The sequence below is a fragment of the Anoplolepis gracilipes genome, chromosome 5 (assembly GCF_047496725.1).
Source record: "Anoplolepis gracilipes chromosome 5, ASM4749672v1, whole genome shotgun sequence".
In the NCBI taxonomy this organism is placed as follows: domain Eukaryota; kingdom Metazoa; phylum Arthropoda; class Insecta; order Hymenoptera; family Formicidae; genus Anoplolepis; species Anoplolepis gracilipes.
Window position 1 is genome coordinate 14136054 of NC_132974.1, and position 288358 is coordinate 14424411.

A 288358-nucleotide genomic window follows, 5' to 3' on the forward strand; every position below is an offset into this window, starting at 1 on the left:
GTTGTCACAAACATTCGCAATAATTGGGTATTATTGATGTCTCCCTGCCCCCCCCCCCTTTCTCTCTCTCTCTCTCTCTCTCTCTCTCGCCTTCTCCAGATGCAGCGTTCGAAGCAAATTACGAAAGTATCAATACGGTTCTCGGTACTAAAAACAGATCCTATGTGAAATTAGACATTCAGCCGATTTGATTAGATTGGGAATGGATTAATTCGATCAAGCGCAACCGGGACGCACGAAGTTGGTAACCTCTGGCGGAAATCAAGGGCGGACCCTTTGGCATAGGCGTAGAATATCTGGAATCATATTGTTGCACACTCGCACATATTACACCTGCGGCGCTCTCCGCTCCCACGTGCAAGATAAACTAACTGGTTTGAAAAATAAAAATCAAATATTTTTTAGTAATTTCATAACACGAGTGGTAGTTTGACGCGGATTCGATATATATTTCGATTAGACGGTAAAGCAATATCACGTAATTATTATCTTTACGTTATAATCATTCGTCGAGCTTTCCTTTTGTAATTATAAAAAAAAAGTCTAATAAAAATGTAGAATTAATTAGTTTGCTCTTCATTTAATAATCATATATCGCATCTAACAACAAATGTTTGTACCATATTATTAAACGGACAAATCCGCGACTATCTAATAATGTATAGAAGAATACTGGCACTCGTCGTATGCACCATACGTGGTGTACATGTACCTGAGAAGACTTGGGAAGCCATTAGCTAATTAATGAGATCTCCTCCGGCGATGCTCGGCTTAAAGTCGGGAAAACTCGTACCTAATGCCCCTCGAAACTATGCAGCATTTCGAGCGAACAAAAAAGACACGTACGGAACAAAAGCACCTTTTGCCAGGTAGATATGCTTTTAAATGAAATGAAGATATGACCCTGTTCGAAAAAACACTTGTGACAACCGTTTTTACTCGGAAAGAAAAAAAACGAGTTTTAAAGTATTATACTTGAATCAATCAAAATCTCACAAATTAATTTTTTTCGAGGGAGATTATACATACGAACTCGTAAAGAATTAGATGGATCGCGATTAATTCCAATTCAAGCTGAAACCTATCGATGACGTTAGCTCTAAATTAGGACAAATGATATAAAACAAAACAGTGAAAGAGAGAAAAATATCTTTTTATAATATTGTCTCATTTTCTTTTTATTCATTATGGAATTGAAAAAAAACTCTTGATACAGTAACCATTTTAAATATTAGACATCTTATATAAATACATCTTACAAATCTTATACTTTTTATTGCGTTTCAAATTTTGCATTAATCTAATTAAATCTCATTAGCTCATATTAAAAAAAAAATATATATATATATATATATATATGTATAATTTGAGTAAATGTGAATATGTATGAAAATTTTCACGCAATTTTTTCTTTCTTTCCCTCTCTTTCTGTTTTGAAATAATCCAAACATTTGAACACAATCGCGGTTATTTCGTGCACTTGTTTACGAGATTCGATGCACGCAAAGAAAGCAGATTCAGAACGATGCACTAGTTGTAAGCATCGAAATGACACAATACGCCCCGACTTTCTTGATCAACAAAGAGTCTGACAATAAGATTTACCACAGAAACTAATCCATTGTCCATGTTCATTCCCGATGCTCAGCTCTCTGATCGAAGAGGCTCGAGTTTAAGGTAATATCAACATTTTTCAAGTACGATGCAATTTTGCTATAAATTAATTTTTGTCACTCATTTAGCTCTTTTATACTATACTTAATCTTTTTTATATTATAATTCTCTCGCATTTTTAACATAGGCAACAATTTTGCAACTTTAAGATATATCGATTGCGATATATTTGATTTGTGCAATTGATTTTTAAAAATCTACATTTAAGTGAAAGAACTATCGTTATTTCTAAATCTCTTGATAAAATAAAAAAAAATAATCTCTGTTCTAATTTAATAAAATTAAAAAAATATAGCTAGCTTTAAATAAATCGCAATAACTTTGCGTTTTTTCTTCTTTTTTTTTTTTTTTGCATTTTCGCGATAGTGAATTTTTTTCATTATAGAGCTCAAATTCATAGTTTTCACCGCGCTTGCAAGAATTAAGTTTGTAATTGCGGTAAGAAGGCGATTTAATTTCAGGTACGCCGCAGAATTCGAAGAGCGGCCTGGTATTAAGATGGCTTGTTTTAGCGCGTAACGGGGATAAAACTAAAACGAGCGAGTCAACAAGGTACTAGCGTACAGAAGACAAGCCGCGACGCCACGTGCTTGGCGGTCCTGCAAACGACAGACCATTGTTTCGCGAATAAGCCGTTTTTATTAAAGCGGATGATTATTTCGACGTCGAGCATCGTCGGTGGATAGGACGAAAATCGATCGATGCTTCGGCCACTGTCGTCGCCACCATCTCGGCCCTCGGCCTGTCTTTGCGTTTTACGCCTGATTAAGCGGCAAAGTGATACATTTGCAGAATTAAAAAATATTTGGCTCTCATTAATCATCTTGACAAGAGATATTCAAATTCTGTGAGAAAATCTATTTTTTAAAGAAAAGCAGATTTTTATTGTCTATATATGTATTATTAAAACCTTATTAATTTTCTCTTTCGAAAATAATACCCACAAGTCTGTGAAATCGTAAGTAACGTATCCGTTCTCCTTATACTTTTGTAAAAAATATATACTATTAGAAATATATGAGTTTTTTTGTAAATTCAAAATGAAATTTTGCAATTAGAGCTGTGAAAAAGCGTAAACGATACAACACTTTTCTCGACGCCTTACTTTTAAAGAGGAATTGCAGAGAGGACCGACCAATTCTTCTTCACGGTCCGAATCAGAATGCAAAAAAGAAAAGGAAGAAGAAAAAGAGAAAGAAAGAACGAACGGGGCGGTCTTATATGGTTCATGAAAAAAATGCGTTTCTACGCGACCACTGCCGGCATGATTCCGATGGAAATCTAGTAAGCGCGAGTGAGAAGGAAGCAGGATTAGTCCTGAAGAAACAAAATGACAAGAGAGAATGAGACGGAAGAGGTAAAAAATAAGATGCGAATAAAGAGAGAGAGAGAGAGAGAGAGAGAGAGAGAGAGAGAGAGAGAGAGAGAGAGAGAGGAGAGAGAGAAAAGAGAGGGAGAGAGAAAGAGAGAAGACGGAAACACGGGGAGATACGTGTAGGTTCATCCATGTAGGGACAGAAGGCAGCCCTGCGGGCAGGCAATCAAATAAAGTAGTCCGAGGTTGCTTTGCCGGATGCAAATTCAGCCCCCGTGGGCTTTCTGTTTCCATCCTCCCTCCCGCTGTCGCTCTGCAACTGCGAGTCGGAATCTCAGCGCGAGTTTCCGGGACACACGGAAGTAGCCCTGTAACTGCTCACCGATACAAATCCTATACTATACTCCCCTGCCGTTTCTTTCTTTTCTTCCCTTCGTTTCTCCCGTCGAATTGTTTATTCTAACCTTTTTCAGCTTGAACACGAAGAATCGGTACCGCACACACAATTCGCGCGCGTTCAGTTCAATCGAATTCTTTAATGGCATTCAATGGGGGGTGTTTGTAGTCATTTGAAAGAACTAGAAAAATATAACTTGCATTTGCTTACATTTTGATCAACCGCTTATTGTGATTATTCAATCGTTTCATGTTCGCAAAAAAAAAAAGAAAAAAAAAAAAAAAAATGAAGAGAATCGATCAAATATTTTTGTGATTATACGGAAAGACCAGATCATTGACTATATACGTATATCGATTGCGAGTCGCTGTATTTACAAAAAAAAAAAAAAAAAAAAAAAAAAATCAGACACTGTATTCAATTCTACATACAATTTTTATAAACAAAATGATGACAAGCTAAACAGTCAAGTTAATTTTTATCGCACATTTTTCAGAGAGATGAAAAAGTTCATTTTCTTTATAATGTATATAAAAGTTTAACGCGAAATCCCGATAAAGCGCAAAAAAGATGGACACTCTGTAATAATAAGTTTTAAGGAAAATCTCACACACACACACGCAGGCGATTAAAGATTATATATCATTAAAATATGAAGCTTTTCGAATGGTACGTGACGTACGTATATTCGCCAGGATGATTCCAAGGGAACCGAGGGTGAGGGTTCGAGCGAGCGAATCGGATCGCGCTGCGCGACTCACTCCTAATTATGTCTTAATGAAAATAAATTGCTACATTTGTAGGAGTGTCGTGTCTCTTTGGGCATTTCCACGAATCGCCCACGCAGTTCGTCTTCTTCCTCCACCCCCCCCCCTCCCTTCCTTCCTTCCTTCCTTCCTTCGCTCTATCGCGTTATCTTCGTGCCCTACGCCACCTGTTTGATTCTCTCAAAGGGATACCAGTGTCTATTTGTCTATTTCGGTTTATCCCGTTCTCTCCTCTTTCCCCCCTCCCCTCTCTTCCTCTCTCCCCCCCTCTCTCTCTCTCTCTCTCTCTCTCTCCCTTTTCCGCCGATTCCACTCCGTACGACTTGGATTTGGAGTCCAACAGCCTTCTCCTCCCGTCTTCCTCTCCGCGTGTCCTTACGCTCCAAGTTGAACGATCAATTTCAATTTCGTGAAAATCTCTTTTAAATCTCGAATTCGCCGCGCCGTTCGAAGAAACCAGTACATACCCCGAATGACAATCGCGAATCGATAATAAATCGAGACAACACAGTAGACATGTATGTATAAGAGACCTTTGCATTTATTTATAATCTAATAATAATAGCAGCGATAGAATAGCGGTAGTAAGGATAGCAGTAACAATATTATTCGATGGTATGTACAACTATATAAAAGAAGTTTACTTATATAAATAGTGAAAAGAGAAAGGATATATTTTACAGAAATAAAATACGATCGTTTAGAAATGTAATTTCGCTGGATAGGGAGGAGGTGGTGGTGGTGGCAACAAAACGGCAATGACACATTCAACACTGCGATTCTTAAATAATCGTCTCTCTTTTCTTTTCCGTACCTATCCTATATAATACCAAGCACATGCGTTTTCGTACAATTTCTGTCCGCGAGACAGAATTTGATTGCGCTACTTTTTCCTTCCATCACTGTTATTAATACGCGTCGAAATCTCGCCACAATTCTTAACTTAATTCCTAACTATATGTATATTTTACAGTACGCTGGTACGGTATGCCAAGTGTAGGGGCAAGTTACTTGTATACATCCGGTATCGCGAGAAATGTTTCTCACGCTGTCATATATACTTGTTACAAAGTTCAATCGTCAAACTTTACACGCACATCACGCGTAACGAAGAAACAAGACGTTCTTTTTTCACTTGCCACTGGATATCACTGGACACCAGACTCGGGAACGGTACATATTATACAGTAAGCTTACAATTACGACGATTATCGTTAACTCTAATAAGTAACAACGCGTCGTCGAGATGATGAACGCGATATCGGCGATTCCGTTCAGAAATGGTTTCTTCATTCAAAAATATCTTCCACTCTTCTCCCATTATTCTCTCATTCTATTAATGTTCTAGTAGCTGACAACTTGTTGCTGATTAAACTCGCGTAAAACTGATCGCGGATTAATTAGAAAACAACGAGTCGAAGGCATGTCATCCGTGGAATAAACGAGAGAAACACATTCGGACAGACATTGCAAATCTCATAAAATATATACTATGGATAAAAGAAAACTAGTAGAGGGAAAGCGCATTATGATAACGTAGGTGCGCTATATATTGATTATATTCGTTCGAGTAACCCGCCATGTTCTTACAGGTAACGTTGTTCGAATGACTCGCTATTGAACGCGTGATTGGTCGCGTACGATTTTTACACACCAAGAAAATTCTTACACAGACAAGCTCTGTCGCGCGCTTGGCGATATAGTATCCCGTAAATTTCAAAGTGTTCAACCAAGTCAAAATTCAATCGCGTATCCAACACATTAATGCTCGAGCCATTGCCCGACTGAGCGAACGCACAATCGAACGTCGTAAAGAAATTAAAAAGCTAATAGAAATGCTGCAATCGATCGCCTTGAATGAGTCTCCTTTACGTATACAATCATACCAATGATCTAATATTACCGATATACAATAATTAATTAAATCACCTTTTAGATGCAAAAATCTATTCGCGAGAAAATTCGATATCCGTATCCGATCGGGAGGCGGAGTCAAAAAAGATTCCGGTGAAAGAAAGTTCCGGTTAGGTGAAGGCACTCTGACTTGTTTCGCTCAAAAAAACTGCAGTCTTACCGGTCAGTCTCGCCGACTGACGTTTCCATATAATATTTTCAAGAGACGAAGAGCGCAGAGACAAGAATGCGAATAAGAGTTCGATGCTTCTTGCGACTATATCTTGTGATGTAAAAAGAATTAAATTTTTGCCGCGTATCAATGAAATTTCAATCTCGATGTAAATCTCAAATGTAATCTTTTATGCAATGCCTTGTAATTTTCGAGTGACCTTGGTATAAGCTTCCGCGCGGTTCGATAAAAAGTAATGATTAGAGGCAATCTTTGCTTTGGCTACATTATCTTTACGATTCGAATGTAAAAATTTCAAGTCTATCGAAGGCATGAAATAGAAGCTAAAAGTAGGATAATTAAAAAAATTAAAGTCTAATAATTTGGGAAAAAAAAAAAATATATATATATATATATATATATATATATATATATGTGAAATTATACCTATTTTATATATATTGAAAAAGAAATATTATATTTACAAAATAGACAAGAGAGCGAAAGAATGTTGAGATTATTTGCGAGTTTGCGCTTCAATCGACAAGTATTATAACATATACGTGTTGCATCTTATTAACGCATCTTTGTACAGATAACTAATGTAATAAAACTTCTTGCATCGTGTAATGGTGATTGCCAAATGTGAAATATATTACATTGAAAAGAATTATACATTGTACATTGGCATTAAAAGTATAAATAATAAACGACTCGCGATTTGTACAGATTGGAAAATGCGATAGATTACAACATTATGTCTTATCATTTCTGAAATTACATTCGTAACAGCTAACTCTTGCTATCATATTATATATTTAACAAATCTAACATTGAATTGCCGAGTGCGTTAAATCCCCGATAATATCCCCGATAATATTTTACTCCCGTTGAAAATTTATTTAACCTATAACTATGCGTCGCGCTATATTAAATCTTTGCCTCTCTTCGTCCATTGGTTCTGGCTTCGAGAAAAGCGCGATGCCCATTCGTACTAAAAAAAAAAAAAAAAAAAAAAAAAAAAGAAAAAAAAAGAAAAAAGAACGTCCCTTAAGCTTATCCGAAGCCTCGAAATCAAACCTTCGTACATAAAGATCATATGCATGACTTTACAGGGTTAACTTTCGTGATAGGATAACCGCATCGATCTCCTTGTAGAAGAAAGTCCGCAATTGTGTGGAAATGACGTTCTCTTCGCTCCGATTCGCTGCCGTACATCTGTCAAAGTCTAATGTTCCCTCTTCTCCTCGGTGGACGTGGCTTCTTTACGTACAGCCTCGGCAGACTCGATGACCTCGAAGCCTTCGGAGGACGAAATATCGGCGGACGAACTCGTAGCTCCAGCGGCTAGAGAAACCGTGTTCGTCTTCGCGACGGAAGATACCGTCGCGTCCTCCGACACTGCGGTTCAACGTAAAATTGTTCCTTATTACGGGGACATGTCGCGGAAAAAAAAAGAAACAAAAAAAAAAAGGCAAAATTAAAAATAAAATACTATAAAATATGCATGTATATCATACACTACTCTTTAACGCGATTTGGAAAACAAATATCCGTAATAAAAGTCAAACTGTCGATGCGCGCCGGTGTAACTCTGTAAGTCAAACCGCAGCTGTAAACAAACTGGTTTGCGATGGGATGGATCGATCGCTCGCTCGCTCGCTCGCTCGCTCGCGAACGCGCTCGCGTTAAAACGATTATCGATTATCCACGAGTGCGAGAAACGAGAGATGAAATTAAAAGCCCAGAAAAATAATCAGTGCTAGTTGGATCGTTCGAATTGAAACACGATAGCGCGGTATCGCGTGGCAAACTGCGTAGGCGCTCCAAAAGCGACGAGTGTCAGTGACACAGGATCTACAAAGTGCTCATTCAAAACTCTAAACCGGCGAAACGCCGCGCGCTTCGCTTCGCGAGTCAACACGGACGAAACGTGTAATCACGGAATTACTGACGATTACAACGTTACAACGATTTCATTTCAAAATTATCCAAATACATTTCTCTCGGGATCGCCGCCATCGCTTCTCGCTATCGATCTGTCGCGTTCGAGGGTAAAACTCTCATTATTTCTAATAACGTGTATGCGCGTTGCCCTAATGTGTTTCAGAAAATTAAGCGCAAATAAGCGTCGTGGAGAAAGGAGAAAAATTTTTCCACCATTACGCAAAAGTTTGAATTAGATGTATGCATATACGCCGCGTATGCACCCCGCGTAATAATTAAATGTATCATTTCAATTTGTTCCTCTATACATGCATTTATACAGAAAAAAGTACGAATATCGAAGTTCGATCAAATATACGATATCCAATAGTACGTTTAACTCTTTAACACTATATAGGATAAAATTTCACTTATACTTATCCGCAATCCCCTCGCATATAAACCTTTATAAAAAAATATATAGCACATAATTACGTTTAAAAGTACGAGTGCCAAATTATTAATTAAAATTAAAATTAAAATTAAAATAAATTACTTTGCCTAGAACGGAAGAAAATTTGATATAATTAGGAAATTAAATTAAAAATAATTGCTATATGATATTGATCGATTATCCAAACACCGCACGTTTGTTTGCGAGAAAATCACGAAAATACGGTCGCTTTTATCGTGACTTGCAGCCGGTGATTTAGCAAATCACCTATAAATACAGCGTAGAGATACACAAGTCACGACATACCTTGAACAGAATCGTCTCGACGATCAGCTGTTGCCGTCGCCGCGGATGTTTGCTCGCTATCGGCGCTCGCGTGTCCTTCTTCCTGACCGTTAGATTCCGGATCGAGTTGGGACAGCTCGGCGATATAATTGTGCTGCGTTTGCTCCGTCGTAGGCGTCGACGTGCCGTTTGGACTCGAAGGCGAAGGCGTCGGCGTCGTCGTCGTCGTCGACGACGCCGACGACAACGTCGACGTCGACGACCACGGACGACCCGGGGTGGTCGGGGTCGTGCTGGGCGTCGCTGGCTGCGCCTGCTGAGGCTGGGCGTGATTGCGAAACAAAAGTTGCTGCAGCTGCGCTTGCTGGAGGATCACCGGTAGCTCGTAGTGGTGAAAAAAGTACAGCATCGAGTGCTGAAACAAAAAAAAAAAAATATATATATATATATATATATATATATATATATATTTCTAAATAATTCGTAAAAATCTAAATTAGGGAATAGATCTATATTATATGTCACGCTTACAGTAATGACATTATAACGAGGATGGGTAGAATGAGCGATAAAAGTAAAACGAGACACATCTACGTATAACTACACTCTATTCGTATTGTTTCAAATTTGACGTCAATATTAACGTCATATTATTATCGATCTGCAATGTGACGTTGATGCAATATTCACGCAGAGCGGCTTCTTCAAACATTACAATAGTCTGCTAATCGCAAATTCAAATGTCAATATAGGGGAATGTTGGTAGTTTGTTAATAGTTTGAGAATGCAGTTTGATTTTATACTCGTATCATTTTAGAAATTAATCTCTCTCCCTGATATCATACACATCGAATCGATATATCTAATGTATATACATACATTACAAGTTGAAATTGTACCAGGAAAAGTTCATCGTTTCTCGGCCGTCTCTTTTCCCCGTCTTGCACCATTCAAGAAAGCAGAAACAAGAATTCAGTTACCTGACGAGATCTATACATATCTCGTGGCACACGTGGCTCTTCCCCGCACGCACTCTTCTCCCCCCCCCCCCTCCTCTCCCTTCTATTCCGCACGTGTGACCCGTGTGTGCGGCGTGCGGTGTGCGGTCCGCTCGCGCCTAGCAAATTTAAATGGAAATTCGGCAAATTCGTTCTATATCAGAACGCTCTCTCTTTCTCCGCAATCGCTTCACCCGAATCTGACCCTCCGCCGCGCCGATCCACGCAGATCGCAATAACGCGGGCTCCGCTTTACTCGCCGCGAAACTAAATTCCCCCCGTCAGTTACATACTTATATTATTAGGCGCGCGCGCGCGCTTCCCTCGATCGAATCAACGCGAGGAGCAGAGTTAAAAGAATGATTTATAGAGACGTAAGATAAATTGCGCGCGCGCCAATGAGAATTGTCTTCGCCTCGTTTCGCTTCTGATGCTCTATTTAAAATAGAAAAATGACGCGCGCGGGGGAGGAAGCAGCGGAGGTGGCGAGCGGAACGGATGAGCGAGAGGAAGAATCTTGGATATGGAAAATAGATATCTCGAGCCCCTGCCCCACTCGTTTCCCCTCCTCCCTCGGGCACCTGTCGACGACGCGAAGGAAATGGTATTCCCGGCGATTCGCCGGCGCCGGCGAGAGCGAAACGATTCCGCGCCGTTTGAGAAAAAGAAGACCGGTGGAAAGATTCGTGATGAGCGGGAGTAGTGGATCCCCCAAGGTAAATGGGGAAGAATAGCGAAGGGGAAGGCACGATTGCGGAAACAGGGAGCAAAGAGAGAGAGAGAGAGAAGGCAGGAGGGGGGGGGGGCTATAACTATATCGAGATATATCGAGTTTTCGTTTGGCCGATAATCGACGCCAATGACACCGATATCGAATCGGCGATATAATTACGCCGCGGGGCTAATCGGCTAAAATCTGACCTACAGGGGAGCTTTGCCGTCCGGGAATCGAAATGCCGACGATTCTCGGCCGACGTGCCCCGAAGCCTTTCGAATTTTGCCGCCACGCGATATTCGTAAACTCATTGCCAGGAAATAATTGTCGCTCGTTAAACGATCGATCATGTTAACGAAGCTGTAACCCGGTTTGTCAGAGGCAAGAACTGTCATCACTGTGACGTGATGGGTTAAACCAGTTTATTTACAAAGCGTATATTCGATCACGTTTTCAAATGTGTCGACATATATCGTTTCCTTTACGCGCTTGTGGAGAAAAAAAATTACTTTACCATATATGTGTATATATATATATATATATATATATATGATCACTTATTACAATATATGTATATATCAAATTTTAAAGTACAATTTCCAAAAAATTTTCCGAAATGTCCATGACTTGTGTTTTCAGAGAGTTTGATTGCATTATCTATATAAAAAGAAAAAAAAAAAAAAAAAAAAAAAAAAAAAGAGTAATTTATATAGCATGGTAAAAAATTAATTAAACGCAATTTTTGTCAAACCCTTTACTTATAATCTACTGAAATTTATAATAATTTTATCAAAGATACCTATTCGAATATCGTATATATATCGCGTTTTGTTAAATGTTCGTTAAATTAGACTGCAATATCAAGAATGGTCGACAATCACTATAAATGTGTGTCCGACAATCGAACAATGAATACAACATAATAATATAATCTTTTTCCCAAGCGCGTAATGACGTAGCATCGTGATGCATTTACACCTTTTATCGAGTGAATTAACCACTCCATTAAACTTTAATGGTATTCAGTTTTTACGCGTGAAATATACACAATACATATCGAATGTAGTTATTAACGTAGCGGCTATCTTTTGTAACGCCATTATAATAATACCTGTTAATACGGCCATCGCGATCATCTAATTATAAGTTATTGCGTTATCAAAGTACGCCCTCCAATCAGATTATCCACCGTATTATTGGCATAATGGTAAATTTGTTTCTGAAATTCCGGCGGCTTATAGCAAATGTTCTATTACGATTTATCACGTTCATGATAGACGATACTACTTAAATGCAGAGATGGATATACAATCGTGTGATAATTCTTTTCAAACAGATACAAAATGCAGAGAGAGAGAGAGAGAGAGAGAGAGAAACAAAAAAGTTTACGCATCACAATATGCAATATGATACAACAATTATAAACGAAAAAAACAAAAATAAATATGGTAATGTGATAAAAATTAAACATTTATAGGATGTTTTCTCAAATCTAGTAAAAAATACCTTGGAGATTCTTTGATCTTTCAGATTTTTCGTTTCAAAATTCCGGTAAAGAGAAATTTTTTGCGCGCAATATTTTCAAATTAGCTTTTTTTCTTCGTGTGCGTTTCCTAATGCTTTTCACTCATACAAGGAAAAACAAAAAAGTCATTTAAATTTCAAATACTATATAGATTCAAAAATGTACTAAAAAAAAAAAAAAAAAAAAAACTGAATACAAGCTTTCCTAAGATAGGTAAACATTATTTTTCACCTGCGTAACATTTTTATTTTTTATCGTTAAAAATTATTCATAAAAAATACATACAAAATACCAAAATATTCCGTTAAGACATTGAAAAAATATATAACAGATTTTCTCATATTCTATATATATATAGAATATGAGAAAAAAATTAAATTTCCCCGAGTTTTAATAAAATTCCATAAGAATAATTTTTCCAAGAATAAAAAATTCCTGAGAATTTCACGTTTTTCCAGAGAATATAGTATATAAACTAACGTCTATACGTTGTGCCAAAGTTGCCAGAAAGGTTGAACGAAATTGAGCAGAACATAATAGCACAGATATATATTGTATTTCCTAATGGAATATATTCGATGGAAAATAACAATATCTCTCTCTCTCTCTCTCTCGATAGAAATGCCTGTATATATCCTTAATGAAAAGAACGAGACACGCCCTTCTGGATGAGAACGAGATTCCCGCATTTAAGGTAAGCTTATGCGCATTCGTATATGGAAGCCAAGAAGCCGCATTAAATTATTTCTATCGATCGAGCTGTCAGGAGCATTGTCCCGGTTGCGTTTACGTAACTTAAGTTTGAGCGATGGCGGCTTTAGGCTATCCAGCCAAGCGACCACGGCTCGTTCTTCGTACTGCGCTAGCGTTGCTGTCAATCGCAGGACTCCCAACAGTAGCCAACGGGATCGCATGCAAAATATTGTGCTCCCCCATTTTCCCTCATCTATCTTGACGCTATTCCTGAAGGCGGAAGTGCAAACTCGCGTCATAAGCCCGGCGTACACATCAAGTTCCTTATATTATACATATAGGTACGTATATCGTATATAATAAATTCATTCAGTTGTAATCTATATTTATGAATTAATTGACTTACGCACATATATATGTATATACAATTACCATCATTTTGTTTATAAAATTAAACGTCAGATATTGCGCGATGCAATCCCACATATTGAATCTATATTACATTTTGTAAAATTAAATATGAGGCTTTCTCTAAATAAACCGCATATTCTTTTTTCAGTTATATTTTACATTTCCCTCTCTTATACATATTTCAGATATGTTAATCTAGCAAAATTTCATGTGTTTTCAACATTAATTAATGCAATGTAGGAACAATGATGGGATTAACGTTATTTAATCTATCGAGAAGCCACATTGGACAATAATGATAATCTATATCTGTGGTATATGTATGTATATATCCTCTTTCTCTCTTTCTCTCTTTCTCTCTTTCTCTTTAATATTCCAATCCGAGTTATAATTTACGTTCTAAAATGTAGCGCTATAAAATTTGGCTCTTCTCGTCAAATTTTGATTCATTTTCTCTCACTTAATAATACTTCGTTTACTTAAATAGATTTAGCGTATTATATATAATATTATGTGCGTGCACGCGGATTATTTACTGTTAGATAAACAGAGCGTTATAATGGCCTAACCATCCAATCGAAAGGTCAACAATATGTTTCCAAGAAATTCAAAATGTTACTTACTTGCATACATACATCCCGGATATGTATCCCGGAAAGATAGAAAATCTTGTACCTATCTGCGATACAATTTTTTTTAAACGCAGCTCGATTGCCGAGGAAGAAAAGAATCTTTTGCTAAACTTAGACCGACTATATCGGCTCAAGTACTCGCAAGTAGGTCACGGAATATTCGTGATCAATGTCCGTTTCAATGAAAAAGAGCAATTTTTCTCGAGAGAACTTTTCTATTTCCGTGGTAGGTTTTTATCGCAGAGACGATTATTTCACGATTCGTGACGGGGCGCGCGCCACTTTTAATCCCAAAATATGTACATCGCATAAATACTCGACTCGTGCCTCATCGACCATCAGCACATTTCTACGCCACACACATTAGAGAGAATTTATTTCCGACTACTATTCTTTGTGTCCTGTCATTGATCAAGCTTTACGAGATCGTATCTCAAACATGGAGTTTCAATGGATCGATGAATATCTTAATGAAATCGACGTCGGTGAATTTGACGTCATCTATACTTGATGATATGAAATAACATGTACAATTTCAAACTACTCACCTGTATAAAGAGCCAAGATGTGACGAGCGCCAGGCTGCTGTACTGTCCGTTAAATCGATAATGGTACGCGTAGAAAGAAAAGTGATACAAGTAGAAGAATCTGAAACAGAAACAGCACGTGTCTCGTCGTTAAGACGCGTCATATGACACATGAGAAAAACGTGTCTCGAAATTCGAAATATACGAGTTTTCGTAACACGAGACGAATAGTAAGTCATTATCGCACAAACGCGCGTCATAACGATAACATAAATAAATAGAAAATTCTCGCGATGCGCATACGTAAAATTACGGAATGCAACGAGATTTATTCGCCCCGATGTGCGCGATAATCTCGAAAATCCGTAACAACATCAAGCCACTTAACAGGTTACATAACGTAACGATATACACGGCACGTTCCCACCCCGTGGCAACAATATGGACGAACTATCGATCAGATCGTATCAAGTTTCAGCCTATTGAAATATCGAGGGTGACGCGTTGCGCGGCTAGCGGCTATGCGTCGTTATTACGACCGAAAAAAAAATATCCTAGATGACGCAATATGCGTTATCTAGCTACAGCGATACGCATGATTCTCATAAAAATCATAAAAATCATAAAAAGCATCGGATGTGTTACGGATAATTTTCTTGCGATCGACATGTAAAACAAGAAAAAAAAAAAAAAAAAAAGGAACAATCAATCCCTCGAGTCTCAAAAAATTTGTAGACAAAACAAAGCACGTATTCGTGATTAAAAGATATTTAAAATCGCAAACTTTTCAATCTCATATCTTTAAAAAAATATGAAGTCTTTCTCTCATCATGGGCCAAGTATTAATCCATCTCGGTTTTATGACAGATAAAGCGCGCAGAAATATTTCATCTCTTAATCTTTCGCTAACTAAATTATTTCTTACGCTTTATTATTATACGCCACTTTTTATTGTTAGTCGCGAAGGAAAAAAATTCTTTCTAGTGATTATCGTTTTATATATTTCGACCGTAGTGTTTTTCGAGTTTAGTTTTATGCTTCATCAAAAACATTCAGATTTAAATGGGCACTTTGTAGAAGAATAAATGTTAAAAAATAAAAATTAAGATATCTTTTATGACAATTTGATTTAAATGCATTGATGTATTATTCTTTTTTTTTCTCTTTCGGCATATCCTCGCCTCCTTCATACAAAGACACTTTTGAATCAACTTAAATATATATGTCAAAGATTGCAAAACATTCAGATAAATTTTGATTTTAAAGATATTATAATTCATTTCGTCAACAGAGAGAGAGAGAGGTGCGCACACCCATGCGTTCATTTCACATAATTCTTTACTCTTTTTAATAACGCAATATCTACTCAATGAATAAAAACATATAGTAAATAGAAATTATCTGAAAAATAAAATCAATGAAAAATATATACACATTTTATATTTATATCAACTAATATTCCTCCAACTTGCACAACATTTATGATTATTTAAAAAAATGGAATTTAAATTTAAAAATTTCCACATTTTGTCGTAATTAAAATTGTACACATAAATAAAACGATCGCTTTGATGTATTTTGAATAATTATAAAAAGAAATATAAGCATATGAATACACATATACAATATATATATATATATATATATATATATATATATATATATATTTCTTTTTCATTGCAGTCTCTCCGCTGATGAACGGCGTTTGGGTGATGAAGGAGGGGTTGTAATCAAGCGATTTTTACGAGAAGCTGTTACGGGGTCGCCAATATTTACGGATCAGGGCGAGGTTGAAGCAACGCCACTATCCGAAGAAAGAAAAGCGATCAGCAGGGGTGTGGTGGAGGATGATAGAAAAAGAAGTCGGGGTTTGTAGGTATAGCCCCTTGACGAGTACGACGAGTATGACGACTAATTTTCTAGAGTATATAACTTTAGCGTCTCTCAATCAATCCGATATGTGTATCATAAGTTATGGTTGTATACTCATCATTATTAAAGTATTATTACATAACACTTTACAATCAATAGTTTTGCGGTAAAAATATTTTGTAAACATTGTCAAGCAAAGAGAATGAAATTATATAAAAGCAAATAAATCTTTATAAATATTATTAAAATTAAAATAAATTTAAGTTGTTACACACACACAACTTGCATAATTTAGGTTTTTATTATAAATCTTACGTACAAAACTTTCGGAAAAAAAAAAAAAAGAGACAAAAATATATAAAAAAAGTAATAATAATTAAATCTATAAAAATAATTAAAGAGACAACTACATGTATGTGTCGAGTGACAGTGCGTGACAGAAAACACGCTAAAAATTAAAAAAAAATGATGGCAAATTTATATTTGTACGTGTGTGTATCGAAAGATATCAAACATGATAGAGACTATACAGGGTGTAACTAAAAAAACATATGGCATATAATGACAGATTCTTTGGACAATTTGGAGACGATTTTTCCTTAGCAAAAATGTTGAGAAGTCAATAATTTTAGAGTTATAAGTTATTTAAAAAAATGGGTTTCTCGCAAATTAAACATTTTAGAGTTAAAAGACTAAGATATTTACATTCTTCAGTTAATTTCAGGTATAGTTTATCTAAATAAAATTTTAATTTGAGGCTTAGTTAAAAAGATATGTAATGACAAAAATTGGAAGTGTGCAAAAAATAATGACCTTTTTCGACATTTTTGCTGAGGAAAAATCGTCTCCAAATTGGTCAGAGAATCTGCCCATTATATGTCATATATGTTTTTTTAATTACACCTTGTATATTTAAAAATTGCGAATCTCTGTTTCTAAGACTATGTATTCTCAAACAATACGTACTGAATGCATTTATACGTCCAAAATCTTACGATGCGTAAATTTATGTACAGCGGGCGTTGGTTCGTAAACGCTTTGCATTACGTTTTACGACTGGCAGCGTCGTAAAACGCAGTTTAGGCGGCCGATGCATCCCATTTTCATCCGCGGCGACACAGACAAACATCCAATAAATCCAAGCGTGCTTTGTTTGGATCGAAAGTAAAGTCTCAGAGTGATTAAAGCGTTGACGCGTTACTTTGCAATTTGTTAACATAAACTAGAAACGTTATTTATCATCGTTGAAAACAATTGAGAAAAATATTTTTATACTCTGATATAATGGCAGAGTTGAAAGGAAAAAATATCTTAATGACAACCGCAATCAATTTAAAAATATATACGTATATTGTAAAATTTTTCTGTACGCAATATGTACATATAAAAATTATTTGACCTACGAGGCTTAATTAAATATATTACGTTTGTAAAAACAGAACCGTAATTTTAACGCAAACGCGCCCGAAAGCATCGCGGAGAAATATAATAAAAGGAACGAACGAGAAGCGGACAAAGGGATGAGAAAGAATGCGCCTCCAAAATCCTACGTTACGTATTCCGGGGACATAAGCTCTAAAGTGTCTCACGCTCAGGGAACCGCAACCATCCGACGACGATTCATACGTCTTTTCCGGGAAAGAGGGAGGGCAAAGAAGAGAGAAGCCGGAGACTCTCCAAACGCATTCTGAATTCATTGAATAGTGCTACCCCACCGAAGAATGGCAGGGGTTACTTTCGGACTTTAGAGCAGATTCCGAACGGGTCCCTAGATAGGTACTTGATGCAATCTCGGCCAACTTTTCATACTACATACATATGTAACATCCAGACCACAACTCTTTATTTATTCATTAATGTAAATGAAATGAAATGAAATGACGATAGCAGAGAGCAATAATTATTACGTGCAATTATTCGAGTATTTAGAGAAGACGGATATTTTTTTTTTCAAGTATTTATTTACTAAAGAAAAAGGTGTATAACGTAGATATTATCCCGAAAATTCGCCTCATTGCTCGGGATGATGATGAATTTATGAGATATAACTCTGAAATCGTAAATAAATGAAAAGTAAATCGCACGGAAGATATTCACCAGGGCATACTTTGTCTTATGCTCGCCTTTGGTAGGATGCAATTCGTAACAATCAGTTTCGGCATACGCCTGACAGATTTACAATACGAAGGGATCCAAATAAAAGACAACTGTGAAATAAGTCGAATAAATTTATCTCACAAGCCGTAATCTTATTATTAAAGAAAGTTGATAACTAATAAACTGTATAAAGATATATGTATATGGATATAAAATGTTAAAAAAGAGTATTCCCTCTATAAATTTCTTTCATCTTTCTCGCAATAAACAAAACAAAATAAAATAAAATAAAACAAAACAAAACAAAACAAAATAAAATATTTAAAAAAATGTTATTTTCCAAAGTAGCTTGTTGTAAAATTTCTCCTTTTAACTTTGATATTATTTTCACATAGTTTGTAAAAAAGCTCTCTCCTCGCTTGTCGCAAATGTAGCCACGGGATGTGAAACCGTACGCTTGTCCAAGAAATTTGCCCATGTTTTCTACCGAGGAGCAATATCTTTTGAGAATCGCTTACTTTTACACAAGTGAATGAACGAAGAGAGAGAGAGAGAGAGAGAGAGAGAGAGAGGAACGAACACGAACGAAAGAAAGGAGGAACGAAAGAAAGGGAATGGAAGGATCCCGCGGCGATGTTTCTAGCGCAGCGTAGGGAAGAGGGTCGCGCTTTAACGGCGGTGGCACCAGGGTAGGAACGGGAAAGCAAAGAGGGTGTAGCCGTCTCCATAACTGTACGGTCCACTCGGCTAACGTAAGTATATTGTCAATCAATCCATGGTATAAAAGCAATCTGAGCTCCGGACGACGGGGTGGCGGGATCCCGCGGGGCGTAGACGGAACCCTGGGACTAAGGAAGGTGAAACGATGGAAGAGAGGCGAGTGCAAACAATCCCCCCTCCTCCACACGTTTCGTACAAGAGGAAGGAGAATGACAAGGAAATGGAGGGAGGGAGAGAGAGAGAGAGGAAGGAAGGAAGGAAGGAAGGAAGGAAGGAAGGAAGGAAGGAAGGAAGGAAGGAAGGAAGGAAGGAAGGAAGGAAGGAAGGAAGGAAGGAAGCAAGGGAGGAAGGAAGGAAGGAAGGAAGGAAGGAAGGAAAAGGTCCTTTTCTCACTGGGCACTCCAAGGACCTTATCCAACAAGTAGGATGAAACGAAACTCGCGGAGCTAGTACTCTAGTATCGTACATATATATGTACAGGATGTCTCAGAAATTATAGCCAAGTTGTATAGAAAAAAATATTAAATATAATAATATCGTATCAGTCATGCGAGTAATGGTGACTGTTGATAAAATCACAAAGCTAACAGAGAGTTAATTTGATTACACAACTTTTCACCGACAAAGAACCGACGATAAATCGGAAATTCTTGACGGAAAGAAAAGTATAGTGATTTCTGAGTAATCCTGTATATCGTACAAAATCTCTGTGTATGTGTGCGCGGTCAACCCGGTGTGACCGGATAGATATGGCCGATGGTAGGATATATCCGAAGAAGCTGGTAGAGGATTCTCTAGCATTCTCGAGGTGGCGTGGCGCGTCCTGTTCGTAGGAAAACCCCGAGTGCTGAGAAAATATATCGGTCTGATCGCGCCAAGAGAGACGACGTCGCCGTCGTACGATCGGATTCATAGACCCTTTCTTAGAAGAATCTTTCTTAAAGGTGGAATGTAAAATAACGACGTGTTAAAGCGATGAAAAGAAACTTTCGACAATATTTTAATCCCGAAAAATGTATCAAAATCAAAATTTGTTCAAAAATATACCGATAGGAAAAAAGACAATTTTTAAAAAGCAGGTATAGAATTTAATCTCTGTCTTTAAGAAAATCGCAGACCAGGGCTGCCAGTCCTGTAAACGAATTTACGCCTTATCGATCCTCGAGTGCGCCAGCAAAACACCAGTAAATGAACACGGGCTTTATCTTGGTCAAGACGGCGGAGGTGGTCGTGCACCGGTAAATAAGGTTATATCCCCATCGTGGTCCGATGGGAAACGATCGCGTCGAGTCGGTCCCGTCGTGTCCCGGGACAGCAGGACTAGCGGAAAATGAAATAATATCGGCGTAAACACACGGGATCGTACGGGCGAACGTCAAAGAGGCCGTACGTAAATAGGTAAGAGAGTTTACGGCTATAATACACGAAAGGGGATGTCGAGGAGTTGAGAAAGATAGAAGAGAGAGAGAGAGAGAGAGAGAGAGAGAGAGAGAGAGAGAGAGAGAGAGAGAAGTAGGAAGGAAACGTCGTGGGACACGACCATATGTGACGAATATTCCCGAGAAAGATTGTCGATGGCAAATCTGGATAATATATTTTTACAAGACTCGGTTCTTCTCACATGGAGATTGACCGACAAAAATTGTGTCGGGATAATTTTTCTTATGCTTTTTTTTCATATGCCACCCTTATACTTTATTTCACGGGCTTATACCGATTTGACTATCTCGCGCATAAACAGTCGTAAGAAAGGGACTTGGCACGCGTTTCGAGTAGCTCGGATCACGAATCACGCGAGAGATGCATTTCATTTCAACTTTGGAGTAAGCCGATTCATCGAGATTCTAACGCGAAAGGAAAGAAGCCGTCTTAACGATACACAGAGAGAGAGAGGGGTGTATCGCGGATCGCGGATCGCGGATCGCGGCGAGCATACATTGTCCGGTCAGCATTGTCGTGGTATTCTTCCCCTCGCTATATCCGCCGTACGATAATCCCGTACTTTGCGGAATAAGCAACGATTTTCGAGTCCTATTCTATATCATTGCGGCACGGTCACGGGCACGGGCACGGGCACGGGCACGGACGCGAAGAGAAGCGCGCGTGTAAACGCGGTGGGCCGCATTAAAGGCCGGATAAAGCTGCCACACGCGTACAATAACGCGCGCGTGGGCTTTGGAGACCTCCTCTCAATGCCATTTCCGCTCTTCTTTTTCGTCCGCAGGTGGAATCGCATGATTAATGATCCTCAACGGCGCCTTACTCGGTCGGCGCGCGCACTCGGAAGGGATCATTTTATCACGCTCAGCGGATTTCGCCGACCGGGAGTACGTATTTCTCTCGCAATTCCCGCGGAGGAAGTACTCGACTAGCAATTCAATCAGCAATTGTTCAAGCAGTCCACTTTATTATTTTACATTTTACAATCGTGTAAATATCAGTGGAAAATTATTTCTCCTTTCTTAATAGAATCGTGTATTATCAACGATTAGAAGAAATAGTGAATAATCATTAATGGAAAATCTCACTGAAAGAATTAATTGAAGATATAGTTGCTGTTTCAATCAATTTTTTTAAATCGCACGCGTCTTGTGTACATATACATATACGTATAATATTATATATGACATTATATTTTTGTATTTATTTACACATTTTAAAAGTTAAAAAATGTATCAATGTATGTGTATGAGACTAAATGTTTCTAAAAAAAAAATAGCAACTCAAAATAAATAAAAGAAACTCTAAGAGTTACGTCTTGCACACAAATATAGGTATACATACAATTGTCATGACAAAGTTTAAATTTTCAGAAAAATCTTATTTTACAATCATCCATAATCAGGTTATAAGAACACAATGTAATTGGTACTCACTGACGTTTAATGATGCGATTCAGTTTTTAAGAAAGTAACTTTAAGAAAAAAAGAATTACTTTCCAGCGATATGTTGACAAAAGTAAAAACAAATTCACCACAAACGTGATTTCAAATATTTGAGAATTCCTTTTATTTTTCCTCCATTCGTATTATTTATTACATTAAGCGTGTCTTTTAAATAGAGGATTCGTGCGAATAAGACCCCTGCAATTTGGCATGGACGTCGAAATCCTGCGTCTCGATGCGGTCATCGGAGACGGACTTGCAACGCATCTAAAACTTTCCCGAGATTATTTGCGATCGTTGATGGAGCGTTCGCGTCCCCGCGGAGTGCGTTGATTACACGGATTACATAAACTCGTGAGGCTTGTAAAGCAGATTTCGGAAGGTCGGCGAAAGGTCCGAATCCGATATCACCAGGATCGCTGCCAAATATCGTTAATATTTCATCTTACGCCGGCGAGAAACTTGATGGAAACATGTCCATACTAACGACGCCGTTATCCCGGCTTCCCGGTGACACGTGGACACGTGGACTCGTAATCCGAAAATTCTATCCACGTGAGCATTCGTCGAAATCTCTGTTTCTAATGCTAATACGTATGCTTTGTAATTCTCCACGATTAAACTATCAACTATCGAGAGAACTATAATATTATATGTTTACCGGACAGCTCACTCCAAGGGATAACTTACTTGTTAGTTTCTTTCACGCATATATGTACATATGCTTTGATTATTGTTCTAAATAGAGTTCGAATTAACAGATGGATCGTGTTGTAGAATTTTTCATCGCGCTATTATTATCAACAATTGATACGATAAACTTATACACTTAAAGAATATATAAAAATCAGACAATATTAATTAAGCACAGGGTTGGGAAGTTACTTGTAACGTCATTACCGTTACAGTTACCTTTTTTGGTAATAAAGTGATAACAGCGTTACTATTTTTTTTCTCTGTAACAGTAGCGGTAGCGTAGTTACATTTTTTTTAGTAACGGTAACGAATTTAACACTTACTTTTATCGTTACTTTTTATATTTATGACATATTATATTTTCTATTTTCGTATATTCAATCTTGAATTATCAACAGAAGATATTCATACAGGTCCGTAACATCTTTGTAAGCGCGTTTTGAATACGGACCATAATTATGAGAGTACAAAACATATATCGCATATTTGACTATTATAGTTATAAATTTAATGCAAACTAAAATTTTTTTATTTATACTTTGAGTATTTAAAAATTTTTCCCTTATTATTTATGGTTTTATAATTTTATTAAAATGACAAATTTTAAAAATTTATTGATATTTTAATAATATATTTTAATTATTATTTTAATAAAATATATTACAAAAGTATATATTTTTTATTTAATTTTTAGCCTTCTTTTAACATTAAAAAAGCAACAAATAGCAACGATAACGGTAACTAGTTACTTTTTAAAAGTAACTCTCCCATCGACTTATAAAATATTGCGAATTATCATGTAATACTATCGCTCTTTTGCATAATTTTGCAGGCTTGAATCGTTAGGAAAGGGAGGAGTCACCAAAAAGAAAAAAAAAAAAAAAAAAAAAAATCCCGTTCCATCCGCGGGGAAATGAGTATTAATGTCGAAGCTTGACTGCGAATTGACCCTGCGTTTCGCTTGGATCGACTATGTCGCGAATGAATAAAGGGGGAATTGCTTATTTTCCCTCCACAGTAGCGGCGAAACGATAAAACGAGTCTTTGTAGGTGCCATAGTGGCCACTTTGCGGCGGTCGGGTGTGGCTGAATTAGAGTTTAAGAGATCGCTGGCTATTGGCAGGCAGCTCGTGTAAGCCACTGAATGGTCTCGTGTGTGTCCGACAAGCGTTCTTTTCAACTATCGAGGGTATCTTGATATTTAGAGGCTTGACTTTGAAAATTCATAATGACGTTAAATGAAATTTTTACCTTTTTTTTTTCGCAGCTTTTGTACCTTTTCACTTTACGGCAAAAGCGAATAACCCAATAACATGTGTATAACTTTTTATATTCAGAAATTTTGAAGATACATATTATATACATATGTTATTGTTTAAATGTCATTATTATAAAAAAACTTTCACAAAAGTGGAAAAGAAGAGGCTGCAAAATTAATAAGTTTCATTGAATCTGTGTGACCTATGGTATCGTCGGTTTTCAAACTAAAGGGATTACATTGACAAAGTTCCAGCGACTTTAAAGGAATATTCGACAGGTACTCAAATGTAGAACACTACGTTATTATCCGCAGATAGGTGTCGATCGCGAGCTTGCATCCAGATTGAAATGAAAAGAGTCGATCGACGGGTGGCCGATAGGGTGACACGGATGGTGCATTACTCGCACCCTCGAAAGTTCTTTTTTCTTTTTTTTCTTTTTTTTTTTTTTTTTACCAAGAACTCCTATCGCGCAGTACACGAAATCCATGTACTGCCTGTACAAAAAATCCATTAATTTCTCTCACTTCTTAACTCTTGTGTGAAACAGAGTATTGCATAAATACATATACACTATATACGCTACAATTAATACATAATTATTTCAAGTTGATACTATAACATATATATTTTAAATTAACAAAAAAAAACTGAAGAATACGCCGATAAAATATTTACTTCAACGGTAGTGATTAAAAAAAATAATAATAATAAATAAAAAATTCAAGCGATTGGCGACACGCAAACGGAAGAAGAAACGGCATTATTGAGCGCAAAAATTGAAAAACAGCGGGAAGCAAAAAAGAGCATCGCGAGCTTCTTCACTACTGATTCCCGCCTTGCAAAGTATTTTCACGATAGAGAAGTAGGACAGAGAGAGAGAGAGAGAGAGAGAGAAAGAGAGAAAGAGAGAAAGAGAGAGAGCCAGCGATGACGATGGCGACGACGACGACGTCGACGGCGACGGCAACGGCTTTCGTCGCGACGCGATACCACTCCACTAATTAGGCATTAGCGCAACAAACAACCCCGAGGTACCGTGTACCCTGCCTGAGCTCGCCCCCGTTCCCACCCTCGCTAACGCCCCGCCATGCCATTTCCCTCAGCCGCTGGAAACCATCCCCACGATCTCCTGGACGGAATGCTCAAGTTACAAATTAACTTGTAGAGATCATCCGTTTCTACCTCGGTTCCACGAATCCGTTCGCGTCAACGAGAATTCAAATGCAAAAAAATAAAAAAAAAAAAAAAAAGAGAAAAGGAAAAAGTACGGATGGAAAAGTTTCCTTCCTATTCTATCTAGTGTTTGAACCGTCGAAATTTACAAACTCACTCTGGTTACAAATAAACCTTCGGAATAGCACGAATCGAGCAATTCTGCAATTTACAATTTGAATTTGAATAAAATCAAAAACTTTGTTTATTACTACATAATATTTTACACGTAATCTATATTATACATATATTTAATATTTTTGAGCTATAATTTAATCTGAAAAAAAAAAAAGAAAAAAAAAAATTACCTACACGTTATTAATTTGACAACGCAACGCGCGATTTCTTTTACAAGGACATTTGACTGCAATTCTCATGTAGCGAAATCGAGGAAAACTGCCTCGTCGTTCCGTAAGCGTTAAATCGGCTAGACGAGATACAGAGAATTTTCTCGCTCAGAATCTTAGAGGTGCGTCCGCGTTTCGCGCGCGCACTCCTTCGCTCTTCCTCTCTCCTCTCGCGCGTCCTTTATTTTCACCTCCCCAGTTTTCCTTCGTTACACGAGTACGAGTACGAGTACGAGCACGAGCACGAGCACTTTCCAAAGGTAGCAGTCGTTAAGAAGTATCGGACGGCCTTCCTCCCCGCGAAATAACGAATCAGCGAGGCGTCTCGATTACGTAAGAAATCGGGAAAGTAACGAGGTCTCGGCGATATACCAGACTCTGGGGTCCCATGGTAACGCCACCCGATAGGCGTCCTCGTACGCCCCGTGGCTCAAGGCGTTTCGAGGCGTCGTCGCTACAAAGTGGAGAGAGGAAAGGCGGGATGAGAAGCGTCGTCATGAGAGAGCAGAGAGCAGAGAGCGTCGCGGCAGCGGGCCGAATGTTACCAATTATGAGGAATCACGCCTGATCGATTTCAGGATGTGAAATCGCGCCGTTCGCTCTCTCGCTACATCTTGTTAAGGGTCTTGGAATCGAGCAACGCGAGAAACACGAGAAACAGAGAGAGAGAGAGAGAGAGAGAGAGAGAGAGAGAGAGAGACAGAAACAGGATCAAGAACGAGTATGAATTTGTCATTATGTTGTAATCCACAGTTGAATTTTATTTTAGAAAACAGTTCGACAGTTAATTATATCCAACACTATAATTAGACTGTTTGTGAAAAATGTCTTGGTCTCAAATAAAAAATATCTAGACTTTTCTTCCGTCTTTTATTATTAGTTAAAGTTTCGCAATTTAATTATTTCCTTGGTAAAAGTTTGAAAAATACGTAAAAATTCATTTAAAGAAAAACTGCGCAATTTTCCAAGTCGGACTTGTCGACGGAAATCACCGCCGAAACACAGCGGATCATATAGAAAGTCGGCAACTTGCCCTTCGCCAGGAGTCACGAGAAGACACGAAGGGCAAGAGTTTTCGAATCGAGTAAATGAAGTCCTTTAAAGTTCGAGCCTTGTCAAGGGGTAGGAAATTCGTACCTCCTCTTGCCTCGAGAAATATGCTAGTCGTACGGCGGCAAGGTGCCGAGCGCAGACAAGTAGACGATGTAATTCCACATTTCGCCGAACTCTAGCATCACCAGCGGGAGCTTCGTCTAGGATACGCGAGACGAGTTGTAATTTCTTGGCAATACTCGCGAGTAAGATTTCCGAAAGCGAGAAGCTTTCAATGTTCTATACACCGTTAGTTGCTTGTTTGAACGTTTGACATCTCGATCACGTTATAATTGACTTGTAAACATACATTATTTTATGTCAACGATTTACGCGAGATTACACAGCGTATCTTTGCTCTACAATATTACAGATCAAATTTATCCTCACGTTGTAAAAGATAATTATTATTAGAAAGAGAGAGAGAGAGAGAGAGAGAGAGAGAGAGAGAGAGAGAGAGAGAGAGAGAGAGAGAGAGAGAGAGAGAGAGAGAGAGAGAGAGAGAGAGAGAGAGAGTCGACTACATAACATATCGGTTTTATCGTATAAATAATTATTTTAAATATATAGTTTTTATTATAAATTTTTATAGAAATATGTATGTATATACGTATGTGTTAAAATATTTATAATATATATATATATATATATATATAAATTTTCACTTGAAGAAAAGTAGATCACTAGCGATATCCCGTCTGCTATGATTATCGCGCCAAATGATAATCATGACATTTTGGAGAATCTGGAATCATTCACCGAGGAAAGAATGTGAAGCATCAATGGTGGTGAAGGCGGAATTAAAGGGCACCGGTCGACCGAGTTCTTATAATTGGAGAAAGCTTTGATTCCTTTGGGTGTAGCTTGGCAACCGAGGAAAGCGAAAAGATGAAGAAGGATGATAGAGAAAAGAGAGTCTCTCTCTCTCTCTCTCTCTCTCTCTCTCCGATACTTTCTTGACTTCCGCTGATCTTTCCAATCTTTGCAATCATCCCTTCTCGTAATTAACCTCCATTATGGCTGTTTCTATTGCCCGCTTCTATCTCCCTCCCTCCCCTTTGCCCATTCTCACTCTTTCCCTCTCTTTATTTATCTGCAAAATAAGGAGAGAAAGAGCGAGGAAAAATAGCTAGTTTTCTAAAAACATCATAGGAAGATCTATATCGACATCATAACTGATATTATTGTAAAAAAGTAATGAGGAAATCGTTATCGTCGATCGTCGTCTACGCTTTCCTATTCGTCGCTCACCTTTCGACTTTCCTAATTATTGCAAACTTTGCGCCAAGATGCGCTCTCGTAAAGAGCCGGAGAGATGGAACGTCACGGATTTTCGCAATGAATCAAAAGTGAGAGATAATTAGGATTATGAGGAATAATTGAGGATAACGCCTAGTCGCTCCAGCGAGCACCGAGTCTGACGTTCTGTCTTGCCTCGCTCGAGGAAAACCGGTGGCGTTTTCAATAAGATTCTAATTATCGCAAACATCCCGTGTCTCAGGGTTTGTACAACTTCCCTCGCTTAACTCAACGGCCCTAAACTCAAGCGCCGGAACTATGTAGAACCGAAACGCATCTCTCGAAACAATCTGCGAGATAGCTAATTTCCATTCACGACTGTTTCGAGCACGCATTCGTTTTGTTGATTTTTGCGACACAAGATGAATAATATTTTATCGTTTATCTTTAATCTTTTTTCTATCATTAATTATACCATACATATAGTGATGTAACTATTCTCACTCTTCATACGATAGAAATAACAGACTATGTTATTTCTATCGCGTTACGCCACGTAATAGTATAGGTACAAGTTATTAAAAATTAATTGATACTGCAATTTGTCAAATCAAGAAGCTGTCTATCTTCTTTACAACCATGTATTAAAATAAAAATAGTTTATTGCAAGATACGATTTATCACATTTCCAAGAATCTAGCCTCTTAGCAAACGAGAAGTGATGTTCAAGATGTATATATATAGATATTGTTTCAAGATACGTTTAGATCGTCGACAGCAATTATCGCTGATAAGCGGCTCATATCGAGAAACTGTATCGCGAAATTATATCGAAACATCGAGGCAATTAGCAACCATCATGTACTGCGTCTTATCCATACTTATATACATATGTTCCCCATCATCGGCAACATTTCTCAGAGTACTCGCATTATTAGTCGCTCTCCTTGCGTTAAATTAATACGCTCGTTTAGATCCCGGGCATCCTCCGTCAGTAATCATCTTATATTGCCAGTTGCGAATGTATGAATCTCAAGATTGAATACGCACGCTGTGCGTGTAATTCTAGTTAACTTGTGTGTGTATGTGTATATATATATAAATTAATGATATTGTGCGCGAAATGAAAATTGCCAATTTAGAAATTCGATATTCGCAAAAGGCTGTACATGGAATAGAGTTGAATCTAAAAACCGAGCCGAGATATCGAGCCCCTTTGAAATTTGCGCAACAAGTAGGGTATTCTCTCGACGGGGGAGGCATTTTTCAGCGAAGCGCTTTAGAAGAAATCTTTCAGCGAAAAGAGAAAATGTAAGGTCTTCGTTTTAGACGCGCGGACGGCGTTTTCTCTACAACTCTACGACACAGTCTGCAACGGGGTATTTATATACGTAAAGGGGTGGCGACGCGCGCGGCGCCATTACTATGCAAATAGATTCGGAGTGACACGAGGAGAATGGGCTATACCACGTTGCACCTAACTGGCGCCCGCGCCCGTCAGGACACCATTTAATAGTGTAGTTTCGCCCTGCACACGCCACTGTGCACGGCCTCCACCACCATATCGATGCGCGCGTACCGTCGCAAGCGACCGTACCTAACCGTACCCCCCCAATACGAGTAATGAAATTGTCCATGCGCGAACCAACGCTACGCGAAGCGAAGCGAAGCGAAGCGACGCGACGCGACGCGACGCGACGAGAAGCGACGAGAAGCGACGCGACGAGAAGCGACGCGACGAGATGCGACGAGACGAGACGCGACGCGACGCGACGCGACGGACCTCGGATTCGCGATCGAGCGCGAATATGTCGTTGCGTGCCTTTTGCGCGCCGAACCAGATTCGGAGAGGATTTGTTGGAATTTCAGGTACACAAATGAGTGCAGGTACGCTCACTCGCACAATGAAAACGCAATATAGGCGACGCGGTCGTGTACTGTCGACCGCGATACGCAAGGTCGAAGTATAAACGCTAATACGAGCGATATTAAGCCCGCGGAATTTCTGCTCGGTCCGACAATGCTATCTGTGATAAAGGTATTTTAGTCTTGCAAATTCACAATTATATATATATATATATATATATATATATATATATATATATATATATATACACGGAGTACCATAGTGTACGGAACAAAAAGCTAATTATTCGGAGCTCGGATTAACGTCGCGAGCTCTTATGGTTTGGCGAACTAAAGACTTTAAAAATGATTCTAGAAATAAATTGTTATTCTCTTCTCTCTCTCTCTGTCTCTCTCTTTCAGAATAAAAAACGGGAATATTTACGATATAAAATTTGTCAATATCTTTCATCAATCGTGATTTTTTTTTTTTTACATTTAAGAAAAATGACGTGACAAACGTGATAAACAAAACACAGTAAAATCCAGAAAATGATATTTTAATACTCGTCGAGATTCGATTCCTGAGATCATTTGGAGACGAGATTTTTTTTTTTTCCTCAACGAAAGAGGGAAGACATAATTTTTTACAAGTTTCCATTATATTGTAACTAAGCTTGTAAGCCTTAAATTAAAATTCTATTAAAGTAAACTCTACCTGAAATTAACTGAGGAGTGTAGTTTTGTGATAATCTTTTAACTCTCCGTGTAAAGTTTAGTTTGCGAAAAATCTTTCTTTTCGAATCACTTATATAACTTGGAAATTATTCATTCCTTGACATTTTCGCTGAGAAAAAATCGCCTCGAAATAATCTCAAGAATCTGCCATTAGCAGATGGTGCGGTCACTCTGGGACATCCTGTATATAAATGCAGATATACGGATATAAGGTATATGGGAAAATTGAAAATGGAGGTTCCCCTTTCTCTACTAAAAGAGTGTCGGGATTAAATAAATTCGCTGCATTATTCATCGCAAATGAGTTCTGTAGCAGGCACGCAAATACGCACATACGCAAATACCAATTAAACTTATAATCTCAAAACGCGTACGATCTCATGTGAAACTGTTCATACGTGCCATTTGCGTTCAGCGGCAGATTCGCGAGGATTTGCTAGAATTTGAGATACATAAATGGCTAACTATATGCGCGTACATTTACGATGGAAGTGGGCGAGTACGCATCGACAGGCATACGCGAAACGGAAGGGATGAAAATAGATGTGATAAAAATATACACAGGTAGAACAACAGGGAAAAGAGAAAAGGGAAATCGCAGAACACAAATGTGAAATAAATATCGTGGGAAATGTGTTTCTCTGTAAGACTTATCATCCGTATATATATATTTATATACAGTTGCATTATACTTTTTTTTTTTTTTTTTTTTTTTTTGGCTATATTTTCATTTTATCAGTCGCAATTTTATTCGATTCGCAATCGCCATATATATATATATATTTCTCGGTCTCTTGGCGAGAACGATTTTGAAGGGTGAGAACGCGTCTTATGTATAAATTATTTTCACCTATAAAAAGTTGGCCTGTGCGTCATTCGTGTCAAGTTTTTCGATACATTTTTATACGTTCGCCAAAATCCTCGGAGAGTTTCCGAGTATCGTTACAATTATCAAAAATTACTCGCAAAATTAATCTCTCTGCACGATAACCACATATATATCTCTTCGTTGTCTTATGATTTTAGACGAAAGGTGTATCGCCATTCCTTTTTCTAAAATAGAAAAAGCTTCGTAGAATATTGACAAAATATGCATAGCAACGGCCATTTATATTCGCTCAAAAAGCCGTTTTGAATTACATATGCCGAATGGAAATTTCATTTTGACAACGTCATAAAACCAACCTTTGGCAAACATATGTTGGAGCCAAGTTTTAATGACATGCTGAATTCATACCCGCATCCACCTTCCTTTCGTTACTCTTTTGCCATAAAAAGCCGTGCATGTTAAATTTCACATATAAAGTTTTACACTTATACGGACGATTTTTATAAGGTACAATTATTATCAAGAAATAAATCATATAAGCTACATTTATCTAAAGTGATGGTTAAATTAGAAAAATATTGTAGCATATCGTAATTGAAAATAAAACAAAAATGTTTTGAATTGTAGGTAGGTAAAAAAAAAAAAAAAAACGCATGTTTTTTTATGTCAAAACACGGAAAATCGCTTTAGTTACCCTGCTATAACAAACAGATTTATAATCGCGATGGGTATCGTATCGTATACGAGTGATAATTAATTACGAGTGGATCATTTTCAGAATACAAATCGGCTTGTCTCTTTTACTCTTTATCTTTTTTTCAACGCCAAGAGCCGTTACGCAGAGAAGCGAGTCAAGGACGGTTAAAGGTTTAATGCAAAGTGGCGAAAAGGATGCTTAAAAGTGTACGGAAAAGTGTCGAGGGTGCTTAAAGCGGTCGGTCAAGAGTACATCCAAGTTTCGAGAGTGATAAAATTACGGTGCGACGTGAGTTGGCGCGACACAAGCAGCGTAGTCGACTGCAAAATACAAGTACGATATCGTTTACATGAAACATAAAAAAAGAACGACAATAAAGGGCGCTAGACTAGATGAACGGAGATACCGGATAATATCCGTTTGTCGAAAATTTCTCGCGCCTATAAACCGTTTACATACCGTGATATTCGTAATCTTTATCGGGATTTAAAGCGACGCAGAGATTTGTATTCATTTTACGGCCGCATAGAGCCAGGGCATAGTCCGATCACACAATGTGGAAGGTGATGGTATCAAGGCGCGCGCAGAGATTGCTGTCATCGTCGTTAATTCTCATTATCACTTAATTTTATAAGCGTCTCCCTCCACGTCTCGACACGGTACATTCCGTGCATACAATCTGCACCACCCTTTTCCATTTCCTTTACTTACCGTTTTGCTAATTCCTTTCTCCTTTTCTTTCTAAAAGATATCGGAAAGGTAAGTGAAATAAAAAAATTAACCAAAGCTACACATGTTGGCAGCGAGCTAAAAAATATGCGCCGTTTTTCTTTTTTTTTTTTTTTTTTTTCAACGTCGAAGAATTATTAATATTAATAAGTTTTCCATAACTATTAATTTGAAGGAAAAAAAAAGTGCTTCGAGTTTTATCACGTACGTTTCTAATTAAAACGGAGAAATGAATTTTTGACGTACAAGAGATATCGGGCAAGCTGAGAGATGTAGCAAACTTATTATAACCTACTTTATCAGAGCTGCTGCGCGCGTTTCCGCTCAAGATTGATGTTTCTTCGTAAAGACTGAAAAGCAACACCCACCGCCGTGGCCGCCGAATCACCCTATCGAGGTTAACCCTATCTCGTTATATCAAAACACGATTAACCCGCCTCGATGATGAACAAGTGTGCTCGTCTACTCGCACGCTTTCCAGCATTTCCCTTCGCCTTCGCACGCTATCGATCAATCTGGTTATCGGCGTCAGGAAAAACGTGGGAGTGAAAGCATCAAAGATTCCGATATTTCGTAATTGGAGCTTTTCCTCGCGCGCTTTGCCCGTGAAAAGAAATTCTAAAAAGAAGATATAAAAAAAAAAAAAAAAAAAAAAAGATGGCACGTGTGGCTCGGAGTTTTATAAGGAATTGACGAAAATTCGAAATATCAAATATTTCTCAACCTATGTACAGTTGATTCAAGTAGCAAATTTGCGTTTTAACGTAAACAAATTGTAAATGTATTATTTTTATATAAATAGAGAGAGAGAGAGAGAGAGAGAGAGATGTAGATGTATTATTTTCATAAAATTGTGTTATAAAATCTTATTAAATGTCTTCTTTTGAAGATTTTGCGTTTAAAAAAATATTTAAAAAAATCGTTTGTCAAATTTAAGAATAAAAACTCTTAAAAATTAGTTTAAAGTAACAAGAGCATAGATAATGAGCCTTTAACCGAAAGACGCATTTTTTCCGGACACGGATGACAGTCTGTTTAGTATTCCAAACTACGTGGTCGGGAGTCAAGACGATTAATTATGCCGGTTAATTATCTCACGAGGACTAATTTTCTATCCGCTGTTTACGATTAATCATGCACCTTGTCACGTGGCGAATACCATCCCGACTTTTCGTTTTGGACGGAATACCGTAAAACGTACAGTGCTTAAATGATATTAATCACACGCGAGTTGCAACATAGTTATTTCTTTCAGCGTATTTGGTCAACCGTGCAGTTAAAAGGTAAAGAATACATTTTTAAAATAGATAAAATATTTCAAATATGCTATATGACAAATAAATAAAATGCAAATTTTAGTTTCAAAAAACGATACATTCCTCTAAAAATAAATAAATAAATAAATAAAATAAATAAATAAAGAATAACTCTGTGATAAAAAACATAAATAAAATTCGAAATATTTGTCGAAAAATATCGTTTGTCAGTAAATGTATGTATATGAAATTCTCGTCATAGGTTTATGAAATAGAGTCCGTAAATGTACTGATTTTTAAAGTGTCAATTTTCTCCAACAATAAACAAAGGTTCTCGATGATTTTGTAAACCAGTCGAATTTGATGACGAGGCAGAATCAGGATCCGTCTCATCCCATTTATTCTTGTTTTTCAGACTTATCAAGCGACAGACAGATCTTTTGCGCGAGATATAAAACGTAAGTGTAGGTCCGTATATAGGACTGAAAGCGGCAAGGGGAACCCCCGTAGCGTACCGTGTTTCGGCACCCTGTCGCGAGGACAAAAGTAGCGACCGATCGCGTAACGGTGAAGGGAACGGGAGGACGAGAAAAGACGATCCGCGGAAAATGAAGTCAGCTCTCGGTTCCATCAAGCGGCCATCAGGGAGTCGACCGCCTGTACCGTTTGCCTGGCGCCTGTCTGACGCCCCCCCTTTTTGCCTCCCTTTCGCCCACCCCATACTTTCTCTCCCTTTCTCTCTCTTTTGCTCTGTGCGAGATATTCGAGACGAACGAGACACCCTGATTAAAACGCCAACTCTCCCAGGATATCGGGCTCCAGCTTCGCGCTAGTCTTGCTTTTTTTTTCCTCACCTCCCTTCCTTTCTCACCTCCCGCGGTGTGTCCACCTTCGGAAAGTAAATATCGGCAGAACGGAGAAACTAATTATAGTTTCTCGGGCGGACGTTCCCGCGCAGCCGAGTAAAAAAAAAATGTGACTTAAGGTTTCATTCGCTATTAAAATCCGGTCGCCACGCAACCGGGGTGTACTCGTAAAATAGAGGAGCGGCTTAAGATCGCTCGCGCGATTAAAGGTACAACATGGAGGAAGCCTGAGACAGAGACCGATTGTAAGCGTTTTAGGAAAATATTTTCCTACGTCCGCGTCCCGTTTCATTTTCTTCAAAATACTCCAAGAACGTATACAATCGTCGTAGTTTCAATGGCATTACATCTTTACTTGAAGAATTGTCCCATATATTCTTATATATTCTACTAAAAGTAAAAACAGAGATATTTCCTCTCAAATGACAAAATTTTACAAAATAAATAGAAGATATGAGCTAATCATCTGATTAGAAAAAAAAAACAAAAAAAAACAAAAAAAAAAAAGTATTATTTGGAAAATATAACGGTATCTCCAAAGTCATCTCTATTAAAGCCTCAAGTACTCTGTAGAAAGTAGGACATTCGCTCACACACCAAACGAACCCATTCAATTCACCGCGATCGAAGATAGATCCAAGATGTGGATGACGAGCGACGAAATGACGCGCAACGACGTGCAATTTCAAACTGACGTTTAGATCAATTTAACGCGCCAAACCCGATAAGTGTTTGCCGGAGGACACTGTTTTTGAATCGACTCACCATTTCCATGCGCGATATCATTTCGCGATACAACCAGGATTTTCCAGGTGCGGGTAATTTGAAATCATCGGCCCCGCCTAACGTGGAATACACCGAAGCGACGCGACGCGACGCGCGCGATGTACCGTGGCCTCTCTCTCTCTCTCTCTCTCTCTCTCTCTCTGTCTTGCGCGCGCGCGCCACATAATATATAGGTATACACGTTATGTTTGCACTGTAATTTTCCACCCAACTCGTCGGGGCTCCCGGTCGACGGCGGAGCCACCCGACCAATCCACCCTTCACCCATAACGCTGAAATAACATCCCACGCAGCCCCGCCGCACTCGTGCTATGTGTTTATGAGTGCCTACATATCCGCGTGCGCGGGCGCGACTATGCATGTGTAACCGCCGGGAATGAAGGGGGGGAAGGAAGCAGGGGGAAGGAGGAGGCGAAAGGGGGAGGGGAGAGGGAGGTCGTGTGTTATTTATATAATTGCTCAATAGCCTCAATTACGGACCTTATTCAATCATAATCATCCACCGGTGTTATTTGCGGACAAGCCCAGCTGATTGTAAGCACTCGACGCTCCGCTTAGCTTCGCTCCGCTCCGCTCCGCTCCGCTCCGTTCCGCGCGCCGCATCGTCGCCGACGCCCACGCTCGCGAAAACGTAAGCCCTCTATCTCTCTTCCGGAAGCCTGGGTAGTAAGGGTATAGAAATTTATGCGCGCCGTCTCCCGCCATCTCGTGCTTTCATCTCGCTTTCCCCGCGAATCGAACACGCGCGCGTGTCGAAAATGTGTCTTTATTCTCCGCTCAATATCCTGTCTTGAAAGAAAAAAAAAAAGAAAAAAAAAAAAAAAATTTCACTGTTGTCACGCGTATTCGTTATTCTGTGATTAATATCCCATTATGTATTTGTTATATCCATATAATTGCTCGCTTGTTTGATTGACCCACTCTGACCGCGTTAATCAACAAATGACTTAATAAGTAACAAATAAATTTATTAATAATTTAATCTTTTCCTAACCTTTGGATATGTATCATGATCTGTCTAGACAGATCTGTCGTCAACGAGATGAAATGCGAAAGGCAGTTTCCGACTTCAAATGGAACCGAATATACACTGTCTACAAACTGTAGAGGGATACGGATCTACGTTACGGATCTAAAATGAAGTCTCTCTCTCTCTCTCTCTCTCTCTTGACGATCCTCAGTTCTACTAGTATCGCGCGAAACGTTTCTTCCTTTCCTCTATTTCTCTGATTGCATTGTCACCATCCCGGTAAAAGTGGACACATCCTAATTCCATCAAGAAGGTGAAATAATCGTGGGGGAAATCACACGAAAACCCGATCGCGTAGCCGACGGAGAGGAGAAAGATATTACATCGAATACGTCCGGTAGCCGAGCTAATTTTTTTTTTTTTTTTTTTTTTCCTTTCGTAAAGTTTTCATTTATGTTATATTAAATTTCTTCGTGGTTTTAATCGACTTATATATGTAGAAAGAAATTTGCGAAAATATTAGTCTGATGATTAAGAAGGCAAAAAGAGGTATAATATCTCGCGGCATCCATCATACTCGACGATCCATTCACTTCAATCTCTCATGAAGGATCGTCCGACTTTTCATATCCGTGCCTGAGTGAATGTATTTCAAATTAATTTGCACACACAAGGAGCTATTTACAATTATATATATATTAAAAATTTACAGTAGACTAGGACATTCATACAGAATTCTGCAATTTGATACTACTCGTATTTTGTTAATCGCAAGCACAATGAAAACAATCATCTTTTCTGAAAAAAAAAAAACCAGCGAGAAGAGGAAACAAGCTGAGAGAGAGGCTTGCTTTGTCAAGAGATAATATAGAAAAAAGAAAGAAAATCAAGGAGAGGAGAGAGAGAGAGAGAGAGAGAGAGAGAGAGAGAGAGAGAAAGACAGAGACGCGGACTTGTGACGAGCTCTACTTGAGTTAAATTAAAAATACATTCTTTTCAACTACCCCGAGCACATCTAAGACTACCCTCTCGACGTCACAGTGGTCGCTTATAAATTCTGGGTTGCATCGTCATGCGCATTCGAAGAAAATTATATTTCAATGAATCCCACTTTGCGTTCCATTATCGTCTATTCACGTACCAGTCGCAAAAGTTGAGCTCGTCGAAAATAACATCACCTTCCGTGTTTCATGTCTGATTAGTTTTTATTGCAAATAACGTTTTCGCCTTTCTTTTCCAATCCGTGATGAGCGAAATCGTCGTTATCTCACCGTTCATTCACAATGTGCAATCTTTATGAAAGCAAGAGTATATCGATGTTATATACACGAGCAACTTGGGGGAAAAAAAAAAAAAAAAAAAAAAAAAAAAAAAAACAACGATGGATTTGAGATTATCCGGTAAACTCGGTGAGGTTCTCTTCAACAAAGCACTTTTGTAATTGTTTTCGAGGACGAAACGTGTACACACGCACAGCTTCGCACTGTTACACACGCGTAAAATATATAGTAAGCTTTCGTCGAACAAATGGATGAAACTCTTACCACGGGATTGAGGTTTTAACGCCGATTGTACGGAACCAATTGCTCAATTGCGTTTATCTTTTAAGATTTTTCAGAGAAATAATTTGTAAAAGTTTTTACGGAGGAGGGAAATGTACTATTTTTCTATCACGGATTTTTGATAAAAAAATTTAAAAAAAAATACACTTACACCTCGTGCAATTATTTCATTGATAGAGCGTTTAAATACTGACAATGAGTGAGTAAATAGCGCTGTGTGTTTATATAATATATTTTCTTGCAAATAATAATTGAAAGTTACGAAAGCATAAAATATCTTACAAATTAGTAGTTTATGAAAGGCTTCTATAAAAGTATAAATATACAATATATACAATACATATACATTTATTAAAAATATGCTTGGCGGGGGAAAATATTGTAAATTAGGAATATTTCAAACAGAGATTGAATTCCGTGACATCATTCCGTGAGATCATTTTCTGCATTCGAATAAGAAATATGTGGCAATGTCCAAGTTCCCCATATATCGTAGAAATATCAAGCGATCGCGATCATTGAACTTTCTCAACACAATTTGCCCCTAGCAATGTCTACCTGTCACATCGCGCATCATTTTTCTCACCTCGAACGCTATTCTCACTTTTTCTCTCCGGAAATTTTATTTTAACCCACAAGAATGGCACGTCGCGAAACAGGCCAAACTTGCAAAGCCTTCGATATATATCGTAGGTACATACATATATATATATATATATATATATATATATATATATACATAACTGTGCGTACAAAGTACAGTATTGATACTCGAGGAAAAAGAAAAGAAACAATTTGACATTTATATATCGCATATAATTATCGTGCGTTAAGAAAGAGTAAAGGCATAACGTGAAATCAAAGTGAAACTTTTACAAAAATCAAATCGTCAAGAAACAGTATTTCGGGAAGCATTCGATGAGCCAAGTAGCGATATCATCTTTAATGACAAAAAAAAAGAAAAAAGCTTGTATTATTTTTCGACTGGTACTTTTTTGCATAAAGTCATTCGTGAAAAGAATAGAAAATATAGAGATATATCGTCTAAAAGAACGCTTATATATGTATGTTGTATATCCAAATGATATACAACAAATTAATTACAAGATGTATGTACATCGTACTGTCGGTACTGACGATGTGCGCGGTTAAAGATTCAACAAGGTAAAATCCAAATTCTGCATTTGCTGAGCGAATTAACGAAAACTGTTACACACGCTGTACACCCACGTACTCGTTGCCTCTTTGTCGTTATCCGCCTGGCAGGTTTACGAATGACATCGAAATCGGAACAGAAGCTAAATACGGACTATCGGATAAACCGCGTGTAAACGGAAGTCGGATTTCTAATTAAAAGCGGATGACCCGTGAAAACAGTGATGTCGACTGGCGCTCTAATGCACATCTAGCGTAACCCGCAACCTAATCCGTGAACCGCGTTTAACGTAAAACGACCTACATACGAAAAGTCCGCTATGCAGTTATGCGAATGTTTGAAACATGGGGAAAATCAAATTAGTCGACGGCAGCAAGTTGTCACGAGAGCCGTAATGCCAATCTGATACAATAACGAACAATTAAACATCGCTATCCGTGGAGAAAGACGACACGATCATTTTCTTGACGCATATTCGCAAAACATTGACGTTTCACTAGGCAAATTAGTATTCTTCATTTTAATACTATAAATACAAATTAATACTATACATGTACGTATTTGGAACAACGTTGCGTCAAATATTCTAATCGGAATTTATGCTGTCTGGGTATCTGGGAAAATTTTTGAGAAACTTTAATATGCGGATTAATTTTAAAATGCGAATATTTTTAATATGTTCTACGTCGACAGATTCAATGTTGAAATTATCATCGGCACGATTGCTAATAACTAATAAGGAGTAGTCATCTCTTTTAATCTTTTTGACATTTGCATATAACGCGCGCACAGAAACATAATGATGGTTTCGTTACACGAGTGACGGCGCCTTTCACGGGAGGACAATTTGATTTGTCTTGCAGACACGCGTCGCCCTCGATAACGATCTCGATTACTCCTACCCGAGGCACTGCTTCGCTCACGCCGATTAGAATTGATCCTAATTACACCTCAGTGTAAATCCCGTATTAGAAGACTCTGCGATACGCGGGGCGGGACGCGGCGTTACTTGGGCTGTTGCTCGGAGACTCGAATACCATTACCGGCGTCAGATCTATTTAATTGTTGCTAATGCCAGTCCTAATGATCCGTTTCCAATCTCCAGTCCGATTACAAACCCAGGTTCCGCCGATTTTCACCAAGCCCGATACAAATCGGAAATACATCGAGCGTAAATCTCTCTTGTCTTGAGCAAAGTAGAATTATACCAAGTATTAGTGAGAAATTTTCCAAGTGTTTGGAAAGAGAGAAAGAGAGAGATACAATCTTGTCTTCTTTCTTAAGGAAAAAATTTTAAAATGTCCTCTAAATACAATGTAATACAATAAAACACAAAACCTAACACATGTTCTATTTTATTAACAAGTTAAAAAGAAAATTAGCGGGAAAGATGCAAAGAATTTCTCTCAAGCGTCTCTCAAATCTTTGGAAAGATCTGTTAAAGCCTTGAAATGGCTCTGCGAGAGCGGATCGATAATAATGAAATCCGTACCGTTCCTCATAGCGTCCGAGGGAGAATCCAGGACTCCAGGACTCTAGGATCAGTGTAAGTTCGTCGTTGACGACAGCTTTGTTTAATCGTCACCTAATGTCTCTAATGTTTCGGTCTTACCCTTCGTTCGTCCAGGGAAATTGCCTCGCGGTACAGTCCTTCCCGGAGATCTAAGCTACACTGAGCGTAAAGCCCGATCTCTATTGCAAAGTTCTCAGCTCGACCTCGCTTTGACGTCTCTGTGTAGCATCAACTGGATTGTTGAATCAGCGAATTGCCATTCGATGTTTGCGGAATGTGCATAGATCGTTGTACGTTTATAACCACAGATCAACGGGCAGTTTCGTACAGGAAGGATGTTCAAATCCGATTGATCAAGCTTTACGTTAATCGTACCGTGAGGATACGTTAATGATTAGCGATACACAACTTATGTGTGCGCATGTTTATTTGACGGATCGTTAATAACAAATGTTTCCCCGTAAGTACACTGTCCGGATATATCTCGTATCTACGATATCGAACAAGAACTAGGAAAATCAGATTACGGTCAAAGTCTAACGGTGTAAACCGCTAGACTTCAAACATATGTGACAACGTCGTGTAAATATCACGACATTATGTACAGAGGATCTCAAAATTTCCAAACGTCCTTTTAATAGCAGATTCTCTGATCAATTTCGACCTTATTTTTCCTTAGTAAAAATATCGAGGCATTAATACAATAATAATTTATAAGCTATCGGAAAAAAAAAAGAGTATTTTAGATGGAATTTGTTTTAATAAAATTTTAGTTTGAAACGTAGATCTAAAGATATATGATAGAAAAAAATTTGCAAAAAATGATGACTTTCTTTGACATTTTCGCCAAGAAAAAAATCGACTTTAAATTGGCCAGAGAATTTGTTAAATGCCTTTCAAAAAAAGGCATTCAATGTTCAAATTAAGATAGTTTATAAATAGGCATTAAAACAAATTTTATGTAACATATTTTGACATAAAAATTGTCTCCATGCGAGAGATTATAAAGTAAATTTGATAAATGTCGAATAGATTATTTTCCAAAGAGATTTATCAGAAACAGATGTTTCGGCCACAGCCAAGGCTATCGGATTAAAGCGATAAAGATTGTTCGTTCGCCACATCCGACAAGGCTTATTCCTTACTTTAATACAACTTAATTCTTTTTAATTAAATACTGTCTGGATATCATTCTGTGTATCTTTCGAAAACACTTTTCTAATTTTTTTTTTTTCTTTTATTAAAAAAAATCTTCCATTAAGCTTATGATAATGGCGTAAAAAAGAACGAATATAAATGATATTCGATATTATGAAAATTTTTGAAAAATTAATCGTAGAAACATACCTTAACCAGTGTCTCTTTGTCAGAGCTGTATGGCAACAGATGGCATCGTATTGATCGGCAAGCCACACAATCAAGATTATATAAAACGCGGTGGTTGTGTCATTGAAAAATTCGGACATAAGCGCCTCCATTCCTGAAAAAAAAGCAGAAATATCCAATGAATAAATGTAAAAAAAAGCTTTCGCTTTTCCTCTTAATATTTCATATTAAAAATGAGACCTGTTTTGTGTTTTCGGCATTTGAAATCGGACATTTACAAATTACGATGATAAAACGCGTACACGCGAAAAGTATAACATTTAAAATATAGCACACATATATTTTTAACATATATATTTTGTCTTTGTCCATTATATATATATATATATATATATGCCGTTGATTGGTAGAAAATATATGATAAGAGGAAAAATGGAAGCATATTAATAACACACCCTGTTACGCTTATTTAATAGAAAATTTCTTTCACGCAATCTATCTGTCGCATCGCGAAATAAACATATATGTGTATAAATAGCAACATATTTAACCAATTTTCAACCCCGTTCGTCATCAAATTATATTAAAATTTTAACATTGTATAATTTTCTCACACCATCTGTCGTTGACGTAATTAAAAAGATTCGATATTTCGTCATTGTCGTGACTTTTCTATACTGCAATTGTGATCCCAAATTCTCATAAAGATCAATATATCACATTATGTAAATGTAAATGTAAATGTATAAAATGTACTTAAAATTGTATTAATATAATATGTGAATTGAAAAAATTCTATTAATCGATACTATTAATATCGGATAGTTTCCACGCAATTAAAAGTGCAACCAACATGTGTCGTACGCGCGAGATTCATTTTGCATGAATTTAACATACAGGTGTACGGCCATGTTTAATGATGTAAAAACGATACGTCGCATCGATTCATCTTATCATTCCGCGAACGTTAAACATTCAATCTTACTTAACGAGTGAAATATTACCGCGAATTATAAAACAGGAACGTACGACGTAAACACATGCGAAATACATATGTATACGATATATTCTCTAGCGTGTTTCCTAATGGATTGTAACGATACGAGTACCCATGGGAAACCGTGCGGAAATGACAAAAGTATTGTAGGGCGTGCCCTGGTCGGGCATCACGAAAGTGCGAAAACGACCAAGTTGAGGTACGTCGGCCAAGACTTGATTAATGACAATGCTGAAGGCTTTCCTCGGGATCGAGGAATCGGGATACGATTTATACGTCTTTCGTCAATCTATATATATATATATATATATATATATATATATATATATATATATTGACTAAATCTGACAAATAATTCATTTCGTTATACATTGCGAATATAATCAATCGACACACGCGTCTTCTTCAGAATAAACAAGTCCAATTATAGTGAAATTAAAAAAAAATATATATATATATATATATAAAGTATGAAATAACAATTAGAAGAATCAATCTAAAAAATAGCCGAGTAATGAATTGCTTTAAGCTTGGAGGCTCGCGCGAGACAGAGTAAATATGACATACATAGGAGATCGCGAAAAGCAAAGAAAAGCACATTCTCGTCCCCGATTGCTACCCTCTGTTTACGCTCGCGCACGTGGTCGAGCCGGTATTGGATCCAAGTCGGTTGGCTCTGAGCTCTGAGCTCTGAGCGGCTCTAGAGTCACTTTTCGAAAAATGCTTTCGTAAGAGAGAGAGAGAGAGAGAGAGAGAGAGAGAGAGAGAGAGAGAGAGAGAGAGAGAGAGAGAGAGAGAGGGAGAGAGAGAAAGAGAGAGATAAAGAGCGCGGGGAAACGTGGCAGTGCTAGATGAAGGTGCCCGCAGGCGCGCGCGCAACCAGCAAGGATGGATGATGTCGAGACTAAGGGCGCGACGTTAGATAATTAGTTTCTCGATCGGACACACAACGCGACGGAACACGTGAAAGAAAACAACGCCACGGGAATGCTAATGAGCCGGGCCCACGTCGTTCGTATCCTTGCGGATGTACACGGTTCAGGATACAAAAGTACAAATCGACCGAGAGACGTGGTCTGACAGCGCTCGCGGAAGGAGGGGAAAAAGGGAGCGACATGACAACGTGAGAAATTACTTCTTAAGAGAGCGAGGGCGGCCGATTGTCTCGCGAAGAAAAGAAAAATCACTTATGCCGCTATTGTAACGTAAAATTGTGTTTGCATTTGGATACTTGTAAATACACACAAGCTCCCCACAAATTATCCCGTCTCTTTACTTTTGCATATAGATTCCTCGACAAATTTTTTTCAATCGATTTGTCCTCATCAAAAACGATCGTTCCAACATGGAACTTTTTGAAATAAAAAAAAAAAAAAAAAAAAAAAAAAAAAAAAAAAAGCCGAAATAAGTGAAATTTTTATTAATCCTTAAAAAGCCAAAGCTTGTACTTTGCTTTTTATCGATACAAAAAAATAGAGAAACAATTAATTTCCAATTAATTTTTAATGTATTCTTTCTCTTGTATATTTTATAAATATCTTAGAGATAGTGTGATAAACTTGATAGTGTAAAAAAAAAAATTATTTAAGAAAAATAAAAAAAAAATTCCAAAGATATATTCTATTACTTAATCGCGTCAACAATTTAGTTAAGAATTAAAGTAATGCTTGAAACGCAGTAAAATTTTGTCGACAATCTGGCGGCTCATGAATCGTACATGTGAAAAGAATCGTTAACATGGGATAATGCACTCGTTTAAATGCATACTAGTCGAGCATTACCTCACCGTGCGGGTAAGCCTCTATCGCGATATCCTGGCCAAGCATACGTAGAATTCACCGTCTAACTTTCGGTCTCATCCCCGTCTCGTCTTCGCAATTTTTCTAAAGAGACGTTCAAATTCCAATAATTTCTCGTATAACGGAAGCTAAAATTGCACAGGTGCAATTACACGCTCCGATTTATGTTACCAGCATTTTTCTCCGACGGAGAAGACGGAGCTCGCGGTCACAATTATTTCGCGAAGAGTTAGTTAAACAAGTTGTCTACTGTCTCCCATCAACGATAAAAAAGAATCTTCGCTCTTGAGAGGAAAGAAGCGCGCAATTTGCCATTCGCATTCGTTTAGCTCGAATAGTTCGAGCTTAGACTAGTTCTTAAAATGAAAGCCATGGAATATTTACGCGACGCGGATGTTGCCGATAAACCTAACCGTAGAAAATACCGTAGAAAATACCGTAGAAAAGATGATCCGAAACGACGGAAGGACGTAATTTTTCAACTGCCGACTCTGATTGCGAGTTCACGAATCATATAACTAATTCGAGGTCATGGCAGCGTGCACGGTCGACGCGAGCTTTCGCATAATTGGGTAGGCACGTATTATTGCTGGTTCGCGCCGCCCACGGTTCGCCAATACTCATCGTTGGTCGATCGAGCGTAAACCTAGACTTTATAAATAACAAATAATTTGCAAATTGGTTACGATATCATCTTGTTCTAGTTGACGTAATAAATGAGATAACAGGAGCTGAATCGCGACAAATAAAGGCCCTTGGTAATTATAACGATAAAACAAATCGGCTATTATTTTTTAATAGAAAACGAGCATAAGCGAGCAAATTACATTTCGCGCGGTTTCTGAAAAAGGAGACAAGATTTCACGCTCCTGCTCAAATATGTATATATTGCGTAACATTTTCATACATGACGCGATACGAAATAATATTGGAATGTGCGTCGCACGCTTTCTGAAGAGCTAATAATGTGGTTAATCAATGGTCAACTGTGTACGGCCATCGCTCACGTGTCATCGGCATCGAGTAGAGCCCGGCCGGTGCCAATATTCCGCGCAGCCCGGCAGAATCCCCATCTCCATCCTCTTCCCCATCCCCATCCCCATCCCTCTAATGGACATAATATTTCCCGCTGACCGACCACTGTGAACATGTTTGAGCCTGATCGGACACGAGATTAAACGCGTATTTGGCTTTGATCGAACGCAAATGAATACAAACGTTAGATCCTTATGGAATTCTTTCACCGAGATACGAAGCGCGAGGATTATTACCAGCATTATTACGAGGATTATTATTCGATACGCATAAAGTCATTTCAAGCGTAAAACTGTAAATGCCATATATATTCGCGAATAGAAAGAAAGATCATTGTTTTAAAAGGGATCTCTTCAAAAAAAAAAAAAAAAAAAAAAAAAAAAAAAACACAAAGAAAAAAAAAGACCGTTTAAATTTTTCTAAAAATATTTTATAATCAAAGATTATTTTATAATTCCGTTAAAAATATTCAGGATATCAATTGTACAAAGTTACGATTCAGAATCCCCATTGGAGACACACTCGCACCGTATAAACTCGTAGATCTCCTTTCGCGAAGTGACTGTTGACGTGAAATAATTACAAGTGAAATCATGCTCATCAAAGCATGGAAGATTTAGTCAAGGACCAATCAGGACTCGTATTAACTATCGTACGTCGAGGAGCAGAGCGACGACCTAGGTATCGTAGAGTAGCGGATCCCGATCAAATTATCCGCCGCTATACTAGGATCTTCGCTCTGCTGATGCCGCATTGTACCAGAAACGGCTTTAGAGCCTGAGAGAGGCAGAGTGATATAGATTATGGTTTAATCTGGTCTAGCGATCGCATGATTTAAGCCAAGTCCATGGCACGTCGATGCCTCGTAAACATTAGCGAGAAAACGGAGGATTATAGGGTAAACTAGGGTACGATGGCCACACGGAAAAGATGGCCGTAGGCTGTCATTTTTTCAATAATTGCTACATGGTGCGCTTTTTAGTCATTATCAAAGATAATCGATATTTACAGTAGTTTATGCGCAAACATTGTTCGAAATAACGATATTGTGAATTTACATCATATTTCTACTTTTGACTACCTGCAAAGTTTTGCATTTGTCCACTAAAAACTGTTATAACATCGAATAAATGACAGTTGAGCTATCGTAATCGACGTTAGACATACTATAAACATATGTAAATTGTTATATGGCCTATAATTTTTGTTTTCACTATTTTTTTTTATAAATATTATCGCCATCTTTCCGTCACTATGGTCATCTTTTCCTTAAAAGTTGGGTAAAAATGTCCAATGCTTATGTCGTATACTATTTTTTTTATATAATATAAAATTTCTATTAAATATTTTCCTTTTAATTTCGATAATACTACGTAATTTAAGCTTGAGTGAAGATAATATGTCAAACGCTATTAAAAAATAACAAAAACGAAAAGTATGTTTTTTGCACTTTAAAAAAACTATGGCCATCAAACCCGAGTTTACCCTACAATATCATTCGTTCCTCGAATTAAAAAAAATGCGCGACTCTGATATCTAACGTATCTCGTTGCGTGAAAACATTCCGCCTAAAATAATCGATACGCATTTTTTAAATTACGTCACGCTTATCTCATTTTATATATATATATATATATATATATATATATATATATATATGTGTGTGTGTGTGTGTGTGTGTGTACTTTCGTAATTGTAATTTTTTTGCGTTTTTATCGCGATTCCAGTTGAACGATTAAAGACTATCCGCTTTAATCCAGAAACATTTTGAGATGCTCGCGTTCACGCGCCTGTATAAAATATGCTAATATGTATACGGGCAGAGCTCCGCCGACGTTGTAAGCAGATAAACGGAATAGCAACGGGTGCAACGTGTTCTGACCATCTCTGAAAATGTGTTTACAGCGTGTTAGGCGGTCGATCATGCGTCACTGATGTACAGAGGCGCCGGTGACTTCGTTCTTTGACGTTCCATTATGCAAAATCGTCTTCCATGTCTTCCACCTAATGCCAAATGCCGAACGACGCGTGGACGATTTGACGTGAATTCACGCTGATGATGCCGCGGGCAACCGCCAGACAAAATACTGCCCATCCAGCGACAAATATGGGGATAGAATATTGAAAAAGAATGCCAACCCGAACGATAGATAGCGTTGAGAAAACGCATGACGCGAAATATAATCTGAATACTAACGTAAATGCCGATTTCCAAGTTATTTATAAATTTAGAAAATACGAAGATTCTCCTGAGACACTCCTACATAACATATATGTATAACAAAATCTCGCTTGAAGAATCCAATTTAAAATGGTCGATGGAAGGAAACTAAATTATTCTCGCTAAATTTCTGGAGAACCCAAATGGAGCATCAATAATATGTATAAGAATATTTCCAAGAACATTCTCTCAATAAAATGTTTGTTTCTCCAAAGAAAGAAAAAAAAAAAAAAAAAAAAAAAAAAACTTTAAAATATCTCGAAGCATTCCTAAAGTCGCGATTTTATCTTACGCTTCCTATGCTTATTATCGCAAAAATCGAGGAAAGCGAAGAAAAAGATATAGAAATAGTGGAATAAGGAAAAGGAAACAAGTAACGATATATCCTCTTTGACTCCTCCTTCTCGCTCCCCTTTTCCAAAGGTAACATGCGGCGAAGGAGTGAAAGGTTTGGGAGGCTGAGAGAGCCGCGCGGGATGACGGATGGAGAGCAGGAAGCGATACAGAAACCGGAACCTATTACTCCAGATAACAACTTCCCTAAGGCTCCCTTTCCTTTTCTTACTTCCTCCAACTACCTTGACTCGATGTATGTACATACATACATACATATATATATATATATATATATATATATATATATATATATATATATATATATATTTCGATTTTTGTACATACGATCCTCGGCAATCTCTGCAATAGGGAGGATAGAAGGAGGGTGCGGATCCGGAAATTTACCACTTCTGTTGCCATTTCGCTCGGCTGCCTGTTGACCGCGCAACTGGTGGTATATAAATGAATGAATTCCCCATATCGAACTACATATAAATTGGCAATTTTTATCGAATTCTGATAGATATAGTCGCGTTCTTGATCTCTATTCATCTAAAACTAATAATTGACGCCATCATAATCATTGATGAAAAAGCGTAATACACAGTGTGTGTTGAATTGTTTGGCAAGAATTATAAATATCTACGCGTAAATGTACATGTGTTTTTCCAACACGTCGAAAAAAGTTGCTCCAGCTCAAAATCATAAAACCGGTTATCTAACGTTTTACAATTGCGTTATAGGAGAAGGAAACTTTAAACGCAAGGGCGAGTTACAGAAAAACGGATTGGCCATTAAAACTCGTTAACGACTGCAGAGAGAGGTACATACACTCGTCGAGGGAAATAATTCGTGTACTGGTACAAAAGGGAGGAACGAAAAGAGGAAACGAAAGGAAGATTGTAAATCCAGTTTTATCAATGTTTCCAGAGGCGGACGGAGAGCCGATTAGCGTACGTCGTATTTTATGCAGGTCAATTGGACCGTTGGTGTCGGTGGACACGCGAGGAGGAGATATTCGAGGCGAAATGGAAATGGGCGACGGCATGGACATGGACACCGACACCGACACCGACACCGACACCGACACCGACACCGACGCCGACGCCGACCCCGACGCCGACGCCGACGCCGCCGCCGCCGCCAATGCCGCTGCTAAATGGGCTCCGAAGCGGGTTACCCAACTGTTGCGCCTTCATCAGAAATTTATGCAGAATCCTGGGTTAACCGTCCCGGCCAATCAGCTTTGTAACGGAGCTAACGTCCTACCGACGAGAGAGCAAGGGCACGCGCGGCTCTGATTTAGTAAAAAGATATTTAATATTTCACGCCGTACACGAGCGCGTCGCGAGAGACTAAACTTCAACGTGCTCTGTTCGAAAATTCGTTGTCCATTGTTTATTTCAGTCGAAACGGATCGCTTTTTATGGAATCTCGCTCCGAAAAATTGCGAAAAACGTAAAAAAAAAATAACGTTTACCAAAATCTACGAAACGTCTGCACTTGAACGTGACGAACAATAAACGTGTTATGCTTCAATTCACATTCGAGAAACTCTTTAATTTCAATTTTCTATTTTTAAAAAATGACATTTTATAGATAATCCATTCTTATTTTTAAACATATGTTACATATAACATACGCATTTTAGTTTATATGAAATTAAAATTATTAATTTTCTTTAAAGCGAAAAAGGAAATATTCCTCGCAAGAATAAAGTACGCGCTAATAAAGTAATTTATATTGATTTTTAAAATAGAAAGATGTGTACAACTTACCAACTAACGCCAAAATTACTGTCAATAAAGAGGCTGCTGGCAACGACACCGTTAAATTAAACTCCAGCATTTGTATGAGATCAACTGAAATAGACAAAAAAAAATGTATTTTAAAATATTATCCTTATATAAATATATATATATATATATAGAATGTTCCAGACTCGATAGTAGAAAAAAGAGAAATATTCTACAGGTTAAAATAAAATTCCTAAACCTCATTCTTTTTTAGACAACTTTTTAAGACAATTTTTAACACGAAAAATAAATAAAACGTACAAAGATACGTATACCGTATATATACCAATTTTCGTAAAATTTAAACCCAAGTTTATAGAGTAAATAGAGAAAAATCAAATTTTTTCGAGATACTTTGGGGGAGGAAACTGTAGCTCAGAGGAAGATGCATTTCCAGACATATATTTATAAGATAATTTTATCTTATTTTGTCTTGTAGAATATGTCTCTTCCTTTTTCCTACTATCAATTCTGGGATACCCTGTATATAAATATGGAAAATATAATATAGTTTATTTTTTTCTCTATACACTAACTATATACACATACACGCCATATCGCGCGTAAATTTATCGCGAGGATAGAATGTTACGTGGAAATCGTTATTCCGGTCGAGAAACGGCTTGAATTTAATATTTATCAGGCACATCGTGATGAGGACTTCGCGAACGGAAGGTTATTACATAAGTTCAGCAACACCCCCGTGAAGGAATCGCGTCGCGTTCGACGAGTCGACTCAAAGCTTGATACGAATTAATTTCGAAACTTCGTCAATTCTGATTTAAATTCCACGGAACTTTCTATCGACGCTTTAAGTCGTATACCTCGTATTGATTTATCTCTCACATCCCTCGAATAAATATAACCAAAGAAATATATGTAATATGTACTAATTTTGTGCAACCCATCAAGAAAGCATTTCATTATCTTTTCTGAGCCACGCATACACACACACACACACACACACACACACACACACACGCGGCTGTTGTGTGAACGCAGAGATTGGAAATTGATTTAAGATAATTTTATGTTTACGACACTTTCGGATAATTCAGGCAATATCGGTAGCTTTGCAAGAATCGAGCCGAGTAGAACCAGAACTGGAGAATAGATAAAAAATTCATATCCGCCATGGGTGCAACAAAGCAATTAAAAAGTTAATACCGTCACTTGTCGTGGACGGAGTCACGCAACTTGCAAGGCAAACCGCGCCTTCTTTATAGGCCACGCAGTATCGTATCTTACAAATTTGCGCGACACACCTTGCGCGGTTCAATTTAATGAATTTTAGATTTTAACTTATCGTCCACTAACTCGCTCCCTGCGGTTATTAAAACTTGCCACGATCCTTCGTCCTGTCCCGCATAATATTTTCTCTAACCAGGGTTCACACGTGTATCTTACGTTTATTCTCTTTTCTTATGTTCGCACCGTTCTACCCGGTTTTTGCGCTTCTAATTAAATCGAATATTAATTTAGTTTATTAACTATGCACTATATACAAAGTTGTAAAACTCTCATATCTAATCAAGTTATATCGATTTGACGATAGCAACGAAATCTATTTAACAAAGAAATTTAATATAAAATTTATACAGAATTGTATGTTTTCGCAAAAATCTTATTTTCTAGTTCAATCACGTTCTACGTTTTGACAATCTGTTGCAAGTTTCTTAGAAAAGAGCATTCAAATAAAAAAGTTTCAATTTTGTGTTAAAATTTCAAATAAAAAAAAAGTAAAAAATAAATAATGCGATCCACTCTTAATATTTTTATGGATATTAAAAAATAATTTACAGATTTTTCAAATTTATTAAAAAAAAAAAACACAAAAAACTTCTCCGAATAGAAATATTTAGAAATATAATTTATTAGAAAAATACTTTTCAAAATCGTATTCATTAAAGCGATTTGATATCTTTTTATTTATATTATGAAACACATAGTACGATGATTGAATAATTTATACAGTTCTCAAAATTGTAATTTATATTCTCAAGGAAATATTATAATGAGAAAGTAAGAAAAAAAAGCAGAGGAGAAACGAAAAACTTAAGAATCACTATTAACAAAAACAAACTAACAGATATATCATAAATATGAAGAAAATATATAAAATAAATGTTGGCCGGCATCCAAAATTCGCAGATGGATGAAGGAAATGTGCCGCCCCTCGCGCTGTTTTTCTATGCAAATTTGTATTTCAAACGATTAACCTGCGAAAATAACTTCCCTCGTCGCCGCTGTTTAAACTTTCAAGTTTCCCTTTCCCCTTTTTCTCTTTTAAGCCAACTCTCGTACAGACCGTGAAAAAATCACCAAGCACGTGTCATTTTATCAAACTCTACCAAAAAAGCAACAAGGTCCGATTAAATAAAGATCAAAGTTTTTCGACTCATCTATGATTAACTTTTAACAATAAGTAAGTTAAAAATGATGTGCAGATTGCTCGATGAATATTTTGCTCAAAGAAATTAAACATTGCAGAAAATATCGATTATCAATTAATTTATTGCTTATTTTTAAATGTGAATTAGACAACTAAGCCCGTTTTACACGATCTTTGTGGCAAAATTCAAGACAAAATGTTTATAATTTTTATTGCGACATGCCCTAAATGTATGTTTATATATATAATATATTTTATACATGTATATTTTACTTCTTCAAATGTTTTCTGTATTATAATAAGAATTCTGTGTCAAATTTTGTCGCGAATTCTAGATTATCTAAAGTAAACTTTAGAGTACAAAATGACAAATTTCTGACAAAATACAATCAAAAACGTTAGAAAAATATCATCAATTACGGAAATTGAACATTAATTATCTATCATTAATTTTTAAAACTGATTCCTTAAATTAATATAAAATCAAATTAGCACGCTCAAAATTTATGTAACTTGATTTAAAAAAACTTTTTCAACGAATAAAGGAAATTGCTAGCAAGATGCAAAACAAATCTACATTAACGTGTTTATAAGTAATTAATAAAAATAATAAAAAAATGAAAAGAAAATACAACAAAACATGTTATACATCTATATTTACATACATACATATATATAAGGATTTTTTCGAATTAAATATATTATATAGTAAAAGAAAATAAATGGCACGTGCTTTATAATGTCCCAGTCAAATAAAATAGAAAGAAAATAAAATATATATAAAACGTATTAATATTAAAAACATAAATTACATTTGTGCATTTGACTAACAATAAGTTTGAATATCATTGTAACATATATACTAATATATTTTTTGTTTATTTTATTTTATTACCTTATCATTTTCACGCGCGCGCACGACAACGAAATAATAGTACGTTTTCATAAATCTGTTGAAAACTTTCATGTCAATATTTTCTTATTATTATCAATAATTGATATAATTTCTAAGCTATTTCTCGCAATTAAACAGTAAATTCCTAATTAAAATTGTTCAATATATGCTAAGATTATCTTACATTTTTTGCTAAATGTTTTTAATTAGATATAAAGAAATTTATTTTCCTACTTTTCATATATTTTTTAAATCCAGATGATGAGTCATCTCGTCTGACTAGTAGCAATCTTTGTAACGTTTAAAGACATATCAAACATTTGGTTTAAATTCTAGATTATTCTTTTTAAAAAATTTCGTCAAAATAATGATTTTTAGATTTTGTTGCACTTTTTAGTCTGATAAAAAAAATATCATTTATAAATTTCAAAACATTACATATTTTTACAAAAAAAGGTATGTTTCTAAAGACATTGTAAAAGCTAATTAATTGCATTATTATATCAATTTCAGAAATATCAAATAAAAAAATGTTTAATTTTACAAATTACAAAAGACACGATTCGAACTATAATATAAGAGAAGAGAAACAAAAAAGAAAATGTCTTAAAATTAATAAAACACAAAACATAACTATGCAGTGATAAAAGATTTTGGATATAAAGAGTAAACAATGAACATCTTTACTAAAACTCTCTCGTGCTAATTGCCGACATAAATACGAGTTACGGAAGTCGTTAAAGACCATATTAATATGAACAAGGCCTACGCAAGTCACAACATACAGCGCTCGACATAATACTCCATCTTGTCATTCTTTACGGGCAAAAGTTTAATAATGCATTATATAAAATTATTTAATATTTTAATGGCACAAAATGGTATAACGTGTCGTAGATGGAATCTCTAGAACTGATTCATTTTTCAAAGCTGGAAAATTATACACGATTAAACATCTCGAAAGAGTTGTAAATGCCTTTTTAACTATCAGAAAATTACTGTACTTTCGTGCACAAACTCGTCACGTTTCTCTCTTCTCTAAACCGATCCAGAATCCGCCTTCAGGTGTCAGTTGCTACTTGCTTCTTATCGTATATAATAGGTTCGACAGTTTTTTCCGTTCTCTTGAGGATAAATTTTTGTAAGAGATGACCCACCAAAATCTTGGTCTCCATAAGAGCAAATCGATTGCCGATACGATTTTCTAGGCCCGTGTCCAAAAGGTACGTAAGTATACGAGACAATATTGTCTTTGTTTTCTTCACTGAATCTTTCGGGATCAAACTTCTCCGGCTTCGGAAAGTATTTAGGATCACGATGTAAACTGTAAATAGGTATTATCATTAGGCTGTTAGATTCGATGATCACGCTCCTGCAACCCGGCTGCGGCGGAGGCAGTTCATAATTTTTAGTGCAAAGTCTATTGGTGGAGATCGTTGGGGGATACTTTCGGAGTGTCTCGGAAATCACCATATCCATATAAGTCATCTTCGACAACGATTCGTAAGTGATCGCGTTTCCTTCGGCGAGGTACTGTTGCACTTCCTCGCGTAGGCGATCCTGAATATCTCGATTAACCGCCAGTTCGTGAGCGACAAAACACATCAATGACGAGGATACTTCAAAACCAGCTATGAAAAAGATGAAAGCTTGTGAAACGATGTCCTCCAATGTCACTTTATGGACGTTAGGATCGTTCTTGTCCCGAGCTTGCATTAATAAATGTATCATATCCGGCCTGATGATACCTTGCTCCTCTCGAACTCTGATAGTCTCTTCAACACTCCTCTTGAAAAACTCGGTCATATCCGTTGAGATTAGTGCCTTCATACCGAGCAGCTTCGCAAAACGCGGACATGCACGCATAAATAGAACCTTGATTATAGTTAGGAATCTAAAGTTTAAAGCCTTGATGATTTATATTCCCTTCATGTGGAATTCGTTGTTTTGATCTTTCATAGAATTTACGCTTATGCCAAAGGCTGTTGTGGCGATTACGTCAGTGGTATACCGTCTGAAGATCTGCTTCGTCTCAATCGCATCGTAGAGTTCCGGATGATCGATCAGGTAACTGACGAATTCACGAGAACACTTTCACACCAAATCAAACATGATCTTCATCTTGCTGGTGGTAAAAGAGGGCCTTAGCGTGTTTCTCATTTCTCTCCAGCGATCTCCGCGTAAAGCAAAGATATTCTTACCGAATAGCGGGTCTAGACTCTCGTCCAAAGAGCTGTGATGATCATGAAAATATTCAAAATCCTTCACCAACACATCCTTGATCAGTTCAGGATCGCGTAGAAACACGCAAGGTGGGCCAAAACCCATCACTCCAAAATATTTAGCATCCGAAAAGTAATTGTACAAAAAAAGACCATAGTCGGCAAAAGACAGACGACGTAGAAGTAGTTTCCAACTCAGTACGAAAGAGTGTGAATAAGGTAGAGTAGGGACACCCTTATTCCTCCAATAAAAATACACATGACGCAACACTGCGATAATTTTCAAGACGCCGATGATGATCAGAATAGTCAATAACAACCCAAAAGGTGACGAAAATTAAAAACGAAAATAATTCCATCGTGATGTGAGGATGACGGACAAACAAATGACTCTGTCCTTTGGACGAGAACGTATAAATGCGTATGTAAACACGGATCTCATCACAATAGATACGAAGAGGGAAGAAAAGAGAGAGAGAAATGCCCCTCTCTTTCTCTTGAATTATTACAAATTGCGTCAGTAATCGCGGTGTTTTAAATACGCATAATAATCCATTTAAAAATATCATTACAGATTCTTGCCAAAAAATTTATTAAAATTTTTAATAAAAGAAAAACAATTTGTAATATTTTTTCGCGTGAAAATATATCTCAAATGATTTCATCCATCATTATTTGATTCAATTTGTATTACATTTAGTGTCACAAATACCTATACATTTGAAGACTACTTTCATGAAGCCGAGTATACATATTGTGTATAATGAATATATACGATTATATGAGATATAAATTACAATTATAAGAGTATACAATAAAAAATGATTCATTATAAATATCGATTATTTCAGAGAAAAAAAAAAAAAAAAAAAAAAAAAAAGAACGATAAAGCCTATCGAAATGATTCAACTTTTGCACAAAAGAACATTCAACTGCTATCTACAGACTTATTGACGTTACATTTTTATCTTTCCTTGATATCTTCAGAAAATACTCTTACGATAAGAAGAAAGTTTTATGTCTCATTAAATTAATATGTTTACAATGCCGTTACTTTGTCTGCTATTGAGATTTTAAGTAGTAAAATTTGCTACAAAAGGAACACGATATAATTAGCTGAAAAAAGATGGAGTAAAAACAAAGTATTCTAAAGCCGAATATAGAATTATCAAAAAAGTTTTGATTCTAATCTATATATCAATCGTAGATAAGATTAAGAATGTCATTGGTTCATTAAATTGGTTCATTTTAGTCAATGCGATTCATTGTTAATTTATTTTGTTGACAAGCATTTTGCTAACGCATGCATACACATACTCTTTCTCCTTTTTCTTCCTTCTTCCTCCTTCGATTTTTTTTTTTCTCTCTTTGAGCGAAAATAAATTAAAATATTTAAATATATGTATTCTTTGTATCACTTACCAATAAAGACAAAGATCTGGTGATGCGAGTAGCGCAGTAACATCGAGATGGACACCGTCTGAAACATGACAAAGGACAAAGGTCTATTATTAAATATTCTCGAATACACAATCTCATAATTTTCGACTAAAATCACGATGTACACGTCGCAATTAGCGCAAACGCGATTGACGTTGATTAAAAATATCGATCCGCGAATTATGAATTACGGATCGTCTGATATTTTGCGCGAGTAACTTTGACAAAGTTACGGCGTCACGTAAATTGCGAACTGGTCGCTCGTAGTCGGTTAGCGGGTTGAGCGAATGTTGAAATTGAATTGCGATCGGTTCAGATTGAACCAGCACCTGACACCCTCGAAGATAATCCGTTATTTGCAACAGGCAGCCTTAGTAACGGGGTCGGTTCTGCCTTGTACGAATGCGCAGATGTTATTAAAAAGAAGAAACAAAAAAGAGAGTAAGAGAGAAAGAGGATAGATAAAAATTATTTGCTGTCAGCTGCTCCTTACGAGAAAATGGCATCGATGCAGTCCAACTTGACAATTACTTCTTCGCTCGAACAAAATATCATATATTGAAAATAACGACGGTAAACGAAAAGAGTATAAATGTAGGCGAAGAGCATTTTTTTTCTTTTTTTTTTCTCTTTACAAATTGAAGTAAAAATAAAAATAATTTACACACATTTCGCTTTCTATATTTGATTAATACGTAATATTCTTTGAAATTTATCGCGACTAGAGATAATAAATATCTCTTACGGTGAATCTGACTATCTATACGGCCAGTCAAATTCGATATAAGAGATGCAAGCCCCAGAGGGTGAAGTGGATGCAAGCGACAAACGCGCAAACAGAGGCAAACAAGGATGAGAAAGATAAAGGAAGAGGGAATAGTATTTCATCGTACTGTATCGCATTGTAACGGAGCGCCGGACGTCGCGTGCACATGACAGAGGAGATACACACGGGGTGATACGTGCACGACGACAGTCGTATGCACGTGACTCGACCGACGGCGGGCCATCAGCGGGGGCGGAGGGTGGCTCGAAGCGAACCCTCTAGGCAACCGGCAGAGGGGAGGGGGAGGGGGGGGCTCGAATTCACGTGTCGCGACACGAGCGAGACTCGCAACTCGTAACTCGTAACGCACCCCCGCCGCCCTCAATCCTTTACCCGATATATTGGCGCCGCGTTGCAAAGCGAACCGCATTGTCCAGAGTCTAAAGAACAAAATATCTCGCCGTTGATTGCGAGCGGCAATTTGAGTCACGAGGCGTCGTGCCGTCGCCGTCGTGCCGTCGTGCTGTCGTCGTCGACGAATACGCGAACCCGTCCACCAGGAGTTTTCGCAGGAGCACAAAGTATCTCTCCTCCTTCCCTCCTCTATAAGCACAAGCATTTAATTCCCTGATGCAATTAAATAAATTTTCAAAATATTCTCCGTCAATGTATTATATATAATTCTTGTAGACTTGACGCGTTGTGATATTTGTAATAAATAATTTTTCAAAAAAAAAAAAAAAAAAAAAACAAAAAGATGATAATCTTAATACTTGTACGGTCTCTCTTCTCAGAGTACAGATAACAGATATATATATATATAAAAATACATTACTGTTGAAAGCATCGCGTCAATTACGAGTTCCAGCGGTGATCTCGAGCACAGTACGCTGCAATCTATTCCACCACAATTTGATACAAAATTACCGACACGGGGCTACTACGACGAATATGATGCCTCTAATAACCTTGATTTATACCCGACGGTTTCAGCTGCAAAGGGATCGCACGCGGAGAGATAGGACACGGGGGATAGGAAAGCTACGCGCACAGGCGGGTTACTTTAGCGGATGGTTAGCTTGGATTGATTGCCATATCGTTTTACACGTACGTTAGGCTGTCGTATAGGCGAGCGTGAAAATCGTTCCTCTCTCTGGAGAAGAATTTATTATCACCGAAAAAGGATGTATGTACATACTACATACATATAGACTAACTTGAAATTTGATGGCGCGTAGCGAATTTATCGCGATATTTTCGATCATATATGTGTGTTGTATACTTCAATCAGTATTTTTTTTCTAGAATATTTGTTATTTTATAACGAATCCGGTTGGATGCACTGAAACACATACGTCCAATTTCTATATTGGTTTTTAATACCAACCAAACACAGAAAATTGAGTATGATAAACAATAAATACAAAATAAATAATAAAAATTGATAAATCGAAATAAATAAATAATAAATTGACTTGGAAAGAAGTGATTACACACACACACACACACACGCGCACACACACACGCACACGCACACGCACACGCACACGCGCACGCACACGCACACACACACACACACACACACACATACATACACAATAACAATAAATATAAAAAAAATGTACATCCAAGTTTCTATAGATTAAATTTTTCGCATTTTACATTTCTTCCATATAAATATGATTTTTTGTAGATATTTTTCGTCATAAAAAATGCAATAGATTTATTGCATAAGGCAGTAAACATATTCTATTGTCGAATCTTATATAATGATGTAAGCAATTGTTATATAAATCATGCATAAAACATAAAATAAGATACTTACAAATACGAGCATGACGAAAAATGCAGCCAAGTATGATGTTCGCGCCATCCACATGCTCACAAATCGATAATGTTCTCCTGTGACTACATTCCTATACAATTAGAAATTAAACAAATTACTTTGCATTTCAATATATGTCTACAAATTTCTAATATTTTAATACACACTTTTATCAATAAATATTTCTATTAACTATATACATGTTTGTGTATATATGTATGTATATATATATATATATATATATATATATATATATACATATAAAATAATTTACTTACCGCAAGAAACCTTTATTGTCTTCATGTTCTGCCAATGTCTTGATGCTTGCCATCAACAAATCGTCGTAGCCTAAAAATTCATCCAATATCAATCTCGAAAATGCATCACCGAAACATTTGTCATTCAATGGATCCAAAGTGACAATTTTGACCGGAATGTTTAGTCTTTGTCGAGCCGCCGGTGATAATCGCAAGAAACCATATTCCAATGAATATTCCACGATATAGCCATCTTCTGAAAATATTGATAAAAAATTTATTAAGAGAAAAAATGCAAAATTAAAATATTATTTATCAAAACAATATCAGTTTTATATATATGAGAAGCAGATAATGTGACATAATGCTGATACATAATGATGTGACATATACAAAATGATTTAGACAAATGTTAATTTTATTGAGATTTTTATATAGCTAAAATTAGAATTTATAGCCGATATATTTCATTGAGATAATATTTACCTGTCCTAGCCATTTTATCAACGTCCAATGTACGATCTTTCAAGGGTATCACATTATCTTCACTCGAATGGTTACTGGCTTCGGGTACTTCTGTGGAATTACCTTCCTTACTTGCAACAGATGACTTTCCATCAAATGACTAAAAAATTAGAAATATGTACATATAAATATATCATCTTATATTAACACAATAATAAAAAATCTTTAATATTTACAGTTCAAAACATACTTAAAAAATCTTATTTCCTATCAGATTATTATTCTTTTCAAACTAGAAAACTCATGATTAAGAGATACATACTGCTTCTTTAGCTGTATTTAAACCATTCCAAAGCTTAGTTGATAACGATGGACTCATTGTTGTATTTGTACTGCTTAGGTCAGAATTTTGCGTCTCTCCAGTAACTGTTGCACTTCTTATCATCTCTTGCTCAAATGACGTCAAGTTCTCATGACTCTCTTCAACAGATGCATTTGTAGTATCCCGTTCTTCATCAACAGCCGATGGTTCAATATTTATAAACCTGATGTAACAAAATTAATAAAAAAAATTTTAACTGTTTTCACCATGTGTTTCAAAATTTAAAAAATACTAAGGCCCAATTGCACCAACATTATTTTAGATTTAAGTGAGACTTAAACATGTGTCTATCTTTATCTTTCTTTCTAAATGAATAATGGCAGACTATATTTAAGTCTTGCTTGAAGCTAAAATAATGTTGATGCACGCGGGCTTAAAAGTAATACTTAAAAGTATTAAGCTCTTTAAAAATATAAACGTACTAATGTCTTTTTATTGTATAAATATTTTAATTTTAGCTTACCCATCTCTGGTTAATATTCCCAAAGCATTAGTTAAATCATCAACTTTTTCCTGTCTCAATTTTTCTTCTTTGGCGTAACTTTTTTCTATGCTATAATCTTCACCACCATTCCTGAGAATTTCAACTCTCAATATACCATCTCGTGGCCATTCATCTCTTATATGTTCTAAACAATTAGTTGGTGCGCGCGAAAATACTATATGGATATAAGCCAATACAAAAAATGCCAATATTGCCTGTAAAAAGGAATTAAATAAAATTTTTTACCGATATTTGTTTAATTTTTCGCTTCTTTTCTCACTTATTTACGTAGAAACTTCTCTCTTATATAATATTAATCTTATACATATAGATTAAATATAAACAATAAAAACCTTGCAGACATACCTTCAAAAGAACTATAAATTCTATAAATCTCCTGACAGGCCTTGGAAATGTACGTGCATAGGCTAAAGCTGCTTTAATAAATAATGCATGAAATAACCTATCTCGTACATTAATCAAAGGGTTTTGATTATTGTTATTTCTAGCTATATTCATATTATTATTATTTAAAACTGGTCCTATCACACCAGCAAGACTGTGAAGATTGTGCGCCACTGCACCGTTTTGATTATTAGATACTGCAACAGCAGCACCGTTCCCTTGCGACATTTTTTAATATCACATAAGTCGCTTCCACAAAAATATGAATTCAGAATAATTTGTGTAATAATTATTTACACAAATATCATATTTACATTTTTGTCATTTCCAATGATTTGATGTTGACATCATCTTCTGAAACAAATGGCAGAATTTTAATTAATATGGTTAATTGATTTAAATTCTATAAAATTTATGACAAAATCTATTAAAAAAATGTCTTTTAATATTTTAGTTTTTATAAATACACAATACTTTCATACATTTATATCTTGTTTTTTCTGCAAACATAATGTAGTAATTTAAATACACTAATCTTTAACAGTTTGTGAATTCTAGATCACAGCAAAATTAATAGTATATCAAGTGATTAGTTTTGATTTTCTTGATTTTCTTCATTAAACATTATACTCCAAACTCTTAATATTATTTATTATCATACATATAATACATAAATATTCTAATGTTTGTTATATCAATATCATAATATTTTTATATGCTAAATATAAATGGAAAAATATAGTAAAAAACTAATTATTTATGCTAAATATATAAAACTATGACATACATATGTATATGTATATAACATATAAAAAACATTTTATGTAATAGTATATCTTTAATGAAGTTAGCAATATCAATAAATTAGATAGAAACACATACATGAAAATCTAATAAAAATTTAAAATTTATTATATATATATATATATATATATATATATATATATATATAAAAGAATTTTTAGGTATTAAAGATACGAAAGAAAAATTTATCTAATCTAACCTATTTGTAAAGTATGTAATATATTATATTATATAGCATAACCTATTTCGTGTCAACATTTTAAAATTTTTAGAAACAAAATCTAAAGAGAATCGATTTTTGTATATGTGCGTGTATGTACATGTGAAGGACTCTTCTATATACATAGCAAGTTTATTTCTACTCGTGTTAAATATAACGAAGTAGCATAAGTCGTACATAAAATCATGTATGCAAAAAAAGTGACAGTGCATGCTATTTCGTTACGTAATTTGTAGATTGAAAAAAAAAATAAAATAAAATAAAATAAAATAAAATTCGTCAAATGTCCAGACTGAATGTTAATTGCATTATCTCTCTTTACGATCTGTATAACAAATGTGTGCTCACATACTGAAAAATAACACGTGTATATCTGATATTTTACACTCAATAACATCACCGTTGCCGAATTTTCAGACGTTTTCAGGAACAAATCTGGCATGCCATACCTTATGACGGAATTGCAATAAGAAATGTCAGCAATTTCGATGACACCGTTATCTCTCTTCCTTAAACATGGAACAAATTCAGGCGCAGAAAAAATATGTGTATTCGCATAAGAAATATGACATTCACAAAATTGTCACTTCATCGTCGTATGTTTTGATGTACATACATCGCATAGATCGTATCAGATTGTATCATCCACTAATCATCGTCTATAGTGCAGGTTTGCCAATCGCAAAATCGAGATTTACAACACGCGTAAAAGGAAAAAGAATTCCTAGGAAATTACTAGGATGGTGAAAAATACATATGTAGGATAGTACAGAGAGAGCTTACTGGCTATGACCCGCGTCGCGTCAGCCAATCAAAACGTTAGCGTCGTATCTATAAACAGCAGCTGTTATGCTGTCGAGTCCATTTAAATGTTAACGAGAGTTGTACCGGGTTACCCAAGCATACCAATATTTATCACAAGTAAAAGTGTTCAAAGTGCCTAAATAATCACAATTGGACTAAACTGGTTGAAGGCACATTAAATATTAAAAAAAAAAAAAAAACTACAAATTATATTCTTATTCGAATTTTTGAAACGTAAGTTGAAATATCATTTATATTTCCGAATATATTTGAAATGAAACAAAATTTATGATACCTTTATACTATTTTACATTTATATTTTCTACAGCTATACACAAAAATATATATTTTTTACATATTTAATATATATTCCAATACAATTATGTATTCACCATTATCGCCACAAACTAGTCTCAGTTCAGAATTAAGAAAGATCATAAATGAAAGAAATATGTTGAGTATGCGGAGCCGTATGAAAGGTATATATAAAATTTATATTCTTTTTATGTATCTAATAATAACATAGTTTTTATAATTTTATATTGTAATATTTTTAGTTTTACATGCTTTGAATGAAGACAGTGAGAGATACGCAGAGGAAAGAGAAAGAACTTTAAGATCACAAGCTATTCGGGAGATATTAACCACAGAAGTTACCTATTTACAACAATTGGAGATTTTGGCAAAGGTACATTTTAACATATCTTTTAACTTTAAAATTGTTTTAAAACATTTCAATCTTTGTTTTTCTAGTTTTTTATACAACCTATTCTTGAAAGAAAATTATTGAATCATCCGCTACTTGTTACTCTGTTGGAAAATATAAAGACATTATATAATGTGAGTGGTGAATTAGTGGCAGGAATAAAAAATAATCCTGACAATATAACCGAAGTATTTCACAAACTGGCACCTTTTTTTAAATTGTATTCCATTTATGCTTACGATTATACACAAGTGCTAAATCTACTACAGGTAATATTTGTCAAGTATTATGAAGATTTATTAAGTATTTATTAAGTATTAATTTATTTAAATTTAATGCAATCTATGCTTTACAGATTTGATCATATTTATAATATATATATATATATATATATATATATATATATATTTGATTAAAAATATATATAGAAACGAAAAAAAAAATTAATATTAAAATTATTTACGTGTTTATCTTTCCAGACAAGTCAAGAGAGTGATCCTGCATTTAAAAAATTTATTTGCGATCAAGAAACAAGACCAGAAGTAAGCAGGAAATTATCTTCATTGTTAATTATACCAGTGCAAAGAGTACCAAGATATCAATTGCTTGTTAAAGAAGTATTGCAACATACTCCTTACAGACACAGAGAATATAGATCTTTACAAGGTGTAGTTAAGATTTTGAATTTATTAGCTAACATACATAACATATTTCATATAATGTATAATAATTTGAATTTAATATTTTGATTGTAGCATGTTTGGTTGAAATTCAAAAATCTGCAAAGCATATAAATGCTTTAATTGCACAGAATGAAGAAATGCAAAAATTGTTAAATCTTCAGAAGAGAATTGTTACTTCGATTAATCTCGTTAAGCCTGGTAGAATATTAATCAAGCAAGGACCATTGATGCGTGTTTCAAGACGAGGCAATTCTGCTTATAAGAGATATTTTGTACTTTTAAATGACACTTTATTATATTGTAAAGGCGAGCTAGGAACTTCATTAAACGTATCTTGTGTTCTACCATTAAACAAGTGCAGCTTGACTTGCGTTCTGAGCAAGAAACTGTTTCGTATAACATGCTTGCACGAAACGTTCTTGTTATATTCAGAAAATGGTGATAGCGACGAGTGGATACAGTCTATTGAAACTGCTATTAAAAAAGTACTTGTTAAAAAAATAATTAAGAATATACATGCTGCTTTATTATAATATTCAGTTCTACCATTAAACTATTGATGTTATTTTATTTTTAGTATACTGAATGTAGACAAACCTTGAGGAAGGAAAGTAGCTCGAGAAAGCCACTTAGACATAAGAATATTAATGAATTTCCATCAGAAGATATATCAAAAAAGTCCCTTAAAAGAAAAAGATGCATGAAAGATGAACAGGTAAAGATTACTATTTTATGAGCATAAATTTTTGACATGTTTTTTAAATATTTAAAATTATATAAAAAGCTAATTTATTTAGAGAAGATTTCTTTATACGGATATTTTTTAACTATACAGATATATTTTCATAAATATAGTAAGTTAGTTCATTTAGATTTTAAATAAATTCATATTTTCTATATTACAGGTATCATTGGATTCTTCCAATATTATATATTTTAAAAAAGATGATGAAGCAGATGAGGATATTCCACAAGGAAACACTTGCTTGTCCTTTTGCACCAAAAAATTTAAACGAGATCAACTTTCTAAGACTGACAATATTACTTCTCCTCAAGCAAAAAATATAAAATTACACAAAAAGATAAACAAGCCTTCGTATAAATATTTAAGAAAATCAAGTAATTATAACAATAATGTAAGTAAAAAAATGTACAATTCAATAGAAACAGCATTCAATGAAATTTACATTGTATAATAACATTTAGTCTTTTTCTTAGGATCTAGAAACGATGAAAGGGCAGGAAACAAGTTCAATTGCGTCGAGCGTCAAAGAAAACATGTCGTCACAATTTCGGATAATCGGCGAATTTTTTACTTCTATAGGTACAACCATAAAAGATCTTTTTACATTCAGATAATTTGTAAAAATACTTTACTATACAATATATATTAAGGGAAAAGAATAAATTATTGATATAATGACATAGAATTACATGTTGCACTGTGTGTATGTGTAAATTCTTTTAGAGTACAAAAGTAACTTTTTCGACAATTAAATACTTAAGCCAATATTCATAGTCCACTCTTATATTTAAGATCGTCTTGCGTCGTATTTTAGGTTGTCTTGAGACTCTTTTTAGTCAATCAAATGACTAAATGGAATTATTAATAATCTTAAAATTTTACTTAAAACAATCTGAAATATAAGAATGAACTATGATGAATACTGGTCTTAGAAATCTAATTTTTTTTTCTTACAATTAGATTATTTCATTGAAATTCATATAAACAACGTTCAATGTATCAGAATACATTATCCACACAGACGCAAATATATGTTAGCGTGAATATTATAGAACCTAACTGAAATTTATTGAAATGGAGACCAATAATTTATCAATTTATCCTTTCTGTCAGAAATCAAAATCTCCCTCTCTTTTTCTCCAGTTATTTTTTACTATAAATCACTAGTCATTGATACCATCTTACTGCAGATTGACAAACGAAATTCACGCATGCGCAATAACATTAGCGTGCTGAGGACGAATAGAGTCGTTCTTCGCTCTTATTGGATGACAACTATGGCGGAACGAATAAGGTGTCCCGAATTTATACCCCGCACTGGCAGGAATGGTGTTTGTCAAGTTCTAGTTTCAAGAAATGTGCAGCCAATCAGCTTGCAGCTTTCATGGAAGAGCGGAAATTTTATTGGCTACACATTTCTCGGATCGAAATCTCAGACCGAGTTCTATCATGGGCACAAGATTTAAGAGAATGAAACCAAATGAAAGTTTTTCCTTCGATTTGGGAACATTGCGTTACACTTACACACACACACACACACACACACACACGCGCGCGCGCGCGCGCGCAGTTTACACTGTACAGTGTACTGACCGCGGTTATCACTTATGGCCAGGGCTATAGTAGAGGGACTGCCGTAAAAAAGTAAAGAATATGCTTGTCCTCTGTTAGGTAGGTAGACATCACGATCAATCACACAAACGGTGTATGTACTCGACATTTGCGAATAGTATTGTGTATCGCTAAAGGAAATGATAAGGAAATAGAAGGGCGGAGAGTAACATTATCTGTACGGAAAAGTTGAAAATACTGTGATTCATGAAAAACTCAAAAATACGCTGAACAGCCAGTGAAGAGATTTATAATGTCCTTCGTTCTCTTTCTCCACGATATTCTCATCGTATAATTATTCACCGTGCTTGACCGTTCTATTGATTGTTTAATACAATTTTTAAGGAATTCTCCGATATCCTATCGGAACTATGGGAGTCGTTTTTCATCTCGTCGACTTTACGCTATAAAGTGAGAAACTTTATGAGACGCAATAATGGACAGATGTCCGTCACAAATATTTTTTCCTTTTTTACGCGTAACATATACGATGACATATATTTTCGGAAGAAATATAAAGCTACGAGACATATGCACACATACGTGTTAATTGACGTGAATCAAATATTTTCGATAATTTTGTAAAAACAATCTTTTTATTTCTTAATTTTACTATAATCATGGTGTATTATAATAATCGAATATCAAGTAACATAATATTTACCGATTGATTTTTTCAATAACTGAAATTATATCTTATATGACACATCATATTTATTAATTAATTATTATATTGTAATACTGCATTATATTCTGTATGCATATCAGACAATTAATATTAATATTTTATATATTTTCATAATTTTAAAAACTTTAATGTACTTTGACACATAATATTTTTTTTATATAATTCCAAGCCAATATTGTGTCAGTATTATGTATATATATATATATATATATATATCTTTTATCAGTAATTACATGATTTATTTGTATACTAAATTATACTTTACAAATATGTATAATTCATATAATTACTTTAAAAAAAGAATATATATATAATTTTTTTTATTTCCTAAATAAGAAAACATTTATATTTATATATCCATTTTTATTTTACAGAAATTTCTTTACGAATGGATATTTATAATAGATAGCAATGGAAGGCCCATTAGAAATAAAAAACTCTAGCACAGACACTGGACAGGAAGAGCCTATAAAATCTGAAGCTCCTGTACAAAATCCCGATAGTAGTGAGCGAAGCGATGGTGCTACCTCTCCGCCACCAAACTGCAGCATTTGCCTAGGAAAATTAGTTAACACATCTTTTACGGACAGTTGCCTGCACCAATTCTGTTTCAATTGTTTGCTCGAATGGTCCAAAATAAAAACAGAATGTCCTCTATGCAAGCAAACATTCAAATCGATTATACACAGTGTGAGATCGGAAGAAGATTATGCTCAATATCATATACCTCGCGAATTAGCATCTCAAATTTCTCAACCACAAGTTGCTTTAGATTTCAACTTTGGCATCGACGGCAACTGGGATGTTGTTCCACGTCGATTTGTTTACAGGTACTTTATATATATATATATATATATCTGACAAAGAGTAGAATAAATATGTTATAATTTTGACAGATTTTATTCGTAATATGTATTTGTAAAATAATTCTATACAATGTTTTTTAGAACAACAATGACTGGCAACCGCCGGCATGGTGTGTTATTAAATCCAGAACAAGTTTCAAGACGGGAGCAATTGCCGAGTATGGCACCTCAAGTGCCTAGAGAAGAGCGCAGACGTAGGCGTGCTAATCCTACGGATTATCGTCGTACTGTTTATAGGCATGGTATATGGGCTACTTCATTACCTGATATATTTGGACGTTTCCGTGAATGTAGTGCTGAATATTACAGGTAAATATTTCTTATAGTTTTAAATTTATTTTTTATATTTTTTTTTATTTTTTAGATTGTAATTCTCCAACTTTATATCTTAAAGAATATCTTGTGCAGAAAAAATACACAATTATATGAAGTAAAATATTTAAATTATTTTATTATATATTTATTAATTATATATCATAGAAGACAACCACAAGAATTAGATCGCCTAGTACCATGGATAAACAGAGAGTTGCAAGTTTTACTCAATAATGAACCAGGCATTATTGCATATGCATTGAGCATAATAATGAATGCCTTAACTCGATTTGATATTAGAAGTCCTGAATTTCGAAATAATGTGCAACCTTTCCTTGCTGCGCATACGGATCATTTTGCACATGAATTATTAAATTTTGCCCAAACCAACTTTGATTTAGTTGGATACGATCAATCTGTTACTTATTTGCCACGTGGTTTGTATTTACATAGATTTTTACAATTAAAAAAAATGTGTATATATATATATATATATATATATATATATGTACAATTTAAAAAAATGTATATATATATATATATATACACATACATACATACAAACATACATACATACATACATGTATATATTCACCTATACAAATTAATGTACTTTGTACTTGTTACAGGTTTATCAAATGAATATTCAAACCGTATTGTATCACCTATATCTAGCAGTACTAGTAGCAGTAGCAGTATTACTTCTGATAACTCAGATGTACGAATACTCGATGAAGCGATTGACTTGAGAGTAAATACCGAAATGCCGAGCACAATACCAAATTCTATCAACATGCCAGGTAAATTATTATTGAATAATATCTCGAGTCATTTCCTAGGATTATATATTTGTTAGAAAAAGAAAAAAAAACAGAGGAAAAACAGAGGAGAAACAGAGGGAAAAAAAGAAAGAGAAGAATGTAGAATACACTCGCAAAAAGCATTCAATATGAAAGAACATATTTATGAAAACTCATGACTATATGTAATCAATGAAAAATTGAGAATTTCCTTTTATTTAATTTTGCAAAAATTTGTGAAAATTTTCAATTAGGTTTACGATGTAAGTTGTAAATAAATACAAATTGAAGTTTATATTGCTTAGCTATGTTATTGTATTTCAAACTTTTTTTAATATGCAGTGACAAAATATAATTATAATTCTGTATATTTATTTAGGTCCTAGTACAGTAGGGCAAGTATTTCATAGAGTAGAAGCACCTTACAATGTACCAGAACTCTTGATTGTTTCATCGAGTTCCTCTGAATCAGATGGCGAATGTGAAATAATTGGCTATGTGAAACCACGTCATGAAAGAACACCAGAAATCATAGAATTACTTTCTTCTGATTCTGATTCTGAGCATGTTTCTCATATATCTAATGGAAATACACAGTAAGTTACAGAGAAATTACATATTAAACATATGCTTATATATAGTATTTATTTTATTCAATTTATTCACAATTGATATGATAATAGAATGTCTTTAAAAATTAAAAATTCTTTACACATTTATTAATAGTACAAGTATAAATATCTAATCACTGTTTTCTTAATAGATCGAATCCAAGAAGAACATGTCCAGAAAATTTATCACTACCTAGTACTTCTCACACTACAAAAGGATCATCTTTATCATCTTGTTCGACAATGAGTAGCGATACTAATTCCGACGATAATCCAAAACAAAGTAAACGAAATCATGTCAGGAAATCAGGGAAAAAGACAGCTGTACAAAAGTATAAAAGATCGTATGAAACAGAAAATCGCAATAAACGAAGCAAAAAGAGAGTATACAGTTCTGATTCTAGCTCGTCTGAAAGCGTTCGAAAAAATGTAACGAAATGTAATGAAAAACGATCGAAAAAGACAACATATAGAGTACAGGCTAAAGGTACGGGACGAATAAAGTTTATTAAAAGAGAGGAAAGTTATACGGATGAAGATTCATCTAGTAGTGATAGTAGTAGCGCGGAAACTGATAATAAAACAAAAATCACCAAGTGTCGTAGACAACATAAATCGAAAAGGAATCGTTCCCCCAGTGTAAACGATCATGCAGCGAAAAGTGGAAGAACAACGAGAAATAAAGAGCGAACTTCAATCCTGGAAAAATTGAAGTCCAAGAACAAAGATCAAAAGTGTAATGAAAGCAGACAATCCAGATCTAGAAGTAGCAGTGAATCTTCTAATGTTTCGCAACGAGATAAACGGTCAAATTATAGGCACCGAGAATCTCGAAACACAAGCGAATATGGAAATCAAGAAGATAGTGCCTCAATAAGTAATAAAGTTATGCCAAGAAGCGAACATAAATCTAAATCAAAAAAGAAAGCGTATTACTCTGAATCTTCCGATTCAGAAGATGGTCATTTAAGGTCCAATAGTCCGTGTAATCATTCTAATTGCTATTTTCGTTGGAAAAAATCAAAGCATAAAGAGAAACATAAAGACAAGGAGCGTCATAAGTCCAGGATATTTAATTTATCGCAATCTAATGCAAGTACAATCTTAACAATGTCCATTTCATCGAAAAATGACACGTATCCGACGAAGCATTCCGATCGTAATAATTCCGATTATAAAGAAAAATATTCGCGCAAAGATTCAAAGTATAGAAAGCCTGAAAATGAAAAGAAATCGAGATCAAAGAAAAAAAAGCAACGTCTCCGATCTTCTTCCACTTCTAATTCAGGATAATATTATCATCATGATTTATATTAGTCAATATTAACATTTATGTAATAAATTTCGATTTAAGATAATGACATTTTTTCATAGCAGAAGAAATGTAACATTTAATCTCTTTAATTTCATATGAACGTAGTTTATATTTTATTTTCTTTATACACATATTATACAATCATGAATTTCAATTCAAACTGCTAAATTAACTATGTAATTGTTTTTATATTATATGCACACATACAAATTCGTTATATTAAATCACAGGATTATATGTTTTAAAAAGATATTTATTAATATTATCTTTTTTATAAAAATTAATGTTCATATTTTAAAATTTTATTATATTTGATTGTGACATAAAAAATAGTTGCATTCATGTTAAAAAGAACAAGCAAATCCTATTCTTGAAGAAATGTGTACGTACTAAAATATGCATTGGAATTTGAACATGGAATACACAGTCATGACATTATAATATTGATGGAAACTGTTGCCATATAATGCATTATAAAAAACACCTTGAATTATCATCGTTAGATTTCATGAGAATATAATTTTCCATTTTATATATATATATACATATATATATACATATATATATATATAATATAAAATGTATAATATATGTGCACACACAAGTTACTCTCTCTATTTATATATATATATATATATATATATATATATATATATATATATGTACCATTATGTTGACAATTAAAGAGCAATTTGTGCATATTTTATTTTTATTATGATAAATATTGGAATAGTTGTGTACAAAATAATCCATATTGAGTTCCAAAGATTGTAAATATGTGTATTTCATAAACCAAATTATTAATTTAATTAAAATTTGCATGGTGAAATATGTACAATGGGAATAATTTGTATTCATGAATTATTAAAACTAAAAATGTTTCACATGTATTTCTCTTATGTATAATAATTTTTACTTTTTTCTCTAGAAATGTTATTTACAAATTATTTTCTACAAAGATAATTTTCTTTATGTGTACATATTAAAAATATACATATATATATTTCATAGTTGTATGATCATTACATTACACTGATAAAATGTTTAATCATTAGAGATTAGTTTTTAAAAATTAGATTAATAATGGAGAAAAGTTTAATTTTAAAAAATCTCAATTTTATACTACATTTAAGACATAATTGATGAGAAAACAAAACGTCAGATTGTACAATTAAATAAAAAATATCAATGTGTATTGTTTAAAGATTGCAAATTTGTATTATACGAATTTTTACACATACAAAATTGTTTGCAATATATAACCTAGAATAATTGTATCGACATGAAAGACGAACGATATGAAGATTGGTAAAAAAAAAATGTGGGCGTGCGGAATCCGTGAAAAGAATACGTAATTAATATTTTATCTATTTTGTCATATAGAAAACAATGATAATATTTATAATTTTAAAACAAAAATCACAATAGTAAAAAAACAAAACGTATTTATTTTACACATTCTTTATAAAATTCTTACATTTATCTAAACAAACAATGTATAATCTAATATATAATTTATATAAAATGCACACCTTCCGTATTGAATGCATGTAAAAGGCTGGAAAAAAAAAAGATACATTTTTATTAATCTCAATGTTCCCTAGCCTTAACAATGTGATTTGTGACAATGACCATAAAGTGTAGCTTAACATGTACAGCATCAATGGAAACAATCGATACATCAGATGTGAATTGTTAGATTTAAAATTTAGATAATTAAATCTACTAAGAATATCTACTATGACATATATATGAAATATATAGAAAATGTTATTAAATATATATATATAAAACTCTGATTATTTTTACCTGATAAAGTCATCTATGTCCATAGTTCTAGCTCGTTTATTTTCAGCATCCGCTTTCTTTAGTATATGATTTATCAATTGCTTAATATCAAAATCATCTGGAAGAATCTGTAAATATGTTAAAATAAAAAAATATAACAAATTTCAAATATAAAGAAGCATTTACATATATTCTAATTTTATTTTTTAATTTTATTCTAATTTTGTTTTAATATATCAACTTTACCTTATTATTCAAACTACAGTGAATTTTATAATTTTTTTCTAACATTGTAATAACTGTAGTTTGTTTGAAAGCTGCAGCTAATGTTTTATTTTTTCTGATAAACGCGATTCGCGTCAAACCGTCCCATTCTTGATAATTTATTGGTGGTGGTGGATTTCTTGGTTCAATTCTCACTACATTTGATTCTACTTTAGGTGGAGGTCTGAAGTTATTTTTTCCAACTTTCATCAACATATCTACTCGTGCCAACAATTGCGTGTTAATGCTTAAGCGACAGTATAATTTGTCCCCAGGTTTAGCTACCAAGCGTTCTGCAAATTCTCTTTGAAACATAAGCACAGCACACCTGTGGAAAATAATGTATATCAATTATATTTCTTTTTGTCTGTAAAATTTAAAAATTTGCTAGATTTATTTAAAACTGTTGTAAAAAAAACTTCTTGATGTTACATAACGACTTAGAAATCTATTTGTCACAATTTGAAGTTATTAGAGTCAAGCATTCTTTTACCAAAGAACTTTATTATAATTACCTAAAGATTGGTCTATGCGAAAGTAATTTAAATATTAATGGTGATGATATCTGGTATGGGATGTTAGCGACACACAAATCAAAGAATGGTAAATCCGATTTTAGAACGTCTCCAACAACTATCTGTAACTTTGACTGATAAACAGTTCCTTGAACACGTTTTTGCAATTCTGCCACCATTCTTGGATCAATTTCACACGCTATTACTTTCTTTGCTTTTTCTAACATTTTTACTGTCATATTACCCGTACCAGGACCGATTTCCAGTACGACATCAGTTGGTCTAAGCGCAGCTTTTTCAACCATACTTTGAATAATTAAAGGATTTTTCAAAATGTGCTGACCTTTACTCTTATTAAATAAAATTCCTGCAAAAAAAAAGTTGAATTAAAAAATTAGAAACAAACAAAAAAATAAATGTATATATTATGTATATAAATTTATCATATATTACAATATTAATATTTTTACTGCTTTCTACTGTATTAACCTATAAATATATAAAACATTAAATAATATTAAAACCTTGTCTCGCCACTTCTTTCTGAACGCTGGAAGTCCGTACTTTCGACATTGTCACTGATTATTAATTATGTAAAATTAAGTATTATGCACAAATTATATATATATATATAAAACGGTTTTTTAAATAGTTGATACTTAATACCTAACCACGTGTTGTATATACAAACACTGCGTGAAATAATTTCATTCTTGTTGTTCATCGAAAGTTGAACAAAGATAGATGAGGCTCGCTAAGCGTTGTAATTGTCAAGTGGAACGTAGTCTAGGTCTGTTCACTTTGCTTACATTTTCTCGATGCGACTAGATGCATTCCATTTGACGTCACTTTCGCTTCAAAGAGTATAATGGGACCCTAGAAGATTGTCTAACTAGTGTCAATAAAAACTGTCAAGAAAAAGAAAAAGTCAAAGTTTTCTCTCTTCAAATATTATATATGTTATATTTAAAAAATAAATAAAGGAGGAGGAAGGAAAAGCGCGATGTAAAATTAATTTATTCGTTTATTATAAAGAGTCATATGTATAACATATATATTTATATATGTAACACAATTACAATAATACATAAATTAGTTAAACATAAAAAATTTATTATGCGCTTTGCTAAAAATTATGAGAAATTATTTTATTATAAATAAATTTATTCCAAGTTTGTACAATATATCTCTTTGCTCTTTTTTTTCTAAAATTATATATTTTCTTTATAATTATTATATATATATTTATATATTAAATATCTCTAAAGTTTGTACTTTTAAATATAATCACTGTAAAATACAAGTACATGTGCTATGCATTTGTATAAATGTGTAGGTAAATAATGCGACATCTAGTAATATTATATATTAATAATTTATATCTATGTTTAGAAAAATTAAAACCAAAATAGGCTTTAATTCATTATTTTATGTCGACATTCTATTTCAATTTCCTAATTGAAAGGAAAATATTCAAAGATAATTCTTACACATTATAACGTAAATGTAGGTGTAATATCATTGATAAATAACTACCTATCTAGCGGTTATTTAACGAATTTCAATCAGAACTGCGTCTGTACGGTTTGTGCGTGGAATCCTCCTAATTTGTATCAAGTCCATCATACGATTGCATTCTCATATGCAACGGAAACAATTCATCCTGTAACTAGTAAGAAATATCTCGTCAGATCAAGAATAAGAAAAAAAAATCAACATAAAAAATACACAAAAGTAGTAAGTTGTAAAACTTGACAAAATATTCTGTAAAACTAATGTATCGTAGATTATGCATAAACACATTTTAGAATGCACAATTATAATAGTTGTTATACATATAAAGATTATTATATAAAATTTATATTTAATATATTTATTTACAACTTTTTTATTAAATATTTTTTTTAAATCATTTTTATCACACAAATGATTATAATCTTAAATTAATAAATATACATGTAGATGAAGCAGTAAAGTAAAATACCTAAGTGTATCATGTTTTTTCTCGTGCGAAAAAAACATGTCAATAGAAGTGCGTAATAGCATGTGTGCTATACTTGGAAAAGCCCATTGAAATTATAATGCTAAAGTGACTTAAGCGAGCTGCGATAGCAAAATATGAAAAGTATATTACATATACACATAAATACACATTGCGAAATACTACTAGCTTCAATTATCAAGCTCATATATACTTACATAGTTGCTCCGTAATCGATATTAAAGCGATCCTGATTTATTTTATGCAAAAATAAATATCGCCAAAGCATTATTAATTACAATATACGTACAATATATTATAAACATAATACATAAAATTATAAACTAATAAAATATTTTACGCGTCGAAGTACGCATTGATCATAAAAATCTTGATCGTTGTATGTTTGAACTTCATATTTCATTTAAAAGGCTTGACATTGCACACATTTTAGATAAAAACAGATGTTAAAGTGACATCACCCGGTAAAAAATTTGTTATGTATAAATCATATGTGATATATGACCATATAAAATTATATAGAAATATATAAAATTTTACATAAGTTATGTATAATTATATATAATAATATATGACTTATTGTATAATTATATATAATTTTATATTAATGTTGGTTAGATGTCAGTCAATGATAATACAAAATTATGCATACTATATATAACTATACATAACTTATACAGAATTTTATATATTTCTATATACTTTTATATTGTTATATAATTATATATGAGAAATTTTTTACCGGGCATCATAAAATATATGATGATGCTAATCTATTTAATGATCTTTGAATTCTATATTCTTTTTGACGTCTTAAGATTACATTTTTTTCCACTGCACTATTTAATTTTCAATATTAAATATTATTGCAATTAAATAATTGAAATAAATTTCTAGATTTTTTTTCTTAAGAAGCAAGATAAAATTGAGATTTTAAAATAAAAAAATAAGATTTCTTAATTTCTTTTTATATTCCATTAAAATTTGATTGGAGAATTATTATTATTATTCATATCAAAGCTATTTACGTATCAAACTCATTATAATCTCTTAGTTTCGGTATTAATCATTTCCATATTTCAGCATTTCTCCAATAATTTTAAAATAATTAGTTTTTTTTTTTTTTTTTTTTTTTTTTTTTAATATATGCGATTGTAGAAAGCCATTCGCGCAATAAAGGTCACCCTGGGACACCCTGGATAACGGTGATGAAACTCGTATATATAATCAAATTAAATTAATATGCATATATGAAACTTTATCGTAGCAATCAGTAAAGATTAAATCGATTAAATGACTCGCTTAAACATTAATCGTGAGTATAGCTCCCGGTAAAATATATGTTCACCCGCTTTTTTCGACTTAAAGGATGACACGCGGTTTATCTCATGGCGATCGTAGTCATCACTTTTGGTAGTGTGAATATAAATTAAGGACACAACACACGTTGAGATACGTGATTTATTCCTACTCTTATGTATGTACAGCATTTATTGGCGACGTTTCGCCAAGGGCCTCGCGTGTGGTTCTCCAAGTTATGCAGAACAAAACAGCGAATGTTTCGCGTGTAATTAATGTCCTTATTACACAGGTATCGTAATACAATTTCTCATTTGATAGATTATATATATATATATATGTGTAGATCGCTAAGAGTTATATTTATTGTAAAGCCTGTTGATTAATTGTAATCTTGGTCTCGTATAATAGTATGATCCCGTTCTATCTTTTGTATCAATTATGCTATTTTTTTTTTAAGCAATCAGACCATCTATTGCACATGCAATTACATGTTTAAATAGAAGGATATAAAACTGAGAGATATCACCAGTCACAAATCGCCATAGTTTACAACAAACATATTGTCGGATTGACATGCGCCAAACGTAAAATATGTTATATATCAAATGTAGAGAGTGTCCCAGAAATCTTAACTTTAAATTACAATATTTTTTAAATATTTTCCTTTCAAAAAATTTGTATATAATAACTTTTTCATATTTAATTTTAATATTCTTTTTATTTCGCTTAGTAATTAAATTTAAAGAAATTCTGAAACAGTACATATTTTACTTGCGTATTTCAAGTGAGACTTTATTTCGATTTTGAAAATTAATAATTCGTTATTTTAATCCAGAAATACTCAAGTGATAAAAAAAATCTATTGTTAAAATTAAGAGCATCCTAAGACACCGTATACATTATTATAGACTTCTAAATTATCTATATATCGCGTAGTACATTATCTAACCGTATAATTATTTAAAAGATGGAAGAAATATCTATAATATAAACATTATAAATAAAATCGTACTATAACAACATATTGACTCAATTGAATCATTCATCATTTGTTATCGGGAATTTCGAAGCTTTGCTCGAATTTAAAAATAACAATAATTTAAAGTTAGACATATATGATATATTTATACATAACAATGGGTGTGCTTGTGTATTTATATATATATATATATTTTTATAAAATAAATAAAAATCTTTCTATATATATATATATATATATATATATATATATATATATATATATATATATTGTTTCGCCCGTAGATTGCTATGGATATATCAAACGCGCGTGACACGATCGGCACTCGCAAAATGCGTTCTAAACAATTAACGTTCTTTATAAAACACAGAGAACATTAATAATGAACAGAACAAACGAGGAATACACTTTGATTAATTATAAGATGAAGCTGCCAATCACACGACCGCACAGCTTGACACAATTGTAAGATGTCTGTCGTACTTGTACAAAAGACTCGCATGTCGTCCCGGAGATGATCTTCACATTACACCGGCATTGCGGCACGAAAATACGGGGTAACACTATATGTATATTAGTATAGTGTGAATGTATGCGGCTTTCTCTCTCTACACGGTAGTTACTAAATACTTTCAATTAAACTATGGCGAATCGCCATCGTACACTTAATTAAAATTCTAGAGCACCATATATCATATGTATCTCTATACTAATTAATCATATTAATTATATATGTTTCAGGATTAATGATGTATATATTCGATAGATATCGACGTATCGATTAATGCCATAAAAAGTCGTATAGAAAGTCGACTTGCGGCAACGCGATTCCTAAGCATAAGAATCTGTGTTTCTATTCATTTATATAATCTATATATATTTTAAAAATAGTCCTGCAATCTAAAGATAGACTGATTGGAATTAAATAAATGTCCCTCGCAAAAAAAAGATAAATTAAAAAAGATTGATATAAGAAAATTTATTCTATTTATAAATTCCTAATTATCGAAATCAAAGAATATTTTTTTTTTAAATTTCTTCTCATTTTTATATCTCTTCCCATTTCACAATTATCACAAAAGACACAATTCAAAATCAAAAAAAATTATTTTAATAAATAAATTCTATATTTACTTATCTCCATTAAAAAAATTATTTTATCTATTATTTAAAATAATAAATTCTATATTTATTATTCCAAAAAAATTTTTATTCACTGAATATATTTAAAAATATTAAAAAAGAAAAAGAAATAGAATAAAATTAAAAAACTTATAAAATCCATATCCCATATAATAATAAAAATTAAATGTTTACTTTCATAGAAATAATTCTTTCTCAGTGGATTTTAATTTATTCATCCTTCACGCAGGGACTAATAAAGTATAGAATAGTCTTAGAATATCAAATAGTTCCAGAACATGTGATAAGTAAAAAATTGTCACAGTAACACGAGTTGCTCGTTAAATTTGTCACTGCATAGTTTGCGACATCGTTGAATCATAACACAGTTACAGAGTAAATCGAATTCGATTTGAATCTTAAACATATTATCAATATCTCTTTTATTTAAGTCCGAATGCACTTTAACGGTTAAGATACTATCTGCGATTCTAATTGCTATCTACGTATCTGCTCTGCAGAGTAGGCCTACATATGTAAAATAAAGAAATTGAAGCTAGAAAGAAATAGCAAAATTAAAAAGCTATTAAAGATGTATTTAAATCTCTTTTGTATATTTGTAACGCGTACAGGTGCTTTCGCAACATATAGATCAGTAAGTTGGATTGCCTATTGACAGGGGCATGCTTTACGAATCTTTTGCCATGAATGTTTCTTTTATGCAGTGTAGATTATGCTCTGCATTGAATATATAAGCATAAAAAAAAGGTTTTTTACTTCTTTCATCTGTGTTATTATATTTTGTGTTAATTGTGTTATTCTATATTTTAATTGTGTTAATGTTATTTTATTTATATTATTAAATATCACAATTATATTGTTAAAAGCCGATTTCAGTTTCTTTATTCCGTACTGGATTTGCATTTAAGATATTAATCTCGTAATTTTTTCACTTTTCAAAAAGAAATTACATGATCGATCTTCTAATTTTATTATTTTTCGATCATGCGAAAAGTCGGTAAAACATACCGCCTGCCGATCGTCAAATAGACAACCCAACTTACTGATATGTATGTTGCGAAAGCACTAGTGCATACTTTTCAATTATTGCATAATATAGATAAACTACTAAGAAAATAAAAAGTGAAAGATAATAAGCAGTACAATACAAATATATGTTAACATAATATTTCTGATCAATTATCTATTACTCATAAAAGAACGACCCTTCTTGAAAAACCAATCGATTTATTAAGCTAAATCTAACAAGCTAAGCACCGATTTCTCAATTAAATAAATTATGATGTAAAGAAATAAATACATCGTTATTTAAAATTCTATAAATATTAATTACGAAAATAATTTTTTTCTCCACTTCAATCAATATCGACTGATTCTTTACGATGAGATATTTTCATCTTTTATCAGTCAGTCGTAAAAAACGTCACAAACGTAGGCTTTTAAGCGTACATCTATCTCTTGAGCCTACATAAGCTAAGAGACAAAACAATAGAAGAGAAATTGTCGCTCTTCGCTGCACATAAATTACATCGCGTTCCACATCGAACACGTTCGCATAATCAAGTCAACAAAGCTCAACGAAATAAACAAAAATTATTCGTAAGCTCTAGCTATTGCATTCTTTTTCTTTCTTCCTTTCTTTTCCGTACAACATCAGCAGAGCGTTAACGAGGGCTCTAAGTGCTTATATAACGACGTTAGGGAAGAAAACACGACGATAAGGCCGATATTCGTCGAGAACCGTTCCTAAAAACAATGTTAGGCAGTTTGCTGTTTGGAGTTAAGAAAGTATTCTTGAAAGTCTAGGATTCGTCGCGCACTAAGGAGAGTCCAGGGTTGGAGAAGGCTACGCCAACGTGTACATCCAGACGAGATTTGATCTGATATTCCCCGAATAAAAATCCGGACACCTTAGTTTCTTAGCTTTCCAGAGATAACTAGAAGACAGTCATGGCCTTGTTGCGGTCAGAAAGCGAAGAGCGAGCTCGTTAGGTCAACAGTTGCGATTAGCAGTGCCATTATTCACCTGTGTGCCGGCGACGCCAGTTTCCGTTTCGTAATCGGCAGATCGATGCTTCTCCGAACAGTGTCTCTCTCTCTCCTCCTTGAAAAGATCTGCCACGCAGTATGACTGGAAAAATATTCAAACATCTCCGTCATTTTGCTCTCATCGCATAAATTTATGCATTTATTGATACAATTTCTTTTTAATATTATGATAAAGATTATATCTCGTTTTTCAATTAAAACTATAAAGTCTCAACATCTAAAACATACATTTAAGCTTTAGGGAAATTATGCAGAGTGTTCGATAATAGCATATTTGATGTAAACAATATTTTTTGTCAAATTAAGACAACATCTTTTTGAACAAAAAAATTAAAATGCATAATTAATCACCAAACTGCAATCGATTAAAGAGAAAGCGAAAGATTTGTGACAACGAGATAATATATTCTTATTCTTCAATTAATTTTGGCAAATAAAGCTTTGTATCTTTATTTTAGAATTCCAACTTAAAAAATTGATAAATAAGAAGGAAATATTATTAAATAAATATTAATTTCAGAAATATTAAGATATGTAATTTGTTTCAAAAAAATCTACCAAAAAGATGTGATAGTTTGATTTAATTTTGACAGAGAAAGAATTATTTCAGTTTTCATCTAATTGTAAAAACTATTGATGATCAAATACACTTTTACTTAAATACGTGAATACTTTAATATTTTTATAATTGTAATAATTATTTCAATTACCTAAATGATTATATCATAGTTATTTCTGCAAAATTTATGTAAATAATATAATTATTATTTTTATTTAATATTATCTTATTTCATTATCAGTAAATAATTTTACACACTAAAAATAGTATTATATTTCAACACTTTTCATAATTCGTTCAATTATGGAAAACATTTTCGATGAAAAGTGTTAAAATATAATTATTTTTGCAATTATCGGAAATAATTCCAATAGTTAAATTATAAAAAATGTTGAAATTATTACACTTGACAAAGAGTAATTTTTTGCAAAGAAATAACTATGATGTAATCATTTAGATAGTTGAAATAACTAGAACATTAAAATATTTGTGATATTTAAGTAAAAATAATGTATTTGATCATCGATATTTCTTACATGAAAATTGAAATAATTTTTTCTCTGTCAAAATTTAATTGAACCATCATCACCTTCTTGGCAGATTTTTATCGGATTATAGAGGTTTAATTTTGAAAAAGTAATGTCAAAATTATATCTTCCAGAATTATTAAGAGAGAAAGAGAGAGAGAGAGAGAGACATAGAGCGTGATTAGGATTAAACAATGCTCACCACAAGTAAAGCGACGACTGTGCCAATAGTAGATCCGGCAAGAACGTCACTCCAATGGTGTTTGTAATTGGAAATTCGTGTCATAGCGGTAAACCAGGCCATGAACAGGCATATAAGTTGAAGGAAATGTTTAAGTAATTTGCTGCCCTTCCACTTCATCCTTAATTGAAGGTACATCTAAAAAGAAATCCCAAGTATTCCGTGCCTTGTAATAATTCTTTCTTTCATACATAACTTTGTTTTTATTGAGTCTGATCTTCACAATTTAAGAACTTAATTAAATAGAGAATAGAATAGTAGAAATATTTGATACAATCTTTGTTGAAAAAGAAATAGATTCAAATTTTTTAAAACTATCTCATTAGCGACGTAAAGACAGAAAAATAATACGTATATATAATAAATCTGCAAAAATAAAAATTTTTAAAGAAGAATATAAAGAGTTTAGGAGAATTTAGAGATATATAATAGAATTTGATACAAAATTTTCAATTAAAAATTAAAATAAAAAAAGGATAAAAATCGTTCAACATAAATAATAAATAACTTGTATTAAACCGTTCACAGTTTTCAAGTATCATGTATCGATATAAAATGATAAAGTACACGTTAATTCAATTTTGCCAATTACTTGTAACTCACAATTAGCCTATTTTTCTATAATTATCGATACGACTATCGTATCGATTCAATTTTATCGTGCACGCAAATCGGTTATCTATAACGTTCTCAAGTGTTTCGTATATAAGATTATGCAAATCAAATTTCACGGGCGTGGATTCCGCAATCTTGTCTGCGAAACGATATGCTCGAGTATCGAGCCTGTTGAATGAATGATTAAGATCCGGCTCGCGTATGCAAATCGATGCGTTGCGACGCAACGCTTGTGTGTAACTTAAAGACTACTTACCGCAAGGTAGATCATGGTGTAGGCCGAGAACGACGAGTGACCGGAGGGAAACGATAATCTGAAACGATCCATCGTATCGTGTCAAATAAATCCCACTTATGGATCGGGAAAAGGGAGAGAGGAGGGAAAAAGAAGAAAAAAAGAAGAAAAAAAAAAGAAAAAAAAAAGAAAAAAAAAGGAAAAAGGAAATCTTTTTCGTACATTTTTGTACTTTGCCTCTCCTCTTTGCGCGATCGCAATCGTCGCGTAGCCCTTCCCCCACCTCCTTCCGCATCCCCCCTATTAATTTTATCGCTATTAAATTCGGGGCGTGTGTAGCGTGCCGATTACGATCGACGAAGAGCCGAAGTAGCTGCGGGCGATGAAGACGATGAAGAAAAAGAAGAGAAGAGGCTGGAGCTCTACGCAGATCCATCGCATGAGCAAAAAATGCGAGAAGGGCGCAAGGGAGACTCGATACTTATGTCCCCCGTCCCCTTCCTCCCGCCACTATACGTTTCACTGTTAGGAGAGACGCGTTCGTGAAAAAAAAAAAAAAAAAAAAAAAAAAAAAAAATTCAGAGGGCACGCTACGTTAATTAGGACCTGCAGCTCGACCATTCGGCTGCGGCTGTCGGTTCTCAATGTTCGCTACTGAGAATTATCATGTCTGTATTTTAATCAACTCGTAATGTTCGTTCCCGTAATCCAATTTCACGTTTGTAGAATTTTCATTTCACTCGCAATATCGGAAGATTGAAATATATTTTCGATCGGGCATTTTTCCCTCGAAAAAAAACGAACGGGCTTCACGGAAAATCCGTCGTTAAAATTGAGATTACGCATAGGGATCTTGTGCGGGATTTCTGCTCGTATATCTTTCAACGCTAACATAAATACGAGGACGTAATGACAGAATATATTAGTAATTAACGGATGAAAGCGGCGGCCACCGCGTTCTTTTAAAAACAGGTATAATATATTCTCTTATGTAAGTCTCAAGGACTCTTCTTTACTTGGTGACACTGGTAAGTGACGGGTCAATGAAAAGACCGTGGCGGTGTTGCTCGCCCTTCGTTCAGCCATCTCCCTTGCTCTCTTGCTGTTCCAAGCAGTTCCTTGGACTATTACCAGGCGGACCTATTACGGGACATGAATGAATTCTCTGTGTGGCGTCGTCACGCATTATCATCTTGATTCCTTAAATCTTCCCATATACATAAAACTGTCCTCGCTAAGACCGCGACCGCGCGAATGACCCGCGTGTGATAGGCTCGAGCACGCGTGTATACACAGAGTGTGCTATATATGTAGAGATTAGTGTACTATCGTGTTCCTTGTCCAAAAAATAAACATCTCTTTCCATCGGCAAAATTTACGGAAATGCATCACAACACTTCCGATGTACCTCATTTTTTAATACATCAAGTAGAACATTTGCTTTTTTTTTATTTTAAAAAATTTTGATAATTCTTGTTATACAATCAAGTCAAACATTACATTTACATTTTTAATGAAACCCTTTATATATAAAAATGTCAATATTAAACTTAATTAATAGAATTATCAATATTTTTGCACAAAGAATAAAAAAAATGTACAGTAAAATGTATTAAAAAATAAGTTATCTCCAAAACGATGCACATTTGAAAATTTTGCCAAAGGAGAAAGATGCTTATTTTTCAACGAGAAATACGATAGTACTCTACTCTTATATGAGACACCCTATATACGTAGTGTACACATCGAAAGAGTACCGGGGGGTTTTATTATAACGCACAGAGGCCGTCCCCCTTCCTTTCATTCGTTTGTACGATGATAACGCTCACTCGAGACCATTTTCTCTCTCTTCATCTCTCTCTCGAAGGCGAAAAAGAAGAAGAGAAGAAGAAAACGACAAAAAGGAAGAATACATGTGACGTAAACTTGTACGGAGCGCTACTGATCGTCGACGTTTCGTGGACTCTGGAACTCTTTAGCAAGGCTACCGAGTACAAAGAGAGAGCGAGAGAGATTCGAAATTATTCCCTCGACATAGCTTCTGCCTAAGCATTTGGTCCATCTCACGGATTAGGCCGCTTTCGTACGACACTAATAATAATGCTAATACGAGATGAATTTAAACACACCTGGGTATATCGAGATAGGTAAAGGATCAAAAGTGGTCCAGCGTAACTGTATTGAGTGTGATTTGAAAGCGACTAATCATATTACGTACATCTATTTTAGACGATTGATAATACGCAACCTACTGAATGAATGTCTTGAGCAATATGTTTTCGAAAAGTCATGGCTTACTCTTTGTATCTTCTAAGAACTAATATTATATCTTCGATATCGAAAGATCGATATCCCACAGGAAAGAATAAAAAACCAACTTTCAGCTTCCCTCCCTGCAATTTCCATTATAATCTCAACCGTGTAAAGTTGACTTTGCAGGTCGTAGATGTTTATTTATTTCCAACGTGTTTTCTCGATTTTTAAAAGATATGACATGTGCGTGGAACCGCATTGGCCTGGAGTTTATTTCGAGCGTAATAAGCCGCGTATGTAATCCTTCGTACGTCTTAAGTAATCCTATCCCCCGTGGAGAGCCTTTTACTTTGCTCTTCGTTTTTCTGACCGCTCGCGTTTCGCGTTTCGCGTTTCGCGTTTCGCGTTTCGCGTTTACCGGTAAATTGAAGGCGAAAATTGCGCAGACATGTACAAGAGGAGAAATACAACTCGAGATGCTTTTCAGAAGGTTCCGCCTTCATTTCCGTTAACGTCGCGATTCTGTAAAGTGCTAAAGTTAGTTACGTCTCGCGAAATCGAATGTGCCTCGTCGCCGCGGAAATCGCGGTTTTCCGGCATCAGCTCCGAGATTACAATTGGAGAAACGTCGCGACTTTATACGTGATCGAAAATAATATATATAAATTGTAATCGTACAAAATACAAATAATATTACAACACTGACAGACAGCCGAAATATGCATCCGAAAGGCGAAACGCTCGAAAACCGAAAGGCGAGTTTGACAGAATACATGTGCGAAAACATGTTTATGGGATCGGTTAGAGGTAGCTAGATTTGACCGTTGTCAAAGCGGGACGGAGATTAACGTGCGAATCTTTGAATTGAACCGATCGTCATTGTAGTTAGTAACAATAAACAGGGTGCGGATAACAGCTCGAGCGTGTAATAGCTCTCCCGTTAGAGCCAAGAGAGCGAAGAGAAGAGAGAGAGAGAGAGAGAGAGAGAGAGAGCTAAAGAAACGGAGCACCGTGCGATTTGGCGAATATCGCTCATGCGAATCGCCAGCAAAGCCCTTCTCCCCTCAACCAGAGAGCTACTCATTGTCATTCGTTACCGTGGCTCTTTTTGTGCAAGCGCGCGCACCCGTATCCGTTAAAACCGGCCTCCAAAACATAGGGTAGGTACACGTTGTATCCGGGACACGTGCAAAAGAGATTTCCGTACTCGACCGAGACGAGCTCGCATCCGCGAAATAATCAATTCAGAAAGAGTTGTGACAGAGCTTGAATTTTATTAAAATTAAATATTTATTATTATCTCGAATGCAATTTTCCGAAAAATAAATTTCCAATTTTCTATCAGATCTCACGTCAAAATCGATTCTTTAGATAATCTCTCTTTAGATATTTCGTAATTTAAGATGAAAGATAGTTTTATCTTGATACCGTGTGTTTAACATCTAACAAGATCATCATATATATTTATGCTTGAATGAATTTATATCAATCAATTTCAAAAAAACTTACATCATTTCTTGATCCTCCTGAAGAGTTAAATTTCTGATTAAGTTAATTCTTTCCGGAATCACCGACTCACTCACGGAAAGAAAATAAAATCAAGTATTGTTATAATTAAAAGGAACGCTTATAAATAACTTGATAAATAGAAAGCGGGACAAACGAACTGATAATAATCCAATGAGCGTTTAATGAAAGTCAAGCGTATAGTCGGCATATCGGATCGATTTAAAACGACTGTCTCCTCCGCGCTTGTCTCTCTCTCTCTCTCTTTTGATTACCGCAAATTACCGTTTCGTCTCTCGTGTTCATAAACTTGTCGCGTGGCCTGCCACGCGCGGGGCCGTTAATGAAGTAAAAATAACGAAATGTGTGCGCGAGACGAGAGATCTCTCTCCACGCTTCTTCGTTCAATCGTACCCGTAATTGTCCCCGCAATTGTTGCCGTCACGCGATCTAAGCGGCATGTCCGACTCGTATTGTCAAACGTGAACAACCCGTTTCGGGCTATTGCCCTGAAAAAAATCCCTCGATCCAGACCGAGGATAAAACTCGGAAAACCCGCGCGATATATGCGATATAATATCTTACACACACACACACACACACACACACACACATATATATATATATATATATATATATATATATATATATATTTCGCATATCAGTCAACTGCGCGCTCAAACCTTATCGATTTGCCACGTGTCAGTCTATTTGCAAATCTGACGTAAAAAGAAAACAGTTTTTTTTTTTCCCCGAGAAAACAAGGGATAGTTTCAGTTTGATGCGATTAATACATGACAAGATGATTTTTTCATTGCAAATTATCAGAATATTATAATCATTTTTCTCTATATTTAATTATATATAACTACTTGATTACTTTATAAATACGTCTTGATAAATATCTGATTTGATTCCTCTTATAATTTACTATCACATCAATATTCGAATTTGGATTTTGGATTCTGGAATTTAGCATTTGGAATTTGGAGTTTGAATTGAGAATTCGAATTTAAATTTTAATTTAAATTTTAAATGTGATATATTAATATTGGTTTTAATTTTAATTTTGATTTCGAATTTAAGTTTTAATTTTATTAAGTTTAATTGTAATTTCTGATTTCAATTTGGATTTTGATTTTAACTTAAAATTCTGGATAAAAATAGATTGACAGGTTTGGTTTCAAGGAATTATAGATTATATAGTTTATGTATGTATATGTTTGTATATACAATTTATATTTATGTTAGATGTTTATATTTATATATATATATATATATATATATATATATATATATATATATTATATTTATTATATTTTCTGTATTTTTATAGACTTATTTAGTTCATTTCATATTTAGTTTCTTCTTTTTTATGGGATATATTTTTGGATTATATTTGGTAGAATTAGTAAGCGTACTCATATGGTTTATAGAATTCCAGATATGAAATGATTATATGTAAATATATGGAACATGTAAACTGGAAGCCATCCTAAGCCGAAAGGCAAGGATTGAAAATAAATAATAATAAATAAAAATACTATCACATCAATAAGTATGGTCTATGATCCATTTAATTGTGTGTGTAGTAAAATGTTGTTAAATTTTTTTAAACACACGTATTGCAAATTATTTGCTATAGATGTAACAATTATAGAGAAAATTGAAATTAAAATATAATAAATTTTTGTAATATTTAGAACATTACAAAAATTACACTATCGCACAGTTAACATGATCGCAGATATATTTCGAGATATACGCATCGATCCATTCGAGAGGCCAGATAACGTTCGTGTTGTGACAGATTAATTGTAAGATATATTATCATCGATATATTATCATTAAAGTTGACAATGAAATTTTAGGAGTGCTTCTTGAAACTCAACAGAAATTCTTACCTAACTTCCTTTAATAATTTGGCCGAGATTCCACTCGCAGTGCAGTTAAATTGTTCGATGTATCTGTGCTGATTTTCAGGCAAACTACAATCAACATTGGGTACGCAGAGCTTCATGAAGTGCGGTCGTAGCCGGCCTATGGTGTATTTCGCGATGTCTGTAGTTAAAGCCGTGCAGGCCGCGCCAAAGCCAAATACACCAATCTGTAAGAAAGTTTTATATATTTTTTAATTATAAAGAAATCAAAATTGTAATCAAAAAATGAATAAACTTTATTCGTTTGTTTACAATTGCTTTACACTTTTATATTATTTTTTTAATCAATAAACGTTGAAAAGTATTGTTAAAAAATAGCAACTGGGGTACAAGTTTTTCAATTAATTTTTTAACGTTTAATAACAGTATAAAGTTGTCTATGATTAGATTAAATAAAGACAAATTTTTATATTTTACAAACTATTATAAAATGTTAAAATAAACCTTTTCATAAGCGTTCCACACCCATGGAGGTATAGTGTATCCGAAGAGCACCTTTGCCGTATATCCGGAAAAGTATCTCGCGTGCAGGTATTCTCCTATAATCATCTAATATTAAGGAAAAATTTTAATTTAAAATTTGAAACAGTATTTACGATTTTTAATGATTAAATGCAATTTACATCACATTGCATTTTAAATTGTTTAAATACATTTCATCATGCAATATTGGAAAATTCTTTAATGCAATATTTCCATAGCAGATATAATTTGTTATATTATTTATAATATTAAAAACAAAAAGATCTATTGCATTGATATTTTGATATATTGTATATATATATATAAATCACCACGCTTAATCTTCTTGAAGAAAAAAACTGACTCCAACTCTGTGAAAGAATCGCTACCTGAATATCTGATATATTTATAACAGCACTTGTACGAGACACCTGATACAATCTTTCACCTCTGAGAATGCCTTACAAGACAGGCTGTAAAAAAACCTCTAGCTAATAAAAAAAGGCCCAGCAACCAGCAACTCGTTTTCTCTTAAAAGAGAAGGAGAAAAAGAGAGGAAAAAAAGAAAAAACATCCACAACTTTATTTTGTTTCTAAATTCCACCGATCTGTCATTCCCCATCAAAGCGAGTTAACCAGGCCAAATCCCGGATAAAGCCGCCAGGTGATATGCACAGGTATATCCAAGGTTCACGAGGCATGCGTAAATGAAATACGACAGTGAGTCGCGCGCGCCCCGCGTGATCGTCCTTCTACCTGTTCCTACCTGGACCTTCCTCCCCCAATTCTCCCGGGGAAACGTACTGTTGGATGTGAGCAATCCGTTTTTCCTACGAGTGTGTGTAGATAATAAAGCCGACTCTCTGCATGCAGCACGCATGAGAGAAGCTTCCCTGAGGAGAAGCGCGATGAAGGGGAGAACCCTTCTTGGATTGCCGTCCAGGCACTGGAATGCGCCTGTACCTGGTAAAACGTATAAAACCACCGCGCCGTGGAACATCGGTAGAAGTGTAAAAGATACCGATGAATAAAACCTCGACGTCCCAAGGAGAAGAATGGACGACAGAAATAAACCGCCGTAAAAAGTATCCCTTACTTGGTCGAAACATCGAAAATGACAGAAATGATCGATCGTTCCACACGACTACTTATTGTTAGACGCGGTCGTAGAACTTTCAATCTTTCAAAGGCTGTCTTATTTAATTTTAATTAACCATAACAATTCACACTTACTATCGTATAGTTAAAAAAAAAAAAAAAAAAAAAAAAACTCGATATTCTCGTACGCCAATCAGAAAGAATATATGGTGAAATTTATTAAAAATTAATCAACTTCAAGAGCATATCTGTGAAGGCAATAAACAAAATAAAGATAGAATAAGATAAATAAAATTTAAAAAATGGAGAGAACACATCGAAAAAATATTCAATTCTTATAGAAAAAGAAAAGCGTCGATTATCACTTTGTTGATTAAATTATTTCTATTGAAAAATAGATACACAGAAAAGTAAGTAGGGTCAGAAAAGCTACTTATTACTATAGAGTGCTATAATTTATTTGTGCAACCTGAGAGAGGGAAAGGGCCTCTCCTCTCTCTCTAAATCGAGCGCAAGGGATTAAATCACACAAACTGGAATTATCTACTTAAAGCAGAAGCCGATCGTCGGCGAATAGATAGCTTTATGCTACGCCTTTTATGCAGCCGGATAGCCGGTGCATAATAGTTGGTTACTCTCGGAGGAACGATCAATGGCTACGTAAACACGCTGGACCTGTTTCTATTCATACAATATTGATCCTTCAATATAACGTCCGAGTTATTTACCCTAAAAATAGTACAGTCGAATTTCAAAGTACAGCGGATTTAAGCAGATGATAATTTAAAACGTTGAATCGTATATATACATATATATATATATATATATATATATATATATATATATATATATATATGTATATTTTTTTTTTCAATTTTATTAACAATAAGATTCTCAAATCACTATCGTTTCTTTTTTTCAAAATAAACGCTCCATTCAACGCTTGACAGGATAATTCTTGCGCAAAAAATGAACGAACAAACTGGACTCCTGCCCCGAAGGAACTCTTTGAAATTGCGATACAAGTTTAGCAATGTAAGATAATCGCACGCGCCCCGAAGACGAAGGGGGTTGAAATTTATCTCTACGCTTTGTTCACGGTAATTTATCACGCATTCGCGTACGCGCGATTTATCGCGTTAAATTAACAGCGCGACGTATTCTCTCCTGAGATGCAATCGCTTTCCGTTTCCTCTCCCCGTCCGAGGTAAAATAAAACGCGCGCTCGCTTGACGAAGTACTAAAGACGATTGTAGAATCCGAAGAGGATCCTCTTTTATCTTCTTTTGATACTACGTTAAATAAGCACGACCATACCTCGGCAGAAAAAGAGAGAAAGCCTTATACGCGTCGTGTTATGCGGCCAAGTCATTACTTGGATAGACGCTTGGTTTACCGCTGTTTACTGTTCATTCCAGTAATTATATCTGCTTAATTTACGACAATTACATGGGGAAACAGCGCCTTTAATAAAGCACGCATTTTAAGAATAGAATGTTAATTAAAGAAAGAGAAAAACATACCGCTTTCTTACACGAATAATGCGAGAGTAGTAATATGTTTTCCTGTCAAACTGTATATAGAATAATGATTGCTCAAAATAATGTTCAGAAATAGGTCATTAAAAATAGCAAAAGAGATGATGAGATTAATATGTGGGGAATAAATCTTTTCCAATCCCATTTAAATCCTGCGTATATTAATTTTCCACCATCTCTTTACATATATTTATATACACGTAAACTACATATATATGTATATATATAATTATTATTACAATAGTTTCACATTTAGGAAAATTATTTATTCAAAATGTTTAAAAAAATATATCAAAAATAGAAAATAAATTGATTTTGTACAAACGACGTACGTTTTATTAGTATACTGGCTAATAAAACTGATTTAAATCACGAATTGTAACTTAAAGATTAAAAATTACAAAAAAATAGAAATCTCCAATTAGTAATTATAATTTCAAGTTTTTTATTCAAATTCCTTTATCTTTTAGTAAAGTTACCTAGATTAAAAAATTATCGTGAATAGTTTATTGTTCCGAGAATATACACGCGATAAAAAGAGAAAAAATTATGGTCCCCTTTCTGTCCCATTATATTATAATAGAATCTCTTTGTGTCCCGATCATCTTTTGACGAGACTAATTTGCGCGTTTATTATAGCTCTCTCTTTCTCTTCTCATTCATCTTTTCGCTTCTCTCCCTCTCTCTCTTACTTGTGCATACATATATACACATACAATTTCACGTGCTTTGAATTATGCACGATGTTCGAAATTATTCACCCCCGGGGTGACAGCGTTAATTCGAACTTTATGCGACGCAAAGTCAAGATGAGAGCAAAAGAGCAAAACTTGACACCTGACGTTTGAAGAACGGGGAATATCTCGAGGCTGACATCGAGATGAGAAGCATCTCGACAAAAACGGAGAAAACCAAAAACAACACGTTTCATGCCCATGTGAATTTGATTATAGCGATGCATTTCGAACTCTTCGCTTGCGCCTGTGAATTCGAAGTGAATATTACATTTGTATTTTACACGTACCTCGTCGCAGGATCCACTAAATTATGAACTACGAGGTGACATTGATTCTTTGAAAAAAATATTTCGTTTTTTTATATATATAATATATATAGAAGATAATATATATTACTTACAAAATTAAATAGCACAAAAATATAAATGTTTAGAGCGCAAGAAACTAAAAAGTTTAAAAAAAACTATACCGTTATATTCTCTTCCACAAGATATTCAGTTATTATTATTTTTAAAAAATTCTTAAATAAGTTTCACAAAAATAAACTTTTTTAAATCTTCAAAAGCAAATTCAAGAAGCCGGTTGTATTTATATTTTAAATTTTGTTAAGGGCTGAAATAATTCACATGAAAATTCTCTGTAAATTGTAAAATATAAACAGATTTAATTAATTTATGAGAAATTTTAAATTTGTGCGAGAAACTAAGAGATTTTGTATCCGATGATGCATCCGAAAATAACGAAACTAAATTAAAACAAACGTACTTTTCCTTTCTATTACCTAAATGTAGTCTCGTAATAAAAGTTAATTTTGGAATAATGAAGTACAGGGTCCAATATTAGACCAGGAATCCATAGAGCGATGAGAATTCAATGTATTCGTCGAAGCTGGCTGGCACAGATTGCTAAACATTCGAGCAAAAAAAAAATATATTAAATCTATAAATAGCCTCTAATTGCCCATAGAAACGTGCCGATCGTCCTCGTAAACGAAGTCACGTGGCAGAGATACATTACGAGGAAAGAAAAGTCATTCTCAGATAGAAAATATTACATATTAATCTCTGCAAAGTGGCAGAAAATTTACAAACACATTTCTGCTCCTTCAATCATCTCTCTACCATCTCTTTGCTTCATTCCTATACGCGGCTTTTCGAGAATGCAAATAGAGAGGGTGCACGCACACGAGAGAGATAATCTTTCCATCTTTCTTGCGCACTCTCTTTCTTCTTCTCGCCTTCTCCAAGAGCTCGGCAAAAATACTCAGCCAGCGGTACACGTGCACCACTTCCAGATACCGTAAATCGATTCTCACAACCACCGAAAAGTCGACAAGTGCACTCTCTTTCTCTCTCTCTTCCCGCTTGTCGACTCACACGTGTAGGCAGCGATCGTTCGCCTATCTTCCGTATTCTTAGACGCCATCTCCATCATCTTTTCTCTCAGAAGGGTGAGAAAGAGCCTCAAAAGCGACACGCGACAAACTCTTTAAATCGCGATCGCATCTGCTACTGATCACATGCAAACTCAAGATATCGCTACCGCAGAATTGTACAAAAATCTACACTACACAAAAGGTTTACATTTCAAAGCCATAGCTTTCCTAATGTTTTTATTCTCTCCTGAATTCTATGTAAATAGAGAATTTCTAATATTCTGTCGTTTTTAAACCATACATTGAAACATTGGAATTTTTATTACAATAAAATATTTTAGATTCTTTTAATTTATACGTACACAGAAAAAAAGAATATTCTTATGTTAACAATATCTTTAGTTTGAAAATGTAAATCTTGAAATGAGATTATATTGCGTTAAACAACGTCAAGACATTTTATATAATTCAACCAAGAAAAATATATTCTTGTTATTTAAGAATAATTTTCTTGAATGAAGAGGAAAAAATGTTGGATAAAAAGTAACACGTGTTCAAATCGAATAAGTTTTAATTTGACACTTACTTTTTTTCTGTGTATATACATGTATACATACTTGTATAAAAATAGAGAGTAAGTTGAAAAAAATTATTTTTTAATATAAATATATAATAATATCACATTTACATTATTATTTAAAATTTATTATTTTTGTCCAAAATAAAAGAGATTACTTTTATAGATACTACAAATACACAGAAAAAAAGTAAATGTCAAATCAAAACTTATATGCATACTCATATGAATACGTTCATTGTTTCATATATACGCAACAATTTATAATCTTCTTAGAAGAATTTAAACATCTTAAATTTCTACAATATTATATAATCTTATTTTAATACTATACAATTATCATTTCAAGAATAAAATAATTATTTTAACTCTAAGAAAATTATAATCTTCGATTTAAGCATGTGTTATTTTCTATCCAACATTTTTTCCTCTCCATTCAAGAAAATTATTCTTAAATAACAATTCAACCGAGAAAATATTTTTCTCGGTTGAATTATATAAAATGTCTTCATCCAAGCAAATTTTCTTTGTTTAACGCAATATAATCTCATTTCAAGATTTACATTTTGAAATTAAAGATATTGTCAAAATAAGAATATTCTTTTTTTCTGTGTAGTAACTGTAAAATATATTACTTGTCTAAATTAACTTTCTAAATAATAATTTATATCCCAAATACTGTTATCTTAATGCTACAACAAGCAGTAAAAATATCAGATGTAAATTTGCAAAAAAGTGCAAGAGAATTCATAAATATAATTCCTACTATAAACAAATCAAATATCATATGTAGGTATAAATTTTCTTTTCTAAAGTAAGAGTGGTTATTTATCTATAGAATTAATGTAAAGAGAAACATAGATTAACAATAAAATAACTTGTTGTACGACTGCTATCGCAACATAAACTTTTATAAATCACGAAGACAAATAATTCACGCTAGAAGCGTTACTTACGATGAAAGAGATAAGATCTTTAGTTATAACGGTAGATCAGGTGATTTCTCATGAATCGCGACACGCGTTAACGTATTACAATCGAAGGCTGACTCACCGTGCATATAGGAAGAAAAAGACCGATGACGTACAGCATTAGGCTCGTAACTGTGGATTCGTGATACGGGTGATAGAGTGACTCATCGTTGCAGAAAAAACCACGTTTGTACGGTTTACCAAATAGGAAAAGCATCAATACCGAGATACCCACTGAAACAGATGCAGAGAAAAACAATCTCGTTATACTGCTTTATATTACCATTTAATAATAAATGTGCGTACCATGGTCCGATCCACGCGACGATCGATTAATCGGGATTAAACATCGTCTCGTGACACTTGTGTTGACATGCAGTTTATTGCACTTATTATACATAGCTACCGCTGTATCATACGATAGACGATAATGTTGTGACTCTACCAATCGAGAGGTGGCATGCCTTCGACATCTAGATAATTTTCAATATCTATGTACATTCTATATAATCTTTCGTATCGTCGAACCCTTTTGATTTACATTATACACTTCTGCATACAGAATATATCTCGGATCTATATACAATGCTAAGCTTTTCTTTTTTACAGATATATTTTCATTTACAAGGAAAAACTTAAAATAAATTTTATTTAGATAATTATTATTTATGGCAACTTTTTTTAATTTATAATTTTCTATTTTATTTTGAATATCTCTATTGACATGGTAATATTTTATAATTTGTACTGAAAAATTACATTTGTTGTTTTCCCCACATTTATATATTCTTACTTTATTTTTTAAATTCTTCCATTATTATGTTATCATGTTCATTTACGGATTTTTCTTCATTTATTGCATAATATGTTTGATTAATTAAAAATAAAGTTTATTAAAAATTAATTAAATATATACACAATATATTATAATTATCTGCATTTTAAATATTTAACTATATTTTAGCAAAAATGTTTTAATATAATTTTTATATACAAAATATTGTAGCAATTTGTATGTAAGATTATAATATGATAATTATTTATAAAAATCTATAAAATTAAAAATATAATGACATTTGATCTTAATAGAGTGACATGCACCCTGCATAGCAAACTACATAAAATTGCTTTAGTCTACTTATAGACTATAATTATTATAACTGCCTCGTTATACAGATAATTTCAGTTGTTTGCAAAAAAGATGGCACTCTTGTACATATATTTTTGTAGCAATATACTTGATGTAAAAGACTTTATCTCAGTATTATTAGTGTCACGTAACTAATTATTATTAGGGCTTAAAGCGAAAATTGTGCGTCGCTTAATTATCATGTTTTCTATCAATAGTCTTTTTTATTTTCAATAAAAGTATTCGCAAAAGTATTCGCATTCTACCGTCGACGCATATATTAACAGCATGCCTTTACAGGAAATCGTTCGGAAATTATGGACAACTTGTGAATTTATTTACCTATGTTATTTACCACTACTTGGGAAATCAACGAGTCCAGACGGTCGTTGAGATAATTATGACATCGCTTTCATCAGAGAGGAAGTACGTAATACGCGTATATAGTATACGTTGATATACAACAGCTAAAAGCTAAAGTAACAGTTTTCGCGATCGATTTTATAATTTACGTAATCTCCGTAACCGTGTGTTTTGCAAGTCAAATTGCTGCTCGAAAAATTTAAACGCGATTACGACCTAAAAAAAAGTGCCGACGCTAATTTCATATTGTATACTTTTATTATGTAAATTAAATTTAAAATTTCGCGAATTATTTATCACTTAAAAAAAAAAAAAAAAAAAAAAAACAGTATACTTGAAATAAAAACTTATTTCCGTATAATATACAAGGATATAGCAACCGGAAAATTGCGTAGTATTTATCTTAGCGATAAGTTATCATTGGAAATTGGTCGGAAAAAGAATTATTTCTTCTATAAAGTTATTACAAATGCATGGTTTTTAGAGGTAAAAAAATATTCGCATATTCATTACATTTTATAAGCATAATACATGTTTGATTTAGCTAACAAGAGTTTGGTTCCGATATTGATAACTTTAAATGATAGATTTATTTTGTTTTTTTAACTTTCTAAAGTAATTATAAAACTAGATTTTACCTTTATTCGACTCAGTCAACTTAACATTAGTGTAATATTTGCATTTTTGTTATACCGAGATCAGTAATTATCATTGAAAAACAAATGACAACGATATCATTTACAACATCATCTAAACACATCGAGATAATACACAGTATCGAGATAATTGCACATTATTGTTTGACATAATTAAAAAAGAATATTTCTAAACAAAATCACATAAATAAAAAAAATTATTTTATATTTTTTCTTCGAAAATTCAAAACACAATTACTTTTTATCAATTATATCACGATTTATTGACAACCTATGAATTATTTTTATTGAAAGGTGCAACTTGTCAAGAAAAATACTTAGATTTGTCGTTAAATGCGAAAAGATGGCTTTTAAATTAAAAGACTTGATTGAATAAGTGCTTATAGGTAATAATTTGTAATAGTTATGGAGCTAATAATCGCGTGCAAATGTATCTTTACGATTTGTAGCGATTTTACTACCACAGATAATTACACTTTCACATCATGTTACAAAGCACTTATACCTTGCAACTGTATTATCTATATAAAAATTATAGATGGACATCCCTGTGTAATATCCATGATATTAACAGTAAACAGATATTTTCAGAAAACACCATAATAAATTTTACGATGCGGTTATTAATCGTTCCATCGCTCTCTCGCTCTCTTCTTCTTTCTCTTGCTATATATAATCCATCGACTTCAACATATGGAAATAATTGATATTTTTTCTTGCAAGTAAACGCGATTGGCAATACCAAATAGGGTTACGGTAATAATATTTCATTAATCCATCAATATCACCGAATGGTTTCTTTGAGTCTGAGGGTCAAGTGTGAAACGAAGTATAAAAGAAACTCTCAACATATTTATGACTTATTGCACCTTGTGCATTTATATTACGTAATAAAAGAGAATGACATTATCATTACGCTGTGTGTAAAGCGTAACGTCGTTCGTAATATGACAAAATAGGTGGGCCAAGGACGATTTATTCGATGAATAATAATTTAAAACAAACATGTGTGATTAAAGTTCGGAAAGATATTCGATGATAATTAAAGGAGTCTCTAAGTTTGAAAACATTTAAAACATTTAAAAATATATAAAGAAAAAAATATTTTAAACAAGTATGATAAAATAATGTGTGTTAATTGTATATAATTAATAATTAAAATAGTATATAATAACAATTAACATTATTATATATAGAGAAATCTATAATAAATCATATAAAAAGAGCCAAATACATTTTGCGAATTATTACATTTTACAAGATTTTATTAAATTTAATATTTTATTTGCGTCTAGGAATCTATCTGCGTCATTCTCTTTTTTTTCTCGAATCAATTTTATCGTATCATCAGGAAAATATTTTGTCACGCACACAGACCATCCCTGACGTAATAAAAATTATAAAAATAATATCAAAGTAAATGTGAAAAAAAAAAAACAAAAGTTACAAAAATCTAAATGTCAACAGGATTTTATAAAATTTTAAGAAATGCAAAAAAAGTTTGTTTAGATTCTGATAAACAACATTATAATGAATATCCCCGCGTGTAAAATATCAATCAAATGTCAAATCAAACATAATATATTATTAAGGAAGATAGTAAAGTAATCGACCAAACTGACAAATATGTTTGTTAAATTTTATTCGGTTCGACTTACAGACGACATTTCGACCTTCGATTTAGGTTTTTATCAAGTCTTAAAATTATCACGATATCAGTTAGGAGCAAAAATTCGATCGTCACATTTACACGTCAGATATTAGACTGATAATATATTACATAATTACTGAACAATGATAACGCATACAATGCACATATGCACATTTTTCACATGACAGACGTAGAAAATGATTGCGTTATTGCTCTATCGGTGAAACATGCCGATTTAGACACGCCTTGACACCCATTTGTAGTATAGGCGTTGGTGTTTCGTCATCATTACAAATTTATATATCATTACGATATCGATGACTCAACGCAAAGCCGATATTTTTTGAGAGTAAAATTATATTCGGTTAAATTCTTTTTTTATAAAATATCGTTATCTATTTAATACACCCGACAGAGATAAAAAATTTAAAATGTTTTGTAAACATTGTTTATTCAAGATCTAATTAGCAATTAAAGTGTGTAATGGGACAATATTTTCTTTCATTATTTATTAATGAACTTGATTGATAACTGTTATTAATGAACTTGATTCATTATATAACAGTTATATATGTTTACATTAATGGTCCGCTTAACTCGCGACAACGTGTACATCATTTTTAACAAGAGTTTGAACGTTTTTTATATTTGTTCCATCAGATACACTTCTCCCGAAATATAAATCTGGTTTTCTTTCCCCCTCCTCCGATATGCAAATGTAAAATTGCCTGCGGCTAGGACGCTGTAATAGAGGCCTAAAAATCGTATCCTTGGAAGAAATATTTTAACAACATTGGAGTTAAATTTTTTTCAATCTCAGAATGCATTTCTTATCGTCGAATATTTTCGATTGAAAGTTGCCGCAAATTTAAATGCCACTAGAGATTAAAAAATTTGCATAAAAATTACATAATCAAGTTTAAGTTAAAATACGCAAAAGTATAAATCTATCAACTTATTCATTTCAATACTTCTTTAAAAAAAAAAAACGAATTCTTTATATGTTAAATTTATTTATTTATTTTAATAAATGAATCATTTTTATCAACAAAAAATAATTTTAAAAAAGGTCGCAAAAATTGCACATATACAGATACAATTAATTTATAAGGAAAATAATAAGAATGTATATATAACGTGAAAGAGAAAAAGAAAGATAGAGAAACTATAATTATAAAAGGCTATAATGTAATGAAATTCGAAGAGTGAAAGTTTATTTTTAACTTTTCCGCTTTTCCACTCGCTTTATTGATGTTATGACACGTACAAGTTTAAGTTAAAAAAAATTCATGTTTATGCGAAAATATTTAGTCTCTCGTGAAAAAAAAATTTGTTGTAAAATAAAGTATTTATGAAAAAAACACTGTAGGCAACATAAAATAATGTAAAAAAAAGTAAACATAAATAAATATTCCTCGCATATTGCCGCTCGTTGTTGGATAAAACATGCGTCCTTCTATTTTTATATTGGTTGCCACAATAAACGTAAAAAAAATAACACGCACTTTTTCTTATCCTTATTCAAGTTGCTTTTAAATATTATCATTTCTTCTGAAGTAAAAATATTTATTGTAAAAACACTGTAATGCACCATGGTGCATTGGTCATCGCATATTGCTACTTTATTGTTGAATAAAATGTGTCCTTCTCTTTATTCTTATATTGATTTCCATAATAAACGTAAAAAAGTTACGCGCACTTTTTCTTATCTTTATCTACAAGTTGCTTTAAAATTATTATTGCAAAACGAGTTTTGCCAGATGTTTAAACAAGAGTACGAAAAAATTTGCATGTAAAATAAATTTTATAAATTCAATGTCATCGATGAAAAAAACCAAATGTAAGTAAACAATTGAATTTTATTTTATATCAAGGTATATAAAAATAACAAAACTGTAAAAATATATAATATTATAAAAAATGCAATATGACATAAGAAGAATTTATTTAAAAGAAATAAATCTGTAGTACGCGATAAAATATTAAATACGAAAAAAAAATTAATAATAAATTTTGTTATTTGCTTTCAATAACAAGCTATTTATAATAATAAAATTAAGTATTAATTTTATTTATAAAAAATTCGATTGATTGTATGTATTTAAAGTGATATTATTCAATTATCTCTAATAAAAAATTTTTGTTTGTTAATTATTTTTATACAGTGTATCCCATATTAATTTATCTCCTTCCTCTTTCTAAAAAAAACTTTTTCATTTTTAATTGTAAGAAAAATATTTCAAACAAAAGTTGTTTAATTTAAATTAGCTAGTTTCTTTTTCATATATTGTAGTTTATGACCGGTTGAATAAAAAATATAAAAAGCTCCAAGTTAGATAATAAACGTTTTCGTATCGACTGGCTTATAGCTATATCAATATCTTATTAGAAAAAATTCGAACCGACTGACCCAAAGTGGATAAAATTATAGTGTTTTGAAAACGTCTCGATGAAATTTACAAAAATGACATGTACAACATGACTAACATTGAAATCATGTTTCGTTCTTCAAACTAAACTTTTGTCTAAAACATTTTTTTCTACAATTAGAAATAAAAAAGTTTTTTAGAAGGGGGGGGGGGAGGGTAAATCAAAATCAAACATTCTGTATATTCTCAGAATCTTATATAAGCGTTCGTATTACTTTAACCAGTATTGATGCATTCTTAACAAGAATGTGCCACGTGTATTAATTTACGACATCAAATAATAGACTTCTTTTTATGGTTCATCTTTGCAAGCTTAATAAAAATTATCATCTCATTGTTATCGTCTCTCTATCATTTTTATTATTATACAAATAGTCTAAAATAACAACAAGAAATATAATCGATAAAGATTAACAATCGAGAACGAGAGCGATATCGTTTATTAGTTTATTTGATAGACTTATTTTAATATAACACGCGCTATACATCATGCGAACAATCAACTGCATAAATCATAAATCTACCGACGAATAAAATTACGATTCATGTATAAGAGGAAAGATGCTGCAAAATACAAACACCATAAATCTTCCGCCGATTAACGCGAGAAACGAAAACGAGAGAGAGAGAGAGAGAGAGAAAGACAGTGCACGCGTTCGAGATTATGCCGAAAAGATTATTAATTCTTCGTGCGAGCGCACGGTCAATAGATAATTGACACGATATACTCTATTGGAGAAATGAAGGGAGGAGAAGAGCATTTAATTTAATAGACTTATGTATATTCATCAGAACCGAACGGGTTTGTCTTATAATCGGCACTTATCTCCTCTGAAAGGGCTCGATGCGCACTTGTGGAACAAACTAGTCCCGCAAGTTCGCAGCCTTTTCTACAGCCTCTTCTTTTCAGCACCGTTTTAACGAGCTTTGAAAAGGTCTGATTACCGAGAGCTGGACGGACGAAAAATGGTTGCGTTTCGCGTAACACGACGAAGTAATAGCCAAATTCATTGAAGCAGGCTTGATCGTTCCTGCACGTTGTATATATATATATATATGTGTGTGTGTCACGTATGGCTGCTGTTTGTCTGGTGTAAAAGAATTTATTAATATCACTACAGTCTGCCTATGATCAAGGTCTTCTCATCGCGACATTAACAAACCGCGACTATCGGTCGAGCTAGATCGCTGACCACACGTTTATTTTTACTGTACGTAAGCGTGAGACCTGTGATTTTCTCAACCGCTTTCGTGATTTCTCTCCGCAAAAACATGTCACGCGAGAGTTAACTAGAACGTCTAATTTGATTCATGCGATCTCGGTTTAAATAACGGTTTAAATGACATTGTATAACAATTAACAATTCAATTATCACTTCCCCACGAAGTTCAACTTCCTTGATATACATTTGTGACATCGAATCTTCTTTACATATATTATATATTCAATAATATTTAATATATTTACAAGTACAAGTAAAAAAAGAGAAGAGGCTCGTAATAATGTAGAAAAATGATATTCATTACGATGTACTTGAGTATTATTTCTTCTTTTCAAAATTATTGTAAATTGCAGTATTGTTCATTATAATAAATGTCAAAACTCTCAAAAGATTAATTTAAAAAAAAAATTATATTTAAGAGAAAATTTCTTATTTCGTATTTAATTTAAGAATAAAAATTTAAAAAAATAAGCCAAATAATAAAATATTTATCATTTTTCATTTATCATTAAAAAGAAGACTTTCATCAATTTTTTTTTTTCAATTTTAATGAATAAAGTAATATAATTATAATTAAAGATTGAATATCGACATTGCAATAGTTACGTTTATTACAACGCAAAAAACAAATAGCATTAATAAGTAGGTCTCATGAGACAATAAAATGTCGCATTCGCATAAACAGAAATAATTTAACTGTTAACACGCATGTGTTTCAAAAATGTGAATTATGTAAGCGGAAATGTAAAAAAATATGAATTCTGATTACATCTCGTTGTACTTTGCGTGATAGTCTTGCGATTTCACACAATTTTCTCATTAAAAACAATTACGTACACGAACTTATTATTATTATTACTCGCATGATAAAAACTAAACGTATAATTAATCATTAAAATTATAATGAAAAATCGGAAGATCGCAATAATAACAAAACACTTGTGGCTCGTATTTCTTTATTCATTAAAAAAAAGATTAAATCAAACTATCAAAATCTACTGAAAAATATAACTTTTTGGTCTTCATTAATTAATTCAGATTAATTTCAATATAAAATTGTTACTAAAGAAGGCAAAAAAATTACATTATTTCTCATTTCCCTTCCCTCTTTCTCTCTTTAATATTAATTTTTTAATTATTTCGCGAGATTTTTTAAATACAAATAACATTCTTCGTATATATATGTATATGTATATATCTCAAAGCAATATTTTCAGTTCTTTAAAATAGCTGTATATTTATATATTTTTCCATATTTATAAAAAAAAATAAATAATTAATTAAATATCTTATAAATGACTTTCGGAGTTTTTTACAATATTTCTCATTTTATCTCATTATAGATAAATCAGGTTGACACAATTTAAAAAGATAGAATTTCACGATAAAATATATCTTAACAATAGTGCCAAAACAGTTCTTTTCATACCGGTTGCGAGATAAAAGGCGCCATATCGTCTGTCCGCATCGTGGAAACTGTGTCACCATGGTACCGCGAAATGAAATCGATCGAGCTGCGCTGATTCCAGTTTGTGTTTACGATACACAATACATGTTAACGAAATGTATTACATTTCCGCAAAACATTGCGCTATCACCGGTCATGTTGCTATTGTGATGAGAATTGATAAAACTAAGAGAAAAGTAGGGTATTCCTCTTCTAATGGAATGTGCAATCGCGCTTATTTAAGTCTAGATCGTATTGACTCATACTGTTAACTTATTAGCGTCCGAAATGATTTATCTCTTGTTTCTTTTCAGTATGCATTTGCACTGCTTTCACTTATTAATGTTATCAATAATCCACATATGACATGGAGATATATGAATTGTCGCGTCGTAACAAGAGTAAACATACCGCATGCTAATTTTATTTCATTAAATATCGTAACTTAATCGTATATTGAACAAAACGAAAATGTAACAACATTTTTGTAAAGTCAAGTTCATATAATTAATATTCATAATAGTATTCGGCGGGAGAGAGAGAGAGAGAGAAAGAGCGAGAGAGAGATAGAGAGAGGGAGAGAAAGAAATCTTGAAAAAAAATTGAAAATTATTATTCGACGTAAAATATGCGTATTTACATTTCAATGTATTAAATGTAAAACCTTTTGGTTTTTTTTTCTATTTTCTTATATATTGCCTATAAATTCTTGAAAATACACATAAATACACATAAATATAATTATGTGATCTCTCAAACCTTTGCGTACAAATTTTAACTGATAGAGACTTTACGAGATTTTTGAGAAAAAATTTAATTATTTTTTAAATATCTGATAAATATTCAAATATTTAAAAGATAATCTTTAGAGATTTATGCTTTCGAGATTGTAATATACATATATAAACATATATATAAATATATATGTAGGTGTGTGTGTGTGTGTGTGTGTGTGTGTGTGTGTGTTTATTGCACACAAAATATAAATTCTAAAATATATTCTAAAAAAAGTGTACTTTAGTATTTTAAAATATTTCGGCTCCAAGATTTTTAAGCAACATCAAGCAAGAAAGATTAAATGACTCAAAAAGAATCTCGTAGCATAAATTTAGAAAGAAACCCCATTAATACCTAAGTGCTACATTCCAAGATATCTGAGGGTTAAAATCTCTCTTTCGAAAGTACGTGTGATGCAGTGTGCGACTGTTTTTATCTAGCTTCTTTCTCTCTTCGCGAGTGTCACGTAAACACTCATAGAGGCGATTGACGGAAGCTGCTACCATTGTGTATCGCGACGCCAAGAAAATATAGTATTTTCGCGTGGACGAAGCGCACCTGCCAATTTAAGGGTTAATCTCCGCTCTCCCTCTCCTGCGCGGTTAAATATCAAACGAGCCGCGCGCGTGACGGCGTCTTGACTGTCAATCTGACAACCACTCGACGTGTAATGTAATTTTCATCGTCCGGAACGAGGGTTTAAAACGACGATCCCACAGTTCGCGCGCCGCGCATTTAAACTTTCATGATTTTATTTTACTCACCGATAAACAAGCAGAGGAAGTCCATGATGAGCTTTCGCAGAATAAACTTGGACGATCGATCCATGTTGTCGCGGGCGCTTGTCACAACCTTTAGTCGCGATGAAACGTTAGACGCTGTGACGTTCAGGTGTCTCAACTGACAGGTTGTAGACACAGCGATCGATGTTACGACGACGCGATTGCGAACCTTGCGGTCGGGTGCATGTGGGCGCAAGAGCAACGTGGTGCCGGACGTAATAAACGATACGCGTCACTGACGTTTCACCAACATTTTACGAGCGCGCGATTCGCGACACTCACAGTCCGACGTTTCAAAGTGGACTGACTGAACTCTGATGCAACTCGCGACTCGCGACGAGATTCGACGCTCGACTCAACGCGCCGCCGCTGCCTCTGTTATTTCCCCCCACTCTTCCTTCATCCCCACCACTATCCATTCTCGCGTCGCGCTTTCTCTCTAGGCGCGAACGTCCGCCAAGTGCGCGACCACCCCGATCGAGATTCGGTCAATGACTGATTCTGCGACTGCGCGCGATAGAAGACGCGCGCTATGCCGCTATGCACGATGCACGTGTTCAGAGTTCCGATCGTCGCGCGCGTTTGCGAATGACGACACATGACGACAGACGGCACGTGACGCATGAAAATGGAGCAACCCCCATTGTGCCGGTAAAATGATCGTTGAGAAAGAACGGTCGAAATGTACATAGACATCTTGCATGATATATTCAACAAACTTTACGCGATACATTTATACATATATAAATTAATTTCATTAGATAGAAAATATTAATCATGATGAATCATAGAGATAAATAATTAAATCATTATTTCGACTGAGATTTTTCACAGTTTTATTGCGTCTAAAAATTATATATACTTTAGATTTTGAAGAAACGGAGAAAAAAGAATAAAAAAAGAAGAAGAATAAAATACAGTATTAACTTAATAGAGAAATATGTGTAGATAAAATATATTAGAGTGAATAAATCTCTTCTGCTTTTTAATAGAATAATAATATATAATAAATTATTAAATAATATATAATAAATAATAATAAATATTTATATAATATATAAATTATATATTCTAAAATAATTATTCTGCTCTATTATATATTGTAACTCAATCTTCCGCTATCGCTCAATCACACATTTATCCTTGTTTTCTAAATTATTTCACAAATACAAAAATTTACGTAGATATAATATATCAAATTTTCGTTCCACAGTTATTTTCACGATGAAAATATATATTTTTCTGTTCTATAATAAAATATAGAAAATATATTATATTATTGACAAGTGTAACAAATATTAAATAAAATTTTATCTGCAGAAAATCAATCAATTTCCTATAATTGTTTACATGTATAATTCATATTTTTCCTACCATTTATTTCACAATAATAATTTAATAATGATTAAATACGAGCTTGTTTTTAAACGAAACAAATCATTTTCGCATTGCGTCAGAAATGACGACAGTCGCGAATAATACATGACTCTAATATTCACGTCACATTCGATTACGATTTATAAATTGAAATTGCGCATAGCCTTCATTTCGATTGTCGCGTTCGTGCTTATAGTGCAAAATAGAACATGATCGTTTATTTAGCTATTATGTTATTGTATTATTTAGCTCTTTATAGTTATGTTGAATTACTGACAAGCCAATTATAGAAATTAACTTATGAAATTCATTAATTTCTCTACTGATATGTACAAAAGAGAAAAAATATTTTTTTCTTATATATAAATATTTCTACATATCAATTTTAGAAAATTTTATTTTTATGTGTAAAATTTTTTAGAAAATATTATTTCCATTTGACTTTGTTTTTGTTGTTATAAATTACGTTAAAAATGCTTCTAAATAGGATTACCCTGAGATATTTTTTTCAAAGTAGAAGAAGATTAAAATATAGAAATAAAGGCAAATATTTTCGATATAAATAAGATACCTTTATCCATTAGCTTATTTCAATATCCTTATGGATACATATGGGAAAAACACATTAGATTTTTGGCAATCATTTCAAAACACTTGTATAAAATATATAGTAATAAATCTGAAAAACTAAAGAATATATAAATTATTAATCCAAATTAACACTATAAATACACGCAGTAATACAGCCCATCTTACAATTAATTATATAAATTACGTAAAAGATTTTCTTTTAATGGATTAAGAATGACCATCAAAATTCGCAAAGATTCATCCATCAAATCATAATATATAATAGTAAATAAAGATCAAAGTCAGATTCAAAACATCAGCCGAGATTAGTGAGAGCGATAAATATATTAAATAATTCAATCAATTATTTCAAATTACATTACATAAATTCAGCTCACAACCGGTGCGCTCAAATTAAGTTATCGTTTAATTCTAATTATATTATTGCGTCACGTACTTCATTTCATGGTTTTTTTTATTATTTTGACTAATAATTAAACAGGTGGTTTTTCTTTATAGATTTATGTTAGTTATTTATATCGATACGTTTATATCTTTAATTTTTGTATGTTATGACGTTTATTTTGACTGACTCGCAATTGCTTTAATATTTATTTCAGACAATTTTTAACATTTAATATTATGTTATTGCAATTATATCTGCGTTCTCCATTGGACGAGCCTCAAGGATCGAAACGTTTGGTTTTTGGTAATAATTTATGTGTGTAATGTAATTTGAAAATTATTGATTTAATATATTTACTCGCATTAATGTCGGCTCTTCTAGCTCTGACTTTGAGTTGACTTTATTTATTATTATATATTATGAATAAGAATGGTAGATTAGTTCGTGTATGTGTGTGTCAAACTAACTTATTCATTTTTATTTTTCTTGTAGCCATATTGAATTATGATACATAAGAAACGAAAAATGATATATTTAATTCGAACATAATTATTTTACTCAACAATAAATGAAAAGACACATAATAATATAAATAAAAGATATGAAGTGAGCACATAATATATATTTTATCACTCTTTCGATATATTTTTATCGTGATGTAGTGAAATCAAGAAGTGTTTCAAAATAAATGTAGCATTTGTCTGAATTTACATGTTGTTTATGCTCTCTCTCGGTCTACCTACACATAACATATTTTCATTGAATATCGTAAACGTAGGTTTATAAATTAAAGTTAATATTATATTTAAATTATTTGTAAGAAATTATATCACATTTATATTGTACAACAGATTAATTATATAATTCATTCAATATATATAATACATAATATAATTTAAATATGTGACAAATATATTAAAGAAAAAAAAGATAAAAAGAATAGCGTATAGGATTGACAATTTTCTAATAAAACTAATGAATTAGTTTCGAAGCACCTGTGTGTTATGTAATATGCAAGCCATGTCTCTAGAATAGAACCAGAATAGCGTGAAATAGTGTCAGGTTTACGATCGGTTGATAGCGGTGAGAACACAATTCCACCGGTCAGAGTGGAACATTGATAATATCGCTCTGTATACCGGTTTTCACATCAAGACAGAAACCAAACAAAAGTTCTTATCGCGCCGTTTCAACTCCACCAGCAGTACCACCCGCGGTGCATTCCGCATACGTTCATGTCACGGAGTCACGGAGGCGTTCACGCGTGAATGTAACACGTCGCGTAAAGTAACATATGCATATTTAACAACACCTGCTTATCTTTTGGCTCTCACGCACTGACGCGTAAGCAAATCAGAAGAAAAAAATCTAAAAATAATCGCTTTTACATTTAAATCGCGGGTCATTAATTTATATTTTTCGAGATTTATAATTTTTCGCTCCGATGTCATAATTCACGATATGGCTTCGCTCTGATAATATTGTTGTAAAAGCCTTATAAATGTTTCAACTATTTACTTGGTAGTGGGATATAATAATTAAGGATGCGGAAAATAAGAAGAAAAAAACGTTAAAGACAAAGAATCTTAGTTGACGAGTCTATAATATTTACAGGATCGGCGTATAACATGACACCGTATTGTATTTTACCATAAGGCGATTACATAATTACACAAATGTACAATGTAGCATACAACACGAAATCTTAATACTTCGTGTGTGTTCGCTTATTATTTCCTAAAACATTTCCTGATCCTCGGCGACTGTTATTGCTAGCTATAACGGTATAATAGCGGTGCGAGAGATCTCGAGTTATATATAATATATATTATATATATAAGAGAAAGAGAGAGAAAGAATTAGCATTAGATCGGAATTTCTAATAAATCAGGTTCTGTTCGGGAAATTAATCTTCCTTGGAATCAATTCGTTCCATGCAATGACATTTAAAAAAATTTTTTTTTTTTTTTTCAAATCAAAATCGTATTCTTCAGTTGCGTTTTGTCATCGGAATTGATTTTTTGTAACATTTGGAATTGTTTTCAATTGTTTCAAATATTATCGATATATCCGATCGATATACCAATAAAAACAATCAATGAAAAATAAAATTACGCGCGAAATAGTTTTATAGTAAACTTCTACAAGTCGGTTTAGACTTGTCTAATATAATCTCGCATGTTTAATCTCTGTATGTGTTTTTTTATTTTTTTTTAATTTTTATTACTTGTCTTTGATTACCTAATACGAAATTTTCGAGCAAAGAATATTATTTTTTATAGAAAAAAAACACAAATGCTATTTTTTTACTATAATAATAAATAATTTAATCTAAATAATTTAAAGTTTAAATTATAAATTGTTTTATAAATCTACGTTTTTTTAAATCTTTAGAGATATATATATATATATATATATAACTAAAGTTAAAGAGGGAAGAATAGCAATATTCATGTTAGACAAAATAAACAATCCAATTTTTAATTGTGATTCAAGATAAAAATTAATAAGAATTATATTTTTAGTGTTTTAATCATTGGCTACAATATAATTTATAATATAGTATCAAATTTAAATTGTTCACTCTAATTTAACATTCACATTGATTTGTTTCTTCTCTTGAAAGTTTAAAGCTGAAAACGCAACTAAAAGCATTGTGTAATTAAACTTTTATACTGAAATTTTTTAATCAATTTTTCTCGTTGTCTACGAAACGCTAATTTTCCTAAGATACGCGTATAAAGGCATATTTTTCCCTAAGATACAGAAAAAAATAATCATCAAAACATTAGATTTTATAGATAAAGCATTTGTTCCACTTGTTCTCTCTCTCAATCATTTTCTTGTCTAAATAATGTAATAGAGAATTAAAAAACAGTACGTAAAATAAAAATTACTATCAGCAGAAACGATGTTGAAAAAGAGATCCAGATACAGCGATTATTTTATGATTATCGAATTGATTATATAATTGAATAACATATATTCCAAAATATTGAACGAAACAAATTGTTTTAGTCCGGAAAAAGTTACATAATTTTCACAAAGATGTTTAAGTACATCTAAACACTGCGTTTGTATCTGTATGTATCCGTACAAATCTGCGATTGACGAAACTCTTATCGCACGCATCAATTTTCGTCAATTGCTTTATTGCACATACCTAGATTACGTTGCACGTGTATGTCAATAACAAAATTATCATATAATACAAAGAGATAAAGCTATCTGCCTCCTCCTCCGTCATCTGGCGCACATATTATATATATTTACGTCTATTTACAATATATAATCTATCATTACACAATAATAAAACCGTTTCTCGGTTGTAATAACATTAACGTGTCCTATTTATTTCTCGTTAATTCTAGCTTGGTAATCTGATTTTTCCTATTTTTTTATTACGCACCATAAAGCTTTGCATCTAAATTGCTCTCCATCTGCACAAATATTGGCAGATTATGTGCTCTATGCACAAGTGATAGCGGCAGTGGCACAACCACGTGCGGAATGAAACAAGTCAATAAATTAATAACTAGTAGTAAGTAACATGTTGTTTTCATAATTCGTAGTCATTATTATCTTACACAACGCAGTTACACTAATGTGATCGCGTAATGTGGATGTAATTATTAATATTTTCTATTACAACTCTCAAATATGTCGTAACGCAATATGAAGTGCAATAGTCTCTAAATATATTTTTTACATAAATTTTAACAGATTACATACATAACACGATTAAACTATTTCGTTAATAGCTATTGAGAAGTAAGAATCTAAACTAACAAGATGGCGTTTCGTTGTAATCGTAATAGAAGTACAAAAAGAATCCATTTATGAAGTTATATAAATAATAAATCCTGGAGGTTCCATATTTATGTAAAAAAGTATCACGTATCTTTCTCTCTCTTTCTTTTTCTCTCTCTTCATTGTATGGAAAAATTTGCATCTTTTTCTTCATTTTCACCTAAGTATTTCTGGAAAATTTTTTTTGTATACGCATCATTGATCTATGAATATTGCATTGCACACAATCTAATATTGCCACATAAAATAAAATATTAAACTTAAAATATAAACGGTTTAGATGAGTGTTACATATTAATCTAAATATCTTTTGTTAAATCTTATTGTTTAAGAAATTATACTTATTTATGCGTTAAGTTTGTACGACGTTACTAACAATTAAAATTTTTCGAAATAAGTCTATGGAACTGGTCAAGAACATAGAACACGAGATAATAGAAAATATTTTTTTAAAAACTTGATAAAATTATATCGAGAAACACTAGTGAAAAATGTAAACTCTAACATCGACTGCCACTCGTGTAGCTTGTAAAAATGCATATAGTGCGCGAGCCACGTATTTACACAGCCACTTTGTAATCGATTCGGTAGTTAAAATATCTCCGTTAAATACAGATCTGCATCTGAGTACAGCTTAAAGCTGAAGCGGAAATTGCATGGCACAATAATTGAGATTATTTCTTGGATGCAGGTCATAAAACTGTCGCGTTAAATATTACTCTCTCAACTATTCTTGTATACACGACCTCACATTAACCCTTTATCACAATACTAATAATACGTACTATTATGCACGTATTATTACGTATTGGCATCTTTCAATAGTTCAGATACCAATGAAAATTCCTTCAACAGTCTCTATCTTACGCCAAAATCACATCAAAAAGATAATTAATTGTATCTTTAGACTGTTCTTTGGTCATCTCGAAACTAACTTTGGTTAATCCACTCGCTCAGTTTTATCACAAAAACTATAATTATCCTCTCTTTTTCTTTTACCCAAAATATCAGATAGACAAAGATCATCTTCTAGCGAAAAGAAACAAGGAGAAGGCTATTATGTAATCGTAGTTGTAGGAACCATCCTGTGATCTTCACGCGAAAACGCGAGGGAAGGGGTACAAAAGGGCAAAAGCCCCACTATTTCGTCGATAATCATAGTAGTATCGTAACGCGCGCAAGAATATGTGCAAAATATATGCTATAAATTTACAAAATTCCGCAAAGATCTTACACAAGTTCCGTCTCTAATAGTCATCTGCGTGCCTCGTATAACGTGAAAGTACTGTCCACAAAGCCGGCCGCCATGGTCACGCGGTATCGATGAAAGCTTAAACAACTTACAGGACTGAGGCGCGTACCCATAAATCCTTCGTGGAATTTTATCGTGTTAAGATGTTGACCCGATATATTGTAGACACTGATGCAGTGATTCGTAGTGCCGCTGAAACAAAAAAGTGTATTTTTACTCACAAAAGATTCTATCAAATTATCATAAGAAAATAGTAAAAAGTTCAGGTTGATTATTGTAATATTCTATTAATAATAATAAATTTGTTTTTGCTTACCAAGCGAAAACATCAGCTATTTCGTGAACTGTTAATGCCGCAATACCTGGCGTTATCTGAATCGTGCTCACGGAAGAATTTTTTCTAAGATCAAAAATCTTTATATCGCCCGAAGACGAGCCAGTGAACAATTGCGGCGCGGATCCCTCGGAATGCCTCAAGAATGTGCCTAACACCCAAGCCGTGTGTTCTCTCCAAATCATAACTTTCGCTTCCGCGGGAGGTAATCTCCGATCCAAGAGCCGCACCGATCCATCGCCGCAGCCTAGTGCCATTATTGCACCTATAAGAATTTAAAAATTGACATGACGCTCGTTATTTTACAATATAAAAGAATATTGTACGTAAAATTTACATACAGTAAAAAGAAATAGTGTATAAATATATATATATATATAATATTAATAAAATATGATAATGGAAAGATAAAATGTCACTTTTAAACTTTAAACAACCTGTGCCGTCAACGTCTATGCAGGTAGTGCAACAATCAGCGCCCGTTGGAATATCTTGCTTCTTCAATTCGGTTTCCGCGTCCCAAAGTCTCACGATGCGAACATCGCCTGTCACTGCCAAAGTGAGAGACCTTTGCTCCCACTTCGTAACCAGTTGTGCTGCCGCTGTAAATATACATTATTAATCATTATATGCTAATTTATATTTAATATAATATAATAAAATTAAATTAAATATAATTAAAAGATAAATTTAGTAGGCCTTAAGCGGTTTACAATACGCACCATTAGAGGTCTTGGTAGCGGGCTGCACGTCCGCCAGAGCCTGCCAAGCTGTGAGTAGAATCGGATCGCGGCTTATCGTGCCATTATAATTTTTCCAAATTCGTACGGAACCGTCATCGGAACCAGCCATCAGCAGACTCAAATCATGAGAGTTGATGAACTCGAGTGCGGTAATGCGCGATTTCGTTTTGCTTCCGCGACTTGCGCAGAAAGTCAACTTTGCACCGTTCTGATAATCCCATACCCTGAAAGAATTTTTTACATATGTCATTATGCATACTCTATTATCGTAATATTTCTCAGATATCTCAGATTTTTATGATGTAAGAAAAATTCAAATACCCAAAGCAATCTTTTAACGCTACAGCCAAATGCGGCTCGAAAGGATGGAAAACCAGGACCTGAGGTGACTGGGGACATCTCGCGTGATACACCTGCGATTCCATCTTGCTTTGCGGCGCGCGTAATTGTTCGTCTTTCGCGTCCTGTCTCTGCTTTGCGTTGCGTATAAATCTGTGACAATTGAATATATAAACCACCGTTTGATAAATAAAACGTAATACTTGAAATAAACTCTTCTTAGAACTTGATAATTAATATTAGTAAAAATTTAAATAATCCTTACCGCCATTCTCGCTCAAGATACGGTCTGCTCTCCACATCGTCCATTTCGTCTTCTAAACTAACAGGCTGAGCGAATTGAGCACAACTCCATTCGACAAATTGGGAAGTAGTTAAGGGGGTCTTGGCTCCAGGTATCTCGTCCGCCTCTTCAGATATCTGTATAAATATATGCAAGGATTATATATTGCAAAATAATTATCCATTATAGAAAGTGTTTTATAAGATTATTCTTTAATTGTAATATAATAGCGATATGTATAGTTGCGATTTATTAATGCATTAAAAAAAGGGAGAATTTATTGAAAAAAAAGATACTAACTGACATTATGCACTCACACAAATATAAATATTATTCATAGTATTACTTCATATTTTCTTATCAATTTTCTTCACATTTACTATTTTTTCAAAGATATAAACATATTTTACCATACTTTAAGTGGAAAATTTTATTTACAATTTTAGGAAACAAACGTTAAAAAATGAAATAATTCATACCGTGTTAGGAACGGGTTTCCTCGTACGACTACTGTGTGGTAGACCTCTCGAAGAACGCAGCAAGTCTGGTCCAGAGTTGACAGCCGGTGGTGATTCCCCTTTACTATTGTTAGCAAAAATGTAAAGAAAATTATTACTAGAGACAAAATAAATATTATCTCTTATTTGAAGTAATTCTAACTGACCTTAAATAACCGGTTCGATTTGACGGTGATGGCGGAAGAGATAACGACGAGGAGATTTTTATTTCAACTACCTCTTTAGGAGCGGAAGATGCCTTCACCTAAAATTTGTAATATTTTATGATAAAATGTTTCAAGATGAACGACTGAGTTTTGCGCGACATATTAGACATTTATACCTTATTACGAATATGATTGGTAATTTTTTGAGACATAGCGCCGACCACCGGATGAGGATCGTTGTCAAGGTTGCACAATCCATGCCATAATTTCATATATACGCTACCGTAAGAGAGACTCGGCAAGTTTCCAAGAGAACTATGCCCTGCAATAAATAGTTTCATATAATTTATAAAATGTTATTGTCCTAAAAATCTATTTTAATTCAGAAAAGAAAAAAGATCGCTATTATACAAAGCTCGTGCGATAAGCATTATATTTTATCAAAATTGTGATAAAAATATGCACAAATTACAACAAAAATAAAAGATTAATCATGTACAAAATACATGCAATGAAAATTTTCAATTCATTATTACCAAGTGACTCGCAAGGTTTCCTCACGAACTCCCAATTATTACCTGGCACACGAAAGAATCAATGCTCAAGTAACTGTTTAATCTAATGTTCAGTCAATAAGTATCGATTGACACTTTTGATTGACTCTTCTCATCATATCGATAATCCGATGGCTTACCTAAACTGCTAATGGACGATGAAGACGATACTCTTTTGATGCGATCCTGCGCTACAAAGCCGTCGGTCGTATCTGTTGTATATGTATTATTGGGAGACAACATCTTCAATCTATCGCGCGAACTGATGCGTCTCATACCACTGAACGGAGACAGAGTTTCTACGACGAGATCTTTTCGACTATTCTCCTCGGCTATAGCTAATGTAACGAAAGAGTTTTCGAAATGCAGCACCATCCATTGAAGAGCCACTACTAATTCCTGCAATTTCGATGATTTGCAATGATTTGTAATAAGAATTCGTCGGCATTCAATATTTAATCGATTCTAAATCGTAATTTGTTGCCTTACTTTCCTAACTAATGGACACATATCGTGAGAAACGGTGTTAATAAGCATCATAGCGATAATTTGATCGATATTGTTTGCGTGCTCGCTCCTAGTCGTAACGCTGTTTATGAACGTGCCCAATGCATACACGCTAGCCGCCCGGACCTATAAAAAAAAACATTGAAACATTTCTTTAAAAATACATAAATTTAATAAAAACTCAAATATTTATTTAATATTATTAAATCTTACTGAGATCACTAATTTACAATAATTCAATATATACATACATATATATATATACATTAAATTAGTGATCTCACTAAAGTTTAATTTGACAATTTAAGCTAAACTAGAATAGTAATATAATTAAGAATTATTCATATAAATTAGTATAAGATTAAGATTAGTTAGATTAAAGTAGTAACCTCTGGAACAGGATCCTTTAATAACATAAATAGTTTTTCATGAGCAATGTCTCTGACGCCGCACCATCTTGCCTTGTCGAAATTATGCCAAAGTCTAGCCAGGCACAAACAAAGCCACTGCCGTAACAAAGAGTTCGTGTCTCCCAGTTGCTCCAAGCATATCGAAACGAGATTACCTTGATTCGCGGCCACTTGACCAGGCCGGTAATCATTTACAATACTAGCTAGCACAAACGCGGCCAACGTTCTGTGTTCGCTCTGAAATTATCATCGTACTTTTACAACAAAGTTTGGCGGCCTGGGCAGTTAGTGTACAAAACACAGTTGATATATGAAATTAAACATAAACTACCGGAATAGAAGTATCCTGAAGGACAGACAAGAAATATTTATGGCCACCGTCGCGCACAAGATCTGCTTGGCAAGTCTACAGATGAAAATAATATATGGAATTAATATATATTTACAAATTATAATGTATGAATGAAATACGTTACAAGAGATTAAAACATTTAAATATAGGAAACTTACATTATCCACTGCTAAAATCTTTGCCCATATAAAGACGAGCAAGGGACGAAGTTCTCTAGCGTTGCTTTGTAATAATTTTAAAACATACGGAAATATGCCGACACTAAGTGCTAGATTCACAGCCCATGGGCCGAGGTCAAGAAAACGTCCTAAGAGTTCTAATGCTCTCAGTCTATGAACTTGACTCAATAATACTTGGAGAACGATTGGAAGTTGCTCGGGTGGACTGCGATTTTTCGATCCCAAGTTGAGCCATACTTGAAAAGCTGTAAGTTGATCTTCGAAAAATGACGAATGCACATATCGATCTTCGTTTTCCAAAACTATAGGCAATTGTGCCAAGCATAGATCAAGAGCCATATCCCAAGCTTGCCACATACGGTGCTAGAAAAATATAAATGTTGATCTTTTTATTTTAAATTTAGGAATAAGCAAAGTACTCAAAATTTAAACACATATGTATACATCATAATAACAAATTTCTTTTATGCAGAGTAAACGGATTGATTTACCTGATAAGTCGGTGGTAATTTTGGGGAAGACACTGGTGTGCAATCATATGAACGAAGGATTCTCTCCGCTAATAAGAAATTTCTAAAGAGACTAGCAACTAATAGGTCTTGTCTGAATAATCTTTGGAACAGATCTAGAAGATAATAATACTCTTACAATCACTTTATCTTTACTTTGTATTGACAAACATATATACGCGTGTGTGTGTGTGTGTGTGTGTGTGTGTGTGTGTGTGTGTGTGTGTGTGTGTGTGTGTGTGTGTGTGTGTGTGTGTGTGTGTGTGTGTATGTTTGTTTGTTTACCTCTCGGTAGAGTATTCCACGCTATCGTATCAGTAATTGCTGTAAATATCCAATTAAGTTCGCCTAACATTGTTCTCCTATCAGTCAACTGTCCAGGAATTCTAAAATGTATACAAATAAAAATATTTGTACAACTTGCTAGAAGATATAACATTTAATAAATGTGATGTAGTCTTACTTGTCAATAAGATCAAGTGATATGTTGGGAACTAATTTGGATGTAGGTTGCATTGCAAACCTAAAAAAAAAACATAATGAAAAAATATGCAAAAAATACATATATATTGTACATAAAATGTACACAAATTTCCTTTTCTTTGCTTATATAGATACTTACCAGCGTATTGCAATTTTTATGGGAGTAGTAAGGCATGACGTAAATATATCTGCAGGTAGATTCGGGTTCATTGGTAAAATCTGATTAGCGGCGCATGCTGCTAATTGAATGCAATTCTTATAACACGGCGCTGCGGGACATGCCACTCCGGTTACACGATTTTGTTGTTTCTCCATCTGTAAAGAACAATCGGTAAAATTTATTTATCTTTCATCTAAAATTTATATTTTATTTTTATTAAATTATTTTATTAAATTTATATTATATTTATCTTTTATTTAAAATATACTTTTATCGGTATAATTAACATTAAATTAAAATTAATATTAACATTAATTGATTAGCATTAAAAATAAACCTTCAAATTTATATTTACCTCGTATTCCTTCTCATGTTGGTCAGCAAATTGCTGAAAAGATTCTACAATAATTCCCGCATTCGAACAATCGTATACATAAATACTAGGTGCACCCATCCAAGTTTGTAAGTCATACACCGACAATGGAATGTATTGTGTATATGTCTGCAAAAGTACATCATTATTGATATAATTATTATACAGATGCAATATACAATATAATTCTTATATTTACTTTATACTAACTCTATTAAAAACCCATATTTCGCCATTAGTGGTAGGTTTGGGCACACCATGACCATTGTAATGAAACAAAACTCTCTCTTCTTTAGCGTTTCGCCTCAAGGATGTACATAATTTTTTAACTTCTTCGACAGTTGGATCTAAACTCTGTTTGTAGCGAGCTCTCGGTTGCCATCGTTCGTATTGCTTTTGCAAATTCGAACCTATAGTCTCAAGAGCTTTTTGTGGACTCACCGATAAAGGATCTGGAATGATATTTGTTTGTTAAAAATTCTGTACTTGTATTTATTTTATTTGTTAGATATAATTTGTTGTAAACATCTTAAAAGCATAAAAAAATATTAAATGTTATGTTTCTGTGCATTGGTATATTATATTTTATATATATATATTATATTATATTTTTAGGGATGTGCCAGATAACTGGATACTGGATAATTGAGCATTTCGTGCTGCCGGATAACCGGATATTCTCCGGCAATTAACGGATCATCAAATATATTATCTGGCAAAAAATTAAAAAAAAAAAACTTAACTGTGTTTTGCAGTAATAAATAAAACAAAAGATATAATTAAAATTATACACGTACAGTTTTCTACTTCACATAATTGACTTATTTTATATTGATAATATTGATAAACTATTTAACTTAATTATTTAAACTATTTAAAACAAATATGATAAGCATTAAGTATAGATGCCAGAATATACAGACTTACATATTAATGGATAATGAAATAAAAGAATATAAGTAAATAGATATTCTATTTTTAATAACTTTAAATTAATTATCCCGTTTACATCAATTTTATATTTTCTAGAAAATAGCTGAATAGGTCGAACAGCCGGATAGTTAAGCACTATTGTAAAAAAGTAGCTGGATAGGCCGGATGTTAAGTAATTGCCGGATATCCAGCACATCCCTAATATTTTTATACATTGGCAAAAGTATTTCTATTGTCAATTTTAAAATTGATTATATAATACATGGCATATAAAAATATTAGGATGTTTATAAAGCATATTTTATATTTTAGTACAAGTTAAATGTTAAATTCAAAATTCTTTTCATTTACTTGATAAATATTTGTCATTATGTTAACATAACAGCATTTCTTGCCAAGTTACTTTACATTCTACTTCTTACTATTTTGAGAAAGATCTTTAATGACAAAATATTTAAATTGGATTGCAAAACTATTTCGATCCCTCAAATGAAATTGAATTCGCTCGAACGATCAGTTCGAAAAGGGTTCGTGGAAAAATATCGCTGCTCCATATATTGGTCCCAACTCTCAACTGAATCACGGCAAGGTCGCTCGGTGTACACATGTCTAAACTAACCTCAAAATCAGAATTACATAACCGCGAGTAGCGAAAGACAGAAAAAATCAGCTAGACAAATGCACGAGATTAACTTAGTTCAATACCTATCCAGCATTCGAGGCGAGCACAGGGTTGTGTCTTGACGATGTCCGGAGGGTCTACGCCGACGTTCAGGCACAGCACCAGAGCGACGCTCACGGTTTTCATCTAAAAAACACACGTGCGCGATCAGACACGATCACAGGTGACAGGGCGGATTCGCTGGCGAAGCATCGAGAAGCCACGTTCTCGAGGAAGAGATAATCTTCTGGATCATCGGGTTAGATTGCGCTTATCGCAACCTCGTCGAAGCAGACGTAATCCCGATGTCGGTATAGATACATACCCGTTCCTTCATCCGCCAAGTTTGACTGATGCAATTCACGCTCTCGATCGTGCTGTTGTGACGAGGTTTACAGAAGGCCAATTGCAATTGCCAATCCTCCTCGTCGCCGGCACGTCTGAGCGTGTTGTTCAGCGTCGTCGATGTCGACGATGTCGACGACGACGGCGACGAGGCTTCGTGACAGGACTTCATCCTAGCGTAGCTCACAGACATCGCATCCGTCACGTGCGAGGGACTCGCTGTCTTTCTCTACCGCACCGATAATGTCACACTGGCCGTAAGTTGTACTCGCGCCCGCGTCAACGAACGTCACTCACCATGCAAACGCGATGTAAAAGCATCCCGACGGGGCGCGACTCGCCGAATTTACCGCACAAATCGCCATGTTAACGTTCCGATCGGAATGTCGCCATAAACTATTTCGCATCGTGTGATGTGAAAAGCCCGCCGAAATATTTATGACGGATTCACATTGCATCCAATAGGAAGATTTCCTCTCTTACTGATTGGCTATTGAATAGAGAATTTTTCTAGAATCTCTCTGCAGAATTTTATCTCTATACATATCTACACCTTTATATGTCTATGGTTAAGCATACCTAACGCATAATATAAAAAATATTAAAAATAAAAAAAATATTAGAAATTAAATATATAATAAGAAAGAGAAGATTTTTTCTTTTTTATTCCTAATATTTAATATTTTAATTCCTAATATTTTCTTTATTGTGCTTTGGGTCTAAAAGATGCTAAAAAATTTGAAATTATCTTACACAAAGAGTATAGTAATGATAAAAATTGTATATAAATTAATATATCCATGAAATATTCAATTGCATTAAAATTAGATTTTATTTTCATTGGATAATACACATTTATATTTTTTAATTAGATAATTGTAATCTAAACTTTTTTTTAATAGACATGTGTGATAAATATAATACATGTAATAGTACATGTATCAACTAAACAAAGCATAATTGCTTTTATATTTTAAAGTCATTTTTTCAAAAATCATTTCAAAAAATCTTTACACACAGTCGATTATTTATATTATGAAATTGTCAAAACTAATATAAACACACACATATTCTAATATATACATATATATATATAGAATAAAAATATTATGCACTGCGCTTCGTCTTTCACTTGCTTTCTTACTTTATCATGAAAAAAAATAAAGTGAGACAGTAAAAGAAAAAAAATTTTATACACACAAAAATAGCTGCTTAGAAAAAAAAATATTTAAAATAGAAAAAATGTTAAAGTGAAAAATTTGACTACATCATTTAATAATAGTAATACACTAATTTCGGAATGTAATACACAAATACATAAGATGTACTAAAAATTTTTAAAGAACATAAAATTGTTTATTGAATATCAAGTTTTACAAATATTATCACACACTTGTTATGAATGTTTTCGTCTGAGGGCGGGCTTCCTTATCTCTCGTATATCGTACAAATATAAGATTTATATTCAATATATATATATATATATATATATATATATATATATATATATATATATAATAGCTATGTATATATAAATATTCGATCATCTTGTAAAGTGGCGATGTGTTTCTTCTATATTTATGTACATCGATAAGCCGATCGCGTTCTTAATCGCGAGTACCGTCGTCAATTTTATAAATGCTAATACTAGATAATTTATTTACTTGCTAGCTTATAAATGCGGATGAATGCAATTCGTTGATAAGTAATGAGAATAAGAAATGCATTAGCGCGATGTGTGACACGATAGAATGCAAGCCAGCCTCTAACGTTTCGTGTTTCGTCTGTCTCCAGAAAAAATTCTGCGCGTATAAAGAAAACAATAAATAATATTCATTTTATATAGATAAATATCTGTTATGTATATATATATATATATATATATATATATATATATATATATATACACGTAATTATACTTTTGTGGTAAATTATTTTCGCAGGCCCTCCGCATAGGCCTGTATTTCAATCAAAAAGTATCTGTTGCTTTTTTTTTTTTTTTTTAACAAAGCAATAGATACAACTTTCATATATATCTATATATTCTTAATGTACAAGATGTTCTCTTTATCGGTATAGCTCACGCATATTTTCTCGCAATTGTAAAAGCTTGTGTAAAGTTCAAACATAAAAACAATAACATAATGTAAAACATGGCATATCTGAAATGTATCGCGCGTTCATAAATAACATTCTTTTTGTAGTTAACTCTTGTGACAAATAAAAATATATCGTTACTCTTGACAAACAGAATCTCGGTTGAACGCGCGCTGTGCTAATCTTTGTAATATTCTCATCAAGCTAAGCCAACAATGAAAGAACTTATTTCCTCTTTGTATACATCATATTGGGCGGTATTATCACCGACACAAGTAACACATAATACTCTGAATTGATATAATATTGATCCGATTCTGTTTAAAAAATTCCAATCTCTAATCATCAGTGTTATAAATTTAGAGTATCATCTGTTACTTTGCAGTTCTTTTGAAAAAATTGTGCTACATCGAAATTGATACTACGCGAATTATGCTCTTACGCAAAACTCACATATACATTTAAAAATGATAGAGCCGACATATTAATTAATTAATTAATTAATTAATTATGGCCCTAGAACTGATCCTATACGACTTAAACACCATTTATAATACTTTTTTTAACTTAATGTATATTCGTCTCCTGTATTTAATTTGTTTTCACGAGCAAAAGTATAAAATAAGCTTTATTTATGTTACTTATATTCTATTATAAACTCGCATACGATAAAACGCCCTTAATTATACAACTTTGTACAATATCTCGAATGTTATGAAAGTACAAAAATGTTCCAAAAACAGTCGAGTACAATTTAAAAATTCTACAAGCATTATTATTTCGCGATATAATGACCATTGTTATATTTATTAATTGGAGTTGAAACATACTCTCATGTCTCATTCATGTTTCGCTGGTTTAAAAGTTTTTTTAGCATTGGAAGGAAATGTATGTATGTATGTATGTATGTACTTTGACGGATATGCATTAATATGAATTGGCAGTAAGTAGTTTATATAAAATGTTTGGAGAAATATGAATACATATATATACATATATGTATATCTCGACGATTTCCGATACCAGTAAAGATTGAGCATTTGTGCGTTTATAAAATTTTTTCTAAGAAAATTGTTCTGATTGTAGTATCCAGATAAGTAAAATACAAATTCATATAAAGTATATATGTGTATCCCAGTAAAAATATTTGTGTATACCAACTTTTTATCAATAATATTTTAACTCGCAAGAGCGATTCTTCAAGTAAATAAAACTTACTTCGTTTTTTTTTTTAAATGGACCGTATTTTCGTCAATAAAGCAATCTTTATACACTCTACGTTTACAATAAAATAGATCAGCTCTAGAAATAACGATAGATTGGTCCGAAAATATCGTGTCTAAATTCCGCAAATGAGTCTTATATATCTTTCGCGACCAATCTACAAGGAAAATCGATCCTTGACTTTGTTATACTAAACAATTTATCGTATAATACCCATTCAATTATTTTCGTATTTAACTCTAAAATAATATTTTCCATTGAGATCGTAATACTAGGTGGTTGATTCAACAAAGGGTACACGCACGAAATCTTTTTTGTTTAAATGCGAGCTGCCACACAAGGATGTAGATTACAGAGTATAACTTAACACGTAAATCTTATTAAAAATCCGCGTCTGAATATGGTATAAATAAATTATAGGAATTTTGTCTTCCTTAAAACCGAGTATTAGCCTCGGTATCGAGTGAATTGTTAATTCAAAATATCGCAATAATTATATAAAAATTTATCCATTGTTCACAGAACCAATTATCTTTTTTTAAATAAATCTAAAATAGAAATGTGTGTGTGTATAGACTTTAGCTAAAAATGTTTCCAAATGTAAAAATGTACAATAAAACTAATCGCAAACCGATTTCAATAGATACAAAAATAGAATATTTTTTCACATTTTCCGTCTTTCATCTTAAATTATACATTATTCGACCGAGCGATTCATGCGTATCCCACCTTTTTATTAAGCGTAAATATGGCAATTGTTAGCATCGACGTAGAATGCAATATACAAATATACGAATTACATGAATGCGGAATAGCAACATACGCGAGTTTTTTTGCTGGGACTGCAAAGCGTAGAGCATTCCTTTTTTTATTTAGGCAAGATTGCTCTCTGATCAATGCATATGAAAGCACAATCAAAAAAGATGTCTGATTAAACTACTCGGATTTTCATATAAATATCAAAAAAAGACGTCGTAAGGTATTTCTTACTCACGTATGATTATTGTTGTACATCAACTTTCATACACATTGCAGAAAACACGTTGGACTCGATCATGTAATCGTATAAATTATGTTTCGGTCTCGGTATACGCGTCTTACAGCACATTCACACGCGATTATCATAAACATCTATAACACAAAGTGCTCGTCGAGTTTATCCGCGGCCGATCGCGGCACAATACTCGTGTGCTCGCGTTATCAAAAAGAACGCTGACACACGCTGTCGGAATTATATTGGCAAGTACACAACTTGAGTTTCGCACTCGAAATAAACAACGCTAGTACCGGAGAGAAGAAACAATTAGAATGGAATGATTTAATAAATGACCGAATGCTACGTTCCGAATTAAATCGTGTTAAATCGTGCATTCGTGTCACGCGTTAATTGCGTCGTTCATCGACGCTAATTAACTATACGACATTCATTTTACGTATATATAATTCTGATAATCACGTAAATTGATTACGCGATAAACTCAACTGTGTCATCATAAATTTACTACCTCCCAGGTACTAACATTGAGAATGTGGCGTTGCAGTCTATCCATCAGTTAGGATGGCACAAGGCTTAGGAACCTGCTTTAGCATTCGAATTCCGATGCTGTTATGGCATTCAGATCTTTCATGAGACCCTCCAGGTTGGCCATTTCCTGATTCAATTCTTCCGTAGAATACGATGGCTGTAATGACAATTTAACTCGATCATAAAGTAATTGCATAAAATCTGTGTCTATAAATATAAAATATCGATATCAATTGTATGAAAATCAACGCATATATTCATATAACATAAATATAAATCTAACAGATTTTTACCTTTAAACGTTCAACTTCTTCCGAAGTATGCGTCGGATTCGACACAGAGGCTAAACGATTCTTCGCCAATTGTGATGACGAACTTTGTGGTTTCTTGTATGGACTTCCGGACATTGTCGGCCTCACTGTCACTTGCGACACTGCGATTACGAAAGAAATTATTTCCGGTAAATTATGTTGCATACGTTTATTTAATTACAGTAATAATAATTAGTTATATACTAACCACCGTGCTTCTGTTGCGCTGGTGTCGAAGGGGCACTTTGCGGCGGAGGTGCCGGCACACTGAAACTCTTGAGGGGATGGCCCTGCAGACGTTTGCTATTGTTGCTCTCCATTCCAACGGTATTGCTCATCGGTTGATTACTGTTACCGTAATGACTGGGGGGATATTGAGTGCTTCCACTGTAGGACTGTCCGCTTGTGCCATATGATAACTGAAAATATATAGAATTAGAAAACAATCATTGCTGCTGTACGTGTTAAACAGCAACTTATACTGTAAATATTCGACATCTTACTTGACTCTGTAGCGGTTCGTACGAGCTAGGCAGGTTACAGGAATCCGGGCTGGATTCTGGTGTCGGTTCCAACGTCACGTGCGCGCGATTTAAACTGTATTGCGCAACCGTTCGCGGATAGTTTTGCCTCACCGAGGATGTGTCGCTGCACGAAGTATGAATAGTCGGCTGCGACATGCTGGTATTTACAATCGGGGTGGCCGTAGCTATAGCTGCAATAAATCGAAAACTTTAAACTCTACCTACATTGACATAATGATTATAATTTATGTGTTTGTGTACACTTGTCTTGTTGTAGAAAATAATATTGTACTGTTTGAATTAGCTCAAGTACTACTGATAGAAAAGCATATCGTTACATTATCACAAGTACTTGTGCACTATTACGAGTGACAGTCTTACTACTACTTACGCTGATGCAAAGGTGCACTGTCAACAGGGAGTGTAATTAGTTTAGGTTTGTGACTTCCACGACTGTGCTGTCTGCTCAGGGTTGAGCACTTCTCGTCAGTGTTACCTAATAGGAAATGAGTAAAAAGCAACCAAATAACAAAACCAAGGAAACTGCAAATGAAATGTACAGAGTCTTTCTCTCTCTCTCTCTCTTTCTCTGTTTTAGTGCACTGTATTAACTGAAATATTAATTTGCAAGTAAAATTATTGAAATAATATTTTAAAATGTGTAACAAAGGAGTTATTTTTGCTTATGTAAATAAGGTGGGAATTAATTTTGTGAGATGATTTGAATGTATCTGGTGATGTTTGATTCGTGGCAGTGCATCAATATATTCTCCATCAAAATTATACATACTTACCCATATAACTTGGCACATAAGTACGTTTATCCAACGAACTGGAATTCCCGTGTACGTTATCCTGATTATATTCTAGATTCCCTGACCTAGGTAATGTATTACTGGTGACGCCACTGGTAGATGGTTCACCGTTTAACGATGATTTTTCAAGCGCCTTCAACTCCATTTGATCGTGATGAATCCATAAATCTGGTGGCTTGATATTCGTTTTCTGATTTGAGTCTTTCATATATCTGCATGTAAAAATTATAAAATTATAAGATTAGTAACTTGATAAATATTAAAAGTATTAATTATTAACATATGGTTTTTAATCATCAAGACATACCCTTTCTTTCGATCTGGTGAGTTTGGATTACGTTTGCAGCACACTACGACCACCACCGATATACCAGTGATAATGACAATCGAGAAACCTACTATGATATAAATCAACAGGTTGGAAAGGCCTCGTCCATCTAGAAAAAAAAATTGAAAACAATTGTTAGTTTTGTTCGATATTTGAAATTCAAATACATGATTTTATTAAAAATGTGCGGAGAAATTCTTTCATACTTGGAAAAGCTGGATTATAAATTCTATCGAAGTAAAACATGCTTATAAAGACATGCTATAATTAGAATAAAAGAATTAAATCCGAAATGATATCTTACCTCGATCATGCAATTCGTCATAGACATCCATGCCGTTGCCTATCGAGTAAGAATAAAAAATAAACATAATAATTAACATACTAATTTATAAATGTACAACAAAATGCAACATAAAGCATATAAAAATAATATATATAGGTATACATATATGCAAATAATACTACACGTTCATATATACAGTTGGATTAATATATAGGCATTACTTGAAAGGTCTATATTACACTGTACAATAAAACAATCAAATTTAACATGATCAACACCAATGAATAAATGAGTAAAAATCAAACTATTTACTTTGTGGCGTTTTAAATGAAACCGTCGTGGAGAAAGGCCCATAGCCCTTGGAATTTCGAGCTTGAATCTTGAAATAATACATCGTGTTAGGATGCAGACCCTTCACAATAGCGTCCATCTTGTCACCAATGACACCTTCGACCATCCAATCACGATCCCATTTCGTGTTGTCGGTGGAATAAATTATAAGATATCCTACAAATTGATATGATTTAATACAAATGTATTTTATTTTTTGAATTTTAGGGAGAAGTACTACCAACCTGTAATCTGTCCATTGGGTTGCTTAGGAGCTTGCCATCGCAATAGAACGGAAGTCGGACGATCTTCCACAGTTTGAATACTCAGATCCCGAGGTGCCGTACTAGGTGCAGCCTCTTGGGTTTGATTCAAAACGACCATACTCCAAGGTGAGTTTCGTTTACCCTGTGGAAATTGTTTTGTAGCACAATTACTTTTTTCAGTTATTAGACATTGTGCGTAATTGTTTTTACCTTGACCAGTTTAACCGTAAACTCATACTGCGTATTGGGTTTTAAATCATGAATCATGCAGTTGAGATCGGTGGCATTGTAATATTTGTATCTTGGACTACTGCTGTGATGATAGGATGTATAACGCACCATGTAATAGCGATTATCGGTGACATACTAAAAATAAATGTTTATGCTATAGATATTTCTGCTTGACCTTTCGCACGTGTATTTTACCAGGTTTTATAAAATAATAATGCGATTATATATATATGTACGTGTATGACGTAAACGTACTTGACTCTTCGATAAAGTCGTATCGGTCCAATATAGCACAACCGTAGTAGCCGAGAGCACAATAGCTTTAAGGCCAACAGGTGGTATTAAAGGCACTGCGGATTCGGATACAAAACGTTCGGGAGTTCTTACATTCGCGTACGCTGGTTGACCGTCGCCAACATTATTCGTTGCTCTTAAAGATATTACGTACTCCGTTGTTGGTTCTAAAATCATAAAAAAAGAAGACAGCGAAATTAAAGTTAAAAGTGCTTATCGGTTTATATAAAAAGTGGAACAATTTATCGTAATGTTTTACCGATAGGTTTGATTGAATAAGATCGTTGCTTTCCATCGAGAACTTGTATCTCAACATCAGGATAACCTTTGCCCCAACCTAATTTATATTTCCTCACTTTTATGCTTTGGTCTTTTGGAGGATGCCACGATACCAGTATAGAATCCGCCATTGCATTCGCTGTAATAACATATAAATGCGCGCAAATATTTTATAACAAGTTCAGTAATTAAAATGTTACATTTTACATTTCACACACAGAATATCTCTATACCTCTTAGATTACTAGGTGCATTGGGTACTTTTGTTTCGTCCAAATCGTTCTCGTACGTCTCTATCTTTGTCCATTCCGTCCAAGGCCCAGTTCCATTGACGTTGAAGGCACATATGCGAACTTGATACACAACGTGCTTTTCGAGTCCATTGAGCACGTACAAACGTTGATTTCCCTCAGTTGTCACCGTAATCGGAGGCCGTCGATCTCCGGATCGAGAATCGTGCGGATATCTGCGATAACGGATCTTATAACCCGTAATAATCCCATTCTGTCCTTCGAGCGGAGGTTCCCATCTTACGATAATACTCTATAAAAAGAATATATAAAATATTTAAATAGAAGTCGAGGAACGAAGGTATTTAAATATATTCCTTCACATTCTTATCTGATTCAAAAATTGTTTTGGATGGTACATGTACCGTTGAACTAGCTGCTTCTAACGTAACGTTATGCGGTGGTTGCGTGGGTTGTGCGCTGTGAGTTCGAATTACGATATCCTTACTAAACGCGCCCGGGCCATTTTCGTTGACCGCTTGAACTCTAATACTGTATTCCGTATAAGGCACGAGATCCACCAATTCATACGTTGTACTAGTAGTTTCACGCGTTATTTCTTCACCGTCGCCCTAAGAATATGACAAAATTGAATCGTTATCGATTCGTATACATTTATCATACAATATTAAAATCTCTACTACTCGCGATATAAAATTATATACCTCCATAAATGTAATAATATATTTAGATATTCGACCATTAATAACTTGTGGTTCCTCCCATGACAAGGTAATACTCATGCTACTCGTTGCATGGCCTTCTAGATTCATCGGAGGTCCAGGAACATTGGCCTAAAAGATCGCACGAGATGTTACAAACAAGATGATAAATAAATTGTACATAATATTATTCAAAGATCATCGTGTGCTAACCTCTATTAATGTTGTAACTTGTAATACTTCGCTAGGAGCACTGATACCTCGAGCGTTTTGCGCGACTACATGGAATTGATACGTCATACTCGGCTGTAAACCACGTATCATAGCCTCCAGTTTTTGTTGCGTGTTGACAACTCTTTCCCTATACGGATCAATGACGGTTAATCATTTATTTTATGCTCGTGTATATATATATATATATATATATATATATTTTTTTTTTTTTTTTTTTTTTATTTCTCACCTCATGGCCCCTTCTTGTTTATAATGTATAAAGTAATTGAGAGTGTCACTGTTGGTATTTTCCGGCTCTTGCCAGCGTAGCGTAATAAATCTTGCAGTAACGATGACGAGGCTCAGGTTCCTCGGCGGAGAAGGTATCCCACCTCCGTCGAACGCCTCCAGAGTATCCGTGTCATCTATAAAACGGGAGTCTGGGTCGTAAAGGGAGCTAGGATACTTAACCGAGCCCGGGAGGAGATCCGCGGGATCGTCGGACGGACTTATGGAAAGCGGAGGATTCGGTGGAAGTGACAACGTGTGTCCTAGGAGAGTACTCGGATGTTGCCACGTCTTATTATACAACTGTCGGTGTAGTAAAAACTTTTTTTTAGGAACTGTCTTGGGAGTCGTTATTCTGTGGGAATTCATTCTCTCTGCGCAATATTAGCACGCAGAACAGTTAATCGGCAAGGAACACGCGAGAAAGGAAAAAAAAAAAAATAAATAAGGATAAAATTAAAATTTCAAATAGAAATAAATGTAAAGAAATAAATGTAGAGAAATAGAATGAAATGAAACAAATGTGCGTAAAATCGATAAGTCGATGTAAAGAAAAAAAATTTCGCGTAAAGAAATATTTGTTGACCGATTAATGAAACGACGTGTGTATGCCTTTTAAAGAGATTTCATGGTAAAAAACTCACTGGGCTGGTTAATTATGAGACGCGCTGAGGCTTGAACACTACCAGCAGGATTCACTCCTATGCACTGGAAAATTCCCGCATCTATAGGTAGCAACCCGTTAATTCTCAAATTATATCTGGAAACGAAAAAAATCGGAAAATTTTATTATTATTTTTTTCTATTATTAATTATCTATCTGATTTCACAAAACTTTTTCCTTTGAAAGAATATAAAAAGATTCTATATACATACCCATTGATAATTTGCCAATATGCACTCAACGTAATGCGCTCGCCATTTTTCAACCAAGTGATTTTTGGATCCGGTTTCCCATAGATTTCACATTCGAATTCTAAATCTTGATTTTCACTCGCCACTTTATCTTCAGGCTTTTTTATAAACTTTGGCGGAACTGGAAATTAAATTAAATGTGAAATTTCGCGTTTATGTAGGTATATATATATATATATACCTGCGACAAGATTACGTGCTAAAACATTATGCGTCCTGCAAATTATGCACCTTGTATAATTAATTCAGCGACTGCATCTAAAGATTCAACTTCATTTTCTGCACGACATTGATATGAGCCATGATCTGATTCTCTGACAGTTGTGATCATAAGACTAGAAGCTGCGACTTTCCGATATCTTGAAGAGAATAAATTTCTTGTAAATATATATGTTATATTTAAATTTGTAAATATCGTTGATTCAAGTTATTATTAATATACCTAGATTCAAATGACGTCAAATCGAGAGCTGCGCCGTCTTTCAGCCAAAGGATTGTCGGTTTTGGATAACCGTTAGCAGCGCATTCGAGAGTCACGTCAGATCCTTCGACAGCTATTTGTTGTAAAGGCTGCGCGATAAATACCGGAGCGCTGGATCCTTCGTCTGTAGCATATAATAAAATATCCATGTAATAAACCTGGCGTCTCTGGTGGCAAAGCGCGTTTAATTCTATTGCCTATTGTTTGATAACAAGATTTACCAATGTCACTAGATAATAATCCTAATTGTGCTTTGTTGCTCAGTCTATATTGGCCGTAACCGCTAGCGTTACATCTGTACGATCCAACGTCGGTGTACTGAACATTTTCAATTTCCAGTGCGCCTGCACGGAGAAATCAATTAAAGCGAGATAAATTATATCGATTGTACACGATAATGATTAATTTATTTACATTAGCAAATATCTAAATTAAAAGCTATAAACGTGTCCATATGTCATACCTGACGGCAGGATTGTCATTCGACTTTTATCGAGCACTAAAGGATGTTCGTCCTTTAACCACTGTATCTTTAACAAACTGGAGGAAGCTGGTAGAGCGCAATTTAAATATGCAATTTGTCCTGCATAAACCATAGTATCTTGAGGTTCTCTTTCGAAGCCGGGCAGGCCTTTAAAGAAAGTCAATGTTACGCGCATGATTTATACTTTTAAAATGACCCTAAAGTTTTCTAGAATATGTTTATCGCATTCTAGAAAACTTTCGTATCATTTTAAAAGTATAAAACTTTCAGAGAATAGAATATATTCCAGCGTATGTATACATGTATGTATTATAATGCTGAGACACTTGAATGAGATACTGACTTGCTAGTTTGATCGTAGCTGTCCGCGAGACAATCGCCCCGATATTATCTATGGAAGCTAAGCACTGATAACTTCCGGTTAACTCTGAACTACCGGTGTATACGCTATTTATGTACAATGATCCGTTTGCTAGCTGTGATCTACAAAATCAAAACATTTCATCAGACACCTGAACGGGACGATGCAAGGGACATTAATCTCCCTCCTAGAGTTCTAGAGGCATCAAATGTCAAATATTACCGAAAAGTGTCTCCGATAAATGTAATCGGCTGACCATCGTCCGTGCGCCAATGTATACTCGGTGTTCCAAAGGCGCTTCTCGCCTCGCAGTCCAGCCTCGCGGGACCACCCTGTTCCACCACCACATCCTGCGGCTCGATAGTGAAGTCTAAACCTCCTGCGCTGACTGCAAATAGAGAAACAAAGAATGGGGAAAAATTAACGACGAGAGAAACAATATATTCTCTACAATAAAGCGAGTAGTATCGGAGGAGAAATCTCTGCTGTCCCTACAATCCCCGAATTCAATTTGTCAAGTAGAAGCGATCGCACGCTTCCGGATAAGAATCGCGACGATAGGGGCTTCCCAGTCTGTTTACGAAGGGGATGTTTAACGATCACACCCGATACACACCGATTCGAAGCAGGGCAATATCAAATTTCGGCCCCATAGTGCCTTTCGTGACCCATTCGTGCACAACGCGCGTTAGTTGGGGGGGGGGTGTAGATGTTAAAAGGGGCGGAGGAGGAAGAGAGTCGGACGCATCGAGTGAATAGAAGAGAAAATCGACTGCGGAGAGAGAGAAAGAGGCGAGGCGAGGTGAGGCGATCCGAACACAAAGGGTCGTCCACCCCACGTGTAGGGACGCCCCAGCTTACTTGCCTGCTTGGCGAGACGCCCAAATGCCTGAATTCTCTCTCTTTGTTTCTGTCCTCTCCTCTCCATGTGCCCCTTAGCGCGATCGCACTATCGTGATACGAGACGATTTAATGTCGCGTACGCGAATCGACCGTGCCGGATAAAAGAGAGACAAAGAAAGATGAGAAAAAAAAAAAAGAAGAAAAAAAAAATGTTCGTTTGCGGGACATTTTTATGGGCGACGAGGCGAGAGATCGTTCAGAGACGATTTTTTACCTTCTGGAAGGCTGTGTAGTAGTTTCGATACTGTTCGACAGTACAATACTCGGCTTTGCGGAGAAATTATTTAATGTCTGAATAATAATGACTATAAATATAGCGTATTTTATATTTCATATCAACATGTTTGCATAAAAATATCTTTCTCTCCATTCGCGATATTTTATTGTATTTTATATCAGGAAATTCAGATTAGTAGTTTAATGAGTCTGAGAGATACTCTACATATATATTATAAATATTTACAATTGTTTTATTATTACTAATTATATTTTATAAATACAATATAATGATATTATATAAGAATTGCAATTTTTTTTACTTTTTTCTCAATAGCCTGTAAATACGGCCAATTTTTTTTTTTTTTTTTTTTTTTTTTTTTTTTTTTTTGTAACTCTAGCATTAAAAATTTTAAATTTTAATGAAATTGCTTCCTGCTGGGAAATATCTATATTTAGTTCTAGAGAAAAGAGAGGACACATTTATTTTATTATATATATATCTCATGCTTGTCTAAATCGCTGCAAATTGCGCATAACAAACTGGAATTCTATCGGCAATCATCTATCACGTGGATTTTTCTATACGCGTAATATATGTACGACATTATTCCAACATTCTGCATTAATCGCGGAACGCTGAAAGGCACTTGTACAACCTTTGGTCTTTACAAAAACGTTCTAGTGTTAGGTCTTGGCTTCTGCGAAAGAAAGCTTCTCCAAGTTTTGCTTTTTCCTCTCTTTCTCCAGCAATGTCTTGCGCCAAGATTGGACGATCTCTCGTGCTTATATTTTAATATTTAGATAATGCATAAAATCGTATTGCATCCGTAGAATGCTCCACGTTCTGAGACTATCTTTATGAGAGGTGCCGACGTCATCGAGAAACGGAATGCAGATGCATCATCATTTTTATCTGTAATTCAGTGTACTCAAGGTCGAGGTTAAGCATTTGAAACGGTGTTAGAATTTCTTTCCTTCGCAGTCTCGCGGGAATAGCGTGAGAAATTTCATTTTATCCGCGTTATCCGCGAAATTTCTAATTAGATGGGCTCGATTCTGCAAATATGTCGATTCAACAGAGCCGCTGTATCGCTTCGTTATCGAACATCAATATAACTTTGGTCGATCAATCAAATATTGGATCCGTTATTCTCATCTAACGAATCCTGGACAAATAAGTACTTATATGAGAGAGAATAATTACTTTAAAACGATGACTTATTATTTCATGAAAAATGGAAGAGAAAAGCTCGGTAAGCACGTTCAAATATAACAGATAATGAGTCAAATTACCAATTATAACGGTACGTAATTACGAGATCGAGTAATCGATAATAATCTCCGATTAGTGCAGCGTCTGTTATCGATGCTAACATCGATTAAGCGGGGCACACTTTCCAGGAAATTGAGAGCCAAGCCTGAGAGAGGTGATTTCGGCATGATTTCCAACAGTATGTACTTAACGTGTTAACCGGGTGCGCGTAGAAATAACATTGATTTTTATAATTCACACAATTATTAAACTTAAAAAAAAAAAAAAAAAAAAAAAAAAAAAAAATTTTTTTCCTTCCACCGTAACTGTATAATTGAATTCTATTATGAACAAAATTCCGTCACGCACGAAATTCTCCATCAAGGACCACCAATAGCGAGAGTTATCGGATTATAGTTCCCCCAATTGGCGAACATTTTCCCATAACCGCAGCATCCAGCAATGGAGCACTCTGAGATTCTACCGATTGAGAGTCACTGACGACGGTTATTGGGTTATAGTTTCACGCTCACGGTGGTCTGTCACCTTTGAGCGCGCGAGAGCACGAGCGTGAAGAAAGAGAGAGAGAGAAAGAGAGAGGGGGGGGTGGAAAGGGAGAAACGATGATCTCCGGTAGATCGACGATGGTCCGATCCGGGCTACAAACGCAATTTCTATCGGGTCGGCAAAGAAATTAGCGGAAAAATCAAATCTTCCACGCACGTTTCATCGGCGTGAATCGACATACTTTTGTCGTGAATTAAGTATTGCTCCAATTATTTGTATCGCAGTTGCACACGAATTATAAAAGTATCCACCTAATTTTAATAAAATTGTTGATCCATAAACAGGAGTTTCAACATGAGCTTTTGGCAATCATACATGAAAAATAAAAATTGGTAATTTAATAAAAAAAAAGCTATAAAATAAATTAAATAATCTCAAAATCCTATTCTTACAACTATATTCTTCTCGTTAATAAATTAATATCAAATGTCATATTATATTTATATACTTCAAATAACTAAATTAATAAAGGTAAAGAAATAAATATCGTATATATTAATAAATAATATGATGCAGACAATCATATTCCAGCGAGCATAAAGAGCCGATTAAATACTATTGTATAAGATATTAATTAAAATAAATGACCCGAAGAATTGAATAAATACAAACACACTATTATAAATGGCACGCGTACTATTATAAATAGATATGTATGAAATCATATGTAAAATAATTTTATTTTCATATACGGATAGAAAGATTCTTTGTTTTGGATGCTGCAGCAATACTGATTAAGAAACAAAATTAAAAATTGCACTGCCAATACTAATCAAATCCCGTCATTTATCATTAGTCTATCAAATAGAAGATCAATGGCGATAATTGTGACAGCGAGATGACTGTGACAATGCAATAATTTTCTCTGATAAATTTGATGGTTGCAATGTGGCACATGGCTCTCTGAAAGTTTTTTTCTCCTCCTGCCTTTTTATTTATCTTTTTTTGAATTTTATCCATTTTTTATTACCTTAAAATTGCTATTTTATAATCTATCTTTGCAACTTAATATCTTACTCAATTAAATTAAATTAATATTATTGCACAGTCTTGCAACTCGTGGCACATTTGCATTCGTCTGGCTCTGACGTTCATAAATGTACGCAAAATAAATTAAACATTCACTGGTTTAAGAAATAAATTTCAAACATATAATAATTTTCTAATAGAAAAATAATAAGAATATAATCAGAAAACCTAGGCCAAAACGCGTCCGATTCAGATTGATTAAAATTGCAGTTAGTTACCTTATTTACATACTTAATATTTATTTATGTACTTAAAAATTTATATGTGAGAAAAAGCTTTTTTATATCCTCGAAAAATAAAATATATATTCTATTCTTTGATATTCTCTATTCTATTGATTTAGGATTTTATTTCACTCTCTCACGACCCCGTGCACTTTCCAAGTTCATGGACTGCCTCTGTCATTCCTCGCGACTTGCATTTCGTCAAGATGTTGACGGTTTTTCCGAGAAGCGAAAGAGAGAGAAAAAAAAGGAGAAAAAACAGGAAAGGAAAAGGGAAAGAGGAAGAAAAGAGAAGAAAGGTATTTGGCGCCGCGACGCTCGCATCCCGCGCTCGAAAGGAAAATAAACCATTCGGCACGTTGTACCGTTTGATTTACGAGTACAAGCGAGAACCTACCGCATGGGATACCGAAATAGAGAGAACCGGGAGAACTATTACAGAGTCTGTGATACTGTATATATACAATATATATATATATATAATACGGGAGTATAAAATCTATCGCATACGACCACTGGCACTTACTTTGCACCGGGTGTTCGGTACAAACATCACGTGTATACCGTGCGATCATAAACTACGAGTTTAAACTCGTTCATATAACGTGTAACAAAATAAAATAAAAAAAAAAAAAAAAAAAAAAAAAAAAAAATTAATGGCGATAAAGATATACATACGTTGCTTTTACCACAAATGTCACTTTTCTCATAAAATCACTGTTGCGCAATACTCGATCAGTTTCATCTCCCGCCTTTTCGATTATCGCTAATAAAATGCATCGTCCGATTGCTCGGTATACACGCGTGTCACGCGTGTATTTTATGTCAATTTTCATAACGCGTGACTATAAAATAATACTCATAAGGTAGAAGCTCATCTGCTATCGCGCGGACGAGTTTATATGTACGTATCGCATGGTTTCGCGCTTGACAAGATTCGTTATCAATTCTAAATGTTTGTTTCCGCTTGATCGTCGAAAAAATAGCATCTCTTCACGCGTAGTTGACACGGTCGGTTGGTAGCGAGATATCGGGAAGATAAAATAGTCGTGACTTTTCACGTCTCTGTAGATTTTCCCTAGACGAGCGATATGCTTTCTTTTTTACCAAGTGTGCAGATAATATTATCTCTCTTTCTCTCTCTCTTACGCAATGTATAAATTAACTGTTAAAAAAATATAAAGAGATACATATGTATATATTTTATCAAACAATTTTTTAAATATCGTTGTTAAAGAGATAATTTGCTGTAAAAAGAAAAAAAAAAAAAAAAAGCAAATAATATCGAAAAAATAAACTATTCAACTAATTATAAAATAACCTCCAATGTAAATACGCATTTACATATTCAAAGCGAGATAACAGGGATTAAAGAAAAGCGGAAAAGACGAGAAAGCTATCGAGGTTCGTGCACACTGGAATTCGTTTCCCTCGCGTTTGGGGTGTGCTGCGTACTCGCGCACGCACTTGCGAATTTTCACGGAACGATAAATCTCCGAGATTTTTTCGCGACAAGGATTAATATATATATATATATATATACGTGAGACGACGGGCGCTACGTTCCCTCTTTCCTCTCTCCCTCCCCCCCCCGCCCCCTCCCCACCCGTGCAAGGGGAGAGAATGTTGAAAAAGTGCGGTAAAAGTACCCGACATGTGACGAACAGACCGTGAAGGAAGGCAAGGTACGCGGTGCGCGCGAGCCAGGCATCTACAGGGTGTCTCGTAAACATTGATAAATACGCGGGGATGACGGAGGGATGTCACCCGCGATGTTCCCTTTCACGACGCGAAAATCAATTAATTGTTAATCTAACAACCCCTTCCCCCTTCCCCCCTGCCCCTCCCCCCCCCCTCACAGATCGAAGAAGACGGACAACGTTCTCCCCAATCACGCTGTTCTCGCGATCGATAAAGGAACATTCCACAAAACGTATCGCTTTTCACATCAGTTATTTCCGATGTTGCTTTCTAAACGTCACTTTATTAACGCCCGAGAAAAAGTTTCGCGAAAGTTTCCTGTGGGACGGTTCATAATATTGGATTTAATAAACTATGTATTGTTTTAAATTGCGTCCTTGATTTTAAATTTTAATTTTACAAAAATGTTATCAAAATTTGTTAAAATTGCAGATAAATCATTTTGTGTTATATTTTTTTTTTTCCTGTTGCATATTATCCTTGCATGTACTTTCGTTGTGTATACTAGAGGGATTTTGTCCCGTGTAATATTGTAAAATAAAAATAAATAAAATATACTCGAAAAGTACAAAGATGTACTTCTCCGTGAACGAGTAATCTCGTTTCCCTTCGAGGGAATTTGTGATAAGGTTTACGACTTGCCGAGTTTTATCGAAAGCGATAGATCGAGTGTGGAATGTAAGATTAAATACAAATTTACAGATCACTATTTTCCGGAGCGCATAAACTGTTTTCTCAACAAGTTTAGATTACATAATGACCGATATAATAATAACGATAGTAATAATATACAACCTGCAACGTAATTATGTAACGCTAATTGCGAAAGAGACATTTCGTAAATCCCCATCCCCGATTTGCGAAACCTGTGCGATCCACGCGCAATGCGTCAAGGGGCTAAAGCTAGCGCGGTTTCGCGTGCGTAAATACACATGCGAGATTCCGGACCGGTGCGTAGGCGTCGGGGCGAGCCGTTGTCGTTACGACATCACACGCGTGCGGTTTACGCGTTTACTACGCAGACGTGTGTCCCATATATGGACTAATTCGGTTACGCAGGCTACGGTTAAAAAAAAAAAATTAAACTGCTACACTTTTGTTTGAAAAAAAAAAAAAAAAAAAAAAAAAAAAAAAAATATTCGTCCTACAAAACCGTCGTAGAATGTACTGGGCTTGTAAATAAAACTGTAAATAAAAGTTATTTTACAGAGTGTCTACTCTCAAATCTTGTAAGAAAATTCCTCCGATTTTCCCAGGTATTTTTGTTCAAAATTCCAGATAAAGAAAATATTTTAAAGATCTTGCGCAACTTTTTAAAGTAAATACAAATGTTTGATTCAAAAACTTTTCTAAAATATTTATTTCAAACAAGCTGAGAAAAATGGAAAGAAAAAAAAAAAAAAAATAGTGAAAAGATTTTTGCCTTGCAAGCACACGTACAGGTAGAATCGTAACTATAATGTGGGATATTTATATACAGACCCGAAAGAAAGGACCAACATAAAAAGGGATCAGGCATTGGCACCATTGTGTTTAGTTTATGATGTTCTATTTGTACAGTTCTCATAATTATTCCGCGTATGCTGCACGTCGACAGGACAAGTTCTCGCACGGCGGGGATAACAGGTTTATTTGAACAACGAGCAGTCTGCCGAGAGAACCCCTCTCTCTTTCTCTCTCTCTCTCTTATTGTTGGAAATTTCACCAACTTGATCAACCGGAAAAGGGTCTTTACGCTGGGCATACGAGCACCAATGAAACAGAATGACATTAAACAATGCGAAAAATATTATTCCGATATTTCAAAAAAGTATTAGAAGTAGATGACGGTAATTTGTTTTAAAATATTAATAAAAGCGGATAGAAAATTAACATACAAAAAAAAAAAATGATGTACCATACGTCAGAAATTTAATAAAAATATCTGACAAATTATACAAGTGTCTTAGCCGCGTGTCATCTTTAAAAGATAACCATTCCGCGAGAAACTGGCAGTAAAAATATCGTAATGGATAGAATACGAGGACACGAGCAGGAACGGCAACACATATTACAAGTATCGCGTATAATTCAGCATTTAACACGGCGGCCACAAGTATGCAGTTCCGAGCGGAATAATTCGCGAAACGCGCGGCTTTCACTAATACTTACCGCCGCGATCGAACGAGCGAAACAATTCCAAACGCGTGCGGAAAAGCGAACAAAGCGAAACACACGCAAGGAAATATCTTGGAAAGAGCGTCCCTCGTTTCCAGGACGGAAGACGGAATGTGTCTCCGCGTCGAATTCGCGAATTTCGAGGCGGAAACACGTGCGCGCGCGCGCGCGCGCGATATCTGTCTGCTATTTTGTCGCGAGCACTTTTCTGAAAACGATTTCTCTCATATTGTTTTTAACATGCCTATAATTCTCAAATCGTCGCGTTAGTGATTCGTCCTACAATAGTCGTAGAATGTATATTGGGCTTATATAAATAAAAATTATTTTACAGAGTGTCTACTCTCAAATCTTTTAAGAAAATTCCTTGATCTTCGCAGGTATTTTTGTACAAAATTCCAGATAAAGAAAATATTTTAAAGATCTTGCAACTTTTTAAAGTAATTTTTTTTCATTTTACGAGTTCTCTAATGCTTCTCATACGAAGAAAAAACGAAGCCAATTAGATTTTAAGTGCTAAATTTGCAAATATACTGAAAAAGAATTGAATAGCTTTCGTAAGATTTTTAATATTGTTCATTTGTGTAATATTTTCATTTTTTTTCATAAAAAATTTTAATAAAAGGAAAATGTGTATTATATATTCAATATTTTGTTAACAAACTGAATATACAAAACAAGATAGATGTAATGTATATTTATAATATAATTTTTAACATACGTCACAACTTGGCTTATGGGCGGATTGAAGACTGCTTACAATATAAAAATAAAATTGTCAAAGAGAAAATTATTTTTAAATTTTTTAAATGCCAATAAAATTCTATGAGAATTCCCTGATTTTTTTAGGAACAAAAAACCTTTCTGAAAATTCTAGTTTACAGAGTGTCTACTCTCAAATCTTGTAAGAAAATTCCTTGATCTTCCCAGGTATTTTTGTTCAAAATTCCAGATAAAGAAAATATTTTAAAAATCTTGCGCAACTTTTTAAAGTAATTTTTTTTATTGTATGAATTCTCTAAACTGAGTCATTTAGATTTTAAGTGCTAAATTTGCAAATGTACTAGAAAAGCATTGAACAGTTTTCAGAAGATAAATATTGTATCCACTTGCATAATACATATTTTCATTTTTTATCATAAAAAATTACAATAAAAGAAAAATGTGTATTGCATATTCAATATTTTGTCAACAAACTGAACACAAAACGAGATAGATGTAATGTATATTTATAATATATTTTAAATATAATTCATAACTTGGCTTATGGAAGGATTGAAGACTGCTTACAATACAAAAACAAAATTTTCAAAGAGGATTATTTTTAAATTTTTTCAATGCCAATAAAATTCTACAAGAATTCTCTGATTTTTTTTTTTTTTAGGTACAACAGAACTTTCTGAAAATTCAAGTTTTTCCAAAGAGTAGACATTCTGTCATTTTAGAACTATTTGATAGACACTAATCTCGCGAATGTATGCAAGAAAAATCTTAATCGCGCGCTATATAAATTCGTGTATCAGATTCACATCGCAGTTCAAAATGTGCAAAGTCTCCATTGGGAGATGCTGGATTTTGGCTAGAAAATAATAATAACAACCGGCGGCGGCAGGATGCAAAATAATGTATAGCGAGAACCGATTCGGTGGATTTGGTAGGTAGGTAGGTAGGTAGGTAGGTAAGTTCGACACCCGTGTGCGGGAGAGACCGGTATATATCCGATGGTGAAGATAGGCATCGCGGAGGAACGACTAAGAGTTTGGATGTTTACTGCGCACGATTCACGAGCGCGATAAACCGCGGCTCTCGGTTCTCGACCAGTATATATAAGCCGGAATGTTCCGTTCTGCTCTCCTCTCCGTTGCTATCGCGGCCGCGGCTGCAGCCGCGGCCGTAAAATCTCCTCAATGAATCCTTAACACGGGACGGTCAAACCAGGCGCGAACTCGCAACACAATCGCAACAATGAAGACTCCGTCCGACAATGTCAATTTATATCACCATCGAAGGGCACGCTGCATTGCCCCCGTTATTTGCGCTCGAAAATGCCGGTACTCTCGTCGCGCGTTCGAGTTGTTCTTTAGAGACATATTTATGGCACGCCGTTTTACTTTTTAATAGTATAAAAAATATTCTATTAAATATTAAAGTTTCAAAAAGTAATTCTCTTAAGAAACATGCGATTCTTATTAATGAATTAAAATTATGTCGCGTCGGAACATAATAAAAATTCGGAATTATTACTATGTCGCGACATAATTTTAATTTAAATTATTATTATGTTGCGACATAATAAGAATTCGATGAATTAAATTTATATCGAGACGTAATAATAATTCGATGAATTATAATTCCGAATTTTTATTATGTTCCGACGTGACATAATTTTAATTCATTAATAAGAATCGCATTTTTCTTAAAAGAAATAATTTTTTGAAACTTTAATATTTAATAGAATATTTTTTATACTATTAAAAAGTAAAACGGCGTGTCATACATATATTGTATATTAAAATTTAACACATTTATTTGTTAATTTAATATATGTGTATTACTGTTCGGTTAATTCGAATCAACTGTTAAATTATTAAAATAAGTGATGAAAAAGAGTGTAAATAACACAATGTGCACTTATTTTTAATTTAATTTTACATTATAAATATGTTTCGAATTATTTATTGTGACAGAATTTATCTGTTAAAATTTACAGAAAAAAATATTGAATTTATTCTATAATATGAGTGACTATTAATTTGTTACATTAACATTATATTTTCGTTAAATTTTCACAAAAAGCTATGTCAAATTATGAAATTTACATTTATTTTTATGTTAAAATATAACATAATATTAATGTTACTATTTAACATATGCTTAATATGTTAAACTAATAGAAAAATTTTTGTGGACATGCGATTTATGTTAAATTTAATACCAATTTTCCAACTGTATAATATTGATCCTAAACGAATATAAACCGTCTCTTATTTGCCGATAATACACAGTAAAAAATTGTACGTCGATATGTTAAAATTTTCTTCCGTTACCACGTTTTGATTGCTACTTCAATGTAAAATTAACATACAGCTGATATGTTATTATTTTTATAACATTTTCGTGTGTTACATTTATGTCAACTTTATAACTTAACACTTTGTGTATGTCTCTTAGAAATGGAATATTATTTTAAGTGCTTTTAACAATCGTTTCGAACAATCAACATGTTTCAAAATCAATTTAACATTCTAAGAAAAGTTAAAATAAATCTCCGAGTAATCATGAATTTTAAAGTGTGTTATCAACATTTCTTACAAGTTATTGTAACTACTCTTTCATGTAGTTTTTAATTAATTTGTATGTTCGTTTTACATCACAAAGTTACAATAAGAAAAATAAACATAAAGTTTTGTGTGAATTACTTGATATTTCTAATTTATTAATAAGTAACACACAATAAATGAGTTATTTTAACTTAAAATTTAGAATAGACTTTCTGGAACGTGCAAAAAATGTTAAAATTAACATTTTATTTTTTTACTGTGTATACACGACGATACGATATATTGAAGGACGTGCGCTGTGTCGCTTAGACTAATTGAGTTTTAATATCTCGCGAAATAACTGTGATATCCCGCTCGTTCTAAATGTAACGCAAGATTATGTGATAAACTGAATTAATATAATAATTTATAATAATTTATAATATTAAAAATATATTTAATATTTATTCTTAACATTTCCTTTATTGTGCGTTGAGCCTAATATTGGCGCGCTAATTGAAAATTATTTTGATCTCATTCAATTTAACTTTATACAATCACTAAAAATGTAAAGAAAGATGTGAAAATTGATTCGGCAAGTTAATTCTTCCGCAATTCGCATCGTGATGGAAAATACATTCCAAAAGAAGTCACCCCCGTGCTCTCGTCGGTGTAATCTTCTCTCTCACCGCCCACCCTCCTTCCCCCTCTTTCTCCTCTTTTTCTCCCTGCATCAATAATAGTAACCCGATGCGCAGGGTCTCTCAACTCGACTTCCTTCGTAACACACAAACGACCGAATTATGCAAATTTGTACAGTCGAAACATGCACACGTATACAGACATACTGATAAAAGCGATACTGTAAATCGCTTTTCTAACAATACTCGATTTTAATTCCCGAAAATACTGCGCGAGATGTGATCTGGCAATGATATACAATATGATTTGTCGAGATGATTACATTACCGGCACTGCTTACATTAGCGGTGTCACATGTCGACGTGTGATTATATACCAACATTCGACTTTGCGAGTGCAAAATATTATGTAATTTTTGCAAGCAAGATGGGATAAAAAACTGACGAGTAAGAATAATTTTGCGTGTCTCAGATGACGATAGGTATACATACTCTTACCAGCGTTTCATGTGTGCTGAACAAAAGAATCGAAAATAAAATAATTCTACTGGAATTGAAATATTACACAAAAAAGCAGATAAAGAAGAATAAATTTGCAGAATAAATCTAAATTATTTTGTACACAACCTAAATAAACAGAATGTAAATTCTTGTAAATGTTTATTAGAAGCGACTCGAAATCGATTCGAAACTCGGTATAAAGCTAATTGTAAGTCAAGAAACTGTCTTGCAAGAATTTGTATTGTCGAGAGGAAGTTTAATCCTTACATATATATATATATATATACGTGATATTTATTCAGTGATATTATTCGAATCTCGTTGGATGGAAATGTCATCAACTCTCTCGTCTCATTTCGCTATCCCGATTAAATTGGACGGGACTCGGCAATCGTATTTTCCGTCTCTCGATCTTGCGTACTTTACTTCCGCGATTAGCAGTGAGCTCGTTTCGTCTTGCAATTAGTTGCATTTAAGAAAAAAGTCGCTGTGCACATGGAAGAATAACATGAAGAACAAAGAGAAATTAAACAATTGAAATGTACTAAACTATTCTTTTACGACTCTTTTTTTTTTTTTTTTTTTTTTTACGAAGATTAATTGGCAAACTAATTTGTCCATTCGCGTGTTAATTACATTCTTTACATACTTTATTTCTCTTTCCCCTTTTTTTCCTCGCGAAATGCGCTTACTTTAACTTGCATTTACAAAGTACAAGATGATGTATCTCCAAGATCCGTGTTTAAATAATTATTGATTCTATTCTATTTATATTGTTTCGATAGCTATGTCGACGCTTTGTCTCCGCGAATCGTCAGTATCGCGTCGCGCGCTCGTTTGACAGTTCGATCGCGTTCTCGCGACGGGATCCGGCGACGCGGATGGATTCGCGCGGAAAATCTCTCCGCAAAGACCCGAGACGTGCAAGATGAGTATATCCCGAACGATACCCAGACAATGAACGGACGCATTTTCAGCCAAGCGGCGAGTCTGCATTCGTCAAATTCTACCGTTCGAGTCTCACGAGAATTTTTGAGGATGGACAGAGAGTTAACGGCGCGCAGTGAAGATCGCAAGGAGGATGGAAATAAAATCCTCTCTCTCGAGGGACTTACCCCGTGCGAGCGCTGTCAACAACAAAGCCAACAGGACGGCGAGAGGACGCGGCTCCTCCATTGGGTCAGAGCGGGTCTGTCACGCACAGCGCACAGACTCCGACGCGCGTCGCTGAGCGTAAGGCTCTCTTCTAAACCTGAGAGAGACAGGGGGAGAAAGAGAGAGATCACCGATCACCGCACACCGCCTCCGAGAGCACGATCACCGGCCGTAGCACACGCGCGCGATGTCCTGCCGAGGAAGCGAGCACATGCCACTCCGCGTCTCGTCGCGTCTCAACAGCGGGGCCTCTTCACCGTCGTCGAGGCCGATCGCACGACAGCGAGATTCTCACGCCCGCGGCACTCATTTTCGTACGATAAGCTCGCTACGTATCTGATTATAGAACATGGCTAACGGCCGAGCGATCGAGACACACTAGTCGAGTCAGTGATGCCAGTCCCAAGTTGCCGCGCGCATGCGCCGCGACTGTCACCGCTCTCTCTCTCTCTCTTTCTCTCTCCCCTCTATTCCTCTCTCGCTTCGCGTTGCGGATTATTTTGAAGTTGGGAGTCGGGGGCGCAAAATTATTTTCCGACAAGGAAAACGACTTAGAGAAGGAAAGAGTGTCGGCCGATGAATCAAATTGTTTCGCAATTTTACTTTCTCTGGGTTTAATAAATGATTTTTCAAAGAATTTTTATCCGATTTTAAAGGAAAAATAAAGCGCAGCAAGCGGACTTTTTATTTCCAAAACGAGATAATCGTAGAATCGAATGAAGAAAAAGAAAATGCAATTAAAATTTTGCAACAAAACGCACGTCTAATTCCATAAAATTACGTTATTGCATCTGTCATCGATATAATTTCTAAGCGTATGACGAGAAAATTAATTAAAAATTAAAATCTACAATGACAGTTGCACTATAGATGGTCCTTTAACTCTTGCTTATAATTTACGCCTTTTTTCTTTCAATATCCGCATATAGATACTTGTATATTTCGTATACAACGATAAATGCGATATAAATCTCTAATAAAAAATAATAAATCTAATGCTCGTTTTTACACAGCAAAAATCTTGTTTATCCTTAGTTGCATAAGCAGTCTCATGTGCGTCTCGTGTTTACTATAACCTCTTCGCTGGTGATGATAGTTCCCGGTTTCGTAGAGTTTATTATTATTATAATAAAACCTCTCTCCTTCACACATGTATTTCCGACTGTTGACAAATCTTTGCAAACGATCTTTATATCGCCCTTCGAGTAATGTTGGACTTCAGGTCGGCAGATTATGTCATGCTGCGGCTAAAAACGAGGAAAAGCGAGAGGTGGAAACTGCGTCGATAAAGTTTCCCGATTACAAAATAATCTATAGCTTTCCTTATATCAGGTACGTTAGTGCCATGAATGTCACAAAATATCGGCTCACTATATTCATATTAGCGTATGCACCTGCGATGGCTGGACTTAATTTGATGGATATTGTGCCGTTTGACATAACCAGTTCATGCATAGCAAGTGGTATAAAATTCTACAAATTACTGCTTTAAGAACATATAAAAACCCGTTCCCAGTAAGTAAATGCTCTCTTTTTTGTTTACAGGTGTTTTAGTAACACTATGGGTGCATAGTTTTACAATTTTATGCAACAATCTCATAGGATATGTATATGTAAAGGATAAGCAAAAAGTAATATTATCTTATGTAGATTACTGGGGGAAGAGAATAGACTTGGAGACTACTATCGACGACATTATTCCCATATCGGATAATCCGATCAGTATCACTGACTCTTTGTACAAGAAAGTAATAGTCAGTTCGCTAAAACCAACATTAAAGATTAATATGAAACTAGGACGAATAATTAATGCAGACAGTTTTAAATATATACTTGGAACGGATTAAGTTTCTACACATATGTATATGTGTAAATATATTGCATAAAAAATCACATTGATCGTATACTTAAATTAAAATTATTTTATTTTTAAACAAAATCTACGTTTTTCATTCTATAACCATCTAAAGTGTGCATAAGCCCGATTAGCCTGGCATTTTTTATGTAATTCTTCTTTCCATTTAACTGCACGACCCTGGAACAATACGCATCATTGTAATATGTATTTTACAAATGGAGTAGAAATAAATTTATATTCCAAGTTGACAAAACTTGTAAACCTTATTCTGAGAAGCCAAGACAAATTCTTTAGCTAATGTATCGTAAAATCTCTGATCATCCTCCTTCTCGTTTGCTGCTTCAATCAACCATTTCATGGATTTATGCTGTGCCAGTATAGGTGAAATTGGGACAGGAACCTAAAGAAAAAAAAAAATAATAATTTGAATCTCATTGTATCGATTAATCTGATAATTAAATAACTTTGTATTAAACTGTTACCTGATACGTGATACCCCCTTTTCTACAGTTTATTAAATGTAAAATAGGCGTACAATTATCAACAGCTTGATGGAAAATCACAAATGGATCTAGTTCGATATTATTTTTCTCTTCCTCTGTTTCTGCCCTGTGATAACATTGCAACTGTATCCTTTTGATTCCTTCAAAAGATTTAGTTACCAATGTCCTTGCTAATTGTCTATTTCCATGCCTCATAAGAGTGTTGACAAATTTTCTAGATATATAATCGAGAAATAAATTATCAAGCAGATGCAAAAAAAATTTGCAATAGAATAAATTGGGACGATTTCTTACAACACTCTAGCGTCGTAAAACTCTGAACACGTATCAGTGACTTTTGCTGGTTTGATCTGTTGGTGAGCGACCTTCATCGCTTCCTCTTTTTGCAGAGCTTCCTGTTCTTCTTTTCTATATATTGGGTCAATATAATGTTTAGGAAAGACACTGTATTCCCTTCTAAAACTTGTAAGAGTGCATCTGAAACGAGTAAGAAACATTTAGCAAAAACTGTTAGAAAGAGATGTTGCAGTTTTAATGATAATTTCTCATTCAAATCTCTCACCTGCTGAATCCATAATTCTTTAATAAATTTGTCATCGACATGACAGATAAACGTAAATTAGCCATTTTCTTATATCCTGTGATGTTTTCTTCTAAATTTACTGGCCTCGATCCGCTCTATTTATTTAAAGGGATAATTAAAAGCCGGCCATCAATTGGTTATGGAATAAATGTAAAGTGATGTGGATAATAAATGCTATCCTTGTCGAACTGATGTTTTCAATTATGCGAATGATAGCGGACAAATTACTATAAATATATTACGTCGAGAATTGCGATCAAGAACTGCGCTACGAATGTTTCGAAACATTTCATCTTTATTTTCATAGAACATAAGACAAGGATAGAATGACGTTTCGAGGACTCGTAGCTCGATCGTAATCAGGATTGTGTTCGAAAATTCATCGCCAATACTGGAAATCTATAATTTACGTGACATAAGAGGTCTGTCGGTTTTAGCTGAACTTGATGCCACTAATTCAGAGTTTATCTTTTTCCTTTTGCATTGGAAGAAGAAAGATAAACTCTGGAACTAGTGCAGCCAGTTGAGCTAAAACCTAAAACGAACAGACCCTGTACCCTGTACCTTAGAGATTTTCAATGCTGGCAATGAATTTCCGAGCGTTTGATCAACCAATCGGGATAAAAGGGGCAAGAATTTTGATTGGCCGATCGACAATTACCGTACTTGACAAGTAGATTTTCATGTAAATCGCTCATTAGCCTCCTGTGTGTTGTGTATATTCACTGGACGATATCGTGTACCGTGTACCGTGTCGTAATGTATACCTTGTGCACGTCCGTACTCGTCGTGTAGCCAAATGTTCGTGACGGACGAGGAGTTTACGGTAACGTCTCGCGGTGATTAACGGGAAGGAGTGGAGGTTAACGTGTAACTTGGCGACGTGTTTATCGACTCGGAGACACAGGAGGGGAAAGAAAACATCGTTGTCGCTTCCACAAGAAGAGATTGGCCAAATGGTGCGACTGCCGTGTAACGCCAGGCTGTCGAGTTCTTGCGAGAACGAGAAGGTCTTCTAGAAGGGAGAGAGAACGCCTTTCACGAGGCGACGCGCTGCTCGAGGGTAGCCGGAGCCCGGAGCCCGGAGCTCGCCGGACCCAGAATGGCGGAGAATCAGGCCAACTCGTCGGGGCAAACCGGCCAAGGTAATCGCGTTGCCGCTCCTTTTAACTTTTTAATCTCCCCTCTCGCTACGCGATCGTCGACCATGGCCCCATGGTCCATGGCCCATGGCCCCAACGACCATGGAAAACCTAACCTAACCTAACCGTCGTGACGTTATCCCGCGTTGACACGAGGAGCACAGTCTCCGCGATGTCGTCCGCGTCGTTTACCCTCTGGCTGATCGCTAATCGAATCCCGACCTGATTGCGTTGCAGGTTCTGCCAGATCTTTCAACTTTCCACGAATGGATTTTCGAACAAACAACGACGTCCAGAACGAGATGTCGGGTATGTGCGAGGGTAAAAGATCTTTGACATGTTAAAATAATAATGACGATGAACAAGATTTTTTTTCAACTCCTATAATCCATCCTTTGGTCATGGCTTGTTACGTTACAGAGAGGCGAAGACAGCTGAAACTTAGTTTTCAAACGCAAGGCAATAATTTATCGTTTACCAATTCCACAAATTCCTCATTGTCGAATTCAACGGGAGCCACAGCATGTCCACCAATGTGAGATCTTAGCAAGCGACATAGTTTTATAAATATTTATTTTATCGTTTCTGTCTAATAAGATCGCTGCATCCTTTTTGATTCGCCACAAATAGATCCTCACGCCCAAGTCTGCCTTTATCTCTACCTAAGCTGCCAGCTCGACCTCGCAATATAATACAGCAGCAAGAGTTTCTTCCCGATAAGGCAAGGTATGGAATTGATAAACAAAAAATAAATAAATAAACAAAATATACATTTTTTGTGTGTGTGAAGAAAGTTACAATAAAGCTTTTTGTAGAGACAAACTGCGAATGTGCCAGTCTATGCAAACTACCGGTAAATTGCAATTATCTCCAGACATGGTTTATGATTTTACAAGCGAAGATCTTCAGGATCTTGGAGAAATAGGACGAGGAGGATTTGGAACTGTAAATAAGATGATTCATAGGATAAGCAATACCGTTATGGCTGTGAAGGTAAATTGGCGATACAATTCTCATAATTCTGCTGAAATAATGCGCTGAAATTGTTAAAAGTGACTCAAATTATATCTCAGAGAATTCGCTCTACTGTGGATGAAAGAGAACAAAAGCAATTATTAATGGACTTGGAAGTTGTGATGAAGTCAAACGAGTGTCCGTGTATCGTGCAATTTTATGGAGCTTTATTTAAAGAGGTACACACTTTGATCGCGATATCGCGCGTGAAAATAACAAAAACAGTTGCATTATCTTATCTTATCTTTTTACACACAGGGAGATTGTTGGATTTGCATGGAACTCATGGACACGTCGTTAGATAAGTTTTACAAGTTTATCTATGAGAGATTAAACGAGAGGATACCGGAATGTATTCTAGGCAAAATTACAGTGGCTACTGTAAAAGCACTGAATTACCTCAAGGAAAAGCTAAGAATAATTCATAGGGATGTGAAACCTAGTAATATTTTATTGGACCGACGAGGTAACATAAAATTGTGCGACTTTGGTATATCCGGCCAGCTTGTGGACTCGATCGCGAGGACTCGGGACGCTGGCTGTAGACCATATATGGCTGTAAGTTTAGCAAATTATTTAAATATTAATATAATAACGAGCGAGAATTATTGAATTATCTATGTTTCGTAATATCATCATAATTATTATTTAGCCGGAAAGGATAGACCCGCAACGCGCACGTGGTTACGACGTACGAAGCGACGTATGGTCGTTAGGTATCACGCTGATGGAAGTTGCCACGGGATACTTTCCATATCCAAAATGGAACTCTGTCTTTGAACAGCTCTATCAAGTTGTTCAAGGTGATCCACCACGACTTTCCCCCAATGAGAACGGAAATCATTTCACTATGGACTTTGTGAACTTTGTGAATACATGGTAGGATCATTTCTCACATCCTATTCATCGAAAATATATACCGAAATACTTGATTGAAATTAAAATCATCTTTTTTTTTTTTTTTTTTTTTTTTTGTTAAAGTTTAATTAAGGAAGAGACACAGCGACCCAAGTACAATAAATTGCTGGAACATCCGTTCATCAGACGAGCGGAAGAAGCGTCGATCGATGTTGCGGCGTACATCAGCGGAGTTTTGGACAATATGGCTAATAATGGAGTCACGCCATTTACTACGAATCAACCTTAAGAATGATTAATTGAAAAAAAAAAAGAAAACAGAAAAAAAAACAATTTAAGCGGCAGAGCGACGACAACAGAGTGTATCATCACATCATAGTATCGCGGTTTTCTCATCAGACTCTCTCTTTGAATATGAACGATTACCGCGCATTCCAACGATCTAACGTAGATAGCGAAATCGACGATAGTTCTCGTCGTATGTCGTCGTCTTGCTCTTAGAATTGTATTCTTGTGGACGGTCATGTGAAACGGTCATGCGATAGAAAATGCGTAAAAGTGTGTATCGAGACAAGCTGGCGAGCTTCATTAAATATTGAATGATGGCGCATACATTGTCTTTTTCTCCTGTTGCGTCATCTTTATCTCTTTTTATCTTTCTCTTTCTCCCATTCAATATAAATACATTAATACTTGTAAATACATGTCGCGTACCGATAATTCTTCTCGGGTTCTATAATTCTTGCGGCGCGACTTATCTGAATTAGAATTTCCAGCAGATCATACGTATGCGTATGTATGTGTATATACACACCTATATGTACGCATAATTATATCTTGCCTTGTATAATTAAATCTTGATTTCCATCATTTTGTTTTTAAACAACGTTACAGGAGCGAAAGATACCCTAGGCGAATTAATCTAGCCAAATTGATATCGAGGATACACTCAAATATTGGCCGTTTTTTGATGATTTTCTTAGGACAGGTTTAAATACGAGTATCTCAAATGTTAGGAGTGCTGTAATGTAATGGAAATAAATCATTGACATTTACAGCGCGAAACACTGATACATTTTCTTCCTCCTTGCATATGTACTGACATTGAACTTTCCGGCTCGCGTGCGTCGAGTTTTCACGCCTTGGTGATTCCTTTTATAACCAATCGACGAGTTTTCTTATCTTTCACGTATGGCGACTCGACGCACGCGAGCAGGTTTTAAAAGCTGCGGGTCCAGGTGCATTTCGCCTGACTACGAATGTTGGAAGAAAACTTTTTGCCAATGTTTATTACGTGTTCTTTTTGCGCGTACCTAATTAAAAATATTTTTTTTTTCTACCATAATCTCTAAAATAATTTAGGAAACAAAAGAAAAGAACCGCATCGACTTACAAATTTTTTTTTGCGACGAAATTTTTGTGTGAAATAAAACAAATTTGATATTTCTCACGATACTTATATATACACACATATTTGCAAAGTGTTCTTATATTTATGTTAGTCGACCAAACTATTTTATCGCATTTTTTTACACGAAAGTAAACTTGGCAAGAACAAATTATAGCTATAATCGATAATTCTGGGGGCGGTCGCGCACCTGTCGTAATGGTACCGTTTGAACAGGTAAGAAGATGGCGGTACAATGGTGGTTGACGGTGCTGATGGTGCTTTGCGGTGATAGTCGTTAGTTCTTGAAGAACCGCCGGCGCGTTAATAATTATTTTTTGACGATATAAAACGTTCTCGAATTTTGCAAGAGATATAATGAATAAAATCGTTTGTAAAATTCAGTTTAATTGGAGAAGAGTGTTTTAAAATTAATATTTGATTATTTATCGCGTGTGCTGATAAATATTTCTAATTTGAAACATATTATATGGAATACTCGGCAGAATTATACGATATTAAAGTATTGATTTTATGGAAAAGAAATTAGCAATATTTGAATAATATTTTCAAAATGATGCAAAGACTATCTACTATTTTACCATTTACTTTCTATCTTCAACAATTATATATAAGTGCACGTTAAATACGTATTTGGTGATTTCGGTGAGTATATTTCTTTGGATTATATTTTAAGCATATGTATTGTCGCGAAATTTAGCCCGATAAGTTACATCGTAAAGTTTCTCAACGAATTATCTTATCATGTAAAAAATAATGTAACCGAAAAATCTAAAAATACCAACATTTAAAAGTTGAAGAGAAACCGAAAGGAAATTTTAATTAAAGAAATTTTAAATGGCAATTTTTTTTCAATAATTCAAAAACTTGACAACTCCAATGTCTGATTTTTTTTCCTATTTCTGCATCTTTGATACTAAAAGAAATGCTCGGTCATAAAATAATCCCACGTTTCTGCACGGACGTCATTATCGCCGTCGATCGCGACGATGTAGATTATGTCTGCTACTGTGCTGCTGCTGCACTCGTCGGAATCAATTTTCTTGAATATTTGATGCACCTCCGAGCGCCTCCGCCCTCCCGGAACTCTGACTCGCGTCGGAGAGTCTATATCCGTAACTACCGCGTATATTATCCGTTCTTTTAAATTGTCCATTGAAATATGTCCACATCATTGCTACCGCGATGACCTGTTACTATTTCCCATGAGGACACGCTCCATCAAACTCGACCAACTTTTTCTCAAGGAGACAGCCCTGCCAGCCATGCTATTAATCTATTTAATAATCACCAGAGATACCATTATAATCATTCAAATTAAAAAAACCGTCAAACGATTGCGTTAAACATGATTCAAAAGTAAATAAAAAATCTTACATCGTACATGAAAGAATCATCGCGTATCTATTTTTTATTCCATGTTACATACGAGTGTCTATTTTTAAAAAATTTATTGGTTTACGCATTATAGCCATTTATACATATAATTGTAGACATAATCGAACGCAAGGTGCGCGACGATGAAAATACATCGTCTTGTAATAATGTGAAAATCGATTCGCAAACAGAGATAGTACAGTAGTATACTACTGGTCCCATTATGTCCTTTTACATGGCGCATAATGTTACGTTGTTGCACGTGATACGTCGCTTTAGCGAGCGCGCAAGCAGGGTAAACGTGCAATGAAAGCATGGTAGTGACTCACAACCTGACGCGCGGGGAAAGAAGGCAGCAGGTGCTGCTGGTTATTGCTGATACTGGCAGGGTGCTGCTGCTGTTTCTGCTTCTGCTACTGCTACCACCACCGTCGGCGGGGTAGCCAGCCAGCTGGATAACCCGGTAGGGCCGCCAGGGGAACGGATGTTCCCAGGAGATTATTGATCGTCGGCCGCACAGATACTTTCACTAACGACGATGTAGAAGATCCTTGGCGATGGCGTCCGTCCAAATTCTTTTCACACCGTTGTTTGTTCAAATCCCACCAGAACCTGCGCATGAAAATTCTCTTAGAAATTTAAGACAAGCTGTCTCCGAATCGCTAATATGTATATATATATATATATATATATATATATATATATATATATATATATATAAATATTCACATGTAAATTAATTAATTTAATGATACGGAGAGCAATATCAGCTACGTCAGATAAAAAATTAATGACGATGTTAATTATATTAAGTCTCTCGATTCCTAGTTTTTATTTCACAAGTAAAAATCTCGTGTGTGTGTGTGTGTATATATATATATATATATATATCGTATAGTTCAATAAAAGAATAAATTTCTTTAGATATGTGTGACGTAATATTTTTTCATCGTAATCTATTAAGGCCAGTCTACAATGGCAGTAAGCGATACAGAGTAAAGAGTAAGAAGTAACAACTGACGAATTAAAAGCCGGGAGTAACGAAATGGGCAAATCCCATTTCATACTCCTTACTTCTTACTCCTTACTCTGTACCGCTTACTGCCATTATAGACCGGCTTTTATACATATCTGCACTAATAATAAAGCTCAACTATTTTTATATCTATATATACTTGTTTTGAAACTACATCAATTGAAAACGATTACAATCCATTTAAAGTTTCAATAAAAATTGCAGATATATAATTTCATAGTTATATATATTGCTAATAATGTTTTCAAAATAATGAATTAATGAATATTTTTCCTTGTTTTGTTTGAAAGCATCAATTGGAAACGGTCGTATATATATATATATATATATATATATATATATATATATGAAACAGTAATAACACATAAAAGTGATATCCATTAAGGTGTACTATATACATATCGGGCGCTTAAATAATTCCTTTCACGAAAATATAGTTGTATAAAAAAGTAGTTTATAAATCGATGTTCATACTTTGCGTATCACAACGCATTGCCAGAATTAATAGAACTTATAGATTTTCCAATAAAACATCCCTTTTATTTTACGATTTCTGCGCTTTTGTGTATATTATATATTGACTGGAACGAATATTATATGACATCAATCTTGTGTAATCAATTCGCTAAAAAATAATTCAGGAATCTAATAATCATTTCGGGGTATCTCGAGACATGTCCAACGGTGAACTCGTCGCGAGATACGATACAGTTATATTATGTACCTTAGTAAAAAAAAAATTGATCGCATACATCTTAATCGAAATAGCTTTAATTCTCCTACAATTTTTATTTTTATCGCAAAAAAAGTATTCTTTTACGTAAGATAATTTTGTCCACCTCAAGAAGACATTTATCCCTTCTTTCCTGGAGGAGGGTCAATTTTTCGTAGAACGCCCAAAAGTGTCTACGTGTACGTATCGCGTGCGACACTGTCTCTCGTTTCTGTTAATTCAGAGCGGACGAATCTCGTGCTCTAACGATCCCGTACGAACGTCGACCAATGATCACGAAGATCCGGGGGTGAATCTCGCGCGCCATTCTCTCGTCCCGGTCGAATGGCCGTGGCTCTTACCCCTCTCTCTCGCATGCCAGTTTATCGTAACTGGCGGTCGCTGCCTCCCCCTGATTCGATCAATGGAGGCACTTGTACCAAGCAAGACGACTATGTCCACCCCCGCCTACGACGCAGGAGAAACGCACGTATCACATACCGCTTTCTTCCGATTGCCCCTTCGTGAAAAGATATGTTATTATAGGATAATTCAGGTCTCGGGAAATCTGAAATCGATCATTTTTTGTCAAAAACAGCACAGAGATGACTTATTATTTTATCAGATATTCAAACATTTCTCACATACTTATTTCTATAGAAATATATAAATAAATAGAGAAAAACTCTTGCAAATTTTTCATTAAAGTAAATATGTAAATATATTATGTACGCTAAAAATTATCTAAATATATTCAAATTTTTAAATATATAATTAGCCCGCATAGTTAATATAAAAATAATTCAAGGTCAAACGGTACATGTATATATAAATGTGACGACGCATTACGTCTACATTCGTTAAAAAATATAAAAATATTTTTTATTGAAGAAAATTAATTTTCTGGAGAGAGACTTGATAAAAAGAGTCTTATATAATCGATATATTCTATAATTCAATTAATGCGTCGTCTTTTTTATCGTTACATATCGTCCGCGGTTTGAAATGTTTCGACGCCGACGCTACTCGCTATGATCAGAATTACAGGGGTAAACTCCCCTGTTAGTTTCAGTTGGGAGAGGGTCGACGAAAAGGAAAGAGGGTCGTCCGACTGGCGCGTGTGCATGGTCCACCTGTGCAAAAGGGAACCCAGCACCTGTCACCGCACGCGCGTACACCTCCGTCAGGTCGCTAAAGTAAGCAGGTAGACACAGGCGCGTTCCACCCCTTGCTACCACCAGTCCAACTCGTCCGGCTGTGCCGTGTGCACGCACGCGTCTCACCGCTTATTTTAGTATATTTATGTATACGTACGTATATCTTACCTATTCAAAGCATTGCGAGGAAGAATTTTTCATTTCGTTTGATTTTTTTTCTTCTTTTTTTTTCACGTGAATTTGAGAAATCTTTGTCGAAACTCTTCTCTCTGCGTACCGGAGGATTGTGATCGATGTTCCACCTCTCTTTCCACGAACAAATGTCGACGAATGACGCATCATTGAAAAGTTTCCATTTTCCTGTAAAGTGACACGTGTGTTCTTGTTGAAAATTTATGTAATTCATAATGTGTATCGTGTTGATATATAACATTAATGCGCGAGACTAAACAAAAAAAAAAAAAAAAAAAAAAAATAAAAAAATAAAACTTTTTCGCGCCAAGTGATATGCCATCTTTTTCGTGACGTCAGAAAACATTTCGGTGACCCAGTGAATCACACGAGTTCAAAGTATCGGATGATTTAAAAACTGTATAATTCGGAATTCAACGTTAATACAAATAGACAACTATATATACCCGCACGTATCGTACAATATATATACCATCTAGAGCGAATCCCTTCGTGAGAGAAAAGTATTCAATAGTAGAAAAGTGCATCCTGAAAAAGTATCACGATTGTCTTTCGAAAAAAAATTATTATTATATTACGCATATTCATCATTCATCTACAAAAGATCTAATTAAAGAATAATTGAATCAGATGAAAACCTATTAATTTTGTACACAACTGTGTGCGTTCTGAGAAAAAATCATGCTATACAAAGGTGATAATTGGTCTGCGTAGGTGTTGCGTTGCGCTAGTAATACTCGGGTGATGAGAGACGGACCTAAAAATGAGGATAGACCTGGCGGAAGTTGAAGTATCGACGGAGGAGGAGTTCTCGCCCACCGCCACCACCGCCGCAATGGACAGCAGCAGTATGGACAGCAGCACGGACGATGTCGACGGAGTCGAGGCAGAATTGACGAGCCTCTCCTGGCTGCAATCGTTGGATATCACCAGCGCGTCCGGCTTGCCGACGCCGCCTTGTTCACCATCGCCCCCGCCGGTCGTCCGTCAACCCCCGAAGAAACTGTCGCCCTTGGTCAAGGCCGAATTAGGTAATCATTTACGATAATCTAGAATGTAACGTAAGAACGAATCAATCGAAAAACGAGAAAGAATTGACTATTATTATATATTAACAATTAGAATCGATTATATGCAAGTGAAATGAGTATAAAGATTATTAAATCTTGCAGAAAGTCATTTGTGTAATATAAAATTGAGTGTGATGTATACATTTCCTTCAATTTCTATCCATCTCGTCCATTAGATCTCGCAGAAAATGCTGACAAGTATCGAACGGATCCCGATGCGAAACCACCGTTCTCTTACGCCACTATCATTTGTCTCGCGATGCGCGCCAACAATAATAAGGTCTCCCTTTCCAACATTTACGCATGGATTCGAGAAAATTTCCTGTTTTACAAGTATGCCGATCCAGCTTGGCAGGTAAAGGGAATGTCTTTCTCGAATTTGTTTCTGAAACACAATTAAAGATATTATTTAAATATATTACTATCCTAACAGCACACATGTTCAAAAGATGTTAAAACATCCTATGGATCTCTTATAAACATATTTTGAACATGTGTGCTGTTAGGGTATGTATTTTACTATTTTTCTCTAAATATCTAGAAATGCGATTAATGGTTTCTATTTCATTTTTATCGGAGCAGAATTCGATTCGACACAATCTTTCGTTGAACAAGTGCTTTGTCAAACTACCGCGTTCTAAAGACGAACCGGGCAAGGGCGGTTTCTGGAAGCTGGACCTCGAAAGGATGGAGGAGGGCAAACGGTCCAGACGTCGTTCGGCAATCTCGCAGCGAATTCGCAACTCCAAGAAGCAATCCTCATCTACGACGGCCACGACGACGACGACGACGACGACGGCAACAACGACAACGACGACGGCAACGACGACGCTCAACGTTCTTCAGAACAGCTGCTCGCCGCCCACCAGCTGTCTATCCAGCACCCTATACGAGACCCCGCCTAGTAGCGTGTCACCCCCGATTCCGGACAGCCTGTCGGAAGTACCGGAATCAACGCAGGTGAGCCTAAGCGAGGACGATTTCACGAGCTTGCTGATCGCCGGCTGGGACGAAAATAATCAGTTGGAGCTCCTCGACCTCTTGGACACTCTCTAAACCAAGCCAAGGTGACTCTCTTTCTCTCTCTCTCTCGCAAACGCCTCTCAGGAATCATTGGCGAAACAAATGTTCTCGTCCCTCCATACGTCTCCCCCTCCGACTTCCCGTTCCACTCGATTGACGCGAATAACAACGTTCTCAGATCGATCTGAAACAATATCAATTTTTAATTCTATCGGATTTCGCCATCATTTTTCGTTTTATCACGGTTGCGCGATAAAACGCTAAACAATGTTATTGTCAAACAACCACATTTCCAAGACTTCACAAAAGCAACGATTTCATTTAATCGTATGCATAAAACGATATAACGTCAGATATCAATCTCGTAATTAAAGCGCGATTAATTTACGATCGAAACGTTGAGAGGAAAAAAAGTACCATTGAGGAAGAAATATCAGAGAAGATGAAAGCAAATACATTTCTTATCTCTTCTTCCTTAACAGTGAACTAATAATAATATTAATTATTATCATATAATTAATATACGTAAAGATGAAATCGCGCGATTTCAGTGTGCCTAACGAGATTGTCTCAACACGCCGCCCGACCATATTAAAACGTGTTATAATATAACGTATATAAGAACTCTATTGTTGCCGAAAATGTGGCCGATAGTGTGGCAAAACATATTATAATCGATTGAAGTATTATTAGATTACGCCGTGAAATATTTGCCGTGATCGGCGACGTAATGAGGAATATCAGTGCATATCGGATATACTATACATATTTCGTGAATTTTTAATATATGTATAATCGGCAATAAAATGAGAAAAATTCGTCATTCTAATTGTTCCACAGGATATCACGATACAATGATTCTCTCACGGAAAAAATATTATAGTAAATATTACAATATAATTCTTTTGTGATTATAAAATATACTAACATATAATATATGTACATTATACATATATATGTATTATCATATTATATTTTACAGGAGTAATTATTTAAAATATCTTGAGGCATAGAAAAATGCATAATCGTTAACAAATGATATAGAACAAATGTATAATTTACAATTTTCATAATAATAAATATCTTGATTATATTCTAGCTTTCCAATAATTAAATATTGTAAAAGAAAATATTTTACATGTAATAGTTATGTATACTGTAAGATTTTCTCCGTGGACGCTTCATTTTTCGCCACGCCTCTTCGCCACGGCTCGATCTTTCTTTTCCATTTTTTAAATTGCATGATTTCTTTTTTTTTTTTTTTTTGTCTTATATTTCTCCACTGATATTCCTCCTCGTCTGGAGAATAATTGTTAAATTTCTCGCGGCGAAACGATTCACGCATCGTGCCTTTGAATAATTAGCGAATGTCCTTTATTAATTCGTATAAGCAGCGCGTCAATTTACATATGTATATACACGTATACATACATACATACATACATACATATATGTATGTATTATGTATGTTGTGTGCATGTATGTATGTATGTGTGCCAGATCGATCGATTAACGCGCGATGCATACGATATTTTTTATCGCCGCGTTCAAGTGACATTTACCAATCGCACTTTCTGCTCCCGCGATCTATATTTTTTCCACGTAATAAAAAAAAAAAAAAAAAAAAAAAGAATGTATGTACATATGTATAACACGTGGAAGAGATAAAGATCGCAATCTCGATTGCGAGTCGACGAATCTTGCGATGTAGTACATACTTATGGTGAGCAATATTATATACTACCGCGGCTTATATATATTTTATTATCCCCCTTATGTCGCGTCTCTCTCGACGATTTTAGAAATTATTATATTAATCATTATTAGTATATATAATAATATCGTGATTACGGCGATATTACGGTGTTATTTCGTTGTATGGAATTAGTAGACGAAGCGTAGAGGTATGCGTTTACATTCTCCTACACTGTTGTATGCGGAGTGTCCTGAGAAGTATAATATATTCCTTTGCTCGAATATCCAAAGTCGGTGGAAAAAATTTCGGCACGTATATAAAATTCCATTTGGAAATATGCTGCGAACATAAAAAAAAAGAATGTACCTATATCTATTGCGAAGAAACCTCGATAAAATAAAATTATCGAAACGAATTCTCATCGATAAGAAGGCGATCGAATTTCGAAGGCATATATATATATATATATATACGTGTCGCGTATCAACAAATGAAATTGAGACTAAAAAGAGATAATTAAAAAAAAAAGAAAATATTTTTTTCGCAATACCTTAAGTGACATTTCGCGCACACGCGTCTCTCACGTTTTATTATCACGCGTACAATTACACAATAATATTAGAGTACAACTGTGTCGGGAGCGATATACATATATATATATATATAAATTATATTGCCGGTGTGTGATATAATACTAATCGTAATAGTGTCGAATCGGTGTGTCAATTTTTAATTCACGCCTTTTCAGAGTCCGTCCGAGTTTATCCGTCCAGAGTGAAGTGTTGATAAATATAATTGCGACGCGTCGATAGAAAACATGGAAAACACGGGATACGAACCGCCAAGATCGAAATTTAAAAAGAAAAAGAAAAAAAAAACGATACTAATAATACGGTCGCGATTGATTGCGGTAGAATGGATATGTGCCTTGAAGTAAGACTAAAATATTAATTGTTTTCTTTCTCTTCTATATATATACCTTCTATCTTTATTTATTTATCCACGATATATAAGGGCTCAGTGCAACGTGTGGTTGTCTCCATAATAATTTGTATCTATATAATTTAATATGTAACTCATCTATATATGAGATATATATGATAAATAAATATTGAGAAATCTCATCTCAATCGCGAAACATGCTCTCATTTTTTCCTTATCATTATTATTACATTACCATGTATTTCAAATAACTGAGGACGTAAGCTCGTAAAATAATTATCAAAATGTGAAAAAGCTAAACTAACAATTATTTATCGCCATCCAAATAACTTATAATACTTTTTAGTTGCTTCTCAATTAAGAGCGCCATCAGTGACCAAGAACTAAAAATTAGATACACAATTACGTATAATAATAAAAGATCATTCACATTTTCGCTGGAAGATAGCAGCACTTTTGTAACTAGATAAAATTGAGTTGGTAGGGATGATATATGTTGCCAACATTATAATCAGGACAAAAGAAGCAAAAATTTTCCCCAATTATCCTGATTGGTCAATCGAACGCTTCTCTGTCCAACGAGCAGATTTTTGAACGCAACCCAATTTGTATTTTGTCTTCTGCTAAAGTGACACATGAAAAATACACAATTCGAAGCAGCTGTACAGCGTTTTTAATTTATTGATGTAAAGAATATCTTTCTCTCTTATAATGGATGTAAAACAGAAAATTATACAAAAATTTAACGCTCAACTGGGCTCGAATTTAAAAAATTTTGAAGAAATTTATGATTTCCATGAATATCTCAAAACGGAGAAGGATGAGATTGAAAAATCAGTAAGTCGGTATTAATATTCGCAAAGAAACGTGTAATGTGAAAAATATATTATATACTTTTGTCTCCTTTAGTTATCTATGGCGTCAACCACTGCTCCCTCCAAAGTAAAAGCGATGATTGAAAATGTAGAATTTATCAGTTGCGAAGTCGAACAGTTGCAGGAAACCTGTGCTGATCTGACCAAGAAGATTGAAGAGACATTTAGTGAGAACGATAAAAATTTAAAGCTGCAAGAAACTATCGACAAAATAGGTCAGCTGGACAAATCGCTATCCTATTTGTATTTCATCAAGTATATAGAAAATGTCAGGTAATAAATCATTAAGAGACGTATATAACACATTTTATCATTTATCTATCGATCACATTTGTTTTTAGCGATGAAATAGAGGCGTCGTTATCCTGCAATGACGATGAATCCGTGATAACTTTATATACCAATTTGACAAACATCAGTTGTCAGTTGCAAACATCTGTGTGTCGTCACCTGGTTAATTATGTTCATGAAACTCTGCACTTTTGGCATAATTTAATCAAGGAGAAATTATCAAAGTGCGTTTTCTTTCTTGCATATGTTTGAAAGATAATTTATTCTATAATGTACTCTATTATTCTTATAATAATTCAATAATATTTTATAGGGAATACAATGACTTATTGAAGACATTAAAATGGCCTTTTTGTGGAACCAATAGCACTTCACTGAATACACCTTTGCCAGAGATAATGACAAGATTCAAAATGCTCACGGAATATCTTTTTCAGCTACAGCTACCGTATCCTTATAATATACAATTTAATTATTTTTTAAATTTATTAAAAAGAAATATAGATTAACAAAATCTGTTCTCATATTGTTCTTAATGCATATATAGAGAAGAAATGGTAAAACCTGTAGTAACGTCGGCGTTATTAACAGACTTTGCACCAGTTAGTTTGCCCATTGCTCTTTTAGTACGTCCTCTCCGACAAAGGTTTATTTATCATTTCACAGGAGCTAAGTTGACGAATCGTCAAGATAAGCCAGAATGGTTCTTTACGCAAATATTAACTTGGATTAAAGATCATGTTCAATGGGTGCAAAAGTACATTCAGCCTATAGCAGATTCTATAGGTTTTGAACATTTAGATATAAAGGTTTGATATATAATTTATAAATTGGTCGAATTCTGATATATATATATATATAAATTATTGGTTTTATACCTCTGATTACTAATTATAATACACATTGATAGGCTGAATTTATGCGTGCTCTAGTTCAATTAGCTGTTGAGAAGCTACATTCCGAATTACCCATAACACAGTATGATGACACTTTATTTGCACACTTGGTGGATGAAGCTTTAGGATTTGAGAGAGAATTGCGAGAAACTCTGTTATATCCTCAAACTCAGCCGGCCACAGTTTTTGTACTCACGCAAGCTCACATTTTCATAAAATGGATTAACATGGAGAAAAAGTGTGAGTGTGAAGAAGTGATCTTTTATGAATGCATGCTTTAAATATAGATGTATAGATGTATCTTTACCTATATGTTATATCTATATGTTTAGATGCAACTGAAAAAATGGATGCAATATTAGGTTCAAGCACGGCATGGGAAAAACTGGCGAGTCCCGATATCGATGACATGAAGGTCACCGAATGCGCGGACGCTTTTCTTACACTTCTCACCACGATCTCTGATCGATATAAACATTTACCTCAGCCTGGACATAGGTAACTCGTTAAAAAGTTATTCCAAGAGACCAATTATTGACATTATTATTTTTGTCTTATGAAGATTGCAGTTTCTCGAATTGCAATTAGAATTGATTGATGACTGGAGAGTGCGATTATTGCAACTGTTACACGAAAATTGTGAAGATCCGTTATCATCGCTCATGCCTCATATTCTCAACACGTTACATTATGTCGCGACCGTTTTGGAGGAATGGGGCGTGACTGCTGTATGTGCAGAGTTTTAATTATAATTATGCAAAAAGGATTAAAAATAATTCCTACTTATTACAAAATTATGTTTGCGTAGCACTTTTTACAACTGCAATTCTTCAAGAAGCAATTTGAAGCTGTGGAGAATGCCACTGACAGAGGCAGTGACATTAGTGAGAGTATTGGAGAAATAGAAGGCACTGTTTTTGATGAGGCTGTAGCCCTCTTACAACGATTAGAAAAGGAATTGATAAATGAAATCAGCGACTCGGTAGCTTTAGATGTAAAGGCAAAAAGTAGAGCTTACAGAACTGACAAGTACGAGAACCAAATCTCTTTCACCAAATCATTGCCAAAGAAATAATCCTCGATTTATTATCGTACTAACACATTCTTTATTATTTTAAGGTGGTTTGCAATGCAGTCTTCGAAAGAAATCGCGTCATTATCAGTAACACCGAGTGGTTGTCCCATGTTCCAGGAACTAGCAACGCGTCTTCACGTATTGCACAATGCCCTTGCATTGCCGTTGTTTAATCAAGCTTGGAAAAATTTAGCTACTCAATTCGATCAAGTAAAAATCAAGCAATGAAAAATAAATTGCTATTTCCATATTCTTGTTTATAATAATTTTTAAACGTTTTTTTTAAATATTTCTTTTTACAGTTTCTTTTCGAGGAAGTTGTATTGGTCAATCGTTTCAATAACGGCGGTGCCGAACAATTACAATATGACGTTTTAAGAAACCTATTCCCATTATTTGGTTTATATATCAACAAACCAGAATCATATTTTCCTTTGTAAGTTTTATATATAAACTAGTTAAAATTATTTGGTCCTCGAATTCGAGAGACACCCGTGTAATAATCCAATCATTTTAACATTCCAGGATAAAGGAAGCATGTATACTTTTAAATATCTTAATTGGCTCGGCAATACTACTTCAAGAAGCGTTAAATAATAATGATAAAAATGCAGTGGAAGTTTTAGCAGATATTGGTGTGCATAAAATGTCTCCCGAACTTGCTTTCAAAGTAATAGCGACGAGAACGGACGTTATTTGTGCATAAAAAGAATCCTTTTTTGAATATACTTGTAAAAATGGAATTTATTATATAGCAGTATAGGTATACATTTAATTCATGCATTCCGTGAAATTATTTGCACAATCATAACATTTTGTTTGTTTATTCACATTGTATTTAATAATGTTTCAGCAATTTGCGTATGTTTTGTACACACACATATTTTCTGAACTTTCAACACAATAATGTTATCCCACCATTGTCGGCGCCCAATAATAGCAACCGATTAAGAGGAAGGACAGCCATGGCAGTAAGAACGCCTTTGAAAGCATCGGATCTCAATTTGGATGAAGAGAATGAAGCAGTCATTTCTACGGCGGTATAAACGCCGATTCGATTCGCTGTCGTTCCTATTACCAATTCCTGTTCATGCATCGCCATGCAATGGACAGGTTCTGTAGCGCCTCTGAAAAAATAATAGAGTAATTTATGTAAATATATTTTGTACGTTCAATATATTTTTAAGTAATATAAATTTTCTTATACTTCATGTGGAATTTAAGTTTTCCATCGACCGCGCTCCACACAGCGATCGTTTGATCCAATGAAGAACTAACTATGGTGTTTTCATTTATCGCTTCCAATTGCAGTATCTACAGCATCGAAAATCAACAATCGTACAACAAATTATTTTAGCAATATTCGATATTGGCTTAACTTTTAGTTAAATCTTCACCTCGCACTCATGTCCTTTCCAAGACGCGATAATCAAACCCGTACGAGTATCGAGTATCGTCAAGAAGCCCGATGCCTGACCTAGAGCAACCCAGTTACCGCTAGGTGCGACTGCGATACATCTTATTAAACCAGTTGGATTCATGGAAACCTATATTATTTTTTTAAATTTATATATACAAATAATCGTTATTTTTTAATTTTTCACACTATCGTTATTTATATACATTTTTATGACCTACTTTCATTTCATTAACGTACTGGAATGTTCTACAATCGATAACTCTAAGAGTAATGTCTGTTGTTCCCACAAGAAGAGTCGTTGATGGAGAGGGACTCGAGGCTAAAGTGTTCACAGGGACGGGACGACTGCTTTCCGGACATCCCAAGAGCGAACCCATGAAAGGATCCCAACAGTGAATCGCACCGTCGCACGTCACTGCGTATCTCAAGGATTCGAGGAATGTAAGTGAGAGAATAGACTTTTTATGTCCAGTATATGTGTATTGACACGACGAGACTGTACTTCCATCGCCCTAATTACATAGAGACTTTTGTAAACAGCTCTCTGAATACAACGATAAATCTTGTTCAAATAGTATACCTTACCTGGCTTCGTAAACTCCACAACTTTACAGTTTTGTCTCTGCCACCACTCATAAAACTGTTCTCGTTATCCAGCACATACAGACATCTTATGCTATTTGTATGTCCGCTGAAACTCTGAAGCTTTATCTGTTTTATATTAAATATCGCATCCTTCTCTGGTCTTCCTATTTCGTGTTCCCAATAGGCTAGCCAATTGCCGCGTAACTGTCTGCCAGCGGATGACGGACAGGTGGTTGTCTCGCGACCGGCAGTGATACTCGCTTCCGTCGCCATTGATTGAGATCTAGCATCATCTTTCTGTATCTCGAATCTATTTCCTATCACGGATATATTTCCAAAACTGCAAACGTCTTTATCGACTAATTCCACATTTTCCATCACATCCACGGAGGCCACGGACGTATTATATTTATCTGTATTATCTTTAACAGTAAGATGAGATATTAAAACACGGCATAATAATCAATAGACATTTTTATGCAGGAATATATGTATACCGGTATTCAGGAAAGTCGTTTTTATTCCCTGCTCATAATCGTGACAAAGTTCTTTTATACGCTCATGGTTTTTAAGTATTTGTTCCATCATTTCGCTGTCGACGCATCTATAAAAGAGCATATATGCTTTATGAGCAAACTCAGCAGTGAACACGGCTCGTAATTCTTCAAATGCCTGTGTGCAAACGTAAAATTAGTAGTATATATTCGCATTTACATTTAAAAATATTAAAAATTGTAATCTGTTTGAGCTTTTACTCTATTTCTTTGCAAGTCCGGCACGTCGTTATTTTCCAATATCGGAGGAGAATACGAATCCGCAACATCTGTATCAAGTTTATTCCATACACAAATTCCATTGTTATCCAATCCACTCTCACTTGTAGTCTTCGTTCTAGATATAAAATATTAAAAATAATATAATGAATATTTGTATATACTGTTTTATATATATATATAAAACTGTATTTGCGTATATATGTATATGTGTAGTATAGAATTAAATCACGTTTTTATATACATATATTTTACCGAATAGAGTGTTCATAAGTTGCGTTCCTTTGCCCGAGATTATGTGACGAACCCTCAGTGCTCGAATTCTCATTGAAGGCTTTGTCGAAAGCTAGAAAGAAACGCTGAATCGGCACTGCTAAATGATTCTTCGTAATTACACTGCCGAGACGTAAGCTAAGAGTTAACATGGCTTCCAAACATTTTTCGGCTAGGGCGAGGCGCGCAAGCGTTCCATTGGGAAATGTAAATCTCGCAGTCGACAGTATCCGTACTGTAGGATGCAGGATGGATTTAACAATCGGTTCCTAATTCCCAAATATGAATAAGTGAGAATTTTAGTATTTTTTTGTATATGCATTGTTAATTGATGGATATATTACAATGCGTAGTTAATGTACTAATATATAATTAATCGTATCATAAATATTACATGAAGTACGTCCATCACGGTAGAGTCACTGAGATATACTGTAATGTGATTCAATAGAGCCAGACAAGAAATTAAGCCACCTTCCAAATTTTGTGTCAACTTTCTCTTGCACAACGCCAACAATTCAACCACGTGAGCGAAATATTGTAACAATATAATTTGTTCTCCATATAACCCTGGTAAACCGATTAGTAAATTATTATTCGTCGGATTGAAATGTCGGATATTTTTACATTATACATACCTGCAATGGCTGTGAGACATTCTAGCACTTTAACGGCATTTCGATCACCGGCCAATAGCGTTTTCTTCCACGAAACACCTTCCAAGCACACGAAATTGTCATCGACCGCCGTTAGATTTTCTTTCCCGGCGTAACATAGCGTTAACATTCGCAAAAGGTTTCGCGACAAGTGCCGTGCTGTGAGTACCGGGCCGAGTCTGTGGGACAACCAAATAACAGATTCCGCACTCATCTCGGAAATTGTACACTCGCTCGGAGTAGATCTTCGATAAATGTCCAATTGATGCTGTAGTGATTCTTCATCCGATTCGGTTACGTTGCGTTTGTTGTCAAGATCGATGGAGAGCCTAATGTCTTCCTTAGCTTCTAAATTACATACATTCTCGGAAAGATTACTACCGGAATGGACATTTACGCCGTATGTGCTAACGTAAGTGAAATCTTCGCTGGAGGTTTTACTACCGACATTACAGCCAATGCTATTAAATTCGGTTACCGATTTAGGTCCGCTGATATTTGATTGTTTCGGTATCGGAATCGTAGGCGATTTCACGGAGCCGCTCGGCGAATTTTTGCTTCCATCGTCGTTCAAATCGTCGTTGGCATTCAAGTTGAGATCTATATGTAAGTCGATATCATATGGCATAGTATTATTTAAAGAAATCCACGTATTATCTTCTGGTTCCATAGTAAATACTTCTGTAATAATACGTTAATTCAAGTTCTTAGAAGATCACTTTTTTTTCAACTACACTTATCATCGAATCATTAACGATTTATTCGAATCACCTTCAACGTCATTGTTCATCATTACGTTAGATACAGGATCGTTGTTTGTCGGTCCAAAAGATGAAGCAACATTATGTTCGGTATCCGCGAATGAATCTTCATCCAATGGCGATAAAACTCCTTCCCCATCACTGCAGGGTCCACTTAAGTCGCAGCTCCTTCACAGAAATTTGCAAATAATAGAAATTCATACAAGATGTAACAAATAAAAAATTATAAGGTATAATATTAAAATATAATTATTTCTTACTTTAGATTTCCAGTTCTATGTGTGCATGTACCGAGAGATCCCTGTATATAATCTTTGTATCCTCCTACCGCTTCCACCAAAGGATTTATAAAATTGTCTAGAAATCTGCGTAGTCCCAATCTGACTATCAGCTTGAGCAGAAACATTCTGTGATATAGCCGAGTGGTTCGAAACTTTGCGAGCGTTCCCGCGGGTAGTATATCGGCGTATAATGCAATATCCATGATGGAACCATTCTCGTATAATTTTGTGATAGGCAAGAGAAACGTATCGGCTGTATCCTTCGGTCCCAACGTTCTACGGCAGAAAAATGAGATAAAAAATATAAAAAGAATATTATAAGAAAATAGTTTTGTTGGAAAGACATTTCTTTACGACACACGCTTACTTTGCGATAGGATCAAAAAGATACCACACTGATAATACTGCGCTGTAAGGTTCTTCCATAATTTGTACTATGTGAGGAACTATCAATTGCAAGGTGGCTTCTCTCGCACTACCTGCGTAAGGTAACAGTCGTTCGAGTTCTCTAGCAATTGCTTTTACCTTACATTCGCTAATTTTACACAAATATTTTGTCTTTGTTTTAATCGCAAAATCTATGTCATCCTCGGTCCTCACGATAGAATTTAATTCTCGTATCAAGTCATTATATTCTTGCAACATTTCCACAATATTATACAAATATTGACAATATTTGGAGAATGGGAACAGACTGCCGGATAAGATTGGTTGAAGAAACTGATGCGCAGATGGTGGCGGAAGACCCATATATGTTATTGTTGGATAACGAAAAGGAATGTCATCGTTTACCTAAATATAAAACAAAATACCTCATATATATATATATATATAAACATAAAATATCGTTTTTGTGATGTGTGCGTCTGTCTTAATAAAATAAAATTTAATATATAATGCGAAATTTTAAAATTACCGTTGAAATGTCATTCGTCTCTACGTTACTTATATTATAACTCTTTGGCATAATGTCAATCTGAAGCAATAGGGACACAATATTTTTTATACATTTCGGTAAATTATCAGCCGATGTCTTTAAAATGTTTAGACACGTTATGAATCTTTGCGCGAATGACGTTCTTTCAATGTTCCAGGTCGCGCGAAACTTGCCAGCTAGAAATATCTCCACCATCAGACAACCGAGTATCTGTTGTTCCTTGATACGACCACTGGCCACAATCTGTTTATAATTTGTGGAAAGATCGTGCGATCCCACTGTAGGTTTGTAGACCCGATGGTTGATCTTATTCATAAAAGCGTGCATGGTTTCTACTTGCACGATCGCCGCGACGGGATTAAAATCCTTGGGCAGAATAATAGGCTGATTAATGGATTTATCTGATTTAACGTTATCCTCCGAAAGCAATGAACCTCTAGAACGGCTCAACAAGCGACTCAATACGAGAGGCGACGATCTCGATGCGTTCGTTGACGTAGCGGGTAATTCTTCTTCCTCGATACCAGAACTGTGGCCTTCATCATCACTGATTCTATTTGTAGATTGATCATTTTCTGCAATCGTACAATAGTTTGAGAAAATTTTAAGATTCTCGAAAATTATATATTCTCGAAATTTTCGCAAAACACTTACTGATTTTATTGGTCGAAAATGTCGGTCTAAGACGCGGTGGTACTTTACCCCAATAAGGAGATGGAATAATTTTTTGCGGATGTGGTTGCGTGAAAAGTTGTACAACTCCAGAATTAGTCAAATCAGTATGATTATCGACTAACTGTAGACAAACGTTTTTCGACTTTACGGCAGCGAAACCAGATAATCTATCGCATAAAAGATATAAATATCAAAAATTTGTATAAATATAATTAATAATTAATAATTTATTATTAAACAAAATTAAGTTTGTACTTGTAACCAAAAGTCAAGTCTATCCAATGATGTAATCTTTCCGAAACATAAAAGCTTTCTAACGCTTCTCTATGCTTTTCAATAAAATCCTCTGGAGAAGTTGCCCAAGCTGGAATTTCTAAATCTGGCAAATCTTCGTGGATGGACTGCAAAAAAAAAAAAAACATACATTTTATCAACCTGAGAGAGATACTTTATCATCATTGCTTAATATTTTACCTTAAAAACACTGGGATCAGTGAAGAATTGTGGTATACATTCGTCAGGACTCCAATCGTGTAATCTCTGAATCGAAGCTGGATATTCTCCAGGTACCCATAAAGGTCGTACATGTTTACAGAGCACAGATTTATTATATCGACGTGAAAGATATACATAATATGTAATCTCTGACAAAACATCCGAAACATGATGTCCAACCTGCGTGTATGAATTAATTAATTAATTTTTCAACAAAATGTGTGAATATATGACACAAAATTTTCATTAATTTACATACCTCAGTTGATTGTGAGTCAAACGTCAGATCTAATTGTCTGTCTCCTTTATTTAATCGAAATTTCGACTTTGTTAAATCTCTCCAGTTGCCGCCGTTCCTCGATGTAAAATCCGTCACCCAAGGCATAACATGATGACAGCCAGGATCACCGTATCTTCTACCAGCCAAATTATTGAGCGCAGTCAAATAATCAAAATTGCTAATACAATTATACACCCACATCTCACATAATTTCTCGATACTTTCATTTAAACCAATGTCGCTATTATTTGAATTAGATATGTTATCTTTTTTACTGTAAGGATTGTTACTAGAATTTTTTTCTTTATTGTCTTGAGAAGTAGTGGGACATTCGTTTTCAGGTTTTAAATAAATATTATCGCTTAATTTTGGTAATACCTAAAAAAAAAAAAAAAAAAAAACAAAATCAATACAATATTGCTTACAATATTGAAACATTTTCTTTGTTGGTTTTATCTCACATTTAAATATTAAAGTCTTATATAAATAGATAGAAGATGCACAAAATATACCTTAATAGTAAAATTATCTGTGACTAATATGTCACTGAGTGTAATTTCTCCTAATGCAAGACCACGATCATGCAAGTCTCTGGATAATCTTAATAATTGATAAACTACAAATAATGATTTCCCATGGCTTGTATTAAGAGCAGCAGGACTGTACATTACGCACCTGAAATTAATAATCATAAGTATGATAAAAATGCAGGAATATTTTGGCAAATTCTTTTTACACATTGTTTTACACATAAGCACAAAACAATTATTACTCACTCGCGAAGGGAGAAATTTGCGGTATGCTCGTAAAAAACTATAAAAGCAGACGTTGTTTCTATGACAAAATGGACCGGTACGAGATTGCAATGTGCTTCGAACGATGCACCATTCGATACCGATAGAACCACACCACGTTGCACTTGCACCAAAGTACAACCGTACATCCTGTTAAGTACTTCATGCATAATGGCAACATCATTCGCATTAGCTGTGATATTAGATTGCTCCTTTTGTTCGACAAAATTCCAAGGATCTAAATATATTTTACAAGATTTTAAGTAAAATACCTAATCTAGCAAAAAAAAACTGAAAACTAGAAATAGAAAATATTGTCTATTAAGACACATACTGTAATATTTTTTGTACGTTTCTTTCCATAGATTTCTATAATTAGTTTCAGCCACATAATGCAACAATTGTGAAAACATTAATTCCGCTTGATTCTTTGTGCTGGTAGTAGGTCTTCCTCTTGGCAAAGGAATCGCATTCTTGTACTGCTTTACATATACCTAAGAGTAATAATAATATAACTTTACTATCTCATATACATATTATTGTATACTTTGTATAAAATATCTAAAAAATACTTTGGCATATATTCTCAGCCAGTCGCAACCCAATTCGTCGAGAGAGGGTTGCGCAGCAATTTCATCGCTGGATAGTCGATCATGATTGATAAATGTAAACGGGCCAACTGTTAATAATCGAGAAAGCCAATTTCTGTGAACTGTTAGGCAAATTCTCCCATCTGTCAATATCATATACTTTGCTGGTACCAGTAGATATTCCTTTATTATATCCATTTTTTATATTTTATATATATATATATTTATTCAGAAACTTTATTATCATGTAAACAAACACTCTTCTCAATCTTCTCCTTCATTTCCGTTCCGTCAATATAAACTAACAAGAGATATGATATATATTTTCATATTGTTTTCATCTACAGTCATAAATGTCAAAGTCAGCTGATCAGGCTAGAAATTATATACCATAGATATTTTAAATATAAGTAGAATTTAGGGTACATGTGTCTTTTCTCGCGCATGCGCAAGAGAGAAAAATTATCTATTACTATTTAACTAGTTATTTATGACATCTACCAATCGGAACGAAAGGAGTTTTATTGTTAGCTAAAATCCCTAGAAATTTTCAATTTCCTATTGGTTATCGCAGCGTTGTGTATTGGACATTAGAAGGTTTTGGCAACACTGTTGTTTTTTTATAACTTTCGGAATGCACTGATGTTGTAAGTTTATAAACTTGGATATCGGATAGCGAGCGGTTCGCTCATAAGAGTATAAATGTGAAAGAGTGTAAATTATTATATAGTAATTAGTTATTATGTTGTCATTGTACAAAAGAATACTTTGTTGGAATGATTCTGTTTATCCTTAACTTAATATTATGTAACGAGTATTTTATCGATCAGTTGTTTCAACTCTTTAAGAAGTGTGATGCTTGTTTTACGCGGACTCCAAAACTCAAATTCTCTCGTCGTGTTGGGCGGCCTCGCTTTGTGTCTCTTGTTTATGATTCAAATGAAGCAAATCTACACCAACAATCAAAAGTACAACAGATACTTGAACTACAAACAATATGTAAGTTTTATATATTTTTGTATGAATATTAACAATTAATGTGCGGCTGAAATTATTTTTATTAATTATTATATAATTCGCTTTAGATAATCTGTAATTTCCTACAATAACATAAACTTTTTAGACAGAAATTTATTTTTAATTTTACGTTACTGCATCTAACGTTAACCTAATCTTTATACATTTTGTATTTGAGTGTATTTCAATTTTTTAAATATTTTCTATATTACATGATATATATACAATTATATGTAGAATTCTATTTCGAACTATCATATCATAAATTATAGATTGATATAAAATTCGTCAAATTATTATAAGTTGTTGATAATGTAATTTTGATACAATTGATCATATATTTAAATTTATAGATGAATGAAATAGCGACAGAATTGAAGGCAGTGGTACAGTCTGTAAACAAATCGTCAACTTATGTTCGTCAATTAAACGAAATGCTTTCCAAGTATCGAGACAAAGAGTCGAAGAATATTTCAACGTCAAGAGTTATCTTAGCGTAAACATTTTGAGTAGGTAAAAAGAATTTATATTGAATTATATTAGTAAATATTATATATATTTACATCTTATAGTAATTAAATTATAAAAAGTTATTTTTTTATACATTTTAATTTCATATACTAAAATTAAATGAATGTTGCAAATTATTGCAAAACTTACATTATATTGTGTATTAAATTACAAACATTCATTCTTATTATTTACTATTTAAATGTTAAAAATTATAGGATTATATTGAATTTTATTCTTTTCTTTGTAATTTATACTTAAAATATTTATTATTGTATAAAATGCACATTATGGTATCAAACAGTAAAAAAGGAAAAAAGAAATGTATACTTATATAATAGTTACTGACAAATATTAGGAACAAATTTCAATAGTCGAAATTGTTCAATGGCATACATTGAGCATTATGTTTGTTATGTCCAACACTCTCCAAAACACCATTTGGTGCACAAAGCCATGGATCTTTTGTTATTTTCTGCCAATTATACAATCGTTCTTTGAGTTCAATGAAAATGCTCTAAAAATAATATATATATATATATATATATATATATATATATATATAAGTTTATATTAAGAAAAACTTGTGATTAATTTAATGACTACAATGTTATACTACCTTTGCAGATGATTTTGAAGCTATATTGTTTAATTCCTCTGGATCAATTTTTAAATCATACAATTCCCACTCTGGTCTCTGATAATATTTCTTTAATGTTTTATACCATGGTAGAGGCTGATTAGTCTGTGTTCTATTTAGAATATCCTGTATATATAATACAATGATGTAAATGAATTCTATTTATCAATATTAGTTATATTTAACCTTGTTTGCTCTAGTTAAAAAAATAATACAACACTTTTTCTTTTTCTGGATTACCTGGAAAGTTGGAGATACATAAAAATCCTGATCGATAGGAAATGGCATTCTATAGTTGATATTATGTATAAGTTTGTGGCGTTTGGTTCTAATTGTACGCATGGGATAGTACATGGTAACTTCATGGTGCGTTTGGCTAGCAAAAATCGCCGTATTATTTTCTACGGACTCTATAAACGAGATATTCATTGTTTTATAATACAATTTTTTTAGCAGAAGACACTACATTTGTATTGCATTCCATATACGTATACATAACACATAAATCCATACCTTCAAGAAGTAATGGTAGAAGCGATTTGCCAGTAAGTTGTGGAGGGGACACTTCATTAGAATTTGACAAATAATCCATGTAAGTTACATTGAACCAATCTAATATTGTTGGTACTATATCCAGCAAAGAAGTCATACTGTACGTTACACTGTTTTTCCTATGGCCATGAATCGGTGATGAAATCATCATGGGTTCGGCCATACCTTCAAAATTTTGATTCTTGCATGTATTAGTTATTTTAGTTAATTTGACTTAATATATCTTACATCTTTAAATGTTATTTCTATTTTCTCTCATCTTATTTCTGTCGTACGATTTCGTAAAGCAAGATGCTTAGAACAAGACACAGAATAAAAATCACATTTGTTGAAAATACTATCAATGCTTGATAAAAATTGTTTCAAAATGGTACTTGTGTGTGTGTATGCGTGTGATTATTTCGTTTTCTCTTTGTGTCTCTGCAAATGTAATTGAATAAATTTACAAACCTGGATCATATAAATTTGTGCGACCATTTGGGAAAGGTATACCATTATCAGATGTGTAAATTATCAATGTGTTATCTTTGAATCCTGCATTTTTCAATTCTTCAAGAACAAGGCCGACACCTAAAAAAAGTTATATTCTTTTAAGTATCATCACCTATTAAAATGTATCTCTCTCTCTCTCTCTCTCTCTCGGCTCTCGGCTCTCTTGTTTATATACTAGAAATATATGCATTGGTATATTCAATATGCTAGGAATACCTTTGTCCAAACGAGATATTGTTGTGTATTGGGCAGCAATATCTCTCCTAGCAGCTTCAGTATTTTGAACATAATAGGGTACCTGAACTTGCTCCCATTGATAATATATTGGATTCCAATCGGGAATTGTACCCATTCCAACATCCCCGTTACCAAATTTCTCGCAAAAATTGCCATACTCGGGATTAGTATGACCGCAACGATGCGGATCGTGGAAGGCAATATATAAAAAGAAGGGTCTGAAAAATTTTAATACAACTAGAAAAATATTTTGCAAAGCTTGTAGTACAAAACTTTATATATAACTTATATATATAAAAATCTTTTATATATAACTTTCAATAAAGATTTATATATATATATATATATATATATATATGCATATACACACACACACACACACACATACACATACACATATATGATACTATTTTTTTATAGTATACAATATAGCATAAAAAATATATAAATTAAGTTATTATTATATATTTGTTTATATATATATATATATAATGACATAAACACAAAATGCATTATATTTATATTATTTTGTAAAACTAGATTATAAACTGTGAAATGTCACTTACTGTGTTTTATTCTGAACTGACAGAAATTCACGGACTAACAGCTTTATATAAGTAATATTACGACCTACTTGAAGAATAGAATTATTCTCTTCTGTATGCGCAAAATCAAATGGATAAACGTCACTCGGGCCTACATGCTTTTTGCCAATGATTCCTGCACAGAGAAAAAAGAACAATGTGACATGACAATATATGTAATGTGCGCTTATTAATCATTATTGTTTTACCTGTTCGTATATTGTTTCGCTTTAATAGTTTTGGCAAACTTTGAACATTATCAAAAGAATTAAAGTGATGAATTCCATGATGAAGACCATACATTCCATTTTGATGACTTGGTAATCCAGTTAATATTGCAGAGCGACTATAAGTTGAAAATTCAAGAGGTTTATATACTCGTAATAATTAGATTCAATTTGTGACAAAAATACCTTGGTGAACAGCTACTGACTGATGTATATGCATTATTAAACAATAAACTCTCTTTTGCTAACTTGTCCAAATTAGGAGTTTGACAGATTTTATTCAAGTAAGATCGCATCTCAAATCCTGCATCATCAGCTGTGAATTGAAAAATAAAGTTATTTCAATAAGTGATATCTTAAATCTATATTTAGATAATCTATAATTTATGACAAAATTTGGGATACAATTTTATATCTTTATATATTATATATTTATAAATATGTATATATATTAGTTCTATATATATGTCATAAATTCCAATATATAGCTTATGTGTTGTGTGTGTGTATATATATAATTTTTTTTTAATTTTTTAAATATTTTTTATATAAATAGAAAACACCTAAAAAACCTTGAAAAATTAAGAGACACACTTGTTTGAATTTTAATGTGAATTATAAATCATTTAAAATTGATCTAACTCCAAAATAAATTGTATAAATATCTACAATTTCTCATAATTAAAGGAATTAAAAAGATTGATAGTTTCTATCATTGATAACATTTTATTATTATTGACAATAATCTTTTTTATATTTTTAGATATGTATAACTAATATTTAAATTTTATGTATTTTTAAACATTTTAATTTTTTTTACATAAAATTATGCATTTGTAATTTATTTCAGTTTATTTAATAAAATATATTCGAGAAATCGCGCATATTTTTGAATAAAATATGTTTAAATATGTTTAAATAATTTTAAACATATTTAAATGTTATTTAAAATCAAAATTACCCAATAATAACAGCACATTTTTTTTAGTTGTGTCAGCATCTCCATGCGCATTGCGTAATGCCGATGAGATAATGCATAGAAAAAATAATGATTTATTTAAACAGACGTTCCACGACATTTCGTAGTACTTGTTGACACATGTATGATGTTCGTATGAATGGTTTATATTTATGAATGACGCGTGTAACTGCTGCCAAAGTCACAGATCAAAAATGTTCTGCTTTTCTGAAATAAAATAAATAATTAGTGAACTCTATACAATACTCAGTCTAGAACATTCAATTCTTTATTAAGAAAACGAGACAAGTGAGAAAGAAGATGAGTACTATTTTTATCTTTGTCTATTATTGGATAGAAAAGGTCAAAGATAGGAAATTTTCTTCGAGAGACAAAGGTAAAGATGATACTTATCTTCCCTCTCACCTATCTCGTTTTTTAACAAACTGACTCAAATATAGTATAGAGTTTAGTGTAAGTGAGATCGATTTTATATCTATCGCGTTCAATTTTATTATTCATTGCTGCGTCCGAAGGCCAATAAAACAAAGATACAATAAAATATATACATATAAATATAGAAAATACTTCGGTATGTTTGGCTTTTAAATTTGACATTTTTTATTATTCCATTGGTACATACGCAACGTGTTTACTAACATGTCCGATACGTCAAACTAGCCACGTATAATATCTATGTACATATACATACGCTGTACGCGTGTTTTTTTTTTTTTTTTTTTATCGTTCTTTCTTCTATTTATATTTATGTTCGTAGGACCGCAATTATAAAATTATTAGTTATATATTAAAAATGTTTAGCATTATCGCTCGCGAGAGACCAAGTTAGTCCGAAATGATTCCTTTCACGTGGACAAAATGTCATTACATTCTCGTTAAAATAGGTTAGATGGACATTATTTGTCTCGGAGATACGCTCTCACATTTTTGCAATTTAAATAATTACAGTTGTAAACACGTATACGCTAAATTACAATAGAAACCTTACGATTCAATAAAACTTGAGATTTAGGGCTGAGAGAGACAAATATCGAATGTAAATTTGTCACTATAGATTTATTTGCAAACAAGTTAGTGGTTAGTGGGGGAATAAATGGAGAGAAGGGATTAGAATCTGTCTTACTAATTAGAATCGGCACGTGATCTGTAAACTTCTGTTTTTTGGTAATCTTTTTCTCATTTCAAAGTTGATATTGTTTCTAAAGAAGAAAAACTTAAATCTAAAATTAGCTAATTATTTAAAAAATTATGCTTCTTTACTTCATTCCGTACGCAATCTCATTGTGTAATATAGCCACGTGGGAATGATTGTTTCTGTGTGTATAAAGTGACAATATGTGTATTTTTTCAGAGTTCTTGAATGTTTAAACAAGACATTGCATTATGTCAAAAAAAATTATTTGCTTGTTTGATGTTGATGGCACACTCACTGAACCACGACAGGTATATATTAAATATTGAAAAAAATTGTGTATATATATTTAATTATATTATTAAAATATATTTTATTTTCTTATATAAATAATGTTTTTCTTTTCTGTAATATTATTATAATTAATATATTATTTTGCACCTTACTTTACTTTATTGATCAAATTTATGTTTGTTTTCCACAGCCAATCAGTTCTAACATTGAAAAGTTCCTTCTGGAGACAGTGAAAAAAGAATTTGACATTGCAGTAGTTGGAGGATCTGATTTAAACAAGATTCAAGAACAATTGGGTGAGGAAAACCTCTTTGAAAAATACAAGTATGTCTTTGCAGAAAATGGACTTATCGCATTCAAGAATGGCAAAGCTCTGCCATCGCAAGTAAGTAATCTAAGTGATTATATTTAAAAATATTAATAAATTACTTACGTTTGATCTATTCTCACATGTATATATATCTAATTTTCTAGTCGATCCAAAACATGTTGGGAGAGGATATTCTACAAGATTTTATAAATTTTGTTTTGCGATACATATCAGAGTTGAAGTTACCAATGAAGCGTGGAACATTTGTAGAATTTCGTACAGGAATAGTGAACATTTCGCCAATAGGACGAAATTGCAGTAGGAAAGAACGCGAACAGTTTTTTGAATACGACAGTGAACATCATATCCGCGAAAAATTCATACAAGCCCTTAAAAAAGAGTTTCCGGATTTGCCTTTAACCTACAGTATTGGTAAGTAATTTATATATAATTATGTATGTAGCAAATTTAATGTAATTAGTAATTATTAGCAATTTAATAAATTAACAACACTTGTTAATTAATTCAATTAAGTTAATTATTCTCATTAATATATTGTATTTTTGTTACTGCAAATATTTTACAAACTTTAAATCTCGTAAATATCATTTAATAATGACTTAAAATTAATGCATGACATATATAAAAACTTTAGCAGACGATATTTACTTTTTTTCTAAGGGGGACAGATCTCTTTTGATGTTTTTCCTATCGGTTGGGATAAAACATATTGCTTGCGTCATATCCAAGGATATGATGAAATACATTTCTTCGGCGACAAAACGGCGGAGGGCGGTAACGATCATGAGATTTATGAGAGCGATTTGACAATAGGACATCGCGTCACTTGTCCCAAAGATACAGTGAATCAATTAAACGTCCTTATGACACTCGTAAAAGAGAATAGGGAAAAGGAACAGCTTAGTGTTTCATTACAATGTGTCTAATAAGTCCAAGAATAACATAGTTTTCTAGCTCAAAATAAAAATTTATATTTTCCATACATATAATATAAAACTCGCAAACTAGTTTTCTCTTTTTTTTTTCAATTTTTTGCCGCTCATGTAACAGTTCTAATGACAAAAGTGTAGAATATTTAATTGTTACACATTTTTTAAATTAAGTTTCAATATTTTAAAATTTTATATTTTTGTGCACAAATTTAAAAATATATTTATATATGTGCTCACTTTTAGGAGGTTGTTTTCTTATCATCCTTTGATATACAAAAATAAATCAATTAAATTAAAAGGTTATTAAAATTTAAGAACATAACAATATCTTTTTTTATGTTCCCAAAAGACAGATTCTATGCGTATAAGTCTCACATACATACACCATCACACATATCCTAATACATTTACGCGATACACAAGAGTATATATATATATATATTAAAACTAAACAATAACTAAATAATATTGTTAAACAATAACAATGTTAACATAAAAGAAAAAAGTTAAAATATATTTATTGGAAGACATATGATGAAACAAAGTAGAATTTTTCTGCTACTGACGTATGGAAGGCACCTTTTATCTCATTAGCATATATGCAAATGCATAAAGCATAATGCAAGCATAGTTAATGCTGCATCCATAACTGTTGTGTAAAAAACTTTTGGCTTTATCTTTTTATCTTTAGATAGCTTTTATTATGTAAGTTTTGATCGTAGTTTTTAACGCAGCTCGGATAAGACGCAAAAAAATTGATACATACGTTAAATATCTCAAAATCGATATATCCAGTAATTTTTAATAAAAAAAATATATATATATATATATAGTAAAAAGAGTTCATATAAAATGTATTCTGTTTATGATGTGTAAATTAAGCTCTTGTTATGATAATACCATGAGTTTTATATTCCTTGATAAACAGGTACACGTTTTGCCGCGAAAGCGGCAAGTCCTTCGAGTCTGTCTTTCGTGTCCACGATTTTGCTGTAGCACTGCTTCTCAATCTCCAGACCGTCTTCCAGAGACACTTCCGTGCCTTTGGATATAGCCACTTTTGCTAATCTAAGCAGTAATACATAATATCAACATATGTATATAAGTATTGTACTCTATCAGAGATATAATTATGAAAGTTACAAGTATAGAACTCAAATGTTGGATAAAAAAAAACGTAATACTCGCGCTCAGAAGATAAACATGTGGTGTGATGTATATTATATAATACATAGCGATCGCATCAGCGATTCTGAGTAGCCATCGCTGCATTTAAATACTTATTTCTTACGACAGTTACGACTAATGGAACGACGTATTACTATTATAAGAAACTTCGTTCTTTGTATTTTTCTTATATTTTTATTTTTTACTTTTTATAATACTATTGATTTACTTTATTATTCTCTTTTTCTTGTCTTAATAATACGTTTATTTTTTTCTCTTTTAATTCTTTTTTTTATTCATATTTCGATTTTCTAATTTTCACTTTTTATAAAAATATTTTCTCTTATATAATTATCTAAGGAAAAAAATTAAATTTTTTATTATTTCAACATTGACAACTCACCTAACGCCAATAGGACCATTGGGCAAAATTTCTCTCGCGATAGAGAGTGCCGTTTGATAAGCGGCGTCGCCAGTCTTATTTTGCGGAACCGCCTCGTTCACGAGACCGATCGTGCATGCCTGTTGGCCGTCCAGAATCCGTGCTGTATAAATTAGTTCTTTAGCCTTGGCTGTTCCGATTATCCTTGGAAGTCTCTGCGTTCCACCGCCACCAGGCATTATGGCCAATTTTGTTTCTACGAGACCCATCTTGGCCTCCGAAGAGGCGACTCTGATATCGGTTGCCAATGCGAGTTCTAGTCCTCCGCCCACCGCGACACCATCGATGGCCGATATTACCGGAGTCGGTAGATTTTCCACGTCGGTGATGAGGTCTCTCAGGGAGGATACGAATTGCGGCACCTCGGACGTGTCCATTTTCAATCTCTCCCGCAGATCAGCCCCGGCACAGAATACTTTCGGGACCAAGCTGCGTATGATGAGCACCCTCAATTTGTTATTCTGCTTGATAGTAGCCAGTGCCTCGTTTAATTGGGAGACCAAGATCTTTCCGAAGGAATTACGAGCGGCCGGTCGGTTCAGTCCTAAGACAGCAATGCCATTATCCTTCCCATCCAAATAATTAACAATCACTTCTCTCGTTTCGTCCTTGGGACTTGGCATCGCCTTTGTAGCCAACGTCCTTGCGGCACAAGCACAAAGCTGATGAAGAGAGCTGGTAACTCTGACGCTTGCCACTAACGAAACCATTATACTGCTGTTTGTACACAAAATGTGCTTCTCTGTAAATAAAAAATGCTTACACTTGCCAAATACTTTATAAGATATTGCGAATCATTTCGTTTTAATATTCTATTATATGTTTTTATTTTCTCTTTACACATACATACACGTATGTAAAGTAACTCTCTATATTAAATAACTATTAACTAATATTAAATTATATATATATATATATATATATATATATATATATATATGAGTGTGTTAAATTTTACATTTTTATACATATATGTATATACGTACATTTTATTCTATTTTATTTAATTTAAAAGAGAAAGGATAAAAAGAATACAAATGACAATTTTCCAAGAGGACTTACTTAAACACAACAGACCGGTTTCTCGACTCTCGCCGCACCTCGTAGTCGCGGAAAAGTTACTACGTCGTTATCCTTGATCCTATTTCGAGATTACGATGCAACAGGAGTATATTGCATCCAGCGGGTATATTACGCGCACGTAATATATGCGTGCAATGCGCGAAATTTTTGATTGTATTTTCTTTTTATTTCCGCGAAGGTGAATCGTAAGGATATATCGTCCCGGTGCGTCGACTTCTTGGACTTTATACACTCTGTCACAACACCGACGCGATGTGACAGTGGAGGCGGAGATGATGGTAGGGATAGCCGAAGAAAGTTTATGCGAAACTTGGCGAGAGCGCAAACCTCCCACTCTAAGTACTGCCGCGTCGATGTCGCGGCGACGACTATTTGCTCTTCGAAAGCAAACATTATACATTGTGCGCACGTGCGAGGTGTCAGTGTCGCTGGACAGAGGGCGCGCGCAGTCTTCTACGCATGCGCGTTGAACGCGCATTAGTGCCTATTTCGAATAAAAGAGGGTACCACATGGTCCTTTTTCTCTGGCTATGTGAGTGCGCATTTTCTTGTTCTTTTAAATTTTAAATTATGTAAGAGTTTGTCGGAGAAATACCACAATAAAACAAGAATGTTGAAAAATAGAAAATTGGTAGAAATATTCTCAGTGATAAAGTGATTACGCAATGATGATACTGTACGAAAGAGTCGCATCAAACTACAGATAAAATGCAGGTAACTCATGCATATAATATATAAGGCTAGACAAATAAAGCTATATATATAAAATGTATAGCTCCGTAATATATTCCGATGAAAACGTTTGTATGTAAATTCGTGTTTATTCTTGGCAACGATGACAAAGCGTTGTTTTAACAAAAGAAGAGATTTTTATCGTTTTATCTAACAAGGAAAGTATGGAAGTATCCCCCTCTGATGTTAATGAGCTTTTAATATATTGTAGTCTAGGTCAAAATAGGAGACACGTATTTTTTATATGTGCTCTTACGACCATTAAGGAGGGTAAAACATCCTCTTGAAAAAAATTGGTTTTTATATTTCTGAACAAATACCGTCGAAACGACAAGAGATATGAAAAAAAATTTCAAATAAAAGTTCTATGGTTTTTAATATACTTTAAAACTGCATAAGCAGGTTTTTCAAAAATGGAAGGAAAAATGGAGGATTTAAAAAAATATTACATTTTCGAAAAATTTGATTATACAGTTTTAAAGTACATTAAAAACTATAAAACTTTTATTCGAAACTTTTCTTTATATCTCTTATCGTTTTGACAGTATCCGCTCAGAAATATAAAAACTGATTTTTTTTCAAGAGAGTGTTTCACTTCCTTAACAGCCGTAAGAGCACATAAAAAAATACGTGTCTCCTATTTTGACCTAGACTATAATATATTCAAAACGCATTAAAATCGAAAGGGGACACTTCCATATGTTTCCTTGTAAGTAATCTTGCCAGACAAAAACGATTTAAAAATGTCTTATCGTTTATCTATTCTTTGAACATTTTTAAAATCCTTCTGGTTTTTTATGCTATCTAGATTGTTTTATGTGTAAAAGTAAATTTCTTCTATTTCTAGCTGACACATATAACGCAATAGATACATGATACGATATATAATAAATAAAAAAATAATCACAAGTAAAAGTATTTTAGAAAGTTCTCTCTCATACATGTATATCATTTATAAAAATTATATTCGAATTGTTTTAATTATCGGAAAAATATGTCTACTTTAAACATAAATAACAAATGCAACTTTGATAAAAAGTATATCATCGTTATCAATAAGATATATTGCAAAATATATTCTTAATGTACAGTATATAATTTTGTTATATAATAAGGTTCGATGAAGTACACTCGGCGTCAGAAATACCTTATTAACAAATGTTACGTACATATCAGAGCATATGTGCATTTTTCATATATGCCATTCATTTAAATTTATATGTTAAGGCATTCATGACGCCAAGTCATATCAATTCTCATAATAAAAGGTTAAGAAATATTCCATTAACGTGTATATATTGCCTATTCAATGAAGGCACGATAAACGTGACATTTCGATAAACATGTTTAATGTAGAGATTATCTAATTTTTATTGCGATATTAAGCATTTATCTTATCTGAAGCGCATATATAGGATATATATAACCGATTAATAAATTGCGCTTTAGAAATATATGGGGATGCAATTTGGATATATATTACCCTTTTCGTTCGATTCGGGGTTCATATTCATCTTATATACGCGATGTTCTGCCAATGATTAATTTTTTAAAAAGATCGATTTAATTTTACAATGATATTTTTATGCAAGTCAAATTAATGAATAATTAAGCGACAGGTTGCACGAATTACATCATTTTTTAAAGTATAATGCGACTGCTACTATAAACAATATATAGCAACTGTATGCAAAAAACAAGCATCCAATTTTCCGCACTATTATACTTATATACAGTATAGTGACGTTACTATTTGCGTAGCGAGACTCGAGCAAACAATAGACTTATTAATTTCATTATTTTTTCAAACACGATCGCGACAAGTATTAAAAGATGTCAAACGTAAGTATTTTTTTACAAACAATTAAACATTATCAATTCTTTCGCGAGTATTTTTTTAAGAACAATTAAACATTATTAATTTCATCGACAATCGTGTAAAAATGCTAAGATGATGACTATTTATCAAAGCAAATATTTCGCAAAGAGGTTTTTATTTCGAATAAAAAAGTAATGATGGATGGCAATTATAATATAAATAATTGTAATATTTTTTTAATTTAGGATGATAAAATTATATGTTTGACGTTTAAACTCGAATATATCTTATTTTAGACTATTTATTAATTGTCTAAGGAATTAAAGAGGCGCAGTAATAGAAATGCAAAAAATGGATGTACTTTGGATTACATAGATTTTGTTATATGCAAAGCTTGATTCTTTAATTGGATTATGTGCTACTAAAAATCTGTTTCAAACAACAGATAGTAAGTTAATTTTAAAGCTTGCATCATAGTTCGTTTGATGTGGACGCAATTAGACAAATACATTTCAGAGCATATCAAAACATACACGTGTAAATAAATTATAATATGCTTGAATTTTACGTGAAAATGTATTTCTGAAAATTTTGCGCAAATCGAAAAATCTACAAAAAATTTTAAAAATTAAAAGAAAAATATAAATGTACAAAAAGAGAAAAGAATTTGCTTAGAAAGTATAAAGAATAGAGAATAGTAAAAATAAATTTAGAATAAATTTAAGATAATGATTTTATCAACTTTAATCTTTCAAATACACGTTACTTAAAAATTCGTTCATAAAACCAGCTATTATTAATATTTTTTTAAAGTTGCATAATTGAAATTCGTATGAAATATGATTGAATTATATACATTATCTATATCTATATTGCTTTATAAGATTTTTTTATTCATGAAATAGGGAATGTGAATATTGCAATACATATAATATTATTTGTATATATATATATATATATATATATATATATATATATATATATATATATATATATTCTGTATTCTAAAATTCTGGCAACAGGTTTCTGTGTTTACACTTGTTCAAATAGAACGACCTAACACATATAATAAATTGTACCTACATTTCAATATTTAACCACATTCCTAAGAGTACATATCAGACTTTCTGAAGGCAAATTACAAGCTATGTGACAAATAAATAAATAAATAATAAACAACGTACAATTGTCCGAAATTGGTCCAACATGAAACCCGTAATGTATAGGTTGCCCCTCTTTTACTGTATTATTTTTGAATACTTTGAGCAACTTGTAGAGTCAATTTTTTCGTAACAAAAGTGTTTAATTGATTCGAAATTCACTCAATGATCATAATTTTACATATTTAATACACATTAATACTTTTCAACTTTAAATTAAGATTCCGTTGAAATAAAGTCTACTTGAAATTAATCGAAGAATATTTTGCCATCTATTTTTCTCGTCGGAATTTAAGAAAGCAAGACACTTTTTTTTTATTTTATTAATTGCTCGAGAATCATAAGTGCTTTTTTATCGAGCAAAAATCGACTCTTACATTGGCCAAACAAATCAATTATTTGAAAATAACAGTGGAAGTGGGACATCTCTTACTCACCTCTTCGTTACTTTCTCTTGCGTGTAAGTTTCTCGTTTCGCATTTCGCGTTATTCCGCGAGTGACGGAAGAGGCAATCGATGCGAATTAATGCGTTTAATGCGAATTTAGTGGTACGTACAAGAGTTGTCCATCAAAATCAAAGGAGACAGTTTCGATAATCAGTGATTCGATAATCAATGATGTACCATTAATGTATCGCGCGTTCCGTTCGATCTTTATGATACTTTGATGGCGAATATTGACGGTTTCAGTTGGACCAAGGAGTAGATGTAGCTTAAGCGCGCGAAGCAGGCGCGACAGGCGGTGGTCGAAGCATCGACCTGGTGGCCGAAGAAAGTTTTTGCGATACCAAATGTGCGATATGCGACGATCTCTTCCATACAAATTCCCGTGTTCTATCGTGATCGTCTTGGCTTTCCACCCGGACCTGAAGAAACATTAAACATTTAATTTAATACAGTTTAAACGCAGCATTTTTGTTAAATAAATGAAAATAATAGTCGCTACTTAACTGCTACTACCTTTCATACTTTGCAATACAAATGTTTTCAATTTTATTTATAATATATTGACTGTGCATTAAATTAATAAATGCATTAAATTAATACAGCCAAAACTTGAAGAAATAAAAATTTTTCGTTTTAGGTCATGAATGTATGTATTTATATATATGTGTGCGCATAAAATATTTGAACAAATCTCTTTTTATAAAAACAATTAACTAAAAATATCAAGAAAAATAATTATTATTTCAAAACGTTGACAATCAATATATATATATATATATATATATATCATGTTTTAGATTTGTGAATTAATATCTTTCATTTTTTTAAGTAAAATTTATTTAAATTTGAAAGACAGTATGCATATATTGTACGTAGAGTTTATAAGGGTTTAATAGTAATCCAATACAACATGGCAATTTTCTGCGTAATGAAAATAATGGCATTGAAATAGCGAGAAATGAAATGGGTAAAATGAAGAATCATAGAGAGAAATTCTGAAATTTGTCTATTTGTTGTTTGTCGATCGGCATTGCAATTCCGGTTTTGCAAGATTCACGCGTCAACTATAACTGTTTCTCGCGTTTTTTCTTCCCTCGTTATCTCGACGTACGTACGTACCTGTTTGGGTTGTAAAACCCGAATAGAATGTAGCGTCGCCGCGCCTCCGTGCAACACGCGCAGACTCAACTTGCCGGACATCTCGGCCGTGGTAGCGGTCGCGCTCCTCAGCTCCTTCTTCGCGGCCCGACCGAACTCCTTCTCGACTTTCAGTACCAGCGGCCCCAGACTGAACCTGGTCTTGATGGTTGTATGATCGCTCATCATGTTCACTGACACGTCGCCCGTTCTCTGCAGGGACGCTAATCCGTACAGAGTGGCTCTCGCTTTCGGTCTGCTCTTGGTAGACTTGTTCTGAAAATCACGTTAGATTCTTTCTTCACGAAACTGTTTTATTTTCTTTCGAGTCTCGAGATAGAGATGTTTGAATTTTTCATAAATTTGATTCTGGAGCCAGCATCTAATAAAAAATGAAAATTTTATCTGATATCCGCGAGTATCTATAAATTTTTCTTTTTTTACTTTGGTCTTGTTGTTGGTGCTGCTGCTTCCCGTAGTTCCTTTTTTATTCTTCGTCTTGTTCTTCGTTCGTTTACGATTCTTGCTGGGATTATTGCTGCTAGACGTACGTCTAGATCTTATGACTTCGGTAGAAGATTCGAACGGTGAGATAGTTTCCTTTTCCGTCACGGCTGCCGTTTCCATTATGGCGAGTTCAGTAGTCTGCATTACTTTCTGCAAACAAAAACATATATGTATATATATTTATTTAAGATGTGTTTGCAAATTACGCGTAAATTACGTGTTCTCTATTCCTTCTTGAATTTAAACCTAACTTTTGTATTTAAAATATTTCTATAAAATTCGGCATTCTATTCTAGTTTTTTAATATTTAATATTAAATATTTCTTTTAACAATTCAGATTCTAATTAATCTAAGATTCCGATAAAACTTTATTATTTAATTTGCAAAATCTGTAAAAAAAATATTGTCTCAATATTTTAATCGTTGGTGAGAAAAAGTTTGACTTTAAAATATTTCAAAATTCGACCTTCTATTCTAGTTTTTTAATATTTAATATTAAATATTTCTTTTAACAATTCAGATTCTAATTAATCTAAGATTCCGATAAAACTTTATTATTTAATTTGCAAAATCTGTAAAAAAAATATTGTCTCAATATTTTAATCGTTGGTGAGAAAAAGTTTGACTTTAAAATATTTCAAAATTCGACCTTCTATTCTAGTTTTTTAATATTTAATATTAAATATTTCTTTTAACAATTCAGATTCTAATTAATCTAAGATTCCGATAAAACTTTATTATTTAATTTGCAAAATCTGTAAAAAAAATATTGTCTCAATATTTTAATCGTTGGTGAGAAAAAGTTTGTCTTTCAAATTTTATTCAAAAACATATTTATACTTAAAATTAAAATTAATCTCCTTTAGTATAAATTGTTTAAATTGTTGAAAAGAGAGATTATGGATTATACCTTGACGTCGTTTTCATTAACGCTTTTTTCAGTGACGACGGATGCGTCGATCGGCCTTGAGGCGCTTTTCTTGGTGCCGTTCTTCTTGTTGCCCTTCCTTTTGCCTTTGTTCTTGTTCTTGCTTGTCTTGGAACTCGAATTTGAATTTGACAGTTTCACGGTCACCGGCTCGTAATTAGCGCGTAAAATATTATTGATCTTGCCAAGAATTTGGTCGACGAAACGATTGTATTTTGCCACGTAAATCGCCGGCACGTGAGCGCTCGGTTCAGATTCCATGCCACCTAAATATCGATAATAAGAATTGTATCAGTATCTTATAATTTCCATTCTTCAGAATGCACGGCAAAGGGCATATTAAAATATAAATATTTATCTTTTCATAAAAAATATAATTCTCAGAAAGGACAACATTTTTTTCAGCAAAAATAAGTTAGTGATTTGACCGAGTATTTTTATCTTGAGACGATATAATCTATAATCTATATCAATTATTATGATATGAAATTATAGCAATTTAAGATTTATCTTAATGTACAATATTTCAAATTCCGTAAAAGTCTTTGCAGACTAACACTCGATTCACAGAGTTGTAAATTTTATGCATTATATAATTTTAATTATGTTATAAATGTTAAAAATTATTCTGAAATGAATTATATATATATATATGTATATGACACAAAATTACATAATTTTATCAATTCCATAAATTGTTAGCGCACACCATCAGCCTATATTTTCGTTTAGAAATTTGTATTCTTCTCTGAAAGCCATCAAGGTTACAAGAAGAAGAATCTCCAAAGTGATGAAATCGTTCGATTGACCCAGAATTTACCGAAAATTACCGATTCTAGTGAATAAGAAAGGCAAAAAGAAGGAAAAAGAGAGATAGCTCTTTGAAAATACGACCTTGAAAGCACTTTTCATCAAGTTATTTCGTTTCGTCCGGGTCATCGACCAGGGTGGGACGGGCTGCCTTCCGTGACTCGGCTTACCGTCTCTCATTCTCTCTCTCTCTTTCTTTCTTTCTCCAAGTTTTAATGAAGGGAAACGCATTCCTCCTTCCAGCCTTCCATCGGCTACCGTGGAAGGAAGTTGACGATTGCCGATCGAGGAGGAGCCTACTTAAAGCGGCGACAATGATAACGGTATATCGGAATCCTTCGGCGCGGCCAAACTGGTCTCCGATCTGGGCCACGACCTCCTTCCTCGCTACTCACCTACCTACAGACCCATCTAGTCGCACGCGTGCATTCACAATCTCTCATGTGGAGATGTTCACCTAAAAACTCTCCCCCTGCCGGTCGTTGCACCTGCAGCACGTAAGCACACTTTCTTTCGAACGTTATGACGCTGTGCCACGCAGCGATGAAAATTTTATGCCACGGACAAGGCCGTCTACTTCTGGCATGCCACGGAAGCGTTGAATGCCCATCGGGGCTTGATCAGTCCCTCGATAATGCGCGCCGATAATGTACGACACCAGTCTACCGTTTGTACTTTTCTTTTGCGTGCTTTGTACAAAGAAACACTCGACTCACCGAAACGATCCTCAAAAAATATTTTATTCAAACCTACTTGAATAACATTATATTCAATAAAATGTCTCGTATATGCACATCTACTTGATGTTTTATTTTTTTTATTTTTTATTAGATTATATATATTCATTAAGGCTCTTTTTTAATCAAAACCTGATTGATTAACGTCACACTTGATAAGATGGAATTTTTGAAAAGAATATATATATATATATATATATATATATATACACACTTATACATGAATTTAATGAATATGAATATAAGAACACCCATATAAAAAAAATTTCTAAAAATATAATTGAATAACATTATATTCAATAAACTGTCTCGTATATGCACATCTACTTGATGTTTTATTTTTTTTATTTTTTATTAGATTATATATATTCATTAAGGCTCTTTTTTAATCAAAACCTGATTGATTAACGTCACACTTGATAAGATAAAATTGTTTAAAAATATATACATATACACTTATATACATGAATTAAATGAATATGAATATAAGAAGACCCACATGGAAAACATTTCTAAAAATATAATTGTATATTCAGTATAATCGTTTTAAATCGTTATACATCGAATAGAAGTAAATAATGTTCTTGCATGTCTCGTTAATTGTAGTATTTATTCAATTTTTATTTTCAAATATTTAATTTTCCATTTTTTTTTTGGTAATATCATGCATCGTATTTCAATGTTTTCTTTTTACAAAATTGATTTAATTATTTACAATAGATTCGAGTAACTATTGTAGCAATTATCCGAAACATACAAAAATTATATTAATTCGAATTTTACTTGAATTATCTACAGCAATTATTCAACGTGAGAGACATATTTCCAGAGAATAGATTATTCAACATGTTATTACTTTTACTTGAGATGCAAACAGATTTCCGTCCTCAATATCTCACTTTTGAAGACTGAAACGGGTCAGTCGGAGATACAAGTATACACGCGATAAAAATATTAATAGCAACGATATACTAAATCACGATTTAGGCGTGACGGAACCTGAAGGACGTCAACTTCATAACTTATGAGCTGTGGGTCAGGGTCGAGGAGGAGGCTCTTCAGCATATCACTTAGCGCGCTCTCTGGGTCGGTGGCCTCGTTTCTTTTTCGATCGGCTACTCTCGGTGAAAGCCGGGAAAAAATTTCAACGCGGTCGCACCTTTGTTGGACTTAACCCGGCACTCTCATGTAGAAAGTTAATTGGACGCGTGTAAGCTGATGGCGGCGACTCGTTCGCTCGGTTATGGAACTTCTTAATAAATGCTCTTGAGAGGGCCACTTGATCCTGCCACTTGTTCGACTCAAATTTTACCCGTGAATCAATCATTGTAATTATCGATATTACCGTAAATTAAAAAATGTATGAAACTCTTTATAATTAATGACGATATATGTATAATCAGACAATAAAAGTGTCTACAAAAAATATGATAAAGACGTTCTAATCTTTCGGATATTATTTAGACATTTTTTGGAAATCTCTAAACGATTTATCTAGCTTTTTCCAACATTTTCTTTATCGATTTTAATTTTTTAGATATTTTTAAAATGTACAAAATATATTTATTCTTTTCTTCGGACATTTAAAAGCTTGTTAGTCTCTACCCTTGAGAGGAAATATGACAATGAGTGCAAGATTTATCTTTTCGTAATTATACTATTGAAAATTGAATGCATCTAATGATTTTAATTCTCATCAAGAAACAAATCCAATATCGAGTATTGTAAGAAGAGCCAAGAAAACATAATGAATGAAAGTACTATTATAAACATGTATCTTTAGTAATCTTATTACAGTAAAAAACAAATCAAATAAAAACAAACTTTTTTTAAAATAAAATCTGCAGACAGATCAAACTACGAATAACAAAAAGAATAGCGTTTTAATTAAAAGAAAGAACGATATTTTTACGGAGTCTATCGAATCAATAAAAGAAAATCATCGTGACATTGTCATCGAAATATAAACATTATCATAAACAAATTTTTCTTTTTCCTTTAGTTATCATCTATTCATCAACTACCATATCAACTACTGTCTTATCAATTATTAGTTAGCTATTAACTGCAAATTGCGTGTCTTGGAATCTTTGGGATTTAGAAATACTAAGGAACACATGAAGGAAAAAATGGAAGGGTAATCGTGCTACTGTCCAGGTACACGTTGTTGCAGTCGATCGTCCTAGACCGTCCACCAAACACGCGAATCATTTACTAATAAATAGGCAATACAGCTGAAGCGAAAAAAGCAGGGTCGAAGTTAGGAAAAAAAGAAGTGCTGTTATATACGAGTATCTCTCTATCGAATGCATTCAAATAGCCAGGCGGGTTACTGCACGTCACGTCACGAAGAAGTATAATTTCGATGCCACGCACGCGCGAAAATAATCTATACATTATTCATTTATTCAATCGTTGAAATGTTTTCGCATGCTTGGCATCAAAAATCAATCTGAATCGAAATTATCTCAATTTTCAGCGTTAAAAAAAAAAAAATTCGCGAAGAAGATTTCGCTTCAAAATGTATTCAAAATGTAAGGAAAGAGAACACAGAGAGAACTTATCCTCCTGGATTACGCGTATTACGAGTGTATCTGGACGCAAACACGCTGACACTGATTTGATATGTGACTGGATGGTGAATGAAATAAATAGACGGTACACAGAATATTTTGTAAAAATAATAAATTATTTATATTTTGCACAATCCAGAACGGACAATGTCTCTGTACAAGTCTAGAAACGTCGTAAAAAAAACTCTCGATTCCGCGCGCGCGCAGGACAATCGACACCATCATCGACTACGGTTTTTTTTTTTAGCAAGTGATAGACAACTTTTTAATATAATCTTTATGAAAGAGAGAAAGCTCTATGTGTGTACAAAAATTTAGTAAATTCATTTTTTTTTTAATTATATATTTGTCATATACATTTATTCGTATATACATGTATTATATATATTTACTAGCTGCATAATTATAAAAAAAAAAAAAAAAAATAATTAATTGTAGAAGATGCCATCACTGCCGGATAAAGCGTTCTATTACTAATTCAAGAAAACAGGAGCAGATCAGTTTCTATCCTGTTTTCCGACCTAGACGATTTCGGTGTCGCTTGATCCTATGAACGAAACTAAATAATATACCTCCTGATTTCTATTTCTTTTTCTCTCATGCATACGCATCCTCTTTTTTTCTTTTCTTTTTATTTATTTCTGAGTTACTCATAAGTCGATCAACAGTACGTCGAATCGCGAACGTTGGAAAAGAGGGGAAATACGTGACGTGAGGTCACCAAGCCAAAGCGTTTTTCAATGCTATTCCAAGCAACACAAGACGTTTCAAGAATTAGAGCGTTTAAATAGTTTCTAAAGAATTACATATTATAAAAAAATACACCTTAAAGGCATATTAATCAGAAGATTAATGTGTATTATAATATTTGAAAGATTTAAAAACCATTTGAAAAGTTAAAATATATTTTAAATGTCTGTAAAATAGCTAAAAGATATTTAAAATATTGTCCAAAAAATTCCTAACATCTAATAATTAGGATATCTTTTTAGACATTTTTAAAAGAAAATTGATAAATGTTTGGCGCTTTAAAGTATCTTTAGAAAGCGTTGTTACATTTCTAAGCATGTTTACATTTCTAGAAACGTTTGCGTTGCCCGGTATGTTTATCTTTCTTATGAAGCTTCCGATGATTGATGTACGACTATTATTATTTCGAATTGATCAGAGAAATCGATAGTATGGAAAAATATCGAAGTATATTAGGGGACTTGTCTAGCTACTTGTACATTTTTTGTGCACTACGCATTTATAGAGCTTTGTGATGGAAATAGCGCAAGCCCCGCCAAGAAAACTCTACAAGATAGATAAGCTAAAAAAAAAAAAAAAAAAAAAAAAAGAAAAAGAAACCTACAAAAAGAGAGCAGATGCGTCAGTCTGTGGTGCGATGCAATATCCGATATATTTTTACTTTAAATATCTTGACTTTAAATAGAGGTATTGCCGTTAATAAATATAATAAATAATTAACACTAGATAATTTAAAATGATTGGTCGCGCAGAACGAATGTAGCAGAAATTTGGATTTTCTGCTTTCTGGACTTTATTAGCGCGGAATTTTTCCGTCATCATTGAATAATTTCTCGAAAAGAAGGTCCGATCTAATCACCCGATCGACGAGCTATTATATCAATAAAATGGAAAGAAAATTACAACGCGATTTTGTTCTCACAATCAGTTGTAAGATCGTACAAATATAACTCAAACAAATATGCATAAATTATATGAATAAATTATTGTAGATTTATTCATTATAATAAAATTAACGTAATAGAAAATTACTTCAATTTTATAAACGTCGGGTAAGTAAATGATAACTTTCTCAACTTTACACGTTCGACTTAAATTAATTTATAATTTGTAATAATCTCTAAAAAAATTGATATATTGACGATTATTATTTATTACTATTTATATGTACATAAAAATAATAATTAAATATAAAATATTAAATATCTTTTCAAATACATTCTAATTGTATATACATATGTATATTTAAGAAATAATTTGATAATGGCAAGCTTAATATCTTTACAGCATATTCTTGCGTTTTTATAAATTATGAGAATGTTCGAGTATATTATTTTACTTACAATTTTTCCTCAAAAAAAAAAAAAAAAAAAAAAAAAAAATCTCGCTATATTTATGATAGAAAGTTTAAATTAAAAAATAAATAAAAAAGAATAATGTGAAGTAAAATTAATTTCACTCCACAAGTGAGCGTCGCGATCGGGCATAAATGCGGCTAATTAGATTTCGCGAAATCGACAACTCCGAAATCTCAGACGGAATCAATCATGCGTGCAACGATCTTCTCGCGGAAAGAAACCTTCGTGCGAGAAGGAAACGATGTTTCTGTTCGTCATCATCATCATTATCATTATCATCATCATCATCGTTAACGAAGAGAACGCACAATGTCGGCGGAGAATCACGTTGCACTCGCGCTTCTATATAGTTTGTCACTCGATTTAAACGCGATTAAACGCGGAAGAAGAAGAAGAAGAAGAAGAAGAAGAAGAAGAAGAAGAAGAAGAAATAGAAGAAGGAGAAGTAGAAGAAGAAGAGGAAGAGCGGGACGATCGCGCGGGCGATTTGCGCGATTTGCGGACGTGCTTGACGTTATGTTTCTTGGCCTTCTTGCCCTTAAACTCACGTGCTTGCCTAGCGCCGGCAATATCGGCGATCTCATCCACTTCATCTTCGTCATCATCGTCGTCATCGTCGTCCTCCTCGCTATCATCGTCGTCGTCATCGTCTTCCTCCGTAATGTCTAGATCCACATCGTCATCGTCGTCGTCGTCGTCATCGTCCTCCTCGCTCGAGGTTGGAGCAGCGGCCACGACCGGCGCCGTCCCGATGGCGTTCACGGACACCGGATTCGAGATGGACTCGGCAGCTTCGAGGGTGGACTCGTGCACGTTGGACGCGGCCAGACCTTCGGCATCGCCTTCCTCGTCCTCGTAGCTACCGGCATCGTCGCCAGCCGCTTGCGCGGCATCCTCGGCGGCCTCCTGGCTCAAATCGGCCGCCACGGCGAGCGGTACTTGCGGTGAATTGACAGGGGCTGGTGGAGGAGTCACGGCCGCGGCGGGTACGGCCGCTGCCGCGGGTTCATCGTCGTCATCGTCGTCATCATCCTCTCCTGAAAATTCATTGAGTGCAACATTGGTCGCGCGTGAACAATTACGTTTCTTTAATAATTAAATATGATATAAAGTAAAATATTATATAATATGTAATTGTAAATGTATCGAACATTCAGCGGATTATTCATGATTAAGGCAATTTTATAAAGATTTTTTTTCCTTCGTAAATCCATTTTTATCTTAAATTCTTTAATTATATTTGTCAAATTAATTATGTTTATTTCTTTTTATATTTGGGCTTATATTGTTTAATTTCCTAATATCGTCTCTTTTAAATGTGTGATAAATGTCTTGAGCCGATATCAAGAGCAATAACTTTATAGCAGACAAATTAAAATGATAATCAAGCGATTCAACTTGCACATAGAAACTATGACAGTTCAATAATAATAAACGCGAAAAATGAAAATGATGGAAAAAACTAGCGTGAATAGAAGAGAGAATATTGTAGAGAAACGATTTGACTCGTCAGTTAGTCAGAGTCAAGCGACTCAAAGCTAGTTCTGCTTCAAATATGTATCACCATTTAAACTGGTTTATCTATTAAAACTGGTTTCAATCGCAAGTACAACTGCTAATGCATCTACTGCTAAGATCGTTTCTCAATTATTTAAAAATACGATGTAATATACAGATGGGAGAAATGTTTTTTTCACAACGTCGCTCTAAAACATTACAACTTTGTAATATACATTACAAGGTATACCGGTTACAACATGTGTACATACAACCTCCTACAAGTTCATGAATTTATAAATTTAACACTCGTTTCCTCGTAAGAGATTATCCTTCGGTATTCAGGTCAATATGAAGAAGTAGCGCGTAGAAACTTTTTTTCCGAACCAAGATCGCTGTCGATTTATGTTAATTTGGACGAGTCAAAGTACCCTATACCGTTATGAGAGAGGGCATTTGAGAGACGAGGAAGAGAACGAGAGAGAAAAAAAAATGAAAAGAGAGATTCTCAGGTAACATGAAACTTTGTGTTTGCATAACGGTGTGTGTGTCAGTTTGTGAATTCTCTCATTGTTAAAAAGATTCGTCGGAAAAAGAAATTGATACAACATATATGCAAGATGCGAAATCGAAGAGATCAATTCAGAGTTTCCCATGAAACAAGTTATAGTTTATAAATAATTTTTCATTCGACAGAAAGAGACTCAAGAGCTAAATTGATGTGTCTTTTTTTGTATTTTGTAATATTTATTAGTAAATTTTTTTAACAAGAGATACGATAGACTCGTCTCACCTCCAAGTATATCTTCGATGAAACGTTCCAAGTAATCGCCATCGTCGTCATCGTCGTCGTCATCGTCGTCGTCGTCGTCGTCGTCGTCGTCGTCGTCATCGTCATCATCGTCGGTGATATCTAGATCGACGTCGTCATCGTCGTCGTCGTCGTCGTCGTCGTCGTCGTCGTCGTCGTCGGCGGCAACAGGGGCAGCTGGTGCAGCGACGGATTGCCTGCCTGTTGCAACGAGGTTCTGAGTCGACACCTTGCTGTCAGTGATCTTGGCTACCGGCGAGGCGAGTGACCCTATCGCCAGACAGCACAGCAACGTCAGCACTGCCGCTAGTCTCATGGCTCTGCTTAATGACACACGAGAAAATATTTTTCTTTTTTATTCATTTATATTAAACTTGCGCGCATACTTAAATTTCAAAATAATCAGAATTATAATTGTATAATATATGTAATAAAAATATTTATGTATATCGCATCAAGCTTAAGAAGAAAAAATTCTTCCTCTAGAATCAGTAATTAAGAAAGCCACCAGGAAATTTGTATAAGTAATGTAAAAACTGATTGTAACTGTAACGTAATCGTATTAACAAATCCAATTCATTTTCTTTCATTAAATATTGCAAACTTTTTTTGTAAAAAACAACGATAGAGGACGACAGATCCTATTGGTAATAGTCCTTTTGACATCGATTTATTAAATAGATATAATAAATATAAATATGAGAGGCCAGATTCAACATTGATGGAGAAATTTTTTCTCTGTATAATGTAATATCGCCAATAAAATAACGAGGAATGTTAATGGTAATCCGTACATGTGTATCTAATTAATTCGCACAGTTAGTATCTGGATCAGAGTTAGGAATCACTTATCACGTTATTCGCGTCGGAACACAATAAATACACGGCAAATACCAGATTACAAGTTAACCGTAAGGAATCGCGCCTTCTTCTTCTTCTTCTTCTTCTCGCTTCTCCAGACACTTTTTGTTCCGTTCTGTTCCGTGACCGGTGATCGACCGACGCGACGATCTAAACAAGATAGCTGTGTAAAGTGTCGCATTCCCATGCGTACGCTTTCGGCTTTCGGAGCACGAAACGGAGTGCGCGAAACGATCGCGAAATAATAAATTCACGAGCCACAAGCAGCAATAAACTAGGCGTTTTATTTCAAGGAAAATTGCATTGCAAATGCGAGGAATACTTGACGAGATCTCCGTGCGTCTTTCCAACTGTTTAACGATCGAATTTCTAAAAAGGAGAAAGCTGAAATAAGATAAATATTTTACACAAATGTCAGATTTGCACTTGATATAGCAATTGATATAATGACGTGGATCGAAAATTAATGCAAGTTTCTTTAACAATATAACTGAGATTTGTTAAAGAAAGATGATGGAGAACAAGAGAGATCTACTTTGCCACAATTCTATCTATTATATTAATCTTTCATCTTTCCTGTGCAGCGCGTGACAGTAACAGTAATGCAATTGCGAATACAATTATTTTATATAAATTAATTGTACGATAGATTTTTGTTCTTGACAAGATTAATTTTTTAAAATACGTCGAATATATACATTTAGTTATAATTCAAATTTATATTCCTCTATAGATTACTATTGTTCCTCGAACTCGAATTTCTAAACAACAATTAGCGATAATATATTGTTTACTCTAAAATTTTTAATAAAAATTCTCAATAATCATATAATAACAATCAACAATTGGCATTTATATTATCGAGTAATCATCCGCGATTATATCACCGTATATTTTATACAAAATATTTACAGAAAGTAAATCCTCAAGTAATTTACATCATCTACATCTTTTGCAAGATTTCCTTTGGTATATATTTTACATAAACTATAGAACGTGCAAGCTTATTCCATTTCTATTGAAATTGTTTTATAGGTGGATAAACTTTCAGAATATACCCCGAAAGAAATGTTTATTAAAAAAATATGCGCGAGTGTTACTTTTTTTTATCATATCAACATATATATTAAATGCAATAATGTTCACGTATTTTTCTCACGAACTCCCGTTATCGCGATCGACAAATTATTCACGAATGCTTCTCACGTAAAATGATCTCAGGCAACGTCATTGTACCGTAAGAATATCCCTGATTATGTACATGAATGATTCTCATTGACCTTACATACAAAATTCCAACACACATTTTGTTGAAAATTTTCTCTATTCATCAGGAATAATTAATTTGCCTTCACTAATTGTAAGATTGTGAAAAATGTTGACGAGGGTGTAAATGTGAGTGTTAAACGAGGAGTTAAATTCGAATTAAATTGGAATTTCAGAAAACACTTGTCGCGTATCAATGAGTAATAGAATTATCAATTTTTTAAATCTGTATTTATCCGAACAATTTGAATTTGCTAAACTTGCAAAATTTTCTAGTGTCATAAAATTAAAATTAAAAAGAGTCGATTAAAATGATAAATTTTTCTAGCTTCACATAAAATTCTACATGTTACATTTTTAATCAACCACAAGTACACAAAAAGTATATAATGTTTTTATAAAAAAATGTGACTGTTACCTTGAGAGACATAAAAAGCTTTTGAAAACAAGTTAATAAAAGTCAATACATCAGAATACATTATGTATAAAGTTAATTTGAGAGAAAAAAAAAAAACAAATCGAACAACAACTGACTCGCTGATCTTTCTTAGCTAAAGAAATATAATAATTAATACAGAAAATTAAATAGGAAATAATAAATTAATATATTAATAATATTAATAATATTAAAAAACCTTTTCTCTATCTCTCTCTTATCCAAAAATTATATACAAACAACTTTGTCCTTGTGAACAGTTTTTCTGTTACCTTTCGTTCAAAAAGGTAAAAAAGTCTGCAACTGTATACCTATGTTGTGCCTTCACACATTAACTTTGTACGATATCGCGATATCCAAGAAGAAGCAACGGCATACCGGTACCCGGAAGTAACGAGTCGCGACGAATCGGAATGAAGAAAAACGACGGGGAACAAAAATCACACAGCTAGTCCTCCGGACGCGTGTATGTACATGTACGTCACACGAAGCTACCCCACTGTCCTTAACGTCGCACATAGTATCACTCAACCCTCGGGAAGAGATCGTCCCTTCGATTCAACCAATCGGAGCGGAAGGGAAGGGAAAGGGGGTGAAAGAAAAGAAGAGAGGGTATAGGGAAGAGAAGGTAACGCGGAGTCGGTCAAGGTCGTTCGTAAGTCCGGTTATCGCAACAGATTTCCGATACAAAGACTCCCGACGGGGATGGTGGGCACTTTGTTCTCCACTTCGTTGCATATCCGGATATCCTTTGGAGACTCACCTCTCTCTCTCTCTGTCTTTTTCTTTCTCTCTCTCTCTCTCCCTCTTTCTACTCTCCTTTTCTATGTCCTCTCGAGGTAGACGATCGACGATCGACGATGATACGCGTGTATATATAACGTCCCGGTTTCTTCCACCCGGATCGATCCACCGAACGGCTCGGTGAGAGTGTTGAAACAGACGAGGCGGTCTCGACGCGACCCTTTTATACCGACCCGCACCTCCACCTCCTTTCGTACTCTTTCGTCGTCCTCCTTCTCGTCGTCGTACTCTTCTTCGTTCACGCCGTTTGCGCCATACTCTACCTACCTACCTACCTACCTACCTATCTACCTACCTACCTACCTACCTACCTACCTACCTACCTACCTACCTACCTACCTACCTACCTACCTACCTCCTATTCTCCACGTGGCCTGACGCGCGTTTTCTCTCTTTCTTCAGACATGCGTGCGTCCATTGTACACATTTCACACCCGCCCAATATTATATTAACAAACAATTTCTCACATGAATTATTTCATTCCGGAAATACAACAGCTTACAGACTTATTTCTCTAAATAGCAGAAATATGTCACGTTTCTATAACTGTCCATCTTTTTTAACTCGATTCCATTTTCTCTATCAACACTTTTACCTCCCTTTATACAAATTATTTTGTGCTTGTATACGCATACAAGAGTTTCGTTATTTCGAATATTTTTTTAAATACTAATCATTGTCGCGCAATAATTGTTGACATTACGTTAAACATTGCTAGTAATGTTTTGAATCAAATTGTATATAAACTAATTATTTGTTGCGATGTTTACAAAATACTGATAAAAATATTTTAATATTTTGAAACTTTTGCGATATTTTTTTTTTTTCAAGAACTTTGAAGAATAATTTGAAAAAAAAAGAAAAAAAAAGATTTTACCATCTTTAAATTTACGTTAAAAGACTGTTGAATCTGTTCATTTTTCAAGTTGTCTACGGTTCTTGATTTTAAACATTATTCAAAGTGAGATTCTACGATAGTTAAATTGTTCGAAAGCACATTGCAAGAAACAGCATTGCCTATCAGCGGATCTGAGATTAATTAAACGCACATTAGAGGAGATCATTGTCACTCTCGCTCCTTCTGGCAAAACCTTCAATATCTCGTTTGATGACGTTGTTCGTTTCATGTACTACTTTCGCGATAAATAATGTATTACCCGGATCGGCGCTCTGCCGGGATAGCTTGTATGATCTCGAGACAGCTAATTAGCACTGATTACCTCGCATGAATGATCGACACGTTGCGCCTAATGCGAATAATTGAAAAAAATATATGTAATGATTATATCGCATAATTGAACTCTATTGTATTGTGTGTCGCGGGAATTTATTGAGAATGTTTTCTTGCGACAGGTCCTCGATGTTTTCTTCATAATCCGGAAGTACGGGACTAGTTCTAGTAATATATATTCCAAAGAAAAACTGGCAAAAAACCGACGTATGCTCATTTTTTGCCCGCCTGTTTCTATAAAGTAGTATAAGCTGCAAGACCTAAAATACGAGATGCTATCCAAAAATTCGAAGGAATTTGCCCATAAAAAAGAATTGCTTGGTTTAACTACTAGTTTTCACTAGTAGTAGTCTCTTTGCTTTTTTTCATGCATCCTTGAATGCGTGTTTTTTTTTTTTTTTTTTTTTGCGATTCTATCTAGATCCCTTTAATTGGGTCAAAACGACGACCCTTTCCTAAGATGCAATGATTCAAAAAAACGACATTTTCATGGAAAAAATGCTGGAATAGTTGTGTCCATAAATCCATGCCCAAGAGAATGATTTTGAAGGAACGTGGAAACTAAGAAAGAGAGTTAAGGTAACTAATTATTTTTTTTTTTTTCAATAAATTCTTTCAACTTTTAAATAGCACCTCATAGTTTTAAGAACACTTTTTATATTTAAACTTTGGAAAAATCAAATTTTTCGATTCGAAAAATTCGAAATTTCCATCAACGATACTCCATAAGCTGAACGATTATTTAATTTTTGTAACTACAATATTATAATATGTAGTAATATTAGTACTACATATACAGTCGTATGTACTAAAACTAAACTATCATTCTTCTCGATCGTTATAATTAATACTACTATTCGATAGCATTCGAGATAGTAACTTTAAAATTGATGAATTTATTCTGTCAAGCATATAGACTGACAATATGGAGCAGAGAGCGAGAGTGGGCTTCTGGTGTTCTCTCGCTTTATTCATTAGCTGTAATCTTAAAAGTTTACGCAAGTTTATAAAATTCAAATAATTTTAATGTCAAGGTATAAATTTTATTTTTAGAATATTACAAAAAAAGTAAGAAAGTAATTGAGAAAAAAAAATTCCTTTTTATCTGACAGAGATACACAATAAATTATTTAAGCTCCAAAGATCTTAATTACAAATATTTAATTGTTATATTTTATTAGTAATTAAAATTATATTATAAGAGAACACACATATTACATGTATATATAATTAAAATCTTGAAAAGATAGCATATGTGTGTGGATTTTAAATTATATATTTAAATCTAACATATAATTAAATTTAATATAAAACGTAAAAAGCTGAAAAAATTTTCTCTAAATTATTCTTTAGGGAAAAAATGTTTATTAAAGAAATGGCAATCAATTACAACACCAGATTAAAAAATATTTAAATTTATTTATATTTATATTAAAATCTGTGTTTTTTTTTTGTTAATTGAGTAATAATAGAACTTTAGCCATGCTATCGAGATTTGATTCTTCCAATGTTAAAGGTTAAAACGAGAATCACAGAAATGAAGCATTTGACTCTCAAGAATGAGGAGCGAAAGCAACATGCTCGATCGTCATCAGCCTCGTCTAACTGTAAATACCGGGCGACTTCCTTCTCCAAGTGGATGGCATAGTAGTAACTACCGAGATGGATCGATCATATACAGCATCCGTCTTGTCTAATGCCCGAAGCGGCGAGGTTGAATTTTTATACGATACATTCCCGTTTTCTCGAACGATTTCACGCTTCGAAACTACTCTTGATGATCTTCACAGATTCGATATACAGATTTTTCCCATATAATACATGGTATGTTTCATTATCGTATTACATATTTAATCTGACGATTTTAGAGGACAGTTTCAATAATACAGAGCCGGGATAATACCAATAAGAGCTACAACAATTTTTGAAAGTTTCTTCAAGAAATGAGACAGAAAGTTAAGAGGAAAGAGAGAGATAGATAGGTGGGAGAAAATGTGGCACTGTGCGTCCTAGAAGGTGTAGACATCCATAGACGACAAATTTCACCGATTAGGACAAATTTGTCGCATTACGAGCCGATAACACACACATGTATTTTGCAGACACATTGTGCTAATACTGGAAGCCGAGCAGTCATTTCTGATTGTTTCTTTTTTTTTTAGATTAATACCCTATTTTTTGTGTGAAAGATAAAATTCTGAAATTTTGTAACTTTATATCAATCATTTAATAAAAGAAATAATTGATGAAAAGTTATTAAAATTTCAGAATCATATTTTTTACAAGAAATGAATTACTGATTTAAAAAATAGGAATGATCAAAAAAACCGTTCGATTCTTGTAGTGTTTAAGACTAAGACTTGTTTTATATATTATTTCTTACATATAAACAAATTTGTTTAATAATAAATAAACGAAAGACTGTTTTGTGTATAAACTATTATACATTTATTTATTTTTTTTTTTTTTTATTTTATTTTTGATTCTTGTCAAATATTTTTTATCTTTTACTTGTCGAAAATATTTATTAAGGTATTCAAGAAAAATTGTTTTTTTCTTTATTGCAATCTTTTTTAATATAGAATGACATGTTTTACGATAAACGACGCGAATCTATAAGTTAATGATGGTAAAGTGCTTTTATACTCCAGAGTGACATGCATCTATGGGACAAACAATAATAGAAGCCGATTAACTCACAATCAGATTAATCGCGATAGCATCGCACATCGATTAGTTACAATTACATCGCGGATCAATTTCAGGATTCTCTCATTGCAGTAGATACAATTACTCTTTATCTATTTATACATCATTTATTATGATAGTTGATGCCATCTTAAAGAAACAATCGACAATGTGTATATTCTTTCTCTTACATATGTCTACGTAATATTTTTCTTACGTATATCGCATGACATAAAAATATATTACATAAAAAATACTCACACATGTAAGAAATAAGAATATTATTCTTACCACATTCTATTATATATTTTATATTATTACGCATGTGTTTCATTTTAACATGCTCGGAAATTAAAGTTCATTTAATTTAAGAACTTGATACCTATTTAAAAGCGTTTTCTTTATAAAAATTTATATTTTTAATAGCGATTTAACTGAGAACGAATTTAGTATGCACATACATGTTTATTTATATATAAGGCACATCATTAAAAATCCATATCAGAAACAAAAACTCTCTAATAAATAATTGGCTTAAAAATATAACGGTGCCGGTTCGAAATTTAAGAGAAGATAAAGATTGTGCTGAAAAAGATCCGGCTTTCTCATTCTTTGCATCAAATTAATTTGCATCTCACCTAATTAACTATTCAAAATTCCTAATAAAAACAAGATTTATAGCCTTATAAAGACTTGTTTGAGTAGCTTTAATATTTAATAAAAAATATTAAAGTCTTTTCATATTTTTTTTAACATATGACACATTTTTAAATGTAATTAACATAGATTTTTTGAGAGTTTCAAAGTCTCATCCTTTAAAATGTTTTGAGGAAAAAGCGATGCAACGTTGGATGTTAAAAGAAATGGTTAAAACAAAATTTTGACAACAACCTGCAAATTACAATCTTCGATATTAATTTAGAATGGATTTCGATTTTATTGTTAGTGTATAAAGAAAAAAAAAACCAATAAATTAAATCGATTAGCTGTAACATTGAAAAATATTGATTATAAATGTTTGTTGTAAAAAGAGAAGAGTTGAATTTTAATAAAATTGACCAAGTGGAAATCAACGAGACTAAGACTCCGTCAAGATGTTTCGTTAAAAATTTATTGACCAAAGCGAAAGCACATCCGTAATCTCTCATATCGAGGAATTTGTCATTGAGAAACATTTCCCAGATGCAGAGAGCAGTAGCTCGACAGCCCGGTAAGCAAGATCCGGTGCGAATCTCGCTCGTTTAATCGCTCGTTCGTGGATCACCGAGCTCTCGGACTCGCCGACTCTCCATTCTGGCTGGAATATGGGATTTGGTGTCACAACGAGGCGAAGAGAAGTAGTCCGCGGCTACATGAATTAGTAATCAGGATGTGTGTGTCTCATGCGAGTGTGTATGTGTGTGCATGGCGAACGCATTTTCGTATATACGCTATACGCACGCCCATGAGAAGGAAAAGGAGAGGTCGGAGAAGCGAAATGTGCGTGGCAAGAGAGAACGAAAAGAGGGAGAGAGGGAGAGAGAGAGAAAAAAGGACGTTCTAAAATCGAACAAGGACAAAGTGATGGTACAATGCGTCGAGATTCACACGCACATTCTTCGCGGTGCCATCGTGCCGCTTAGTTATTCTCATTCATTATTCATCGAATTGCGCTCTTCGAATGTCCGTCGTGTCCCCAAATTCTCATCCGAATTCATTGAGAAATCGATCAACATGTGCCGATCAATTTTCGCGATCTAGACTGTTACGCAATATATAATGTGCCGATCGTTGTACAATATATTATGTGCAAATTATTCCTTATTATTAAAGAACTGTAAAATGCAAATTATGTATCTTTAGTATTTCCGAGAAAAAAATTTTTCCTTCTTCCAAAGTAAAGCAACAAAAGCATTTTCTTTCACATTTTATTCAAATTGTAAAGAACAAAATTAAAATTAATGAAATAACGAAAAATGTAAGCTTGACTTTCTCTCTCAAAAAACGTCAGTCATTTTATTTATCTTTATAAACATTTTAAATGGATGTAACCATCTATTTTTTTTTTTTTTTTACACATACAAACTATAAATAACGAATTTGCATTTTAATCTCAAGTAATTTAATTATTAGCGTTTAATTTTAAATGATTTTTTTAATAAAAGTTTCATTATCTGAATCTATAATTCATTATTTTATTTACAATTTTTTTTTATTCCTTCTATTAAAAAAAGTGTCGATCATTATTCTATATAATTTTACATAATAAATTCATATTTTCTCTCCTTTATAATTAAGTAACGTAAGTTGGCTTTGTTTTTGCAAATTTTATTGAAACAATATTTGCAGAGAAGACCATAAGCTTCTTGAAATATGTAACCTATATAAATGTACATTCATCCTAAGATTGTACCATTAAGTTTCACAATTTGTTGATAGTAATTTGCTCGTGGTGTGTGTGTGTGTGTGTTTGTATGTATATATATATATATATATATATATATATATATATATATATACACACACACACACGATTGCTTTATCGACATTTGTTCATCAATTTGATTTTACAAATTTCGACGAAATTTATTTTTTCATTATTTGTACGACATCCTCATCATGCATCACATGCTGCGCTCCTACTCGCTGAGGTGAATATTTGGTACTTGTACCCTAAAAGGAACATAATTTATATATAACACGAGTATCTATGAAAATTACATTGCCTACATTATCTCAAATGTATATCGAGATGTTATATATATATATATATATATATATATATATATATATATATATATATATATCAATGTAGGCACATAATTTGAAATATTTAGTAACTTACCCACACAAGGGCATATTTAAATTGTTGAGCAAGTGTGCGATGGATTGCATGACACACGTGCTCTACCGTTACACCTCTTCTCAATATTAGACCATCCTCAAAGTCAGGTGGTTGACCAGGCTTTTTTGTGTACACCCTTATCAAAGACAAATACTCCCATAATGTTTCCAACAGGAAGTCCAGATTCAGTTTCATATTACAACTATAAAAAAAGAAATCATAATTATACAAAAAGAAAAAGAGAACAAAAAAAAAAACTTTCAAGAAAAACATAAAGACTGAGTATGTGAAAATATATGGATGTAAGAAAATGTATGGAATGTAAAAATGTCAATATCTTATATTACCTAACTACAACACTATTAGGTTGCCTGGCGATCCGGTCAACTTCTTCTATCGATATTTGATCTATTTTATTATATACATAAAGGCAAGGCAAGTACACTCGGTTCGCATTGATGACATCGATCAATTCGTCCGCGCTGCAATCTTCGCGAAACAATACCTCAGCATTGAAGATTTTATATTCGTGAAGAATCATTTGGACTAGTTTTTCGTCTACTTTTGTCAGAGGACATGTTGAATTGAAGGCTAATCCGCCGCCTTTTTTCACCTTGAAATATATATTCGGCTTCTTTTTATTGAGTCTTATCCCAACCGATTCCAATTCTTTTTCCAAGAGTTGTCGCTGAACATCCTGTTTGGTAGCATCCAACATCATAAGGACTAAATCAGCTGTTCTAGCAACAGCTATGACCTGTCTACCTCGTCCTTTTCCCTAAGATGATGCAAAAATCAATTAATAAAAAGCAACACGTGACAACAATTTTCAGCTACATAATTTATTTACCTGTGCTGCTCCTTCAATTATACCAGGCAGATCCAGCAGTTGTATATTAGCACCTTTATATTCAATAACACCAGGAATACATGTCAGGGTAGTAAATTCGTAGGATGCAGCCTCCGACTGGGTGGCAGTTAAAGTACTGAGTAGAGTGGACTTGCCAACCGAGGGAAAACCGATTAGAGCAACTCTAGCATCTCCCGACTTCAACACATCGAAACCTTCGCCCTTTTCGGACTTTTTCGACGGTTCCAACAGCTGGGATCTATACTTGGCAAGCTTCGCTTTCAGCAAACCCAAGTGGTATTCGGTAGCTGCAATTAAATTTTACAAATGTATGTCTCGAATGTACGTTTGCAGATGGATTTCTGTTTTTCTTCTTTTCTTTTAAGTGGCATATTAGAGTTTTAGTCTCAGAAAGTAACACAGGATAGGTTAAGTTTAGACATGTCAAAATATCGATGCGATAATTACCTTTGTTTTTCTGCGTTCGTGCAATTTCCTTCTCAATTTCCGAAATCTTTTCCAGTATCCCCATCGCGATGCGCGATAATATGTTACATTTAGAAAGGGATCAAAATGTCAAACAACCTTGCTCAGCGCGTGCAATGGTACGTACAACTGCAATCGCTTATGATTTTCGCCTATGAAAACCTCTCTCGGATTAGCTGCAACCTATTTAAATACAAATTTTTATCAAAATAACGACCTTGGTCGTGCGTCGACCAAGTACAAAGACACGAGATCTTCATATCTTCCATCTAAAGTCACTAGATTATAAAGTATATAATAGATTTGTTCTTTAAGGTGCCTTTTCATGCTGACGCTCGACGCTCATTTTTAGCGTCAAAACAGATCACGTGATCAAAATTGACGAATTGGTATTTTTATTTTTGGTCACGTGATGTCTTTTGACGCTGAATATAAGCGTCGAGCGTCAACATGAAAAGGCACCTTTATTGTCGCACTATGTGTCTCCACGTGAGTTGACGTTGGTGTTCCTAGTTCCTATCTCCCGTCTTTAGTCTTCGTTCTCTATGACGTTTGACAAAACCGATTCGCATCTGTGCCGCACTTCTCGAGAAAAAGAGAGGTTAACTGTTTTCCAAGTGACCGTTTTAACGCAACAGGATGTACGACGATTACAACGAGGTATCAAAATTTAGAGGCCTACTGTGTAATTTTTAACGATGTCGTTATGTATCTGTTTAGTAATACATAACGATATCGTTAAAAGTTATAAAATAAGAGCCTTATTGTTGCATATTATTATCATTATGGAAAGGTTAATGTACCTCTAATAACTGTAATTCTGTATATATTTACATGACCTTTTCATCTTAAAAAGTTTTTAATATACTCACTCTCTCTCTCTCTTTCTCTCTCTCTCTCTCTCGCAGTATGACGCTTATGACGATTATGGGGCGTCAGACGTGCATGATCAGTACGATCGGCCGAGCTATCGACAAGTACCCGAGGTGGTGCGCAATTTTCTCGTATTCCTGCGCAACTGCATCAACGAAGGCATGATCTTCGAGATACAGAATTTGTATGAGAACTCGTTCCCCAAGATCTCGGAACAGTTGTTCGACAAGTCACCATGGCCGGACGCATCGACGATCGCTCACATAGTTGACAATGATCCAGTCTTCCTTACTCTGTACAAGGAGCTTTACTATCGTCACATTTATGCGCGTATGCAAGGCCCAACACTGGAGCAGCGACTCAATTCCTTTTACAATTACTGCGATCTCTTCAACTACATTCTGCATCCCGACACTCCGGTGCAGTTGGAACTGCCCGATCAGTGGCTCTGGGAGCTCATCGACGAGTTTGTTTATCAGTTTCAATCGTTTGCCCAATATCGTGCCAATCTGTCCAATAAGACGCCAGACGAGATCGAGAATCTGAACGCGCACAACAAGATCTGGGATGTTTTGTGCGTATTAAATGTCCTGCACTATTTGGTCGACAAGTCGAAGATTAAGAGCCAGTTGGAGGTGTACGCGAGTGGCGGTGATCCAGATTCCGTGGCCGGCGCCTTTGGCAGGCATTCTCTGTACAAGATGCTCGGCTACTTCTCGCTCGTTGGTCTCCTGAGATTGCATTCTTTGCTGGGAGATTATTACCAGGCTATCAAAGTTCTGGAGAATGTGGAGCTTTACAAAAAGAGCGCGTACTCCCATGTGCCCGGCTGTCAGATCTCGACGGCGTATTATGTAGGGTTCGCGTACATGATGATGCGTCGATATGCGGACGCGATCAGAACATTCTCCGGTATTCTACTATACATTCAACGTACAAAACAGCTGTTTGCCACACGGAGCTATCAGAATGATCAGATCAATAAGCAAACCGAGCAAATGTATCATTTACTCGCCATTTGTCTAGTTTTACATCCACAATGCATAGATGAAGGTTTGCAGCAAGCTCTACGGGACAAGAACTATCATGAAAAGATGTACAAGATGCAGTATGGCGATCTCACAGAGTTTGAAAACTGTTTCGTTTTCGCATGTCCCAAATTTCTGTCTTTAACACCGCCGAATCCGGACAATCCTAACGAAGATTACGTCCGTGAGGCCATCAAGCATCAGACCCAAGTCTTTATGGACGAAGTAGTACAGCAGAAAATGTTGCCGACTATCCGTTCGTACTTGAAACTCTACACGACATTACCACTGAGCAAATTAGCCACATTCATGGGCAACAATACTAGGTCCGATATAGAGGGTTGGGACTTGGCAAAGGAAGTCAATTCTTTAACGATTCATTTATTGTGCTTCAAACACAAAATGAAAAATATTGTTTGGACAAAAGGCACATCAGGATTAGATGGAAAATTTCAATCCGGATCTGAGGTGATTATTTTTGCATTATCCCATTTATACACTGCATTAAAATTTCAATATATTGTATATAGTGTTGCAATTTTAATAGCCAGTAATATATCAGAAGTATTTTGTATAAAATTATTCTCTTCTTTATATGCATATATCTATTGGTTTCTTCGACAACACATATTTTATTGATTTCTCCAATGAAACAAATAATTTTTTCTTAATTTATGGCTTTTTAAAAATAATTATAATTTTTAAATTTGGTATCACAATTTTCTTTCTTTGTCAAAGTCATTATAAAGTTTTTGTTTATATTTAATTGTTTAAGTTTCTGAAGGACATACATATTAACATATATATATAAATGTACATAATTTTATAATATAATAGATGTTAAGAATGTTATGAATGTTTTATGACAAAAAAATTTTCTTTTCCAGCTGGATTTCTATATTGATCATGATATGATTCACATTGCTGATACAAAGGTAGCTCATCGTTATGGAGACTTTTTCATTCGCAAAATACTAAAATTTGAAGAATTAAATCGTAAACTGCATCATATAAAAATTTAACTGTATAATATTATACGATCATTATTATAAACATTTTCACAATAAATGTTTGTAAAAAAAAAGAAGAAAAATACAGATTTCAAAAAATATTTATTCTTTTATTCAAACATTTATCATGGAAATTTCCCAGCAATTACAATAAAATATATATAATCCATATAACAATAGATTTGTTTTTATTGCTACATTGGCTGTATTTCTGAGGATAACTTTCTTCTTCTAATATGGAAAGAAAAAGATATCGTCTGAACTAATACTGGCTGGCAACTTTGGCTAAGTTCAACAATAAAAAAACAAATTCGTATATATTTTAATGCAATATATAATGTAGAATAACTAATATATATACAAAAATCTATATTCTCATTTCATATTCATTTAGATGAATTTAAATGCAAATAGTATGTTATTCTTTATACTAGGCGAATAAAATAAGATATGGTACGTTCATCGCTAAATATATCCGGTAAAAATAGAGGATAATGAAAAGTTAATTATATCGCAAACATGCAATACATCATCTCCACTGTTTATGTAAATTATTATGAATGTAATTCTAATTCTTCCAATTTTTAAAAAATGTTAATATACTTGTTTTCCTCACTAAAATATAAAATTTAATTTAATTATAAATGAGAAAGAGAAGGCACTGGAATAATGTTTACAATATTATATATATATATATATATATATATATATATATATATATTATATATTACAATATATGTATCAAAATTCATATTATATCGTAATAGACATAATACACACACACATTCTCTCTTTCTTTCTCTCTCTCTCTCTCTTTCTCTAAACATAAATAAAAAATAAATTTTCATATTATTTAATACATGATATTAAATTTCATTAAAAATATATGCACAAATATATCCATAGGTAAAAAATGTTTTTTTAAGCATTAATCGCTGATAATTAACTCCTCACGTGGATACAGTTTTATTTTCTTTTTCTTGCAACATTTTACATGCAGCGGCTAAGATATTCGGCTTCATCGACGCCGTCGGCACATTTAGACTATGCAGATAATGAAAAAACCGATTGCTTCGCTTGTAATTGATAGTCGAGCGAATTTCTTCCGCGCGACATATTGTTCGTATGGTCGGAAGATAATCTACCGCCATGATTCGTTGATCTAAACATGCGAACGTAGCGTACGATAGCGCCAGATCCACTCCTCGATTCAATCGTTTCTTCAGAATAATATTTTGATTTTGCACGTGGTCATTTGCACTTTTCAAGTCATTGTAGAGTACTCGGTTACTAATAAAAGTTGCTATATCTTCTTTGAGATCATGCGGAGCGGAATAGAACGATATATTTTCGGCTAAGGATAAATTCGGTTGTGTCTTCTCGTCCGATATATTTAACATCGTGTCTTCGATGTCGATTAAAGATGACACTAAAGATAAACTGTCCAAATTCTCCGCTAAATTATTCAGTATACACGCGGTATCATTTGACTTTTTGGCATTTGTACCTCTCCTGGCCCTGTGCTTTATTAGTTTAATTGCAGGCTTGTATAAATAGTATTGCATGTCCTGCCAAAGTGACGGTTTAACGGTCGTAGATTGTTCAGATAATGTTGCTGGACCAGATAATAGCAGATATTGTGACTGGAGCAGTGCTTGCCGTAGATCGCCCGCTTGTAGTAATTTCTAAATAATAAAATAATTTTGCGTGTATATATTTTTTTAATATAACGCTTTGAAAAATATAGTAGAATAATATTTGAGCAATTTTAATACATAGATTTAAATGCTAATATTAATTTATAATCTGTGACATTAATAGAGTTTTTTCTGTACATCATCTTTCAATTTTCAAACCTTTTATAAATACTAAAGTATTTCAAACTATATATATACATATGTATATCAATAAAAAAATTAATTTTTTTACAATATAATTTAAAGAAAGTTGCTTACTATTAGACAATTGTTCGGAAGTCTGTGATTAGTCTCCGCCAGCGAAATTAATTCCAGCAAAGCAGACACTCTGCTACCAGTTATTTTCTGAAAATAAATTTTATTCTGCTGCGGTGCCATTTTGCTCAAGTGAGGACATGTGTCTCTACAAGTCATGACAATTGGTCGTTTGGTATTTGATGCCAATTGATACGCGGCGGAGATGAATCCTTCATCTTCTTCAAAAATGAGATCAATGTCTTCTAGAAGAATTAAAGAATTTTGCGATATCTTTGGAGTCTCCTTCTCTTTTGCGACTGATTCAAACAGTAAATTATGCTTGCTTTTCTTGATTCTGTGCGACTTTGTGGCTTCCTCCAATTCCTTCAAAATTTTCTTTCCCGTTCGTCTAGAGGATGCATTTACTTCAAGTACACTGCAAGAACAAAGTAGATAGAACAAAGTATTATTTAATTTTATTACGAATTAAATTCCTTTGTTTTATATAAAAAAGAAAATATTATCTTATATATATGTATTATAACGATATTAGTTAGAAGCAAACAAATGCTTTAACATTTGTATTATTACATATTTTTAATTTTATATCATATCTTTAATGTATAAATATTTACCAACCTGTAACCGAGTTCTTCCGCTATCGCGTATACGCTCGCGCTCTTCCCGCTACCGTGTGGACCTAACAATACAGCTATTTGATTATTTTCACGGTTGTTGCAAGAGGAACTGCAGTCTGACGAATAAAACTCGTCGCCGCTACTGCCATCGTCCTCTTTTATTAAAGATGTTCTCCAGCCGCTTAACCAGTCTTTCAGTTTTCTCGCGGCTTCCTCGTTTCCTACTATATCTTCCGCGCTCGTAGGTTTATATTTACACGCCCACATGCAATCGTCCGACCGACTTTCATTTTCAATTTTTTCCGTCAACATTTTTTTTCGTTCAAGCGTTCTTGCCTTTCTACCTTTCATCCGCGGCGGCGATTTCTTTTTCGAATCGTTCTTGACCGTTGATATAGTCTTCCATATTTTCCGCGCGTCCGGATAAAGTTTCTCAATCTCGGACAATACTTTATCCAGATCCTTCACAGGTTCATTAATCTTTACTTCAACCGCTTTCGATGTTTTCTCATAATTACAAATACATTTATAATCATTAACGTCTATCAAAGGCAAATATTTTCTCTCGATTTTTGTCGGAAGTTTATACTCAATCTCCGCTCTAATCGAATCCGATGTATCTTCCAATTGCGTTACGTGACTAATTGAGGGAAACGGTAACGTAGAAATGCTATTGGTGCTGTTTGCCTTACGATCTGTGTTCTTATTCTCCATGTCAGTTATGTCTGATTGTAAAAACGATCGTTTAGCTGCTGTGACAATCGGATTTGTTTTACGTCGTTTAGTGAACAATGGCGCTAGTTTTTCGTTCGGCTTTCTCTTCAGGACATTTTCCTGAATAATTTCACATTCGGAATCCTCAGTCGTTGTTATGATCGTTTCATTCGTGTTGTTTTGTTTCGCTTTAGCAATTTTGTCCGATTTTTTTATCTGTGTACTAGCGTTTCTATCGTTATCGATAACGACGTCTTGTGCAGTGTTTTGTACATTGTCTTCTTTCTGCTTAATGATTGATTCTATCTTCTCCTTTTTTCGCGTTTTCGTTTTAATATGACTGTAGTAATCCTTTGAATTGACTTCATTATCTTCTATATTTGTAGAATTTCGAGATTTACTCGAGGCATTAAATGTTGATTTACTTCTTGGTGAAAATAATTCTTCGTCACTAGTATCTGTAATGCAAAATTAAGAATATTAATTTCATATCATTATTAAAACTAGAAATTAATTTAAAAAATATTAAAATCAGCGATCAAAGTGTGAAATAATCATTGCCATCGACCAATAAGCATTGGGAGACTCTATATCTATTTTACATCATATGTATGACACTATCTACGTCATCTACATCTACAAATTTCCATTTTTTATCACATACGCTCTTATTACATTACCATTTAAAGAATCGTTGTTTCCACTAGAATGTAATTTTATACGTAAAGCCCAACGAGGCTTCTCTCGTTTTTGTACATCTTGTGTGGTTGTTTGCGTTAAACACAAATTTTCAGATCCTATAATGTGAATATCATCCACTGTAGAAAGATTCAACTCTGACTTTAAACATTTGCTAGAATGTATCTTGTTTGATATTGACTTTATAACAGGTTCAATGTCGGAATTATCGGTCCGATGTACATCCGCTTTTACAATAAAAGTAGAGGCATCCTTTTCATCTTTATTCGTCAATTCCAAGGGCGATTTACTGCACAATAAGAATAATTATTCTGTTTGAGCCATCAGATTTCTAAGCATTTCTAAGGTTTTTATATAATTAAAAAATCTTATATTTACTTGTACATGCTTTCTAAAGATTTTACTCCGCTTAATAACAATTTAATATCGATATAATACAAAAAATTTTAATATTCTTTTTGTAAACAAAGACTGTAATTTACCTGAAATAATCTAACAAATTTCCAGACTGTTGCTTGTTATTTTTAATTGATAATCCAATACTGCTATCCTTTTTATGCGTGTTATCACTTGTGACATCACTTTTGAAAAACCTCATGCGATTTTCTATATCTTTTTCTATTTTCTCACCTTCTTCCATCTCTGCAATTTTTCTTTTCGAATAACCTTTTTTATCAGCCAAAGCTATCAGTTTCTCTTTGTGTCTCGATCTCAACTCTTTCGTATCAACCAATTTCTCTTTATTCTCAATATTTTCCATAGGCTGCTGCGAAAGTAATTTATACTGTATTGGTTTACTACGATTCATCAAAACTTGAAATGCATTTGATTCGTCTCGCTGAGAGCCAATTTCATTACAGAGCTCATTCAATGCATTTTCAGCCTTATTAATGTTGTTCATACCGTCGCTGAAAGAGTTGTCTGAATCTACAATAATTTCTTCTCTTAACTCTTTATTTTGCGCAGTATACTTTGGTTTTTCTGATCGATTTCCATTTATTTCCAAAGCTAGCTTAGAACCCTTAAAAATAAGAAAATGTAATTAGATATTGACAAGTTAACCAGCATTGCACGACTCTTATTAAAAAATTAATAAAAAATAAATTCTATACCTTCTTGAGATTCTGCTTGGATTTGGCCTTTGGTGTCTCATCATGCATAGTTCTCTCGCTATTGTTTACCCTGCCATTGAACGGACTGGGTGTTTTATCAATCAGATCGTTTTTGTTTTCTATTATATCACACGTCCTTCCTTTCGAAGAGGTACGCGATATTCGAATTTTCACGCGTTCGCGTTTACTTGTCGCGATTGTCTCCTGTTCTTCTTCTTCTTCCACGACATTGTCAAAATCTGCCACGGCCCTCTCGATCTTGATTGTGCCGTTGGAAAAGTACTGTTTGATATCCTTCATATTTCAAAGTATAATAAAAATGGAAATGTTTCTTTTCTTATACGTATGTTATTCTTTTTTCCGATCAGGAAAACGCGATATAATTTTTTAACCGCGTTTTTTTCCTGTTATTCTGTTATCCTGTTAGGAGGTGAAAAAAAGTAATAGAAACAACGATAAAAACCTCTGGACGTGCCAACAACTCGAAAAAACTAACGTATGTATGTACACGCATAAATTAACCGTTAATTAAGTATATACCACTTGGACACCAGTGGCGTTAATTAAAAATTTATCAATGGTACGACTAAATTGATCGCAGAACAAAGTTATGTTTTTATCACAAAATATTTCACAACTCGAATCTCACAACAATATAAAACCATAACGGCAAGTTCGCGATCGCGATATGCCTGTCGGTTCCCGGTTCCCGGTTCCCGATTCCCGCCTTTTCGATCAAGCACAGAATACGCACGATTTCACACGCATATGTGATATGTGATCTTCTCGCGATTCTTAACCGTCAAGCATACATTTGTTCTTTTTCAGCTGAACGAGCTGAACTGACCGCGCTTGTTCAGAGTTTATCTTTTTCCCTCCATATTGGAAGAAGAAAGATAAACTCTGAACCAGTGCAGCCGGTGCAGCTAAAAAGAACATACTTGAGTACATATGTACTATCTTTGTTACTTTCCTTGTCCCAATTCATCGATCAAATGTTGCTCCACTCAGGTAGTAGATTTCCGAACGCGTGGCAATGTTGCCGCAACAGCTGTTTTCTAGAGCAGAGTGACAGAGGGGTGACAGGCGACATGCATATCTCGTGTAGATACGTACTAATACAATAATCGATCGTCAGTGTGTAACTATGTAACTTTGCTCGTTTTGTGAACTATATATGGATCGCGAAATGATTTTTTTGACTACATGAGAGAAAATTGGAAAATGTATTGAAGTTAATAAACTAGGATGTAAAAAAAAAATAGGTCGCATTTTTATTCCAGCATATATCTTTTGAATAAAAAGATGGATTGAGCGCGAGAAATACTTTATGTATATATATTTATAATAAGAATAATGTTTGGTCCCGATAATTTCACAATACGAACAGTATATCGATTATAGTAAAAGAGAACTGACTTGCTAGACCTGAGAAGAACCAACTTTTTATTTGAAATGTTCATATACGTCATATTAATATTGGTATCTTTACCGATCCTTATTTACCTGACAAGTTTATATGAAAAAAGATTGAATCGGAAAAATGTTTGCGTACTTGTGCTCGGTGACATTGGCAGAAGCCCGCGAATGCAATATCACGCAATCTCCTTCGCCAAGGAAGGCTTCACCGTGGCTCTCATAGGTTACCCCGGTTCGCCGCCAATGAAGGAGATTAGTGAGAATACTCGCATACGGATTCATTATTTGCGACCGCCTCCAGAAATGCAAAATGGTACATTCTCGACACGCCTCTTTATAATTTTTTTTATTATATATTTTATTATATATTTATATATTTTCCACTTTTTTCTTTGTATTTTAATATATTTTAGTTTCATTTTTTTAATATATTTTGTGTATACAAAGGCATATTATATAAAATGATGATTGTATTTTTTTATTCTTTTAGCATTGCCACGTCATCTGTGTTATATGGTAAAAGCGCTTTGGCAGAGCTTCGATCTTTTACAATTATTATTAAGAAAATGTATATCAGGTTCCTTAATAATGCAGAATCCACCTGCGATACCAACAATACCAATATGTTGGCTACTTTGTGTTGTAATGAACGTAGACTTTATAATTGACTGGCACAATTATGCACATTCCCTTATGGCATTAAGTCTGGGAAATGATCACGTCCTAGTTAGTGTGGCCAGAAGTATCGAGAAAATATTTGGTCGCAGAGCAAAAAATAATTTTTGTGTCACTAAAGCTATGAAAGAAGATTTGGAGAAAACCTGGGGTATCCAGTTAGTAATATTTATAAAATTTTTTTCTGTAGAAAATAGTTATTTTAAAACTATCCTAAAACTATCTTACATCAATCTTGTACAGTTTACACACAACGTATATTTATATCCAAGACCTACATGAACTATATCTTAAAAGCTTTCTACATCTCTATATAAATATACATCTTTAAAAACAAATGGCTTAAAACCATGGTTTACATTTAATGAGAAAATTTTTAATTATAGGGCTAAGGTTTTATATGATAGACCAGCAGATGAATTCCATCCCATAACTTTGACAGAGAAGAGTGAATTTTTGCAAAAGTTAGTTGAAAAGTATAATGTATCTGTACTTTATTCACCCAAAAGATCTGGCTTCATTGTATCCAGTACTAGTTGGACCGAGGATGAAGATTTCTCAATCCTTATAAATGCATTACAAGGTAATACATCTATATGCATTTTGTTTTATTCATGATCTTTTTTACAAGTGCTAGAAAATAAATAATGAAAATTACATTCCTGCTATTTTTTATAGATTATGAAAATGCGTGCGAAAACGGCGAATTGAATTTACCAGATTTAATTTGTGCAATAACGGGTAAAGGACCATTAAAAGACTTTTATACATCTATTTTTAATTTGAAAAATTGGAAACATGTCAAGGTAAAAACACTATGGCTTGACAATGAAGATTATCCAAAAATATTAGGTATTACATATTTATGTTGTAAATTAAATTTTTTTTTATATATGTAGCATTTATACAATATTACCCATTTATTAAATGCAATATTACATATTCTTTTATAAGAAACAATTTTTTTATGACGTATTTTAAATAACCGTTTATCTGTGAAACAGCTACTGCAGATTTAGGAATATCACTCCATACTTCATCAAGCGGACTAGATTTACCAATGAAAGTCGTCGATATGTTTGGTTGCCGCTTACCAGTTTGTGCATACAATTTTAATTGGTAAATTGAGAATCAATATAATTGTATAACATTATTACCGAGTAAATTTCCTTAAAAATTTGTCTTACTGTTTAGCTTATCAGAGCTAGTAAGACACAACGAGAATAGTTTGGTGTTTGCGAACGAGTACGAGCTGGCCCAGCAATTGAAAATGTGGTTTCAAGATTTCCCTAATAATGAGAAGCAACGACAGTTGTGTGAAAAGTTTCAAAAGAATATGTTTACATCTCAGCTCTACCCTACTGATTGGCACGGTAACTGGACATTTAATGTTCTGCCTTGTTTTCAAGAATAATTTCAGTTGTAACTTTTTTATTAACATGTTTTTTTATATAGATGCGTGTTTATTTTATATAATTTTTTTTGCAACTTTTTGTACATGTGTTTGTATGCATACCCACATGAGAATATTTTACTATATTTTATGTATAAATATATGTAAATTCTTTGTAAACAAAAAAATTAATAACATTACAAAATTATATTTAAGTTTGTTTATTATTATGTTTATATATATATATATATATATATATATATATATATATATATATATATTTTTTTTTTTAATCTAAAGAAAAGAGTACGAAATTATATTAGTATCTTAGAATATACATATTTTATTTTATTAATATGGTAAATATTTTATTGATATTCAATATATATATATTTTTTATTTATGTTATGTATCATCTCATATAAAAAGTTATAGTATATAGTAGTTTCAATTGGAAGAAGGATAAAAAATATCAGAGGCTACGCTCGTTTTTCTTGAAGCTGTACTTATCGTGCATTTGATCTTATTAATTTCTTCTGAGAAATAGGAAGGTCCAATCCTTATTGAAATAGACTGATGGTAGTAGATACGCAACATGCTTGGCCAAGTTGTTTTTTCTTACACAAGTAGATGTATGGAATGTTTTTTGCTTCTGCTAATTGTGTCAAGCGTGTAAGAAAATCTAATGGCGCCAATAAATGTGTTGCATCTTCGGCGAGTATTACAAATTCTGCTAGATTTTTTTCCATCGAAAGTATCACGTCGATTAACCCAATATATAACATACTTCTTTCCGCATAATACATTTGTCGAATCAAGATTAGTAACTCGTTAGCTAGTTGCTTCGTTTCAGTGAGATCAGCAACACATTCCTTAAAGAGAAACTATGCAAAGAATTACAAAATATAAACACTTAATATATAAGTATATAAGTAGTATTTTATATAAATTGGTTATTTTAAAAATTATACATTGATATTGACTTTTAAAATATTAAAGCTAAACAAGTTATATCTGTAAAATAATAGCAATATATTTTTTTCAATAAATTATTGGAGTTTTAATAATTTTTCTAAATTATTACACACAAGACATAAATCTCCTTTGTGTTACATCTTTTATTAATATCTCATTTGTATACAAAAAATTTTCATAGATAAAAGATTATATAATTGATCTTTTTTGAAAAGAGCATAATGAAGTTGATTTATTTATTCAAAACAAATATACATATATATATATATATATATATATATTTGTATACATATATATATATATATATATATATATATATATATATATATTTGTATATATATATATATATATATATATATATATATATATATACAAACATATATATATATATATATATATATATATATATGTATAAATAAAACGCGAATAAAAAATTGATATTGTTAATGTTATATGTATTCATTAACATATTTTACGTATGGTTTATGAATATTTTACTTATAAAGTAATTATTAATATATAAAAATAATATAAACACAATTGGTTATTTAAATCAAAAGTCGCTCTATTTCCTGTTGTAGTGTTTTAATTTGCGGTTTTAATTGGGAGCCTTCATTGATGGTTATAGAGCAAGCTACTACTGGTCTAGAAACTCCGCAGGCCCGTCCCAACGCGCTCTTGTTTCTAACAAATACGTAAGGTACATTTTTATCTTCGCACAGTAGTGGCAGATGTAATAAAATCTCTAATGGTTGGGCATCTGCGGCCATTACTATAAATTCCGATAATCCACGATTTAAAGATTTTGTCGCTTCGTTTGCTCCTTTCTTCAATTGTCCATAGTTCAAAGCTTGCTGGATCAAATTTAATATCTTTGCTGTTAACGGAAGATCAGCCAGTGGATATGCTCTTGGTGATATTTCATCCATGTCGAAAAATTCTAATGTTGATGTGACGGCAAATTTAAAGACGGCTTGATTAGCTCAGTATAGTCTGAAAAAGATAAAAACTTGTGCACTTCTAAACGCGTTAAAAAAAAAACTGCGTGTTTGTACAGTACGTCCACGTGAGAAAACTAACCTCAAACTTTTTTCGAGAGTGCATAAAGTTCCTGTTCTTCTTTTTCTTCCCGCTTGTCGGATTTCGGATTTCCGTCCACTAATATATCACGTTGTATTGGAAATTAGGTTGGATTTTTTAACTTGGCGGAAAAGAAATGAAAAATATTAGAAAAGTTTTACGCAACTCAATCCGGTGGATATTTTTACCACTCTTTACATTCGGCATTCGGCACATATACTTGTGCTTGTGGTTGTGTTCCAAAATTCAGTACTGTCAGCATGTTGCCATCTTTGTCTAGTATTCAGTGAACAACAAGGATGGGGATATGCTGACAGTACAGAAAATGAATTTTGGAACACAGCCAATATCATGAATATGTTTTAACATCGAGCATTCCTTCGAATAATATTTACACCAGTGTGAAAAAGTTTGTCGAATGTATCGATTGGCTGCTGAATAGGGAATTCTAGAGTTCTTACAACACCAGCCAATCAATACGTCCGACAAGCTTGTCGTACGACAAATTCCTTACCGCTATTGTTAACTTTTTTTTTTTTTCACATACAAAACTTTATCTATAAATTTCACAAGTCTATGGTCTCCTTTTAAAATTAATCAAGCCTGGAGCCTAGAGATTATTTAGACTGGGGCCTCTCTTAATTTACACATGCGCATTAGGCATGCGCCGGAACGGTTCGATATATTACATATTGTATTTCGCGAAAATATATAATATATTACTTATCACACACGTGACATAATACAGCATTAAATATCTCGATAAAAAGGAACTGTAAGTTGCTGCTTGTATATTTTTTATATAGATTTCAAAAATGTTTAAACATCTTATTTTAATGCTATTTTTATATATTATCGCTATATCTATTTTTTATTACTATTGCTTACTAAATTAATCATTTAATTATTTTAAAAATATCCTTTTACATATGCATATATAATTTCTATAACATTGGAAAAATCATAATCAAGATGAAAATGATTATTTTTAATGAAATACCACACACGTGAAACACACGACATATGGAAAATTTGCGTGAATTTATTACAAGTGTAATTCCGAGAGTTTTTAAACTTACGAACAAATTTTTGCTATTTTTAATAGATATTATATATGTTATTATAGTTACCTGTGCTTGTTTTTTCAAAGTTGTATGATAAAAGGGCCCCCCTTTTGTTTGTTGACACGTATTTTCATCAGGATATAGCAAAACTATCTGTTCTTCGTCTTGTTTGCTATTACAAAATATAACAAGATTTAAATAAAATTTGATACCTCTTTATAAGAAAGTTGCACCAAAAAACATTCTCTTTTATTTAAATTTATCTTTGAGGAATTTATTTTTTTTTTTTTTTTTTTTTTTTTACAAGAGAAAATAAGAATAATTTTTACTTTAAGGAATAAATGGCGTATTTCTCTGTTTCGTCACTCGCATCATGTAATAGAGTAGTCTTATAACAAATATCTGTGCCACTTGCTAAAATTATTATGTATTTCGACTTCTCATTTGATTCTTCAGACTCTTGATCACTCTTGGCGACTTTTCCAGCCTGTTCGCTATCTAGATTCGAAAAGGAAAATTTCAATATATAAATATTTCGAGTTTCAAAAAACAGGATAAAATTAGATTGCCTTTGTAGTATATATATTGCAAATAAATTTATATTCTTCTCTTTATCTTTAATTAAATATTATATATAATTATATATAATTATATGTTTTATAATCAGTATTTGATAACTCATAAATTTCTTTTTCTTCATCTCGTTTAATAAATTATCCGTGAGAGAAAATTATTTAATATTAATTTTCAATATCATTTAAAAAGTTATGACTCAACATATACATGCATATAATTATCACACTTTATTTAGTATTTATTCCAGAATCATTTAGCGTTACTTTCAAAATGATGCGAATAAAGTTTACTTGTAGCGCAGTTACATCGAGGAACGATTAATGTCAATTTATGTCCGAATAAAACTGAATCTTCGTTTATTAAGAATTTTTCGCGTGTTTCATTTATGCAACTTTGCTCTTTGGATGATTCAATTGAAACGTTGCTTTCACGATCAATTAGACATTGAGCGTTATCGGAAAGAATTGTATTGCAAATTGCAAAATATTTTTCAAGAATTTTCGCGGTCCCAATAGACGAGTCATCCTCTTTTTCTGTCAATTGCACCAGTGATAAGGCTGAATTTTTTTCATCGCATCCTGACAGAGACCGAGATTTGTTAAGTGCATTCTGAGAAATATCTTGCGAAAGTATTTCTTCGTCAGCTTTTATTTCGTTTATTTTCAGAGTGCTGAGATTGCTTACAAGTTTTTGATCAATTTCTTCAAATGTGTGTAGTTTTGTCAAATGTTTCGGTGATGTAAGACGCGGATTGACAGGTACGACATTTTTGTTATGCGAAATATTATTTTCACGGGGAATCTCATCATTGTTTTTTGCGGTTCCACAAGCTATAGATGGATTATACGAGATTGCTCGTTTTACGCAGTTCCTCACTAATACAATAAACGGAAAAGCGAAAGAAAATAAAGTGCGATATATACTGTTAAATATTATAGTTTAAGTACTAAAAGAAAATCACATAGATTATTATCGTTATATTTATTTATATTATTAGTAATATATATTTATATTATTTTTATTATTTGTCTACATTAACTAATATTTATTTTTATATAAATTTATATAAATTATAATTAATTATGTATATAGGTGATATATTAGAAAATTACTTATTGTATTAGATACAGGGAAATTTAAATTCATGTTTATCAGACCACATTAGTATCGATTACTGTTGAGAACAATCGTAGATGATTTTTTAAATGTCCAAATTTTCATCCGAGATTTTTATTCATTTTGTTGTAGAATTTAAAATTTTTAAAGTATGTTTATTGCATATAAATGATAAATTTACAACGTAAACATTTATCGGTTAGGAAATTAATATCAATGACAGCGTGTTGAGATAATCACTGATAATTGTGTGCGAAACTTCGTTATAGATAACTGTTTTGTTCTGCAAGCGCGTTATAATTGACAGAACAAAGTAAAATCGTATTACTTATTATAAATTAAAATCAAAATTATTTGTACAATTTCAAAAAATGCAAATGCATTAGACAATCGACAGGGAAAGTTATAACTTTTTGAAGTTTATAAAGAAAATTGTTATGTATATATAACTTAAAAATCAGAAATTCGAGCATTACAACTGTCAAATATTTTTTTGTTACATTCAATTAGTATTTTCATTTTGTCCTTTCATTAAATTTATATAAATAACTTTTTAAAGTAAAAAATGAATTAATTTCTAATCGATATTACAGACGTAATTTTACTTTGATCGTGTATCTTAATATACTTTGTTTCTTGCAAGAATTAAGTAATTATATAACAATTATTCTTTTAGGAACGCTCAAAATTGATCTATTGATTTCGAAATAATGTCTTTTAGATGCAACCTGATATGATTTTATAGATTGTCACATATTCTTAAATATAAATTGCTTACCATTAATAAATGCATCGGAGATGCATTCAACTGAATTTTTCGAGTTCAACAACCTCGATAATCCTAATTGCAATAAATCACATAAGCAATAAGTTATAATTGTGCATAATTGCATACAAGCGCATGCGTCGAAGTCTTTGAAAGGATGATTCGCTTCCTGCTGACAGCATTGCAACATTGCAATGCAGTTTCTATATTAACCTCCGCGCAATTTAGAAGTGCAAGTGCAAAATAGATCGTTTCAAATATATCGTGAAACGAGATGATAGATCAAGAACATGGTGAGGAAAATAATTGCCGCATTTTTCTCTTTTAGTAATTTCCTTTTTGGTTTTCAAATATTTTTAAAATATAATTGCGTATCTAGTAAATATCAAAATATATGCGTTTTAACAAAACTTGTACACAATATAAAGTACAGACCATTGGAATCACTTTTACATTTGATTGCTAATTGTTTTCTATTGTTATCAACGATCACGACAAACAAAATCATTATTGATCAAGTAGTGTACAATCGCGATAATAAATTATATTTCTATCTGAATCGATTGTCATATGAGATGAAGTTGTGACTTTTATTCGCGTACACTATATCTATTTCTATTTTTCTTTTTATCGATTATAATATTCTAAAATACAGTCTGTAACAGTCTGTAACATTTTTTTTTTTAATATATTATATATATAATTATATATAATTATCATAATTAGACTATAGAGAGAAATTTCCAATAGTTAAAACCGTTATTATTTATGTAATAGATATAACAACACAGCAGACATGTGTATAATATAATTTTTTTCTACAGTTAAATTGCTTATTTAACTTAATTATTCATTGTTAAACAAGGAGATTTAACTAATTCTCATATACCGTTAATATTAAATTTTTTATTTTGTTCCAAGAATATATCATACTTTAATAATTATATATAATCCGCATATACACGACATCTTATTTCTTCAATCAAGAACAAGAGCAAAAAGTGTACGTATAATGTAATAATTATATAGTGATACGTTTCTTTTATTTACATTATATTTACATTATATTTATATTATATGCGAAAATATTTCGCTATACATATTACGTTACAAAATCACGCATAGGATGTGTTTAATGAAACAGTTTCAAAACATCTTTCATTTGCCATTTTATTTTAATTATATAAAATTAAACCGTCAAGAATAATTTGTTGAATAGTTTTGAAACATTTTGTTGAAACACCATCGAAAAGAAAGAGAGAGAAATTTCGATTATTGATTTTATACATACAAAAATCTAAAATATATCTTGTTCCTTATAATGATCACTATACTATATCGCTATAGGCGTTCGAGAATTGATATCTTTAATAATTTTTTTTTCTAATAAAATCGTAATATCAAAATATCTCAAGGCTATAATAATTTTTAAATGGAAATACGCGCTTGAAGAAAAGATGAATTGGTCAGTCAGATTACTCAAAATTCGCGCTTTTACGGAGCATTAGGAAAATAAATCCATATTTTGATAGCACTTTCTCTACTGTGAAATATATGTATCGTGCCTTAAAGCGCGAACCTTTTAAATTTTACGTATTTTTTTTTGAGCTGAAAGAAATAATTCCTATTAATCGATGCTTCATTTACCTTGCACGCATTACCTGAGCTAAAAGTATGAACCGTTAAGAATGCAGATAAGAACGGTAAATGTATTGTTTGTCCCAGATAGCATGTAGATATCTTCGTTCTTTTGTAGCTCGAGGACATCGGGAAACTAATATGACTGGATTCCATAAAGTACATATCTATGCGCGCATGAATAATCTATAGTACATGTAACGTGTATTATAGTTAAATGCACGCGTATACGTTTTACAAAACCCAGTCTATGTAACAGTTAAAAAAATATCGCAGAGAGTGCATCTCGCCTGTTAAAAATGATCTTTGTTTAAAGTTGGCTCTTTTAATGTTGTCGGTATATATAAATCAGATTATCTCTCTATTTGATTACTCGCGGTACTCTTAGATAAATAATATAACATATGTCGCACGCTACATATACAATATTATATATACCAAAAAAAATCATCTCGAAGACGTCTCATATGTCTTTAAAATATTTTAACGTTTTCTTAATATATATATTTTATTAAAAAAACAGCGCTGTAATTAGAGAATGTAAATTACAAAATACTATATATATATATATACATCATGAAATATAAATAGTTATCAATAATATCTCATCAGATATCTTATCTTATAATCATTTCATTTAATATTTTTATGCATGAAATGACGAGCAAAATTAAATTAATAAAAAATCTCGATTTTAATTGAATTAAAAAGACTATTATAGAAATTTAACTAGAAATGATATTTTATGTAGAACTTTTCAATACTTGGTTGCCTAAATATTTCCGAGTAATATCTGTAAAAATGATTATTCAACATATTGAGAGTATTATTGATATCTTTGCAATTTTATTCCCTTTTTGGTATGTTATTATTCATTAAGATCATTTACAGAAGCATATAATTTTATGCTATCTGTGTCGAGTGTAGGCATTGTTGAGATAATGATAATGATAATGATTTTTTTTCAGAAATAAATGATAATACTAAAATTTAATCAGAAATGATACCATCGCATTTACATTATAAAAATCATTGCATTTTATTTAACATTGTGGCAAGAACGTTGTTGAGATTTGACGCGATAATTTACGATTGTACAACAATAAACGTTTTGATTATACAATATAGTGATCAGTAAGATAACAGTAAGATACATTTTTTTTTTTTTTTTTTTTTTTGTCAAAGCGATAAACCCCCCTTTCAAGATGCGTCCTCTTCAGAATAGTGTTTCAAAAGCATCACTTGTGAATAGAGATTCTTGATAACTTTTCTCTATCTTTTATATAGTAAACAGATTTCTTAACAAGTTTTAAACACGATAACGATTACAACTAATACAGATAAGAATTTGTTATTTAACTGAAGCGGTGAAATAATAACGCATGCATACTTTCCTCCTCATTGTATTAGCAGTAATACTTTTAGTATTTTTCATCATGAACATTCTGTGGATGATTTCGTTTATCTTTGCAGTCGTGAAGACTGAGGGGGAGTTAAATGATCGGCCAATTATCGGTAAGTTTTCTCGAAGAATTCGTGATAAATTGATCAATGATAAATGCCGTATAATTGATACATACCGTTGCTACCTATATCTTGTCTTAATTGCATAATATTGTACACGCGAGAAAGAAAGGTTAGGATTCGTCTCGAAAGATGAAAATATACCAAGTTTTCTTTTCTTTCCTTGCAAAATTAACGAATTTCTACAAAAAAGAAATATTGCATGTAAAATTGTTACAAAAAGTAACAAAAATTTTTTATAAATATATATAATATATAATTATTCAAGATGCATTTGTTTCACAATGAGAATTATTTTCATTTGAAATAATAATTTAATTTGATGTTATATAAGAGTACGCAATATTATTTATTTTATCATAGACCATTGATATAATTATTTAATATATAAATATATTTATATTTAATTATTTGAATTATTTAGTCAAGATTGTATAGGCATATATACGTATACCTATACAATCTTGACTAAATAATTAAAAATAATTGTTATCTCATATATGTATATAAACTTTAAATCTTCCTTTGCAAATATATGCAATGTGATGACAAATACAACTTTCAATTTCATTCAAAAAATTAGTTGTTGAATCTAAAAACGCTACAATTTCTTTCCGGAAATCAAATTATTTTGACAATTTTTTAAATCAGAGTTTATATATCTTAAAGATTTCGATTATGAATAATACTGTACACTTGTTTCTTTTCAAGGTATTCTGACACAGGAAATAGATTATAATTTAAACAAGAAGTATCCTAATCAGTATCACAGTTACATCGCTTCATCGTATGTAAAGTTTGTTGAAGGTGCCGGTGCTAGACCCGTTCCAATTTGGTAATCTTTTTTTCGAGATATTATATCTTAATTTATACTTAATCTCCGTTCTTCACTTCAATTCACTTATTAAATACCTCAGCTCAAATTACGATTATCAATTTAATATTTCGCTATAATTCGAGTACTTAATTGAGCAGAGATTAATTTTTCTGCGATAGAATTCTATTTATCAGAATAAAAAATATTTTTTAATCTTATATATTATTAACATATTTTATATTTTAAAATATTGTAGAAGAGATATAAAACAATTGCAAAATTTCTTATGTACAATTTTCTCAATTTTAAATCAATTTTTCCTTGATGAAAATATCGAGGAACAATTTTTAACATTGCAAACGATTGAAAATAAAAGCACTTTTTTAAGTTAAGCTTTAAAAAGAGTTACATAGGCAAATATAATAAAACTACCTATATATTCTTCTAATTCTAAATAGATTTTACTCAAACATGATTGTAATTTGAGAATTGATATGATAAAAATGTTTAATGTTACGTTTTAAAAATGTGCGACATATGATTTTCCTCAATATTTTCGCTAAAAATGTGTTTAAGAAAAATGACTTACTAAATTTATTTTTAACAATGTGCTTTTAGCACTTACGCTTCTCAGTGCTGTTTTTAATTGTTTCCTTTGGTTTTTGAGTATTTATTTCGAAACAACTAAATGTTCACTTGCAAGCAATTAAATATGTATAAAAATAACGATAAAACTTAAATATCTATCTTGAATATTATTCATTAGGTACAAATAGATATTGTACATATCGCAGGTTTATTAATTCACGGATTATAATGCATAATTTCATTTAGGATTGGTCAGAACGAATCGTATTACGAGGATATCTTGAACAAAGTCAATGGGTATGTGTGTGGGATGATTATGTATTTTTAAAACATTCCACTAATTGTAAGCGCACTAATTGTACTGCTCGCAAAATCGATATTTTGTAGAGTTCTGTGGCCAGGAGGAGCAACATATTTCTTTTGGAAGGAGGGATATGCCGATGCAGGCGCTGCGATTTATAGGTCACTATAAAAAAATAAAATATGAACAATATATAATAATGCTTTAAAAAGAAAAAATTTCAATTTTACTTGGACATATATCTATTTTTATTCTTATTTCTTCTTCTTAATAGGATCACGAAGAAAATCAATGATAGAGGCGAATACTTTCCCATACTTGGCATTTGCCTCGGCTTCGAGTTGTTGACATATGTCGCAGCGAATTGCGTCGAGCACAGGACAGCATGTTCCAGTAAAAATCAGCCTCTTCCATTAGAATTCACAGATAGTAAATATTTCTTTTCTGAAACATATTTACTATTATTCAATATTCAATTTTATATTTTTATTTTTACCTTTTCAATTATTTTTCCGTGCGTCCTAGTCCACAAATTATTTCTAAATTATATTTAATAACAGCATATTTTAATATTAATCTGAAAGCTATTTTAGATTAGGTTCAACATAATCTTAATTTCTCACATAACTTGAATAAAACTTTTTCAAGATATATTTATAAAAAAAAATACAAATTGTCTTCCTATTGTTAATTCTTGCCAAAATCATCTTTCTAGAACGTATGCTTTCTATAAATATCGTAAGAAACATTTTTGAGTGGCTTATAAATTTTAAGATCATACTCTGGTTCCTTCGTTAAAACTCTTTTTTTTTTTAAAACACTTTTTCAGAATTTAGAGAAGCCAATTTATTTAAGCAGGCCTCGCTGGACATTTTGAAGATTTTGGACGAAGAAAACGTCACGGCAAATTATCATCAGTATTGCGTTACAAAGGAGGCAAGTGTTTTCTTTCTTAAGAAATTACTAGTTAAACAAATCCAAATTTAAAACAGTTGTAATGTATAACAAAGATGTTAAAATATTGATAAAACATGAGGGATTAATAATATCGGATTATATTAAATTATACATATAGACGCTGTTCTGTTCTTTCAGGATTTACGCCGTGTTAATTTAACCGACGAATTTCGCGTGTTGTCATTGAATCACGATAAACAAGGTTTAGAATTCATCTCAACCCTGGAACATAAGCGTTACCCGTTTTACGGAGTACAATTCCACCCGGAAAAGAATCTCTATGAATGGGTGACTGGTAAAAATATTCCACACGGACGTAATGCAACTTTAGTAGCTCAATATTTTGCCAATTTCTTCGTCAATGAAGGTAAATAACAATTATTAAACAAGTAAGTCATTCAAATGACCCGTATTACACACTGGAGTTTCTAGCACTTTTTTAAATTAAACTAACATATTTTCTCTTGATATTATATGAATTATAGATTTTAAATATAAAATGACTATCTGAATTGTAGTTAGAATTAAGTGTTTTTTTCTGATTTCTTTATCTGGAATAAAATCGATTTTTTTTCACAGCTCGTAAAAATTCACATGAATTTACGACGGAGCAAGAGGCGAAGCAAAGTCTGATCTACAACTATCCCGTTACTTACACAGCCTTGCAAAATTCTACTTATCAACAGTGTTACATGTTTAAGAAAAGTGATTATAACAATCTTTTTACAGACAACGATGTGTAAAACTTAGAATAAGTTTTATTTTTAAAATAGAAAAAACATACGTCGCTCTTTTTTCATATACAAATGTAATTTTGTTAAACCCTCGTCAAATTCTTATCTGCGCATGATAGAGACAGAAAATCATATTTTGTTAATTAAATTTTGTCAAATACAAATATGACGGCACTGGGGAGCACACAAACAAAAAAAGATTGGTACGCGCAATTTCCACATTTAACATAACACCAGTGTATATTGTGTCACAACTGGGATACATAATATTACAATGGTGCATAATAAAATTCTATACATATTTTCGTTCTATCTAAAGTAAATAATCATATTTTGAATTTTTTTTTTTTCCTTCACCACGTTTTTTTTCGCTCTGAGCCGAAGCGGAGCCTGCCTAGACGTTTAATACATTAAGATGACGCATGACGTCTTGCGCGATTCTAGATGCAACGTAACATTAGATAAATGAGATGGCGATGGTGTCCAAAACTACATTATTACATCGACGCGTACAATTCGCTTCGACTCACAACGCTCGGAACGCACGGATCTGACTGCTTGCCATTAATCTTCATCTTTATTTTTAAACAAGCACGAAACTAAACCTCTTAAAAGCATGAATCAACTCTTAGTTTTTTTTACCCTCGTAACGTATGATAGTATTATTATTAATAATCATAATAATTCATATAAACATTATTTCTATTCATTCCTTGTTACATATTCTTAGCAATGTGTTGCGCAAAAGATGCAAAGGTCATTTGCAGAGGAATCGTATTTTTTTCCTTTCATTCTCTCTTTACACGTGTATATGTGTGTGTGTGCCTCTTTGTCGGAAGTGTCCTCTCTCTCTCTCTCTCTCTTGCTTTCTCCAAGAAAAAGGACGAGTCTGGTCGTTTTGTCCCCGGCAATTACTTCACTTACACATATGTTACACAGTATATATACATAATGTATATAAGCACACACATTATGAGCAATATATATATTATACATATATATTCGTTTATATCCCGATTTAAATTCACGATGACTCGCGTATCCTTTATCTTCCTCTATACTTATCTATCGCTCCCGTTTTTACTTTTCTTTTTTTTTATTTTCTCCCGAGAATATAACAAAGATCTACGCATAATGTAGAGGTAAATTCCTCACGATATTTCACGGTATAAGATGACCCTGCAATACATTCAAGTTTTCACTGTTTCGTTACTTTAAATAGTACATGAGATATCTAACTGTTTCAATATACTTAATATATATAGATTCATTATATATATAATATATATATATATATATATATATATTTATATATATATTTATTTATATCTAGACTTCTACCGAGTTGCGAACACCTTCGTCGCACGCGGACCGCATGTGACGTACAAACGCGCATTAATAAATTTCTTGTCCTTTTTATATAATATCTATTTGATATAATTTTACTATACTAATATATTATACATAATTATATATTTAATGCAAACGCGACGGCGCGACGACCGATTGGCTACAATTTTATTTTTTTTTTTTTTTTTTATCGTTCTCGTGTCCGAACTCAAGTTCTAGACGACGTATTATATACGTGCGCGATCACAGATACGCCACGCTGTCACGCTCTTATTTATCTCTTTTTTTTTACTTTAATCTTAACAGTAATACGAAATACATGGCCTTACAGGATGATCGCTACAGTGATAGTGTCTCTCTCTTCTCGTGAAGAACAGAAAAAGAAACATTAATTATTAATTAGATTTAGTAACAAAACTTAAAAAAGAAAAAAAAATTACTCAATAACGCGCGAATTTAATTTATTTATCAATTTACTTTCGATCTGTCTATATATTCAAGACCGAGAATCAGTGGTGTCCGTTTATTCGCAGTTGAATTTTTTTTTAAACAAAACGTGCGACTGAATATTGCACTCGATCGTAATAACTAAGACTAAGAATCATAGCGACTGACGCCTAAGTCAAACGATGAACGCACACACAAATATCTATATATCGTACTTTCACGTCGATATATAAAAGATAGCTTTTTTAATTGGAGTTCAATCCATTTTTTTGTTATCCCAAATATTATAATTTCACAACACTCTGACAGCGAGATCCACTATATCAAGATATTAAATATCTGCCAAGAATTATAGAAATATATGAAAGAAATACTCACATAATTTATCATGAAAATTTAACACAAATATTTCAATGTTAGAAAACATTGAAATATATTACTATACACATTCATGATCGATACTATTAAAAATAATTGGTTGTCAATTTATGAGTTTTTTTTTTTTATATCAATGATCTTTTTTAAAGTACGACACCTTTCTGTGTTTACAAATGTCGGACCCACTTTAATTTGTAGTGAAACACCACTCTAGATCCAATAAAACTGCGCAATTATCATCAAAGAACCCTAAACTTTTCATACAGCAATGATGCAACAGTTAGTAATTAATGTTCAAAGAGTAATCATAGTCAAAGTGATTATAATTACCAAAATTAAACTTTGCTTACTATTTAAAATTAAACTTTGCTTTTTTTGATTCGCGTTTGAAAAATTATCTGTATTCCAGCGTTGGACTAAAACGTATTTGCAAATAATGATTTAGCAACATGTTTTCACAGAAAAAAAAAAATTAGTAACATATATTATATATATATTAGAATATATATATGTATAGTATTAGTATATATTATATATGCTGATATATATAGAAAAGTATTATATATATATATATGTTAAATGCCTATATACATATATATTTATATACAATACATATTCTCTCAAAGTCATTGTTCGTTATTCGCGAATGTATTTTTTTTTCAGACTTCTATATATTATACTATAGACTGTTAACACGACTATATTTCATGTGATGACAGATGAAGCTGGGGCAGCCATTTATAATTAAGTTGCATACAAAGGTATATGTTAATGAGTATAAGAATTTTTACACATAAATTATTAAATTTTTACACTTACAAATATATACCTTCACATTCAACCCAATTGTAAATATGACTGCCCCAGCTTTATCTGTCACATCGCTGTTAACGGTCTAAGTATATATGTAAAAGTTTGTGATTTTTCCCGACAGTACTATATGTGCCACCACGATTCTCATAACTTTACTAACTGGCGAATTCATAAGGATACTCTTCTCATGTGAAAATAACATACGAACGTAATAATCCGAAGACAATCGCTGTCGACGTTACATAATTAGTGCCTTTTTGTTAAAATTACGGAAGATTAAAGTACAATATTAACGAATAAGAACTATTATATGTTTAATTACATCACATAATCGCAAAGTTCCGACATACTCTGATGTTCCTTTTGCACAAATTTGAAACGATACGTTTCTACACGTTCGTTACCACAAACGACATATACTTATCAAGTATATAAGCATATAAACGAAGCAAAACCAAAAACTTTGGATAATATACTGCCACTGTTGCAAATCGAGCAATCGAACGTTAATATTCCAATATATGATGTTTTATGCGTTATATCACGAACAATCGCTTTATATCGTCTCGAATAAAGTTCACTGCAAATTTTTACGAAATGAAAATGATACATATAAACTGTTGCAGAATCGCAGACGAATTGCGCAGTACGCGAGACGCATGATGATTCAGATATATGGCGTATATTAATATCCACACTACAATCCAAGTTTCTTTAAAGAAACTACGAATGGCGGCGCACAATCTTTTCACATTTCTTCGACACAATTGTATATATATATGTTAAGTATACACACACAGCATAAATCAAACGCCTCCTTTCAGATGCCTCTTTTTCTTATTTCTTCTTATTCTTCTTGCTCTTTTCGTCTTTAATCCTCAGAAGAATCTTCCCAGCATTTATAGCATTTAAAAAATTTTGTGTCCCTTCCTCCTTCCTTCCTCATCTGGATATAGCGTCTAGTACGACGCCAGTACGCCGGGCGGTGTCGGCACGACCACGGTGTGTTGCGGGACGACGGGGGGTGCCGGTGGCGCCAACGGGTGTCCGACCAGGACCGCCGCCGCCGCCGGTATCGGTAAAACGCCGGTTTGCGCCGGTATCGCCGACGGCGTGCTAACCTGCGTTGGCGGTCCTTCGGCCGCGTGTTTTCGCAAGTGCCGTAGCATATTTCCCTTCTCGACGAAGGTCTTGCCGCAGTCCGGGCAACTGTACGGCCGCTCGTCTGAGTGCGAGCGCCGGTGCGAGACCAAGTGTCCTTTGCACATGAAATCTTTGGGACACAGATCGCAGCGGAACGGCCTCTCGGCGTTGCTGCCCTTGTTGTGCGAACGCATATGGAAGAGAAGATTGCCCTTCAGCGGGAAACTCTTGCCACATTCTGTGCACACAAATGGACGTTCACCAGTGTGGCAACGCATATGATTCACGAGATGCTCCTGCAATAGAAAAGATGCCAAATTAAAAGATATGAAGAATATCGTTCATTCATCGTTATATGTATACAAATACAGATACGATTAAACCTTTCATCACAAAGCTACGTATATAATATGTTAAAATGAAAAGCAGTAAAAATATGCAAGAGTTAATTGAATTCTCAATTAATATTTTTCCTTGTTAATTTCTAATGCATATATATTGTTGTACAATATATTATTATCTTGTGACAATTAATATAAAAATGACGAATGTAATAAGTAAAAAGCATTTTCTCATTAAAGGATTAATTAAAACTTCATTAAACATTTACAATATAGAATTTTATATGTTATGCATTGCTAATATTATACAGAGAAAGTGAAATTATAGTTTACGTTTTTAACAAGTATTATAAAATAGAATTATGCATTAGTTTGAATTTATTTTTTAATGAAATACCAAAATCTCGATACGAAATGTATCTCGTTACAAAGCTCACGGCTAGGCCAACGTACCTTTCTTGTGAATGGTTTGGAGCACACGTTGCAACAATGTGAGGAATCTCCGGTATGTTGACGGAGATGATTATTTAGGTGTTCTTTCCTAGTGAACGTCCTTTGGCAGAACTCACATCTATGTGGAGATTCGCCAGTGTGGATGCGCACATGATTCGTCAAATGCTCCTTACGAGTAAATGACTTGGAGCAGAAGTGGCATCGATGTGGCGATTCGCCTGTATGTTGACGCACGTGATTGGTCAAATGTTCCTTCCGCGTGAAGGATTTGGTGCAATACTGGCACTTGTGCGGTGACTCACCCGTGTGCTGCCTGACGTGGTTCACCAGGTGATCCTTCCGCGTAAATGCTTTCGGACAGTATGAACAGCGGAAGGGCGTCTCCCCTGTACATATTTTACAAGCGAATTCGCAACGTTTGAGAAAAAAAAAGTAAAACGTTTTTCGTCATTCAGAACTCAGTGGAGTTATCCTGCACAAGGCGAGTTTTGCCTGACGCAACGCATAGAGAAGGCATAATATCGAATAAAACAAAAAAAAAAAAAAAAAAAAAAAAAAACAAAAAAAAAAAATGGAATAAATTCTGATATACTTTCTCTCTTTTTCTCTGTATCCAGAAATTTAATTTCACATTAAAAATACGTACTTTGTATCAAAGCTAACGTACGTCAAGTTAAAATATATAGAAAACTCTGTGCAAAAAACCAATCGATCGATAAATTGTCAGTCCCTCTTTTCTTTATGGGGTGTAAACATTATAACAATTTCAGTCTTTAATGGTAGTATAAACATTAGATTCAATTAGGATTTTTGCTTAAAATTGCAAGAAATTATTGTTGGATTATTTAGCGTGTCATTCGGAGAAAATATCATCCGCATGCATAAAAAAAATCCTACGTTACAACAAATATATTCGATATTGCCGTATCCGTACGTTACATCAAAGGAAAGTCAGCTTGTACAGCAATAGATAATAATATTCTGATATTTTATATATAGATATATACATATATTTTTTTTTCTAACTTTGTATGTATCCAGATATTGAAATGCTATTACACTACTATTACTTTAAGCGTGAAACTTTCTATCTCGCGATTATGAAAGCAAGTATTAATTTCTTTCTCGAGAATCTCGTATCTAATCTATCAAAATACTCTGTATCAGCATTGAAATTAAAACTGAGCTCGAGACTTGTGGCATTAATGACAATGAAATGAATTATAGAATGAGTTATAGAAGCAATAGAGTTATTTACAAGTCTCCGACATGTAAAATGCAAAATTTGACTGATAATTTTATCGAGGATGCAAACGAGAACTATAAACACTTATAAATGCAAGGAACTTTTGTGTGGAACGCTGTGTGGAATGTTAATAAAAGGTATGGTATGAGAGCGGTGTATTAGGCAGAACAGCAGCAAATGTTCTTGGGAATTCAATGATGATGGGAGATTTTTTTTTTTTTTTTTTTTTTTGCGATGATCAGATCGAGTTAGATGCGCGATGGTGTAAACATTAAGAGATACGTACGATGAGAGCGACTGAGTGAGAGTGAACTTGTTGGTGAAACTTTATGACAACCCCGTCTAAATGAAATCTCATGCAAATGTTTGATCCTTAGCTAAATGCATCACACACATATACAGGATGTTTCAATTCTAGCAGATCAATAATTAATGTTCAAAGTCTCTTAAATATAAACAAACTTTGATGTTTAAATGTTGACATGTACAATAGTTTCAGTTATATATGATAAATTAAAAGTACAAAATTTTTCGCGATATAAATTTGAAAAAAGGCCAAATAGATAACCCAAAATTTTATACCTTGATTCGATTTCAATATCAAGAGGAGTTTGTTGCAACGCAACAACGTTTCATTGAAAAAAATGTTTCATGTTATAACATGGTATAATATCATTCTATCTTCGTAAAGGAAAACTCAATTCCATATTTCCAATGATTGCGCCTTTAAAAGCTGTGAAGAATCCAGTAGAAGTGAAATAGCCCATATGTAAGCCAAATGTGTGAAACCGGAAGCATATGGAGAGACGAGTGTCTCGACTCGTGTTTGATCACCTAAATGTGATGTTACGCACGAGGTGACTCTCGCAGTTCCTAATCGATCTCTTAATTCTAAATAAAAAATAAATAAAAAAAAAAAAAAAAAAAAAAAAAAAAAAAAAAAAAAAAAAAGAAAAAAATATTGATCTCTTCCTTTTTTCAATATATGTACATAAATAGGTCACGATAATACAACTACTCTTAATAGAAATAACGATTAAATCGGTTGCCCGTGAAGTGAACATCTGCCAACCGCTCTCACCTGTGTGTTGGCGGATGTGGTTAACAAGGTGTTCCTTTCTGGTGAACGATTTGGAGCAGAAGCCGCATCGGTGTGGAGACTCACCCGTGTGCTGGCGAACGTGGTTCAGGAGATGCTCCTTTCGCGTGAACGTCTTCGAGCAGAAGTCGCAGCGGTGCGGCGTCTCACCCGTGTGCCACATTATGTGGTTCGTGAAGTGCTCCTTCCTCGTAAACGACTTACCTGTATAGCGGCAGCGGAAAACAGAAAAAAAAGACCCGAAAACAGGCACATTTTATTAAATTGCAATTGTCAAATCAGACAGATAAATACATGTAAACGATGGGACGATTCCAAATACATACACATATTGTCGTTAGTCACGAATCATGATCGAGAGTCATTGTGTAAAGTTTATGCGAAAATAAATTTTTGTAGAACGATTCCCTTCTTTTTACGCATAAACATTAAAATTGATTAAATTATAATCACACATATGAAATTATTGTGCAAGAAATGTGAAGATGTGGAAAAAGATTATCGATTACTTATTAAGCAGTTATATTAATTAGTCTGCCAAAAAAATTTCCAAATTTTGCATATTCTTATCAATACACATATTGAATAGAATTTGTATTGTAGAAACTTTTTTCCATCTTCATTTCTAAAAATTACATTAGATGTAGTCAACGTACTCTTGTATATACATATACGTACGAATCACGTGACATCGTATAGATCGACGCGCATGCTTACAGCTTTATCGAGTAAAAATACAAAATTTTGAATTTCCCACTTTGTAGCAGACGCGACTTTTACATTTACATCCGTCCGTGATCGCGTAATAGAATCGTGGAAAATATAATTATCGTGCCGTCTGATTGCTTCCCCTTAACTCGCGGTTGATTTATACAAAATCAATTTTGAAAGTGCATTTGGTAATCAAATTTCAAACAATATTCGCGTGACGTGAAAACGAAATCCATGAATATTGCTGCGGCGCCATTTAACTCGCGGTAATGATTAAATTGCTGATACGAAATCCCCCGAGTATCATTACAATTATATTTAGAGCAAATTAAAAAAAAAAAAAAAATGATATTGTCAATTACGCGATAAAGTCAAATTTACTCTACTCGATTCACAAAGAGTCGAGGTCCTTCGTGATAAAAAAAAGAAATAAAAAAAAAAAAAAAAAAAAAAGAAGAAAAAAAAACCAGTATCCTGGTCGCTGATCGAAAGCAAATGCGACGAAAGCAGTCTACATCGCGGAATAAATTTCAACGTATCGCCGATATAAAAATGGCAAAACGCCGAATAAATCCGATTGTAAGACGACGCGTACATAGGTAGAAGCAGGCAAAGCGAGCGAGGGGATAAGACGTAAGAACGTTATACGAACCGCTTAAATTTACGAAATAGCAAGTCATGCCATCACAGTTCACGGCCAAATGTTGGATGAGAAATAAAGGGCCTTTATAGGGAGCCGGCCGGCTCGCAGCAGACTCGCGCGATTTCCGAGGACTGAAGGAAGGAAGAAAGGGGTTCCCCGTCGTCGTCGATGTTGTCAGATGGGAGGGCGACGGGCGAGAGGGAGGGGGAGGACGGAGAGCGGGTGGACGAGGGCAAGCGCACCGACACGATCGCGATTCTCTAAGGTTAGAGGGGTCGAGGGGCGCCCCCTTGCCACCGCGAAGGAATGCGCACGACCCGCACCCCGCGAGGCCAGACCGACCGGCCGGGCGAGAGGGAGGGGGGAGAGAGAAAGAGAGGGAGGGAGAAGGGAGGAAGGACGGACGGCTATTCGCGATGCGCGATCAATTCTCGCGAATTTTATTTCACCACGCCATGTATATAAACCGGCGCGGCGGCTCCGCGGCCGCGAGTCGCGACTTGCGTACAGCGCGTTCGACGTAACTCCACTTCGCCAATTCGCGCACGGACTCGAGAGCCCCATCGACCTCATGCTTACGCGGCAGCGTCAATTTTTTTCTCTTTTTTTTTTTAATACTCTCAATTTACAATCTCCAAAATTGCAGGGTTTGAGATTCGTTCACGTTTCAGAGATGCAAAGATTTTCCCAACAATTCTACAATCTTTATAAAAGCGTTCAGATCATCTTCATCACTAATTATAGAATTCCCATTGAAATTGTTGATTTTTTAAATAAAGATTTTATATGTAATGTCTATTCAAATCTTATAAAAAAATTCTCAATGCCCTGATTTTTTTAAATATTTTTTATTCAAAATTTCTAAAGTTTGTCTTTATAATTAGTGCAAAAATCATTTGAGAGAAGAAAAAAAAAAAAAAAAAAAAAAAAAAAAAAAAACAGCTAAACTTTAATATTATGTGTTAAACTTTAGATATTTTATTCAAAATTTCAAAAATTAAATTAAAGATGTTTTAAATAATACTTAAAAATAAGTATTTATATATATTTAGTTTGTTTTGATGTCCTTTAGTCTAATAATTATAAAAGAAAACAAATTAAAAGCTACTTAAATTAAAAAAATTTTTTTTAAATATAAAAGAACTAAATAGCTTTTATAGATATAAATTTTACTTGCAATATTCTTTATATTATCAAGAATTATAACAAAAATTGTGTACTGCAAACTCGCAAATTATTCGCCAGATTGTTATTATTTCGCGGATTGTCGATCGTCCTATAAATGAGGAAAAGAATCAAAAAATAAATTTTAAAAAAATTGTGATTTCAAATAAAATTCCATGAAATGTCTAATTTTTCAAGAAGAAAAGAATTTCTAGATTTTTCCAGAGAATAGCTTAATATTTAAAAAATAAAGTTATATTCAACATTTTCAACATAATATTAAAGTTTAGTTGGTTTTTTCTCAAATAATTTTTGCACTAATTATAAACTTTTAATGAAGATGAATTGATGACTGTAAATTATATAAAATTATATATTATATATATATAAGATTAAATTAATATTTATACTTATATATATGTATTATGGCTATAATATATTAGCTAAAATATATAAAATATATATTAATATTACAATACAACATTTAATTATTTATCCACTTTCTTTTAAACTGCATGAATATATTTACCTTGGAATACATTGTACATCTCTGTAAACGGAATCCTCTTTTTCCTTACTTAATATTGAAAAAATGCCCCAAACATTTATTGTCAGTTTAGAATAAATTGGCAAAAATATATGACAATACAGAATAGCTATACATATATAAATAATTTAAAGCTTACAATGCGTTCTCTGAAAAATGTACACACTGTATCGATTCTTTATATTAACGCAAATAAAATACTACTAACATAAATTAAAAAGCATACATCTTTTCAATATATAAGAACACATTCTAATATAAGCATATTTGTTATATTAAAATTAAATTAGTTTTTAAAAATTGTAAATTTGATTTTAAAAATTAATATCAAATTATGGATTAGATTTATTTTTGTATCTTATTGTTAGTGGTACTTGATCATAATACTTTACTTCTGATATTATATTTAATACATTAAAACTGATTTTATAACATGGTAATCTATACATGTAAAATTGCAAGTTTTTATGCCAATATCTTATAACATTAGAAAAAAAGATGTAGATAAACGTTAAATAAATAACATAGTAATTTTATATTGAAAATTAGCAAGAATTTTAATAAATAACATTAGTAATTTTATATTGAAAAACATAAAACTCTCAAAATTTGTAATAAATTCGAAAATAATTTCTTGTATTTTTGAATTAATTTCTAGGGTTAATTTAAATTAGCCAAGTTTTAAATATATATTTTCAAGAACGAAATTAAAACTCTCGTGTTTATGTAATGAAACTAAATAAATACTACTTCACGTTAAGAGAGCAATACGAAACTCTGTACTTATTTGAAATTTTACTTATTATTTATGATATCTTACTTACCTTATTAACGCTTCAAATTCACTAAACTCTGGATTAAACATATCTTTCTCTTCGCCTTGTGATCAAATCATTTAATAAAATATTAAATATTTTATTAAATGTTTATCTGGTAAAATAATCAATTATCGCTACGTATATTCTTTATATACTATGTCAAAGAATAATTTTTTTAACCTATATTTATATTATAAATTGTTGATATTATATCAAACATCTTACTCTCTTTGAAAAATGAGAATTAAAGAGAAAATTATCGAATTTAAATAATTTAAACAATTAAAAGCAAATAGGTGTTAACACAAGTTAATAAACACAGGTATTTATGGAATGATACACTCATCAATATTAAAAATTTTTACTCAAATTTTCAATCAAGATGAAAATACGATAATTATAAATGTATTATTTCAGTTGACTGAATAGAATAGAAAATAGAGGAATATTTTGTCATTTTCATCATTGTTGTAGTAAGATTTGTATCATCGCATAGATATCTATGTTTGTGGACTCATATTAATCTATTTACCTTTAGAAATTTGCTAAATGGTCATTTCTTTTCTATTTGCAAAAATTGAACGCGCAGAGTATATATATATATATATATATATATATATATATAAAATTGTATAAATTTAGAAAGTTTCTGGAATCGTCCCATTAAATACCATAATTGTTTTGTTTCATTATTAGATTTTACACTAAAAATATGTTTTTTTCACTTGAGAATTATTTTCTAAGTAAAAATCGTTATTTGCGTTTTTCTTAAATCTCGCGCAAAAAATAAAATATAAAAATAGAATTGCATTACTCACCGCATATTTCACAACGGAACGGCGTGTCGTTCGTGTGCGAGCGCATATGGTTAGCAAGATGCTCTTTACGTGTATACTTCTTGCCACAAGCTTGGCAATGATGAGGGGTTTCTCCTGTATGCCACATAACATGGTTCATAAAGTGTTCTTTGCGAGTAAAGCTCTTCTTGCAAATATCACATCGATGTGGAGTCTCGCCAGTGTGTTTGCGAACGTGATTTACCATGTGTTCTTTTCGGGTAAATGTCTTTGAACAGTATTGACATCTGCAACACATCGTGCCAAGATTATGCTTCTGTTAGTTTTTGAAACATCAAATAATTAAGACTTGAGAAAAAAAAAAAATTCTAGTGGAAAAAATTCATAACTTTTAATTATATATTTAAATATAATAATATATATATATATTATTATATTTAATAAACTTTAAATATAATTATATATATATATATATATATATATATATATATATATATAATTAAAGTATGTAATGTACTATTGAAAATGCTATTTATATATATCATATAAAACACGTCACACACACAAACATTGTTTGGCTCTCGATATTTACCAATCAGTATTAATTATATAATTTTAAAGATTTACGACTTACCTGTACGGTGTCTCGCCGGTATGACATCTCGTATGATTATCCAAATGTTCTTTGCGCGCAAAGCTCTTACCACAGACTGTACAATTGTACGGTTTGTCGGTAGCGTGTCTCTTCATATGGCGTTCCAGCGAAGGTGCATTCGCAAAAACATGAAAACAGACTGTGCAAGTGAACATGGATCCACCCAAATGACACTTGCCGTGACGCGTCAAATCATTCGCGTTCGAGAACGCTTTACCGCACACCTGAAATGGTATTACGAATTTAATTTCAACTTGTATACCTACGTTTTGAACAAATCATTGCCGCATGCATAAAAAAGATTCACCGCGCCACGTACCTGACATGTAAACGGTTTCCTCTCGGTATGATATCTGCGATGCACGATGAGCTGATAACGAAATTGAAAGATCTTTCCGCATATCTCACAAGCGTGACTGCCAACTGACACCGGTGAAGCACTCGGACCAGGGGTCGCCTCGCCGTCGCTCGACTTAATGTCAAATTTGTTCAGTGGAACCTGTTGCACGATTGGAGTACCATTTTGTATCGTAGTAACTGTCTGTGTAGGAACAGTGCTACCCACTAGAGTCGTTCCGGCCGCGATTTCGCTTTGTAGCTTTCCAAAGACTTCGTGATAAGCCAAGAGTTGATTAATATCTTCAACATTCACCTATCGAGTAAAAAAAAAAAAAAAAAAAAAAAAAGGAAAAGAAAAAATTCATCGAACTGCAACTTTTGTACAATTTTTAGATGTAACTATTACACATTGCGTTTTGTACCTTGTACATATTTTGTACCATTTCGACCCCGAGAGTTTTCGCCAAATCCTGCTCGTTTCCCGCGCTGATTTTCACAACCGATCCGTCCGCCGTTCTCACATCCATCATGTGTCCTCCTGGCTTTAAGTCAGGGACTTGGAATCTGCAACAACATTTTTGTTATCCGTCTTTTAACATTGACGATTAAAAATGCAATGTCTTTTTGCACATACTGAGTCATATTCAGTTGCCGCAGTTCCTTTTCTTTCTCCGGCTTTTCAGAATTGTTCTGACTTCCACCCTCGCTAGTGGAATTTCCGCTGATGTTGACCCCGATCTGCGACTGCTGCTGCTGTTGCTGCTGCTGCTGCTGTTGCATCAAGCTCTGTTGAAGATCTTGTGGTGGTTGTAATTGCAGATCGCATTGAACTTGACAATGAACCTGATTGTCGCTGCAGCGCTCGGTGGTACAGCTACCGCCCTCGTCCTTGACTTTGTTGTCGTCTCGCTGCGTGTTTTGGCTGTGTCCTGACGGTCCGTTGTTCTGGGCGTTCTGATGATTTGGCATCTGATGGTGAGATTGTTGCTGCTGCTGCTGGGATGGCTGTGCTTGTTGTTGCTGCTGATGCAGCTGCTGCTGTGCCTGTGCCTGCATTTGTTGTTGCATTTGTGCATGCGCAGCCTGCAGGTGACTAACGCTCGCGGGTATATGCGCGCCGTCTAAATTAAGGCCGGGAAGAGATACAGGAATCTAGCAAACAAAATACATACACACATTATTATTATTATTATTATTATTATTCAAATTTCGCGTTTATGCTATTAATAAAAAAAAAAAAAAAAAAAAAAAAAAAAAAAACAAGAGCTTATATACAGCATTAAGATCGTACGAGCTTTGATTGATATTCGAGCATTTTTCGCTGATAATAAAAATGTATACAAATAATTAACAAATCTAATCTGTGTGCGTACACTGTGTAAGACTGTGCAGCGTAACAAGTAGAGTGATAATTGATATTTAGAGACAGATACAGTTTTTTTATACAGAGTGACGAAACACAAAATAAAATTCTTTATAAAATTACGGCGATATTGATGAAAGTCGTAATATTTGAGCGAAATATTTCTGAAATAATTTTTTAAATGTTTATAGTATATATATCGCCGTTAGCAGCTGTCCTTGCATACATATGCCGCTTACTCACACGCATTTCCGTAAAAGATTATGCGCGTTACCGTAACTGCTGCAAAAGCATAAGTCTAATTTGGTGCTCGGATCGAAGAAAGCTGCATTCAAATTTTGAACTCGTTACACAAAACACGTGCTACTACACATTAACAAACCTGCGAATTTGATTGCAGAGAAGCGTGATGACTGCTGCTGTTAACCGATGGCTGATGATGATGATGCGCGGCCGTAGATTGTTGTTGATGATGCGAGCTGGAAGTCAACGCCATTTCCTGATTCAGTGAAGAGGCTGATTCTTTGGAGGATGATGCCTCCCCACTTCCACCACTCCTATGCGAGGAGTTGTGGTGGGGATGAAAGACCGAGACCTGAGGTAGCGTTCCAGGAAGCAATCCGTGAAAATTGAGGACCCAATACTTAGCTACCGAGGAGGCTAACGCTACGGCAGTACCTACACGCAGGTCCGTGGATGAATGGGGGGTACTCCCTACATTGCCAAGACTCGCGGTCGCAGTAGCCAAACCACCTGGGTATGATGGGCGACCACTTTGACCCGCATTTACATCCTACCGATATACATTCAGACATTTGTACAACATTGATAGGGCATGCAGCGGCATGCACCAGGCTGAAGACCAATCGACAAATGCGCCACTTTTGATACATGTTGCATCAACACGAATGGATATATGTATTACATGGATATATTCGTCGAAGAGAGTTTACACTATCCAAGAGATTGCTTGTTTCGTTTGTACATTAAGTTACGTGGTGTTTTCGTGTCATGTACCGTTTCGTGTCTACATTAAGAAGAAAATGTTTTATCATACACAATATCAAGCCATACAAACCGATCATAAATGGATACTCTGTTTTCAAGCTTGCGTAAGTATATGCAACCTGTTAGAACTGGATATGTTAAAGTAATGTATATATATATATATATATTATAATAAAGATATAAGCAAAGTGTTAGAGTTACAAGAGTATAGAGAAATCCAAGCATAAGCCATCTTATATGTTGTATACGATATGCTACAAGCATTTCTAACCTAAGAACTACAAATTACAATAGTCTAATAATTGTAAAGATGCAAAGCAATAAAGTGTCGTAGTAATAAAATATTTTAAAATATAAATAAAATACATGTCAAAAAATAATATAAATATATAAAATATCAAACCGTGCATACTGCATCACGTATCATTAAACGATATATATTTATATATTCTAATTGTAAGATTTATAAATCATTTTAAAAAATATATAAATTTATCAAACTGTACATCAAATTTAAGACACAAGGCACAATTTGTTAAAAGCAGATTGAAAATGAAACAAATCCACGAATTAACAAGGCTCATCATACAAATGTCTTAATATATCTAACATCGGCATAGTGCATCTGTGTAATCGTCATTTGCGCATTTGTAGTTTGGTGTATAGCCTGTTTCGATCGAAAAGTACCTCACCTCTTGTTGTGCCTGCGTAGTCGCTGGCAATGCATGCTGCTCACTATTCATCTTCGTTCACTGAAGGACATTAATTAAACGTGTCTGACATACTTCATTGTTCATCCTGCAAAATGCATTATGCAAAATTAATCTTTACAGCGTTATGTATATAAAAAAAAAAAAAAAAAAAAAAAAAAGAAGAAAAATGCTTATAAACAATGGGTTGACAAAATATATACGTAAGGATATTCGAGATTGAAGGGAACAATCATATATCATAATCGGTATGTATTATACGCGCTTAATTGACGTGCGAAAGTAAGGCACGCGCTAATTAAATAAGGTAAAGCAAACATATTGAGTTCGTTGACGATTTTTATCGTACAAATAAAGTGCGCACCATATTACATTCTTTCCCCGATTTGCGCTTTCGGTACTCGAGCGCGAATCTGAAAGAGTAAATTTTGCATACGCAACGGAATTCTACGCAGTCGCGATCTGCCGATCTGTCAGGATCGGAAACGTGCCGTCGTCCGCTTAACCTCGAAAAATCAACCGTGCCACGAAAGCGACAGAGAGCATCGAATATCGAATCGCGTGCGTAATCGCGCATCGCGCCCGAATACGCATAAACAATCGCGCGAGGAGAGTGAGAGAGAGAGAGAGAGAGAGAGAGAACGAGAGAGCGAAGAAACGCTCTCGTTCCTGACGATGACGATAATAATAATGATAACAATAACGAGGGAAAAAAAAAAAAAAAAAGAAAAACACCGCGTCGATAATACAATTATGTCTTTTAACCTCGCGATATAATCTTTCCGCGAGCAGGAAGGGATGAGTCATCCAGTCGACATGTCCGAGACGCGACAAAGGTCCGTCGTCCCTTTCGGGACGACTCGTTCTCTCTCTCTCTCTCTCTCTCTCTCTCATCGCGATTAAAATAAAACGATATATGTATATATTTGAAAAGACGATCGGTAGGAGAAAAGGCAAGCGATGGAGAGAGAGAGAGAGAAAAAATCTAGAAAAAATGTAGAAAGCGAAAACGGATGGGATTTTTTTTTTTTTTTTTTTTAATGGCGCGACAGTGCGACCCCGCCGAGAACAGCCGTCGCGACATATACGACTTGTACGAGCGGCCAACGGCTTGGGCGAGTAGCAACCAGCAGCAGCGTCGACGACGTCGACGTCGACGAACGTCCCACGTCGGGATATCGTTACTGGTTACTTGGTCGCCGTCGCCGTTGCGCGCCGCGCGTCGTTGTCTCGTAGTCTCGTCGCTGGTCCGTTCGGCGGAGAGCAACAAGGGGACAAGGGGCTCGACAAGATGGACGTGCTACGCGGATTCGGGGCGAGGGGGATATGGACGCGCGGTGTGGCGCGGAGCGGCGCGCCGCGACGCAACGCGACGCGGCCCCGACTTTCCGCCGCTCCAGAGGGTATACGAGAAGAAAAATTGAAACTCACGTGGTGCGCGGTGCCGTCGGCGGTTCTCGCATCTCGTTCTCTGTCGGCTCCGAGGCCGCCTCCTCCTCGCCTCTTTTGCCACACGCACACATATACAGACGGAACGGGGGAGACGCGCGCTCGTCGCGACACACGAAGAGCGCGGGGAGGGGAGGCGAGAAGAGCGGAGGGGGCGAGAGGGGAATATCTCCGCACAGGCCTGCCGCCTGCTGCTGCCTGCCTGCCTTCCTTCCTTGCTCTGCCCTCTCTTTCTCTTTCTCTTTCTCTCTCTCTCTCTCTCTCTTTCTGCCGACACCGTCGCGCTGCGCCGCGCCGCGCCGCGCCGCGCCGTGCCGTGCCGTGCTCTTTGGCCGCCTCTCGACGTCTCACCTCGCCATGAACGCCCACAAACAAATCGCCGATAATGGCCACGCGCGCTCGCCCACCGTCTTCTCAACAGCTGCAACGGGCAGCCCGACAGAGTCGGGATGCCGGACGGTCGTTTTCGATGGTGACGGACGCCGAGTCGCGCGAGATTTTCACGACAACGTCGCTCGCGAAACGGCTACGTGCTCGCAGTTAACAGAAAATACGACGACTGTCATGGCGGCCCCTCGCCCACCCCGCAGGAACTTACGCGCGCGCGGGGCACCGCGGAGTCGATCGTCGCGAGACCGAGTTCTCGGGCGACTTTTCCCCCGCGGACGACCCGGCCATGTCGAGAAATTAATTACTTGGCCTACCTCGCGCCGAAATATCGCTCCAATTCTTCGTATTCGTTTAGGTAAATTCATCGATTGGCCCTTCTCGCCGCGTTAAAGCTGCGCGCGCAGCCATCGATCGCGCGCGCGTTCGCCCACTTCCGCTGGCGGGAAAATCGCCCAATTATGAATGCGCGTAGGGTTACATTAATCCATTACTCGGAAATATCCTTCATCTATAGTCTGTTCTATGATACGTTCATGATACAACATGCGAATATGACAGATGTGAACTTTGATTTTCTTAGCATTTTTAATCTCTATGACAATTTGTTTGAAATAATTTTATGTCTTTGAAATCAGAGATAAGAACAAGAACAAGCATGCGGGCCATTGACCCATCTGCGCCATTTACGTCTATTTTAGAATTAGAGATATATCGCTTGTTGCACTACTTTGACATCAACATGGTGACATCTTTAAGTTGCTTCGTTATCTTCAAATTGCGATCCAAAATTTGTTCTTTGGAGTAAAGTAACGTTTGATTGATTAGAAAAAAATGTTTATCTTTTAATTTTTGTCTTTCATATAAGACTTATACATGTATATATGTAATAAATTGAAAAGAGAAATAAAATTAAAGCAGGTAGAGGAAGTGAGAGAAAAGACCCTGCCATGATTGCTTACTTACCAAGTCTGCACATGTGCAGTTCATTTTTGTCCATGCAATGTCAAAGGTGCTAAGTGCTGAGATATATATATATATATATACTGCTTTAGTTCGAATGAGTGCTGAGTTAGTCTTCTATTATATGTATATAATATATGTATTACAATTGTGGATAACACACACTACACAGGTCGACCGATACTTGAAAAAACTAGAGCGGTTGACCAATAAAAAAAGTCCTAGTGTTCAATTGGCCTATTGATGAATGGGTTCCGTAAAGCCCGTATCAGACTAAAAATTGAGATTAAGGATTGAAGATTGAAATTTAACCAATCAAGACAAAGCAATTTTAGTTCCTTTTGTTCTGATTAGTCAAATTCTAATCTTTAATCTTCAATCTTCAATTTTTAATTCGTAGTCTGATACGGGCTTAAAGGTCATTCTATATTATTCCCACCGTCGCAAGGGTCGTAAGCGCCGTGCCATCCAATCAGCGTCAAGCTAGCTTGACGCTGATTGGCTCGCGTGACTTGCGACGCTGCGATACGATTAATGTAGAATGACCTTAAGGTGCTTATGCTCGCATTGAATTGTTGCTTCTTGTCAATCTATGTATTTTGTATGTCTATGATTATCATTGTAGTAAATCGCATATTTTGACACAGAGTCAATAGTAATCAGTGATTTTATTAAATTAATTTAACGCATCGGCGAATTTAACATAGTGCGTATGAAGAATGAGAAAAAATATATAATATACTTTTCTTTTGAGTTACATTAATTAACTGAATGACTGTCATTGCAGAAATTGCATGTTTTAACGACTTGAATATTCAAAGATCTAGTAGTGAGTAATTTTATATAAGTTTAATCATTAGGTATATAAATTTTATATCAATTTGTTTACGAAAATGATGACAAGCCTATTCTGAATAATTGCCATTAATTATATAATTCTATAGATTAATGATATATATGTTTATACGTATTATAAGTGTGTGGTTAGGTTATATTTTCATGTATCAAACATTTTTTTTTTATAATTTTGAATTATAATTTGAATATTAATTTATAAAATAATGTATGGTAGCGTGAAGAAATAAATAATGAGCATATAACAAGGGCTTTGTAATATTTTGATTAAAAAAAATATAGGAAACACTTTATGAAAGTTGTAAACAAAAGTTTAAATATATTAATTTTAAACAATAATAGGATTATTTGCAAATTTCATTAATAATATTCAAATATACAACTTAATACATTATATTTTTCCTAATGTTGATCAATAACATCACGCATAAATAATTATTGAGAGATATTGTCTTAAAGAAAGAAGAAAGTAATAAACTAAGAAAAGGTAACAAATTAAAAAAAGAGATTTGATGTACTGAAATACATATATATATTATATATATACTTGATACCTTCCTATTTTTATTACTAAAATAATGTAATCAATATTTACAATCAATTTGTACAAGCAGCCATTTTGGCTACATATATATATATATATGTAATGACACATCCAATTTAAATATATTTGTCGTTTACTTATATTACACGTTTATATAAATAAAATTGCGGCTGTGTGTGTAAGATTTGTTTTTTTTTCTTTTTTGTTATTAAGTTTATATTGCCATGGTGAGAAAAATATAAAACTTTCTTGAAATTCAGTGTATATAATGAACATTATATAGCATGCATTATTGCGCAAATCAAATAATCAGTTTCATTCTGAAATTTCTTTGATAATTATATATACAAATATTTGTATAATTACAAAATTGTCCCGAAAACAAAGAGTAAAATAAGTATACAGCAGGCAAGATGCAAACCGATAAAGGTCACAGAGATGCACTTTGATATTTGTAATGTGAAGAAACAGAAATATTGACTAGTATACTATATAATATACAATGATTATTAGACATGTACAATGCAGAAGAGTTAAATAAAGACCGATATTTATATAAGTTTCACAATTATTTGGTATCATTATGATTTTTTTTCTATTGCACACATTATACTTGGATATGGTAAAATCGGAGACGTCGTTTACAAAACGACACAATGTTTAGGATATAAATATAGTTTCATAAAGATTGAACAAAATTTGATGAAAATGTACCATTGATGTTTTCGTGCTAAGTCATCTTTAACAAAAAAAAAAAAAAAAAAGGAAAAAAACTAAAGAATTTAAATTTACATCAACTGATTAATTCTCACGTTTTCAATTATCAACTTTTCTCTGGTTGATTTAGTGAATGTATTCCATATTCAGCAATATTTATCATTGTTTCAACACTAACTAATTATATCAAATATTTCCTAGTGTCGATACACACATTATTGAGTAATATTCAATAAATAAATATAGTATTAATATTCAAATAGTATTGAAATTTTTTTTTCCACAATTACTCATGTATAATTATGTATTAACATAAATTAATAAGTCTCTCACAATTAAAGTTAAATAATAAATTGCTAAAAGTTAAATATAAAGTGTTAAATCGTTAAGAAATATTGCTTGTAACAATTATTGTGGTAAATTAACGCCCAACTACATATATGTAAAATAAATGAAAATGACTGCGAAATTCTCCTCATGATTAAGATACGAATAAAACATTGATAAATATCGCAATATGGAATACCGTCGAAAAATTAGCAAGACCGATCTAAAACGATACTTTGGCGATATGCGCAAATAACCCTAATCTCTCGTTTTCAAGTCTTATGTTTGAGGATATGTATTATTATCAGTCCGTATTACAATTCCGTGGTGATTTCGTCTTGTGGCCGGAAGCCGAGAATCGTAAAGTCATCGATGAGATAGTCCCGAGTGGGCGTCCAGTCAGCTAGGATGGTGTAATTGGCCGCTTCTACGGGGCTGCTTTGAAACTTCCATTGGGGATTCAGGTCACGGTCTAGGCCGTCACTCGTCTCGCGCTCGTCGTGCAACGCGCGGATGTTGTTAGCCTCCGAGGGCAACGTGTCGCCGTTGTAGTTGCGACTGCTGAACGCGGAAATTGTCTGTAGCTCTTGGAGGTGCGAATCACTCGTTATCCTTGGTCCTCCACGCTTCTGATTACTCCCGTAAACCAAGGGCGTCATCTGGCCGATCGTCGAGCCATTTGGGCTGAGCTTCTCGCCGTTGTAAGCACCGGAAGTGCTGTTTTGTCCTAGACTCGAACCGAGCGGACTGCTGTCCTTCACGTAACCGAGGCTCGAACTCGCTGGACTAATACTTGATTTGTCACTCGCTTGAAATGTCGCGAGTGGCACGTTCGCTTGGAATGTTGTGAGATTGCTATGAGTGCTTCTAGGTTCATATATAGGTTGATGAGCCGGTGGTTGCGTGACTGGTTGCGCCGACAGTGGCGATGTCATTTGCACGGAGTTGCTCGTTGGCTGCTGGAGAAATGTCACGAGCTGAGCCACCTTCAAGTTATCAGAAAATGATAAATATATGGAAAAACAGAAATATATTCGCGGATATTTTCTTGTGTACGTAAAAGGAAACAATTTGCTTAATCGAACCGCTGTTTAAAGGGAGGAGACTTTATATACGACTAACTATCGCCTAACGTATGCTTTTTTGAGTACAGCTGGGTATATATGTGACTCACCGAAGTGCTTTAGGGACTGGCGTGAAAAAGAATTGAAAGTGTAAGATAATATCGATAACGCTGGTTTATCGTTTTCATTCGATGCATGTATGTACAATATTCGCGCGCAAATAATGATACTTACCTCTGGGGAACTGTGCCTCTTGTATCTTCTCAGCAGCCGTTCTGCCCATGAGAACAGTCGTTGCCAATCATCAGGCGGAAGTGGTATCTCGTCGTCTCTCCTATTTACAAGAACCAGTATCCTCGCCAGGTCACGTAACACTGGTCTGTAATATCAATATATTATAAGGATACACACAAGGACATATCGCGCACAATGGTACATATACAATTTTTTATTTTAAAAAATTATTAAATTTTATTTAAATTTTTTTTTTAAATATTAAAATATTACAATAATAATTTTTTATTAGAAAAAATTGTAAATATTATAGTATTACTTTTCATACAAAAATATACATATTTTAGCAAATTAATTCAATATATTTATATGATATATTGGAATAATTTTTCATCAGAATCTTTATGCGTATTCATTAGAAAGACGGTCAGTATCATCAGTTTTTTTTTGTTCCAGAAAAGTATAACAAGCTTCTCGAATATTTATTTTCGAAAAATTGAATTTTTTTTTTTACATCACGCGAGTAATATTTAATTAGAAAAGTATTCGGGATATTTTCCCGTTGCTATATTTATATACCTGTACGCTTGGATTCCAACGGCACCGTCTCCGTTATTTCCCGAGTAATATAACTCTCGGACTTGTCTTCTAGTGTCATTGAGCATCGCGAGGAAGGTATGCGCCTCTCCACGGAGTGTCGCTAGATGTTTCAGAAATTCTCTCCTTTCCGCGCTGAAATGCGCAAATAAAAACATTTAATGAACCTGCGGCGTGGAACAACATCAACGATAAAGAAGTAAAATGAAGATGGACCTGTCCTCGAACTGCTGCGCCAACTTGGCCGCCTTCTTCTTACGCCGATGTACAACTATCGCGCCGCAGATGATGATGAAGACGCAGATGGTCGCGCCAGAGACCACCCCCACTAAAATTGCAACCTGGCTACCGGTGAGGCCAAACATGTAGCCAGTTTCCCGACATATGCGGCCCATATACTCGTCTCGGGTGGACCAGTCGGCGACAAAGCCCGGTGGACAGGTATGCACGCAGGTACCTTGATGTAGTAGGACGGCGCATCTGGCACACGTTCCATCCCTGCATCTCTTGCATCCCGTCTCGGATTCGACGCACTCTCGTGTGACTGAAATCAATCGTTTTCAATTTTCACAATCATAAATTATTATATTCACATCGGTCCTAGATCGATCCTAGAGTTATTAACCCTCAAACTGAACACGTGGGTCTTTCGTGTCCGTGTCCGTTTTAATCTATTATTTTTAAAAAATATTAATAAAATCTCGAAGTTGGAAACTTATCCAAAAAAAGTTTTTTGTCAAAAGGGACTTATAACTGAAAGGACAATTTAAACAGTTCATTCAGTGCAAAGTGCTACCCACTCGTTCAGGATTACGGTGCCAAAAAAACGTATTCAGTTTGAGAGTTAAATACCTATTCTACACAATACATGTTTTAAAATGAATTCTAAAGAAATTTTTTTTTAAGAGAGAAATGCGAAGAAACACACGGGATTTTAGATGCGCATGCTGAATCCCAGTGTAAAATAACGATCCAAGTTGTTCTTAATTCTTTTATTGTTAGAGCTTTGCGCAATCCTTGGGGAGGAGGAAACCGCAATGTTACAACTTGTCTCATAACTATTCTATTTCTGTCTTAAAATGAACAATATAAAAAATAAATAACTGCAATATATTGTAAGAAAACTAGTGATATAAAAATTTTATTTTTTTAAAACAAAAAATTATAAAGCAATGACAATATCAACATTGGTTTGAATCGTATGCTTGAAAAAAACTTTTTTTTGGATAAGCTTCTAACCTCGAGATTTTATTAATATTTTTTTAAAACAATAGATTAATAAAAATGGCACGGACACGAAAGACCCACGTGTTCAGTTTGAGGGTTAAGTAAAATGAAAAAAAAAAAAAAAATATTAATTTTTTACAAAGAATATTGCAAAAGTTGCATTAGATTTTTAAAGGAAATTTAAAAATTAAAAATTGACTTCACCTTTTAGAGTTCTTGTTGACGCTAATGTCAACTCAAAAACTTTACGTACGGTATATAAAGTTGAGAGTTTTATTCTCTAAAATAAGAGCCGTTCCCGACAGCAAAAGTCTGCAGTGGACATAGCATAGTTGACAGGGACTATTAATTTAGACATCTACCTGCGAGCAAACTTTCATCTGAAAGCGATTCTTGTTAGCAAAATTTTCAAGCGTATACATAGTCTTTATAAGGAAAGATCACTGTACTCTTGGGAACTTTAACTTAAATGAACCATGAAAACTCTTTGGCGATAGGTCATCATCGGACGGAAAAGTTTTGTGTCATGTAGCGGTCGTCGTTGAGCCTAACATTTTCGTTTGTGAGTCTGTTACAGCGATGATAAATATACACAATATCCAAGATGCATAGAGATGGTGAAATGTGAAAGGTGTATTCGTTCGTTGGCAAGTGCGCCTTACTGCCATTTCCTATCCCTTTTACGTGACCTTGCTATTTCTAATGCTGTAACATCTTTTCTGTTTTTCTAACTATACATGTTGCGGTTACTTGTAAGGCAAATTAACAACATGTCTCAGACCAGCAAATCGCATTTCATCTATGAATTCCTTGATCGATTTAGAATCAATTTTCAGCGTTAAATTAACAAGTCTTTTGAATAATTTTCAAATTAAATTTTTACAAAAATTTCATCGAAATTAAAGCTTTTTTTATTTTTTATAAAAGTAAGTTGTTTTATATCTAAGGAGTGCAGCTAGATACTGACATCCACGTGTTATGTGTGTCAAGCATTTGGGCCACTGCTTGAGGCAACGGATCGTTAACCGCAGCAAGAATTCGATTCACATTGCTTACCTCGTTTCTGTGGTATTTCGTCGCAGAATTATATTATTTTATGTCGCTATTTTTATTACCTTTTTATTACGTTTTCTTTTGATACTCTGAAATTTTTGTCAAACATTGCGCGTTTGCTAGTTATTATCTTTGAAATATTTTTATACAATTGCATGTACCTACATTATTATTTTGGTGAGAAGAAAAATATTTATAGTATTATTTTTTCAAATATATTATTAATGTACATATGTTATTATTTAAACAATTCTATATTTTATTATCCTGCGAGATGCTTGTACGTATTAAAAAAATTTTTATAATTATAATTATCAGTCAAATTATTATCTGTCATTTTGTTAATGTATCTTTTTTCCTTTTTTTTTCTTTCTCTCTCTCTCTCTCTCTCTCTCTCTCTCTCTCTCTCCTTTCTTCCTAGTTATCTCTTATCTCTTTTTTTTCCTGTTCCCGATCAGATATATATATATATATATATACATGACACGGGGTCACGCAATAGAGCTGACGGATGCAAGCGAGAAAATTAAAACATCTCGTGGGGGAAATCCGAGGGGCTGCCTTTGATCCATTAGTACGTGTATGAGGAATGCGGTTGCTAGTTTCTCGATTATGTGGGTCTATAAACACGCGCGCGCACACTCTGTGCACTTTGAAGAGACAACCGGTCACATACATTCTCCAGGTTGAGAACACTAGGTCGAGCCCGTCGAACCCCCTTCTCCAGTGTTGTTCCACGAACCCCGGGGTCGTCTATTTTACCACCGACATCTTTCGACTCCTCGATTCGACGATAAGAAACTTCTGTGAATAGAAACGGGACGCACGATTCCTACTTTGAGATTTCAACTTTCTACAGTTTTTTTCCGTTCACAAATAATTCAAATAATTCAGTTCTAGGACAATGTGTCGAATCTACCAAAAAAATACATTTATATATAGAAAACAATAAAGAATACGTTGCGTGATTATATATTATTAATATTATTTAATTGAGAGTTTTCTCTCTATGTCTAATTGTAAGGTAAAGTTTTGAAAATATAGCAAAGAAAAAAAATCGAGTAGATATTTATTAGATATTTAAAATATAAATGAATTAACATATCGAAAGATGAATGATTAACGTAAAATTATAGCTTTAATTATTACAATTTTAATAATAAGAATATAACCTATATATATATACGTAATTGTATCATTTAAATTATGATAATTTTCTTTTTATAATTTCAAATTTATAATTCATCGTGTTATTATAAATATACTCATGTGATTTTTTTGACCTCCATCGATAAACAACTTTTCATGATATGCATCTGCGCATCAGGTAACTTACTTAGTACACTGAGTTGAGTTTTAATTAGATAATTAAAGGTCGAGGAGAAGTCATATTGCTTCTACGTATGGCTTGCTCGATCGAATTGGCGCGTAGAATTTTCCACTATTCTTCTGATTATTTTTCTATCGATCTCATCATTTACTTAGATACTTTTCGATAAAAAATTATTAAACTTTATTAAAATTTTTTTTAAATATTAAAATATTACAATAATAATTTTTTATTTGAAAAAATTGTAAATAGCAATATATTATTGCTTTTCATATAAATATACATATTTTAGCAAATTAATTCAATATATTTATATGATATATTGAAATAATTTTTCATCAGAAAGATGCGTATTCATTGATATAGTTTTTCATTAGAAAGATAGTCAGTAGCATCAGTTTTTTTTCTAGAAAAATTTAATAAGCTTGTCGAATATTTATTTTCAAAAAAGTTGAATTTTTTCTTACATCGAGTAATATTTCTTATTAATTAATAAAATGTAATATCGAGAATTCCATTAAGTCAGAAACTGTTATCAAATGTATACGATGAATATCTTCTTTATAAAGACGCGGAGTATATTTTCTCTTTCTTTCTTTCTTTTTTTCTTTCTCTGCCTCTCTCTTTCTCTCATTTTCGTGATTAGTTAATGTATTTAAGTCAATCATTTACTGCTGACGCTTCTACTGAATAAGTAGTATCCTACGTGTTACGTCGAAATATGTAACTTATGTATGCCGATTTTATCTTCCAGTATAATTTAACTTACTTTTTATGTAACTGACAATGAGAGATATTTCTTATTTTTAAAATGTACAATTTCTGGTTTTATAAATTAATATAGTATTTTTATTATAAAAAATGTAATAAATATAATATATTGCAATAATGTATTATATATATATATATCTAACATTATAATAATATGCCGATGCTATTATTTATTTATATTATACGTATAATTTAAATAAAAAGATTAAATCTTTGTTTTAAATCTTTATTTAATAATTTTAATCGTTTTCAAAATTAAATATCCTGTTTTATATATATATATATATATATATATATATATATATAATAAATAAATAAATATAAGTACAGATGTGTGTGTGTGTATTTTTATATACATAGAATATTACGCTACTAAGCTAAATCAATTAAATCTCATCATCTCGAGTCAATAACTTCGTTTCTACATGTTTTCTATAATGTAATACTAATTTCTAGAATACTTTTCCATAATACTAACCCATTCACAGCTCGTAGTATAGAGATAAACTTTCATAATTCATGTACGCATGGACTTTAGCGTCCTTTAAACGTCCTTTATGAATTACGAAGTTACAGATTTGTGCAAGGCCACGATCCTCAACATAGCGTGAATCTTTTTAGGCTCATATATCAATTGCGACTGTATGCACTTCGATGTGTGTATACGTTGCCTGTCAAAAGTACAGTTACTTCACAGGCATGATAGAGAGAGAGAAAGAGCCAAAGAGATTAAGTATCTCACAAGCAGGTGCGAATTTGACCGAATAATTTCTAACTTTTTTATGTCCATCTCTTGAGAGATTTATTTACGATTCTTTCTAATATTGAAGTAATTATAAATTATTATAAATATACAAGCATACACGTTATCGAATTATTGCAATATAATACTCGCGCTAAGATTCGAGAACAGCTTAATTAAACTTGGGTATTTTGCAAGTAGTAGATTTTTAAATATATAGATATATATATATATATATATATATATATATATATATATATATACACCACAACATAAAATTAAGATTGATTTGAATTCGCTAATACATATTGAATTTGTACTCACTAGGTCCTTTTTCCCTTCTTCTTCTTTTACCTTATGTCCGCAAAATCTCAAAACCTCAATATCAAGTTGCTTCCCACGTTAGTATTCTTCGCAAGATCATTAACAGGAGCTTATTAATTAGTCAGATAATACTATTAATTTTTTTCTGTAGAGCTGTTCGTTTACAAGAATACGTCGGATACAAAAATAGTTTTCAATAATTAAATTTTTGTTAGAATAGTAATGTTTTTCCATTACTTAAGATAATGTATTTAGCGAAATAAAATATGTTACGTTTTATTAATCAATTATTATATCATTAAAACGTATGACTAATAATAAAAAAGTTATTGCAGATAAAAAAAATGTGTATTAATAAAAATAAAAAAATAAAACAGGTGATAATAAGTAGAAAAACATACAGAATACGAACTATATGTTTTCAAATGTAAAAAAAAAAAAAAAATTAATTTCAGTTTATAGGATTTATAAAAAAGTTATGGTTTATATTGGAAATTGTACTTTTACAAGATAAAAGAAAATACATGCAAATAAATATCTAGACCCACCAGAGATAAGCACCCAATCTGCATATATTGCACTTTCTATTCATGAACTCATTATATAATAAAGCATATACTATCCAGTAATTGTGAGAGTATGCCTCGAGTAATTTTTCCAGGACCTATTTTGTAATTATATAATCGCTGATTGTTACTGAATACTGATAAAAAAATTGCTGTTACTTGTCGAAAGGCATTTTTTTCTCATCATGTGTGAGATCGAAGAGAACGCCTATATTGCAGTTGTTGCTGCACGTATCAGCGGACATTAAATATCGGCATTTTAAGCCTGCAATAATCTCTGATAAAAGTTTAATTAAAGGTAAAGTGCACTCGAAGAGTGTTCAATAACGAGCACAGATCGCAGCGCACGTAAGGGACGTACAAAATTTGATTTGCCATTTACATGCAGGAATAAAAAAAAATTAATACAATGTACATTTTAAAGAATATATCGCCGTACGACATAAATTTCCACTTTTGCTGATTAAAGTAATCAAGCATAAAAAATTAATTAAAAATTAGAGTGTTAATTTTAGGAAATTATTTTATTTAAAAAATTCAAAATAACTTGAAAAAAAAAAATATATATATATATATATGTATAAAATACCGTAAAAAAATTAATTAAAAATTAGAGTGTTAATTTTAGGAAATTTTTTAAATAAAATAATTTCCTAAAATGAATACTCTAATTTTTAATTCATTTTTTTACTGTATTTTATATATATATATATATATATATATATAAAATTTCAAGATATATAGTATTTAAGTGGCTTTTAAAAAACTTATAATTAGGAAGGAAAGTTACAGAGAGCCTTCTCGAGATAAATATAGGAAAACGAGAAGACGAACGCTTCCGTGTGTGCAGCTTTCGCGAAAAAGATTTTAGCGAACGCTATATTAACGTTGAACAAATTCCGACGATATATTTCGCGGATCGTTGGGAACTATTTACGTGCCAGCGGTCAGACGGGACCAAAGCGCGGTGGTTCGTGCCTGCTTCGGATAAAGGCACATCCACTTGACTATCAGGAAGTACCATTACTAGTCAGGTGAAACTTCTCTCTCAACCAACGTGCAACATAGGTTGCACTGTTGCTATCGCTGGCCACTGGTGCAGCCACTTATAATACCTAGCAGTGATTTACGTCAGAGTTTCTCAACCTATGTCGCTGTCGTTTCAAATCACGACGACATACGCTGATTAAGACTTTCAAGCAATTTCCCTAAACCCTAGACCATTTATTCTAACGCAAGATATTTTGCGTAGAGGGAAAAAGAACGGTATAATTGTATTATATGAGAGAGATAGAAATGATGATTGTGAAAAGGACAAAAATTAACATTTCCCGATAATGGAACATTGTTTCTTTTTGCTTTTAGTTTTCTCTCTCTCTCTCTCTCTCTCTGTTTTCATAAAACAGATTTTCAGAAGAACTAAAAATAATTTTAAAATATTATGAGCGCGCACGAAACAATGATAACGTTGAGAAAGGGAAAGAAGTCATAAATAACTGTCGATACGGTTAGCCAATAAACCCGCTTACTTGATTTTAATTTTTTGCTTAAATTGAAAGTGCGTACACAACATATTATATAAAACTTGATATTAGACAAATCCATTTGTCTATAAATTGCACTATTAATATTCTCTGTATTATTAATAATTCTATGATACTTGTAACTCGACGCGTTTCAGTCTTTTAGCATTTTCCACTACCTGAGCAAAACAGGTATGAAACGCGGACCGATTTACGAATATCAATATAACTCTGTTCCTTCTATCTAGTCTCTTTTCAAATTAGTACTTTTCAAATGTACTAAATTTTTGCTAATAAAAATTGGTCAACTAGTTAGAAATCAAATGTGCGTCAACTACAAATAAAGTAGGTATTAATTATTGTTGTTTTCTAAAAATATAGTATAGTATATTTTACATTAAATATAATAAATTATATAATATACTATATGCTTTTATTGCAAAACTTTATTACAGCATATGCAGCATAAAACGTTTTATAGTAGAAAACGTATAAAAGCAATTTATGGTTCTCGCGTATCGTATAATAATTAAGTTATTCATAGAGTGCACCGAAAATTTCAAACATTTCTTTTCATCATAACTTCTTTGATGTTAATCTTTCCAGCAGATTTCCTCTTTTTACCAAAAATTTTATATGTATATATAAAATCAAGATTTATGAAATATCGTTTATATATTTCTCTAAATTTAAAATTAAAATTTTATTAAAACCTATTAAATTATTCGAAGATTATAATTCATTATTTATTTGTTCCACAAAATTTCAATTTGCGTAATGCTTTTCATTTTCAGTCGTTAATTATTCAAAAACTTTTAACGCCTCGACATTGAAAAAAGTAATTCAAATTCGAGCAAAGATATCTGTAATTTTAAGATAGCCTATTTAATTGAGCTGTTGTCAATATTCTTTATGCGCAAATAGTAATAAAAATTTAAAAAAAAATGTTTATGTTAGAGATTATAAAAAAAAACCGTGTCTCCTATTTTTATAAAATTTTTAGATTTATATTCCACATCAGTTTCTACGCACGTATCTGATGGACAATATGCAAATGCAAATGTATTTTGCGATCGTAATTTAGTGTCCACTTATTTTCAGATACATTCACCTCCTGCTCGATATTCGATTACTCGAGTAGCCGACATACTTTCGAGCGTGCGCGACGTCGACTGAGCGCACCGCAAGGCCGCCGAAAGGCCGATAATTCACGGATACGACGACTCTATCGCAAAAGTAAAACACGCCAGTTAAACGCGGATATCGCTCTGTTTACTGTAATGGCGAGTAAGAATGTATCAAGGCGAGCAAGAGTTTCATGTGTATCTTCGAAACTCCTCTTTTTCTCTAAAAATATATCGATATAAAATTAACAATACAAATAATTGAATAGTAAGACAATTTCAAGATTTAATTAAATATTTTTAGATATATCAATTTTAATTTTAAGTCAAATTAATTTCATCTTTAATTTTTCTTACTATCCAATTATTTGTATTTATTGTTAATTTTATATCGATATATTTTTAGAGAAAAAGGGGATATCTATAAATAATACGTATAGAGAAAAAGAGGATATCTATAAATAATACGTATTTATACACACACACAAACATATATATATATATATATATATACGAATTATTTATAGATATATCAATTTTAATTTGAAATCAAATTAATTTCATCTTCAATTTTTCTTACTATCCAATATTTATATTTATTCTTTAACGTTTATTATTATGAGAAGTATATAGTCCTTTTATGCGTGATACATAGTATATTTGTATATGTATATATATTTATTTAAATATAATATATTAAATATTAAAATATTACATATATAAAACAAATGTACTATATGTCACGCATAAAAGGACCATATACTTCTCATAACAATAAACGTTAAACGAATATAGTTCTTGGGTCGCATCCCCGTGTCCTTTTGTGCCCGTTTGAAATTTGTTAAGGCGTTCAATTAGCACGAGGCAACGACTCGCTGTGAAATTAACAAGCCACAATTGGCAGACCAAACGAATGGTGAACAGATGCTCCAACCTCCCGCACGTGCATGTGCATCCATATACGTGTGCAATGTAACAGGCAAACTGTTACTTTTCCATGTTTGGATAGTACAATTTTGTTTTAAGCGAAATTTTATCGCGTATAGAGAGATTTTCTCTTCCCTTTCTAATATACCTAATTAATTCATACGTATGACCGTGAGTTGCAAAAACTTATTTGATAATATATATCGATGCAACTATAATAACATGTATCAAAAATTTTTGTTTCATATACAACATAAATATATTTTGTTATAGTGATGTAAGACGTAATTGAATTTGACATTTCGCCGAATTTCGAGAAGAAATTTAGTACCTTGTTTATATATATATATATATATATATATATATATATATATACAATATTATACCTTGTTTTTATATATAAATTATTTATTTATATATTAAAAAACAGATGAAGATTCTGTCTATAATTAAATTTAAATATATGTATTTTCTGTCTACAAATAGTGTTAATAAGTCCACGTGCATGTCAAGGCGCATAGTAATGACATTTTAAAAACAAGGTACTAAATTTCTTCTCAAAATTCGCCGAAATGTCAAATTCAATTACATCCTACATCACGATAATATCACGTAATTTCAGAAAATCGTCTAACTAAAGTTCACATTAGAATATCTACCTATCACAAATTTAGTCTTTATGCGACCAGAGAAGCGAACTATGCGCTCATCGCTCAGATCACAAAGGCAGAATCACACGACGCTTACGTGCGATGCGCGTGAAAGCGTAGCAAAATTAATTTTCCACGAACAAATGCGATTATCGCGCGTAGCCATCGCGCGGTGACTTCACGGGATCGCGACTCTCCTGCTAAATTATAAAAACACATGTCAGAATTGTCATTCTCATGGCAATACATATTCCATTCATACATACATCGCTGATTAAAAGATATAGCTAAAAATATCTTTATCCTCTATGACGGCATTTTATATTTCCTCATCATTTGTGCAGAATTTATATCGCAAGATTTCGAGAAATTACACGGCCGATTGAGAATCGCATTGAATGAGAGATTCTTTAAAGAGACTAAAAGCTTTATTGTTAGATAATGTATTTTTCACAATCTCCATTTTAAATATAAAAAAAAAAACAGCATTATTTTCTAGAGATTAAATGTATATCATATACGTATATACCATTAAAAATTCGCCATAAATACGCTTTTTCAAATCGTCTGCAATTATATGGTATATATTTCAGAGATTTCAGTATGCCTATACATTTTTCTAAACAATTTTTATCTTCTTTATTAATGCTTTAAAATATATAACTTTTCCGGTCTGTCATGTTCCAAATCTGTAGGCCAATAAAAATTCGTCCAATTTGCATATTTTCAAGACATTGAAAAATATTTCATCGCAATTAATGCATAGACCTAATTATCAAACATGTCTAATTTTATTAATTATGTAATCTGGATATCAAACTTTTCAATGATATTCTATGATAATTCACAGAGATAATGGGTGGATATCGTTACGAGAAAGTGCACGTGATCGTGCCCGACGTCCGACCTCGTGCAGTCGACCCACGAATTTGCGAAACTTAATGTCGTGGTTTCGTATCTCCCCAGAAACACTTTGAGTAAATTCACAGCCGACGAGACACTAATTATTCCTGTTACGTCTGATTATTATAGTCCATTTACGTAACTTCTGTTTTGGAGACCGAGCGGTAAATTTGAGAGATGCCTGTGTCTCGCCATTAAAATATGTACTATATTTTAACATCTTGAGATATTTAATAGAAAAATATATAAAATACTTTAATAAGAATATTATACGAAAACCAAATTATCTTTCAAAGTTGAATTTTTTAAATTTATTTTTTTACTTTTTTTTTTTTTAAGAAAAATATACAACGTCAAAATGTAAAATGAGACGAAATTAAAATATCTCTGTATGTAAAAATATTTCTCTTTTAGATAGTACACATAATTATAATGCAGTGAACAGAATACACAATAGTCTGCCTTAAAAATTCAATAAGTACATGTATCCATAGGTTGCCAGTTACCATCGAATTAATGAACATACTTAATGAAAAATAAATTCCAGCTCGCCCGTAATAAGCAATTATAAATGGAAAATAGCTTACAACACACAACGTGTGTTGCTCGACATGATACGTGTTCAAATCACAAAGCACGTACATACATACGTATATATTAAACATTGAAAATTTCACGATAATTTTTCCCATCTATGAATTTTAATCTTTTCGCGATGTATAAAAAAAGTCACAAACATTTTTAATTATCGTTTTAATAAAACATAAAAATATTTTCCAAATGCGTTCTCCAATCTTTTTGTCTCTTAAACATTTTTTATATAGATATATATATAAATAAAAATAGTAATCTGTTAGTAACAAGAACTGAATAGATTGGAATAGAGCGAATCAGATTAAAGTTAAAAATCTGAAAAAAAGATGTGCACGTGTGCGATAAATGTGCGTAAAATGTACATTTTAAAATAAAGAATATATGTGTCTTCAAACAAATTTAAATATACATCATTAGCAGTATTCATTTTGATGTTATGCATCTTGGAGAATAAGAAAATTATTAATGCAATAAGAGTAATATATAAAAAATATAATACATATAGAAAAGATATAATTTTGTCTTATATATATTACTTATTCTCGCTTATCTCGTACATTGATTACAAAATTATAATCAATATAATCAATACTAATTGCTTTCTGGTGAATATGATTAATAAATTCAAAACTATGCAATATTTATAACTATGCATATAAATTAAAAATCCAATTTATTCTCCTATGACATTCATATCCGTTGATTTTTATAATCAAAGATAAGGAAATTATTTAAAACGGCAGTAGAATGCGTTAGATTTGACTATTCCGTCCTCTTAAACTCTTTTAAACGGTTCTTCTTTATAAGCAATAAGTACTCGTTTTTATACTATTGCAACAGATATATCATGCATATCGTGCGTCTAATCATTGAATCGAGGGTGCATTTAATAATATGCATCTGTTGCATCTTTTTCACTTTTATATTTTTTTTATTTCGCAAAGTGTCGCAAACCGCGAAATGTTTGTTGCACGCTAATGCACACGAGACTAATTAAGCTCCGAGAAAGTGTGCGGCCACAATGTCGAAATGCATAATTTCGAATTAAATTTGCGATCATTATCAAAAAGGAAAATGGGAAAACGGGGGAGGGAGATACTCGGTCTGGCGATTTGCATATTATTCAAACTCGTTCCTGAAGCGTGACTTATGGATTGTCCGGCAAGTTTCTGCCAAGTGTCAGAAGTGGGTCGACATAATTGAAATAGATGAGAGAAACTAATTGCCACAAAGAGCACAACGGATCCATCGTCATTTCCGAATACAAAGAGACCATTTCGTGATATATACCCATCACGAATAAAAAAAACTTCAACTCTAACTTCACCTACTATTAGTCTTTAAAGATTGATAAAAAAGATGACGCATAGTACAATTCTATTCTATGGATTATTAGGTATATCTGAAATCAATTTTCTTTTAGCGAGAATTTAGCCTTAATTAGGATTTATATAACATTGAGGAATTTTTACTATATTTTAGTATATTCTATTCATAATTCACAATTATTATAATAAATTATGAAAATATAAAATGTACATATTTTAAATATATTCAGATTTAAACAGTTGTAATAAATTAAATGTTAAATTAATTTTATACACTTATCAATTTTATAAGAAAACTTTTTAAAAATTCTTCCCAATAATATATTAATCGAAAAATCGAGTTAATTTAATAATCTTACTTTCTCGTTATTTATTTCTATTTTCTCCATAAATAAGACTCGATGTACTGAAAGAGTTAACGCGTATTTCTATCGTTCGAGTTCTGTCCGCGGCGTTCCTACAAACGAGTATAACTGTACTTTGCGATTCACTCCTCCGCGCGCGAGGCTCCAGGAACGAGGCCCAGACATAGGCTGGTCGGTGCACGACGGAGAGGGAGATGATGACATATACATCGTCGTCGTTCGCCGAGAAAGAGGGAGAATGGATTATTACGTAACTTGGTCGATGCCTCTATCGTGACGGACCCAACGCGCGCGGTCCGTTATAATACGCGGCCAATTATTATTCATCACCAGGTATTCAAATATAAGTATCCTGCCTTAATATTTGATATGACATTTTCACAAGTACTTGGATATTTATTTTATATACTTGCATATGCATCAAGTTATTGCATATATAAAGTATCGTATTTCGAAAATTTCAATTTGGCGGAACATTTTAATGAAGTAAACATTTATTAATGCTTCAGTATTATATATGCAACACGTTTTTTAAATGCTAGATGGGATCTTGAATAAAAGTAAATGTATGTTTCAATTTTTACGAAATCTTTCGATTTTTTCGATCGTTACAATCAATTTGTGAAAGAAATTTCAGATATAACATTATTATTGTCACTTTGATTTTAATTTCGTCTATATAATATTATAAGAACAACTAACAATTTATAATATAAATTATGTATCGATAAAAAATTATATATTAACATGAGAATAATGAATAATGATACGATAAAAAAAATTGAGCTTTCTCCAGAATAAATTTTTCATTTTTTTAAATCTTTTATACTCTCTACATTTAAAATAAAATTATAAAAATAACTTCTCATTTTTAAGTTATTGAATTTTTTTTCAATCGCATATATATTTTACTTTTTTCTCCCTTGGAAATTATCCGAAAATCATTGATACATTTTATACGCACTACTCCAACTCTCTTTCTTTCACAGCGAGAGCATTTTGTTGTAATATTGTCTTTCATACATTTATTCATTGCTAGCTGAACGTTACCCCCTAAATGTGAACGAAATATGCGTGAGAGAAGAAATGGTATCGACCAGTGCGGCGATTGGTTAAATGATTGGTGGAAAGCATAAACCCTCGTCGCGTCTTTTTTTTTCTTTTTTTTTTTTTTTTTTTTTTTTTTGATCGCGTCCTCGGAGAGGGACCTCACGCGACGAACGCTGCCACGCACCCTCGCACCCCTCGTGCTTTATCGATCGTATCGCGGAAACGCAGGTGCCCATTGTTGTTGGATCGGCGATTCGAGGACGCAGATGTGGCGCATACCTTCCTGCGTACATATCTAAGTACATAACTTGGATGCGTTGAAAGAATTTCGATTTAAACCCCATCAAATATCGAGCGAAATAAATTTGCTTCTTCTTTCTAATACGTCATTTTGCAACTTTCAATTCTGTGAAAGAGATTGAGTAGCTTGCGCGAAGAAAAAAAAAAAAAAAAAAATAGCGAAAACAGTTTTAGACGCGCGCAGAGCAGATTTATTTCCTCATCGATTCGGGACTCGTGATGATAATCGGCAGCTAATGACGAGAACCGCAAGAGACACGGTAGCAATGATACGATGCGGTTGTCGTAAAAAGACGTGATTGGACAACTATGCGGTCACAACATTGACACGTACACATGTGTGTGTGTGTGTGTGTGTCTTTATATGTGTGACTATGTACGCATCTTTAAAATCAGTTTCTACTTGTCAAATTAATTTCGAGTTTGTTCCTATTAAAATCAGGATACACGTCCAATTAACCAATACATTCTGCAATACGTCACATGCGAATTGTTGCCATCTGTTGCCATCAGTTTTTCAGCCCAAAATTATGAAATTTTTTCTTATTACTTTTAGCTCTTTCCTCGTAATGTTAATATTAACTGAAACAGATAAATTATTAGCAAATACTGTGATACCGCATATATTTTGCATTTAATCAATTTAAATGACAGAGACAGAATTTATTTCTGTCCTATTAGTGTAATTTAGACGGAAAATTTGTCCGCGATGCCTATGTTTAAGGCCTACTGTCAAGGATAAATATATATTTGTGATTAATATTTGGCAATGGGATTTAAATTTTCTAGAGGTATTGCTAAAATATTGCTGCTATAAATTCTACACGTGACAAACGATATTGTAACAGATAGAAAAAGTAGCGATAAATTTGAATCGAGACATCTAGAAATCTATCTACATTAGTAAAATATTTTTTTCAGCGTAACGTTATTATACGAGTATTAATACAAAGTAATAACACATTTCTTTATGCTTGTTCAATGTCAGATAAACGACTGAATGAAAGAACGCATTGTTTCGGTTTTTTTGCAACGATAAATTGCATTGAAAAACATTAATCGCGCATGTGCAAGATAGCGGAAGAAGCATCAACAAAGAAGACCGACGGAGTCGAGTAAGGAGATGACAGGAGGATGCAGATGTTTGACCATGAGTTACCAGAGCTGAGGCGGAAGTAGATAGCGAGCCTGCACGCACCTTCTGGCTCGTAAAAAAACACACGTTTTACCGATAAAGGTATGTTTTCTCTCTGTTTTCGTGATAAACGGAAGAACGCATTCTCCAGCGCATGTACGACGCGTAAAAATACACGCTGAAAGCACATCTGCATCTGCATCTTTCTCTTGCACAGCAATACATAAAAATTATTTTACATGTAATACATACTTTGGTTCAGGATATAAAAAAAAATAATATAAATTTCTTCTTCTCATTCGAGGTATAGATTCGAAATATATATATATATATATATATATATATATATATATATATATATTTAAAATAAAATCAAGGCAGAACAGAAGTAACTTTTGCACTGCGAGAGAAAAAATATTGTGCTTATCAAAAAGAAAAAAAAATAATTTATAAAACTGTACCTTCATCAGGAGATGCTTTTTTTAGAGATAAATATATATGCTGGAAAGATTTGTAGTTAGTTGTTTAGTGTACCATTTACAGAAAGTGTTTATCGTGCATAGATATAGATTTTCAAAAACATACATAGAAAAAATGTATTTAAATCTAAATCGCTCGCGCAAATATTATAAAAATCGTTCGAATATTCCGAATAATTGTAAAATCAATTCAAAGATGAAAAATTGCTGTATTTTTATGGAAAACGATATCTAGAAATCGCGGTTGGATGTATTTTATTAATCCTTTAATATCAAAATTCTGAAAACAACTACGTGTATATATTATTTAAATTATGATTATAATTGTAAAGCACTAAAGATATAATAGGTAGATAAAGTTATGTGAAATATTAATTTTGTAGAAAGTAAATGAAATTAAATTGAAAACTTTCTTTATGAAATACAAAATACAGCTATATGAAATGACATGTAATAATATATATTATTAATTTCTGAAATAATATAGTGAAAAATTTATTATACTAAATTAAATAAAAAAATACACAGATTTTATATCAAAATTAATTTTATAAAAATTAAATTTATAAAATTTATAAATTTTATTAATCAAGTGCGTATATTATCTTCCTATATATATATATATATATATATATACTAATATATTATTCTCTTCAACACCAACATATTTAAGCATCTTAGAAAAACATTATTATTATTCGAGCAATAAATAATGTTTGTTTAAAAAAAATAATCTAACAATAAGTCTTATTTGCACATTTCGCATAACTGTGAGATTCAATCATACAGATGCACAAAACGGATTCTCTCTAATGGACTTAATGGGTTCAGTTAATATCTGTCAGTTCATGGTTATTCCCGCAACTCATTGTCAGTCAACATCGTAAAGCTTGAAAGAACAATCAAGATTATTGTCCGTGCGCGAAAAATCTCCCGCAAAAGGAGATGATTGAAGGGAATTGTCACTGCATATCTGAACACCATTGCAAATTCAAAATTAATACAATTTAATAAAAATACCCATTTAATACAAATAACATTTAATACACTGAAAAAAAATAGTAATTCAAGTTATATCAATAGTTAATCAAATTAATACGCCGCGTGTTGATTTGATTAATAATGTTGTTGAATTAATGAAATAAATTTCAACTACAATGATGTTGTTGATTCAACACTATTTCATTTCAGTGTACAAATACCCATTCACTTTCTATATGTGAGATTTGACTTTTTAATATCATGTCATGATGTCCAAAAGTTTTTTTATCCCCCACAAAGTACGCGAAAATTTTTACGGCTTACTCTACACATGCTTATTGTTTAGAACTGATGCAAGTAGAATGCGCTGTAGAATAAAAAAAAAAAGTTTTATGACATCCCCGTTAGAGAAGAGATGGAGATCGTTTGTCGGTGGCGCCGTTTGTTGACTTTGATGCGATTTGATTTTTATATGCGAAAGAAGAGAATATAAACGGCAGCGATGCAGCAGGCTTTGTTGATGCACAGAGAGACAGATGGATTGCGCTAGATTCTTAGAAGAAAACGGTACTTTAGAAAATCAAATGGGTGCTCCTTCTTCTGGAAGAGAGGGAAAGAGAGGCAGGCAGAGACTATATACCTCACCTCTATCCGCGAAACCGTCACCTGACCGGTATACACCGGTCAAAAAAGTCTAGATTCCCGCTTACCTACGGTTGTCGGAGATCGAGTAAGGTTCGAGATAAGAAGATCTCTCACGAGCAACAACGTTCCGTTAACCTTTCCAGCCAACTCATATACGGAATGTTTTCGATTTGACTAGTGATTAGTAAACAAATTAAGTTTGATATGATGAATGATTTTTTTTTTTAATTACGCGTTAAAGTGTCAGCTTTGCAGAGTATACCATATATATATTTTATAGTCTAAGGACAGTGTTTTGTATTGAAAAATACAAAAACAAGTAGATAAATATATAAAATGGCTCTCTTTTATCGTAAAATTAAAATGTAAGTAGGCTATAGAGAGCAAAAAAAAAAAAACTCTCTATAGCCTATTTACATTTTAATTTTACAAAATCGTACGTTGCAAAAAAACGATATTATTTTTTGACCAAGCCAATATTAGACACATTATACAATTTAAATTATATTAAATAAGTATTTTGCATAAAAATTTTAGATGAAGAATATTTTTGAATATACAAAAGCTTACACAGAGAAAAATGCAAATTTCATTTTCATAATTAACGTAATAATTATGTAATCCATTACCGGAAAGTTGAATAATTTTGCGAATCGGAAAAAAAGATTATTTTCAAAGACGGATGACGCGGATGATGCGATGGAATTCGCCCAGATTAATTATCGTAAGCGTGAAATTGGCGGGATTCTCTTCTCTACTCCAAGGATGAACAAACACTTAATTCGCATATTTGCCTCTCATCGCGCATTCGTATATAGAAAGTGTTATAAAAGCATGTTCCGGGAATAATTCTACGCATACGTGCGAAACGATGTAACTGATAGAGAACGGCGGTCGTACGATCGTGCTAATTACGAAAACTCCAGGGTAATCTTCTCATCCACGCGATAATGGTTAACCGGCATTGGTCATCGTGGTTGGTTCGCATTGGGCAAGCAGGATGCTGCCGTTCATCATCGCCGTGACGACGAAGCGACATCGGTGACGCGTGTCGCATGCGGATCCCGGACATGGTGCCCCGGTCGAGGCACTCGAGAGAGAGATAGAAAGAGAGAGCAATTTCGCGACGGAGAAAATGAGTGTAGAGTGTAATGTGTAATGTAATATGCAGAGAGCAGAGAAAAGCATATATCCGCGCGAATCACGCGCAAAGAGGAAGGAAGAGGTCGAGGATTGCGAAATTGCGTTCGTGGCAGTCGCAACGGTATCGTAACAATGAACCGGAAGCCTGCAGCTGAGCGTATTCCACGCGGCCAACTGTCACACGATTAAAGCCTATTTTACACATCATTTATTCTTATTCGTTGGACCGCGGTTCATCTCAACCTGACATTCCACATTCCACTGCCTTAAACGTAAATGTAATTATCGAGATGTGATCTCTGTTATTTTACATTTTATATTCTTCTTTTAAATCTTACGCTGAAAAAAATATTTTCCTAATGTAGAGAGATTTCTAGATGTCTCGATTCAAATTTATCGCTACTTTTTCTATCTGTTACAATATCGTTTGTCACGTATAGAATTATTTGTAGCAGCAATATTCTAGCAATACCTCTAGAAAATTTAGATTCCATCGCCAAATATTAATCACAAATATATAATTGTCCTTGACAGTAGGCCTTAAAGATAGGCATCGCGGACAAATTTTCCGTCTAAATTACACTAATAGGGCAGAAATAAATTCTGTCTCTGTCATTTAAATTGATTAAGTGCAAAAGATATGCGGTATCGCAGTATTTGCTAATAATTTATCTGTTTCAGTTAATTTTTTGCACCTAGAAAATTTTTGTTCAACTTGCAAGATCATTTTTTCAAGTGTATGTACCGTGATTTATTATAAATTTATTTAACGCAAATTTAACTGAATTGTTTGTTTTTCGGGGAAAATCTTTATGTCGTGAAAATGGATTTTTATTGCTTATGTTTTTTTTCTCATTAAACACATTTTTTGAGTTTTTAGAAAAATTTTTTAAAAATGATATTCTTTTTAAAACAATTAAATCAAAAGCGATATAAATCAAATTGTAAATATAATTATCTCGAGAAAAGAATGTAAAGAGAAATTAGTTAAGCATATATTTTAAATAAATATAGAAAGATAAAGTTTCGTATTATTTTAATTTGCAAACGTGAATTATAATTGATTTCTTATATTTTTCAAATCTATTATTATAATTTTTGATGACGTATGTATAATACGCATAAAATAAATGATGCATGACGAAATTTATTACGGAAGGCATATAATTTGATGTTAGATATTTGATAATTACACAAATTTTTCAATTTGCCACACTGTTCTGGCAGTTTAATTGAGACTTCAGCGAGACATTTATCTTTTTAATAGATGATGATAATGAAACTTTCACTATTCGATGAAAAATGCCTCATTATTATGGCTTGATTTTTACATCGTTATCGTTCTATAATATTGAACTGATCTTTAGTGAAATTATACTAGGTATATGCGATTCGTGTAATGTGAATGTATGTGTGTGTGTGTGTGTGTGTGTGTGTGTGTGTGTTTATGTTATACACGGAATAAACCATTCATTAATTTTGAAAAAAAATATAATAAAAGTGAAAACTGCGGCAAAAAAAACTTGTATACATTATTGGTGTAACGCGCCATGTAACAAGGATTAGAAAAAATATATAATACAAAAAAAGATATTCTCTCCCTCTTTCTGATATTTAATGATACGTCCATTAGATCATAGATATATGATCTATGATCAAGTTATTGTAAAAAAAAATCTAACCAAATGTCATTATATAACGAAATTTTCACTATAAAATTTTATATATGTAATAACAATTAAACAATAAACTGAAAACAATATAATTGTTTTTTTGATATTTCAGGAAATGTGTAAAATATGTAGTAAAATTGTAGATCTCGTATGATTTAAATATACCACATTTATAAGTATTTAATTCTTGCTTGTTTGAATTTCGCCGTATTAATTAAATAATATCTTTATTCTATTCTCGATCTTTAATAATATAACTTTTTATATTTTATATTAAAAGATTGTATTTTCGTCAATAGATAAATAAATCTTTAGACACAGTTTTATATATCTTTACAAATAAATCTTTACATAGAACATTCTTTAAAATAGATTTTTATATATGAAATAGTACATTATTATTATTACTTATACATAATTGAAATGAAAATGTAGAATAGAATGGAATTTTTAGCGACTCGATGTGTTGAAATTACGCGTGCAATAATAATATTATCCAAAATATGCGGATGTAGATTCATTTTCGACCCTCGAAATGCATGAAAGGTTTTAAATCCACTCAGCATTCAGACTAAGCATTCGGATATCGATTGTGCAAATCGCCGCCCCATACTATTTTTCCCTTCAATACGACCCTGTGGCGTTAGTGGTCAGTCTGCACCGGTCAGGGTCGTCATCATGGCGGTGTTCTTCAAGTCTCGCGGCTACTCGCAGCACAGTTAAGAGTTAAGAGTATCTAGCGAACGCGAAAACATTTCTCGTCCTTTCACTTCCACAAACGAGACAGACACATCGACCTAATCGCGCTTCAATAGCGTTCCAGTGGCGTAAATTAAACGCGAATCCCCTCTATCCCCCATTCTAAACCCGTGTAAACTACGCGCAATCCTCGAAATCTGTGATATTCAAGTTGGATTAAAAATTTTATATCCGAATTTAGCGGGAATCAGTATTTCAGTATCTAAGAATAAATATCAACAAGCGGTAATCAATTTAAAAAAAAAAATATATACGTTAAATCTAGACAGAGAATATATATTTAATTAGAATTATAAAGTTCTACAACTATAATTGTATGTACATATTAATTTATTTTACATATAAAATTATATTAATCACACATAAATTAATTGTATAAGTTTTGTTACGGGGTATTGTTTGTTTACTTCGAACTTTAAAAAATCTGGATAAAAAAAAAAAACAAAAAATAACGAAGAAACTCGCGCGCTTAACAAGTACAGATTACATCTGTAGATTAAAAGATCTCACTGAGATTAGGTAGAATTAATCCGGACGGTCATGTCCCTTAGATATAAAACTATGATAAAAGACGACAATTCCCTTTCTACAACGTGGTACTCTACGCCATTGACACAAGCGCGGGAACAAGCACGGGAGAAGCAAGCAACACTGAGAGAGGATTTCTGGTGCAATGCACCTGTGAACTCGCAGGAGGGCATTGTGCAACAATTAGAGGCGGCCGACCACCGGCACCGGCCAGCCACCGCGCTTCGTGCCTTCAAGAAAGGACGACGCCGGTTTCGTCATGCGCCAGGACACCGTGGAAATAAATAGATCGCACGCACGCTTTAAAAATGACCTGCAAAAAAAAAAAAAAAATATCTTCCCTCTCGAGAGCGCGCGAAAATGTTACTGTCGTTGAAAGTCGCCCACAAATTTGCCGCTCGCAATTTGCTGCTCCATTTCCCCGCGAATTTACTGCCACTAGAAGCCTTTCTCTGCTTTTTATTTATTTATTTTTTTTTTTTTTTTTTTGTTCGAGTTCTTTAGCGTTTATATATATATTTCTCGCGATTAACCGCAACTCGTGAAATTTAAAGCATATTACAGGTAAGCGCAAGCGCTAATTATAATTTCAGAAATCGTGCGAAATTCAAGATGGAACTAACAAATCCGAATTTAGCGGGAATCAGCTGTAATCAATTTTACAAAAATTAATTCTCAAGTTTTAATATACGTACGTTAGATTTACAGAGAGAATATATATTTAATTAGAATTATAAAGTTCTACAACTATAATTGTATGTACATACACATATACCTGATTTCTTTTTAGATACAAAATTGTATTAATCAGACATAAATTAATTATATAATTTTTGTTACGGGGTACTGTTTGTTTACTTTAAACTTAAAAAAATCTCGATGAAAAAAATCCGGAAATGATTATTCCTCGTACCATGCGCGCGTTTTACGCGCCATAAAACCGGCAAAGCATACAAATAACATACAATGACAGTCTGTAAAGGAGATCCAGAGAATTGTTATGGACACGCAGTATCTTAATTTAGGAATGCGTAATTAACCCGTATAAGCAATTTAAACCCTTGAGAGAGAATAAAGCTGATGTCGCTTTGAATGTATTACGCTAAATTAATATAGTGGAAGAATGTGTAATAAAATCTACAAATTGAACGAAGCGTAATTAACGTTTGAATAAATTTGGAGCTAAATTAAAATTTACAGTATTCAGTATTATTGAAGTATTTTTTTGTTAATTTTCTCGATAAAAAGTATCTTTATTAAAAACTTTATCACGAAAAACATATTTTATTTAAAAAATATTAGATTTAACATTATGTTTAATACAATTTGATTTAATTAAATTATATGAATTGATTTGTTTAAAAAGTTTTTCTCGAGATTATATGCGAGATAGAATATTATATCAATATGTTTTACATTATGTAATTTTAATATAACAGATTGATTTTAAATAAAATGGAATAATTTTAAAAAAACTTGATATACCGTAAACCGCAAATTATAGTGTTAAAGTTTGTTACTGATGCAGCACAGCAATTTAATCCCTATGCATGCAACTTTAATTAATCCTTTAGCTATTACGTCCGAGATACCTTCCGAACCAGTGTACCTTGCGCAACACCATATAATACTGCGCGCAATTCTTTAAAGAAAATCTTCCGAATAAATGTTATGCATAAATATTATGCGTATATATGTACAAAAAAAATGTCTCATTAAATATATATTAAAAAATCGTAGTATATACTCAGAGCATTGAATATAAAAATAACTAATTTTCTAATTTAATTTCATTCTTTATGTAAGATTCATTTCTTTATAAAAAAAACAAATCACGCATTACAATTAATGTAATGCACGCAAAATTCTCGTGTAAATTAAAAATCAGCAATTTTTTTTATGTGCAGCACAGCATTGTTACAAGGTAACGCGTTATTCAATATCGTCCAGTGTATACAACCTTTGCGTCAATTATATATATATATATATATATACACACATATATACATATACATATATGTACGTGTACCCGTTGCTCGTAATCGACGCGATTACAATGAAGACGTGATAAAAAAACCGACACGCAACAAAAACCACCATATATATGCAAGCACGTAATAAAATGTATTTAGAATATTTTATTAATAATCGAAAAACAGACAATTCTTTGTTGGAAAAAAAATCAAACTTTTGATATATGAAGCTTCGCTTTTAAGAGAATTAAAATTTAAAAATTAGAAAATTAATAATAACTTTTAGTTCTTTTCAGTTTGCATATTTTTTAAAATGGCACTCTACCACAAATTGATGAAATCTTTGTGTCAACAATTGTCACGTGCAGCGGAACACGATTAAAAATATTTAATTTAAGAAAAGAAAATAATCGATATTTTACGCATACACGAATATACATATCTTTAATTATTTTATTATATATTATTTCTGTGATTTATGTGAATTTTCTGTGAAATTTCATTATTTATTTTCGAGCTGTTGTTGAAAAATACGTTACACTAAATCACTAAACAATATAGTAGTAATTAAAGTTGTATTCATGGAAATGTGGCAAAAAAGAATCATTAATTAATCAAGCTTAAAATTGATTTTTTTGAAAGGAATTTTTTTTACTTTATATTTTCGATTTACTTTTTACGCATAACATCATCTCTTATTCACTCGATTATATCACCAACAATCGACCATTTTGCATAATTAAACGACACGTTTGATTATGTGCCCACATGGTGAACAATCCCACGTGTGCCTGCGCATTGTCATGCGAGATGTCAAAATGCTAAAACAAATTTTCTTTTTTCTCATACCTGTTGTCTCGTCCTGAGCCAGGCTGTAATCCGCGAGACATGCGAAGAGGAACGCGGCACCAAACTGTATCAGTAGCGTCGCCAGGTTACCCATTTCTCCGAGTCGACATAATTCCCTCGTTACGACGACAAGAGAGAAATCACGACGTGAGATCGCGCGAGCTCATAATCGGTCCCGTTACACTTTTTGCAACCGACGTGAGCACCTACATATCCACTCCGCACGACGTTCGACAGCAGACTGCAAACTGCGGCTCACGTACCACGTATTGGCTTCACTCCAAACACTCCGGACTCCGAACTCCGACTAACCCGGCATCCGGCGCACGGCGCACGGTCCGACAGGTTAATCGGCGTCGGTGGCGCTCTCTTACGGTTGACGCGCGAATGACGTACCGAAACGTGTATATGGAAGAATTTTCGTGGATCTTGTAGGTTTTGTTGTCAATGAGTTAAAAACGAAATCTGCAAATCAAATCAAATCAAATCGATAATGCTACACATATTAATTACAAATGCAACGCGCAAAAGAAATTTTTAATATTCATATTGAGCACACATATATTATGTACAAATTTTTAAACATTTACACAACATTAAACGCATATGTAATATATCGGCGATATATATACTTGACGATGAATGTTTATCGATTAAAATTTATGATGATTACATTGCAATATATATTTTCGCTCCTCGTATGAAACACACTCGCGCGATAATATTTTAACGCACATTCGCCAGATTCGCTTTTAAATAATAAATAATGGAGAAGAAATACGGAATAACTTTCAAGATATCACCACGATTGTCCGATTCGGAAATATCTAAACCGGAGACTGGCTTAGCGGCAAAAAAGGGTTAGTTTGAATTAGAATTTAAATTGATTTTGGATGACCTCGTGCGGCAAAAATACCAAACGAAGAAAAATAACCAACTGATAAAACATGCCTAGTGAATAAAATATAGTAACATTAGATAAAAAAAAAAAACATTGTCATAGGGACTAATCGAAAACATCCAAGAAATATATCGATCTTTTAATAAACATCGATTAACCGACCGAATATTTTTATGATGTGTTTAGGGCGTGTTCGGGGAGACGCTATTAGCGCTAACAGTGTCATTCTATCTTTGTTACTCATTAAAAGTTGAACAAAGATAGAACGATGCTGTTAGCGCTATAATAGCGTCTCCCCGAATGCGCTCTTAAGGTGCCTTTTCATGCTGACGCTCGACGCTCATTTTCAGCGTCATAAGACATCACGTGACCAAAAATAAAAATACCAATTCGTCAATTTTGATCTGTTTTGACGCCAAAAATGAGCGTCGAGCGTCAGCATGAAAAGGCACCTTTATTCTTTGAAATTTAAAAGCGTTGTCAAGGCAACGTCACGCTAAACATGATACATTTCGTATATTTTTGTTCACCCTATAAAATCTAGATTAAAATGTAGCGATGTATCGATATTTATCAACATTTTATAAAATATTGTAAAATATATCTATATGTATAGAAAAAATTTAGCTAGTAGTGTTCGCGAAGTAAAATTTCTGTTAATCTATATATTGTTTTTAACAATTAGACATAACCTTTCTGCTTCTTATTGTTAGTGCTAGTTTTTTAAGAATCTCTATTTATATATATATATATATATATATATATATATATATATATATATATATATATATATACATTATTTAACTTACGAAAGTGTGATACACTATGCCTTTATTTTCCAATAAATTTTCTCCGAAAAAAACACCGACTAGGAAGGCATCAGTTTTCTTAGCAAACAAAAATTTAAGTCCTAAAAGAATAGAGAAAGAACTGGGTCCTGAAGTAGGCCCTATACGTCTTCGTCTTGGAGATCAAGAAGCTGTTTTTGAGGCAGGCCTATGGATTCCAGGTAAATAATAATTTATGTACGTTTAATCCCATAGAAACTGTATCTTTTGCTGATTTTTTTGTGTATAAAAATAGATGGTTCTAAACTTTGTTTTAGAATCTGGCAGAGTGGGAGGTACTTTTAAAGAGAACGAAAAATTAAAAAAAGAAGTGAGACGATTGGAGGAAGAAAATAACTTATTAAAACTAAAGTTTGATGTACTATTAGATATGGTAACTCTTTTCAAGTTTTACATTTTAGAAAATTAGCTAAAATAAAGACCTGTTTTTAAACAAATAATTTTATCAATATTATAGCAAAAAATACTAATAACAATATATAACAATAAGTGATGTGTTATGACAATTTGGATACTATTTTATAGCTAACGCAAACAACCACAGAGGCTCATTTACAAAGAGAAGAATTGGAAAGATTAAAAAATAATTTTTCTCATAACAGGAGAGTTGCTGCTTAGCCTTGAGCATTGTTATTGACACTTGAGGAAATAAACACTGACAAAGTAATGTCAATTCATATTCAGTCATAGTTAGTCAAGACTTATTGTTTGAGATGAAAGCTGTGTTTAACACTGCTTTCTTATACTTTTGAACTTTTTACAATTCCGTTATTAACTAGACCGTTATTATATATTATACAATTGTACATTTACAAAACTGCGTTAACGAAAATTCGTTCGTCAAGGTCGTACATTTTCTGGACATTTGTTTCTTGTATGTCCTATAAAAAGATAATTTATCATGTAAAATGACAATGTAATTAAAATATAGCAATAAATATAATTTGAGAGAAATTGTAATAAAAATACTATCTCGAAAAAAACAATGGATTTGATGAAAAAAAAAAAGTTCTCTACATGCATTACCTTCGACTCCACAATTCCCACATTTTCTCTTGCCGCCAGTGAGTCTAGGCCTTTTAGGAGCGCTACCTCTTTGAGGGTCTCTGCTATGATTTCGATTCCCTCCGTTATTTGTGAAATTGTTCCAATCTGTATT

The 288358-nt window shown here is 33.4% G+C and overlaps 26 protein-coding genes, 2 long non-coding RNA genes and 1 pseudogene across 63 annotated transcripts in view; 11 read left to right on the forward strand and 18 right to left on the reverse strand.

Annotated features, from left to right (window-relative positions):
- Positions 1 to 4669: 4669 nt before the first annotated feature.
- LOC140666391 (membralin) lies at positions 4670 to 63478 on the reverse strand. Of its 5 annotated transcripts, none has more exons than XM_072893536.1 (13): positions 63270 to 63477; positions 61758 to 62150; positions 61371 to 61606; positions 60848 to 61070; positions 60547 to 60685; positions 60082 to 60316; positions 59804 to 59894; positions 57195 to 57252; positions 50246 to 50329; positions 42101 to 42233; positions 14406 to 14505; positions 8905 to 9298; positions 4670 to 7212 (listed from the first exon to the last, which is right to left on the reverse strand). In XM_072893536.1, exons 2-13 carry the CDS (start codon positions 62022 to 62024, stop codon positions 7121 to 7123), a joined length of 2052 nt encoding a protein of 683 aa, XP_072749637.1. In that variant the 5' UTR covers positions 62025 to 62150; positions 63270 to 63477; the 3' UTR covers positions 4670 to 7120. The 5 variants fall into 5 exon arrangements, with proteins under 5 accessions (XP_072749637.1, XP_072749636.1, XP_072749635.1 ...); XM_072893535.1 differs by lacking the exon at positions 4670 to 7212 and adding an exon at positions 7221 to 7619 and having other exon boundaries at positions 60082 to 60313; positions 63270 to 63478; XM_072893534.1 differs by lacking the exon at positions 4670 to 7212 and adding an exon at positions 7221 to 7619 and having other exon boundaries at positions 61758 to 62147.
- LOC140666392 (cytochrome P450 9e2-like) lies at positions 53385 to 56569 on the reverse strand (annotated as a pseudogene).
- Positions 63479 to 63685: 207 nt separating the features above from the next.
- Positions 63686 to 66763, forward strand: LOC140665742 (rho guanine nucleotide exchange factor 39). Its single transcript, XM_072892211.1, has 9 exons — positions 63686 to 63858; positions 63953 to 64103; positions 64182 to 64312; positions 64378 to 64599; positions 64810 to 64996; positions 65086 to 65498; positions 65591 to 65728; positions 65919 to 66149; positions 66232 to 66763. Exons 2-9 carry the CDS (start codon positions 64007 to 64009, stop codon positions 66370 to 66372), a joined length of 1560 nt encoding a protein of 519 aa, XP_072748312.1. The 5' UTR covers positions 63686 to 63858; positions 63953 to 64006; the 3' UTR covers positions 66373 to 66763.
- A 542-nt stretch (positions 66764 to 67305) lies between these two features.
- LOC140665845 (uncharacterized) lies at positions 67306 to 72007 on the forward strand. 2 transcript variants are annotated; one of them, XM_072892424.1, is made up of 7 exons: positions 67306 to 67429; positions 68432 to 68887; positions 69005 to 69232; positions 69404 to 69675; positions 69868 to 70038; positions 70418 to 70634; positions 70802 to 72007. In XM_072892424.1, the coding sequence occupies exons 2-7, from the start codon at positions 68469 to 68471 to the stop codon at positions 71940 to 71942; spliced, it is 2448 nt and encodes an 815-aa protein (XP_072748525.1). In that variant the 5' UTR covers positions 67306 to 67429; positions 68432 to 68468; the 3' UTR covers positions 71943 to 72007. The 2 variants fall into 2 exon arrangements, with proteins under 2 accessions (XP_072748525.1, XP_072748526.1); XM_072892425.1 differs by lacking the exon at positions 67306 to 67429 and adding an exon at positions 67436 to 67780.
- Positions 72008 to 73396: 1389 nt separating this feature from the next.
- LOC140665846 (dimethyladenosine transferase) lies at positions 73397 to 75253 on the reverse strand. Its single transcript, XM_072892426.1, has 5 exons — positions 75056 to 75253; positions 74532 to 74898; positions 73999 to 74344; positions 73774 to 73880; positions 73397 to 73522 (listed from the first exon to the last, which is right to left on the reverse strand). The coding sequence occupies exons 1-5, from the start codon at positions 75102 to 75104 to the stop codon at positions 73480 to 73482; spliced, it is 912 nt and encodes a 303-aa protein (XP_072748527.1). The 5' UTR covers positions 75105 to 75253; the 3' UTR covers positions 73397 to 73479.
- A 690-nt stretch (positions 75254 to 75943) lies between these two features.
- Positions 75944 to 107572, reverse strand: Wun (wunen). Of its 2 annotated transcripts, none has more exons than XM_072892202.1 (8): positions 107080 to 107572; positions 96723 to 96874; positions 90327 to 90431; positions 89847 to 90049; positions 84205 to 84262; positions 83295 to 83471; positions 81984 to 82088; positions 75944 to 76194 (listed from the first exon to the last, which is right to left on the reverse strand). In XM_072892202.1, exons 1-8 carry the CDS (start codon positions 107141 to 107143, stop codon positions 76135 to 76137), a joined length of 924 nt encoding a protein of 307 aa, XP_072748303.1. In that variant the 5' UTR covers positions 107144 to 107572; the 3' UTR covers positions 75944 to 76134. The 2 variants fall into 2 exon arrangements, with proteins under 2 accessions (XP_072748303.1, XP_072748302.1); XM_072892201.1 differs by having other exon boundaries at positions 75945 to 76200.
- A 3462-nt stretch (positions 107573 to 111034) lies between these two features.
- Positions 111035 to 122741, reverse strand: Raptor (regulatory associated protein of MTOR complex 1). 2 transcript variants are annotated; one of them, XM_072892197.1, is made up of 23 exons: positions 122322 to 122741; positions 122041 to 122143; positions 120613 to 120854; positions 120385 to 120531; positions 120009 to 120184; positions 119850 to 119909; positions 119672 to 119772; positions 119369 to 119502; positions 118857 to 119240; positions 118678 to 118752; positions 118326 to 118583; positions 117919 to 118062; positions 117570 to 117828; positions 117412 to 117453; positions 117052 to 117197; positions 116876 to 116973; positions 116691 to 116793; positions 116194 to 116348; positions 115911 to 116081; positions 115569 to 115813; positions 115284 to 115448; positions 114829 to 115111; positions 111035 to 114704 (listed from the first exon to the last, which is right to left on the reverse strand). In XM_072892197.1, the coding sequence occupies exons 1-23, from the start codon at positions 122532 to 122534 to the stop codon at positions 114515 to 114517; spliced, it is 3894 nt and encodes a 1297-aa protein (XP_072748298.1). In that variant the 5' UTR covers positions 122535 to 122741; the 3' UTR covers positions 111035 to 114514. The 2 variants fall into 2 exon arrangements, with proteins under 2 accessions (XP_072748298.1, XP_072748300.1); XM_072892199.1 differs by lacking the exon at positions 117412 to 117453.
- A 934-nt stretch (positions 122742 to 123675) lies between these two features.
- Positions 123676 to 148506, reverse strand: Fra (neogenin protein frazzled). Of its 5 annotated transcripts, none has more exons than XM_072893383.1 (27): positions 148115 to 148506; positions 134768 to 134933; positions 134528 to 134667; positions 134164 to 134331; positions 133922 to 134044; positions 133662 to 133824; positions 133451 to 133578; positions 133181 to 133340; positions 132949 to 133064; positions 132267 to 132441; positions 132017 to 132164; positions 131807 to 131935; positions 131507 to 131713; positions 131085 to 131394; positions 130832 to 130990; positions 130534 to 130739; positions 130258 to 130413; positions 130027 to 130189; positions 129764 to 129958; positions 129470 to 129508; positions 129145 to 129274; positions 128817 to 129049; positions 128414 to 128518; positions 128002 to 128213; positions 127707 to 127917; positions 127481 to 127620; positions 123676 to 127344 (listed from the first exon to the last, which is right to left on the reverse strand). In XM_072893383.1, exons 1-27 carry the CDS (start codon positions 148173 to 148175, stop codon positions 127246 to 127248), a joined length of 4242 nt encoding a protein of 1413 aa, XP_072749484.1. In that variant the 5' UTR covers positions 148176 to 148506; the 3' UTR covers positions 123676 to 127245. The 5 variants fall into 5 exon arrangements, with proteins under 5 accessions (XP_072749484.1, XP_072749481.1, XP_072749482.1 ...); XM_072893380.1 differs by having other exon boundaries at positions 132267 to 132678; XM_072893381.1 differs by lacking the exon at positions 129470 to 129508 and having other exon boundaries at positions 132267 to 132678.
- An 11-nt stretch (positions 148507 to 148517) lies between these two features.
- Positions 148518 to 150265, forward strand: LOC140666330 (transmembrane protein 186-like). Its single transcript, XM_072893394.1, has 2 exons — positions 148518 to 149617; positions 149700 to 150265. Exons 1-2 carry the CDS (start codon positions 149305 to 149307, stop codon positions 149999 to 150001), a joined length of 615 nt encoding a protein of 204 aa, XP_072749495.1. The 5' UTR covers positions 148518 to 149304; the 3' UTR covers positions 150002 to 150265.
- Positions 150057 to 151385, reverse strand: Mrps7 (mitochondrial ribosomal protein S7). Its single transcript, XM_072893392.1, has 5 exons — positions 151078 to 151385; positions 150810 to 150992; positions 150495 to 150729; positions 150275 to 150412; positions 150057 to 150189 (listed from the first exon to the last, which is right to left on the reverse strand). Exons 1-5 carry the CDS (start codon positions 151140 to 151142, stop codon positions 150109 to 150111), a joined length of 702 nt encoding a protein of 233 aa, XP_072749493.1. The 5' UTR covers positions 151143 to 151385; the 3' UTR covers positions 150057 to 150108.
- Positions 151386 to 151809: 424 nt separating this feature from the next.
- LOC140666327 (dual specificity mitogen-activated protein kinase kinase 4) lies at positions 151810 to 155177 on the forward strand. Of its 2 annotated transcripts, none has more exons than XM_072893387.1 (9): positions 151810 to 152243; positions 152478 to 152561; positions 152661 to 152775; positions 152871 to 152966; positions 153056 to 153233; positions 153314 to 153433; positions 153513 to 153812; positions 153907 to 154133; positions 154236 to 155177. In XM_072893387.1, the coding sequence occupies exons 1-9, from the start codon at positions 152201 to 152203 to the stop codon at positions 154399 to 154401; spliced, it is 1329 nt and encodes a 442-aa protein (XP_072749488.1). In that variant the 5' UTR covers positions 151810 to 152200; the 3' UTR covers positions 154402 to 155177. The 2 variants fall into 2 exon arrangements, with proteins under 2 accessions (XP_072749488.1, XP_072749489.1); XM_072893388.1 differs by having other exon boundaries at positions 151811 to 152243; positions 152478 to 152549.
- Positions 155178 to 155304: 127 nt separating this feature from the next.
- On the forward strand, positions 155305 to 164932 carry LOC140666328 (forkhead box protein J1-A). 3 transcript variants are annotated; one of them, XM_072893391.1, is made up of 5 exons: positions 155305 to 156165; positions 159712 to 159841; positions 160709 to 161025; positions 161241 to 161419; positions 161647 to 164932. In XM_072893391.1, exons 3-5 carry the CDS (start codon positions 160758 to 160760, stop codon positions 162118 to 162120), a joined length of 921 nt encoding a protein of 306 aa, XP_072749492.1. In that variant the 5' UTR covers positions 155305 to 156165; positions 159712 to 159841; positions 160709 to 160757; the 3' UTR covers positions 162121 to 164932. The 3 variants fall into 3 exon arrangements, with proteins under 3 accessions (XP_072749492.1, XP_072749491.1, XP_072749490.1); XM_072893390.1 differs by having other exon boundaries at positions 159712 to 159955; positions 161647 to 164931; XM_072893389.1 differs by lacking the exon at positions 159712 to 159841 and having other exon boundaries at positions 161647 to 164931.
- Positions 164036 to 165041, reverse strand: LOC140666331 (uncharacterized). The gene is made up of 3 exons (XR_012046745.1): positions 164961 to 165041; positions 164763 to 164838; positions 164036 to 164122 (listed from the first exon to the last, which is right to left on the reverse strand). It is a non-coding gene; the product is annotated as an uncharacterized lncRNA (long non-coding RNA).
- A 291-nt stretch (positions 165042 to 165332) lies between these two features.
- Rint1 (RAD50 interactor 1) lies at positions 165333 to 169068 on the forward strand. Its single transcript, XM_072893386.1, has 13 exons — positions 165333 to 165562; positions 165635 to 165873; positions 165942 to 166115; positions 166205 to 166339; positions 166439 to 166700; positions 166802 to 167027; positions 167120 to 167285; positions 167350 to 167515; positions 167596 to 167816; positions 167907 to 168072; positions 168165 to 168298; positions 168388 to 168625; positions 168716 to 169068. Exons 1-12 carry the CDS (start codon positions 165437 to 165439, stop codon positions 168566 to 168568), a joined length of 2196 nt encoding a protein of 731 aa, XP_072749487.1. The 5' UTR covers positions 165333 to 165436; the 3' UTR covers positions 168569 to 168625; positions 168716 to 169068.
- On the reverse strand, positions 168758 to 176745 carry Wdr81 (WD repeat domain 81). Of its 2 annotated transcripts, XM_072893378.1 has the most exons (22): positions 176365 to 176745; positions 176127 to 176286; positions 175775 to 176030; positions 175511 to 175673; positions 174978 to 175376; positions 174698 to 174898; positions 174479 to 174624; positions 174203 to 174390; positions 173528 to 174123; positions 172979 to 173403; positions 172591 to 172887; positions 172341 to 172498; positions 171552 to 172250; positions 171308 to 171483; positions 170896 to 171182; positions 170623 to 170758; positions 170365 to 170539; positions 169868 to 170289; positions 169501 to 169794; positions 169260 to 169409; positions 169070 to 169176; positions 168758 to 168989 (listed from the first exon to the last, which is right to left on the reverse strand). In XM_072893378.1, exons 1-22 carry the CDS (start codon positions 176578 to 176580, stop codon positions 168758 to 168760), a joined length of 5883 nt encoding a protein of 1960 aa, XP_072749479.1. In that variant the 5' UTR covers positions 176581 to 176745. The 2 variants fall into 2 exon arrangements, with proteins under 2 accessions (XP_072749479.1, XP_072749480.1); XM_072893379.1 differs by lacking the exons at positions 175775 to 176030; positions 176127 to 176286; positions 176365 to 176745 and having other exon boundaries at positions 174978 to 175134; positions 175511 to 175649.
- Positions 176746 to 177026: 281 nt separating this feature from the next.
- Positions 177027 to 195394, forward strand: Pmm2 (uncharacterized). Of its 10 annotated transcripts, none has more exons than XM_072892585.1 (6): positions 177027 to 177381; positions 177753 to 177912; positions 182972 to 183063; positions 183237 to 183431; positions 183521 to 183788; positions 184038 to 184384. In XM_072892585.1, exons 3-6 carry the CDS (start codon positions 183004 to 183006, stop codon positions 184301 to 184303), a joined length of 789 nt encoding a protein of 262 aa, XP_072748686.1. In that variant the 5' UTR covers positions 177027 to 177381; positions 177753 to 177912; positions 182972 to 183003; the 3' UTR covers positions 184304 to 184384. The 10 variants fall into 10 exon arrangements, with proteins under 10 accessions (XP_072748686.1, XP_072748685.1, XP_072748691.1 ...); XM_072892584.1 differs by having other exon boundaries at positions 177753 to 177908; XM_072892590.1 differs by lacking the exons at positions 177027 to 177381; positions 177753 to 177912; positions 184038 to 184384 and adding exons at positions 179012 to 179141; positions 194786 to 195394.
- Sgsh (N-sulfoglucosamine sulfohydrolase) lies at positions 178179 to 182696 on the reverse strand. Of its 5 annotated transcripts, none has more exons than XM_072892577.1 (11): positions 182609 to 182696; positions 181603 to 181827; positions 180828 to 180957; positions 180624 to 180760; positions 180397 to 180550; positions 179810 to 180048; positions 179552 to 179671; positions 179063 to 179266; positions 178790 to 178959; positions 178529 to 178675; positions 178179 to 178426 (listed from the first exon to the last, which is right to left on the reverse strand). In XM_072892577.1, exons 2-11 carry the CDS (start codon positions 181718 to 181720, stop codon positions 178277 to 178279), a joined length of 1569 nt encoding a protein of 522 aa, XP_072748678.1. In that variant the 5' UTR covers positions 181721 to 181827; positions 182609 to 182696; the 3' UTR covers positions 178179 to 178276. The 5 variants fall into 5 exon arrangements, with proteins under 5 accessions (XP_072748678.1, XP_072748676.1, XP_072748677.1 ...); XM_072892575.1 differs by lacking the exon at positions 182609 to 182696 and adding an exon at positions 182260 to 182321; XM_072892576.1 differs by lacking the exon at positions 182609 to 182696 and adding an exon at positions 182243 to 182259.
- On the reverse strand, positions 184795 to 187392 carry LOC140665954 (methylglutaconyl-CoA hydratase, mitochondrial). The gene is made up of 3 exons (XM_072892581.1): positions 186981 to 187392; positions 185880 to 186660; positions 184795 to 185377 (listed from the first exon to the last, which is right to left on the reverse strand). The coding sequence occupies exons 2-3, from the start codon at positions 186626 to 186628 to the stop codon at positions 185218 to 185220; spliced, it is 909 nt and encodes a 302-aa protein (XP_072748682.1). The 5' UTR covers positions 186629 to 186660; positions 186981 to 187392; the 3' UTR covers positions 184795 to 185217.
- Positions 190555 to 202584, reverse strand: LOC140665949 (uncharacterized). Its single transcript, XM_072892572.1, has 6 exons — positions 202251 to 202584; positions 200509 to 200997; positions 193715 to 193998; positions 192741 to 192953; positions 192279 to 192572; positions 190555 to 191578 (listed from the first exon to the last, which is right to left on the reverse strand). The coding sequence occupies exons 1-6, from the start codon at positions 202582 to 202584 to the stop codon at positions 191426 to 191428; spliced, it is 1767 nt and encodes a 588-aa protein (XP_072748673.1). The 3' UTR covers positions 190555 to 191425.
- Positions 202585 to 205191: 2607 nt separating this feature from the next.
- Positions 205192 to 209220, forward strand: LOC140665958 (uncharacterized). Its single transcript, XR_012046679.1, has 3 exons — positions 205192 to 205307; positions 206990 to 207446; positions 208384 to 209220. It is a non-coding gene; the product is annotated as an uncharacterized lncRNA (long non-coding RNA).
- A 196-nt stretch (positions 209221 to 209416) lies between these two features.
- On the reverse strand, positions 209417 to 213988 carry LOC140665953 (developmentally-regulated GTP-binding protein 2). Its single transcript, XM_072892580.1, has 5 exons — positions 213698 to 213988; positions 213230 to 213537; positions 212727 to 213157; positions 212380 to 212581; positions 209417 to 212207 (listed from the first exon to the last, which is right to left on the reverse strand). The coding sequence occupies exons 1-5, from the start codon at positions 213759 to 213761 to the stop codon at positions 212121 to 212123; spliced, it is 1092 nt and encodes a 363-aa protein (XP_072748681.1). The 5' UTR covers positions 213762 to 213988; the 3' UTR covers positions 209417 to 212120.
- A 240-nt stretch (positions 213989 to 214228) lies between these two features.
- Eif3l (eukaryotic translation initiation factor 3 subunit L) lies at positions 214229 to 216803 on the forward strand. Its single transcript, XM_072892573.1, has 3 exons — positions 214229 to 214375; positions 214624 to 216084; positions 216504 to 216803. The coding sequence occupies exons 1-3, from the start codon at positions 214355 to 214357 to the stop codon at positions 216636 to 216638; spliced, it is 1617 nt and encodes a 538-aa protein (XP_072748674.1). The 5' UTR covers positions 214229 to 214354; the 3' UTR covers positions 216639 to 216803.
- A 693-nt stretch (positions 216804 to 217496) lies between these two features.
- Elg1 (enhanced level of genomic instability 1) lies at positions 217497 to 222543 on the reverse strand. Its single transcript, XM_072892561.1, has 6 exons — positions 221724 to 222543; positions 221094 to 221632; positions 220593 to 220900; positions 219200 to 220370; positions 218582 to 218996; positions 217497 to 218311 (listed from the first exon to the last, which is right to left on the reverse strand). Exons 1-6 carry the CDS (start codon positions 222021 to 222023, stop codon positions 217577 to 217579), a joined length of 3468 nt encoding a protein of 1155 aa, XP_072748662.1. The 5' UTR covers positions 222024 to 222543; the 3' UTR covers positions 217497 to 217576.
- Positions 222544 to 222785: 242 nt separating this feature from the next.
- LOC140665948 (chitobiosyldiphosphodolichol beta-mannosyltransferase) lies at positions 222786 to 237419 on the forward strand. The gene is made up of 14 exons (XM_072892571.1): positions 222786 to 223455; positions 223633 to 223975; positions 224204 to 224400; positions 224496 to 224669; positions 224822 to 224936; positions 225012 to 225190; positions 233899 to 233940; positions 234661 to 234784; positions 235601 to 235651; positions 235742 to 235816; positions 235930 to 236084; positions 236485 to 236591; positions 236751 to 236979; positions 237192 to 237419. The coding sequence occupies exons 1-14, from the start codon at positions 223179 to 223181 to the stop codon at positions 237353 to 237355; spliced, it is 2232 nt and encodes a 743-aa protein (XP_072748672.1). The 5' UTR covers positions 222786 to 223178; the 3' UTR covers positions 237356 to 237419.
- On the reverse strand, positions 226658 to 227496 carry Hoip (NHP2-like protein 1 hoip). The gene is made up of 2 exons (XM_072892592.1): positions 227266 to 227496; positions 226658 to 227178 (listed from the first exon to the last, which is right to left on the reverse strand). The coding sequence occupies exon 2, from the start codon at positions 227112 to 227114 to the stop codon at positions 226734 to 226736; it is 381 nt and encodes a 126-aa protein (XP_072748693.1). The 5' UTR covers positions 227115 to 227178; positions 227266 to 227496; the 3' UTR covers positions 226658 to 226733.
- Positions 237420 to 238136: 717 nt separating the features above from the next.
- On the reverse strand, positions 238137 to 255393 carry LOC140665947 (uncharacterized). Of its 8 annotated transcripts, none has more exons than XM_072892566.1 (11): positions 254803 to 255393; positions 253354 to 253459; positions 252036 to 252446; positions 250925 to 251442; positions 250713 to 250854; positions 250271 to 250603; positions 249931 to 250175; positions 249318 to 249583; positions 244683 to 244820; positions 242272 to 242657; positions 238137 to 241773 (listed from the first exon to the last, which is right to left on the reverse strand). In XM_072892566.1, exons 2-11 carry the CDS (start codon positions 253402 to 253404, stop codon positions 241294 to 241296), a joined length of 2970 nt encoding a protein of 989 aa, XP_072748667.1. In that variant the 5' UTR covers positions 253405 to 253459; positions 254803 to 255393; the 3' UTR covers positions 238137 to 241293. The 8 variants fall into 8 exon arrangements, with proteins under 8 accessions (XP_072748667.1, XP_072748664.1, XP_072748663.1 ...); XM_072892563.1 differs by having other exon boundaries at positions 244599 to 244820; positions 255172 to 255392; XM_072892562.1 differs by having other exon boundaries at positions 244599 to 244820; positions 254803 to 255392.
- A 2289-nt stretch (positions 255394 to 257682) lies between these two features.
- On the reverse strand, positions 257683 to 285588 carry T48 (FU domain-containing protein T48). Its single transcript, XM_072892489.1, has 5 exons — positions 285451 to 285588; positions 260725 to 261052; positions 260491 to 260643; positions 259912 to 260056; positions 257683 to 259599 (listed from the first exon to the last, which is right to left on the reverse strand). The coding sequence occupies exons 1-5, from the start codon at positions 285542 to 285544 to the stop codon at positions 258928 to 258930; spliced, it is 1392 nt and encodes a 463-aa protein (XP_072748590.1). The 5' UTR covers positions 285545 to 285588; the 3' UTR covers positions 257683 to 258927.
- A 1537-nt stretch (positions 285589 to 287125) lies between these two features.
- Positions 287126 to 287861, forward strand: Cby (beta catenin antagonist chibby). The gene is made up of 3 exons (XM_072892529.1): positions 287126 to 287360; positions 287457 to 287572; positions 287725 to 287861. The coding sequence occupies exons 1-3, from the start codon at positions 287177 to 287179 to the stop codon at positions 287815 to 287817; spliced, it is 393 nt and encodes a 130-aa protein (XP_072748630.1). The 5' UTR covers positions 287126 to 287176; the 3' UTR covers positions 287818 to 287861.
- Top3alpha (topoisomerase 3-alpha) overlaps positions 287798 to 288358 on the reverse strand; it is a 4790-nt gene continuing 4229 nt past the window's right edge. Inside the window, exons 10-11 of the mRNA XM_072892527.1 lie at positions 288226 to 288358; positions 287798 to 288080 (exon numbers count right to left, since the gene is read on the reverse strand). The exon at positions 288226 to 288358 is cut by the window's right edge and continues 121 nt beyond it. Coding sequence (XP_072748628.1) covers positions 288040 to 288080; positions 288226 to 288358 — 174 coding nt within the window. The 3' untranslated portion in view covers positions 287798 to 288039. The remainder of the gene's footprint in view (positions 288081 to 288225) is intronic.

What these genes read in the sequence shown, in the direction of transcription:
- LOC140665954 (XM_072892581.1), bottom strand. Translation starts at nt 186,628, where the DNA reads ATGGTTTCGTTAGTGGCAAGCGTCAGAGTTACCAGCTCTCTTCATCAG. An exon ending in AATGGTCCTATTGGCGTTAG is followed by an intron (nt 185,378 to 185,879) that starts GTGAGTTGTCAA and finishes ATTACTGCTTAG; the next exon opens with ATTAGCAAAAGTGGCTATAT.
- LOC140666328 (XM_072893391.1), top strand. Translation starts at nt 160,758, where the DNA reads ATGAGGATAGACCTGGCGGAAGTTGAAGTATCGACGGAGGAGGAGTTC. An exon ending in CTTGGTCAAGGCCGAATTAG is followed by an intron (nt 161,026 to 161,240) that starts GTAATCATTTAC and finishes CTCGTCCATTAG; the next exon opens with ATCTCGCAGAAAATGCTGAC. An exon ending in ATGCCGATCCAGCTTGGCAG is followed by an intron (nt 161,420 to 161,646) that starts GTAAAGGGAATG and finishes TTATCGGAGCAG; the next exon opens with AATTCGATTCGACACAATCT.
- LOC140665949 (XM_072892572.1), bottom strand. Translation starts at nt 202,584, where the DNA reads ATGAGACTAGCGGCAGTGCTGACGTTGCTGTGCTGTCTGGCGATAGGG. An exon ending in GCACCAACAACAAGACCAAA is followed by an intron (nt 192,573 to 192,740) that starts GTAAAAAAAGAA and finishes CGTGATTTTCAG; the next exon opens with AACAAGTCTACCAAGAGCAG. An exon ending in GGGTTTTACAACCCAAACAG is followed by an intron (nt 191,579 to 192,278) that starts GTACGTACGTAC and finishes ATGTTTCTTCAG; the next exon opens with GTCCGGGTGGAAAGCCAAGA.
- LOC140665947 (XM_072892563.1), bottom strand. Translation starts at nt 253,404, where the DNA reads ATGAATAGTGAGCAGCATGCATTGCCAGCGACTACGCAGGCACAACAA. An exon ending in ACCGGCGAGACACCGTACAG is followed by an intron (nt 249,584 to 249,930) that starts GTAAGTCGTAAA and finishes GATGTGTTGCAG; the next exon opens with ATGTCAATACTGTTCAAAGA. An exon ending in CCACATCCGCCAACACACAG is followed by an intron (nt 242,658 to 244,598) that starts GTGAGAGCGGTT and finishes AAATATGTACAG; the next exon opens with GGGAGACGCCCTTCCGCTGT.
- Raptor (XM_072892197.1), bottom strand. Translation starts at nt 122,534, where the DNA reads ATGTCTGTGAGCTACGCTAGGATGAAGTCCTGTCACGAAGCCTCGTCG. An exon ending in AAATATGGGTTTTTAATAGA is followed by an intron (nt 120,532 to 120,612) that starts GTTAGTATAAAG and finishes GTACTTTTGCAG; the next exon opens with ACATATACACAATACATTCC. An exon ending in CCAATCATATTCGTAATAAG is followed by an intron (nt 116,974 to 117,051) that starts GTATAAATGTCT and finishes TACAAATTTTAG; the next exon opens with GTGAAGGCATCTTCCGCTCC.
- Sgsh (XM_072892577.1), bottom strand. Translation starts at nt 181,720, where the DNA reads ATGTCGTGGAACGTCTGTTTAAATAAATCATTATTTTTTCTATGCATT. An exon ending in AAATGTGCTGTTATTATTGG is followed by an intron (nt 180,958 to 181,602) that starts GTAATTTTGATT and finishes TTCAATTCACAG; the next exon opens with CTGATGATGCAGGATTTGAG. An exon ending in CACAAATTTATATGATCCAG is followed by an intron (nt 179,267 to 179,551) that starts GTTTGTAAATTT and finishes AAAATTTTGAAG; the next exon opens with GTATGGCCGAACCCATGATG.
- LOC140665948 (XM_072892571.1), top strand. Translation starts at nt 223,179, where the DNA reads ATGTTCATATACGTCATATTAATATTGGTATCTTTACCGATCCTTATT. An exon ending in TGTGCATACAATTTTAATTG is followed by an intron (nt 224,937 to 225,011) that starts GTAAATTGAGAA and finishes CTTACTGTTTAG; the next exon opens with CTTATCAGAGCTAGTAAGAC. An exon ending in CTACCCTACTGATTGGCACG is followed by an intron (nt 225,191 to 233,898) that starts GTAACTGGACAT and finishes TTATCTTTGCAG; the next exon opens with TCGTGAAGACTGAGGGGGAG.
- LOC140666330 (XM_072893394.1), top strand. Translation starts at nt 149,305, where the DNA reads ATGTATTTCCGACTGTTGACAAATCTTTGCAAACGATCTTTATATCGC. An exon ending in CAGTTCATGCATAGCAAGTG is followed by an intron (nt 149,618 to 149,699) that starts GTATAAAATTCT and finishes TTTTGTTTACAG; the next exon opens with GTGTTTTAGTAACACTATGG.
- Pmm2 (XM_072892585.1), top strand. Translation starts at nt 183,004, where the DNA reads ATGTCAAAAAAAATTATTTGCTTGTTTGATGTTGATGGCACACTCACT. An exon ending in CACTCACTGAACCACGACAG is followed by an intron (nt 183,064 to 183,236) that starts GTATATATTAAA and finishes TGTTTTCCACAG; the next exon opens with CCAATCAGTTCTAACATTGA. An exon ending in GCCTTTAACCTACAGTATTG is followed by an intron (nt 183,789 to 184,037) that starts GTAAGTAATTTA and finishes TTTTTTTCTAAG; the next exon opens with GGGGACAGATCTCTTTTGAT.
- LOC140665845 (XM_072892424.1), top strand. Translation starts at nt 68,469, where the DNA reads ATGGAAGGCCCATTAGAAATAAAAAACTCTAGCACAGACACTGGACAG. An exon ending in CCACGTCGATTTGTTTACAG is followed by an intron (nt 68,888 to 69,004) that starts GTACTTTATATA and finishes AATGTTTTTTAG; the next exon opens with AACAACAATGACTGGCAACC. An exon ending in AAATTCTATCAACATGCCAG is followed by an intron (nt 70,039 to 70,417) that starts GTAAATTATTAT and finishes ATATTTATTTAG; the next exon opens with GTCCTAGTACAGTAGGGCAA.
- Wun (XM_072892201.1), bottom strand. Translation starts at nt 107,143, where the DNA reads ATGGATCGATCGTCCAAGTTTATTCTGCGAAAGCTCATCATGGACTTC. An exon ending in TGTGGAACGCTTATGAAAAG is followed by an intron (nt 90,050 to 90,326) that starts GTTTATTTTAAC and finishes ACTTTCTTACAG; the next exon opens with ATTGGTGTATTTGGCTTTGG. An exon ending in CTGGCGTCGCCGGCACACAG is followed by an intron (nt 76,201 to 81,983) that starts GTGAATAATGGC and finishes ATTTCTTACTAG; the next exon opens with TTACAGGATGAATTGTTTCC.
- Cby (XM_072892529.1), top strand. Translation starts at nt 287,177, where the DNA reads ATGCCTTTATTTTCCAATAAATTTTCTCCGAAAAAAACACCGACTAGG. An exon ending in GGCAGGCCTATGGATTCCAG is followed by an intron (nt 287,361 to 287,456) that starts GTAAATAATAAT and finishes ACTTTGTTTTAG; the next exon opens with AATCTGGCAGAGTGGGAGGT. An exon ending in TTGATGTACTATTAGATATG is followed by an intron (nt 287,573 to 287,724) that starts GTAACTCTTTTC and finishes ACTATTTTATAG; the next exon opens with CTAACGCAAACAACCACAGA.
- T48 (XM_072892489.1), bottom strand. Translation starts at nt 285,544, where the DNA reads ATGGGTAACCTGGCGACGCTACTGATACAGTTTGGTGCCGCGTTCCTC. An exon ending in GGCTCAGGACGAGACAACAG is followed by an intron (nt 261,053 to 285,450) that starts GTATGAGAAAAA and finishes GATTGATTTCAG; the next exon opens with TCACACGAGAGTGCGTCGAA. An exon ending in GTTGGAATCCAAGCGTACAG is followed by an intron (nt 260,057 to 260,490) that starts GTATATAAATAT and finishes TTGATATTACAG; the next exon opens with ACCAGTGTTACGTGACCTGG.
- LOC140665742 (XM_072892211.1), top strand. Translation starts at nt 64,007, where the DNA reads ATGTATTCACCATTATCGCCACAAACTAGTCTCAGTTCAGAATTAAGA. An exon ending in AATTGGAGATTTTGGCAAAG is followed by an intron (nt 64,313 to 64,377) that starts GTACATTTTAAC and finishes TTGTTTTTCTAG; the next exon opens with TTTTTTATACAACCTATTCT. An exon ending in AAGTGCTAAATCTACTACAG is followed by an intron (nt 64,600 to 64,809) that starts GTAATATTTGTC and finishes TTATCTTTCCAG; the next exon opens with ACAAGTCAAGAGAGTGATCC.
- Mrps7 (XM_072893392.1), bottom strand. Translation starts at nt 151,142, where the DNA reads ATGGCTAATTTACGTTTATCTGTCATGTCGATGACAAATTTATTAAAG. An exon ending in TTTTACGACGCTAGAGTGTT is followed by an intron (nt 150,730 to 150,809) that starts GTAAGAAATCGT and finishes TTATATATCTAG; the next exon opens with AAAATTTGTCAACACTCTTA. An exon ending in AAGGGGGTATCACGTATCAG is followed by an intron (nt 150,413 to 150,494) that starts GTAACAGTTTAA and finishes TTTTTTCTTTAG; the next exon opens with GTTCCTGTCCCAATTTCACC.
- Hoip (XM_072892592.1), bottom strand. Translation starts at nt 227,114, where the DNA reads ATGGATGAAATATCACCAAGAGCATATCCACTGGCTGATCTTCCGTTA.
- Rint1 (XM_072893386.1), top strand. Translation starts at nt 165,437, where the DNA reads ATGGATGTAAAACAGAAAATTATACAAAAATTTAACGCTCAACTGGGC. An exon ending in ATCAAGGAGAAATTATCAAA is followed by an intron (nt 166,116 to 166,204) that starts GTGCGTTTTCTT and finishes AATATTTTATAG; the next exon opens with GGAATACAATGACTTATTGA. An exon ending in TTACCTCAGCCTGGACATAG is followed by an intron (nt 167,286 to 167,349) that starts GTAACTCGTTAA and finishes TGTCTTATGAAG; the next exon opens with ATTGCAGTTTCTCGAATTGC.
- Eif3l (XM_072892573.1), top strand. Translation starts at nt 214,355, where the DNA reads ATGTACGACGATTACAACGAG. An exon ending in TGTACGACGATTACAACGAG is followed by an intron (nt 214,376 to 214,623) that starts GTATCAAAATTT and finishes TCTCTCTCGCAG; the next exon opens with TATGACGCTTATGACGATTA. An exon ending in AATTTCAATCCGGATCTGAG is followed by an intron (nt 216,085 to 216,503) that starts GTGATTATTTTT and finishes TTTCTTTTCCAG; the next exon opens with CTGGATTTCTATATTGATCA.
- LOC140665953 (XM_072892580.1), bottom strand. Translation starts at nt 213,761, where the DNA reads ATGGGGATACTGGAAAAGATTTCGGAAATTGAGAAGGAAATTGCACGA. An exon ending in TAATTGAAGGAGCAGCACAG is followed by an intron (nt 213,158 to 213,229) that starts GTAAATAAATTA and finishes GCATCATCTTAG; the next exon opens with GGAAAAGGACGAGGTAGACA. An exon ending in CCTAATAGTGTTGTAGTTAG is followed by an intron (nt 212,582 to 212,726) that starts GTAATATAAGAT and finishes CTTTTTTTATAG; the next exon opens with TTGTAATATGAAACTGAATC.
- Wdr81 (XM_072893378.1), bottom strand. Translation starts at nt 176,580, where the DNA reads ATGGATATAATAAAGGAATATCTACTGGTACCAGCAAAGTATATGATA. An exon ending in TTGACTCACAATCAACTGAG is followed by an intron (nt 174,899 to 174,977) that starts GTATGTAAATTA and finishes TCATACACGCAG; the next exon opens with GTTGGACATCATGTTTCGGA. An exon ending in AGTACGTTAATGAAATGAAA is followed by an intron (nt 169,410 to 169,500) that starts GTAGGTCATAAA and finishes AAAATAATATAG; the next exon opens with GTTTCCATGAATCCAACTGG.
- Elg1 (XM_072892561.1), bottom strand. Translation starts at nt 222,023, where the DNA reads ATGAAGGATATCAAACAGTACTTTTCCAACGGCACAATCAAGATCGAG. An exon ending in AATTTGTTAGATTATTTCAG is followed by an intron (nt 220,901 to 221,093) that starts GTAAATTACAGT and finishes CTTATTGTGCAG; the next exon opens with TAAATCGCCCTTGGAATTGA. An exon ending in GCGGAAGAACTCGGTTACAG is followed by an intron (nt 218,997 to 219,199) that starts GTTGGTAAATAT and finishes TTGTTCTTGCAG; the next exon opens with TGTACTTGAAGTAAATGCAT.
- Fra (XM_072893380.1), bottom strand. Translation starts at nt 148,175, where the DNA reads ATGGAGGAGCCGCGTCCTCTCGCCGTCCTGTTGGCTTTGTTGTTGACA. An exon ending in AAGTTACAACATTAATAGAG is followed by an intron (nt 131,936 to 132,016) that starts GTTAGCACACGA and finishes GCGATCTTTTAG; the next exon opens with GCCAATGTTCCTGGACCTCC. An exon ending in TGCACCTAGTAATCTAAGAG is followed by an intron (nt 130,991 to 131,084) that starts GTATAGAGATAT and finishes ATGTTATTACAG; the next exon opens with CGAATGCAATGGCGGATTCT.
- LOC140666391 (XM_072893534.1), bottom strand. Translation starts at nt 62,024, where the DNA reads ATGTCGCAAGGGAACGGTGCTGCTGTTGCAGTATCTAATAATCAAAAC. An exon ending in TTTTCGTCATGCTCGTATTT is followed by an intron (nt 57,253 to 59,803) that starts GTAAGTATCTTA and finishes GTCATGTTTCAG; the next exon opens with ACGGTGTCCATCTCGATGTT. An exon ending in TCGAGACGATTCTGTTCAAG is followed by an intron (nt 7,620 to 8,904) that starts GTATGTCGTGAC and finishes GTTGAACCGCAG; the next exon opens with TGTCGGAGGACGCGACGGTA.
- LOC140665846 (XM_072892426.1), bottom strand. Translation starts at nt 75,104, where the DNA reads ATGTCGAAAGTACGGACTTCCAGCGTTCAGAAAGAAGTGGCGAGACAA. An exon ending in TCGCATAGACCAATCTTTAG is followed by an intron (nt 74,345 to 74,531) that starts GTAATTATAATA and finishes TATTTTCCACAG; the next exon opens with GTGTGCTGTGCTTATGTTTC. An exon ending in GACATAGATGACTTTATCAG is followed by an intron (nt 73,523 to 73,773) that starts GTAAAAATAATC and finishes TTTTTTTTCCAG; the next exon opens with CCTTTTACATGCATTCAATA.
- LOC140666327 (XM_072893387.1), top strand. Translation starts at nt 152,201, where the DNA reads ATGGCGGAGAATCAGGCCAACTCGTCGGGGCAAACCGGCCAAG. An exon ending in GATGTCGGGTATGTGCGAGG is followed by an intron (nt 152,562 to 152,660) that starts GTAAAAGATCTT and finishes GTTACGTTACAG; the next exon opens with AGAGGCGAAGACAGCTGAAA. An exon ending in GTGAACTTTGTGAATACATG is followed by an intron (nt 154,134 to 154,235) that starts GTAGGATCATTT and finishes TTTTTGTTAAAG; the next exon opens with TTTAATTAAGGAAGAGACAC.